This window comes from Vulpes lagopus, chromosome 8 (genome assembly GCF_018345385.1).
Source record: "Vulpes lagopus strain Blue_001 chromosome 8, ASM1834538v1, whole genome shotgun sequence".
Lineage (NCBI taxonomy): Eukaryota > Metazoa > Chordata > Mammalia > Carnivora > Canidae > Vulpes > Vulpes lagopus.
Genome location: NC_054831.1, coordinates 118,932,304 through 119,220,661, shown reverse-complemented (window position 1 = coordinate 119,220,661; position 288,358 = coordinate 118,932,304). Strand labels below are relative to the sequence as shown.

Below are 288,358 nucleotides of genomic sequence, written 5' to 3'. Positions count from 1 at the left end.
ATTTCGGTGCTAATGAGTATTGATTACAGAGAGGAAACGGGTTAATTGAGTGAGTTGGTAAGTGGGTTGCTACGGTAACATCTCGCCTGGAATAAAATCATCACCACGGAGAGTGCAAACTGTATCTCTGGGTAAGGACCAGAGGGGTCGCAGAATGTTTTCTGTTTGGGGACCAAGAATATGAAACATTAAAAGATTGGAGAGTCCTGGAGAAGAGGAGCTTAGCGTCTTCCCTTTGACCGAGGTTAATGCCTTCCTACCAAGAAGGGCTGCACTTGATGCTTCGAACAGAAGCCTCCCTGCTCGCTGGATCTCGTTCACAAGATACAGGAGAGAAATTTCGGGGCCTCTCTCTCTCTCTCTCTCTCTGGTGAGTGGGCATGTCATCAACTTTCCATTGGAAATAACGGGAGGGAGGAAAAGGCACTATTTTCCTGAGATTTAAAAGAAAAGCCGAGGTTTGGGGCGCCTGGGTGGCTCAGTCGGTGAAGCGTCTGCCTTGGGCTTAGGTCATGATCTCAGGGTCCATGGGATCAAGCCCCACGTCGGGCTCCTTGCTCAGCAGGGAGTCTGCTTCTCCCTCTGCCCTCCCGACCCCCATTCTCTCTCTCTTTCTCTCTCTCTCTCAAATAAATAAAATCTTAAAAAAAAAAAAAAAAAGCGCCAAGGTTTATTTGTAGAGAAGTTGGTAACAGTTGTGCTTAGGAGAGAGGTAAGGTTGATGCCTAAGGTTTATAGTTCTTTACTTGGCGTTTAACACATTGGATGGTGTTAAACGCTAAAAATAAGCCACCGGATGGAACAAGGCAAAACTGACATCCCAGTCAAGCAAATGGTCAATACCTTGAGTCACGTGTGTTATTTATTAACTTTCTTCTAAAAAGACAAAAGTCTTATTCACATATCCTTAGTTTGTTTCCCTGCCCCCTTGAGTTCCTCAACTGGTTTTACCCTATTATATGCATATTATATAATTTGGCAAGCCCCCTCAAATCCTTTTTTGGAATGAGATGAATAAACATAAACAAAATCTGTGATTTCTTTGAGGCGTTGTAATGATAACATGGATGTTTTTAATAGAAAAACCAAAGAAACTGAATCAAGATTTATAGCCCACCTCTGAGTTTTCCCTACCTGGAGAAGGCCTTTCTGATACACCTTGTATCATGTTTACCTGTTTACAATGAACAAAACTCCAGTGTTAATATCTAAAAATATATGATAGATCTTGGGATGCCTGGGTGGCTCAGTGGTTGAGCATCTGCCTTCGGCTCAGGGCACGACCTTGGGGGTACTGGGATCGAGTCCTGCATCAGGGTCTCTACAGGGAGCCTGCTTCTCCCTCTGCTTATGTCTCTGCCTCTCTCTCTCTCTGTGTCTCCCATGAATAAATAAATTTTAAAAATAAAGATGGGAAATTTTTTAAAAAAGATATGATAGACCTCTATTTGCAATGATCAAGGGAATGAAACTGTCACAACCCGTAAAAATGTGAGAATTTTTTTTTGAATGGGTGATGTCTGGCTGTAGCCTCTGTGGGAAGGTTAACACAAATAATAATAATAACTAGGATAAATCTGTCTGAATTGACATGGGTGAGATGTGATTTAATCAAAATCTTGCTGGACTATCACACGGTAGACCGTGCACAGCTGAGGACCAAGGAAAACAGGAGGGCAGCCTCCTATGTGTAAGACTTCTTAATGCATAGGAAAGATTTTAAATAACCTGTTTCTCTTAGTGCATATCACAGGTATTGCCTTAGTGTTTTAAAAATTCCAGATATTTCTCTATGCAACGTACATTTTTTTCCTAACAAAATTGAGTTGCACTGTACTTTTTGAAACTTGCCTTTTATTTACATAATTATGTCATGATTATCTGTTACCAAGGAGTTCCTTCTACAGTGTCATTTTTTTTTTTAAGATTTTATTTATTTATTCATGAGAGACACAGAGAGAGAAGCAGAGACACAGGCAGAGGGAGAAGCAGGCTCCATGCAGGGAGCCTGATCCTGAGTCTCCAGGAGCACGCCCTGGGCCGAAGACAGGCACCAAACTGCTGAGCCACCCAGGCATCCCTACAGCGTGATTTTAAAGGCTTCATAGAAATCCATTCTATGAGTGAAATATATTTTATTTATTTGTCTATTTTTGCACATTTGAGGTAGAGGAATTTTTGGTTTGTTTTGGGGGTTTCGTTTTAGGTTGGAATTTGGGGAGGACTTGGGGATATTTTTTTTTGCTAATATAAACAATACTTCAAAATCATCCTTGCAATTAAATCACTGGCACATCCATGATTATTTCCTTTGAGTAAATTCTAAGAAGGGTAATTTCTGAGTCAATTTGTATGCAAATTGTAAAGCTTTTCGTAGGTATTTCCAAATTGCAGAAAGTTTTAAAAATCCAATTTACACCTAGAAACCATGTTTTTAAAAAGTTAATTATTTAACTATACAGAGAGAGAAGTCAGAAGATAATACGAGCAAAGTTATGAAAGGCAAAACCGTGCATGGTCTTACCACCCGGACAGTCTCTGCTACCAGTTACAGATCCACCACCTTGCTGTCTCACTCCTTCTTTCTAGCTCTTGTCTCTCTCTCTCTGACTCTGTCTCTGTCTCTCCTGGGTCCCTGTCTAGCCCTCTGTCTCTGTCTCTTTCCCTCCCAAATCTCTCCCTCCCTCTCTCCTGTCTCTCTGTCTCTCCCTCTGGGTCTCTCTCTCCTTTTCTTGCTCTCTGTCTCCTGTGTATCTCTCTCTTTGTTCTGTGTCTGTCTCATTGTCTCTCTGTCTCTGTCTCTCTGAACAGACCTGGGGGCTCACCTCGCTCAGACTTGTAACCCCAGGCGACACTATTCATTCCCAGTGCCTAGGCAGGACCGGGAGCTGGCAAAGCATTTTCACATGCTATTATCGCCTCTTCCAGGTGAGCCCCTGAGGCTCAGAGCGCCCCTCGTTCCTTGCCCAAGGCCCACAGCTCAGGAGCTGGCCGTCAAGGCTCCCCGCTGTCCCGGCCACTCTGTGAGACCACACATGTGCCACCAACACATACGCACCTGCCTGTGCTATCCCCCTCGGGGACGTGTGGCTGCAGGGTCAGGCAGCTACACTAAGACATAGCCTGCCCGGCTGTCCCCAGGATGCCCAGGGCCCCTGCCCAGGAAGAAGCTAGAAATGACACAGCTGCCTCTCCCCTCGGCCTCCCTCTGCACCAATCTGCCTCTTTCAACACTCTGCAGTCCTGCCCCTCATGGTGCACCTCTTCCCTGCCACTCTTCTCCCCTCTGCTCCCTCCTCCCCAGGCCACCAGGTCACCAAGCCTCCCCAGTGCCTCCTAATTCTTGCACCCAGCGACTGGGTGGACTATGACGTTGCTTCCTGAGATGTGGACCCAGGGCGGTGCAGTGCTCCTGGACTCTGGCACATGTGACACCCACCACCTGCTCTCCAGAGCCTGACACACCACACACGCCGTCCGCCCAGGTGTGTGGAGCGGATGCCCAGGTGTGCTCTGGGCTCTGGCAGTCCTCCACCCCATACTTATCTTTTCCTCCCTCCTCCTTCCTCACATCCTTCTGGGTTCCCCTCCTCTTGCCTCTCCTCTGTTGTCTCCTGCCCCTCTCTGTCTACACTTTCTCCTTTTTTGGTCTCATCAAGCCCCAAGGCTTTACACACCACGTCTACCCTCTCAAGGCCCACATACCTGCAGGCCAGACCTCTGCCCAGACCTTCACACCTGTGTATCTCAAGCATGACACATCCCAACACAAGCTCTGGGTTTTCTCCCCCAAAAGCCGTTTTCCAGCATCATACCCCTAGCACCGCCCTGGGTCCGCATCTCAGGAAGCAACATCATGGTCCACCCAGTCGCTGGGTGCAACAATTAGGAGGCATTCATCATTCCTACCTACCTACGGTCCATTTACATCCAAACTGTCAAACTCAGCAGCCCGTCCCAGTCCATTGCCATTGCCAGCTCCACTGTCTCTAACCTGGACACCTGAGTGGTCCTCCTGGCCTCCTTTCCTGCCCCTCTCCTACTGCCTCCCCATTAGGCAGCCACCACCGAGAGCTGCTCCTTATACAAATCAGGTCCATTCACAGGGTTCCTGCATAGAACCTTCCAGTGGTTTCCACTGCCCTTAGAATACACCACACCGCACATCCCCACCCACAAGGCTTTGCGGCATCTGCCCCCTGCCTGCCTCTCCCCCTCATCTTAGGCCTCCCTCTAGAGCCTCACCACCTCTAGCCTCCTCTGCCACCTTCCAGCCTCAAGGACGCACAGACTCATTCTGACCTCCAGGCCTTTGTTCACACCATGCCCTGCCTGGGTCTCTCTCCCCTCTCACGGCTCTACTCACTATTCAAATCTCTGTTCCTTACATGTCACTTCCTCTGAGAAATCGTCCCTGACCTCGCCGCCTCTCTAAAGAACATCCCTCGTTATGCTTTATATCAACATACTACATCTAACAATCTATCTTTATCTCCCCCTTTCTTCCACCTCCCCCAAGAGATGCTCCAGGGAGCAGAAACCAGGTCATCACATAGCAGGTGCTCAATAAAAATTAACTGACCAAATAATAAAGTGGCTAAGAGTGCAACGTCAGGGTGAGATGAATCTGGGTCCTCCTCCTGGCTCTACCATGGGAGAGTTCTTGCGGCCTGGCCTCCACCAGGGGCCTGCGCCTTCTGCTCCTCGGCGTTTCCATCGGAAATAAGAATCCCATCTCAGCATTGTAAAGGGTAAATGGGATGATGGAAGTGCAGTTCTCAGCACAGTAAATGCATTAAATCACAACAAATAAATAAATAAGTGCTCGATAGATGCAGATATTTCCCCACACATTGGTCAGATGAATGAGCCGCCCTGAAAAGCATGTAGAGACGTGGAATTCAAGGCTCAGAAAGAGTGACTTGTTCACAGTCGCATAGTTAAGGAGTGTGGAGTTTGGGTCCCCTACCAGGTCTGTCCAACGGCAGGTGCATCAATAGTGTGTTGATTTTCCAAACCAGGGTGTCCATGGGGCATGGTGTGCAGACGGGAGGTTAAATAGAGAGAACTCAGACCAGTGGGGCCAGGAGAGGAACATAAGGAAGAGAGGGCGACCCTGCGAACGGGACAGACCCGGATGCAGGGTCAGAACAGGCAAGACATCGAGCAGTGACCACGTAAAGACTTGCCCCTAAATATAAAGGAATTTGGGGTCTCCATGTCCTGCACTTAATGTGGGATCCTGGGAGCCACCCGACTGACCCTGCGTGCTGGGAATACCGCCTGTGTGACCCTGGGGACTCTCCTGCCCCTGCCAGGGTGGAAGGGTGGGGCCTCAGGCAGCAGAGTGGCAGAGGCCCCCTGGACACCTCAGGATGCTGAGGCCCGGGGAGGCGGTGCATCAGCAGGTGGGCTGGGGTCCAGGTCCATCTTGGACCGGCTGTGAGTTTCCATGGAGCCCGTCGCCATGGTAACCAAACCTCCGCGGCAGGACTCCAGCAGAGCCAGGAAAGACAAGCTCCTTTCTTGTCCATATCCCAGGAGCCTAACAGGAGGGGGTGGAGGGAAGCGGGGACAATCAGGCTTTCTGAGCCAGGATGGGATGGGGGCAGGGAGGACTGGAGCTTGTCTTCCTGCTCAGTGGGCCGGCCATAAACCACCAGAACGTGGCACCGCATTTCACGCCTCTTTGCCTTTGCTCGCACTCTTTTCTCCTGTGGGATGCCCTCCCCCATGCCCTGTCTCCCTGGAGTGCTCCCAGCCGCCGTCGGAGCCTCACTTTTTACTCGCTGACCTTTCCAGGCTGACTCAGCCCCTCCCTCCCAGGGCCACCCAAATTCCTCCCCTCTCACACAGCCCCAGGATGTCTGGCTCACTCAAGAGCCTGGGGAGGGCAGTGGTGGTGAAGAGCATAGGCTCTGGGATCAGAGAGACCCGGGTTCGATGCTAGCTCTGCCATTAGCGAGTCGGATGATGCACGGTAAGCCAAGCATCCTCTCCCAGCCTCGTCTGCCATTTCCTGCCGTGTGATCTTGGGTACGTTTCATCTGAAAAATGAAGTGGTGCCCGTGAGACGTCTGGGGCACAGTCAGCATGTAATAAAGCCAGTGGTTGTTCTCATTTGTATGAGCGCCGCCTCTCTGTCCCCTTGGGAATGAACCTCCAGCCCACCAGGCCTGGATCTTCCCTGGGCTCATACCCCAGACCCTGTACGGAGCCCTCCGTCTTCTGCCAGGACTCCTGGCCTGGCATTGTCCAAGCCTTTCAGAGCAGGGTCTTCTGAGACAGGAAGCTTTCCCTGCCCAGAGCAGGCCTGGTGCACAGCGCAGCACTGACATTTCCAGCATGAAGCCTGAGAGCAAGCATTGTGAAGGAGAATAGATGCCCCTTGAGCCTGCTGACAGCAGGGCCGGCCTCTGGACTGCACGCAACGGCCCTTCGCACACATTCACACGCATGCATGCGTGTGTGTGTGTGTGTGTGTGAGAGAGAGAGAGAGAGAGAGAGAGAGAGAGGGAGGGAGGAAGATGGGGAGAGAGAGAGAGAGGGAGGGAGGGAGGGAGTGAGGGAGGGAGGGAGAGGGACAGTGGCTGGCAGCAAATGTTCTAACACACATTCACACACAGACACACATGTACCCACGTTCTCACAAATTCTTTCACACGTACACCATACACAAACCTGGTGGAGGAAGGTGCAAGGACATCCCTCATCCCTCTAGTCAGTGTCTCAGGGACCACCCCAGGGCCCCATTCCTCCCCAGCCTGCTCCCGGTGGATCCCAACCAGAGGCTCTCTGCAGTTTACAGAGCAGGAGAGAAGTGAAGCAGTGACCCTTTCTGGTCTCATCAACCAGTGATTCAGTCTTTGGAAGTTAAAAAGCCAGGTCACCAGCCAGACAATTGTCTACCTGAACACGGGTCTCTGCCTTTAGAAACACCCCATCATCTGGGATTATGCAGCAGCATCCCTGCTGAAGCGGGCCTGGCTAGGAACTGTCCCCCTGCACCCCCCATCCTGCTGCCACTGCCCTTTGAGTTCCCTGGCCAAGGCTGAGATCTCCAGCCCCCAGCCCCTCTGTTCTGTCCAGGGCATCAGAGCTCGCAAGACAAGGCCATGTCCCCTGGCTCCCTGATGTTCCTCCATACCCATCCTGAGAAGCAGGCAGGGCAAGTGGTCACGTCCCCATGTCACAAAGCTGATAAACATCAGCTAACACTGATGGAGCACTTATTTCATGCCAGGCACTGTGCTCAGCACCGTATTATCCCTTGATCTTCACAATATCTCTATAAGGGAGTCAACCTTATAATCCCCACTTTAGAGATGGGGAGACTGAGGCACAGATAGGCTATGAAACCCAGCTGAAAGGGTACCCCAATCAGAACTTAAATTCAGGCATTGAAAGAGCCCAAACTCTTGAGCATTCACTATATTATGTCTACTCGGTCACAGAGCTGAGCATGGTTGGGATGTGAGGGGGCTCAAAAAGTGACACCACAGTTCCCCTGGCCAGTTTGGAACCTACTGTGAGATTCCTGCAGGTATGCTGGCTCCCTCCATTCATTCAACCAATATTTACTGAGCACCTACTATGTGCAAGCCCTGCACCAGGTATTGGGGATATCGCAGCATAAAGAACAAACAAATATCCTTGGTCACACAGAGTGGTTGTTGTAGTGGGAGAGACAAAATAAACAAGGTGACCGAAATAAATCGTGTGCTGGCAGTAAGTGCTAAGGAGAAAAATAATGCAGGGGAGGGAGAATATGAAGTGCTGAGGGCTGTGGGAGGCATTTCGATTTTAAAAAGCCAAGAAGGTGATACTTGAGTTAAGACCTGAAGTGAGTAAGTGAGGTCATGCCTTCATCTGGGGGAAGAACAACTCAGGTTGAGGAACAGAATGCGCAAGGGCCCTGCAATAGGAGTGTGGTTGTGTAGTCTGGAAGCAGCATGGCCAGTGTCAGAGTGAAGGGAGAGGAAGGAAAAAAGTTGGACGAGGCCACTAACAGACGAATGGATAAAGACGCAGTGAACGTACACAATGGAATATTACTCAGCCATAAAAAGGAATGAGATCCTGCCATTTGCAACACGGATGGGGGATTTATGCTAAGTGAAATAAATCAGACAGAGGGGCACCTGGGTGGCTCAGTGGTTGAGCATCTGCCTTTGGCTCAGGTCGTGATCCCAGGTGCAGGGATCGAGTCCCATATTGGGCTCCCCGCAGGGAGCCTGCTTCTCCCTCTGCCTGTGTCTCTGCCTCTCTCTGTGTCTCTCGTAAATAAATAAATAAAATCTTAAAAAAAGAAAGAGAAATCAGACAGAGAAAGACTAATACCATATGATTTCATTTATATGTGGAATCCAAAACACAAATAAGCAAACAAATAAAACAGAAATAGACTAATAAATCGGAGAACAGACTGGTGGTTGCGTGGGGAGAGGGGTGGCAGGAGTGGGAAAAACAGGTGAAGGGGATTAAGAGGTATGAACTTTCAGTTACAAAATAAATAAGTCACAGAAATGAAAAAGTACAGCATAGGGAATATAGTCAATCACACTGTAATAACGTCGCGTGGTGACATGGCGAGCACACTGACCGGGGAACACTGTGAAATGTAGAGGATTGTAGAATCACCATGTTATACCCCTGAAACTAATAAAACACTGTGTGTCAACTATACATCAATAATTTTTTTTTAGGGGCAGCCCTGGTGGCACAGCGGTTTAGTGCCGCCTTTAGCCCTGGAGACCCGGGATCGAGTCCCACATCGGGCTCCCTGCATGGAGCCTGCTTCTCCCTCTGCCTGTGTCTCTGCCTCTCTCTCTCTCTATGTCTCTCATGAATAAATAAAAATAAAAATCTTTGAAAAAAAATAATTTTTTAAAGGTTTAAGTTGGGTGAGGCCCTAGGGGCCCTGGGCCTGGATGCTATGCCACCTGTGGGTCACCCAGGTGACCCAGGGAGAGGAATCTGGCTTAGGCTCTCATGAGATAGAAAGCCAGGGGCAGATAAGGCAGCCTGGAGGAGGGGCTTTAGACCTACAGCCAGATGGGTTTGCTAGAACCCAGCCCCTGAAGTAGACAGACTTAACCTCCTGCCCCCCGTAGCGCTGGGCAACCACGGGCCACTCCGACAGGCAGAGCCAGCCCATTGAGGCCACCTAGCATCAAAGAACCAACCAGAACACAGCCCCTCTGCAGGCAGACACAGTGAGGCCCAGAGAGAGCAGAGCACGCTCAGTGCCTTCCCCCAGACTCCCCCACCAGCTCACAGGAGTCAGGGAGAGGTGGGGACAGACTGGGAGTCACACCGGTGGCTGCCCTTCTGCACCCCTCCTCCCCGCCACTCAGCTTGGTGATAAAAAGGAAAGAAATGAGTCTGGCCCAGGCATCCAGTGTTGGGGAGCCTGTCTCAGGCTGGGCATGTGCAGGCTTGAATTATTAATGTTAGCACAGCTACTGGCTCCCTTTGAAAGGAATAAATAACCCCTCAGGTCTGAAGAGAAATGTCCATTCTGTACCGTGCTTACCATTTTAAGGAGGGGAAAACTGAGGCCCAGGGGGAGGAAGGCTTTGCCGGTGGCCTCAGACATAAGTGAGGATTACTGAGAGCCGGACCCAGGGCGGCCCCACTCCACGCCCTGCCCTGCTCTTCCATGTGTCCTAGCTAGTCACCCCGCAGGGCTAGCATTTCAGCTGAGCCTGCAGCTCTGTCTTGATGTGGAAGCTGACAAGATGGAACACCTTTAAGTATTAAAAATAAGGCATGTGGGGCCCCTGGGTGGCTCCAACAGTTAAGCATCCAACTCTTGATTTCGGCTCAGGTCATGATGTCAGGGTCTTGAGACTGAGCTCCGCATCAGGCTCCACGCTCAGCGGGGAGTCTGCTAGTCCCTCTCCCTCTGCCCCGCCCTCACGCTTTCTCTCTCTCTCTCTCTCTCTCATAAATAAAATCTTTTAAAAAATTAAGGCACGTGCATTTTACCACAATAAAAAAATAGAAATAAAAAATGAGGGATCCCTGGGTGGCGCAGCGGTTTGGCGCCTGCCTTTGGCCCAGGGCGCGATCCTGGAGACCCGGGATCGAATCCCACATAGGGCTCCCGGTGCATGGAGCCTGCTTCTTCCTCCGCCTGTGTCTCTGCCTCTCTCTCTCTCTCTGTGACTATCATAAATAAATAAAAAAAAAAATTTTTTTTAAATAAAAAAATAAAAAATAAATAAAAAATGACAATGAAGAGGAAATATAAAATAGGACCCTGTCATCTCTATTTATCAGTGAGCACGTGTGAGTCCTAATGAGGGTGGCCGTGTATGTGAGTGCTATGTGCTTGGCCTGTGCCAAGTGCTCTACGGGCAACATCCCCCTCACATTCCCACCTTGGAATCTGCAAAGCTCAGATATTTCCAGGGATAATTTGAGGGCCAATGATCTCACAACTCTTAGACTACAGAGGAGCCGTTGGGCCCTCAGCTGACAAGAGCCAGGGCTCAAGGTTTTGAAAGGAACCTCAAACCCTATTCACACAAGGCGGAAGCTGGGAAGAACCTGGCTCTGGGGGCCTCTGGGCAGCCCCTTCACTAACTGTGAGCCTCACGTTCCTCATCCGGAAAATGGGGGTGAAGTAACAGGTAACAAGTTTTAAATACAAGAACCCCTATAAAGCAGCAGGGTGTCCATAACAAGGGGCGTGTGGTTACTAGTGGGTAGGGATGGGTCCCTATTCCGGCCCAACTGGGGATAGGACGCAGCTTACTACAGTGACTTTCAAAACCAACTGATTTTACTTTTCAGCCTCCAGATCAGTGGTTCTCAAACCTGAGCTGCCCCTGAATCCCCAGGAGGGCGTACTAAAACACAGACTGTTGGGTCCACCCCCAGAGTTTCTGATTCCCCAGTGGCGCTGGGGTGGGGCCTGAGAAGGTGCATTCTAACAAGTTCCCAAGGTGATGTTTGATGCTGCTGGCCTGGGGTCCAGACCCTAAGGACCCTCGTTCTCCTTCTCAACCCTGGCTGCCCATCAGCATTGATCTGAGAAGGAGCCGAGGCTGGCACCGCACCCCCAGGGGTCCCAACGTCATTGCTCAAAGGTGTAGCCCAGCCCTGGGAGTTTGAAGTCACCCCCCCACCATGTGATTCAAATATGGAACCAAAATTGAGAACCACTGCCCGAGAGCACAGGGAAGAACACTAAATGCCTGCCACTCGCCCCAACAGCTAAGAGCCATCATCAGTTCAGGGAGGGGGTCAAGAACTAGATGGTGGCTAACAATGACAGCTAACGTTCCTGGGCACACACATGTGCCAGGCACCATCCGAAATACTATAAATCTAGTGATTCACTAAGTAACCCCCAAGGTGCGTCACAGTATCACTTCCAGTTTTCGTTGGAGTGATACACAGCTCCACTCCTTGAGGGTCAAACAGAAAGGGATAGAGCCGGATTTGAACCAGGTTGCCCACCTCAACATTCTTGCCCTTGACCCCTGGGCTAAGCAGAATGTACTCATGATTAATTCTTGCCAAAAAAGACTCTGTAGTGTGTGGGGGAAGGAATCCTGTTCTGTGTCCACTTACTTTTTTGTTCCGGATGCGGGGGCCTTGGGCCAAGTGCTATAGGATGCAGACTCGTAAATATCTGCTGAGGTACCTTTTCCAGAGCACATGTGCAGGCTCTGTCTTATTTAGAAGGCCCCAAAGGCATGTGCTCTCTCGCCACCCTTCCCCCAAGCCATGCTCCAGCCAAATGAACTACTTTGCAATTTAATTCAATTAAGCCAACATTTATTAAGTGCATACCTTGGGCCAGTCGCCAGGCTACCGCCTGAGGACAAAGAGAGGCTGAGACTCTGAGGTCTCCGCAAGGAAGTAACCTACCCAAGGGCAAGTTAAAGGCAGAGCCAGGGTCCCTCTCAGTCTAATGCTCTCATCATTGAGGAACTGAGAGATGAACAAGGAGAGGAAGTGGCAGTGCTGGAACAGCAACCCTGGAAACACACAAGCCAGGGATCTGCATGGCCTCGAACAGCTCCCTGGGGGAAAAGACAGAACTGGGGGCCGGCAGGAACTGGGGGAAGGGCATGGAGGCCCAGGCTTAGGGCAAGAGGGGGCTGCTGCTCAGACTAGGCCTTGGCTCAGCCCCTCTCTGCCCACCGCCCCCCAGCCAGGCAACTTTCCCACCAAAAAGTGCAATGACTCCAGGCATCCTGTAAGACCATAAGTAGGGGTTCTAACCTCCCAACAGGACTCAGATCTAGACTTTTATACACAAATGAGATCAGACACCCAATCCTTGTACTTTGTTCATCATGGTAATTGGTAAATGTGAACCAAGCAAATAACCACCATTTCTGTTACCCCATTTTGGGCACATCTTTTTTTTTTTTTCTTTTTTAAGATTTTATTTATTTATTCATGAGAGACACAGAGAGAGGGGCAGAGACACAGGTAGAGGGAAAAGCAGGATCCATGCAGGAAGCCCGATGTGGGACTCGATCTCAGGACTGCAGGATCATGCCCTGAGCCAAAGTCAGACGCTCAACCATTGAGCCACCCAGGCATCCCTTTGGGCACATCTTAATTTTTTTTTTTTTTAACCATAGCCAGAAGCCTTGAAAAGAGAAGTGGCCCAAGCCTCTCGGCACCTCTGAGACACTCTGCTGACAGATCAGAGGACAGCAGCCCAGCAAGGAAAAGTGACTTACCCAAGGTCACACGGCAAGCCGGTGTCAGAGTCTGGATCATGACCCAGGGTCCCTGACCCCTAACCAAGTGTCCCTAGGGCTCTAAAGGATCTCCTTACCTGACAAAATTGCTCTTAAACATTCTAATCCTTAAGTGGCCTCAGTAGCTACCTTTATGCTTGTCACCCCAGCCCAGACCTTCCCCACTGATAGCCCCCCACCCTGATATCCCACCACCACCTCCGGCTCAGCAGATCCACCTCTGATTTAGCCACTCTTCCCTTGAAACCTGCCCCATCTCCCCCCATCTTCAGCTGCTCAAGCCAAAAACACAGGCTTTACCCCAGACACCTCCTTCTCCCTCCCCCCACAGCCTTAGTGAACCAGCCAGGCCCATCCCTGTCCTTCTCATCTCTTGAACTCATCCATCTTTCCCATCCCTCCCCCACCCCACATGGAAGCCAGCCTCACCATTTCACTCTCAGAAACCCCACCCCCACCCACCCAAGTTCATGCTTTCCTCCAACAAATGCCAGAGCACCTCCTGTGGGCTGCCGCTGAGCTGGGACCCAGGGCTCCGCAAGACAAACAAGAACCAGTGAGACTGCATGAGACCCCCATCTGCCCGTGCCTCCCCACTTCAGATCCCCGGTGGGCTCCCCATTACCCTGGGATGGAGGGCAAACCCCCCACCCGGGTCTTCACCTTCCTGGACCCTCTAACGACCCTACAGGTCATTCAGATCAGTCTCCTAACATCCCGCCTCACCTAGGCTGAGCCAAACAAGCTAGTGGCCATTCTCCCAAGCACATTAGCTCAAAGGTCACCTCCTCCATGAAGCAAGCTGCCCGTGAGCACAGAGAATTTTGCCCTCCTCTGGAATCCCCAAAAAGATCGGATTTGTACGTCTGCCTCCCTGCCTGGGCTGTGACGCGTAGAGGCCAAGGGACTGAGCCAATGCCAGTGCAGAGCCTGCTTGCTACTTAGAGGAACTGCTGGATGGACCTAGAGATGGAAGGGAAGAGCAGAAATCCAACTACCCTTTGCAGTCACTCACTCCAGTCCATTTGCTCTTTTCTGGAAGAGCAAATGTCTCCCGTTGTCTACCCTAAACCTGTCTGCTGTAATCACTGAAGTTGATGCCTGTTCCCTCTGTAAGTCTGTCATCCACGACGTCCTTGCCCCAAAGCACAGGACGTCCGGCCTTCCCTTAATTGGGTGACAAGTGACCAGAAACACATGTCTGGCGAGACACATCAGAGAAAGGCCTGGCCGGCCTCCCCAAGGTCTCAGGCCCCGGCCCGGGAGCCAGAGCCTTCCAGCAGGCTCGGGAAGAAGGTGCCTCGGAGGCCGGCCTTGCGCTTTGAAGCAGTGAGTCACCTTCTGGCTGCAAGTCAAGGAGCTCTCGCTGCGCCCTTGTTTGGAGAAGCACCGGCCGGCGAGGCTGGCGGGGGGTGGGGTGGGGGGGCACGGACGGGCTGCAGAGATGCCGAGAGACAGAGACCCCCCCGGGGCGGGGGCGCAGAGACGGAGGGTCGAGGAGGAGTCGCTGAGCCCCTGAGGAGGCAGACACAGACAGGAGGACCGAGACGAACGGAGACAGGACGGACGCGCAGAGACAGAGCGAGCGCCGGCGGGATGCGGGGCGCGGGGCACCGCGGCGGGGCTCAGCATCCACGCGGCCGCCAGGCCCCGCGCCCCCGCCGCCGCGCCCACCGCGGCCCGGCCGGCCAATCAGCTGCGAGAGCCGGGCATTACCTCACCAGCTGCGGCCGCCATTGGCGGGGCGGGCCGCCGGGACCCGCTGTTGCTAGGAGGGCGCGGGCAGGCTCTGGGCTCCGCGGGGAGCGCGGCGTCCCAGCTCCTTCCAGCCTGCGGCGGGGCCCAGGGACGCCCCCCCGCGCCGCTCAGCCCCACGCACCCCAACTCCTCCGAAGGCGCCCGTTCACCCCCGTGCCACAGCGCGGCCCAGAACGAACAGCCGTGCATGGTCCTGCAGACCGACGGGAGCACCATCCCGAGCTCCAGAGGAGCGCGCCTCCACCCCTGCCCGAGCCCCAGGCTGAGCGAGCACACGGCCCCGCGGAAATCACAAGCCCCGGACGAGGGCCCGGCGCAGGGCCCGTGGGGGCACAGGCGAAGGGCCCCGGTGCCGACCTGCCAGGTCCCGAAGGCTTCCGGGAGAAAGAGATGCTACAGCGGGACCTGAAGCAGTTAGCAGATGAGGAAGGGTGGGGAAGGGAATTCCGGCCCCGGGAACAGCCTGTGCAAAGAGAGGAGGCAAGAGAAAGCAAGGTGCCCTTGCGGGATTTGGGGGACTCTGGCAGGAAACTCAGTGGGGTGGGGGGTGAGAAGGAGAATGAATTGGGGGTAAAGCTGGAAAGAGAAGCGGGAACGAGATTCCCCAGGGCTTGAAAGTCATGCCAAGGGATCTTGGACCCTGTTCCCGAGTGGCTGGAGAGATTTGAGGGGAGGGGCTGGGATTAGGCTTGCAATGTTAAGCTGCTGTGTGGAGGATGGGCTGGAGGGGGCTGGGAGACCAGTTATCACAGGGACTGGGGAGAGGTGGTGGTGGGGGCGACCAAGCCCTCTAGAGTGGAGATGTGAAGAACCACATTTAGGAGGGGACATAAAGATGCTGGAATAGATGTCACCACCTCACCTGGGAAGCTGTCAGGGCCTTCCTGGCACCCAGACGGAATTATCACTCCCCCTGCCTTACAACATCAACATCTTGTGTATGCCACTTCTGTGTTCAGAGTCCTGCTGCCCTGAAAAGATGTCGATCTGTTTCCACACCTGCACACACACGCACGCACACATACACACAGTTATTCATCTCTGCATTCCCAGCAGAGGGCACAGAGTGTCTCCCAAGTCCAGGTCCACAGAGCTGCTCGCCCCCCACCCCATGACCAGCCCCTAACTCCAGCCCACATCCCTCCTTCCCACCTCCATGCACTTCTCTCCCCTCTCTCATAATCACCTGGCAGCCACGCCTGAAGGTTGGGGCTGGCCCCCTCCCCCATCACACCCCTCCCTCCTCTCGCCCCCCAGCAGAGAGGAAAAGTTGCCTGTCTTTTGGATGGGATGTCGGAAGACTGATGGGGCCTGTTTTCTGGTTAGGGGGGTCATTATAGGACTATCAAGGAGTTGTTACTGAGAATTAAATAGTTTGTGGCCTGGCACACAGTCACTATCCAATCAATCAGCTACAGTGATGGCATTGGTGTTACAGTGTTAGAGGGACAGGCAGGGCCAGCCAGGACTCCAGTAGGACCCAGCTCTGCACCCAGATAGAGGCCGTTTGCTTAGCTCATCACAAAGTGGTGTTTTGACTTCTTATTTGTCACCTGTGCTTGTTATACACTCTCTTGGGGGAAATCACAAGATGAAATAGGACAGTGAGACAAGAATCCTAGATTTTTGTCATAATGCCACATTAACACCATCCAAACCTCATCTAAATCCCTCATACGGTGGTTACAGATGTCCCCTCTCAAGGAACAAAGGTGAGACATCCTGGCAGCTCCTTAAATGTCAAGAGAATCGATCTGGGTGTTATAATGAAGGAATCTTCAGAAATTCAGAGCTGGTGGTGCCCTCCGAATCTTTTCATCCAATCGTCGGTTTCACAGACGAGGACACTGAGGGCCTGAGAAGGGAAATGATTGCCAAATCATACAGCCCAGGTGTGTGACAACCAGGAGATTTCTTCAGTGTCTCAACCTCCAAATTCACCACAATTTCCCAGCTACGGTCGGCCTCGCTGTTGAATGGTGGCTGAGAACTCCTCCAGCCCAGGCACCCTTGAGGTCGTCACATACATCACTGCTTTAGACATTCACGACACCAAGATGGGTGTTATTATTCCCATTGGAAAGGTTCAGAGGGAAGGTGACTCACCCAAGGCTGCAAAGCCTTATGGGATTGAACACAGGTTACCAGAGTCCAAAACCTGTGTTCTTGGCATGACATCAGTTTGACCCTAGGACCACTCAGTAGGGTTTGCTTGGAGCTTGGGGCCATCAGGGACAATTGCCAACATAATCACTGAAAGGAGAAGAGGTGGACCCTCTACTGGACAAAAAACAAAAGAGATCCTAGAGCTCTTGCACATTTGCGTTTTATGCACGCTTACCCTGTTTTGTGTAAAGCACCCCTCAGAATACTAATATGACTAAAAAAGTTATACCCCACCCTGGAGGTCGTTGGGGGGAGCACGTGGGAGGCTGATTTTGAGGCTTTGGCTCATTTGCAGAGTGAGACACCACCCCCCACACTCTCTGAGTAGAGGACCCACAGAATAAACACTGAAGAGTAAGTTTTACTGAGACCTTGGCATGAGTTGGTGGGTCTTGAAGTGGTCATACGTTCAGGGAATCTGGGGGGCAGGGCCAGGAGGACATCCACAGAATAGTCGCAGGGGCAGATGTGATTGTGTTAACGTCGTGCCTTGGAAGGTTGTCACAGCACAGGGCCCTACAGCCTCCTCCATGCTGGGAGGGCAGAGGCCCTCAGTCTGAAAGGGATGTCATTCTTGACTCACAAGGAATGGCTGGTTCTCCATCTTCAGGAGGTTCTATTTCTAGCTCTAGAAAACACCTTAACTGTGAATCAGAAAAAAGAAATGCTATATCTGGCTCTGGACATACCTCCCTGCCTCTGGAAAATATTTTGGGGGTATTTATAGCACCACAACATTGTTGACTCTAGGAAAAGCTCCAGGGCTCCTGAAGATTTTCGGCTCCTGGTCCTGGAATTTTCCAGCCTGTTTCTGGAGGACCCTTCCTCCCTGATTTTGTGCTGCACTGCCTTCTGGGCTCCATCAGATTGTCCAATCCCAACTCTGGGAAATGATCCGACTATGGAGCCAAAGAGCTGTTCAGCCCTGGCTCTGGAGGGGATCTGGAGACCAGTGAGACTAGCCTGGAAGAATGATGGTCTGGAGGTGTCTATGCCCCTGGACTTGGACAACTCTCCATTTCTTGTGTCTGGAATAGGAGTAGAGGGATGGGTGTGTTCGGGGGATGGGAAGGTAGTGGAGTGGCCACTGTGGTGTCCTTTCTGCTCAGCAACCCGGGCTGAGTCTGAGCTCCCATGGCCAAAGTGTAGAGGCCCAGAGCTGTTCAGATTTCACGAGCAGCTTGGTGAGGTCTGGGTACAACAAGCAGAACTGCTTTGGGGACCCAATGCAGGGGACCCAGAGTCACAGAGGAGGCTGTTCTCCCCATGGCTTTTGAGCCCAGAAAGACTCTGGGAATCTGATGGTGAGGTACCTGGGAACACTTACAAACAGCAGTCTTGGGGAACAATCCCAAGATTGGCAGAAGTAGTAATGGGTCCTTGCCAGGTCTCTATAGGGACAACAGACCCAGACAAGTAGAAGAGGGCAGAAAAGGAGGGACACAACGGAAGTCCCACAGCGTTTACATTTGGCCATTTGAAGGTCTTCCTTACTGTGCCACACAGCCGTGACCCACCCCTGCCTTTCTGTATTCTTCCTGGAATAACCAGGGCAAGGAGTTTAAAAATTACATTTCCAGACACCCTCAGAGCTGGGTTCCGGTTGCACTCTGACAATGGATGATATCCGTGTGAGATTAGGTGGCAGGAAGGAGGTGGAAGCCACTCTGCTTCTGGAAGAAGCCTCAGTGGGAGTGCAAGCCTCTGTCTCCTGACTGATGACAATAACGACAGTCCAGCAGCATTGATGGTGACTGTACCCCCCACTTACCCCACAGGCCCTTCTGACATATTTGTAACCAATTCCTGAATGAAAGTGCCCTCTGTTTGCAGTACCTAGAGTGGTTTCTGTTTTCCTGGCTGGACACTGAAAGACACACTTGCCAAGGATTTCTGAGTCCCTACTATGTGCCGGGTGTCGTTCTGACAACTAGGAATGTGACACTGAACAGGACCAACACATTCCAGAGGAGGGGACGAGATGACAGACGCATCAATGTGTAGGATTATTTCAGGAACATGTAGGTGCTTTGAAAATAAATCAATACTATGATGCAGCGGAGAGTAAGTGGGTGTGGTGAGTGTGGTGGAAGGTGTGGGGTCAGAGGCCACAGCCTGAGCAAGGATGGTGCAGGAGGCCCCTGAGGGGACACTGGAATTGGGCCCTGCCTGAGAAGGAAGAAGTGATGAGAAGGTCTGGAGAGAGTATTCCAAAAACTTCTGTAAACATGAAGACCCTAAGACATGCCCAGTCAAGGAAGAGGAGGAGGCCAGTGTGGCCACAGCTTGGTACAGGGAGGGGGGTGGTGTCAAAGAGGAGGGTGGGACCAAAGCCATATGGGGCATGTGAAACCATGGGAAAGATTTTGGGCTTCAATCTGACTTCTTCTTCTTCTTTTTTTTAAAGATTCTATTTAGAGGCTCCTGGGTGGCTCAGTGGTTGAACATCTGCCTTTGGCTCAGGTCATGATCCCGGGGTCCTGGGATCAAGTCCCGCATTGCGCTTCCTGCAGGAAGCCTGCTTCTCCCTCTGCCTGTGTCTCTGCCTCTCTCTCTCTCTCTCTCTCTCTCTCTCTGTCCATCATGAATAAATAAATAAAATCTTAAAAAAAAAAAAAGCAGATGCTCAACCACTGAGCCCCCCAGGTGCCCCTTCAATCTGACCTCAATGCCAAGAGCATCCTATGTGGTAGAAGGGAGGAATCGGATTCACGGCCTGGACAGCTTGGACGGCTGGACTCCAGCAGGCTCCAGCAGGCCCACAGAAGAACAGGGAGAGAGCTGGGCGCGTGAGAGACCCAGGCTACAGACCAAGGAGACTTGAAGCCAGTGAGGGGGTGGAGTAATTTCAACATTTGCTAGATCGTGATGATGGCGAGACACTGCATAATAACTCCCAGATAGGGAGTCACTTCTTCCTTCTCAGGCAGGGCCCAATTCCAGTGTCCCCTCAGGGGGCCTCCTGCACCATCCTTGCTCAGGCTGTGGCCTCTGACCCCACACCTTCCACCACACTCATCACACCCACTCACTCTCCGCTGCAGAAGTGTTGTGACACACAGCTCTGAACGAGGAAAGGCTGCCCCATAGGGCCACAGGGAGGCCGGAGGCACCAGGCAAAGGTAGCAGCCAGCCAGGAGGAGTAGGGTCGGGTTAGGAGGTTTCGGGCCTCCTGTGGATGGGGGATTATGAATGATTCCAGGGCCTGCAGGAGAGGTGATCTCTAGCTGTTTGGCTTGGGGGTGTTGTAACCCAAGGGCATCAGAGTCTGAGAAGGGAAGACGTTGGGATGTAATTTTAGCAAAGTGCTGGCAGAGGGGAATTGAGCGTTTTTAGCCAGGATCTCAAAACTGGGTCAAGACAGCATTCAAGAAATACCCTGTTAGAAGATGACAGCCAGGGGCTGGGGTCTGTTTTAGAAGTGGAGCTGAAAGGATCTATGGCTGGATGCCTGCGTGTTGGACTGGAGGGAAAGAGAGGAATGTTGAATGACCACGGACTTCCAGAAACAGAAGGCTAGGTTTTCAAGACCAGCTATTCCATCAAAAATAAATAAAGATGCTAGATAAAATTTTAAAAGCTTCTTCAAAGCAATAAAGAACGGACAAGGTTGTAAGAAATGACCAGGGCAGGTTGGGAGGAAATATAAGAACCCAGAGAGGAAAGTGATCCCGGAAACCACTTTTGTCCTGAGGCCATTGGCAGAGAATAACACAGAGCAGACACAAATAAACAATATCGAAAATAAAAGGAAAGAGGGGTCTCTCACTGAGGACACTACAGACATCAAAAAAGAAGCAGACGTGATGAAAAATCTCATGCCCGATAAATTTGAAATTTTAGGTGTAATGGACAAAACCCTAGAAAAATATGGCTTACCAATTCTGACTCAAGAAAAAAAATGTGGCAGCCACTTTGGAGAAAGAGTTTGACTTTTTCTGGGAAAGTTGAAAATAGATCTACCCTGTGACCAGCAATTATATTTCTAGCTATACACTTTAAACAAATTCATGCATTTGTGCATCATAAAAATTCACAAGAATACTTTTAGAAGTATTGTTCATACCAGCTAAAAATTGGAAGCAACCCGGATATCCAGGGTAGAATATGGTGTGCACATTACAGTGGAATAATACACAACCATGAAAATGCTTGAGCTACAGCTACAAGCAACAACACTCTGTTACACACATATGTTGAAAGGAAACATGAAGAAACCAAACAAAAAACAGTGTGAATCCATCAATAAAAGTTTTGAAAATAGGCAACATTTAAAAAAATACATTTTCATAAATAGATATTTAGATATCAATTATTATATGTAATAATATTTAATTTTCTAAAAATTTTCTAATATATATTATAATATGCATTTTTTTTAGAGATTTATAAGAGGGCAGACCCGGGTGGCTCAGTGGTTTAGCGCTGCCCTCAGCCCAGGGTGTGATCCTGGAGACCTAAGATCAAGTCCCATGTTCGGCTCCCTGCATGGAGCCTGCTTCTCCCTCTGCCTGTGTCTGTGCCTCTCCCTCTCTCTGTGTCTCTCATGAATAAATAAATAAAATCTTTAAAAAAAGAGAGAGAGATTTACAAGAAATTTTTGAATGTTGGCAGTGTTCTTTCCTGGTTCATATGGTAGTTACATGAAGGTTTATTTGTTAAATTGTGCATTGAGTTTTTATGAACTTTCTGTATGTATTTCTCTTTCACGATGTCAAAAAGAGTTCAAATGAATGGGGCCAGGCAACTGGACGAATAATGGTGCCCACTTCTGATTTGGAGATAGTTTCAGGACAGGAAGTAAAGTGAGAAGTTAGAGTCCAAAACTAAGAAATCCATTTCGCCGTGTAAAGTTTGACATGTCCATTGGACATTCAAGAGATCTTGAGTATGCAATCGAGGACAGGGTTTCAGTGGAGAGACCCAGATTCTAGATCTTACCTGAGTGGAAGAAGATGTATTTACAACAGACATGTCTGACAAAGACCTCACATCCAGAATATCTAAAGAACTCTTACAAATGAATAAGGAAAAGACAACCTTGTAGAACAAATGGGCAAGGGACTTGAGCATGCTAGATTTTGACAGAAGAAATTACACAACGGGGTCATTTAAGGGGAATGAAGAATTCCCCTCATTGATTTAAGAGACTGGTCATTTCCAGAAAAAAATCTAAGGGGCAAAAAGTTGAGACATATACCATTGGTTAAGTTCCTACCAGAGGCGCCTGGGTGGCTCAGTTGGTTGAGCAACCAACTCTTGGTTTCAACTCAGGTCATGATCTCAGGGTCCTGGGACTGCACCCCATATCGGGCTCTGCCCTCAGCACAGAGTCGGCTGAAGATTATCTCCTTCTCCCTCTCCCTCTGCTCCTCCACTGCTCACACTCTCTCTCCCTCTCTCAAATAAAAATGAATAAAATCTCCTAAAGAAGTTCCAGCCAAAGGGCAAGAGTTTAAAGTTAAATAATCTCCACACCCTAGACGGGGCTCTAACTCACAACCCTGAGATCAAGAGTCACATGCTCCCCAGACTGAGCCAGCCAGGCTCCCACAAAAGGCAAAACTTTAGACTGTGTTGATGACCCAGGTGACAGATTCTTACCTAAGACAGAGGCCAACCCATCAGATGTCTGGCAAGTCCCCTCATGATTGGGCTTCTGTTGGTCTTGAGCAGCTTTGGTGTCCCCATGGCTCAGTCTTCAGGACTCAATCAAAGCCACTCCACCCATGTCATGAATCTCAGTCTTCTACCAAGTAACCTGAGTTTTTAGTGCAAGATAGTAAGATAGTTCACCTTGACGGGCAGAGGGGAATGTATAGGTTGACTCACACGTGTTTCTTTTAATTAAACAAGACAATAAAGAAATCATAATTTTGTATAAGTTTTGTTTACATTTGTGGTAAGAAATTTTATAATCATTGTTTTGTTTTATGCATGTTCTCCTTGTTCTTTATGTTTGAAACAAAATCTAGGCAGCTCATTCTGTGTCTGATTTGATTTACAGTAGTTATCGAAATGCACAGGAATAATTTGTTCATCATATTTGTAAATCTCCCTTGTCAGGTGTTTGAAGTGTTAGAAGCAGATAAATTGAATTTGTAATTGTAGTCTGACATATTTAAAGGAATTTATTTAATTAAATGTGTAAATGGTGTTAAAAGTTTATGGGAATTTAATCTATCAAATGTATGAGTTAATTGAATACGAATCAATAAACAAGTAAATGTGATTTGCTTTTATATAAAAATTACTAAGTTCATAAATAAAATATCAAGACTCCTAAGTTGGAAGTAAAATATAAAATTACGGCAGCCCCGGGTGGCTCAGTGGTTTAGCGCTGCCTTCAGCCCAGGGTGTGATCCTGGAGACCCCGGGATCGGGTCCCACGTCAGGCTCCCTGCATGGAGCCTGCTTCTCCCTCTGCCTGTGTCTCTGCCTCTCTCTCTCTCATTGTCTCTCATGAATAAATAAATAAAATCCTTTTTTAAATCTAAAGTTAGGTTCTAAAATCTATAGCTTTAATAAATTAAATATTGATTGAAATTAAATAATTGTAATTTTATCCCTTATTAGCTAGATTCTCACATCTGAATGGCTTACTGAAAAAGAAAAATGGTGCCCCAAACATACTAAACAAATAAAAATGTGCGGTAATTAATACGCATGTGTTATTCACTGCCAGAAAAATTTGCACTGCACCCAGGTACAGGTGGGAGAAAGGAGCAGGTGCTGCAAGCAAGTCTTGGCTGTTCTCCCCTAAGGATCAGGATTTTTTTTTTTTTTCTTGAATCAGGATTTTTGCTTGATTATTTCCCACACACTTTCCTTGCCTTTGCCAGACACCTGGGGGCACTCCCAACCCGGATCCAATTCAGATGGACTCTAGCATCTTTAACCTACCCACCTACTGTTATTTACACTGCAGCACGTGTTCATTGTGGAGCAAAAGGAAAACCCCTCTCACATCCTCCGCGGCATGTATCAATGTATGCCAAGCTATCCACTGGTCGTTCATACAGGGTTAAATAAGTGGATGATTTTTAAATGATTTTTTTAAAGATTTTATTTATTTATTCATGATAGACACAGAGAGAGAGAGAGAGGGAGGCAGAGACACAGGCAGAGGGAGAAGCAGGCTCCATGCAGGGAGCCTGACGCGGGACTCGATCCCAGGACTCCAGGATCACACCCCGGGCTGCAGGCGGCGCTAAACCACTGCACCACCGGGGCTGCCTTAAAATGATTTAAAACATAAGTTTTTTTATTGATCTCAATTTAAAATGCTTTCTTTTAGGCAGAAATCCTTGGAAGGTTGTCCTATCCGTGTCTAGCAGGGTTTCTGAGATATCTGTTAGTTGGTTGGGAGCCTGGAGGGGCCAGGAAAGCCATAGAGTCTCCAAAGTCTTGCTTTGCAGCACATCTTCAGGAACAGATTCAGTTCCCGTGATGAGAACGGCTGTCCTTCCCTTCTGGGCAGAGAGCCCTTCTTGGGGACAGAAGGCAGATTTCCCTTCTCTCTTGTCACTGGAATATTTTAATTTTCCATTGGCTGCTCATCTTTGCACGTGTAGGTACCTGAGAAATCTCAAGGGAGGAGGACTGATTAGCCATGAGGGTCCTCAGTTCCTGGGTCCTTGGCCGAGTCATCATATCAGCACCAGCGGAAGCTCTCCTAACCCTCCAGTGAGATGTTGATGGATGTCCATACAGACGCTGAGAAATTATTCCACTCTCTCTGCTCAAAGGATGAGCTTCGGGGCAGCTTTCTGAGGTCAAGGTTCAGTTCCTAGAGTGTTAACTCGTGTCAGAGCTGGTGTGGATATTAGCTGTCATCATCTCTTTTCATCCTTGATTTTATGGTGTGGAAACGAGGGTCAGAGGAGGAAAGAGGTCTCCCAGGGCACCCCACAAAGGAGTGTCAGCCTCTGGACAGGCCAGTACTCACTTCTCCTCACTGCCTACATTATATCTTACTTATTGGAAGGCTACTACTCCCAGGTACCACGTGGGGTCCCTCACACATGGGACGGACTGTATTGTTGCCTTTCCCCCAGTGAGTAAACTGAGGCACAGCCTCTCAATAAGCAGCTTGCTACCGTGGTTCTGACCAAGCCAAGGTCCTTATTTGTTCCAATATCCCGGTGTGTTCACCACTGTATATTTAGGGCATGCAGGCAAGTTAGCAAAAAAGTGACCAACATGATGGAAGGAGAAGAGGTCACCACTCCAGTTGACAAAAGAGGCTCTAAGGTCCTTTACATCAGCAGGGTCAACCCAGAGAACTTGCTTTGAGATTTTTTTTCTCCACGGTAGTAAAACACCTCAATGAACTTTCCCTCTGACCTTGAGGCCTAGAGCTGGATCATCTGGGAAGTATGAATCATTTTCAAGTTGATTTATGTGGCTGAAATGCTGCCAAGCTGTGCTCCCCTCTGTCTGGGAGCTGCAACCAAGGACAGTGCAGTTTGATGGGGTCTCCATGTGATTGTGGAGACCCTGAAATAGCGGCAGCCCAGACACCAGCATCCTCTGCTTCTGGAGGAGATGCTGTTCGCTCCCCTGAATGAAAGGAGGGTCCTCCCTCTTTTTTTTTCTGTGCCTGCCTCTGGAAAACTCTGTGACTACGAATTGGGGGGAAAAACTGTTTCTGGCTCAAGAAAATTCTCAATCTCCAGCTTTTGAAGATTCTATATCTAGGAGTGGGAGAGCCTCTGTCCATGGCTCTGGAAACCCCTCCCTCCGAAGATTCGGATCTGGAAAATATTCCTTCTTTTTTTCTTTAAGATTTATTTATTTATTTGAGAGAGAATGAGAGAGAGAGAGAGAGAGAGCGCGCCCATGCGCAAGTAGGGAGGGAGGGGCAAAGGGAGACAGAGAATCTCAAGCTGAGCATGGAGCCCAATGCGGGGCTTGATCTCAAGCCCTCGGGGTCCTGACTTGAGCCAAAATCAATACCTACTGAGCCACACAGGCACCCTGAAACACTCCTTCTTGAGGACAGAAAACCACCTCACCGCACACTCTGGAAAACATTTGTCCTGTCCCTAGCAATCACTCTACTGCTAGCTCTGGAACACTCCATCCTAAGCCATAGGAAACACCCCCTCCGTGACTATGAGATGTATTGCCTAGGGCTCCTGAAAATACGATATCCAAAAATCTAGCAAATCTTTTCATCACAAGATCTAGAAAACTCACTGCCTTTGGCTAAATCTGGAGGGCTTTCTACTCTCAAGTCTGGAGCTCTCTGAGTGGGGTGCTGGTGAATGTTTAGCCTGAGCTTTTGATAGAGGAGGGGAGCTGCTGGTTGGTAGTGTTTGCCAGTTTCCGTGGTGGTTGGAATACTCCCACCGTGGCTGATTACAAGTTCCCAATGCAACGTCACTGAAAGCAGATTTTGAAAGCATCACTGAAGGAGATGCATACACAATCACCTCACACAATCACCAGTACGAGCTATCTCTATCATCCTGCCTCGTGAGCCTCCAAGAGTGGAGGACTGTAACCTTTGAGAGCTGTGGACTCTGAGTCCCTGAGTGTGTAAGCCCCTGAGACCGAGTGGGGCAGACTCTGGGTCTGGAGTAATCACAGCTCTCCAAGCCCATGTAGCTAACCCTCGTCCCTTGATTTATGGTATATACTCTAAACCTGTAACCTCAGGGGCCCCTGCGTGGCTCAGTCAGTTAAGCATGTGCCTTCCGCTCAGGTCATGATCCCGGGGTCCTGGGATCAAGCCCCTCCCTGCTGAGCAGGGAGCCTGCTTCTCCCTCTCCCTTTGCCTCTCCCCTTGCTTATACCCTCTCTCTGTCTCTCAAATAAATAAATAAAATCTTTAAAAATAAAAAATAAACCAATAACTTCAACTCAAATATTTGAGAGGACATAAAAGGCAAGAATGTTCTGAAAAACTGACATTGCTACTATCCTAATATGTTCTGCCATTATCCTACTGACCTTAAGAATACATACATATTCAAGGTACTTCCTCCTATCGGGAAGGCCTAGAATTTGATCACCTGGGAGTTGAGGCCCATTTGCTAGCTGACACATGAGTAAAAATAGTTGCTATGACAGGGGCACAGACCTCCACCCTTGGTCTGAGTAGAGAGGTCCCCAGGAGGCAGAACATGGGATGATGAGTGTTGGTAGGACACCAGGTACTTTTGGAGGTCCTGAGATATTGCACAGGCCAGTAACAGGCTCTGTGTGTACTGGGGGGTGAAGGGCAGGGAGGCAAGTGGGCCTGACCAAAACGGAGGCATTTGTGTCAAAGACCAAGTTACATCCACCAACCAGGGCTGGGAGACACTGCCTGGCTTCTCAGAGGAAAGACCTGCACCCTAGGGTCTAGTGGAGAGGCCCACTTTGTACTGAGCAAAGTACAATTCCATCATACCTGCCCCAGAAGACACCTTACCTGTAGACTGGGAAACCTCACCCTGGCTCTGAACACCTCTCGCCAGTTCTAAAAGATGCTGAGTCTGTGTGGTTCTAGAAAGGCCATGCCCTGTATCTGGGAAAGCACCTTCTCCTTTACCATCAACAACCTGACCCCAGGGGACTCCCTACCCCCGGCTCTGAGGAAGGTCTTGAGAAATGCCTCATTCTTACCTCCCAAAAACATTTGGTCTCTGACTTTGGAGGGCTCTTTCTGACAAATGTAGGAAAAAGCACTTTGTAAGACTAAAAAGCTGTGCCTGGCATGTGGCAGATGCTTCATAAACGTGTGTGGAATGAAGGAGTGGTCCTGGGAGATCTTTGCAAACTGCAATGCACAGCACGATCTCCAGATATTATTCTTACTGTGACTAAATAAAACAGTTATCAGAGGTATTATGGGAAACTCCATATTTCTCCCTAACGAGATCTTTTTCTTGTGAGTTCCCACCAGACAGGGAGCATAGGGCCTGGCTCTCAGTGGGCATCAATAAATGTTTGATAGATGAATGGATGCATGGATGGATAAATGGGGGGATATGTGGATGGATGAATTGCTGTGCAGATAGTGAGCGAATGGGAAGATGGATGGAGTGGCTGACACATTTGCCTACTCATCAGCCACCTCCCTCTTCCCCTTCCTTCTTCCTTGCTAAACGAATCCTCATTCCCTTCAAGTCTCTAGCAGCCTAGGAGGAGATCCAAGCCTCTGGCGACACATCTTGTTTAGTTGAAGGCCATCTCGGTGAAACCTTTCCCCTTGCCAGGGAGTTGTTTGGGAATAGCCATGTGATGCAATTCTAACCCAAGAGACATAAGGGGAAGTCTCCTGGGGATCCCTCAGCAAAGTTTTCCTCATTAACAGAACACAGAAAGGGGATGTTCTCTCTTCTGGTTTCTGAACCCAGATGTGTGAGGATGAGATGCTCAGAGATCCTGCAGCCATGAGGAACAGAGATAGGAGACAAAAGCCTGACATTCTGAGTACCACAGAGCAAAAATATAGATAGATCCTGGATTCTATTTCTCATTGAACCACTGAATTAACGTGTGTGTGTTGAGGGAGAGGGTGGCTGGAACGATGGATGGATGGATGGATGGATGGATGGATGGACAAACAGAGATGGGTGGGCAGGTGGATGGATGGATAGATGAACTGGCTGATGAATCAGTAGGTGGATGGAAAATGTTCAGGGAAATGGGATAGACAGATGGATGGATGGATGGATGGATGGATGGATGGATGGGAGGATAAGTGAATGGGTGGGTATGGATAGATGGATAGGAGGATGGGATGGATAGATGGATGCAGAGATATATGGATGGATGGGAAAATGGGTGAATGGGTGAATGGGTGAATGGGTGAATGGATGGACTGACAGGGAGATGGAGGGTTGGATGGGTGAATATAGGATATATATGCATATTAAAATATAAAATACCATCAATAGTACTGTCTTCCTCTGAAGGGCATTCACACTCCAAGGCCTTCCAGGTCAGAACTCATTGAGGAGAACTGAACTTTTCCAACACTTTCCTCTAGGCTCTCACGCCCAATTCCTATTTTGTGTACCCTGAGCCTACCGGTCAGGGCCAACGCTTGCCTTTAGTCACGTGGCTGGAAGGACTGGTGCCCCTCTGACCCTTTTGCACAGGGTCCTACCCTGCCAGAGAGATGTTGGTGTGTTAAGAGGCTCAGGTGAGTTTGGAAGGTAGCCGCATGGCGGACTCAGACAATCCTGGTCCAAACGTTAGCCCTGCTTCCTAACCCACCTGAGCACCAGCCTTCCCATCTACAAAATGGGGATAGTAGTGCCACCCCAAGGCTGCAATGAGGAGTGAGCGAGGAGATCATTATGGAAATGCTCCACACTCTGTGTAGCCCCTGGTAAGTCTTCAACAAATGCCAAGCCCTCCTGGGTTCTTGTCAGCGTGGCCATGGCAGGACATGCATGGGCTGCGGCCAGGCAGCAGCCACCACAATGATACAGACGAGGCCCAGGTCGGACGGGCAGCCTGTGGCCCGCCATCCATCCTGCTGTGCAGAGCTATCTTGAGGCACTGCTCCTGGGAGCCAGCACAGGCATCACGGACGGACCACAGGAAACCGAGCAAACTAAGATTGCTTCCTCTTTTCTCGTGCCAGGGGAGCTGGCAGGGTGTGGCGGCGGCCAGGAGCCTCAGGAGCTTGCAAGTTCAGGGCTGGCAGTGGACAGCTGGCTCAGCAGGCTGGGGTGGGGTCAGCCCAAGGTCGCAGCCTCCCCTCTTGCAGCTTCTGGCACCCACTGGACACAGACAGGTCATCCCCCCAGAGCCAGGCTTCTCGCTCCCATGCCTGTGCACAGGCTTTATCTGCCCCGACCCATTGGGATACATTCTTTAAGGTTCACCCCACATGTCAAACACTCCAAGAACTCCTTCCTGGCCCCCGCCCTGGCCAAACCACTCACAGAATCCTGAATTCCTGCATTTACTGCGTATGTCTGTCTCCCCACTAGACTGAGCGTTTCTTAAAATTAGAGACGATGTCTCATGGACATCTGCACCACTGATGTCTAAAACGGTGTCTGGCATGTAATCAGCTCATTCATTCTTTTATTTCTGAACGTTTATTCCGATGCAACCAAGTGGTCCTCTGTCCATTGTGGGCGTGTGACCATGCGGTGACACACCAACGACGTCGGTTTATCCTTGGTCCTGTGCACTCTTCAAAGCACTTGAACTCAACTCCGTCAAACACACTGACCCGTGGCTCTGAGAATTGGTAACTGTGCGTCCTTCGGCAAGTTACTGAACCCCCACGAGCCTGTTGCCTTATCCGTCATCCATTGATTCAACAAACACTTATGGAGAATCTGCTGGAGGCCTGTCCCAGATGCTGGGGGAAGTGACAGACTCAAAGTCCCCTGCAAGCCAGTGGCAGAAGGGAACCAGAGCTCACCCTGCTCATCTACGCGGATGGCTCCATCCACAGGGAGGCCCTCCCCAGGTGCCCACGTGGTTGGCCTTCCCTCCGGCAGTGGCTGGGATGCCAGGCAGAGTCTGGACCATCCCCAAATCCACACTCCTCTCCTGAGACACTTTATAATCACACTTCATTCTGAGTTTGATAAATAAAGGTAATTGTGGGACAATTAGACTCTCTTCTCTTCCAACATCTTAATTGGAGTAAGATGCATGATTCTTTCTTGCACATCATTTTGCCAGGCGTATTTGAGGCTTTTCATCTGGGCCTCCTCATACACTGTAGGAAGAGTGATGGCTGGGAATCCACTGCCGTGACATGCCTGGAAACCAGCAGGCAGCTCCCATGCGGCCCCCAACTAATCACCATGGATGTCTCCTGTCACATGCTGAGAGAGTCCCCAAGTAGATCATGGCCTTGTAATCACCATCATCAATCACATGGTTGTGGTGCTCTCTGCAGCACCCGTGCAAGTGAGAAGCACATGACTTTAGGAATCTGAAGATCCAAGTTCAAATCCCAGCTCTGTTATGAGTTTGCTTTGTGACCTTGAACAAAGTGCTTGACCTCTCTGAGCTTCATTTGCCCCCAAAATAGGATGATCATCCTTAACGCTATCAAGTAAGACAACACGTGTGACGATGAGTCCTAAAAGACTGAGCAGGTTATCACTGGCGAACCACCTGCTCCCACGACTAACCTCCATCTACGTAACCAACAAAGCAAAACCTGACCAAAGAGAGGGAAGGACAAATGGAAAGATGGACTGGCCCTTCTCGTGGGTTCGGCAGCTCAAAACTGCACACTATTGTTCAGATGCACAAAGGAGAAGTAAATACAGCTTTCTTCTTTTTTTAAAACATTTTATTTATTTATCCATAAGAGACACAGAGATGCAGAGACACAGGCAGAGGGAGAAGCAGACTCCCTCTGGGGAGCTCCATGTGGGATTCGATCCCAAGACCCCGGGATCACACCCTGAGCCAAAGGCAGATGCTCAACCACTGAGCCACCCAGGCGCCCCTAAATATAGCTTTCTTATAGGTCTCACAATGATCCCCTCTCATGCTCATACACCCACCTGCTGATGGTAGAGGTGGGGCAGGGGGTTCTCAGGTGGCAAATCCACTACCAGTTAAACATGAGTCTGTCTCCCTCTGGTTGAATATGGTCTCTCTGGGGTAAATTCAGTTGCCTTGGGGTGAATACTCAGTATTTCAAGGTTCACCCCTGTCCCACTCCACCTCCAATATGGCAGTCAGGGTAGAGGTGGGTGGAAAAATCTGACCAAGCTTCCTGGAAGCAGCGGGCTGAGGTCTCCGTCTATGTGCTGCCCGCCTGGTCCACACTGGCACCCTCTCAAAGCACTTCTTTCTGCTTCTCTTGGCACTGACCACAGTCCATACTGGTGCTGCTGGTGATGGAACTGGTCTGCAGACCTGGACCTGAGTCATCCTTCGTTAAGGTGGCCCAGGGGGCTCTCCATTGTCCCTGGCCACAAGGCGTGCCCCTCTGCTAGTGTCTGGATCCTAGAGGCGTGTTGGAATTCTGGACTTCCTGGTGATCCATGCAGGTGGCGGGGCCTAGCAATGTCCTAGGTCAGACACCCTCTCCTGCCAATGTCCTGTTCCTACATCCCATCCCACCCCCTTCTCCATGTGGGATAAGTGGCAAAGTGAACCATCAGCACTGATGTCCTAGGACCCTATGCAGGGTTTCTAGGATTTGTGATCTTCTCTGCATCAGAAGCTGGCGGGCCCCAGGGTGTCTCCTTGGGCCCCAGGCCGTGTCCTCACCCTGGTCCCTCCTCATCAGAGTCCCTGCTTGCCTCTCCTGGGGCACCAGAGCCTCCCCTCCGCCTGTCTGGAGAGAATTGCCCTCTTCCTCTCCATCCTCCCCGCACTCCTCCTGTGATCTCCCAGACAGCCAGGCTGGGCTCTTGATATGCAAAGAGGACTTTGGGGACTTACAAAGCCTTCCCCTCTCTCCACAAAGCCTGGCTTTCAAGACTATTATCTGGCTAAGGACTGCAGGATCCTATTCAGTCAAAAGCGAACATCAATTCTCCCCTTTTGTGCTCCTGATCCTCAATCCCATTCCTAAAACCCTGGACGCCTCTGGCTGAAAAGGAAGAGAGTCACATGAAAGCAGTTAAGAAACACACAGGTACATTCAAAAAATGGTATCATTCCTGCTACACCAGATTCCCTGGGTGTCAGAGTGAAAAGAGCCCTGAGAAGAGCTTCCCACACCCGTTTAGAGACCCTGAGAGGGCAAAGGCTTGCTTCGGGCCACACAGCAAGGCCACAGCAGGGCAAAGGCTCTTCCCACCAAGTCTCCATTAGGGAAGGGGTGCTGGGGACTTTCCCTGTGTCTGAGCTCTTTTCAGCCCTCTGCCATTTAGGGACCTGCCTGCCTTGCTCACCAGTGCATCCCCACCCCCAGACCAGGGACCAGAACACAGTGGCTGGGACAGCACAATGCACAGCACACTGCAACCACATTGATGTCTGGTCTTTGGACCCCGTCCAATCCTGGTGCATCTCTCTATCTGGGCCACACTCTCCCAGCCTGTGCCTGAGCCCTGGGGCTGCTGGCTGCCCGCGGGGGAACCTCCCTCCCCACCAGCCTCTTCTCCAAGCAAGGCTCAAGGCCCTGTGCGGCCTCTTTATCCCCACTCCTGCTGTCCTCAACCACCTTCCTACTGAGCCTCAGTTTCCCCACCTTTAAATAGAATCTGATGAATGGTGGCTTTTAGACATTTTTAGCCATGGAAATAAACAGCTGTTCTCTTTTAAGCAAGAAGTTGGAGTCCTCCTCCCATAGTGTCTGGAAAATTGGCACATGTATACATACACATATAGAGTTGTATATGTAAATGTGTGTATATATATATATATATATTCAAGTGATACAGGCAGCCCGGGTCTGGAGATCCAGAGGGGGTCCTACAGGACCAGCCAAGAGGGTCCTTGGCTTCACACAGGTTGGAAATCAAACGTGAGCCAGAAGGAGGTGAAAGCAGAGTTTAGTGAAGATAGAGAGACAGCAGATCTAGACGGACTATGTGTCCAGGAGACTCAGAAAGGCAGGAGGGAGTCTTGCCTTTGCTTGGGGTCTGGGGTTCTTATTGGCAATTGTGGTCTGGGGCATGTATCCCCCAGGCATCCTGGAACTGGTCAGAACAAAGACAGGGCCCAGATGTCCTTCACAAGTCACTCACTCCCTGAAGCCAGGGGCCTTGGCATCACGGCGTTTGGAGTCAGTGGTCTTGGAGAACCTTTCTGTCTCCGCGCATTATGTCTCACGTGCTAGAAACCCTCCAGAAACCATGAACTCCTTGACCTTCACAAGGGTCAGGACATACATCAAGGCATGTGTAAGGCAGGGGGTGCAAGTCCCAGGAGGAATGGAAGTGGGAAAAGAAGCAAAGGAGGAAAATGGCTTTTTCCCATGGGGTCCCCCTAGTTCCCGTGTCTTACAAAGCCTTTGCTGGTCTCCTGAAGCACAGATGTGGCACAAACTTGGAGATTCTGTGAACCGGGTATTTTTTCAGTGTCCTTCCAACATCAACTGGATTAGAATTTAAGACTCAGAGAATCTAGACATGACTCAGGATGACACTTAGCTGCAACAATTAAAAAGAAGAAAAAAAAACAGCCTGGGGCTTAAACCACAAAGGGGTGTTCGTGTCCTCGGCTACCAGGAAGGCCAGAGCCTCAGGATCACAAGAGGGCTGCACACACTCCAGCATCCTGCCTGTGCTCTGGGTGGGAAAAAAGGGACTGGCAAAGAGCTAAGAACACATACCAGCTGAGTGACCTCCCTTTTTTTTTTTTTTTAAGATTTCATTTATTTATTCATGAGAGACACAGAGAGAGAGAGGCAGAGACACAGGCAGAGGGAGAAGCAGGCTCCATGCAGGGAGCCCGATGTGGGACTCAATCCCAGGACTCCAGGATCATGTCCTGGGCTGAAGGTGGTGCTAAACCACTGAGCCACCCAGGCTGCCCGTGACCTCCCTTTAAAGACTCTTCTACAGGGCTGCCTGGCTGGCTCAGTGGGTGGAGCACGTGACTCTGGATCTCAGGGATGTGAGTTCAAGCCACATGCTGGGTGTAGAGATTACTCAAAAATAACATTTTAAAATAAATACGTAAATACACGAATAAAAATAAAGACTCTTCTGGAAACCCCACCCAGTGAATCTGCTTATATTTCAGGGGCCAGAATGGGTCGCACAGCATCCCAACGCACCAGGGAGAATGGGAAAAATAGTTTGGGTTTTGCGGCCTGGGCACGCTGCCACCACGAAGAAAGCCTGGGGCCCAGGAGGAAAAATGAAGAAGAGGGTGGTGGGCAAGTAACTGTGTCAGCCAGTCCCAGCCTGCCATCAGCAGGCGCGTGCTGGGGCATGCCCCTTCCCCATGCCAGGCCTCAGTATCCCCATTTCAAAAACAGAATTGGGCCAGATGCTGCAGGGCCTTCTCCAGCTCTGATTGTCTGGGTGAAATCCTGCTTCCATTACCTACTGGCTGTGTGTGACCTGGGGCAGGACATTTGACAACTCTGTCCCTCAGTTTGTCTGTAAAACAGGGACAATCGTGGTGTCTACCTCACGGGGTTGTGAGGCTCAGACGAGTCCTTCTGTGGAAGGTGATGGGTCTCACAGAAAGCCAGAGACCAATACTCGTTATTAACAGGGCTGCTGCTGCCGCCGCCGAGCATCCAAGGGTTCTCCTGTGCTGTGTGACCTGGGGCAGGTCCCTTCCCCTCTCTGAGCCTCAGGAGCTCATCTTATGAAATGAGAAGCCCGACGCTGTCTTGGGCTGCAGGGGCTCTGAGAGTTGCTCTCAGAAGCTGGGCTGGGCTTGGAGGGCGGGGGAGAGGCCAGCTGGTTTCCTGTGGCCCGGGCGGTGACCTGGGCAGCCCCCACTTCCTGTTTCCCAGAGGGACTCGAGAACCTCTGTGTCCCAAACTGTCGCTGGGGCAACCTTCCCTGCGTCATCTCCCCGATTGGCCCTGAGCTTGAGGGAAGCGCCACCAACAATGGCCCTTTGTATCCAGCTCCGCCTGCCCGGCCCTGGGAGTCTCGTGCCCATTCCCCAGATGAGAAACTGTGGCGCAGGGAGGTAAAGTCACTTGCTCCTCATGAGCCTGGTGAGAATCAAATCAGAAATTAAGACCTTAAAAAAAAAAAAAAGAAATTAAGACCGGAGTCTTCTGAAAACACGCAGGGCCCTCAGCTCCAGACTGTCCCTCAGGGTCCCCGCCCCCGGACACCGAGAGGCCTGGAGCTGGACCTCTCAGTGGCCCGCAGACCTAGGATGTGACTCTCAGGGGGAGGGGGCGGGCAGGGAGGTGGCCTGAGATGACGCTGTAAGACCAGGAAGTCCTGCCCCCACCCCTGGCCTGAGCCAAGCTTCCAGAACAGGACAGGTGACGATAATGGATCCAAGAGCATCTAGGGAGCAGCTCTGATGCACCAGGTGCTGCGTTAAGCATTCGCTGCGGATTGGTTTGTTTACCCTGACAAGTACCCACTGTGAGGCAGGTGCTGCCCCCCCCCCACACCAACCCCCGCCTTTATAAATTAGGAACTGAGCTTGCTGAGACTTGCTAGGGCCCTTGCTAAGTGCGGGAGCTGGCCTGGGAACCCACACCCAGCTCCAGAACAACCCCTGTGCACCCTGGAGGGGCTGAGAGACACGAGTGCTGAACGGCCGGGGACAGGATCAAGGGTCAGTGCAGCCGGGACATCCCAGGGCTGAGCTCAAGGGCCAGGCAGGCAGGAGGGCACCTCGACGGGGCCCGTGTGGGGCAGCGACAACCCAGAGGGCCTGCCCTTCCTCCCCACCTTAGCTGCACCCCCAGCTAGGGGTCCCCAGATGACTGAGATTACTCTCCTGCTATGCTAAGTAAAATGGGGTCAGTGACAAAAAAGAAAGTTACCTTTCTCATGAACTAATTTTGTGACTTCGGACCTGATACCCTATCATCAAACCCATTATACAGACAGGCAAACTGAGACTTATTCTTTTTAAGATTTTATTTATTCATGAGAGACACAGAGAGAGAGAGAGAGAGGCAGAGACACAGGCAGAGGGAGAAGCAGGCTCCAGGCAGGGAGCCCAACGTGGGACTCGATCCCAGGTCTCCAGGATCACGCTCTGGGCCAAAGGCGACACTAAACCGCTGAGCCACCTGGGCTGCCCCAAACTGAGACTTAGAATTTAAGTAGTAAGGATGTGATTCCCAGGCAAGGAGTTCACGGTTCCCTCAGATCAGAGTAAGTAAACCTGGATGGACAGCGGGACAAGCTGGGGCTGGATACTCTTGACCGTTCCTGGGTTCAAATCTTACCTCTGCTGCATGGTTGCTGGGTGACTTTGGGCAAACTGCTTCTCTGACCTCAATTCCCACGGCTGTAAGGTAGAGCTAAAAACAGCCTCTTTCATCAAGTTGATCCACATGTATTTATTGAGCATCTACTATGTCCCAGGCCCTGTGCTGAGAACCGGAGATGCAGAGGGAATGCACCTTTCAGGGGATGCCAGGAACCACCTGACCAATGATGGGCCATTCCCCTCTCCTTCCCCACCCCTGGGATCCCCCACAGCCGCTGACATATAGGGCCCTGCACCTGCACGTGCAATTGTATGAATATCTCTCATGGTGGTTCTTTTTTTTTTTAATATTTTATTTATGTATTCGACACAGAGAGAGCAAGCACAAGCAGGGGGAGCAGGAGAGGGAGAAGCAGGCTCCCTGTGGAGCAGGGAGCCCGATGTGGGGCTCGATCCCAGGACCCGGAGATCAGGACCCTGAGCCACCCAGGTGCCCCTCTCGCGCTGGTTCTAAGATGCTCTAACTGGAGGCTGCGGTGCCCGAGGTGTGCAGTGCCCGAGACAGCTGGGTGAGAATCCCTCCTCCAAGGCCCCATTACCTTTGTGTTTTCCAGAACTATTGACCTGCCACCTGCTGTCCTGCTGTCAGGGCGTGGCCACATGGCTGGAAATGGAAGGCACAGGGTGGGGCTGGCTCTCTGCCACCGCTGGGGCATAAGAAAACATTCCCATCTGGGAGGGGAAGCCCCCGGGATCCATTCCAGCCGGCCTGCCCAGGACAAGGGCTCCCAGCCTTCCTTCCGGAGGGCAGCCCCACGCACAGCCAGCCCTGGGCAGGGTTACGGGAGGCCCCCAGACAGGCCTGTGTGTGTGTGTGTGTGTGTGTGTGTGTGTGTGTAACTGTATGTCTATGTTTGTGTGTATCTGAACCTCCGTGTGGGTCTGTGTATATGTATTTGTGTGTGTACATCTCAAGGTTAACAAGACCCAGAGGGGCGTAGCGCCCCAGACCATCTCATATGCACAGTCACACTGAGGCAGACACACAAAAGCCCCAACATGGACACACTACGCACCCACAGTCTTATAGCACATAGGTGTACATGTATACACAGACACACACCCGTAACCAGACACACAAACACAAACGTATCTTCACACAGGGACATACAAAGACGCATGTAGACACCCAAGGGCTGGCAGGACCAAAGCCTAGGGGAGGGGTGCTAACCCAGAGAGGACAGAGGCCTTCAAAAGGCTCATAACTGAAGGGGACACAGATATGCAGGTCCCTCCCTGGAGCACACGGTGAGCTGTGCAGGGACAGAGAGCTCAGGGCCCAGGGGAGAGAAGCACCAGCTCTGCAGATTGGGGTGAAGTCAAGGAGGCCTTCCCAGAGGAAGTGACTGTGCTTTAGAAAGAATAACCCAGGGATGTCTGGGTGGGTCAGTTGGTGAAGCATCTGCCTTCGGGTCAGGTCATGATCCTGAGGTCCTGGGATCCATCCCTGCATCGGGCTCCTTCTCTCTCTCTCTACCCCCGTTGTGCTCTCTCCCACTCTCTCTCTCTCTCTCTCAGATAAATAAATAAATAAATAAATAAATAAATAAATAAATAAATAAATAAATAAATTTTTTAAATTTAAAAATAGAAAGAGTAGCCTAGCACCCCTCAGTCCCTCCACTCTCAAGGCTTTGGTCCTGCCAGCTCTTGGGTATCTTGGGGTTCTCAAAGGAACTGGTGTGATGTGTTCTTTCCTCACAATTAAATAAGAAGCCAGGAGTCCAGACCGGAAGAGGGGCCTGGAGGCACATTTTGGGGTGTACTTGCTGGAGGAGAGGACGGAGAGATCGCACCGCAAGCACCCGACAGCCTCTCCCTCCACTAGGCCTTCCCCCCACCCCTCCCCACCACCAGTCCCTGCCCTACCTCCTCCCAGAAGTCCCCTCTCCTCTCCCTGTCTGGGGCTGTCACTGTCCACCCGGAATCGGAGACTGGAGATCATGTCCCTGGCTCCAGGTAACAGAACAATGCTTTCTTCCCAAGGGGAGTCTCCTCTCCTTTACTCCACATGGGGGCACAACCCCAAGCCCCCAGCCCCTTGCCCCAGGCCATCGTAGCACCCCCTCCCCTGACTAGTGATTGGCCACAGATGGGCGGTGACCCCAGTGCAGCCAATCTGTCTCCTTCCCTGGGATTTACGTGTGGCCACCAGAACAGAGAGGGGCTCTCAGTGTCCTTCCTGCCTCACATCCTGAAAGGAGGTGACCCAGAGCCACCTGTGGCCATGTCTACCTGTCCCCCCCACCATGTCTACGTGTCACCACCGCCATGTGGACGAGAGCTGTCTAGCATGGAGGAGAATGAGCCCAAGAGAGACAGGCAGAGTGCAGAGAATGACAGCCCCCACCACTTTGTTCCAGTCTGATCCAGGTGCATCCTTCTGGGCTATGACAGCCAACAAATCCCCTTCCCCCCAGGGGCTGACTGGGTTTCTGCTGCCAGCAATGGGAGGAGACCAAGGAGCCACCTCCTACCCAGGCCCCTCCTCACCATAGGCACTGCCCTACTTTCTCCGCCCCCTCCCCAAATCCATCCTCCCAAGCCCCCCACCTCCCACCTCAGCCCCGCATGACCGACCCTCCCCAGAAGGAGCTGCCCTAAGGCTCCCATGGCAGCTGAAGACCAGACTTTGCAGGACTTATTTTTCAGGCCTTGGTGAGGAATCTGGACCCGTCTGTTAGCAGGGCCCATGGAGCGGACCTGCCCTAGGTCAGGCCTGGGTAGCCCTGCCCCCTTCTTCCCCTTCTCCTTTCTTCTTCTCCATTTTTTTTTAAAGATTTTATTTATTTATTCATGAGAGACACAGACAGAGAGAGAGGCAGAGACACAGGCAGAGGGAGAAGCAGGCTCCATGCAGGGAGCCCGACGTGGGACTCGATCCTGGGTCTCCAGGATCACCCCCTGGGCTGAAGGCGGCGCTAAACCGCTGAGCCACCCAGGCATCCCCTCTTCTCCATTTTTTAAAAGTAGGCTCCACACCCAACACAGATTCCAACACAGGGTTTGAACTCACAACCCTGAGATCAAGACCTGAGCTGAGATCAAGAGTTGGATGCTTACCTGACTGAGCCACCCACCACCCCATCTCTGCCCTCCTCTGAGGCCTCAACCCCCTCTCCGGTCTTCTAGCCTCCCATCTCTCTCCCCTCCAACCCACCTTGTGCTCTGCAGCCAAACCTTCCAAAAATGCAAACCTGACAATGTCACTCCCCATCCAACAGATCCACAGCTCACTGCCTGTGCCCTCGGGGATAAGAGCCTTTAGCCCCCCATAGGCCTCTAGGGCAGAGACGCCAAATTACAGTGACCTAAACGAGAGGGAAGTTTATTTGACCATCGTATAGTGATTCACCCATAAACCACCCAGGAGCTGGCGTTCCGTGGCATCAGCACGCGGGTTCCTTCTGTCCTGCCGCTCCATCGTTCCTGGGCTGTCGCCTTCACTCACACGTCCCAGGATGGGACGACGTTCACCTTCCAACCCGCGGGAGGGGGGAAAGCTAGACGAGAGGGCACACCACCACCCTTTCCGGGAACAACCTTGGCATGGCCTATCCTTTTGCTCGTATCCTATTGGCCACATTGGTCACCTGCCACCCCCGATGCAAGGGAGGCTGGGAAATGTAGCCCATCTTCCCAGCAGCCGCATGTCATTACCATGGGAGGGAGAGTGGGTATCGGGGGCCAGCCTGTCTCTGCCACAGCCTGGCACCCAGAGCCCTCCACAGCCAGCCTCGGTCCGGGGAGTCGCACCTTTGCACCTGCTGGACACCTGTGCCCACCTCACCTCTCCTGCCTCCAGCTCTGAGAAGCCCTCACTGACCACCACGGCCTGGGCCCGGATGAAGGGTCTCCGTGCCCACCGATCACGTGGTGTTGTGGGTGCTGGTCCACCTCCACCCCACCGCCCAGGGCAGGCATCACACCGGATTCATTTCTGGGTCCCCTACCCAATGCCAAGCCCGAAGCTGGCCGGGCAGCAGGGAACAGGGAATGGCAACTGAGGAAGTGAACCTTCTACATCGGAAATTCTCAGCCAGCACGTGACTGCTGACTGGAAAAGGGCGGCCCTGGGGTGTGGGGGGTGCGCATTGATGCTGCACTCAGCCGAGGAGGCGGGGAGACCTCCCTGGGCGTCCCCCCACCTCCAACGTGCCATTCCCCCTCCTGCAATGCTCTCTGCCCCCGTGACTGTCCTGTCCGGCTCTTGCTCGGCCCTGAGGTCTCATTTTAAATGTCACTGCCTGAGAGGGGCCCTCCCTGAGCTGACAACACTGTCGCCGACATCCAGGCGGCCCCGAGGGGGCCTACACCACATGCCGCAGGCCTCCGTCCTGCCCTCGGGAGCGCAGGACCCAGCTGCAGCTGCACAGCGCCCGGCACCGATGTGTCCCCGAGACCGCACACTGCGGGAGGCGGGCCTGTCTCTCTCCTGGGGTCCCTAGGTCCTGGCACAGCACTTGACACACAGTAGCCGGCCAGGGCCATCAAATGAGCAAACCTGACCTCTAGTGCTGTGTCCAAGGGGGTTGACGTTTCGGCGCCAAGGAGGGTGGGGGTCACGTCTGTGGCACAAGGGGGTAGGTGGCAGCCTCGGCTCTGTACCGAGTCTGTGCCCAGAGGCAAAAGCCCGGCTGAAGGCCGGTGGGGATGAGGGCCAGGGGGGAACCGCCCCCCGTCAGAGAGCCCCGGGTGGGCTCTGCTCCAAGAAGGAGAAAGAGCTTTGGGAGCCACACCTTCACCTTGACCGAAGGCCCGAGAGGGGCCCACTGGAGGCAGAAGACATTGTGGCATGGACGGCACGTCACTCCGAGGGCTCTGTGCCTCAATTTCCCCACTGCGGGAGGAATAAGCATAGCATCTTCCTCACGGGGCTCGAAAAAATTAAAGGGTTGTTCCACATGCAGCGCCCCCAGGGCTCGCCAAGTGCACAGAGAGCATAAGGGGGCGTCCCAGAACCCCTCACTGAGCCTCCGTTTTCTCATCTACCAAGTGGGGTACCAGAGCCAAACTCGGGGGCTCAGAGAGACGCAGTGAGACAGGGATGTCGGCCCCAGCCTGGCACCAGAGAACCCTCTCCCCTCACCCCAAGACAGGGGGAGGGGGGGCCGAGATGCCCGCCGGCCCCCTGCCGTAGGCGCGACCTGGCGAGGGGGAGGCCGCCTGGCGAGGGGGAGGCCGCCTGGTGAATAATCTCGTTAATGGTAATCATCACCCTGATGCTCGTTAATATAATAACACTGGGCTCCCAGCCGCCGCCTGGCTCAGAGCTCCTCCGCGCCTCTCATCGCCGCCTGGCAGGGGCTCCGTAAACACTCATTACGCTCCGTCCCCGGGGAGGCCGCCAGGAGAAGCAGCTATTCCGGGCACAGCGCTCGGCTCTGGGCCGCAGGCTCCACTTGTAAGAAGCATCCTCACACACGCACACCCGCACCCGCTCACACACACCGGGGGCACGCACTCCCGCACTCAGACATCACACACACGGGCGCACACACTCCCCGGGGCATCCACGCTTGCACACGCAGCGGGGCACACACTCAGGCACGCTCACAGTCACGCACAGCTGTGCAGCACCCTAATCTCCTCCCCGACCACTAATAATTGCTCCTAAGGCTGGAGCCTTACGTTAGAACAGTGCTCGTAGGTACTTATCGGGCACTGCGCACCCGCAGGCGTTGGCCTAAGTGCCCCACTCGTATTAGCCCACTCATTCGATCTAAATAAGTGACCCCGTTGCGTCCACTTCGTGCTGAGGAAACAGAGGCACCTGCAGGTTATGGGATCCGGGCAATCGTCAGCCCCTCGAGCGGCTGCCGGAGTCCTGAACGCAGGGAGCCTCCAGGTATTGCTGCCTCAGAGGACATGAGCTCACTTCGTCCTCCTGGCAATTCTGGGTCCTCAATCTCCCCGTTGCGCTGATGAGGAAATGGGCTCAGAGAAGTGATGTCACCTGCCTAGGAACACACAGCCGGGATCCATGCGCCATCTGACTTCAGAGCCGGCCTTACCGCTCCCCTGAGATGGAAGCGGGGAGGGCAATGCTGTTCCTCCGTTCAAGAGGGAGAAACTGGGATCCGAAGAGATTAAACAACTTGCCCACGATCTCCCAGGGACCGATGCAGAGAGCCAGGGCCAGCTCAAAGGCCTGGGATCCTGGGCACCCTCCTTCCTGGCTCCCACCTGCCCCCACCAATGAGCCTTTTACCTGGAGACCTTAATTCAGACCCACAGGCCGATTCAGCACCGCAGGGCCTCAGCCCACGCAGGGTTCCTCAAGGCCGCTGCAATTCTATGCCACCAGTCCGAGCTGCGTGTCCCTGGGCACGGGCGAGTCATGTCACATTACCTCTCTGAGCCTGAGCCTCCTCAAAACACAGATAGCAGCTGATATTCAGGGGGCGTTTACCATATTCTAAGTCTCTTCTATGTGCTTCCATGGAAGGTTTCGCTCTATCCTCATCACAGCCCGAAAAGGTAGATATGAAAAGAGTCCATGGTTTTTAAGATTCTGCTATTCTATAGGATTCTATGATTCCCACAGGGTCCGTTATGAAAGAGCCCACATCCTAAAAAGATTCCATTATTCTGGGATCCTGGGTTGCCAGACGATTTCGGCCATTGGTCTGCAGATAACAGAGTCAAAGGATTTCATGAATTGGTGATTCGTTTTGCCTCAAGGGCAAGAGGCAATTTGTCAGCTCTCAGCCAGCCTCGAAGGCCACCAGGGTCCACCCCCCGGCCCCGCCCCCTCCCTCAGCCACAACGTCGGAGCCAGCCGAGACAGAACAACCTGTCTCTATGACATGGCCCTGTGGAGGCCGCCGGAGCGCTGGGTGGGTGACCTGCACACAAAGAGCTCCATGGACCCGCCCCCGCTGCCCTGGCCCAGCTGCACGCACAGTGGAAGGACCTTTCCAGGCTGCAGCCAGCCTGCTCCCGCCCTCAGCCAGAGACACCCAGAAATACAGCAGGGTTTCAATCCCAGAGCAGGCCCCCTTCCTGCTCAGAGAGGTGGGGAGAGAGAACAGAAAGATGGTGCCTTGGGATGCCCCGGTGGATCAGCGGTTGAGCGTCTGCCTTCAGCTCAGGGTGTGATCCTGGGGTCCTGGGATCGAGTCCCGCATTGGGTTCCCCACATGGAGCCTGCTTCTCCCTCTGCCTGTGTCTCTGCCTCTCTCTTTCTGTGTCTCTCATGAATAAATAAATAAAATCTGAAAGAAAGAAAGAAAGAAAGAAAGAAAGAAAGAAAGAAAGAAAGAAAGGTGCCTCTGCCTCCTTTCTTAGCCATTCTGACCTCACCACGTGTGTTCCTGCCGGCCCCCTGCCACCGTCCCCCGCTCCCTAACTGCCCCCCTTCCTCTATGCATGCTTCAAGGGCCAGCTGGGGTCCCCCCTCCTCCAGCATATCTGCCTGGTTACTCTAACGCTCACTGGTCTCCTCTCTTACCCAAGTCCTGTTGCATGGCATTGAGCGCTAACATGTGACCCCGAGATTCCAGAGATGCCTCTCCTCTCCAGGCTCTCCTCCCTGCTACCACGAGAGCAATCTTTCTGAACCACAAACATGACTTTGTTGCTCTCTGTCTATAGATCTTGGCTCTCCAGCTTGGCATTCGAGCGCATTCCCAACTCTGGCCTCATCCTTTCTGTCTGTTTCCTGCCTCCAATCCGGGGACTAAGTAAGCCTTGACCAGATGAAGTGAGGATCTGCCTCTCAGACTACAGAGCGCCCCGGGGAAGCCCCTCTGAGGCTGGAGCAGTTGGACCCCTGCCCTGATGCCAAGAAACAGATGTTGAGGGTCCCCTCCCATACCTCATCCTCCATGTGCACCAACACGCGCACACACGCATGCATGCACACAGGCACATACACATGCACACACCAAGCAGCCACCAGGGAGCCCACAGGATTTTGGAGCCCTAGAGCATGTGTTAGTACCATGGACAGCACTGGAGGAGGGTGCAGGTAGGCTCTGGGTGCTACTCAAATCCACCCACGTGCACGCATGTCCTGGGACACGCACGGATCTCAGAGAGCAGACATTGGTTGAACCCCTGCCTCACGCCCCATCCCTGTGAGGCGTTATGGAAAATACCAGTGGGAAAGACATTGACTGTCACTGGCCCCCAAGGAACTTACAGTCTGGTTGGGGAATTGATTGTCTTGCCACCAATTTCCCACCTGCCTCCAGGCAAGCTGCCAAGGCCATGTTTACAAAAGCGTAAATCTGTCCCTATCACTCCCTAAAAAGTTCCATAGCAACCCTCCCTCCCGCTGCTTATGAGGTAAGCCCTCACCACCCCCACGAACCCAGTGCTCTGGCCTCGTTTGCCTTTGGCCTCTCCCCAAACATCCTGCCTGGGGTGCTTTTTGCTTGCTTTCCCCCTCATTTAAGGCTTGTTTCCCCTCTTCGTTTCCCAGGGAACTGCTACGTAGACTTCAAAACTCAAATATTTTCTTCTCCTGGAAGCCCCCAAATTCATTGTGCCCTCCTCTGTACTCCCAGAGCTTTGTACATACCTGGGTCACCAAGCATCATTGAATTCTGACTTACCGTGTGCCCCTCGTGTCACACAGAAGCCAGCTAGTTTTTCCGGGCCAGTTAGGAAAGGAGTGACGGTTGCCAGAAGGGCAGAGGCTTTCTAAGAACTACAGCTGATCAACCACGGCCCCAGCACTGCTTAGATTTGACAACTTCAGATTTACTTGGAAGACTAAAAATACTGTCAAAGCTGTGCTTTTTCCATCACTTTCACTCTAGAAAACTGCCTGCTTTGTCTTTGGGAAGAGAGAGCATTAATTATTATATAGGCCATATGCCAAATAACTGGTAGGATACGGTTAAATAAAACATAGCCTCTAATGGGTCTGACACAGACGGGAGGCTCAGCCCTGTTCCTTCCACATCAGGAGCATTCTCAGGTATCTGATTCCAGGTCTACCTTCCCCGCCTCAGCCTGTGACTCCCCTGAGGTTCAGGACTGTGTGTCTTTCAATTCCACACCCCTGGTCCCCAGCACAGTGGCTGGCACACGGTAGGCATCTACCAACATCGGGTGAATGATTAACAGATGGGAACGAATCAAGTGGGCTCCAGGTCAGATCGCCTGGGTTCAAATCTTCATTCCACCATGTATTAGCTCTGTAATTTTAGACACGTTTTAAAGAGGTCTCAGTTTTCTCATCTGTAAAATGGGCATACTAATAGTAACTGCCTCGTGGGGTTCTCGCAACATCTAAATGGAATGCTGTAGAAAAGAACAGGCATAGAGCCTGGCCCAATAGTAAATGTCCAGTAAAGGTTCGTTGGGGTTCTTTGTTTTGTGTTACTTAGAGAGAGGTGGGAGAGGGGCTGAAGGAGAGGGAGAAGGGAGGATCCTAAGCAGACTCTGAGCTGAGTGCAGAGCCCCATGCAGGGCTTGATCTCATGACTCTGAGATCATGACCCGAGCTGAAACCAAGAGTCAGAGGCTTAGCCGACTGAGCCACCCAGGTGCCCCGGGTTCCTTTTTATCTCAACTGTTGTGTTAAATTGTGTGGTTTATAGATTGAGAAAGCTGAGCTGGGCCTTGGCAGACCAGCCAGGAGACAGAGCCAGCCACCTACGGTGGGAAGAAAGACCAAGAACTCTTCTGTTCAAGCCCTTCCCAACAGCCATCCCCCGGGCTCTCTATCCCTCCCTCAGTTCTCTGGCTCCCCACCTCGCTCACCCAACAGCCTCCATGAGGAGGAGGAGGCCTCCATCAGGCTTCCTCCTCTCCATCCTCTACTCTTCCAGGTCTTCCCCCTGGCCTCCCTTCCTTCTCTTACCAAGGCCAATGACTGCTAACGCTGCCAGGGAGTTCCCAAGGAGGTGTGGTCAGAGCAGGGCTTTGGAGGACGCATAGGAGTTTGCCAGGAGAAGGGGGGAGGGGAGTCTAGGTTGACCTTAGAGTTGTATGACCTCCTCCAGCCTTCTTGAAGTCCACAGGCCTCAGTCTCCTCATCCGTAAACATGAGAGTCATAAGAGGACCTACGACCCGTCAGCGTTTTTATAAAGATTAAACGTATCAGTCAGCTTGGGCTGCCATCACTAAGTCCCACAGGCTGGGTTTACTGGCTTCAACAAGAGGCATTTGTTTCCTTCCAGTCCCTGGGCCCGGAAGTCTGAGATCAGGATGTCCGTTTGCTGTGTCCTCATGCGGCCTTCCTCTGTGCTCATGCAGAGAGAGTGCTCAGCGCTCTGCTTTCTCTTAGAAGGTAAAGACACCAATCCTATTGGTTTAGCGTCCCCGGGCCCCACTCTTATGACCTCATTTAACTTTTATGACTTCCTTAGAAGCCCCGTCTCTAAATCCAGTCACACTAGTGGGTTGAGGCTTCAAAATATGGATTCGTGGGGGAGACAATTCAGTCCACGGCATAAAATAAGTTAATATGTGAAAAAGCATTCTATTTTAATAAATATTTAGATACTACTTACCACGTGCCAGCTCCTGTTCTAAATGCCACACGTATTAAAAGGCATTTAAGACATGCCGGGCACAGGCTGATTGCAGTCCATGCGTCTTACGGTTGTGCTGTTGTGCACCTGCTGTGTGGCAGGCACTGTGGTGGGCACTTGGATCCCCACGAACCCCGTTAGTGGTCCCTGCTGTGCCCATTATACAGAGGGGACAAAGTGGCTTCCCTGGGACAGCCCGGGAGGCACTGGCTGAGGCTGGGTGATAACCCACGTCTGTTCTAACCCACATGCCAAAGCCCGTGCCCTCCCCTCGCAGCCCACTCTGGCGGTAAGAGTCTCTCAGGATTCCCAGCGAGACAAGATAAAGGTCCAGACTCGGCCAGAGCCTTGAAAATGGAAGGAAATGACTAGACCCCATCGATGTCCTTCCACGTGGGAGGAGCAATCCCCAACCAGCCCAGGTGGTGCCCCAGGTGAACAGTGAGCAAGGAGGAGAATGCTCCAGAAAGCCAGAGGCCCGTGCTGGCCCCTCTCTCCACAGGAGGCCAGGTAGTCCCCGGCCACATCAGCCCTCGTAATTCCACGTGGATTCTTTCACCAGAGCCATTCAGCGGCGTCAGTGTTTGTAGAAGGGGAGGGAATGAGGTCCATGCAGGAGCAGGTGGTCTGAGGTGGACCGCACACGGCTAGGGGGGATGTGCCATTGTGGGTCGGGAGACAGTGTGGGGAGCAGGGGAGATGGGTGGTGGGCAGGGGGTGTAGGGCAGGCAGGGGCCAGGGCCCCAAGTCAGAAGACTCAGCTTTATATTTGCTGGTGGTATGACCCCTGGCAAGTCCTTCTGCCCCTGGTAATTTTTTTTAACATTTTATTATGAAGAATTTACAATTTAAGCTTTAAGTAGATAGAATAATATAATGAGCCCCCATGTACCCATGACTCAGCTCCTCCAATGACCAAGCCAAATGTCCCCTCCCTCCCTCTGCTCTCCCACCGGGCCCTCCTCCCAGTGCTTGCTGTGAACGCATCGCAAGCATCCTATCACTTGATGCGCAGCTATTTGTCTGCGGAAGGATCAGGATGCTTTTTTAAAAAACATAAGCATGATACCAGTAACATGTCTGAGAACGTTGACATGATCCGCTTACAACAAATATTCATTCAAAGTTCAAATTTCCACCTGCCTCATAAGTAGCTTAGAGTTTCTTTTTTTTTAGAAGTTGTTTGAATCAGGATCTGAATCAAGTTCCCACCTTGATTAGTTAACAAGCCTTTTAAGCTTCCCTGTAAATTCCTCCTTCATCTTGTAAGCGTGTCTAAGACTTTATTAACTAAAGAAACTAGGGCATTTGTCCTTTAGAAGTCCCCCCCAGTGTGGGCACTGTCACAGTCCCTGTCTGTGAAAGAGTGGGGGCAGTGGTTCTCTCCAAGAAGGAAAGGAGAGAGTATCTGGGAATGGACACTGACAACCAGCAGGCACCCCACAGATGTGTCATGTGTTCATCTATCTTTTGAGGGTACTTGGGTGGCTCAGTGGTTTAGCGTCTGCCCTTGGCTCAGGGCATGATCCTAGGGTCATAGGATTGAGTCCCACATCAGGCTCCCTGCATGGAGCCTGCCCCTCCCTCTGCCTGTGTCTCTGCCTCTCTCTCTGGGTCTCTCATGAATAAGTAAAATCTTTAAAAAAAAAAAAAAAAATTCTATCTTTTGAGTTTTTCAATACCCTGTCGCCTCTGTTTCTCTGATGACATCATTGAGGTTCAGAGACACACAGTAACCTGCTGGGCTCACAGCAGCTGTGGGCAGAGGAAGGAAATGGGAGGCTGAAACTAAAAGAATTGTGACTTCGGGCAGAGACGCAGGCTCGAATCCCACTCTGTTCTTCAACAGCTTTCTGGCCGCAGGTTCCCAAACTCCCTGAGCCTCAGTTTCCACCAGCCAGGATGCCAGCCCCGCCTAAGGCTGCAGTGACGGGGGTGAGCAGAGAACCATCGGGGCGCCGGGCACAGTCGGCCCCTCACCCCAGGGCTCTGGCAGCCCGCGTCTGCCCCGGGCCCCCGCCCCCAGCCTCCCTGAGGCCAGAGGGCTCGTGGCTCTGACAGCGGCCCACGGCGCTGTGACCTCTCGGGTCATCGTCTTCCTCCTTGCCCCTCCGCCCTCTCCTTGCCCATCCCGGAGCCCCAGCCCGGCGCGCCCCCATGCCCATCTGCGCGGCCCACGCATCCGATTCCCGGGCGCCGAGCTCGGCCTTTGTGGGCCCCGGAACCGGAGACCTCGTTCACACCAGAGCTGACACCGACACTGGGATTTCTAGCCCAGCCGGCGTCCTTTCCTCATTCAGCAGGCAGCGTGCTGGGCCCTGCAAATCCTGACCCTAAGACTAGGGACAGCCCCGGGAACAATAAGGACCCACAGCCTTACAGCAGCTGCCCCCTGCCCGGCAGGCCCTGTGAGCCTAGGGGTCAGTCTGGTTCCAGGTCAGGGAGTTCCTCCCCTCCGACATTCTGTGCTGTTCCCACACCGTGCAGAGTGTTCTTCCTCACATAATCCTTACCCCCTTCCATTTAGGGGATGGAAACTGTTATCTCGTTCCACAGGTGAAAAAACGGAGGCTCAGAGAGCTCAGAAGTAGCTGCTCCAGCATCAGAGCTAGGAAATGTCACCTGAGCTTGAAACCAAGCCTACCGACCCCAAAGCCACCTGGCCTTGGTCCATCTGATTCCAATACCCTGTGGTCCCAACATTATCTCTTTGTGGCCTGAAACCAGTCCTTCCCCTGGGGGTGGACCACAGGGCCCCCAGTGCCACCACAGACCGGGCCCCGCCCAACCACAGCCCCCACCCGGCCTTCCCACTGTCAGCTCTGTGGTTTCCCCAACACTCTCAACCACCAGCAGCTTTGACCATAATGGTTCCCACGAGGGTTGCTGGTCAATTTTCCTTGCTTGGTTCTCAGATTCTCCCGAAGGGGAAAGTAGCTGAGGCCCGGCGGGGTGGGGAGGGCAGGCCAAGCCACCCCTCCCTACAAAGCCTCCATGTCTATCTCACACTCAGGCCACACAGTATCATTTCAGCTTAATTTTATTTCCTCTTATAAATGGGCACAGCACGGGAAGTGTTAAAAAAAAAAAAACACACAACCAAACAAAAAACAGAAACAAACAAACAAAAAAACCCAAACAGCTCCTTCACAAGGCTGGGACAGGTGAGTACCCATGGCGGGGCAGGCACCTGGGCCTCTTTTTCCAGTCTTTCCCCTCCACTTTTCCTTAGAGATTTGGCCATGAACTCAGGACGGGTGTGGTTAATAAACGGGTTATGGGGGAAAGGGCAGGGAAGGCCCGGGGGAGGAAAGGACAAATGCCCGCTCGGCCCAGGCCGGGTTCTTGGAGGGCTCTGTACAGGGGAAAGGACGCACAGGAGGGACACTGTCTTCAGGGGGCTCTCTGGAGCCACACTGCCTACGAAAAATATTTACATGTATTTGCCACGCTGGGGCTGGGCGCGCTGAGCTGCCAGGTGGGCACCTGGGGGATGCTGGAACCATCAGCCCTTAGACGGCAACCCCAGGACCCGGGCTTGGCATCTCTGTAAATCTGTACAGTTTGTGGGCTTCTATTTACAGGCAGGCAGCCTGAGGAAGCGAGTCCGGGGTGGTGGCTGTCAGGAGAAATGCAAGAGAGCCGAGGAAGTGGTGGCCACTCCTGCCCTGCCCAAGAGGCAGAGGTGGGCCTCCTTCCTGTGCCCAGGACCCCCGCCCGGAAGCCTGGACAGATGGCTTTGCCAACCCCAGGGCGGGGTCTGGCCCAAGCACCCCAAGCCACTGCCCGCAGACCCACCCCATCCAGCCCTGGTTACCAGCCATCCACGTCCAAGGTTCAAGGGGACAAACCTTTCAGGAGAGGAACCCCCTCTGGCCTCCTAGGGAGACAGAGTCTGGGTTCTAAAAGTCACAGCTGGAGGGTGTGCTCAAACTCCACCTCCAGAGGCCCCAGCCGCCCTCCCTGGCAGCTGAGGCCCCAGAGACATTCTCGAGCCGCATAAGCTCCCTCCCCTTTGGAATTTGCCCTGCTTCCAGGAAATGCCAGGGCCCTGCAGGACACCCTGGGACCTATCTGGGCAGGCCCTGCAAGCATCACACCTCGTGCCCAGGCTGGGTGAGAGCCCCGCACACACATTGCACCTAGGAGAGCTCCAGCTCATCCTTTAACCGACCTCTCTCCTGGACCACCCTGCCCGAACTGGGCTGGCCAGAGCGGATTTGGGCTAGTCAGACTGTGTTCAGTTTCCAGAGGATCAAGCCTGGGTCTTTGTCTCAGGTCCAGGACTCCAAAAACAAGGTCCTTGGCCTCTTCTCTCAAATGCTAAGGACAGAGAGAAGGGGCCTGTGCCAGGAAGCAAAGCCCCAAGTTAGAAGCCAGGCCTTGGGATACGGGGAGTTAGGCTCACTGGGCCCGGCTAGACCCACACAGACCACTCCGAGCCCATTCCAGCCAGACCCAGCCCAGCTCATCCATCCTTGCTGCCCCCCCCCCAATTGTGGGCTTCGGCCCCTGAAGGGGTCTCCTCCCCAGGCCCACCCTCCCTGGGTTCATGTCCTCTCTCCTCCATGCTCCCTGGCTTTTCAGCCTTGGCCTGCCCAGGCCTCGTCACCAGAGCCACTGGCCCCAAGACAGCAGCCAGCCAGGAAGCAGGGTAGAGGGAGGCCAGTGCTTTGGTCTCCCCCTCCCCGGCCCTGCTGGCCCTGCTGCTCTGGCCCTGCTGCTCCGGGGATGACTGAGGCCAGGTCACCTCACCTTCAATAGATTGCAGGCCCAGAGTGTCTCCCCTCACTCCTGCCCCCTTCAAAGGTTGGGCTCCTTGCAAGCTTCCAGGCCCTACCCAGGGGGACACGGAGTCTAAAGGATGGAGCCCCGGGCTAGAAGTAGGATGGTGGAAAAGACAGGGTGTGCAAGTTCCCTGGAAGCTCGCCCTCAACACCTCAGGCACCCCTACCCCTCACCCTGCAGAAGTCTGCTGCCAGGGAGTCTTGAAAAGGGAACAGAAATAAAAGCTGGGTTCCTGACTTTAATCTGGGTTGAAGGTGAGGGGTGGGGGAGTGAGCACCAGCCAACCACAACTCAGGCCACATCCCAGGGCTTCAGGAGCCCCCACCAAGCACACCCGCCCCAAAGGAGATTTGCAGCCCCAAGTTTAAAATATCTACAGAAGCGGCGCCCCCTGCAAAGGTGACAAAGAAGGGGAAGGCGTGCTGAGGCCTGCAGCACCCCTGCCCCCACCTGCTCTCTGCTCCCGGCCTGGGGCAGTGCGTCTGCAAGGGCTGCTTCCAGCTGCACCCGGGAGAACCAGCAGGTGGTTTGGCCAATGAGTGGGTGAGTGTCCACGGGAAAGGCCCCAGGGTGGGACCGAGGTGGGCCTCGCAGGCCCGGGGGAGAGGGTGCAGGAGGCCCGGGCGGCAGGGCCCACCCTCGCAGGCACTTTGGGGACTTGTGTCCTGGGAGGCAGAGTTGGCCCCTAGCTCAGAGCAGAAGGGGGACACAGGGAGACCAGGAGCCAGGCCACACGCCCTCCCCGCCCAGGGCTTAACGGTCCTGGGAGACCCCAGCCCCCTCCCCAGCCCGGGGCCGCATTCCAGGAAGCAGCCTGCCTTTCTCAGCAAGGCTCCCAGAGAGTCCAGGGCCCTGGACTACCGCCCTGGGGGGCTGCAGAAGGGAGGGAAGCAGGCCTCAACGATGTGCAGTGCCCCAGAGGGCGTGTAGCCCATCCCCTCCGTGCCACACCTGTATTCTGGGATTCTGGGAAAGGCAGTATGTGCCCAGCATTCTCCTCCAGTGCGAGCGCAGGGCTGTATGGGGGAAGATTGTGCATCCACGCGGGATTGTATCTGACAGGCCGGGGTCGGTGGCAATGTGGTTGGTGTTGGCGTCGTGGCGAGGGACCGAGTGTGACAGGGCAGTTCAGGGAACCCAATATGGGCTGATTGTTCCAGCCTGACTCCACCCTCCCCAGTGAGCCGGAAAGCTGGAGACAACATGCGTGGTGCCACAGTGTACGTGGAGGGAGGCCGAGAGAGGGGCAGGCCGCACCAGCAGGTGGGGATGTCTGGTGACTTGCATTGTCGTGAGCACTGGGGGGAAGGGGGCATGAGAAACACATGAGAATCAGCATCTTTGGAAGAATGTGTGTCTGTGATGGGTCTACATGGGTTCGGTGGTCAGGACTGCATATGATTTGGTCATCGCCTGCTTCTGTCTTTGTGTGTGACATTACGTGTGACCGTGTAGGACATGGGGTCTATGCAGAGCCCACTCGCAAGAGGGAAGTCCCAGCCCCTCTCGCCAGTGGTGGCCAGGGCACTGTCAGGAAGTCAGTTCCTTAGGGGCGGACGGGGATGAAGGTGAGGCCTGTGGAACATGTGCACAGGGCAGGGATGAGGGGAAGAGGACCCCACAACCCCAGAAAGACCAGGACAAAACCAGGCTGGCGGCATGAGGTCCCCGCTCTCCTGGGCAGAGAGGAGCCCTGGGACATTAGTGAGAGGCTGCAGTGTCTTCAGTGATTTCAGGGGCTGAGACTGACAAACGCTAGTCCTGGGAGCCAGCCTGAGTGCCTCTTGACCTCCGTAAGGAGACCTCAGCCGGCCCTGTGGGGACATGTCAGGGCCCAAGCCCATCTCAAGCCCCACCCCTCCTCCCAGCAGCCAATCCAGAGCTTCCTTCCTCCTGTCCAGCTGACACGAGGTCCCGAAGCTGGCTGATTGCCGGGAGAGCAGGGAGGCCGAGATGAGCTCGTAAGGGCACAGTCTAGGGCAGATGGCAGTACCCACAGGCCCTCAGGCAAGATCTGTAAGAAGCTGGCAGTCTGGGCAGACCTTGGGAGGGCGGGCAGAGATGAGCTGGGCCAGGCTCCCTTCCGGGCCCAGTCCCAGGCCAGGGCTGGTGGGGCCAGGCTGGGGGCTAGGCAGAGGGGTGATGCTGAGCTACGGGAGGCACTGTGGCTCCGCTAGGCGTAGAATTCCTCCTGCTTATCGGGCTTCTGGTACGTGACGCTCGCCTGCTTGGGCTCCTCCAGAGTGTAGCTTCCTTCATCCTTCTTCTTCATGCGGTAGATGAGTAACGTGACTAGGAAGGCAGCGAACAGGGCACCCACCACCCCACCTACAATCACAGCTGTGGAGGAAGAAGGCAGAGGTCAAGGGCTAGGACAGGGCAGGATGGGCTTGGGGCCTGAGGGGAGGGCAGAGGAACCCGGGTAGGGAAGCGGCTAAGAGTCTTGAATCTGAGACTGGGGTGAAGTCAATGCTAACTCCGCCAGCACTGGGCGGCATTCGCAGCCCCTCACCATGGCCTGGCTCCACCCTGGGTGCCTGACCCACGCTAACTCACAGAATCCCCACACACGCCCTCAGGGAGGTGCCACAGTCCGCGTCGAATCAGCCAGAAGATGCTCCGATATTTTAGCTCCTCCCAGGCCCCGAGCCTCACCTACGAGCACCTCCTTCCGCTCCAGGATGCTTTTCTGAGGCAGCTGAGCAGCTGAGCTGCCGGAGTCGATGGCATTGTCCAGGAGGCCCGGGCCAGGGCGTGCACCCTTGGGCAGTGTCCCCGGCGGAGGTGACGGCTTGGCTGCAGCCCCGCCCACGGCCACCACCTCATTGGCTGTGTCTGGCTGTGTGGTATCCTCCTCCGGCAGCTCAAAGTCCCCGCTGGGCCCCCCGCTCACTGGCACCTCAGGCTCATCCCGGATCGTGGTCAGGACGGACTCCGGAGTTGGGGTCTGTGGGGAGGGTGGCATGAGCCCGGGAGCCAGGTCCCCCACACCTCTTGCTGTGCAGCAGCCCACCCCACCCCCCTTACACCACCCCACCTCCCCAGTGGGTCTGACATTTACTAAGCACTCACTATGTGCCAGGCACTGTGCTAAAACAGGTGATGGACATTTTACCCTCATGACATCCCCACGAAGGAGGTATTATCACCCCTACTTTAGAGCAGGTCCAGAGAAGTTAAGTGACTTGCCAAGGACACACAGCTAGTACGTGGTGGAAGCAGAACTAAAATCCAGATCTCTCCAGCTCCAGTGGCTTGTGCTTGTAACCAGCACACTACACCTGGCCATGTCCTGTCCCAACCCGCCTCCGTCACCTCTCCCTCTAGCTGCCTGAGTGATGATCCTTGGGAGACTGCTGTCGAACTGCTGTTTGGGGTCTGCCAAATGCAGCCTGGTCCCCAGGCCACGTACCTGAGGCAGAGCGGCGTCCCTTAGCCTGGGGGTCAGACCAAAGGCACAACTGCAGAGCATGATGCCCCCTGGAGGTGTGTCCAGGAAACCCCCTGGGGGAAGCAGGACCAGGGCTCGGATGCCTCGGACCCAGCCTGGCATCCTGCTCTCCATGCCCTGTCACTGTTTCCCCTCCCTGCTTGGCCCACATCCTTGAGACACCAGACAGGCCCAGTGCTCAGAGGAGCTGAGGGCAAGGCCAGCATCCCGCCGGGGCTGGCACTGACCTGACGGTGCGCCACCACCCAAGGGCCCCGCTCCACGAGGCGGGCTGCAAAGGGCTTCTGGATCCCGGTCAGCGCTGGTCCCCGCACCCCCAGCAGGCACCAGGCTACTTCTCCCATTTCCTGGATCCCACGCATCCCCTGCCTTCCTGACATCTCCACCCCTTCCCTTCAACCTCAGCCCAACCCCCCCCCCCACACACACATGTGCACCCAGTTCCTGGAGGGGCTCGAACCCTGACCCTGCCTTCGCCTGAGGGCGGCCTGGGCACAGGGCCGCAGCGTGAGCTGCAGGTTCTCCTCTCCGTCACCCTCAGGCTAACAATGGCGATGGTGCTGACGACGACGACGACGACGACAGGGAGACCCCTGGTTGGTTTACCCTGCCAGGCACTGTTCCCAGCCCTGGACAACCTCCCACCACGCTATGGGTCACATCCTATTAGTTCCTCCTCTCACAGACTCAGGGCCAGCCAGAGGACACCGCTGACCTCCTGGCATCACGAGGCCACCACGGGCGGTGGGAGAACTTCACCAGGACGTGGGCCACCCCCCCACAGCCGGCTTCACCCACCTCCTTCCCCATGTGAAGCTTGTCCCACGTGGGAAGCCCAGGGCCTGGTCTCCCTCCCACGCCACTGACCTCTGTGCACATCCCGGGACTCCCTCCCAGCCTCGGCCCCCCGGCCCCATGCCTCTCTCGCCCTCTCCATCCATGTGCGGCTCACCCCCAGGCCCTGAACCACGCTCCTCTGCTCCCACTCCCCGCCTTCTCCCCAGCTGCTCACCTGAGCCACCTCCGTGGGGCCAGGGGCCGTGGTCCCCAAGGGCAAGGTGCTCTTCTCGGGGAGGTCAGGCTCCTGGGTGGTAGCCGGCCTGGGAAGGGCCCTCGGCCTGGAGGTAGCTGTGCTGACCATCCTGGGTGTTGGGGCCTCTGTGTCCAAGACAGCCACCGTGGTGGGAGGGGAGGGCGCCGCTGGGGTGGTGGCCCGGGCCGTGGCTGCCGTGGTCAATGGGAGAGGCAGGAGCCTCCGTATGCCGGTGGTCCTTATGACAGAGGTGATGGCCGTGGAAGGGGGTGCCGCAGGGATGCTGGGGACGGCAGTGGCCACCGTGGCAGGCACCGTGGCCACGGTCAGGGCCCCCGCCGTCGTGGCGGCTGTGGGAGCCGTGAGAGTGGAGATGGTGGTGGCTCTCTGACTGGGCTCTTCTGGGACCTCTGTCACCACTGGGGGGCTGGTGGCTGGTTCCGGGGTGGGGTGCTCAGAGGGGAGCTCTTCAAACGGGGTGCCCACGGGCTGGATGTCCACGGTGGGCAGCACTGCAGCTGTAGTAGACACTGCCATGGCCACATCCGGGCTGAACCGCATGGCTGTCTCAATGCCCGACTCCTGCTCGAAGTCTGGGGGGGTGGGGGAGAGGAGAGAGCTAGGGAGCTGGGGGATTGTGAGGGGTGTGAGGGCCCCAGGTAAGCAATGGCCATCAAGACTGGGGGCCGCTCCCATCCTCACTCTTGGCACATTTTTTCCAGGACGAGGCAAGAGAAAAGAGGCAGGCACAGCCTGGCCAAAAGTTGCCAGTTGGCTGGTGGCTGGTGAATGTTCCCTAAGTCCTCTCTGCCTGGCCAAAACTTCTAGGGAGAGCACCTCTTCCAAGAAGTCTTCTCTGATTATTCCAGACCACCCAGCCTGGACCGTCTGGCACGTTGAATCCAGGCAGTGGCAACTAAAGCCCTATTGGGTCTTTAGCCCTTGTAAAGGCTGGGGGGCAAGTAGGGGAGTGGCATTCTGGGAGAAGTCAGACCTGGGTACACCCTACCATGAGCACGTGGGGGTGGGCATCCTCAGGGCTCCCCCGGAGGCCCAGGCTACAGGCAGACAGCAAGGAGGGGAAGGAGCCCTTCCTACAGGGGATGCTTGAGCAACCTGGCTGCCTCTGAGCCAGGACACATACGGAGGCCCCAGAGGAAAGGAGAGGGAGGGAGGGAGAGAGAGAGAGAGAGAGAGAGAGAGAGAGAGAAGGCACAGCCAGGCCCCGGGGCACCTGACCAGGCAGAGAACAGCCAGAGAGGTTCAGCAGGAGAGGCATGACCCAGCAGAGATGGATTTTACGAAGATTAACTTGCAAGAGGCTTACACGCAGTAAGCTAAAGCAGGGAGACTGGAGGCCAGGGTCCGTGGGAGGCCGGGTCCGTGGCACGCAGACCGCAGACCTCCTCCCATCCGTCAGACTGACTTGTCCCCCCCGCCCCCCCCCCACCCCGGGCCCAATCTCCGCATGTACTCCTTTTTTTTTTTTTAAAGTGATCTCTACACCCAACGTGGGGCTCAAGCTCACAACCCCTAGATGAAGAGTCACACGCTCCTCTGACCAAGCCCGCCCAGCGCCCCGAGCACACAGGCTTATTTACTACTGGTGTTCAAGCTCCTTCTCTATTCCAGACTGTGATATCTCAAGCTGAAACCTTCCAGAGGCTCTGAGAAGAAGGCATATTTATTCTCACCATCCCCAAGGAAGAACACAGGCCCTCAGGGAGGGAAGTGGCCGAAGGTGGTACGGCCGTTAGGTGGCAAAGCTGGAATTCAAACTCAGGGCGCCTCCCTCTCTTCACACCACTCTGCTGGCCTTTCCTGGGAGCCAGGCCGAGGAACCAGGCCTGTTCCAGGCACGGTGGAGGCATCTGCCCCTTTCCATGGCTCCCCGAACCTGCCCCGGGCTGTAGCTGATCGGATGGGAGGGCACCACCTGACCCAGGTCGAGTGAGCCAAATGATCTTGCTGACGATATGCCACTGCCACCGAGGGGTGGCTACTAAGTTCGCACAAGAGGTGGTGGCAGTGCTGCCACCTGGGTTGGAGAGAGGAGTCTGTGTTCCCTGACAGGTGCGGGAAGTCTGCAGGGGGCTCCAGCAGAGCTTGTAGAGATAGAACCATGGGGAGCAGGGAGTCCTGAGCTCTGAGGTCTCGAGGCCCTGGTTCCAGCCCCAGGAGGATGGTCTGCCCTTCTGGTGCTTGTGGTCCCCGGCCTGACCTCCCCCTCCCCATGTGGAGGCCAGCTTGCATGGGCCCTGGAGGCAAACAGCATTGCCCGCCCACAGGGAAGAGGACGGGGAGGTACTTACAGCCTGAGCCCGACCCTGAGTAGAGGTCATCCAGCTCATCATCAGGGAAGGAGTCGTCATCCCCAGAGCCCTCGAGGTCCACGGGCCTCTCAAAGTTCTCGTTGCGCCAGCGCTGAGCCTGGGGAGGGCAGAGTTGGGCACAGAGCTCAGGACCTGAGGCCAGCAGCCTGGACACGCCCAGAGGGACAACAGACACGCTCACAGGCCAAGTGACAATGAGGGACAGCATTAGATGTGGCCACCCTGTAGGCAAACAGAGCCAGGGCCGGCCTGATTACCACTTCCCACCCATGCAGGGGCCAGGGCAGCAGCGCCATCTGCCCGCCTGACGGCCACCACAGGGGACTGGGCCACTCCCCCATGCCCTGATGGGAACTGCTGGGGGCAGAAGCGGGTTTAGAGCCAGAATGCTGGCATTGAGTCCAGACTCTAGCACTTATTAAACGTGTGACCTGGGGCTAACAAGTTACTTAGTCTCTTCCTGCCTCGGTTTACTCATTACCTAGAAGCAAACCGTGCCTGCCTTCTTGGGGTGCTGTGAGCATGCAGTGTGCTAACGTGTGCAGTGCTGAGCACACCTGTATGCCACAGGCACTCGGCATAGGTTAGCGTGACTCTCAGCGTGGCCCCGTCCTCAGACCCACACTCCAAGTGCCTTTCACAGACAAAAGCCCCCCAGTCCTCAAGGAAAGAGAGGCGGGGCTGATTCCATGGAGGAGGGTGCTGGGGCCCACCCAGCTGCCCTGGGTCACCAGACAGCACAGGACGCAGTGAGACTCAGACCCCGTCAGGGACCCCAAGTTTCAGACCTTGCAATCCCAAAGGCAGCGTGATTAGCTCCATTAGTCAGATAGACAAGAGGCCTGGGGAGATTGGGGCTTCCAGAAGGAAGTACCTTGGGTAAAAGTAGGTGCAGGCTCTAGCCCTGGCCCTGGGTCTTCCCCAAAACAGGAAGTTGGCCCACCTCCCCGCAAAGGATCTCAGTGCCTAAGTTAGCTCAGGGCTGGAAACCACTTCCACCTCAAGGGGGTCGAGAGTGTAAGAGGGGCTTCTCAAAGGGTCCCCGCTCACCCGGCCTAAGTCCTCCCGGGTCAGAACCTGGGGAGGCCCGGAGCTGGGGCCGTCCCTCCCCACTGCAACCCTGCAGTGAGAGCCAACACAGTGGCCGGGCAAGGCAGGAAGACCCCACCTGCTGCCACACCTTTGACCCTGGCTCTGCCGGGCCAGGCCCTGCTCCTGAGAGCTTTCCCCAGAAAGTGAGATTGCCCCCGAGGGCCCGGATCTAGAGGATTAGAAAGGCATCTCCAGCAGAGGGAAGAGAATCAGCACAGCTGCGAGGTGGGGAAGCGTAGCCTGGGCTCTCAGGGCTGGCCCCCCTGCCCTCCAACCTCACCCCGGGTCCCCCTGCACCCCTCTACTTGCTGGATTCCAGCCCCGCCGCCGGCAGCTCCCCATTCCTGGAACATGCCTGCGCTCTCCTGCCTGTCACTCATGCTGTCCCCTCCACGCAGAACACTTCCCCAGCCCCTCGTCCTCCAACTCTTGGCCAGCTAACCTCTGCTGCCCTCTCACTTCTGTCAAGAAGCCCCCCTACCCTGATCTTTCAGAGTGTCTCATGGTTCTGAATTCACGTCCATCACCACTTGCGAGCTGTGGCTGCCCAACCCCCCGAACTATTCCTTGTTGGATGGAGGCAGGACGTTGCCTGGCGTACAGGAGGCATTCAGGAAGTATCTGTTAGGGACAGTTGAGCTGGAAGATGGGAATGATTCCTGGGGCAGGGGCGGAGTAGGGGCAGGCTGGAGCTGCAGCCAGGGAAGCCCCCTCACGGGAGGCTTTCAGTGACCAGCCACAACTTCTTCCTGGAATCGGGTTACTTCTTGTCCTGACCTCGGGTCAGAATGGTGTGAGCGCTGAACTCAGTGGTTCAGCAGACCTGAGGTACAGTCCAAGCATCTGCACTGTCCAGCCCACGTGGGGAACACGAACGGTGTGTGAGCAGGAGGGGGGCTGGGTCGGTGCTGCAGGCCATGCTCAGCCTCACACACCCCCGCTCCACGGGCCCCCTTCTGGGGTTCGTACACAGCTAGGGAGAGGCCCGCCATCCAGGCTTCCTGCCTCAGCCCCGACCACCTGCTTCACGGCCCTACCCAGGCCAGCCAGGGCAAGAGGCCAGGGCGGCGAGCCAGGAGATTCCCTCCGTCCCTCCACCCCACCCCTGTTACCACACACACACACACACACACACACACACACACACACACACACGCAAAGTAATGAATTAATCAGTATTTACTTGCTACCAGTGAGTCATGGAGCGGAACAATTAGTGTGATTGCTCCCGTGACTAATTGCTGGGTCTTTCTCAGTTTTAGACATTCCAGGAGCTCAGAGAGCTCTCATCCAACTTATCCCAGCCCCCATCTCTGCCCCCACTGCCCGGAAGAACAAATCCCAGGACCCCAGATGAGGGAGACGGAAGGCTCCCTGCACTCCCAGCCTCTTCACGCTGGGCCAGCCAGGCTGGAGGCCCTGAGAGACGTTCTGCGCAATTCTTAGGCAAGCAGCCAGAAGCCAGAGATGTGCAATTCCTGCTCAGGGCCACGCAAGAGGATGGGGACTGAGCAGGGAGGACGGGGGATCAGATTCCCACTTGTGGGCGGAGCATCTTCACTGACTTTCCATCCTTCCAGAAAGGCCAGGGAGGAGCTGAGAGACCTCTAGCTGGGAGGAGGGGTTCTAAGAAGTCTGGGGTCCCTGAGGATCCCCAAACTGGGGTAAATGTGGGCACCAAACCAAGGAGTCCACAGGACTCCTCAGTGACCAGTGCCACACAACAGCCCCTAACAATCTAACAATCTGCTCCTGGAAGGGCCTGCACGAATCCAAGGACTGCCCCCAAAGCCACACAGACTCGAACGACACACCTGGAGACAGAGATCGCATCCAGACACACCCTGACACACTCACCCAAAGGCAGCCAGAGAGGCATCTCGTGTTGGTGTGCCTTTGGGTAGAAACAGGTGCGTGCGTGGGGGGGGGGGGGGTGCACGCTGTGCAGCTCTGAGGCTCCGAGACAAGCGTGGAGCCTCCTGTGAACCCATCAGCCTCCGCTCAGGTAGCTCTCACCTAGATACTATTCATCCCTAGCTCAGTAGCCATCGACATGACAACCGTTGCCATGGCGACCATCTCCTCCATGCTAAGGACCGGGAGCTCCAGCTCCCCACAGAGATGCGGTGGGGGCAGGAAAGGGAAAGATCACGGAAGAACAGAGAGGATGCCGGGCAGTGGGGAGGGGGGGACGAGGGCAGAGGGAAGCCAGGGATCAGAGGGGCACGGGGGCAGGGGGGGGCGAGGGCAGCGCAAGGGTGGACTCAGTGAGCAAGAGAAAGCAGGGAAGATGAGGGAAGAGAGTGGGAGGCAGAGGGAGAGAACTCGCACATCTTAATTTAGCCTCACACGCATCAGACAAAGCTGGGGAAGGGGCCACCTCAGTGATTTTCCAAACCTGCCTCCAAGAGAACATCTTTTCTGAATAATAAGCGACCCCCAGAGGAGACGGAAGGAGAGCTGGCCAACAGCACAGTCACCCCTGGAAGCACCTGGGGAAGCTCAATGCAGGCGACACCTGTGGGGTGGGGGTGGGGTAAAGGATGCCATCTTCCCCAGCACCCCCCCAAAGCCAGCTGAGTGCCAGCTTGACCCCTCCCTGGGCCAGCTGTGGGGGGCCTCCCAGGAGCCCCGCAGGGGTGCTGGTGGCAGCAGCTCCCAGGGGACCAGGAGCAAGAGGAGACATGGGGACAGGGAACTGAGCCTGAAGGCACCCGGGAAAGCCTAAGAAGTAGCAAAGAGGAGGATGGTGACAACAGCCTCTGACCCCCAAACGACCTCTCCGTTTGCATAATTCCGTGCATCATTAGCATAATTATCTAAGCCATTCCCTTAAAGGAAAACTGAATCCAAAGCCCCCCCCCCCCCCCGCCCTGTGGCCTGCCCCCCCCTCACTGCATCCCACCTCCGCGTAAGCTCACACCCCCGTGTTTGATAAACGCATCCACATGCCTGACACCCCCACACACTGCAGCTAGCAGGCAATCCAGGCCGCATCCTGACGCGCACACTGCACATCCCAGCACACACAGCGCTGGGCCCTACAGAAACACACAATTATGAGCAACGTTCACTGACCCCAACCCGCATACCACCTCAGCTCAGAGACAATACACCTCACACAAGCTTTGGCAAAATCTCATCACCGTAGGGTGGCACACACCGCACCCAGGGCACATGCTAACCCATCCCCAAGTCCAAGCATGTTCCCTAAATCACACATCACTGCACACCTTCCCCACGGTAGGGACACAAACCTCACAGGCTGTAAACAGCCTCTGCTCTCACTTGTGTGCCCCACACCCACCACACGGACAGCAAGCACGTCAGCTTCAGAAGCCCCTGACTCTTCTGCTTCCTGCCACCCCAATCCCAGAAGCCCAACTGGAGGCTCCCCAAGCAGCTGGGGAAGGTCTGGGCTCCCCACCCCACTGCTCATCCTACACCTGTGCCCCACAGCCCCCCTCTGCCACGTGGCCTCAGCTCAGAACCACCTACCACTGTCCAGAACCACCCACCCAGCCCTCCACACACACCAATGTCCTTGCACACGGTCCACACATCCTAGCACACATCAGACACACATTGTGCTTCCAGACACCCACTCCAGCCATGTGTCCCAAATACGACCCACTGCATCATCCTATGCCCCACTCCCAGATGCCCACCAGCAGGCCCCTATACCTGCACCCCTCCGTTTCCTACACACACACGCACACACACGCACACAAGCATGCATCACACATGCTTTCCTCGGGGGCACAAGCAAGCAGACACAACACCGGGGTGAGACACAGCCCCCTTTCCCAGGACTGCCATATCCTTGTCATCTCTCCTCACTGCCTGCTCGCTACAACCCCATCTTGGGGTGAGACACAGCCCCCTTTCCCAGGACTGCCATATCCTTGTCATCTCTCCTCACTGCCTGCTCGCTACAACCCCATCTTGACCCACAGCTTCACCCCAAAGAGGCACCGCAGGCTCCCACAGTGATCACATGGTCCCCCTCACCACCACTCACCTGCACCCGATCCCCTCCAGAGTCTTAGACCAGTAAGGCAGGGTGAGGGACCCAAGTCAGGTGGACTTGAGGGCATCTCCTCTGAGTGCAGGGAGTGCATTCCGGGAGAAAGCCAGGGAGCCTCCCTCTGCCCCTGGCCTCCTACCCAGACTGGGAGAAGTCTGGGGTCTCTCATGCCCAGCTCTTATCACCTGCCCTCCCCCACCACGAGCTTGCCCTGAGAAATAGGATAGCACGGACGTCAAGCCAGCATGGAGCAGCTTCATTACTCCCTGTGGGACATCAGACAAGCCTCAGAATCTCTCCCCTCAGCTTTCTCATCTGTACAATGGGGGTGCTGAGGACAGTGGGAAGCTCCTGCGGTTGCTATGAGCATCAGATAGTATCATATAGGTACCGGGCTGCGTACAGGACCAACTACAGAGCTGAGTAAATCAACACAGCTTCAATTATTGTAAATTATATGCTAATCTATTACCCTTTCTGAAGAGTTTATCTCATTTAATCCTTACCATCCTCATGGTGGGAAATAGAATCAGGATGATTACACTCATGCTGCAGACAAGGCTACTAATGCCCAGAGAGGTTAAGAGGCACTGCCAAGGCCACACAGCAGGGGAGAGTGCAAAGAGAAAAAGAGGTTGGATGAGTGGGGAGAAAGGGCGGGTTACAGAAACAGACACAGACACACAAATTAGGTCAGCTGGCAGGGGCCCAGGAGCCCAGCACCCCTGCACTGCTAATCATGCTGCAAAAGCTAAGAATAAAACCAAGTATAATTAATTCTGCCCAAGCTTCCTTCCCTGCGTGAGCCAGACTCAGGCACTACTCTCGGTGACTAGGGGCCATGTGCGCAGGGGTTGGGAGCCCAGATTCACTGTCTTGGGTTCAAGTTCAGCTCGGCTTACTTGCTGGGTGGCTCTGGGCAAGTTCCTTAACCTCTCTGAGCCTCTCTCTGGTTAGATGAGGACACTAGTTACACAGGTGGTGTACAGTACTCATCCGTCGGCCCTACGCCGGCACGCTTCTGGCTCAGTCCTCACCGCAAGGCTAACCTCGGCCCGAGCGATCACGGGGTTCCGCTCTTCCTTCTCACAGACGTGAACACTGAGGCTCAGAGAGGGGCAAGACCTGCGTTGTCCCAGTCCCGGGAACGAGCCTGCCCAGCAGCACCAGGGAAGTAAAGTGATTTGTCCCGAGACACACAGTAACGTAACCCCTAGCTCGTGGAAGCAGGGTGGTCTCAGCAGAGCCCTCTGGACGCCCACGGGCTCCGTCCCCACCCGTCTGTGTCCCCAGAAGGCCCTCAGGCCTGTGAGAACTCGGTGCCCCTCACGCTCACCAGCTCCAACCCGGAGACCCAGAGCGTCACCGCAGGAATGTGGGCCGGGGCCAGGCTCTGGGCAGCAGGACAGCCCAGGGGGCGACACAATGGAGAGCGGGGACTGGGAAGGGGGACGCGTCGGTCCCCACCCCCCACCGGGCCACAGCTGCCCTGGCTGGGAAGCCAGCACCCGCCGCAGCCGCTGGGGAAGGGGCCACCGGCCGGGGGGAGGAGGGGCAGAGAAGGCCCCCCTGACCCCCACAGGCCTCCCGCCACAAGATCCGCACAGCCCAGGGGCACACGCTGTCACCGACACCCTGCCACCCTGCCACCGCCCTTCTCCCAGACGCTGCCTCCAGGGCCCCACCAGGGCAGCTCAGAGGGCAGGAACCACCGCCCCCCCCCCGCCCCCGTGGGCCCAGCCCGGGGCCCGGCCGAGCGCTCTGCAAAGGGCATCCCAGGCGCAGAGGCTCCCCACCCGCGGCCGAACTCCGCTACACACCCCCTCGCTGCCCCCGAGCCCCCTCCCCGGGCAGCACCGCCCCACCACAGCCGCCACAGCCGCCGGGGCCCAGGGAGAGAGCCCGCTGCTCCCCCGAGCCAGGCAAGCCGCCTTCTCCTTTCTCCCTCATTCACAAACCAACAGTCGAGCCTGGTGCTCTAAGGGCCTTTCTGATTCCCACGCCCTGGGCAGCCAGGCATCCCTCCGGCCCTCGGTCGAGGAGATCCAGGGCGAGGTTATTTGTGAGTAAAAGCAGAGATGCCCGACATCCCCCACAGCAGAGGACTAGTTAAATAAGTTAAGGAATAACCGTAACGTGGAATATTATGCAGCCATCAACATTTGTGCTTTCACAAACCCACACTCTTTTATCCCACCCTTAAAAGGCACGAATGGGGGATCCCTGGGTGGCTCAGCGGTTTAGTGCCTGCCTTTGGCCCAGGTGTGATCCTGGAGACCCGGGATCGAGTCCCGCATTGGGCTCCCTGCACAGAGCCTGCTTCTCTCTCTGCCTCTCTCTCTCTCTCTCTGAATAAATAAATAAATAAAATTTAAAAAAAAAAGGCACGAATGGATCACAGGTGGCTTTCACCTTTTACTTGTTTCAAAGAATATTTCAGGACATGGGGAAATGCACACACTGGTTGTCAGGAGGCCATACAGCACGGCTGCTGAGAGGATCGTACAGATGGTTCTCCCAAAACCTGGGTGACCCTGGGCAGGTGCTTAACTCTCTCAGCCTGGTAAACAAAGATAATACCCACCTCGTGGGTTCACAGGACACTCTCACACATTAACCAAGTGCTCAATAAATGCTGGCTATTAATGCTATTATCCTTGTCAGGTTTAGAAAATAGGTTACGAGAAAACAGAGACCATGATCCTGCTTTAATGAGCTCCCTACAAAAGTGAATTTCTTAACACTGAATCCTACTAAAGCTTTCCAGAGGCTCTCTGGGTGGTGGGATGACAGACAGTCTTTCATTTTTTTCTCAGGACCTGTCTGCATTTCTGCATTTTCCAAGTGTTCTATGATGAACTCAAGAGTACCTTTTTTTTTTTAATTTTTTTTTTACGATGTATTTATTTGAGGGGAGGGCGCAGAGAGAGTCCCAAAATGACTACCCACTCCCCACCGAGCATGGGCCTCTCATGGGGGCTCTATCCCACGGCCCTGAGGGGAAACCAAGGGTCAGACACTCAACCGACTGAGCCACCCAGGCGCCTCCAGAGTACTTTTATTAGTAGAAGTAGCACGTTCTTTCTGAACCCCAATCCCTGTCACCCTCTGGTCTGTGAAACCCCTTGGCCCTTCATTCTGCAGAGAGCCCCGCAGAAAGCTTGTCCCAGAGGACGCTCATGGGCAGCCAGAGGACAGAAAGGAACAACACAAAAGCCCGAGGGAGCTGGCAAGGCCTGAGCAGCACGCCTCACACGAAGGGGATGGCCTGGCAGGCCCAGCCCTCTCCCCAGGCATGGAAAGGTCTGGTGGCATGCTGGCCCAGACACTCCCCCGCACCCCACCCCACCCTGTCTTCTCCTGCTAGCCCAGTTCCTGGCCCCGACACTCCTCCCACCCCCGTCCCAGTTGGGGGTACAGGCTGCCCCTGAACAGCTGCCCACCATGTGGCCTAGGCCAAGACCCTGGGAAAAACAGCCCCTTCCTCAACGCAGGGCTGGGATGCCCCTGTCACCACTCTGTCAACCCCAGCCACCTGCCTTCTAGCGTCACCCTCTTGACCATCCTGACTCACACTGCTCATTTATTCCTGTCCCCAAGCTGGTGCCTCAAAGCAGGCCCACCCACTGAGGCACCATTTCTAGACTCAGCTACCCACCCCCTCCACTCCCCACCCCCAATAACTAAACCCTTCACAGTGCCTGGAATGGGGGGGGGCACTCTCAAGCCCACCCCATGCTGTCCCTGCCTCGGAGGGGAACCCTCTTCCCCTCCTCCACCTGGTCAGCACCTACTCGATCGACAAGCAGGGTTTAGGAAGCACCTACTGTGTGCCAGGCACTGTTCTAGGCACTTAGGGTCCCACAATTAGCACAACAACCATGTCCTCATGAAGCTCAGCGAGCTCAAAGCATGCCTCCTCTGTGAGGCCTCCTCGCACCAACCACCGTACTGGTCCAAAGGAGGAAGTCTTTTCTGGGGACGACCTCCACCATTTTGGCATTTATCAGGGAGGAGGGGCCACCAACCATGCTCCCACCTGAATGCTCCCCCCTAAATGCCCCCCCCCACCTTCAAATCTCGCTGAAGCTGCTCAGCCGCCCTGGGAAGCAGAGACTACCGTCCCATCTATGGATGGGAACAGGACTGTTAAGCTACCAGTTGGGGCGTTAACAAGACTTGAACCCTGGCCTCACTGACACCAGCTCCCGTGCTCAGGGGTTCCTGAACCCTGGACTACACGCAGAGATCCCAGTTTGTGATGTGAGACTCATTTCACTGGGTGTTGTTCCAGAAGAGGCCTGGGGCCATTCCATCCCTTACCCCGAACAATAGGTAATCACCCTGGAGGGAGCACTCGCTACGTGCCAGACTCTCCATATGCACCTTGCCTCAGTTCTCTTCACAGACCTCTTCCCAGCGAGGGATTATCATTCCCATTTCACAGATGGGCATACCAAAGTGCAGAGAGGGGAAGCGACTGGCTCAAAGTCACACAGCAGTGGGACCAGTTACAAACCCAGGGATAGCTGAACCCCAAAGGCCATGCTTTTTGTACCAGAGTGCACACCTATCCCAGCCCTCACTAGCCTGCCCCATGAGGAAGTTCCAATGGCCACTCCTGTGTTCCCTGGGCCCAGAGTGTTTGTGGGACACAGCCTCCACAAATACTTGTTTGATGAAGCCTGTGAATAGGATCATCCCCAACAGACCCAGGGTACCCCCTCCCTGCCCCCAATCACTATGTGATCCTGCAGGAGGCTCTGGTCTCCCCATGTATAAAACCAGGGAGCTGGACAAAGCTTCTCTCTGGTCCCTCCAAAATCCAATTGAGAGGACTCCAACTGAGCTGAGAGAGGAGAGAAGAGAAACTGAGCCGGATTCCAGCGTATTTTTTTTTTTTATAAAATGACTATGCAAATTATATGCAAAAGACTGCAGATTAGCAGACTCCCAGTGGAGCCTACAATGCTAGCCACTTTACAACCAGGCCCTGGCTGGCGGGGAGAGATAGCATTTACTGAGCACCTGCTGAATGCCGGGCTCCCTACAAGGAGCCGGGTGAAATGATCCTCCTTATTCCACAGACAGGCCAGGCGACCTGCGAGAGGTCACAGACAACTCAGGAGGAGAGTCAGAATGAAGGAGCTGGAGGATGGTGAGGCAGGTGGAAGTGAGGCCTGGTGGTGGGGAAAGGGCTGGGCCCGCACACAGCACCCAAGGCCACGCATCTGGTTCTCAGGCTCACAGCACCTGAAGGAAGACTGGCCCAAAAGCAGAGGGATCCTTGGCTTGATCTTGGGGTCCACCTGAAGCCAGGTGACCCCCAGCCCTCCCCCAGGAAACTGAACAGACCCTGGAATGAGCCCAAGGCATGCCCAGCCCTCCCGCTGTCCTGGGCAGCCTCACAGCTCTCGCAGCCTCCCCCAAAGCTTCCCAGGCACGTGCCAGCACACACCCGAGGACACACAACACGCACACACACACACACCCCTAAAGTGTCCCCATCTGCGTGCGGGTCCAAGCCCAGCCTCCTTGAGGAATTGCGCTGTGGTCCCCCTCACCATCCCATTTGCTAGGTTATTTATAACCCAGCAGGAATCACACGCGGTGGAGATGCGGCTCCCCACCCCCAGCCCTAAGCCATCCTGCGGCTTCTGAGCTGCTCCGAAGCTGCTCCGCTTCGAGGGATGGAAGGGATGGAACGAGCCAGACTCGGGTAGTGAGTGAGCCATGGGGGCCCACTACCACTGCCCAGATGGAAAAGTGAGGCACAGAGCAAGGAATCAGACCGAAAAACTGGGGGAGGTCCTGGTAGAGCCCCTGGAGGCCTGCGTAGGGCCACACACGCCTCCAGCCCAGGACGACACTGCGGATTTGACCAAGAAAGGGAAGGGACAGACTGATGCCCGGGCTCTCACCCTCATCTCCTGACCCCTGGGAGCAAGACCGCTTGGGTCTAAATCCCAGCAGGGGCCCTTGGGAGCTGTGTGATCCCAGACGAGTAAGTCCACCTCTCTGAGCTTGTTTCTTCTCCTCCACAATGGACATAATTAATAGTACCAATCTCAAAGGGTTGGGAGGGTGAAATGAGCTTATCCAAACAGGTGCCTGGCCCAAAGCCCAGCTACTTCTCAGCTGGGTGACCCTGGGGCAAGGTACCTGGCCTGAACCTCAGTTTCCCCATCTGCAAATAGGATGGACAATGTGCCCCAGAGGGTCCTGAGGACTGAAGCGACAGCTCTGACACACTGGTGGTCACCAGACACAGATTCCTTTCTCTTTCCTTTCGCTCTCAGGGGGCCCCACGATTCCTGACCGCCCCCAGCTTCTACCCTTGGGAATCTTTATCTCCTGTCACTAAGCACACAGAGGCTTTTATAGATATTGTGCCACTGAATCCAAACAGCTCCTCAAGGGACAAATTCTCCCCCTAATTTTGCAGTGAGCACCCTGCCTTGTCAAATATAGATGCTCTATAAATACCTGTGGGATGGATGGATGCAAGAAGGAAGGTGACCAGAGAGTCAGAAAAGAACAGGTGTCGGCGAGAAGATGGAGCCGTGGGAGCCTCACGAAGTGACAGGGATGAAAAGTAATGCGGCCACTTTGGCAAAGGGTCCAGCAGCTCCTCCAAAGGTTAAATGGAGACTTGTGTATGAGCCAGGAATTCTACGTGTGGGGAGGGTGCATCCAAGGAAAACATACGTCCATGTAGGTTTAAAAAAAAATAGCCACATTATTCATAATAGGCAAAAAGTAGAAACAAGCCAGGCGTCCATCCGGACAGAGAAATAAAAGTTGGCACATCCGCACAATGGAATATTACTCAACAAAGCAAGCGGTGAGGGCCTGGCACCCACTGCCACTCAGATGAAGCTTGGACACATTACACGGAGTGAGAGAAGTCAGTCGCAGAGGGACCACACGGTGTACGACGCCACGCACACGAAACGTGTGAGGCAGGGCCACAGACACGGAAAGGACAAGACGCTGCCTAGGGCTGGGTGGCTGGGGAGAAATGGGGAGGGACTGCTAAAAGGGAGAGGCTCTCTTCCAGGGGTGATAAAAATATATAAAATTGGTGGTAATGGTACAACCCCATAAATACACTAAATATCACTAAATATTAGATGCTTTAGATAGGTGGATTATATGGTAGGTGAGTCGAATCTCAATAAAGCTGTTGTGTGCGGGGCTGGGGGGGACAGAAGAATGAATGTCAACTGATGCTCAGAGAGGGTAAGAAACTTGCCCAGGGTCACACAGCAGAGCCCCAACTCAAACATTCAGATGCAAGAGGAGGTAAGCTTTCCCTCTGTTCACTCACGTCCTTTCCCAACCACAACCCAGGGGAAGCCTCCCCAGCCCCCCGCTCCAGAAGGGCAAACGCTGACTCTGTAGACTGCAAGTGGGAGAGGCCCAGCATGGCAAAGGCCACTCGGTCTGGTGGGACCACTGGGAGGAGGCGGGCCTGGCGCAGAGTGACCCAGGAGAAGGGAGGCAGCTCCAAACTCAGGCCGGCTGCTCTGTCCACCCCTATACGCCAGCGCCCCAGCTCCGGCCCTCAGTGGTTCTGGGGCACCCTCTGTCCACGCAGCTGGCCCCTGGCTGCCCTCAGCGAGGGGCAGGAGTATGTGGTCCTGCCAGGAAAGGGGGCAGCAGTAGGGGCAGGGCCCCCTGGTAAAGCACGTCTGAATCTGAAGACAGGTCTGTCTGTCTCCTGCCCCCTGTGACTGTCTAAAGCGATCCTGGGGGGATGCCTGGGTGGCTCAGTGGTTTAGCGCCTGCCTACGGCCCAGGGTGTGATCCTGGGGACCCGGGATTGAGACGCGCATCAAGCTCCCTGCATGGAGCCTGCCTGTGTCTCTGCCTCTCTCTCTGTGTCTCTCATGAATAAATAAATTAAATCTTAAAAAAAAAAAATAAGCGATCCTGGGGACAGGCACGTCTCTGGGGCTCACCCCTCAGCCACACCGCCCTCCCCTGGCTCCCAGGCACCCACCCTGCCCATCTCAGTTGACAGCCACCAACCACCTCCCCCTCACTGGTTTCCACTGTTCTCCACATAGCAGAGGGCTGGGCCTGTGTCTGACAGGTGCTCAGTATCCCCCACACACCCCTACCAGGCTGAACTGGGGGTGCAGCTTGCATCCGCTTACTCTCCTGCCTCTAGTCCACCACTTGGCACCTCCCCTGGCCCTGGCTCTGGCCCCCCACCTGATCACTGAGGGGGAAGGGGTGACCTCATGGAGCCTCACAGTGCAGACCATGGGGCAGGGGGCGCGAGAGACTTCAAGGAGGGGAAGCCGGAACCCCCAGCTCTCAGTCCCAACCATGGAGTGGAAGGTGCCAGAGAAAACCGCAGTGCCCCAGCCATGGCCACCCCTCCCCTGACATCCACCCGCCCCTGCCTCCCGTGGGCCCAGCCCGCCCGCCCTCCCCTGGGCTCAGATGGAGTCCAAGTGCCCACTAGGGATGCAAGGACCTAAGTGTCCTGGCCCACGGGCCCTGCAGCCCAAGGAGGAGACAGGCCCTCCTCTCCTCACGTCACTTGAACATGGCTTCCCGGACCAGAGCTCCTTCGGGTCCCCCGTCCCATCACCTGGCCCCCCTGGCATCAGGGCCACAGTCACGCCAGCTCGGCCCCGCTCCCCGCCGGCCCCCAGCAGGGCCAGCCCAGCCCAGCCCCGAGCAGGCCCCGCGGAGGCTGGATGAAGGAGCCCAGAGGTCAGGCCCTGGGACCGGAGCAGAACAGCACCTGTGGAGAAGGCCGTGGACTGGACAAGCAGCGCTCGAAGCTGGGCCGTGACTGGGACCCCACCCTGTTCCCCAAACCCCGGGACAAGGACAGGGGTCTCAGCCCCTGCCCCCAGGATTACCGGTCCTGGTGACAGCTCTGGGCACCACCACGTGCCACGCTCTGGGCTAAGTTAAACCCCCGTCCCTGCAGCTGCCCTGCAGGGTGATAGTCAGCACCCAGCTTCACAGAAGGGGTACGGTGAGCACCCCAGCACCCAGCCGACAAGCAGAGGTCACAGTCGGAGCCCACGAGCTCTCCATGCTCTGCAAATCCCTGAAGGCACTCAAGTTTTGAGTTTGTGGCGTCCCTGGAGTCAGGCAGAAGGCAAAGCTCTGGGTCCCTCTGCCCCCCACCCCTGCCCTTGCCTTAATCACTGCTAAGGAGGCCAGATGACCAGCTGCCCCTCTGGCCTGGCTCCCTAGACTGTGGATTAAGGGCTGGGATTAAGGACGGACACACTCCTGGTAGCTCAGAGCCCCAGCAACGCGCGTGTGTGCGCGTGTGGACATGCAGGCAAGCAGGTGCAAGCACACTTGGGGAGTCTTTCTGGGCATGCTGCGGGCGCATTCACGTGTGTACACCTGCTGTTGTTCTAAGAGGGCTTAGATGCCCGTGGGTCTGGCTGTGTTTGCGTGAGAGGTACGTGTGCACGGGGAGGGGAGTGTGTGTGTGTCCGTCTGTGTGCGCCTCTGTGTGTTCAGGTATGGACGTGGGTCTGTGTCTCCACGTGTGTGCACAGGACAAAGGGGTGCTGGGCCTGCCTGGATCAGCATTCTCCCTCACAGGCCCATTGAGTCCGTGTTTGTGCACAGCTCTACGTGTGCATCAACCTCCCTGAGGTAGGGAGGGCATCTCCTAACTTGTCCTCCTCTTCACCAGGAGTTGGTAATGGCCACGGCCGTCCAAGGCGCGGGGGGCAAGCTCCCCACAGCTGAGAAGGGGAGAGGCAGCAGTCTGGGTTCTCCTGACTCACCAGGCCTGGCCACGCCTGAGCCACTGAAACAGGGGAGTGGGCCAAGCATCCTTCCCTGCAGGGACAGGAGGGACCCTCGCATCAGCACCGACCCACGGTGACACACTGTCACACATGCACACGTGTACGACAACTCAACCCCTTGCCCAAATCTAAACTGAACCATGGCCTTAGCCCCACAGGGAAAAAGATCACTGTGGGCTCCATCACCATCTCACAGACCGTCCCTCGAACACAGAGCCGGAAACCCTTGTTCTGGATCTGAGATCGTCCCCAACAGGTCTCGCAGCTCCCCTGCCTCTCACATGAGAACAGGACCCAACCAAGCCTGCGCCCAGCTCCCAGAGGCTCCCAAGGAGCCACTGCCCTGGGGGTCACTGTGCTACTTTCACCGTTGGGTGGCCCTGGACAGTCTGGCGCTGTCTCTGGGCCCCGTGAACTCATGTGAACAGCAAGGTGGGAGGCTGATCTCCTGTAGCCCTCGGACCCTTTAAACTGCACTTCTGGAGGGGTCGATGAAGGCATGGGGGGGGGTGCAGAATCTGGGCCCAGGAGGAGGGAAGAGGAGGGAAGAGGAAGGAAGAGTCCCTCCAGCTCTGACCCAACCACCCCTTCAGCCTTCAAGACCCATGTCCCCCAGGGGACTCCTCAGGTCCTGCCCGCCCCCAATGGCAGCGGGGAGATGAAAGGCTCCAAGCAGCAAGGGAGGGGGTGAGGCAGGGGCCTGCGAGGAAGCAGGGCAGGAGGAAGGAGATACGGAGGACGGTGGGAGGCAGAGAGAGAAAGAAGAGGAGAGTGGGCAGAGGAGGAGGTGGTGGGTGGGAGGGCTGCTGGAGGAGGGCAGGGAGAGGGGGAGATCTCTGGTAACCAAGTCCGAGCCTCCGGAAGCCCATCACATGTCCACCTTCCAGAAAGGTGGAGGCCAGAAGCACCTGGCATGCTCCCCTCTCCCCCAGACAAATGAGGCAGGAAGGCTGCATCTCTGCAGCCACTGCTCCCTGCTGCCAGGGTCCAGGCCTGGGGATCCCAGGAGCAGGGGGCTGGGGTCAAGGACAAGGCTTGAGGACAGGGGAGTGCTGGAGGTAAAAGCCGGAGGACCTGTGAAAGCCTGGAATGGAAACGAGGCAGCAATGTCAGGACTTGGGGAGCAGAAGCCAGGTAGCCCGTGTGTGGGCGGAGCGGGAGATGATGGGATAGCAGGGAAGGGGCTGCCACAGAGCATCCCCGTGAGAGCTCTGAGGAGGTGAGGCTGTGACCCCGTGGGGAGCCAGAAGCTAGGGAAAAACGCAACAGAGCTGGGGCTCAGCACAGAGTCCTAACATGGAGAAGAGGGGCACTGCCTAGAAATCTAGGAGCGAGGCGAGAAGGGCCCAAAGAAGGGGTCGCGGTGCTTGAGAGCTGGAGATTCGGTAAAGGATAAAGCATTCCCAGGGGAGGGGACATCAGTGCTGGGTTTTGGATTATGAGTAGGAGTTCGCCAGGGGAGGGAACAGTCCACAGAGAGCGAACAGCGCCCGGGTCCACACGAAGATGAGAGAGATGACGTTGTACTCTGCGTCGGGGAGCTGCTGGGAGTCGCAGGTGGTAGCCGTGCGGGGTGTGCAGGGCAAAGGGACGGAGCTGGAGGACTATAGTGATGCACTGATAGGAATCAATCTGGCATCGAGTCTTGGGCTGAGGGCAGCTGGGCTGGGGTTAGGGAGAGAAGGATGAGAGCTGGGCCTGCAAGCCGAGCAGGAGAGAGGCACGCAGAGAGCAGAAACAGGAACAAGGGACCGTGCCCTGCCTGGGAGGCAGGAGACACAGCTCTCAGTCTCAGCTCAGCGACCAACTTGCTGGGTTACTGCAACCAGCCACTGTACCTCTCTCGGCCTCCAGCTCCCCAGATGTAAAATAAGAAGGCCAGACCATCAGGTCTTGGAAGATCCTTGTTCTGACTAGAAATCACTTTGGCCTCAGTTTCCCCTTCAGGACAACGAATAAGTTGGACAAGAGCGTTTCCAAAAGCCCTTCCAGCTGAAGGGCTGCAGCTCATGGCCCAACCTAGACAGAAAACAAGCAGCAAGAAAAAAGACCCATGTGGAAGCCCAGAGTCCCCGGACCCAGATCAGGGCCTCTCCCACAGAAGCCACACAGGTTCAGGCTCCAGCAAGATGTGTCCGGCCCTAAATTCATCCTCTCGGGGCACCACGCTTTACAGTTTGCAATGCACGGACCACGGAGCAGTGCTTGCACACCAGGGAGCATTCTAGACTGCTTGGGTTCAAATCCTAGTAACTATGCCACTGTGTGACCCTGGACAAGTTACTTAACCTCTCTGTGAACTCAGACAAATTGCATAACCTCTCTGCCTCAATTTCCTCTTTTGTAAAATCAACGTAATAACGGTACCTGCTTCACAAGGTTGTTATGAGGATTCAGTGAGCTTTGATATATAAGACGTTTGGCAGAGTATCCTGCACAGGGCAGGCACTCAACAAGCATAATTCAATATTAATACTATCACATCTGTGCCCTGGATGGCACACCGTGCCAGGCCCTCGGGGCAGGGGGGCTGCACCCACTTCAGTACCAACACCCCCTACCTGCAGGATGGAACCCCAGTGCCCTGGTTTGGACTCAGAGCCCACCACTGGAGTCTTGCAAGCCAAGGCCCTGTGGGGTTCAACCGTTCAGCCCCAGATCACTCCATGGCACAGAGCCAGGGACCCAGGAGGTGCCCAGTGAATGTAGTAAAGGCCAGAAACAACACACTCTCATTAGCAACAGCAACCCCCTGCAGCAAAGGCTCCTGAGCCCCGAGGCAGGTCCATCCCCACCTCCACAGAAGGCTCTGCTCCCCAGTTGGGAACCGCTGCTTTTAGCCACACCCTCAACTGCCATGACCTTTCCTACCTCTGAGCCTTCTCCACCCTGGTTCTCTATCATTGCGCCGCCATCCTGCAAGGCCTGCTACAAAGGACACCTCCCTCATGGAGCCCTCCCTGATATTCCAGAGCCAAAACCTCTCATTCCCCTGACTCGCTACCCTCAGCTCCTCACATGCGCTGGCTCTCCCTTCCCTAACTGGGAGCTTCCTGAGGTCAGAGACCAGGCTGAGCCCCCCGCGGAACCCATCGGAGTGCTCAGCGTAGGCCAGATACAGAGGGATCAGTAAATAGTGGCTGGAGTGACTGGCAGGTCAGCAGCACAGTAGGGGCAAGGACCCGGTTACTGGACTCCCTGCCCAGTGCTCCTCCCCTGTCCAGGAAACCAGACTCACAGCCCAGCTCCCCGGGGGCCTGGATTTGACAGATCACGTCCCAGAGGCTGGGAAGAGAGGTGGTGTTCAGGGTGATAGGTGAGGAAAGGGGCCCGCCCCAGCCTGGCCCAAGAGGAACCACAGACAGGCCATGTGAAGGAACCAAGCCTCCTATCCCCCCGACCCTCCTGCCCCCGCCAAGCCCAGCTCTCCCTTCCCGAAGGGGACATTCCAGGCCAGGCCCCGGCCCCGTGTCTCTCCGATAGTTTCTCAAATGTGAAGACTAGAAGGGTCCCTGGAGCACCCAGTGCAACTTCCCAACTTCACAGATGTGGAAAGTAGAGGCTCGGGGAGGGGGGGGTGGAAGCTGCCCATGGTCACTTGACAAGCCAGCAGCAGACTCATCTCTGAAACACAACGATCTTAGAGAAAGCAGAATTAAAATAATTAAAATCAAGATAGCTACCCGGCACCAGTGTCCTTTAACTGGCTGCCAACCAGGTCACGCGCTGCACCTCCCCCAACGCCATCCGCGGCCCGGCCTAGCGAGTGACATCTCACGGGCCCACTGAACAGCGGGGAAGACCAAGGCTTGCCCAAGTCCGCTTGGCTTCTGGGATTCAAACAGGCCTCGGTGGGGGAGGCGGGGTTCCCCTGCCGGCTGCTCTTGCACACCTGCCCCTGAAGCCTCACACAGGCACCATACACACCCACCACCAACACACATCTCACCCGAGCAAGGCTCGCCGACAAGACTCCAGACACACGAGATACACCTGCACACCCACAGCCCCTAGCACAGGCCCCCGCACGCGGCAGGTGCTCAAAAATGGTTGCACAAAGAACAAATTAACCAAGCAAAAGACGGCCCCACGTATGAGCATGCACCATGCCACACGCCTGTTTGGCCAGCCCCACGCCCCTGACATCACGGCATCTCAGGACCACGGACTCCAGCCGCCTGCTAACTGCCTCACCTTGGGCTCACTGCTCAACCTCTCGGGCCTCTGGGTCCCCATCTGTAAAGTGGGGTAACAACACCCGCTTCACAGGGTCATGGTAAGGACTGACATAAAGCACGGGGCCATGCCTGGCGTGCAGCATGCACCCCATAAGTACTGGCCATGATCACTGTCCTCGTGTTGTCACCATCTGTGCCTGCCTTCCCAACACAGGGAGCATTTTTTTTTTTTAAGATTTTATTTATTTACTTGAGAGACACAGAGAACACAGAGGGAGAGAGAGAAGCAGACTCCCCGCTGAGGAGGGAACCTAACACAGACCTCAATCCCAGGACCCTGGGATCAGGACCTTGGGATCATGAGCCAAAGGCAGACGCTCAACCAACTGAGCCACCCAGGTGCCCCCCAACACAGGGCGCATCTCGAGGGCAGGACACCCCGAGCTCCACCTCCGTGGCAGCGTGACCCTAAGAAGGTGGCAGTCAGCAGCAAGTGGCAGCCCACTGAAGGGCAGCTGGGACCATGGGCGCCCTCCCCGTCGCTGTGGAGCCTGCAGAGGACAGCAGTACATGGGTCCTGCCAAGCACCCTGCCAAGCCAGACTATCCTTCCCCTGCTCCCAACACAACCCCCCAGCGCTCCAAGAACCTTGTGTGCACAGCCCCCTCGGCCCCCACACAGCTGCTCCCAAACCCTAGCCCCTAGCACAGTGAGCCCCACAGGCCCCTGATGCCCGCAATCGCATTGGCAATTGGTTTGCTACAATTCGATTTCCCAGATCCCCCATTATCCTTATTAAAGTCTGGGCTGGTGAGCAGGGCTGGGGCGGGGGGTGCAGGATGGGGGTGCTGGCTGGTAGTGCAGGGGGTACAGTGAGCCCCAGGAGAGCTTGGGCTGATGCCGATCCCAGGGTGAAGCGAGCTCACTGCCAAGCCCAGAAGCAGGATGAAGACCCTAACTAGCAAGATCCCCCACCCTGTCCCACCCCGTGACTCCCCTCCCCATCCCATCTCAGAACACCCTGGCCCTGAAGGGGGGTGTGTGTGACAAGGTCAGTGATGGGACAGATGGAACTCCAGAGTCGCGGCGGGGCAAGTGGACAGCTGGCTCCAGCAGGACCTGGCTCTGTGAGCCTTGGCAAGCGGCTCAACATCTCTGAGCCTTCTAAATGGGGGGAAGGCCACAGCCTCTGGCCCACCTAAGGCTGGATGGATAACAAGCACCGACCCTGGGCCAGGCCCCCAGGCCGTCCCTGGGCTTCGGGACTCCCACCTGTGAGACGGCAGGCTCTCCCTTTGGTGGTAGCCCCACCTCCAGGGTTCTACTTGGGGCATCCATGACCATGCAAACCTGGTTCCCACTCTCCAAGGGAAAGCCTTACTCCCAGCCCCAAAAGCAGCTCCTCAGGGAGACCAAGAGAGGGACAAGAAAAGAGCAAAACCAAAGCAGGTAAACAGAAAAAAATCAGTATGTACAGGAGCCCTCCTTATCAGGCTCTGTGTTATTTCATGGTGTTCGTTCTCACGCAACTTTTTTTTTTTTTAATATTTTACTTATTTATTCATGAGAGACACACAGAGAGAGGCAGAGACATAGGCAGAGGGAGAAGTAGGCTCCCTGCGGGGAGCCCGATATGGGACTCGATCCCAGGCCCTCGGGATCACAACCTGAGCTGGAGGCAGACACTCAACCACTGAGCCACCCAGGGGCCCCTCTAGCAACTCTTGAGACAGACAGAGGTGCTCTTAGCCTGTTTTAAGCAAGAGAATGAGGCTCAGAGAGGTTAAGTGAGCTTGCCAAGATCACACAGCCAAGGATCGGGAGAACCAGGATTTCGACCCTGGTCCGGTTGTCTCTGGGACCCCTGCTCCTCCTACTAGCTCAAGATACACCCTCAGGTTTGGAGACCCCAAAATACACGGCACCAAGGCGCAGGTGGGGCCCCAGGGTGGAAAGAAGGCCGACCTTGGCCAGCTGGGGCACAGGGTACTGCGGTACAGCCCTCTCCACCTGGTGTGACAGCCAGCACAGGCGGTCCCTGCCCTCCACCGGACCTCCACCGTCAGCAGCCAGGTAGGGAAGAGGCCAGATCGTTTGTCAGGGGACACCCCCACCCCCACCCTGCAGCTGGGCCCTCAGCCATCACTGCCCAGACTCCCCCCTATAATCACAGCTTCCTGTTTGGCCATGGAGACTAAGCCGGTCAACGGCGGCGGGAGGGAAGCAGCCACCCACTCTGGCCAGGGCCTGCTCTGGAGGGAGGCAGGCCGGAAGTAGAGGCTCCCCAGCCTCCAGGAATCTGGGCGCCTGGGAGCCAAGGCAGGGTTCCCCCCACAAGGAAGCCAGTCAACAAATATTTACCAGGCGCTGGCCTGATGTTCCCGGGCTGTGGTGGGCTGTGGTGGACCGTTAGCAGGGACAGCAGGACAAGCCAGGTGGTCCCCTGCCGGACTGGGGGCTGGGCCCTAGGGCAGCTCCTGGCACCCTGCCCCCCCAGACACAAAATCACAGGCTTCCAGGCAGCTGAGCCGGAGCCCAGAGCCACAGCACCTCTGTCCCGCCCAGATGTGGTGGCGGCGGCTTGGCACGGGGACGGCAGGCCCACCCCGTGTGGCCACCCCCAGCCCACGGGCCCCCGCCTGGACCCAGCAGACCTCTGCCAGTCTCACCGTCCACCCACCCTGCTCCAGAGGAGAGCACACAAAGCCCCAGTCTGGGCCCCAGAGCTCACGGTCCTGGCTCCCTTCACTCACTCACTCACTCACTCATTCATTCACTCATTCATTCACTTAAACTGTTCGATTCTGGGCCAGGCCCAAAGTTGGCCCAGGGACTCGGCAGAGAAGAAACATCCACAGAGCCTGCCCGCGGGGGCTCAGGTCCATCGGGAAGCATCCTGAGGCTTCTCCTGACTCGGGCTGCGCGAGCTCCACCAAGTCACTCAAGCCACAGGGAACCTTCGGGACGGACCAGGGGCCACAAATCAGGGATGGGGCAGCAGGGATGGAGATCTGGTTCCACAACATTCTGCGGGTCACAGGCCCAGTCGCCTGTGCAGAGAGCGAGCCCCACAGGGGGGGCATCCGGTGTGCGCCGGGGGAGGGGGGGGACGCGGGGTGTGGAGGCCCCTCACCTCCTGAGGTTCTAAACGCTTCCCCTCCCCTGCACCAGGACCCCCTGCGGGCCCCACCCACCAACCCACCAACCCGCAGTGCTCTCCCTCCCCCCAAACCCGTGACCCTCAGAGCAGCCCATTTCCCACAGGACAAGGCCTTGTGAGGTAAGGAGCCCCCAGCGAGAAGCAAGTGGCCCAAGGTCACAGAGCAAGGAGTGAAATCGAGAGGCAGCCCAGCTCTCCCAGCCTGGCAGGCCCTCGCTCCATCCAGCTCTGCTACTTTGCAGCTGTGTGACCGTGGGCAAGTCATTTAACCTCTCTGAGCCGAGGTTCTGGGCGTTCCCACCCGCAAAGATTACCCTGAGGATTAAGTGAGCCAATACAGAGCAAGCGCTTAGTGGGCGGGGCTTTCGGGGAGCATTAGTTTGCTGCTTGGGTCATTAAGGCCTCCCCCGATCATGCCCACAGCCCGGGGTGGGGGGGCAGAGACAGACAGAGGCTTTACCCTTCCTGTGCCAGCTGCTTCTGTCGGCTCCAGCCTCAGCAATCCTCCTGCAGCCTCTTCTAGAAGGACCCACCCCTCTCCCCAAGAAGCAGCCGGGGCCTGGGGGCAGGGGGGCCACAGCTCCAACGGGAGGATTTGGAGGGACAGATTTGGAGGGACGCCTGCAGCAAGGCCTGGCTTCTGAGGAGAGCTCTGTCTCCACCTCCCCCACCCACCCCACTGGTGCCCCAGCATTTTCCAGAGCCTAGGCCCAGAACTGCCCTACCCCAGCGCTGCCCTGGGGCCCCCAGGGACCCCATGTCCCAGTCCAGGAGTGGGGAGGAGCCACCTGTTTTCAAAAGGCCAAACTGCTTTTTTCTTTTTCTTTTTCTTTCTTTCTTTTTTTTCGATTTTATGTACTTAATTTACTTAATTGAGACAGAAAGGGCAAGCAAGTGGGAGGGAGGGGCAGAGGGAGAAGCAGACCCCCACTGAGCGGGAAGCCCAAGGACCCTGAGGTCACGACCTGAGCTGAAGGCAGATGCCTAGCCGACTGAGCCCCCCAGGTGCCCCTCAGCTCCTTTCTTCAGCAGAGCTCACCCCCAACCAACCCCCAACACGAGGGAAGAAGAAACATTGAATTTGCAGCTGGAGGCACTGTGTTGCTCCCCAAGGAGTAGAAGGCACTGGGTCCCCATCCCAACTCTGCCATGAGGGTACTGTAACCCCCAACAGCAGTCCTGAAAGTCAAGCATTTGTCCTCAGTTGACAAGTAAGAAAGCCGAGGGTCAGGGCGGGCTACAGCTTGCTCCCTGCCACGTGGGGACTATTTTGCTTGCACAGCTCAAAACCTCCTCCTCCAGGAAGCCCTCTCTGACCTCTCCAGGCTCCCTCCTGGAAAGGCTCTATCTCCTGCGAGCTCACTACATGGCAGGCTGTGCTCATTCTACCCACGGAGCCCATTTTCTCATGGCAACACCCCTGTGAGGTTGGCGCTGTTACAGTCCCTACTCTACAGACCAGGACGTTGCAACAGAGAAACCCCTTGCTCAGTCACACAGCAGGTGTCTATCCCTGGAGCCCCTCCCACCTTGGGGGTTAACAGACAGCAGGCCCCTGTGGTGTCCTTGTGTCAGGGCCTGGCCTCAAACAGCCCCGGGGTCCCCAACTTTCAAATTTCTGCAGTGAGGACGATCTTGCTCTGACAACTCCGCATCCACAGTCAACTCGGGTCGTGGAAGTGGAAGAGCAGGGCGCTCTAGGGCAGGGGACGTAGTGAGGGTGGAAGGGGGCAGGAACCACCAGGCCCGGGGGTGGGCCTTCAGCAAAATTCCTAGATTGATTTCTCCTCCCCAAGGTCCCACCCCTACCTCCCCCCACCATGCTCCAGGCCCCGGAAGAGCAACCTTATGAAAGAACAAGAAAGCGGCATTTGTTGAGTGTTTACTAAGCACCAGCCGCTGCGCTGGGAGCTTTCCACATTAACCTCTTCCGTTGTTGTTGCTTTACAGACACGAAACAAGGCACAGAGAGGTTAACTAACTTTCACAAGGTCACACAGCCACAAAGTAGTGAAATGTCATCACCGGGAATGTTCAAACGAGACTAGATGACACAGAAAATCCCTTCTGGCCCTGAGCCTCTAGATGAACATGTTTCCAAGCTAAAAGTTCCAGAATCCCCACACTCCAAGCCTCTCTGGGTGGTGACTGAGGTGGCCCTGAAGCCAGATGTCCCTGAGAGTCCCAGTCACCTGGTCTTTCAGGATAGAGGACTCCCCAAAGCAGACGCCAGGAGACAGACAGACAGACACACACACACACACACTCACCATCTGCAGCATGAATGAGACCTGTTATCCCCAGAGGCCACCCTGAAAGCGCCCCCCTCACCCCACCCCACCCCACACAAACTCCCTTTCAAGCTGGTAGGCAGCCCTAGGGGTCATCTTGCCCCTCCCCTGCCCAGAGCCAGCCACTGCCCGTTGAGCGATGTCCTTAGAGGACCCCACCATGGAGGCCACTCCTGGAGCCATCCTGGGTGGGGCTCTCCTGGCCTAACCTCAGTCCCTCCTGCCACAGGCATTACCCTCTTCCCCTAGGGTGGCACCCCTGGCCGCTGGCACCACCCTTTACCCTTCTGGCTGCTGGGCCAGATGAGGTGATGCTCCTCCTGGACAGCCTAACCCCGGGGGCTCCCCACCTCCCCTGGAGCCCCTCCCAGTCAAGCCCACCATCCTGGCCTGGGAGGCGGTGTTGCTGCCCCTGCTCCTGGGCTCTGGCTCTGAACCACACCCACTCTCCCTCACCCTCAGGTGCAGGGACAGCCTCTCACCCAGGCCCTCCTAGTGGTCTTCCATCTCGCAGGCGCCCAGTTCCTTCCACCACCCCATGGGGCATGAATTACATCAGCCTCGTTCTATGAGTGAGAAACAGTGGTTCAGCAAAGGAGACCTGCCCAGATCCTACAGCTCAGGATTCCTGCCAGGCGCCCAGGTTAAAGCATTCTGGCCTACGCCCCCTTCATCCATCCCTGCATCAAACGTTTACTTCTGTGGATGAGCACACAGCTCAGCTCAGCTCATTTCTGAAGACCATGTTACCAGCTTCATTTTACAGATGGGAAAAGAGAGGCCCGGAGAGATGAGACAATGTGCGCAAGGTTATAGCAGGAGTCAGGGGGGTAGCAGGATTTGAACCCAGGGCTGTGTTATTTCCCGGCTTTTGATTCATAAACGATCTTTCAGAAGCTTGGCTGAGAAAGCGACTCATATGCCAGGCGGGGCTGGGTCCCAGGTCCTCACAGGGACCTCTTCTCACCCCACCTGGGGGAGGACTGGGGATGAGGCCGCCAGCCCGCCGGGCACTGGACTGGACTTTGCCTTCAGTACTCCCTGTACCCTTCGTTCAGCCCCCAGACGGGGAAGGCTGACGAGCAGCATGTCTGTCCAAGAAGCGACCTCTAAATCCGTGCCTGTCCTCCCATTTTACAGACTGGCCCACCGAAGCCCACGGAGACACGCGGGGACAGGGCTGGCACCTGGGGGCTGCCTGAGAGACCTGGGTGCTTCTCGGCCTGGGGAATGAAGTCCAGGCACAGCTCCCAGAACCCGCCAAGGAGGCTGTCCAGGCTCCAGACATGTGTCCATGGGGGAACTCACTTGGGATCGGGGTCCCTCCAAGTGGGGAGGTGGCCCTTCATTTCTCTACCTCCTCTTGCTCCCCCCAACCAAGCCAGGACTAAGCCCAACCCCACAGCTGTGTGGTCCTTCAAAGAGATGCTCACGGGGTCACGGCATACATATACACTCACCTTCACCTGCACACATTCTGCAACCCCCCACCCCCCCCCCCCCGCCCTCCGGGTAGTGCCCCAGCCACAGGGTCACCGATGCATCCACAGCACATGCAGACACACACACATGCACACGCACATTCCCATGGGCCCAAGCACACACCCACCACGGAGGTGTCTCCCCCACACACGCACCCCCTCCCGGGGGGGCACACAGCCATGGCCAAGGGCTGCCCAGCCCCGCCACGGACCCTCCGCAAGCACAATAGGTCACCCCCAAGGGGTCCACACACAGGTAAGGCCCGGGGCCCCCAGCCATGCACGGTTCCATCCCTCATCCCCCGCCTGCACAGCCCACAGGTCCCAACGCCGGCGCGGAGGGGATTAGACACAGGGTCACCCTCACTCACCCCCTCGGGTCACCTTCACGCCGGTCACCGCCACCCTGCCCCTCCCCGGCCCCCGCAGCGACCCTCGGAGGCAGCGAACCGCTCCCGCCCCAGGGGAGCCCCAGGGGAGCCCACCCGATTCCCCGATTCCCCGCGAGCGAGCGAGCGGCCGCGGCCCGGCACACCCCCGAGGCCAAGGCCACGTTCGCTCCAGACCCGCGACACACCCAGCCCGGCCCCCGCCCGCCGTCGGGCCCGTGCCCCGCGCCCCTGACCCCGGGCAGGGGACCCCGCTCCGCCCGGGGCCGCCGGGGAGGGGGGTCCCCGGAGCAAGGGGAAGCGAGCCCCGAAGGTGGCCGGCCCCCAGGACGCCAGCCCGGGGAGGGGGGTGGAGGGAGGGGAGGGGCGCGGGGGGCTGGGGGTGCCCAGGGGGGAAGGGAGAGGCGCGGGGGGCTGGGGGGGTGTCCAGGGGGGAGGGGAGAGGCGCGGGGGGTTGGGGGGCCCAGGGGGGAGGGGAGGTGCGCGGGGGGCTGCGGGTGTCCAGGGGGGAAGGGAGAGGCGCGGGGGGCTGGGGGGGTGTCCAGGGGGGAGGGGAGGGGCGCGGGGGGCTGGGGGTGTCCAGGGGGGAAGGGAGAGGCGCGGGGGGCCCGGGGGTGTCCAGGGGGAGGGGGGAGGCGCGGGGGGCCCGGGGGTGTCCAGGGGGAGGGGGGAGGCGCGGGGGGCTGGGGGTGTCCAGGGGGAGGGGGGAGGCGCGGGGGGTTGGGGGTGTCCAGGGGGAGGGGGGAGGTGCGGGGGGCTGGGGGTGTCCAGGGGGAGGGGGAGGCGCGGGGGGTTGGGGTGTCCAGGGGGAGGGGGGAGGTGCGGGGGGCTGGGGGTTGTCCAGGGGAGGGGGGAGGCGCGGGGGCTGGGGGTTGTCCAGGGGGAGGGGGGAGGCGCGGGGGGCTGGGGGTGTCCAGGGGGAGGGGGGAGGTGCGGGGGCTGGGGTGTCCAGGGGGAGGGGAGGGGAGCGAGGGCCCGAGGGTCTCCAGGGGGAGGGGGGAGGCGCGGGGGCCCGAGGGTGTCCAGGGGGAGGGGAGGGGCGCGGGGGGCTGGCGGGTGCCCAGGGGGCGGGGGGAGGCGGGGAGGACTGGGGGTGCCCGGGGGGAGGGGAGGCGCGGGGGAGCCGGCGCGCGTCAGGACTCACCCCCGCGGCGCGGCCGGCCAGCAGCAGCAGCAGCAGCGGCGGCAGGAGCAGCCCGCGGGCGCCGTGCCCGGCCGCGGCCCCGATCCCCGCTGCTGCCCCGTGGGCGGCCCCGGCGCGGTGCGGCGGCCCCGGCTTCATGGCGGCGGCGGCGGGCGCCTTTGTTCCCGAGCGCGGCGCGCGGGGCGGCTGCTGGGCGGCGGCGCGGCCCGGAGGCTGGCCCGACGCGCTCCCGGCTCGGGGCTCCGGCTCGGCGGCCCGGCTCCGCCTCGCGGCTCCGCGCCCACAGCAGCCGCGCCCGCAGGAAGCGTGCGCCGCCGCCGCCGCCCGCCGCCGCCGCCGCCGCCGCCGCCGCCGCCGCCGCCGCCGGGCCGCCCCCAGCGCGGGCGGAGCGGGAGGAGGGGCGGGGCGGGCGGGCGGGCGGACCCGGGCGGACCCGCGCGCCCCCGCCCCCCGCCGCGCCCCCGCCCCCCGCCCCCCCCCGCGCGCCCCCCCCCCGAGCGCCGCCCCGCCCCCCCCCCCCCCCCGAGCGCGGGGACGGCTCCCGCAGAGCGCGTGTCGGGGCCGGGGCGGGGCCCCGCGCGGGGGGGCAGGGGGCGCGCGCCGCAGGGTCCCCGGCCCGGGCCGCGGCGTGTTCAGGACCTCCCTGGGCCCCAGAGCTCTCCCTACGCAAGGGCCGTAGACTTCTGTCCCGGTCCCCGACCGCGCAGGAAAGGCGGGGCGGGCCTGCGGGGTGCCCTGTGCCCCCCACACCTCCACCTCCTCACCTGCCGTCCGGGTCTGGGCGGTGCGAGAAGCGGCGTGGCGAGCCCTGCCCGGCCCGTCTCTACCGCTTTGTGCCCCACCCCACAGCCTGTCACCTTCACTTTCCATCCAAGTCCCCAACCACAGGAGCTCCAGGAGGGCGGGGGCCGGGCGTGCTGGTTCACCGCTGTGTCCCCACTGCTAGCACAGGGCCTGGCACACAGCGGGAGCACAGAACAAATGTGTGGGTTTCACAAATTCACCTGAGCTCACCTGGCCCCAGGTGTTGGGTGGGGGTGGGGGTGGCAGGCAAGGTGAATATGCATGAATATTCAGCTTGGCCCCCTAGAGCTTTGCGTGAGTGGTCTCACCCCGGCTCTCGGCAGCAGCCGTGAAGTCAGGATCTCCACCACCTGGGTAGGAAACAGGCCCAGAGAGGGAAGGTTATTTGCTGATGGTGGCAGCTGGAAGTCCGCCCCTGTGTCCGGCACCCACCCTGTGCCAGGCCTGCTATCAGGAAATAGGAACCGAATTGGGCAGAAACTGGGACAGTTCCCCCAAGGAAAAAAGAACTGAAACCGGGACAGGCGGAGCCAATAGGGAGAGGGCTAGGGTTGGGTCTGGAAGAAAAGACTCTGGGATGCCAGCCATAATTTGGGGTGTCAGGGGGACCGGGGCCTGTCCTTCAGGGCCCTGGCGAGGAGGTCCAGGAGACAAATGTCAGCACCGCATAAGGTTGAGCTGAATTAGATGTTCCCTTGGAGGGAGTGAGAGCCCAGTCCCTAGAGGGTATGTAAGACCAGGCTAGCTGCCCTCTGGCAGAGATCCTGGAGAGGACAGGGAGGGACACTTTCCAACTCTGAGATGCAAAAATCCCTAGGAATTCTCAGTTCCCAGCTTCTGGGAATCTGATTGCTGGAGTCTTTCGGAATTAGGGCCCACCTTGGGGAGATGAGTCCAGAGGGGCCTACGGGGCCCAGGAGAGGAGGAGGGGTGCCAGCTGAGCCAGCACAGCTTGGAGGTGAAGCATGCTGGCTCTGGGGTGGTGGGCGACCCCACCCCCGCCAGTTAATGACATGTGTGACACTGAACGCTTTACTTTTCTGAGCCTTAGCTTCCCAGCTGGAATATGGAAATAATGACCACACAGGGTTCGTGCACTCATTCATTCATTTTCCAAATATAGTGCCTCTGTGTGTCAGGCACAGGGCCAGGCGCCAGGTGGTGATTACAGGAGCTCTCCCCGGCCACCGCGCTCGGTGTTCAGTAAAGGTGGCTGGGACGACACTTACACAGTATGGGACCTGGTTATAGGGATAGTCACCTCCCAGAAGGGCTGCCACAGGCCAGGGGACGGACTGGATCTGACGAGCTTCCGAAGGGCAGAGTTAGGGCCAGCAAGGCGAGGGTGAGCGTAGGCAGAGGCAGCTGCGCGTAAGCAGGGACTCGTGAACAGTTGGAGCTGGCCACACATGGCTACTCGGAGAGGTAGTGATCCTCCGTCTTGGGAGGCATGCAAGGCTCTGAAAACTAGCTATCAGGGAGGCCATTAGGACACTCTCCGTGCACAGGGTGGGCAGTGAGCATGGCTCCTCTTCAGAGGTTCCCGCCTGTTCTGAGCCGTCCAGGAGCCCCAGCCCCTTCTAGGACAGCCCAGGAGGTGGGGAGAGGGAGATCTTTGGGCTGGGCAGGCCTGGAGCGCCACCTGCTGCTCCTCAGAGACACTGCTCGCAGTGAAGTGGTGGGGGGAGGGATTGTCGGGAACCCCAGGGTCTCCTCCTGCCCCTCACCCACCTGCTCCTGCTCTCCTCGGGGTCCACAGATGTTCACGTTCACCTGCCCGCCGGCCCACTGTGCACAATCACCTGCCCCGTGCCTGCCTGTGCATTCGAGCTCCGTCCCAGCACTTGGGGGTCACCCCCCCATCAGGATGCACACAGGCTTCTGGCCCTCCCAGCCCTCTGGGGAGCCTCGCTGGCCTCCCTGGGCAGGGCTGGACAGGGCCCGTGTCTGCGCCCCTCACCTTGTTCTACTGTCTCCCCCAGGAGTGGGAGCACCTTGGTATCCCCAGGGGATAGTAATCGCAGAGCCACAGCAGAGCGACCCGAGCCACCACGTCATCCCCACAGAGAAGCTAGGAGACCTGCCCCTGCCCCAGGTCACACAGCTGCTGAATGAGAGCTGAGCTCCCGACCCAGGCTCTTAACAATCACACCATAATGCCAAGTCCAGAGGTAGGGCTGGGAGATTTGTTGAATGAAAGAGCCAGTGAGGGGATCCCTACTGCCGCATGAACACAACCGACTTGTGGGCAGACTCGGGTGAGCCTGGAACCCGGATAACCCCCCACACCTAACAGCCAAGCTTCAGCACCCCAACTGGTCAGACCTTCCTCTGCTCTCGGCCTGGACTCTGGGCTCTAACAAGACAGCAAGGGGAAGTGGGAGGCCTCAGCCAACATCCTTGAGCTCTGAGCCACCCCATTGACAGCTGCATCTCCGAGCCTGGCATACAGTAGGTGCTCAATAATTGTTGTGTGACTCTACCTGCCCCCAGCATTTGGCTACACAGACTGGCTCTTTGTCACCCCACATAACCATATAAAAAGAAAACTATGGGGCAGCCCGATGGCCCAGTGGTTTGGTCCCGCCTTCAGCCTGGGATGTGATCCTGGGGACCCAGGATCGAGTCCGTCGGGCTCCCTGCGTGGAGGCTGCTTCTCCCTCTGCCTGTGTTTCTGCCTCTCTCTCTCTCTCTCTGTCATGAATAAATAAATAAAATCTTTAAAAAAAAAAAAAAGAGAGAGAACCGTGATCCACTGAGTGTTTACTGTTCACCAGGCACTGTTCTGAGTGCCTGCCGGCAACAGTGTCATTGAGGTGTCCCCACGTCCTGTGATGTGGGGACAATACACTTGCCTCCGGGGCGGTCACCACGAGGACCAAATGAGCTAACGCTTGGGAGCCCTTCCAACAAAGCCTGGCACCCGGTGAAGACAGTGCGGTCACTGGCTGTTCACTTTGCCCCCATTTCACACCTGGGGAGACGGGCTGAGAAGCTTGTGACAGGCCCCACATGGCGGAGGCGGGCATGCCGACGGCTCCTCGCTGTGCCATCCTGCTCCAGGTAGTCCCAGGCCGTGGGAGAGGAGTCCCTGTGCCCCCCAGACCCCCCTTCCTCCCCTGCTCCCTCCCCACCCACCTTCTCATCACATCTTCCAATGTTGGCTGGACTCAGGATGGAGGCCGGAACCCCGGCTTGCTTCTGAGGAAGTCTGAGTGATTGCAGTCCTGAGGTGAGTGACTCCAAAATTCGGGAACTGAGGCCAGATTCTGGCAAGAGCCCACAGAGAGAGCTGGGGAGACTCACAGTCTGCTGCCCCAGCAAGTAAGAGGCCTACGGGGGTGAACCTCAGCTCCTGAGGGAGACCTCGGGGCCTGGGAAGGGGCCAGAACAAGCAGGTACCTGGCTTGGCCTCCATCCATGGGGACCTTCATCTGGGTGGGGGGAGCCCCTGCCCATCCCAGGGACCTGGCTGTGTGATGGATAGGCCCGTGCCCTGAGCTCACCTGAGTCCTGTGTGTTAGGTGCTAAGCTAGTCCTTTCAAGGTGAAGGGTGGGTGACACCCCCTGGGCACACGGCTGCCGGGAAGGGGGCAGGATTTGAACCCAGGCCTCTTCTTCTAAGTCTGTGAGCTGGGGGTTCACAAACTGGAGTCCAGAGGGCTCCGGGGAGAGGGAAGCAGTGAGGCAGATTTTGTTTGAGCTGAGTGACCTGTGGGCCCCAGAGCAAGGCTGCGGCTGGTCTTGCAGGTGAAGTGAGTGGAGGCCGAGTCCCTGAGCAGAAACCTTCGTCTGGCCAGGTCTGGCCCGGGTGCCAGGCCACGGGGTGGTGGCGGGGCTCAGGAGGCGCTGCTTGAGGGCCGAAGAGGCCTCTGGGACCCCACGCTGGGTAGGGATAAAGACAGGGTGGGTCCCAGCTCTGTGGGCCTGAAGCTTGCACAGTGTGAGGAGACCACAAACACAAAATTAGGAACGAGGCTTCGGGAAGGGCCTCTGCAGGCCAGGGGCCCTGAGGCTTCAGCTCCCCCGAGTTTTCAGCTTGGCCTCTGTAAATTTGCATGAATGAGCAGGGCACTGGGCGAGGAGGGGTTAACACCACTCCGAGGGTTTGGGAGTCACGGAGGAATCCAGGAAGGCTTCACCGTGGTGGCTGCAGGGGGGTGGCAGGGCAGCAACATCTCCACTGATCCATGGCAGGCAGGTCACACAGAGGCTGAGCCCCTGCCCGGGAGGATGGCCTCTGATGCCTTAAACTCCAGCTCCCAGGGTGTGTGCATAAGGCCAAGAACATTCTAGGGGCTTGTTCACTGTAGCCTAGAAAGAACAGGGGGGTGGGGGGCCTCATGTTGCTCTCCCTACTACACCCCCCTCATCTGCCCATTTTATAAGGGAGAAACCGAGGCCCAAAAAGAGGAAGTGAGGGCAGCCCCGGTGGTTCAGTGGTTTGGCGCCACCTGCAGCCTGGGATGTGATCCTGGAGTCCCGGGATCGAGTCCCACATCGGGCTCCCTGCATGGAGCCTGCTTCTCCCTCCGCCTGTGTCTCTGCCTCTGTGTGTGTGTACCTCATGAATAAATAAATAAAATCTTTAAAATAAACAAACAAACAAATAAATAAATAAACAAACAAATAAATAAATAAATAAATTTTTAAAAAACAAGCAGGAACTAAATTCTAAAAAAAAAAAAGAGGAAGTGACTGGCCTCCGGTCACAGAGGCACAACCCCAGGCGGCTTCATTCTCAGCCCTGGGGGCTCTCTCACCCACTCCCTTCTCCTTGATCAGATGCCCCATTTGCAAACATTCCTGGGGTAACACCTACCCCACAACCAAGGCCCTTCCTTCCATAGGGGGGCGGCTCCTGCCAGGCCAAAAGTAAGGTCACAGGGCTAGGAACTGCCTGGGGGCAGGTCGGGGTGGGGGGAGCTGGCCCATGGGTGGGTGTTCAAGCACCTGCACCCAGGGCGGGGAGGGGAGGGAGAGGACGGGCTGCAGGGCTGCAGAGGAAGGGGAGGGAGGAGAGCACGGGAGGGGCGGCGTGGGAAGGGAGGAGGGCCCTGCCGTTCCAGAAGCCATCCCACTAACACACCCCCGTGCCTGGGAATAAATTGCACATTTGGAGTCATTTTCCTGGAAGAAAAAAAAAGCCTCTCTAAAAATACTGTTTCTTTCTCGCCTCATCCTGAGGCTAGAGCAGCCCAGCTGGGTGACAGCCAGAGCAGGGGGTGCAGGACAGTGACCTGGAGCTGGGCGAGAGAAGGAGGACTTGGGGGTGGGGGGCAAGGAGACCCCCTGAGCCTGTGGAAGCTGAGCAAGCAGCTCAGCTGACTGTCATTGAGATATTTGATGTGTCTTGCATTTCATTGAGGATTTTGAGATCCGTAGAGTCCTGCGTCCAAACCTCAGCCTCCGCTTCTGGAGCCCCTGCTCCGGGCTGGGCGGGCACAGAGGGGGTGCGGTGGGAGCTGGCATCCGGGGCATCCGGGGCACCAGCCTGGGACACAAACAAGTAACGGTGGGACAGGTCTGCTCTGGGTCTGCTCTGTGTGGCCACCCCGGGTCGCAGGCTCCTCACTCCTCAGTGGATCAGGTCCGGAGGCCAAACTTCCTCCCCAGTGACCTGGGTGGGGGGTGGGGGGGTGCAACGGGGCCTGTCAGGGCCTGTCAGAGGGCAGGAGTGGGCAGAGACCAGGAGGCCTGGGGTCTCTGGGGTCAAATCCCTGGGTCGGCCACCCCCTGCCCAGTGACCTCGGGCCACCACTTTGCTGCCGTGGAAGTTAGAGCAAGTGACTGTCCTGCTCCGGGGCTTGAGGGAGGTGAATAGCACCCCGCTCGGGGCCGGGTCCCCCAGTCATTCCCAGCATGGGGCACTCCAAGCCTGAGGCTGCTGGGTTGGGGGACCTTCCGCTGGGATTGGGAGATGGAAGCTGAGCCACCTCTGGAACAGGACAGCTGTGGCCTCCTGACAATCCCTGGGCCGGCCCCAGCCAAAGACATGTCTTCACCCTGGGCGCTGAGAAGCACTGGGCCGTGTCCTGGAGTTGCGGGGAAGGGGTGCAGGGTGGGGGAGCAGGGGCGGGAGCAGGCTCTTGGGGGCCACTACAGACCAAGGACAGCGTGTGCCTCCCAGGAGAAGTGAGAAGTGGGCCCCTGATTCGCCAGGCACCATCCTGGGCTCCAGCAATTTGGGGGGGGTGGTTACTAGTTACCCGCTGCTGCGTAACAAATGGCCCCCAACCACAGCAGCGTAAAACGGCTGATGGTCTCACCCGGTTTCCGTGGGTCAGGAGTTCGGGGGCAGCTGAGCTGCATGGGTCCGGCCCCCGGTCTCTCATGAGCCCCCCGTCCTGGCAGGTGCAGTGAGGGCTGGAGGCCCTGCGTGCCGGTGGCCAGTGCGCCCGCTTCCAGAGGAGACCCCAGCGCCTCACCACGGGGACCTCACCGCAGGGTCCTGGACGTGAGCAGGCAATCATCGAGCGAGCGAGCTGGCCTGGAATGGCCCACTTCTCCACCACGTCCTCGCGTGTCCACGTGGCCCTAGTCCCTGGGAGAAGGCACGAGGGGGAGAGCAGCGTGTGGCGCCCGGGCATGGCCATTCAGGCTTCAGAGTGTCCCGCGGGGGAGCTAAATGACACAGTCGCTCCAGGGAAGACTGGAGGGTCCCAACGGGGCAGGGGAGACTGGAGGCAAGAATACTTAACAGCAACTCCTATTCCTGGTGTGCCCAGCCCTGTGCCAGGCGCCCAAAGATCAAATAAGATTCACAGAGGTCGTGGGGGGTGGGGGGCCGGGGTGGGCAGTGGAGCTGGGATTTGAAGCTACGCACCTACAGGTTATAAAAAGACTTAGAGGTTTTAGTTGTTTTAAAGTTTGGAGGGATCCCGGAGTGGCTCGGTGGTTTAGCCCCTCCCTTTGGCCCAGGGCGTGATCCTGGAGTCCCAGGATCGAGTCCCTCGTCAGGCTCCCTGCATGGAGCCTGCTTCTCCCTCTGCCTGTGTCTCCGCTTCTCTCTCTCTCTCTGTGTCTATCATGAATAAATAAAATCTTAAAAGAAAAGAAAAGAAAGTTTGGAGCATGAGCCAGGCATGTGGCCCCAGAAAGAGGCGCCAAGGCCTCTGGTCATATTAGCAGGGGCATGGGGCTGCCCTCGCCGTCAGCTCCACCCACCTGACCTCATTCCATCCCCTCGAGGGCGGCCCGGCTGGGTGACCACTCCAGTGACAGCTGGCTCAGGGAGGGCATGATTTGGCAGAAGTAGCCGAGGGAGTCACAGGCGACCCCGGGGCCCATGAGCCAGATTCTCATGACCTGACCCTGCCGCCCCAAGCCAGAGTGAGGGACTAGCTCTACACCCAGGAGAAGCTGGGACGGAGGCAAGATGAGGGGAAGCTCAATCTTAGGGCAGATGCCAGACCTCTGGTCCCTGGCGGTGGGGGGTGGGAGGTACCCCACTCTGGGGCCCTCAAGCGGGGGAAACCCAGCCCTGACCTTGGAGCCCAGAGCCCTTTGACCTCTATAATTCTTTCTTTAGGCAACAGCACCCTCGTGTGGCCACAGCTGGTAACTACATGAAGTCCCCCGTTTCCTCTCCCAAAATGTTTCCTTCTCCAGCACCTCGCCCTTCTGAAAGACAACTGCGAGCCAGGGAAAGAGAGAGACAGCTATTCCTGGAGCTACAGGGAGGTGGCAGGAGCGGGATAGCACGGATGGAGCCCTGGACTTGGGGTCAGGAAACTTCAGATAAAATCCTTACTTGGTTATTGACTCATTCACTGTATGGCTGGAATCTCAAATTCTTCATCTGTAAAATGGGCTAAGTCTATACTATGCAGCCTTTACCCCCCAAGGCTTCCATGAGGATCTAGGAATCACAAATATGAATGCCCTCTGGAAACTGTAAAGCTCCGCAACCAGGTAAAAAGGCCATTCATTACATAAACTGTGTGTTGGAGGGACTCTGGCAGAGAAACCCAAGAACATAGGTCTCTAGCTGGTGGAGGCCCAGGATACCATATCCTGGAGCAGAACCGGTCAGTGGTGAACTGCGGTGGGGAACTGGGTTGAACCCCAACCCTGTCCTGCCCCACCCCCTCGTCAGGCCCCAGTTGGTCCGATCCAGACACACTTGCCTCAGATCCCAGAGCTGCTCCCCTGAGATGGAGCAACCCCATTCCTCACAGGACTGGTGTGAGCAACTAACAGAGCTGGTTCACAGCAAAGGACTTTACGTAAGCTTCTTTACGTGAGGACAGGGGTTGTCGGCTTCCCCAAAACCCAGGTGCAAAGGTCAAACATGATCCATAGCAGCCATTCATTATACCCATGTGCCGGGCACGATGCTCAACGGTGTAATTTCACTTAATTCTCACAACCAACCTCAAGAGATGACCCGGGATAAAGGCGATGACACCTCCTGTTTGTCTGAAACACCTCCCCAGGCCTCAAAGACACGGGCTTGAACAAGAGGTGGTGGGAAGGGGGCGGCTATCACACTTCCAACCTAGCACTGTGCTTGCTGCCACTTAAAAACACCCACCAAGATAAAACATGTCACTAAATGCTAAGAATGAAAAGGAGAGGGGAAAAAACGCAGAGTATGGACCTAAGTGGTCCAGGTGGAAAGAAGAAAAGCCACACGGGAGCAAATGCCTGGGACAATACGTCTAACAGTTCCCGCTCACACCGCTCCAGGTGTTCTTCCAATCTCATGAAAGAGGAAGATGGGGGCTCGAACTCGTCATGTTGCTCACCCAAGGTCACAAAGACAGACAGGGGAAAGAAATTCAGGCCTCTCGCTTCGCACACCACCCTGCGAGGGTCCAGTAAACGGGACCATGTCATAGCCCTCACCTTCCAAGGCACGGGGACTACTACACACATACGTACTAGCACCTTCCATTCCCAGGGAGGAATTTGGTGAAAGATGAGGTGACCCCCACAGGCACAGAGAGTGCAGGGACTCCTATTTGAACTTGATTCCAGAGTTGCCCAGGCAGTGACAGATGGTGATGTCCCTCTAGTGCTCAGCTCTGGAGGGCCCATGTGGACTATCAGAAGCCTCAGGAAGGTTCTGATTTCAGCTACTGCTGCACAATCAGGTCCTGGACTCAAAACCTGAGCTCAGCTTCCTTTTCCCTGGCGACAGTCCCTTACCTTTGAGAGGGAGATGATGCCAAGTTCTTTCTGCGACTGGCCCAGGGCTCCACCTGCAGACATTAGGTAGTACAGGCTCCCACCTGGCCTCCCTGGCCAAGCTGTCCCGTAGCTGCCAATACCAACCAGTCTTAATGGCGTAAAGGTGGTGAAAGGAGGATGAGCATCCTCAGGCACAGGTGGCAGGCCCACCTCTGTGAGCAAGAGCCTCCGGTAACCACAAGAGGGAAGGGGTCCCCAGTCTGAGGGGGATGAGCCAGATGAGCAAGCTAGGCTCCTGGGCCAGCCTCCGTGAGTGAACATGGATGTGCCAGAGGAGGAAAGGGAAGGGGCCTCGCGAAGGGGAGGCTAAAACAGACCAGACGGCCAGAGAGGCCTTAGCTGCCGCCCACCTCAAAAAGTTAGCGGCCCACTGGATTTGAATCTAGACCCCAGGCTCATGATGTGGAAAAGGCCAGAAAGAGTGAATGAAGAGCATTGTAACTGGGTCCCACCGCAGGGCACCAGCTTTTCCAGGATGTTCCCTGTGACTGATAGTCAGGCTCTGGGCCCAGGGAGGCGGATACCCTGATTTTCCATAGAAGTTGGAAATCTGGACGAACGATCTTGCTTTTGAAAGTACTAGGCAGGCTAAATCCAAAGTCTTTGGGTCAAAATGGACTCCAGAGTTATGGGTCTGCCACACTGGCCATATTCCAATTGCATCCCCACCCTCCTGTAAACAGAAACCCCAGCAAGCAGGAAAAAGGGTACAAAGAAGAAAAGGGCTACACTGGAGCGCTAATATTCAGGGGGAGGGGGAGTGAAAATAGAGGCACAGACTCAGATTCCAAAGTTCTGTATTTTTCAAAATAAAGATCACACATTGTTTAGAGACAATCTACACAAGAGTTACAAAAAATAGTTGCCCAGGCATAAGCATACACAGGTTTGTTAATTATACACATATGGTTACAAGTGTGCTTGCAAAAAAGTTCATTGGAAATATACACAAGGCTCTGGAAATGTACACCGTGTAGTGTTACAATTCTATATTCAAACAAGGAAAATTGACAGTATGTTACATTCACTTACAAGTAGACAAAATGCAAAATACAGTTCATCTTCTGTACAAAAAGGAAGGGCAATTCACACTTTACAAGGTGAGAGGGGCTCTGATTGTAAGGAAAGCTAGGGCGGGGCTGAACTTTGCACGTCCTTATGACTGTCACAAAATAAGCAAAACATTACTTTTTTAGGATTAAAAAAAAAAAAACACTAGTGTGAACTGAATCATCTTGAATAACATTTAGAAAGGATCTTGCTACTGTGGGACTAGGTGACAAATAAAACCAAGCTATTTTTTTCCTTTTTAAACATTTAACTAGGCTGTATAAAGAACATTTATTCCTTCAAAAGAAAAAAAATTTACTTCTGGTTGAAATTACAATTTACAATATACAACACTATATGCTACGACCATAAAAGGTGTGAATATACACTGAATGCACAGGGCTGGCTAATTCTCTTTTCTTACCAAAAAACGTGTTTATGTTGATTCAAACTTCTCCACATTTACATTACAGGTATACAAATGTACAATTGTACAATCAAAAGTATGTTCGACTACTAGGGTACATTATAGATACAGATTAGACATCAAAACAAGAAAATACTACAAATTTGTATATATGCAAAGTCTACACCAAGTATACACTATATATTTATAGAAGCAAGACCAAAAGCAGAGTTGGATTTTTTTTTTCTCATGCTAAATAATCAGATTTTGCCTTTCAATGTTAACAGAAAAAAATCCAGTAGGCAGTAAACAAATACACCCGCCCGGCCTTGAAAGACATCCTAGGAGCTCACATCTCCTCCTCACAAAACAGACTACACATCTTCTTCAGCATAATATATTGTCTCCAAAAAAGGCAATTTTTCAAAGTTTCATAAACTTAATGTCATAAACTGAAGCTTTAGCAACTCTAAAACAATTTTCATTATATATATATATATATGTATATATATATATGTTTTATAAACAGTGTTAAATGCCAGTTTGGGGTCATTTAACAAAATTCAAATTTCTCAGGTTTTTTTGTTTGTTTTTGTTTTTTACTAAAATGAGGAGGTGGGGAAGAGCTATTTGCAAAACTTGCCAGCAAGGCAAAATGGGTTAAAAACCTTTTTTTTTCTTTTTTTTTAAACTTTTTTTGTTAAACCAACCACCCTGAAAGTTTCCACACGTGTGTAATATAGATACAACATTGAACAAAATATGTGGCCTCCCATGTACATTGGTTACCTATGTACAAGTATCCTATACACCAGTAAAACAACAGGGCAATTAGTCAATTAAAAAAAATAATTAGTACATGTTATGCGTAATAAAATTAAACAAATTTACAAAGGCTTTTCCACTTGTGGATTTGATTCCTTTTTTTGGAGGAGCAGGTAATCCTGGAGCAACCATTTACCCATTTCATCTTCTATACTAGAACATTTCTGGTTGCTGGTTGGATTTGCCAGTGGGCCAGTGAGGTCAGTGGGAATGAGGGGACAGGGTGACACTACCTCAGATAATACCATTAGGGGGGCCACAGATGGGCCCTAAGTCAACGCCATTCTTCATGTAGTATTTCTCCAGCTTGGCCAAAATGTGCTTGCCATAGGTGTATTTGCGGAGAGTCGCGATGTGGGGCCGGATCTGGGGAGGAAGCACAGCTGGCGTTACTCTGGCCTGCAAACCACTTGTGGGCTCCTGCTATGCTCCCAGGCACCGAACTGTGCATGTGAGTTCATGAGGCAACATCTTCCCCTGGTTCTGTCAAAGCACCACAACTCTAGTACTACAGGGACCCATCTGAGCAGGCGAGGGAGGAGCTCCTGGGTACTGACCGGGGACACGAGGGCTCTGGAGGCAGCTGGCCACAGACTACTTCCAGGTCAGAATCCAGAACACATGCATCCTGACAACCACACCACTGCTGCAGGGCACCCTCTGAGGCCTGCTTCCAGCCCCTCTGGCCCCACTCAAGGCACCTGGCTCCCTTTAGCAGCAGGGGGTGGTGTGTGTTCTCTTCTGGGCAACATGAACCCTGAGTATACCACCTGACACAGAGGATCCCAGAAAACTACTAATGACAACTATAAACATGACTAGTGTGGGCCAGGCACTGATCATTTAAGCCTCATACGACAGGTGTTAATTGTCCCCATTTTATTGATGAAACCCAAAGGCACATTGCTTAAGTGGCACATCCCAGGCCAGATGGCTAATAAGGGACAGGTGTCTGGCCCTGCAACAGTGATTGTTCTGCCCACGGTGCCAGTCTGGCCCCTCACCGTAGCCAGCCTTCCTCTGCCGGGAGCTCATGGAGTTTTCTTTTTTTTTCTTTTTTTTTTTTTTTCATGGAGTTTTCTATGTGCCCTGGTTACAGCGTGGAGCACGCCACCTTTACAATCACTGGCTTAGCCACCGACAGTTCCACAAACAGTGAAGGACCACCCTTTACCAGCCTGCTACTCCATCCTGATGTGCACTTGCACACTCAAACACACTGGACACCTACACCAGGGTAGATGGACACTCTCCACATTGATAGCTGCATGCAGGCCACCATTTCTGTCTGGTTGGCCAGGTCGTCAAAGCAAGGAAGTGTCGAGTAGCTCCAGACACCATTTGCTGTGCCACAGGACATGGACCACAGCAGCTACTGCGTTCTCACCTTCAAGCCCATGTGGGGAACCATTAACAGCCCTGGGTCCAATTCTGAGCTGTGTGACCCAGAGCACTCGCCTCACTGCCTCTGTAAAAAGAGCATGAGATACTGCTACACTTTCATTTGGGCTGTAGTGATAACTATAGACATGGCTGTTTTGCTGACAGTAGGACAAGAGCTTCAGGACCTCCTTGCTTTTTGGTGGCTCTCCTTTTAGAAACATTAATGACATTCACATTCAATTCTTTCATCTCTCTGTCCCCGGGACTGGTTGGCTACTAAGTCCGGCCACAGAACTTTTATCCTTCTCCTTTCCAAGAAACTAACGACTCTTGTGCACATATGTGTACACTGTGGTTGACCATTTTTTACTTGATTTGGTAGGAGGTGGAAAGTAATCAACCTGCTCCACTGTCACCTCTTGTTAAAAAAGGACACTCCCTAGCGGCGAAAGCTAGAAAACTCTTTAGTTTTCTGGATCCATGGGACTCTTCTTCTTTTAACTCCCTCCATCAGCCAACTTGCCAACCCCCATTCTGTCTACTTGTCTTCAACCCCAAAGCCGTCACACCTCTTGGCTTTACCATCCAGCCTCCTCACTGCTTCCTCTCCTCTAAATTACTCACCAGCCAGGACAATTATGTGCACCACAGGCCTGCCCTACTGTACATACTTTACTTCTTCAAACACACAGTCTTGTCTCCTGCTTCCAAGCCTTTGTATACGAGGTCCCCTCTGCCTGGAGAGGTTCAGAGCTTTATTCAAATGTCACTCTCGGGATCCCTGGGTGGCGCAGCGGTTTGGCGCCTGCCTTTGGCCCAGGGCGCGATCCTGGAGACCCGGGATCGAATCCCACATCGGGCTCCCGGTGCATGGAGCCTGCTTCTCCCTCTGCCTGTGTCTCTGCCTCTCTCTATCTCTCTGTGACTATCATAAATAAATAAAAATTTAAAAAAAAATATTTCAAATGTCACTCTCTTTGGGAGCCTTCTCCGTACCCCCACATCAGAAGAGTCCCTGACACATTTTCACACGGTCCTCCCCAATATTTCCTCAATATCACTGCCACGATCTATACACAGTACTGTCATATTCACAAGTACCAGCGCCCTGCTGACAGGAGGGCTTATCTAAGTACACACACCAGTATCTGTCAAGTGAATGAATGAATGAATGAATGAATGGACATACTTAAAACTTCTGTATGTTTCCAAGATGGTTGCTGCCTGATGCGCATATCCAGAAGCCTGACAGCCGGAAGGCCTCTGGGCCTCTGGACTCCCCCAGCCTTCAGTCGCCATTGCCAACACCACTGAGGTGCTTCACTGTGTCAGGCTGTGTTTTGAACTGGAGACGGCGGGTACCTTGTCTGGCTCAGAACTTTTTGAGTCCATAACAAAGATTCTCATTACCGAACTTTGTTCTCAGTGAGGGCAAGTGGCTCATCATTGCCAGACAGTGGCCAACACCTCCACTGAGAAGGGCAGGGTGAGTCCAGAGCCCAAAGGCCGAGGGTTCAGGTTAGAGGCATGAACACAGCTGCAGCATGCCTGCCTGCGGGTGTGTTTTGCCTCCCAAGCCATGGGGGCTATATGGGGCTGGCTGGACCAACTCTGCAACTGTTCCAGAACCCAGCGGCTGCTTCAGGTGCTTTCAGCTCAGCACCCTGACCCCACCCCCCACTCCACCCCACCCCCACCGCCAACACCTAACAGTTCAGACTTCTGTCCCTTTTCTCTTTACTCCTCCTCAGCCTGGACTTTCCCTCCCTCGAAGCCTCGTGCACGTGTGCTCATGTGCTCACCACCGCTCTTCCCCATACTGTGCTCTGGGCTGGGACCAGGCTCCATCATTTCTGTGCTGATGCCTGGCACAAAGTGGGCACCGGGTGGATATATCAGTGAAAGGTGGTAGAGTAAATAAGAGGAAAGAGTGAGAAAAGGAAACAAGGGAAGCAGGCTGATCTGTTGGACTGAAAAGCTGGTCTCCTAGGAGCAGAGGAGTAGAAGCATACCCTGTGGATCACAGAGGGAAATCCCTCACAAAAATGGAGTTTAAGACTCTTTTGCACCAGTGAGCTACTGAAACATGGAGACAATGGTCACTCTAGATAAAAGGAAATAGGAGTACAGTATGAGACACTGTCCAGTGACAAACTACAAAAAGAAGATGTCTACCTTCATTTGCCTTTTAGAAATGTTAAGAACGTCAGGCCTCAAACTCTAAGTGATATCTGCCCACCCTGGCCAGCCCACCTTATGCATGACGATCTTGCGCTGGGCTGGCTCCGCCACATCGATCATCTTCTGGACCACGTAGTTGGCATACTGGTCCTTCATCATGGTGTATAAGGCACTGTGGGGACCGTCATTCATGGTGCATACCTCGTCGATAAGCACAGCACGCTCTGTGCGGGACGCATGAGTGACACACTTCTCCACAACGTTGCTGTAATGAGACAAATTCAGGGACAACTCTTAGAACAAAGACCTTGGTTGGTAGGCTGTGCTTGCCTGGCTTCTGCCCTGACCTCACAGTCAGAAGTGAAAGAGAGCTGGACACTTTTGGAAGATCGATTCACCAACTACCTGGCTCTATGAGAGTCTCCCTTTGCCACCCATGGCTGCCAATGTGAGCCATGGCTGAGACCAGGTCTTGGGAGAATGCCAGGACCAACCCTCTCACAGGTGAGGGGAACAAGCCCAGGTAAGTGAAGGGACTCACATACAAGGCTCACATGACTGCTTCAAAGCTGCATTTGTTAACAATTATAATTTCAACACAACCAAAACCCATGAATTCTCTCCTTTCTGAGTGTACTGATGTCAAGAACAAATCTTCCTTATGTCTCTATGTCTAGTGTCAACCACAGACCGTGGCAACTAAGAGAGAAGGCCCTGCAGACTTAGTCAAGGACGGCATAAGTGGGAACCATAGCACTCATCCAACAGCCTCATGCTGCCTCTTCAGAGTCTAAGAACGACCCTATCAGTTTGCCGGCATTTCTAAACATTTCACAAACACATCGTCTTGGGAAAGGAAAACAGGAATGTGCCTACACTAAATCTAGAGGGGCCAGAGAGAGTGATTAAATTACACACAGATGTGCGAATGGGTACTTACCATTGAGGCCTGACTGATCTCATTAATGTTTGTTTTTAAAAACCAACACTACTATGCATCTGTGGCTCTCTGGGTATGAGGAAGTTGTGTGATGTCAAAGAACAATAGGTATTATTCATATTTGTACTGCTGGAGCCAATACATGGCAAAGAGGACATTTGGTGGGTCAGTGTGCAACTGAAGGTTTTGCAGAGAGTTCATGGTTAGGGGAAGAGCTGCTCTGGATCACAGAATACTAACACTGAAAAGCAACTTAAAAGAGTCCAGATCTAGTTAATGCAGGAAGCTCTTCTGTGACAGTCCTGAAAGATGACCACTCTCATAAGCTGGAAGTAATAACTTTCTAGGGCAACCTACCACATGGGTGAATGGCTCTATAAAGCCCTCTTTACATACTGAAGCAAATGTGCTCTCCCCTAAAATATCACTTATTTGTCTTAATTTTGCCTTCAGAGACTGAAAAAGGAGATGTATACCTACTTCCAAAGTCCCTTAAGGCAGGGGGACTCGGTCTTACTCCTTCGAGGGGCCAGCCCTCTGGATTATCTGAATAGTCCAGTAACTATCACCAGAAAAATTCCCCATTCCACAAGTCCTTACACCATAAGGGGGTGCTGTTCCATGGAGTTTTCAGTGGTATCTCATTTTGCACACTGAGTTTATATATATGCTTTATTTAGAAAACAAAATTCCAAGGGCACCTGGGTGGCTCTTGGTTTTGGCTCAGGCTGTGATCTTGGGGTCATGGGATCAGGCCTTGTACTCAACTCAAAGTCTGCTTGGGATTCTCTCTATCCCTTTGCCCCTCCCCATCCCTATGCATGCACACTTTCTCTTTCTCTCAAATAAAATCTTTAAAAAGAAAAAGGAAACAAAATCCTCAAGCTAAAATGTCAAGAACTCCCATCCTATTCGTCTTTTCTTCAACCTTTCTTAAAATACACAATGTCTGTCAAGTCTAGTGAGCTAACCAATCAAGTCTAATTAAGACAACAGCCTCTCCCTCTGACACATCATCACAGAAAATTTTTTTTTTACCCACCTTCCTTCTACAGCACTATGCAACTACTATACAGTACTACTCTAGTGTGATCTCAAAGTATGGCACTCTGGAAGTGAATCTACTAATAGCCACTGGCTTCTCCCTTAACAAAAAAAAGGGAGTTAAGATTACTAATCCCATTCAGAGAGCTTTACAAAGCCAGTCATGATCTCCAAATATTCTGGCAAAGGACTCATCACTTTTCAGGACTACTTGGTTGGACTGTATCTTCATCCATTTCAGGCCTGCTTCCCCCCAGAAATTGGTCAGGATTAAAAGAGGAATTCCTACTAAACTGGATTGGGGACAGGACACTCATTCTTCTGGGTACAGGACTCAATCCTCAACACTGACCTGTCTTCCAAGAAAGCAAGCAGGTAAATCAGCTACACCATGGGATCCCACTTGGCCAAAGACTTCCACCTTAACACATGATCGATAGTGTTGCAGTCTTTAAAGTTTATTCTAGGCATTCTGAAACTATAGTTCCCAGCCCATTTGTGGGTGGTGAGATCAATTTAGTGATTTGTGACCAGCTTTCTCTTTTAAAAAAAAAAAAAAAAATGGAACAGTAAGTATCACAATTAATCATGGACAATGCCGTTTCATTTATACGTGTATGCATGCGTGTGCCTGTGCATGCAAAGTCAATGACAGTTTTACTTTGGGGGGTGGGGTCACCATTAAAACTGTTAGAAAGTTACTATTTTATTGTTTTATTTCTATTGATCTATTTCCAAGTGTATCAGCTCTTCTGTTATCTCTAATCGGCTGTTGCTATGGACACACAGTGAATTCTACTTCAGAGGATTTATTTTTCTATTCTAAAATTTCCATTTTGTTCATTTTATAATAAAACTAATTCTCTACTAACTTATCTTTTCATTCATTAGGATAATATCTTCCTTTACATCTCTGATTGTAATTAAAATAGGGGCTTTATAAACCTTCTCTGCTAATGCCAATATCTGGGTGGTCTGGAACTAGCTGGACTTTTTTCTTTCTTGTTCTGTTTTTTCTTGACTATAGGCCATATCACATCTTCCTGCTTTTTAGACATAATAAATGACACACACAGTAGAGCGTGAGTTTTATTACATTCCCCCAAAGATATTACTTCCCCAACTCCTTCATTTAGTGCAGATGACTTGGCTGAACTCAAACTCTAAGCTTCTCCCATATGAGAGGACTCATTTCTCTCACCCTCAGCTGGGCCGCCTCAAATTCTTCCCATGCAAACATGGTTTAAGAGCCAAGCAGGCATTTGGGAAGTTTACATGTGGGCCTCTCCTTCCCTGGTTCTCTTCCTTTCCAGGATTTCTACCATCACTCTGTCACTCCCACTGCCATGGTTGTCCCTAACTGCCTTCTGGAAACACTGGAAATATTTTTTATCCATCCGAACTTTAGAAGCCCAGCATGGAACAGAATGGGAACTGCCTACAGGCAAAAAGCCAATTAAAACTCGGAAATTTCCTGATTACAGTCAACAATACTGTATTATAAAAAGTTAAGACACTAGATCTTAGGTGTTCTAAGACAAACAAGAAATGGTAATTATAGAAGATGATAAGAGTATTTAGCTAACACTACTGTAGTAATCATATTGCAATATATAAAACCAAAATGTTACACACCTCAAACTTACACAATGGTATTTGTCAATTATATCTCGACACAATACAAAAAGAAAAATCAAAAGGGATGGAGGAGGGTGAGAAGGGAAGAGTCCCCCAGTCAGTGCAATTACCCCTTCCAAGTATCAACAAGTCTTCCCCTCTCCTCCAACCCCTTCTGGTATCTACCTATTCCTGGCCACTCTCTAGTAGCTTAATGCCTTCAGGAAGGTTTTTGGCATTTTGTCCACAATTTTTAGTTGTTATCTGTGTGAGGATTAGTCCCAAAATAGCTACTCGTTCATTACCAGATTGCAAGTCTGTTGTAATATTAATACTTACACCCGAGAGTGAGACAGTAAATACACTAGAAAAGAAAGAAAAAAGTAAACAGAGGACAGTGACCCAAGGAAGAGTTCTAAGAGATTTTGCCCCGACTTCCCTAGTCCTGCCAAATGTCAAAAAAAGGCAAGACAAGGTCACAGAGATCCTGATATAGTCAGGCTGCTGAGACACTGGACCTATGATATGAGGGTTTTTCTTTTCTCTCTTTTCCATGCTGCAACGTTACAAAATTTCAAAACTTAAGAGATGAACAATTTAAAAATATCAAGGTAGTCATGCCTGCTTTGTAATCTATCCAAAAAACCAGAGATATTCCCAATATCCCCCAAATAGTCCCCACAATGCAAATTACTATATTGTATGCTGTAGGGTACATACATCCCACTTAGAAAGGCCATATTGCTAATGCCTTGGAAAGGCCATCAATTTCTTCTCCAACCATTGCTAATCATAAGTCACCAAAAACATCTTTCACAATCTGGGATAACTGGTTCATTTTATTCTTGACCTAGCACAATATGAAGACTAGAAAAGAGACTCCAAGAAATATTACTATATACGTAGATATGGCACACTATCTCTTACTTTTGGCACTGGAGTGGAAACTGAGTAAAGAACATTTCACAATTCCGAACAAGTAAGTTGTGTCCAGTTCACCAAAGTACAAGATTTAAGTTCTTTAGCAACAACATACTTCCCAGATTACAAAGTGGAGTGAGGAGGCATTTAAGGGACCTGCCTTGTTAGATACTTTATAGTAGAACCATTTGACTTTTTAAGCTGTGTATACTTTGAGAAAAATAAACATTTAAAAAAAGAGGAGAATGAAAACTCATTCTTTCTCTCAAGACCTGAAATACTATTTTATCGTCTCTTCTGGAAAATGGGAGTCCACGTGATTGAAGGCACACACCTTGCAAATTTGTGCTGACTCAATACAAGCACATTGCCTCGGATTTCTGCTACAATTTTACTTTTGTCCTCAGGACGGCCATGCTCCAATACGTGCTGAATCACATAATTTCCATACTGATCCTGTTTGAGAAACAACAGAAATAAACTTTATGTAAAAATGAGTTCTGTGGATTATCTAAATCTTATATCTAATCAAAACCTACCTACCTTCCTAGTACACCATGACAGCTTACCTGAATACTAATGAATACCTAGGAATTTTAAAAACAGATAGGGAGTGACAATTTTTTCCCTTATCATTACAAAAGAGGAACATATTACCAGATGATGGAACATTTCTGTACATATTTATGCCCAAAGGTTCCTAGTTGGTTTCTTCATAAACTATTAGACACAATAGAGTAGGCCCTCCTCTCGCTTTAAAAACAAAAGAAAAAAAAAACAAGAAAAGAAACAGGAAATAGGTACAAATAAAGAGCTATTCTTCTCTCAAACAGAAATGTAATCTCTAAGAAAAATGTGAAACAATGTTTATGTCCAACAAAACAGACAATACATTAAATAACATCACAAGCATTCAATAGATACACTAAGTCATCTAAAGTTAAAGGTACTTTGAGAGAGGGATGTCTATGTGGCTCAGTGTTGAGCATCGGCCTTTGGCTCAGGACATGAGATCCTGGGTCCTGGGACTGAGTCCGACATCGGGGTCCCTGCAGGAAGTCTGCTTCTCTCTCTGCTTATGTCTCTGCCTCTCTTTCTCATGAATAAATAAACAAATCTTAAAAAAAAAAAAAAGGTACTTTGAGAGAATACATGTGTATAAAGAGGCAAAAATATTTATTTGTAAGATTGAAAAAATTAAGAATGTTCAAATAATACTATTAAACACAAGTGCAAAGGCCAAATGTGTTTGCTTCTGGATGACAGGATTATGGATGATTTCTTTTGTTGCTAATTTCTGCACTTCCAATATTTTTCTCCAATGAGATTTAATACATTTATAACCTCACATCTTCCACTAAAACATACAATAAATTCTAACAAAAATGCTGCTTCAGTACAATAATACTACATGTAGAAAGTGTTCTAGTGGTTACTGTGATGTTGGAAGAAATTTTTAGAGGCAGAAGCAAAAGAAAGTATTAGCTAAAAAGATGTCAACCTTACCCACTTAGTTCATCTGAAATGATGAAGTTAAGACCCAGAGATAAAATGGCCTACACCTAAGGTGACACCACTAGCCAGTCAACAAAAAGCTAGCAAGCAGTGCTCTTCACTCCAAGGCCCCAGGCTCTCTTCATCACCCGTATTAATAAAGCACAAACCAGGATGATAAACAAAAACTTGCCCCAAAGCTTCAATGGGCATTTTAAACACATTAGTATTAACTCTTCTGGAACGGATGGATACCCGTGCTGAGAAAACACACAAGCTCTGGGCCTGCATGAGCCCACAGGTGTTTGCAGTTACTCTACTAGCAACTCCACTACCTGTACAAGTTGCTCTGTGTGCTGGTGAAGCTCCTCTAAAATAGGGAGTGTCTGGTCAGGGAGACAGTGCTCCAGGATCCTCTGAATCACTCGGCAGCCATAAGGATGCGTGGACAAAGCAAATACCTAGGGCAGATGAACACAAATAACAAAGCCAAAAATGACAGTTGTCACTTTCAATGCCTTGGTGTTGTTCATATACATTGTTCCATTAAATCTTCCCAAAGACTCAGAGAGCAAGAGTGAGAGAGAGTGAGGATTATTCTCAGCATATGGAAGAGAAAACTGAAGCTCCCAGGAAGTTTCTACAGTGTCCTTCCAGTCATACAGATAGTTACTGACAAAGCCAGGATATTATGTCTTAGTCTGACTCAAAAGCCCAAATTTTAAATATGGCACATTTGAGTTCGTTCTACAAATATTAAGAAGTGTATGTATGCATGTGTGTAAACCCTTTCATGACTATCCTAGGAATGCACCGATGTACAAAAACTCAGAGGTGAAAAGGACTTTTCCATGAAGCCTAGAATGAACACAGAATTAGTCAAGGTCATAAAAAACCATTGTTAAGAGGCCACAGTGTCCAAGGACAGTGTTAAAAACAGAAAAACAAAGGGTTAGGATCAAAAGTTTTCACCTAACCACATTGCAGTCTGCTAAATTTAATTAGGGTGGTTTCCAGCAATAAGAAAAGGTTCCTCGTTTGTTGAGTCTGGAAGATAAGCACATGGGCTTCTGCTCTGGGCCACTCAATCCCAATTCTGGCCTTCCTAGGAAGTATGATATGGAGCAACCTGCACCTCAAGTCTGTTATCAAGAATAATCATAGGGGGTGCCTGGGTGGCTCATCTGGTTGCACATCTGACTCTTGGTTTTGGCTCAGGTCTGGGTCTGCTTGAAGATTCTCTCTGGCCCTCCCCTGTGTGCTCACTCAAGCGCGCTCTCTCTCAAATAAATAAATAAATCTTAACCAAAAAAAAAAGGGGGGGGGATCACAGGAATAATAGTAACAGCAGCCCACACTAGATGTTAACCAAGTGTCAGCACACTAAGTGCTTTCTTTTTTTTTTTTTTTTACACTAAGTGCTTTCTATATGGTTTTTAATATGTAGTTGTGTAACTGTGTACTTCCACAGTATAAAGTATGGTTCTGCTCAATTTTATAAAAATGCTAAAAACTCACAGTCTGTAACTAATTAACTTATTTCACTCAACATTATTATGTTTCAAGTATTTACTTCTGGGATGCCTGGATGGCTAAGCAGTTGAGTGTCTGCTTTCAGCTCAGGGCATGATCCTGGGTCCAGGGATCAAGTCCCGCATCGGGCTCCTTGCAGGGAGCCTGCTTCTCCCTCTGCCTATGTCTCTGCCTCTCTCATGAATAAATAAATAAAATCTTTAAAAATAAAACAAAACAAAAACATTTACTTCTACCATGGAGCTTCTGCTGGGCAAGTGCTTGAGCCTATTACTTTAATTTCTGTCTAACCCTCTGATGAAAGATATCTAGATTATTTAGTCTTTCTTAGGAGAATAAGACTGCTTTCAACATATCTAAATAGTCTCCTAGTATCCACATGTAGGTCGTCCATCAGGTACACACCTAGGCTAGGAATGCCAGGTCACAGGAAATATAAATGTTGAACTTTGAAAGTGGATGCAGAATGATTTTTCAAACAGTTGTGCTAATATCTCTTCCCACCACCAGTGATCAGATCCCACATTCCTGCCAGGGCACAGCAACCAGTGGGTAAACAGTGATCTATCATATGTGCCCTTATTTTCCATCTTCCTGATTACTGACAGAATTATTCTTTTGTATGTCTCCTGCCAATTGGTGCGTCTTTTGTCTGTTAGTGCTTATGATCCATTTTAGCACTAATTTATACTATACTCTTTGATTACAGGAATTATTTACCTATTTGTTATTAATTCTTTAGTAGCAGTTTTGTCTTAAAGATATTCTCTCCCTTTTTGGTGGTGTAGTCCTTTTACTTTCCTTGTTATCTATTTTGATAAATGTAAGATTTTAACTTTAAAGTAAACAGATCAACTCTTTTCTCATTAATTCAGAAAACCCAAACTACCCTCTAGGTTAACACCTGCAATCTCCTTACCACTGTTAAAAATTGAGCAAACCCCAAAACCTAAACAACTCTAAAATCCCCTTTCAATCTAGGCTTAGCAGTATATATGACCACACCTGAAAATCTACTTAGTATTTATCACTTTTTCCCTTTTAAAAACAAAAAAGAAACAATTTCAAAGACCCAAGAAGGTGTGTATTTTATTCTCTGTTCCATGTTGCTTAGGAGGGTGTGGGGACAATGTTTGGGGAAAGAGAAGTTAATGACAATAGCCAATTACGAGGCAATTCTGGAAAAATCATGGTATAAGAAAATATCAGCTCTGCTTGAAAGCTGGTGCTAAGAGCATAGGGGCTCTTATGACATACAAGTAAACAGAAGAAACTAGAAGTTATCTCTAATAGGTGTGGTCACTTGGGGGACACCCCACAAATGATACCCTATTCTCTCCTCACAGTGGAAAACACCCAAAAGCTTGTTTCCTTTGTTTCTTTCTTAATTCACTTACCTGCCCCTTAAACGCATCAATAATAAACTGCAAAGACTGGGGCTGCACACATTCGATGCACTTCTGAACCACGTGATTACCATTCTGGTCTTTCACACACTTCAGGACGTGGCCATCTAGCTCCCGAACCATCTCATTCTATTAGGAGGCAAGGAAAGAAAGCACCACCAGAATCACAGCAAGCCAAACACCTGGACAGTCAACAGTCTCCTTACCAAACACAAAGCACTAGGCAGGGAATCTATGATAATGAAGTGCAACCACCCAGCTGTGGCACTGTGACAACACAGCAGAGCCAAATGAGGAGGACTGCAGTGTTTCCATGTATCAGCAAATTTCCTGTAACAGTAATTTGTCTTTAAAAAAAAGTTCTCTAACTTACAAAAGACCTCGGAGACTTTAAAAATGGTGACATCTATAGAAAGGAACCTGTATAAAGTATACTGTACTAGAGAATTTCCGATTATAATTTATCATGTTCTTAACACAACAATTCTGTAAGGTAAGTGTTAATAAGAAGAGTCAATCTACAGCTTACGGTGTAGGCTACGTGTATCTCTAAGTGCTTAACCTATAAGGACTCAATGAATCCTCATTAACAATCCTATACACAGGATACTATTATTATAGATGAGAAAAACTAGGTAGAGACAAAGTATTTGAGTTATTAAAATCATGGACCTACACTGCCCAAGATTCAAACCCAAGTAATCTGGTCCCTGCATGGTAAAACAGTGTGGGTCAGTGAAGCACTTGTCAGTCAGCTATATATGATCCTGAACATACTCTCCACCCACATATGAGGGAGGTGACTGAGAGAGAGGGAGGTTAAGGAACCAAGGGGGTCAAGAATATAGAGAGCGACTAACCCAGAATTCTAACTCAGGTCTGTAACTCCAATGTGATCTTTCGACCAGGCCAGCAACAATAAGCACGGCAGGAACAGTACTCTCAGGAAATACAGAAGACCAGGTGTGGAATTGTGCGAGTGTGTAAGAAAAACTGGGAATACTGGAAAAGACCAGACACTGGAGTTGTGAGAGTGTGTGATTGAGCATGTGAGCAAGTATGTGTATATAAGAAATGAGTGGAGATGACAAGGGTATAGAAAAAGAGGTATTAAAAGTTTCACTGATTCCTTTCTTAACACCTAATACCTGCACTATGACTGGGCCCTGGCACCTGCTGCCCAATCTCCTTGCTGTATCCAGTCTCTATCTGATTTTCTGTGCTGAGTATGTATTTACGGCAGAAACTACAAGCCAGTCCACAAAGGTGACATTTATGAAAACAATGTCTGGGATGTGAAATATGTCAAAGCAATTAAGAGATTATCCCATTAAAGGAATTCAAGATTACAATGCCAGGGACTTTAAAAAAAAAAAAAAAAAAAAAAAAACAACGCCAGGGGCTAAACAAGCCAAAGGCAACAGAGTCAGGAAAGTTTCCTAAATCAATTAATCAAATGTCAAAAAAAAAAAAAAAAAAAAAAACTAAACAAAAAACGAAGCACATTTACTCTGGAAATATAATTATGGAAATCATAAGTTAAGAATGATAGCTATATATAAAGAGAAAGATACGAACATTTTTAATCAAAATAAAGGGGAGGTGGGCAGCCTGGGACGCTCAGTGGTTTAGCGCCGCCTTCAGCCCAGGGCGTGATCCTGGAGACCGGGGATCGAGTCTCACGTTGGGCTCCCTGCATGGAGCCTGCTTCTCCCTCTACCTGTGTCTCTCATGGATAAAATAAATAAAATATTCTTTAAAAATGAATGAATGAATGAATGAATGAATGGGAGGTGGCTTCCTTGCATATGTTCTGGAGCCCAAAAACTTGACTGGTGAGGAGTTAATTTCACTTAAAATAATAAACTTGTCTCCAGAAAACAGTCAACTATTCAAACCAGGAAGAATCATACTAGGCCCGGAACAAGGTAGGCAAAGAAGCCAGACCAGAAAAAAATACAAAGAAATATAGGATAGAAAACATAACTCAACGGGGAGAGCAAGGAAGTGAAAAACTTAACTAACAGGGGTACCTGGGTGGTTTAGTCCATTATGCGTCTGCCTTCGGCTCAGGTCATGCTCTCAGGGTCATGAGATGGAGCAGCACATCAGGCTTCCTGCTCAGCAGGGAGTCTGTTTCTGCCTCTTCCTCTACCCTCCCCCCCCCACCTCATTTTAAGTAAATAAATAAAATCTCTTTGAAAAAAAAAAAAGGAAAGAAAAGGAATAGAAAAAAAGCCTACTACAGTGTAGCCATCCAATCAGAACAGAGAAAACAGTAAAAATCTGAGAAGATGGAAACTAAGTTAACAATTTATCATGGTCAGGAGAAGACAAAGATGAGGAAATGGGGAAACACCTGGGAAATTACAATATTCCTCCTGCTTTTTCTGAGCAAGTAAGCATTTCAGTCAAAAAGAAAGTAAGAAACTCCATGTTCAAAAGAAATGAGAAAATTTAAGAGGAAAAATTCAACCTTGAAATTTCCATCAGGAAAATTAAAACTGATAATGATCGGAACATTCAAAGAAAAAGAGTACTAGCTCTGCCCCTGACTCTATTTCCTCAGAGACAACAGTGTGTCACAGCCACTGCGCCTCCAGTGCTGAGCACTAAATGAACTCCACACCTGCCTATGTGTCCCCAACATCTCCACCTTTACCAGCACCCTGATGCGCATATCTAAGAGTCTGACAGCCGGAAGGCCTCTGGGCCTCTGGACTCCCCCAGCCTTCAGTCGCCATTGCCAACACCACTGAGGTGCTTCACTGTGTCAGGCTGTGTTTTGAACTGGAGACGGCGGGTACCTTGTCTGGCTCAGAACTTTTTGAGTCCATAACAAAGATTCTCATTACCGAACTTTGTTCTCAGTGAGGGCAAGTGGCTCATCATTGCCAGACAGTGGCCAACACCTCCACTGAGAAGGGCAGGGTGAGTCCAGAGCCCAAAGGCCGAGGGTTCAGGTTAGAGGCATGAACACAGCTGTGTGTTTTGCCTCCCAAGCCATGGGGGCTATGTGGGGCTGGCTGGACCAACTCTGCGACTGTTCCAGAACCCAGCAGCTGCTTCAGGTGCTTTCAGCTCAGCACCCTGACCCCACCCCCCACTCCACCCCACCCCCACCGCCAACACCTAACAGTTCAGACTTCTGTCCCTTTTCTCTTCACTCCTCCTCAGCCTGGACTTTCCCTCCCTCGAAGCCTCGTGCACGTGTGCTCATGTGCTCACCACCGCTCTTCCCCATACTGTGCTTTGTGGGCTGGGACCAGGCTCTGTCATTTCCGTGCTGATGCCTGGCACAGAGTAGGCATAAGGTGGATATGCCAGACCAGGCACTGGGCAGGCACTCTCTTGGGAAAAGGTGGTAGAATATGAGTAAGGAAGAAGTGAGGGAAAATTGTAGGTGGGCTACGTCATCTAAGTTTGATTTATTGGAGTGGTCAGTTCTAGCATTTTACCTGCTTTAATTCCTGCCAAAACACGCACCTGTAAAATTGCACCTACTAAGGACTGGTCAATAAGAAGAGTGTTTGAAACCAATGGCTTTAACAGACACTTGATCTGTAAATTTACACAATTAACTGCACAGTTCATGCCTGCCACGCACAGAAAGGCAGCCACAAGCACCAAAAAAAACCAAACCAACAAACAAACAAACAAAAAAAACCAACTGTACAAGTAAACTAAAGACTGACAAATTTACAGGGTTTACTACATGTACCATGGAGAAACACTGAACACCAAGAGAAAAGTTAAAGGGGAAACTTACAATTACCTGCTGGTCTGAGGGAATAAATTCAAGAGCTTTCTGGATAACACGGCAGCCATACATCTGCAGTGCCAATGATAGGACGTGGCCTCGAATCCGTTCTGCCAAAGCCAGCTTCTGTTCTAGGCTGCCAAACTAGACATAACGTGTGGGTGAACACCATTATTTAGGTAGAAGGAAAGAAACTAGAGAAATCAAAGGATCCATTATTCTGTATCAACCACTGGCATAATCTCTTTTAGCAGTGTCACCCTATGATTAATTAACTAAACCTTTTTGGTCAAAACCCCCCTTTTTTTTCAAGCAAAGAGTTCTCAGCCTCTGATTGCGAGGAATCCATTTCAATATCGAAAACGTCTCATGTGGGATCCCTGGGTGGCGCAGCGGTTTGGCGCCTGCCTTTGGCCCAGGGCGCGATCCTGGAGACCCCGGATCGAATCCCACATCAGGCTCCCGGTGCATGGAGCCTGCTTCTCCCTCCGCCTGTGTCTCTGCCTCTCTCTCTCTCTCTGTGACTATCATAAATAAATTAAAAAAAAAAAAAAAAAAGAAAACGTCTCATGTATCCGACAGCAGTTTCACTACTACCTGCTAAACAAATATGTTAATTCCTCAAAGCTGTCATTAATTCACTAATACTATGAATCTATACTCCTATTTACTATAAGAGCATTTATATTTATTCTAAAAAATAGTAATACATTTGGAAGACACTGTTTATTAGAAACTTAGTGCATGGGAAAGATCCAAGGACTTCCTGGAGCAAATCTATAGCACTCAGGTGTCTGAAGCCCATGGGTTGGTTACAAAGTACCTCTTCATCTACATGAAATTTAACATATGGACACTGTTTTGAATCAGTGTTCTACAATACTTTAAGAATTGAAATTTCCTCTTTATACGAGGCAACAAGAGTCAGGGGGCAAGTTAGTAAAGTAATTAAGAGGTAAGGCTACACAAATGTTAAAACTTCCTAGAAGGGTTTCCCAAACCCAGCTTTTTATTTTCATTTGAATGACATAAGCACGAGACTGGAGGAGATTTTACATATAGTCAGCTTCCCAAACCCACTCAGTTTCCACACAAGAGAACTATGGACCAGGGGTGCTATGTGAGCCATGGAAGTTCTCTAGCTTGTCCCAAATCATGCAGCTATAGTCCACGGCTCATTCAGCCACCTCTACCTGCCCATGAACCTTTAGATCTGGAGAGCTCTACATTCTTTTATCTGTGACAAGATAGTGGTAAAAAGACATTCTAAAATAAAAAAAAAATAAGTCATTGTATGTTGATTTCTTAGTGTATCACTGAAGAGTTAAGAGAGTCAAAGAACTTCAGTCTTCTTGAGAAAGGTTGTAACACAAAGGCTTTTTTCAAAAAAAATCTTACACAAACTAAACAAAGTAAGATGTATAAAACTGATACAAATTTCTTCTGTTTCAAACAGGTAATGTGCAGTTCCAGCATTTTCCCTTGTTAACCTTGTTACCAGGTTCTTATCTCAATGTCTCATTCCTTTCTGGATTTAGGACTTGGAATTGCTGACACTGACACACCAGGGTTACAACAGCATGCAAAAAATCCCTGCCTTTCTGACATTTTAGTTTAGTAGGGGAAACGATATTAATCCAACAATATCATTAATCCTTTCCCAAAGCAGGGGCACCTGGGTGGCTCTGTTGGTTAAATATCTGTCTTGGCTCAAGTCAGAACCCCAAGGATCCTGGGATCAAGCCCTTCATAGGGCTCCCTGCTCAGTGGGCAGTCTGCTTCTCCCTCTGCTACTCCCCATTTGTGCGCTTATGCGCACACGCACGCTCTGTCAAATAAATAAATAAATAAATAAATAAATAAATAAATAAATAAATAAATAAATAAATAAATAAATAAATAAATAAATTTATTTTTAAAAAATCCTTTCCAAAAGCAATGTTAAAAGGGTGGATGTTATTCATAATAAGAGAAATGAGAAACCAAGGCTGAAAGATCACCTAAAAAGAGGGACTTAATCCTTGTGACTGTAGTTTATGATGAACAACACTATAGTTGATATTCAAAAATAACTCTCTAGGAAGCCTAAAAATTCTGTTTTTAGAACACTTTATTGTGATCCTCCTAAAATTATCTTACGAAGATTATTTCCTCTAAAAATGACATGTTTAGTGAATCTATCATAACAATCAGAAGTAATGTGCTGGATCCTAAATGGGGACAGCGGTTCTCCAAACACATTCCTAAAATAGACTGGCACATCTGCTTGGATACTTAAACGATAAACTGCTGCTAATAACTTGGATAAACATTTAAAAGCTCTTCAAAAAGACCACACACACTTCATTTTGAGGACTGGAATGAGATTGCCATTCTAAAAACAGCTAATGAAAAGCAAAACGCTCTGGAGATTCTCTAACGTTAAAGAATAGAAAGAACAAAGGCTTACTTCAAAGAACTTCTGAATGACGTAATTTCCAAATACATCCACCATTAGCTGGTAAGCGGCCTGGAGGATTTCATTGAAGACAAGCTGGCGTTCAGCTGGTGTGGCTCGTTCTAGTTTCAGCTGAATGAATCTGAAGTACAAAGTAAAAATGGCAATCATAGCATCTCATGAAGACTTGGAAATCAATAAGGATTAGTTCAATTTATATAATATATCCGTTCTGAAATTGTGCGTACCCGCCCATGTATACACACACACAGTAGTGTTATTTAAACAAATTACTTGAACTCACTTTATTGAAATCTCTGAAAATGAAAAAAAAACTATAGTGTAACCTACTCCTAACTTCACTGAGTTTTTATTTTTATTTATTTTTGTTTTTTAATTTTTTTTATTATTTATTTACGATAGTCACAGAGAGAGAGAGAGAGAGGCAGAGACACAGGCAGAGGGAGAAGCAGGCTCCGTGCACCGGGAGCCCGACGTGGGATTCGATCCCAGGTCTCCAGGATCGCGCCCTGAGCCAAAGGCAGGCGCCAAACCGCTGCGCCACCCAGGGATCCCTAGTTTTTAAAAGTATATTTAAATTTAGTACATTTAATTACATACATACGAAATTGTATGTGTGTGGGTGAGGGGGAGACAAGGAGGAGGGCAGGAAAGAGGGGGTGAATATGGGCATAACACAGGAGAATTCTACTTGACTTTTTTCTTCAGAAACCAATCCCATATCAATAAACTCAGTGGTTACAGCCCTTAGTATCTTCTTTAACTCATGCTAGTATGAAGCAATACACATTCATGATATGGAAGAGTTGTGATTTACACTTGCAGTGTCTTCTAAAGTAGTACTCAGTTTGCATTTTTCAGTTTAATTAACTATAAAAGCAAAAACATGCTGTCCCTCAATCTGGTCTATAGGATTCAAATAGGAGCCTTGCCCAGTAGCAAGATGGGAGAACTCAAAGAGGAGATGGGTTCTTTAGAAACTGTTTCAGTGGGCACAGAGAGCAAGAAAGAGAAACGCAGACAAATACGAAAGGATGGGTGACGGCACCATAATTAGGCTTTTTCCCCCCAGGACCAGGGTGGTCCCTTTTTGCAAAGCCCACTGGAACAGCCGAACAGGGAGGGATAAGTCAAAGCAAATTCTGTGCTTTACAGCAACTTCTTCTCTCTCACCTCTACATGGTGGAACAACACAGAAAAGTGGTGGAGCAGCAGAGATCCACACTTACATGTGAATGTCTCTTTAAGAGCAAGACTCTTCATAGTGATTAAAGCAGCAAAAGTGTGCTTGTATCTTTGTGTTGGTTGTTTTTTTCCCCTAAATTATAGACATTCTGTGAGGTTCCCATGAACTAGGAACACCACAATATGGTAAAAGGTTTGTCTGAAGCATATGATCTAGACTAAACGGCTCTTTTCAATCACCTGAGTATCTGATGACTCTCATATCCCTGCATCCCTCTGAAATAAATAATGGGAAGGATACTAAGAGGCAAACTGTTTTGATCACTTTATGGCAATTTATTATATAGTGTATACCTTATCTGAGGCATGGAATTTAAAGCATTAATATTTCAGTTACCTTAAGTGTCAAAGCCAAGTCCTCACCTGGACCCATGCTGGTCTTGGGAAAATTCCATTATATGCCCAGCAATCTCCCGCAGTTGTAAATTGGGGTACCGGTTATTTCGGAAATCTTCCAGAAGCCTGCTCCTGCCAGAGGGCATGACATCAGACATTCCATATCGCAACCGAGAAGAAGAAAACAGGGTGCTGCTGGGGCTGAAGAGGCTGGAGGCACTGCTCGCGCTGCGGTACTTGGCTTCAGCGCCTGGCGCGGCAGAGATGTATCTCCCACTGCCATTGGTGAGGCCTCCTGTTGGTTATAGAACAGGACAACTCAAGACTTAATCTTAAGGAATTCTGTTCAAAAGAGGGGAAAAGGCATCCCACATACGAAAGCGTGCATGGTTTCTGATTTTGTTTCAAATTTGTTGCTTTTGTGTTAAGATTCAATTCTATCAGTGCCACAGTTTTTATAAGGCCAACTCACCAAGATGGAAAGAAACTTCTACACAAAGACTGAGAGGGGAAATGCTTGGACCCACTGACAGGAGACTGCTAGCAATAATGGAACAATAGTTATTGTAGCCCTTACTAAGGAAAATGACAGGGAAAGGGCCTGCCCTGTGACCCAGCACCTGAGCATCAGGAATCCAAAAACACACAATGCACAGAGACCTCAAGTGGTTTTCTGCTCTGAGCTCTGGTGAGATTTCTGCCAGGGGTAGGATAATCCCATTCCTATTCGAATCCCTTCCTTAAAAAAAAGGAAAAAAAAAAATTCAAGAGTACTCAGATTGGTCTGTTTTATATAAAGAGCCTCCCAAAAAGTTTTAAGGGAATGGTTCTGCCACAAAACAGAAATATGAAAATCACTAAGGCACCCTAGGCCGAGGAAGAGACAAGATAAGGAGACATAAGGAGTAGAAAAGAGGACATATGCTTTGCAATGGAAGGTTTTCAAGTTCTGCATCCGGAATGGGCAGCTCTTTTAACACCTTCTTTTGGGACAGAGCCTGAAATGATTACAGTAGCAACAATTTTCATGCCACTGATACTGCAGTTTGAACTGATGACAAGGAAGTGGTAATTGTGAATCTCTGGACAGATAAAATAGAGGTAAGACCAAAAAGCTTATCAAAATGTAAAGTAGTATAAAAAATTATTATGAGAATATATTTTTAGTATTCTCACTTTTTTTACAATGGTGGTTTTTTTCTTAACTTTACACTATAAAAAAATATGTATAACAGATACCCTTTTTGTGTCTTATTTCACCCCATACCTTTTAAACAAAAAGGCGAAGTAGGTAAGAAACACCATATAAACCACAAAGAGCACAGATGAGTAACAACTCTGGGTCCATGAGAAAAGTCACCCAGCATGAACTGTCTGTTAATTTCTTCATGAGATGTAATGAATGCCTGCTCTGGAGTTTAATGGTAGCTACAAAAAGATACCCAGCTTAGTTTTCTCCACAGAATTCCAGGGCCCATCTTCAAAGGTCTGGAACTCAATGAAAGTGATGGAACCAAAAGGAAATGTATCAATGTTAAAATGTGTGAAATATATAGTGAGCACTTGTCCTATGCCAGGCACTATGCTAGAGGTATTCCATATACACTTTTTACTGAATTCTCATTGGTATTTTGGAAAAGAAGTTTTATGTAATAAATAATTAAGGCCCAAAGAGGTGAAACATTCATCCAAAGATATAAAATCCAAGATGATCATGGCTAGAATCTGTGACACAACTCCAGAGTGAGTGCCCTTGCAATCACAGGAGACTCATTTTCAGACTCAGTTACATCAACAAAGAGAGGAGGTTTATAAGAACAGAGAACAGTAACTGGATGTTCTTTATTAAACCATTTCAGAAACAATTCTTCCCTGACCTGAGATTGGGGAGAAATGGGCAAAGAGGTGAAAATCAAGTAAGTCAGCAGGTCCTGCAGTGTGGGAACAGCAAGACATGTGCTTAAGAAGGAATGGTATCAACACACAAAGTTTTGGAAATTATTTAAAGATATCTTAGGAACCTGGTCACTAATAAAGGCACTCAGGGAAAAGTAACAAATCAACAGAGAAACAAAACCAGACTCCTAAAAAAAACATCCTAATATGAATGACCAACATAAGAAAACCTGAAATGTAACTGACAAATTGCTATTAACTCAGAATGGACAGCCCTGAGAGTTAAAACTGTAGGAAGACCCAGTCACAGGAGAAACCTCACAATGCTGAGGGACTTACCTCTGAGATGGCCACCAGGTTCCACAATAAATGAGAAAATTTATCTCTGGCTTAAGTAAGTGAAGGGAAAATAAACCATTCTGAAATAGGCCAGAGCACTCTGTTCTTCACCAAACCCGCCCTCTGGGGAAACTAGTTAACCAGAGCATAACTTGCTGGGTTATCATCAAAGACTGACTGATCCTCACAAGGGAAATACACAACTCCAGCCTATTCAACCCATCCTGTCCCACCAAAAGGGAGAGGAAACAAAAGAGCACTTGTGAAGCTGGAGGTTCAGAAGCACCGGCTCACTAAAAGACGGAGCCTCAACCATGAAACTACAGAGTGCTCCTCCTCCCCACAAACCTCTCCACCATGTCACTGAAAGCTTCCTTACAGCAGTTCTTTTTTACCCAGCACATCAGAACCAGCTCTCACGAAATAATGACAAGGCATACCAACAGTCAAACACTACAATGTGAAGAGAAAGAGCAAGCATCGGAGATACACAGGGCAGGGATATTCAAGTTATCAGACTGGGAATTGGAAGCAGCTATGATGAATATGCTACAGGCTGGAACGGATAAAGGAGACAGTATCCAAGAACAGGAGGACAATGTAAGCAGAGATGGAAATCCTAAGAACTGAAAAAAAATGCTAGCGATAAAAAAACCAAAGTAAAGAATTCTTTGATGAGCTTCTTGGTGGACGTGACCCAGATAAGGGAAGAACCTCAGGGCTGGAGGATGTATCAATGGAATCCCCAAAAACAAAAAAGGAAAGAGAACAAAGACTCAGAAAAAACAAACTGAATGTCCACAGACTGTGGGACAACTATGAAAGGTACGACATACACAGAAGGAAAAGAAAAGGGAACAGAAGAAACATCTGAAACAACAATGACCACCAGACACCAAGCCACAGATCTCAGAACTCTGAGGGAAACAAGCAGGTTAAATGACCAAAAAATGACACCTCTGTATATCATCTTCAAATTACAGAAAATCAAAGATAAAGAAAAAAACAGTGAAAGAAGCCAGAGTGGGGTAAAAAAAAACACCTTATCTTTAGAGGAACAAAGATAAGAATTACATCTGACTTCTCCTCAAAAAGCATGCAGACAAGAGAGTGGAGTAAAATATTTAAGGTTTTCAGAGAAACAAAGCCCATCAACTTAGAACTCTATCCTGCGAAATTGTCCTTCACAAGAGTGAAGGGGAAAGACTTTCTCAGGCAAACAAATAATGAGGAAACTGGCTGCTAGTAGATCTACCTTGCAAATGTTTAAAAATAATACAAGTCAGAAACCGATCTACATAAAGAAAGGAAGACCATCAAAAAAGGAACAAGCGAAGGTAACAAAAACTTTCATTTCCAGTCTTAATTGATCTGACAGGTAACAGTTTTTTCAAAATAATAATAGCAACAATGCATTTAGTAAATGCTTATGCTTAAATGATATGCTCATGTATGCTTATATGTAAGTGAAATGAGTGGCAGCAATGATACAGAAGACAGAAGAAGGGAATTAGGATTATTTCATTATTATAAATTACTCACACTACACATTAAGCCTTAGTTGAAAGTGAACCTAGACTAGTTGTAAATGACAGAAAAAGTGGGAAGACAAACAGAGGAACAAAGAACTAAGGCAACAAACAGAAAACAAGAAATATGTGAAATATCAATCCAACTGTATCAATACAATCAATAATCACTTTGAATGTCAGTGGTCTAAATGCACCAGTTAAAAGATTGTCAGAGTAGATCAAAAAGCATGACCCAGGGGCTCAGTTTTTGAGTGTCTGCCTTTGGGCTCAGGTCATAATCCCGGGACCCTGGGATCTAGTCCTGCATCAGGCTCCCTGCAGGGAGCCTGCTTCTCGCTCCGCCTATGTCTCTGCCTCTCTCCCTGTGTCTCTTATGAATGAATAAAATCTTTAAAAAACAACAAAAAAGCATGACCCAACTATATGTTGTCTACCAGAAATCCTCTTTAAAGACACATATAAAAAGTAAATGGATAGAAAAATTTGACTGCTAAATCAGTATGTACTTCAGTTGTTTTATACAAGTGTACTAAAAATTTTTTGCCAGCAGCCATCTAGTATTCCATCCTCTTACTATGTGGAATGTTCTCATTCATTTGTTTTTTTTTGTACTCATAGATCTAATAGGTACCTACGAGGCAAACTCCTGCCTTCTTCACCTTTGAAGAAATAATTCCCAAGGCCACCAATATCTGACTCTGTATTTAATATAGGCAGAGGCCACCCCACTCATCAAAATGTTTACAGCAAATTCTCCCCAATCTACTCCCTAATACTAATACCAGAGCCAGGTAGCCCTAAATTAAAATAAGTCCAAAATGAATTGTCTTCAGTGCATACTATTGGGTCCAAAATATAAGTTAATATTCACATGGTTAATTTTACAGATGATAAGTCACTTTCAGAGAACCAGGTGAACAATCACAAAATACTACATTACCTCTTAGAATGGAGAAGTGTGAAAGGCAAACACATAACTAGTAAACAATCTGAAATTAGTACTGAAGTTACTGAACAATAAATTAGAAACATCTCTTGCAGTTCAGGCAGGGACAGAGAAAGTTTTTTTGTGTTTGAACTTTGCTTTTCTTAAAGGACTAAAGATATATTATAAGAACATCAAGAACTAATTTTATGATGACAGGAATTCTATCATAATATAAAAACTAAGTGCTTATTATACTTTTTTGCCCTGGGCAGATTATGAACTTTTGAGCTCATTTTTACTATATTTCAACACTGTAGGAATTAACAAGCACAGTACTCTTCTTCCAGGGCACATGAAAAGGCTAGGAGTTGTCAACTACACACATTATAATAAATTTCATCTGCTACCTTCCTGAGGCTTAGAGTTTAAAAATAGCACAATCTGACGATTATGGAGAAAGCCGTAAGCATGAAGAAGCATTTCAGGAAATGAGGAGGAGATGGGTGTGGAATGGAGACATCAACAGGGAGGCAGGACATGAAACTATCTAGGTAAGAATCAGACCTTTGAGACACTCATCACCATATCCCTTACATTTCCTGCTGAGGTAACAGGTGGAACTTATCGGAGACGAATGCTTTAGGTACAGGTAAGGGCCTAAAGGCTTCATCTCACCCACATATAAGCCACAAACAGGGATTGTAAGCCTAGTTATTAATATTATCAATAGTAATATTAATAATTATAAAAGCAATACTTTTAAATTGAAGAGTATAACATATACTGAAGACAAACTAAATATTTCAACATCTGACTTGTTCAGGGTCTTAAAAAACTTACTTGCATTACTAAACACACATATGCACATATGTACATATGTATAGGAGAGACAGGAGGGAGAGATTGAAAGAGAAAGTGGGAGAATTTAACTTAAGACATTTCCACCCTATGCCAACAAATGTGACAACTTACATGGAACAAATTCCTAGAAAGTCACAAATTACCAAAACAGACTCAAGAAGAAATGGAAAACCTGACCCCATAAGATGTTAAATAGAAATTGAGCTGGGAATGAAAAAATCTTCCCACAAACACACACCCCGGCCAGGATGGTTTCACTGTTGAATTTTATACATGTGTAAAGAAATAATACCAATACTCCACAAACTCTTCCATAAAAGGGGGGGGGGGGGGGCAACATTTCCCAGCCTATGTTATAAGGTCAATGTCACCATGATAAAACAAGTCAGACAAAAAAAGGAAAATGACAGAATCCTTCATGAACATAGATGCAAAACTCAACAAAAATATTAACCAACTCCAAGAGGATAAAGTTTATTCCTAGAATGCAAGGGTGGATAAACAACCAAAAAATAATTCATGTAACATACCACATTCGGGAATGAAAGATAAAAACCACACAATCATCAATAAACACAGAAAAAAACCCATTCATGGCAAACTCTTAAACTTAGAATAGAAGTCAATCTGATAAAGGACATCTATGAAAAATCTACAGTGTAAAAGAGTAACACTTTATCCTCAAGATCAGGAACAAGGCAAGGATGTGTGCTCTTGTCTATTGTATTTAACACTGTACTGGAAGTTCTAGACAATTAAAAACAAGAAAAAGAAATAAAAGGCATCCAGACTGAAAACTCCTTTATTCACAAGTGACATGATCCTATATATAGAACGTCCTCTAAGGAATCTACCCAAACCTACAAGTAAGTCTGGTAAATTTGCAGAATATAAGATCAATACACAAAAATCAACTGCATTTCTATGAACGAGTAATAAACATCTAAAACCAAACCTACAGTACAATTCCATAATTGAATACAGCACAAGAAAAATAAGATATGTAAGAACAAATTTAACAGAAGATGTGTAGGACCTATACACTGAAAAACTCGACACTTTGCTGGGGAAAATGGTGCCTGCTTAAAAAGATGAACTTCCACCTCGGGCAACAACACAAAATTAACTCAAAATAGACGATAGATTTAAATGTAAAACAGTAGAATTTTTAGAATAAAACTCATGAGAAAATCTCTAAGAGCCTGAGTTGGGGAAAGATTCTATACCAGAAAACATGATACACTGGACCCTATCAAAATTAAAAACTACTGGGCTTCAAAAGACAGTATTTAAAAAATGAAAAGACACGCAAAAACCAGAGGAAAATACATGCAAAGCAAGTATCTAATGAAGGACTTGTAGCCAGGAATATAAAAATAACTCCTACAACTCAATAATAAGACAACCCAAACTTTTGAATGGGCAAAAAATTATGAGCAGACATTTCGCCAAAGATATATAATTAATAATCTCTTGAAAATGATGCTAAACATCATTAGTCATGAGGGAAATGGAAACTAAAACCACAATGACATACCATTTCAAGTCCACTAGAATAGCTATATTAAATAAGAAAAGAATAATGTTGGTGAAGATGCACAAGTTGGAGACCTCACATACTTCTGATGGGAATATAAAATGGTGCACCACATGGAAAACAATGGCATTTTCTCAAAAAGTTTAACATAAAACTGAAACACAATTCAGCAATTTTACTACTAGAGAAATAAAAACGTGTGTCCAAAGAAAGACTTGCATGAAATGTTCATAGCCACCTTATTTCTAATAGTCAAAACCTATAACCAACAAAAATCCTTCAAATGCCAATGGTTAGCCAAAATGTGGTATATATCCATAAAGACAACAATTCAGCAATAAAATGAAACAAACTGCTGACACATGTAAGATCATGAATGAAATCTCAAAAAGATGAGAATGCAGTGAGGAAGGAGACCATATTATGAGAAGGGAAAGAAGCCAAACAAAAGAGATCTCATAATGTATGTATGGTTCCACTTAAATGAAATGTTCAGAAAAAAAGGTATATTTAAAAACAGGAAGTAGATGAGTGGCTGACTGGGGCTAAAAGCCTAAATGCAGATTAACTGTAACCGGTCTTGAGAAATCTCAGTGACAGAATGAAAATATTCTAAAGCCGATTTATGGTGATGGTCGCACAATTCAGAAAGTTTACTAAAAATCACTGAATTGTAAGCCTGAAGCAGGTAAATTTTATAATATGTAAAATATAACTCAATAGAATTTTTCTTAAAAAAAGAAGTTTTGGTCCTTAAACAATGAGTAATAGAAAAAGCATTTAAGAGTCTTAAGTAGGTACCGACAAGTGATTCTTGAATAATAAGAAAAAAAATAAGCTAACTAAGCAGGTCACTGATCATTTTGAGCGTATACTAACATACATGTGACTTCGGGGAAGAAGTATGGAAAAGATATAAGGGAAGAAAGCTCCACACTGGGAAAACAAGAGAGTATATATATAGGCTGTATGTGCATTTATACACTTGCTAGCTATGTGGTTATTACAAAAGGCATGAGAGCATGCGGAGTTTAAGCTTCCCTGAGAACAGAGTTCTTCCCATAGAATGGAGTTATGAGAGAATTTAACACAATGAATGCATGCACAGCATGGCTGTGAGTGATCTGAGAACTAATGGCCGGTGTCGGCAGTGCAGCAGTATTACTAGCAGAAACTATATTGGGTATGGTCCAATATACATTTGGTAGAGAAATATTCAGTTTTGTGCACCAAAAATGTCCTTAGGGCCTCTGTACTGACACGGTTAGAAACCAATTCCCCTACCTATATTTTCTCTAGGATAGTATTAAAGCACACAAGAACCCTTCTGTCAAGGAAACAGACTGAGCAGAGGTAAAGTTCCTCAGGAATGACATGTATGACTTACACAGTACACTCAGCAATGGAAGTCCAATGCAAACAAATTCAACTAAACTGCTTAAATGGGGCAGATTGTTGTTTTTTCTTTTTTTAAATTCATGAGAGACACAGAGACATAGGCAGAGGGAGAAGCAGGCTCCCTACAGGGAAGTCCCAATGTGGGACTCCATCCCAGGATGCCAGGATCATGCCCTGAGCTGAAGGCAGATGCTCAACCACTGAGCCACCCAGGCGCCGCTGAGGTAAATTGTTTTTAAAAGGGAAGATAGGTTAAAAAGAAAACCAGGGAGAGAGCAAGAGTCATTAAAATGAGAAATAATCTGCACCAACCATTATTTCCTCCTTCACAGGGGAAACATGAATTAAGAAGGAAGTCTATTTCACTGCATTGCTGATACACTGGAAAGAAGAAAGGCACCACGCATGCAAGTATTGTTTCCAGCATCTAGTTTAGGGGTTGACGAACTACAGCCCACAGACAAATCTGGCCTGCCACCTATTTTTCTAAATAAGGTTTGACCACATGATGGCTACACATTCATTTACATTTTGTCTGTGGCCGCTTCTGTACTTCACAGCAGAACTGAATACTTACTACAGAGACCATCTGACTTGCAAGCCTAAAATATTTATTACCTGGCTTTTGACCATATCCCACCCTCCCCCCCCAAAAAAAGATTCCAAGATTTAGTTGATTTACTATGAATGTCAGTATGAGCTGACACAGTTCCAAAGTTTAAATACAGGAATTAAAAGGTAAGATTTCTGAATCTGACAATGCACTGGTTTAAAAGATACCCTGGGCATATCATGTGACAGGATGTACACCGAAGGTGTGGGCTTTGGAGCCAAAGATGTTTGATGTTAAATCTTTTCAGATAATAATTAGGCCTCAGCAGGGTTTTAGGCAATTTCCTCACTTCTGTATCATGGGCAAAATACCTACACATGCCAGTTGTATGTACAGCACCCAAAACCATTATTAATAGCTGGCAATAACTACTCAGTAAGCGTTAGCTCCTTCTATCAACATACTAAACTGAGACTTTCATTTACCCCTAACAATTTACATTAACCCTGTCTTTAAAAGCCACGCATTCTGTCACTTAGAAACATTGCTGTGCAATGTACCCCATTGCCTTATCTGTCCAACATGGGTTTACCAATCTGGAGTGGCCTGACAACTTCTCTAAAGTAACATCTATCTATAAACTGAGACAATGAGTTCCACAAAGACAGCTCTGACCTTTTAAGATTTCAGAATACACACACACGCTCACGCAAATGTGTATGTACATATGTAGATACACAGTGTTGCCTTAAAGCCATCTCTCCAACTCAGAGATAGCACTCTTAGTCCTAAAATAATACCTCTACTATCTGTGCTATCCCCTTCAAGATTTCTTTGATTTTTATACATCACTTCCCAGTCTTTGTCTTTCTAAATGAAAGCACACTATTCATGTCTAGTCAGTCCTTATTTCAGAACCCAAAAAGCCACTTTTAATCTTCCTGGTTAAAAACTAAAACAGTCCACGTATACTATGAGCCTTGAAAGACAATGATGCCGTCATTGTAGGTTCATCAACTGTACCAAAGGTACCACTGCAGATTCATCAACTCTACCAAAGGTAGCACTCCAGTGGGGGTGTTGCTAGTGGAAGAGCCTGCACATGTGCAGCCAGAGGGTACAGGGTCTCTATGCTGTCTCCTCAAATTTGCTATAAACCTAAAACTGCTCTTAAAAAATATAATAATGCCTTTAATTTAAAAAACAATAATAATGGAGAATTAAAAATAAAAACCAAACAACCTTCTGGGGAAAGTGGCCATACATGATGATTTCTAGGACACTGCCAGATTCAGTCTGTCATCACAGAGGTCACTGTGAACAGCACCCCCACCCACTTGCAAATGTGTCCTTGGTTGCACCATAAATCATATGGTCGCTCTACTACAATGCCTCAATTTTCCTAATCTAAGAAATATATAAGTATTTCAAAATGCAAACTTGATAAATAACTGAGGGAAGGAAGTATGGACCACCTTCCAACTCTTGAAAGACTTAGGAATCCACCACCCAAAGGTTGTCAGTCTCCTCTCATTCTTATAGCCTGCTATTTATAATTCTCTTTTCCTTCCTCATTTTAGGATCTAGATGGTAACATTTTTAAATCCCCACACATAATAACCACCTAAACATATAGCTGAGAAATAAACATCTATACTCATTAGCACACTAGGTAGTTTATACCCAAAAAAAAAATTTTTTTTTAAGAATCTGGCAAATTTTTTAAATAAAACGTTTAATGTGGAAAAGTAAGATCTTAAGCATATATAGGGAGAGGGAGTCTGAAAAATACAGTAAAGTATTAATTGTGGTATTTCAGTGGTGACATTAGGTGAACACATTCTTTGTCTATGTCTCTGTGTTTTCCAACTTTCCTGAAAATGAATCTCTACTGGGTTTATAATGAAAGACTCCCACGTGTAGCCAAAGAACAAGATGTTCAGACTGAAGCTGAAGTGAATATACAGGGGATGCACCCAAACTTGATTAAATCCAAAACTGCTATGCTCTCTAGGTACAGCCTAAATAACATGAGGCACTTAAGGAAGGCACAGAACACCCAGGACACTCCTGGGATAAAGGGGTTGTCCTTTGCTTACGCAAAGTACTTGTAATGTCATCAGTGGCAAGAGATTTCTAGAGTTCAAGGTGGTGTTAGAGTAATGGTTCTTACCCAGGTTTAAGCTTGAAGAGGATCCATGTGAAGAGAGGGAAGGAGGTGGTGTCTGTGAATGTCCTGGTCCCTGACTAGGGAGAGGCATGCCCACGGGTCCAGGAGAGGAGGAAAAGCTAAGGCCGTTATAAAAACTGTGTCCAATGGGGGTCAAGCTGCTCGATGTCCTCTTATAAAGGTCACTGCTGCCAGTCAGGGAGTCACGGCGGGAGCCACTGCCAGTGTTGGAGTTTGCAACTAAAATGGAATTAAAACAATGCAGATAAGAAAAGGCCTGTTCTTTGAAGAACAAGCCCAGTGACCTGTTCCTAACACTTTGATCCAGACTCCTTACCACCGCAAATTTGTCAGCAGAGACAGCCTAACTGTTCATGTGGCAGTTCTAGGGCAGGTAAAGTAATAAAGAGGACATGGCTCAGGTTAACATGAAACTTTTGTTCAAACCATCACACGAATGCTAAATTTACCTTCCTTTGGTGTCACATATTATGGGGTGGGGATGGGTTAAAAAGCTCGGACGGCCACATAAGCTATGGAAAAGGTGAAAGAAAATGGGCTAGAAAGAATGCCTTTCATCAACCCAAAGGTTCCAGGAGAAAAATGGAGTACAGAAAAAAGATTTGTAAATGGGGTATTTCCCCACTGCACAAGACTTATATATGAAAGCCTGTTTTCTCAATGGGTTCAATCAAGAGTTATCACTAGCCCCCGATTCCAATTTAAGATTCTCTCTCTCAAACATGCCCTTCTGTTCTGAGATCATGTTGTTTTACAAACACTGCAATTATCCCACCATTTTCCTTCCTACTTTCGTGCTTTTTCCTCCCATCAGAATGTTAAAAATATCTTGGTCTAATGTCCTTCTTTCCACTTTTCCATAATATCCACCTTAATTCTTCTCAAAAGACTGGAGCAAAACCACTACTCATTAAGGCCTGCAGATTGTGGGGTACACTACCCTATGGTCTTCGGTTAAGTCCTCCTCCCTCAGTTTTTAACATCCACATTTCTACACTTCCCTCCACATTCTTCCCAATGCCTTCAAAATAATCTCCCCTGGTTTTCTGATCCCTGAAACAAATCAACTATGAGAGTATAAATAAGTAGCAATATGAGCATAAACCTGAAATCAGCCCCAACTGTAAAACTTGATTTTAACAGTCCGTCATCTCAAAGATATATATGTGGGACGGCCAGATTCCCACGGGGCTCGGTCCAGATCTGCCTAGGGTAACTGTCCAGGGTTCCATGCATCGTCAGTGTTCCATAAAGATTGCAAAAATAACAAAAATTCAGTCTTAACAGCACATAAGTCTGATTTCTACCTGCTGTTCCAAACCCTCCGAGGGCTGATCCCAGGGTGGCGCCGAGAGAACTGCTACTTCCAAATCCCAAGGATGTGTTGGCAGGCTGGGCAGAGCCCTGGGAGAAGAGGGAGCTGCTCTGTGAATTGCTGCTCAGAGAGTTGTTGCCATAGAAGGAGCTGGATGCCAGGCTGTTACTGGGCTGCTGCTGGGGCTGGGGCTGGGGCTGCTGGGTTCCTAAAGGGCGAAATGGTCCATTTGTTGTTCCAGCAAGACCACCGGCTGCTCCATTTGCTGAAGCTGCGGCCGCCGCAACAGCTACGAAGAAGAAAGCAAAGCATTGGGCTGGGAAAAGTGCTGGCCACATCCCCCAGCCTCCGCGCTAGCCTTCCAGAAACACTGTCACGCGCTCCTAGCTTCGAAAAGCAGACACGAGCCTTGTAAAGAACTACACGAATCTGCCTTTGAGCCCTCCATCTGAGGCTTCTATTTTCTACTTCTGCTTCCAATTTGAAGTCAAAATACCATGGAAGCCAAATTCACTACAGTGGTAGCTTTAAAGAGTCTGAAGTTTAAAATAGGTACAGATGTCAAATGTAGCCATTTTAAATAAGACTACTTCCTAAAATCTGAAGTTCCACAAATAACAACGTTGAGGACTTTTCCAGAACCACTGTCAGCAACGTACTCAAGCCCCTAGAATTCCTGAACATCTTGCTCTTTTAGATATTCCCGCTATTGTTCCTAATTTATATTCCTTTTATATATATATATATACACACACATATGCGCATATATAAAGCTTAAAAGAAAAACCTATTCCACCCTTGCATCAAAACATATTGCTCTGCCACTTCTCACTACTCCCTCCACCCCAACCCCTCTGTAAAGCAAAAAACAAAAACCAACATCAAAAAGGACAAAAAACAAAAACAACAAAAACAATATTATCTTAAAATAATGACATGGATTTCTGTGACATTAGCCTTGGACTTCTGCCAACGATGCCATTTTGTGTGAATAATCCAACTTCCTATGTTCACGGTGGAGCAGGTCCTTGCTGCTAACCAGCTGGTACATGGCTGTCAACAGAATCTATCGAGGTCACTTGCTGCTTCTGATTTTCTCTTTGAAATATTACAGGGCAGAATTGCTATATTGAGAACTGTCAAATAAAGTACATTTCAACATATTGTAAGAATATCATTTGTCGCCGCCTTTGGATCGCTGACAGGAGTTCGCAAAGATGGAAGCTTACCTGCTTGTGCAGCCGAGGAACTGATAATGACTGGGGCGGGAGCTACCAGCCGAACAGGAGCGCCAAGACCATTTCTCGCTCCTGCATTCACCACAAGGGCGCCGGTTTGGTCATAGTAAGCAGCAGGAGCCAAGACCGGGTAACCTGGGAATATTAAGCCACATACAAGTATATGTGAAACTAACAGTATCTACTAAACAGTTGCATATTATATTATAATAGTCACCGACTCAACTGTGGGGACAGACAAGACGTAGATTTCTCTCCTGGCTTCACCACCTAGATAGCTGTATGACTCTGCATCGCTGAGCATCCATTTCTTCAATGAAGATTATAATAATATCTGCCTCATAAAGTTCTTGTGATAATTAAAGGATGAATGAGACAGATCTAGGATGGTATCTGGCACAATAGGGAGCAGTATTATTTACCATCTGCTAAGTGTTAGAAAGGGAACTCAGAGAGACAGGAACACCCATGCTCTTCAAAGTGCTAACCAAGGGTATCACCAGAAATCATACACTGACAATTTTTTATAGTCAAGAAAACTTGACTACAAAAGTAACAGAGGGTACAAATGATTACAACAATCATAGTACTTTCACACCTCATAACAGCCTCAGCACAGATATCCTGCAAGTTAGCACGTAAAACCTAGACACACTTCAAATAATAGGATCTTTCATCACCATATAAGATGGAATCTCCAAATCCTATTAAGCAATAGGAGAAATTATAGGTGACTTCCCAATAAAATCTGAATGCTTAGTAACTAATACAATAAACGATGCATGGTAAAGTTACTCAGTGAATTCATTAAATAGATCAATTAATTTGGCTTTGCTCCACAATCAGTAAGAACCCATACATTTATGCTGAGATCTCATAAGGACCTGTTTCAAAGGAAGAAGTACAAATTACTTCCAACCCATGCAAAGAATAGGACCAGGTGACAGTGAGCCAAGAATAATGTATATTCAGGATAAATAACAATCACAGGCAGGCAGCCACAAAGCGCCTCTGCTGTTGGCTCAGGAGAAATCCTAGAAAAATAAGGGATGGCCCCATCAAGGAACACTAGAACTTCCTAATAATATTTTTCAAAGACAGGAGCATAAAGACTAAGGCCTCTGAGGGATGCTAAAGTAGCCTGGCCACTCTTCCTATCATTTCTAATCCTAGGAGAGAAAACAGATCATCACCAAAGGAAAAAATGACGTATTCTAAGCAATGTGTAGAGAGATACATGAAAGACGAAGACTGGCTCAGAACAATTAGGTGCTCTCATCAACGAACTATGGTCTAAGTGAGGGCAAGTGTATGTCATCCTTGCCAGTCCCCAAATATAATTACAAGCTCAAAGAACTGCCTGTTCTCCTCACAATCTCCCCCAACAAGTAGACTGTGTTTTTCCCTCCAAGTAGTAGGAACAACAGTGCAGCCTCACCTGGCATGCCTGCAGCCAGTCCTTGTCCAAAAGCAAGGGCAGAATTCACTGCTGCAGCTGCCACCAGAGGATCTGTTTGCTGTCCCTGCTGGTTCTGATTTGGGGTCAAAGGACGCTGGCTGGCTCCTCCACGGAGAACCTGGGAGACAGAAATAAATCAATTGCTTTCTTCTCACTGAAAATACCTAAGACCCACTGTGTGCTAAAGCTTGGCCAACTTTAAAAACTCATAGTTGTAAACCATTTTTCCTACAATTTTATATGGCATGGCTATTAGGATAAAATTTCAATCAGTAACATTTCATTTAGTGAAGTTTAATTCTACCATTCTTACACATTACTACCTGTTAAGCAGCCAAAAGCATAAAAAATATATTTCATTAATCAAATGCATAATGAATACCATTTGGCAGGTACTAGAGATAAAGCAATGAATAAAAGAGACAAAGCCCCTGCCCTCTTGAAGCTTTTGTTCTAGTCAATGAGGCAGAAAATAAAAGGTAACTCTATAAAATGTCAGTGCTCTGACAAAAGGTGGGTGATGGAGGATTCTGATGGAATAGGGAGGGGAGATTAGGAAAAACATGAGCAATTTACCCACAGTTAGATTAAAATATCTGTGTCTAAAGGGGGGACAAACCCACCTGAGTCTATATTTTTTTTAATGGAATATAAGAACACCTTCTCTACCCTCTAACACTATTCCCATTCAACAAGGCCCGATTGGCCCCAAATGAGCTCACAAGATTTGATTTAGGAGGCTTCTGACCTGTTTCTATTTCTCCTCTCATAAATTCCAGAATAGACAGCAATCTAAATGGAGATGAGTGTCAGGAACACTGCCTTTTCGGTACAGAATACCATTTCTGTCACTGTGCTGAAGGATCTACTTTTATTTTATTTTATTTTTATTTTTATTTTTATTTTATTTATGATAGTCAGAGAGAGAGAGAGAGAGGCAGAGACACAGGCAGAGGGAGAAGCAGGCTCCATGCACCAGGAGCCCGACGTGGGATTCGATCCCAGGTCTCCAGGATCGCGCCCTGGGCCAAAGGCAGGCGCTAAACTGCTGCGCCACCCAGGGATCCCAGGATCTACTTTTATTAAGGAAACATGGGTATCCAAATGCTGGTAATCATTCTTATTCTGAATGCTCTGAATAATCTAATCCACATGATCTATATACTCCAGCAAGTAAAAATGCCAAGAAAGTTCTCATCAGATCACTTTTACTATCACTCTGCTCTTTATAAAAGTTAGACATATGGTCAGGAACCTGGGTACAGATTATTCTTGGTACTATCTGGTAAAAAAAATGTTAAAGAGAAACACCACTAATAATCAACTATTTATTAAATGAGAATAAGGGAAACAACACTGTCCACACTGGCAAGAAGAGATGTGTAGACACTTAGTTGACTCCAAGTTTCTTATTTCCTTATCTGTAAAAGTCGTGAGGGAAACAGCTGACCTTGCAGATCTGTTGGGAGTATTGATGTCTGCAAGGCACAATACCTAGTACCCAGGAGGCAATCAATAACCCACAACTAATTACTATCAAAATATTTATTTGTTTGTGACTTAAAGAATCTAATGGACTTTACATGAAGAGAAGTGCTTCAATCCACGTAGACAGAAGAGTCTGGGGAGGCTGCCAAAGTGAGTGTTTTTATACCAAGACTTAGAAGATGTCTAACCAATGACCCAGAAGGGCTCTTATTCTAGGAAAAGTAAATAGCATGTTTAAGAACAAATAAAACATATATGCAAACATCATTTCCACAGGGCATATAACCAGGTATGTGTGTGGTTAGGAGCTGTATACAAGGTCAGGGGTCAGGGGAAGGACAAGGTGCCTGAAGAGGGAGCCAGGCCAGACTACTAGGCCCAGGTTTAATGAGAAGAGCAATGGTTTCCTTCTTGTCCATGGTCTAGAAATCTGTGTGGGACCCTGACAATTAATCAAAGTTCTTAAGTCAGCTGCCAATATTCATGTATTTTCATTTCATCAATGGCTATCAAGTCTGGATTTTGTGGAAATAAATACGTAGAATCTTACAAGTAACAGTTTAATCAAATAAAATCAACAAAAATGACTGAATATCTGTTTGTAAAACCCTATTCTCAGAGTCTGCTTACTATTTAACTTTATGAGGCAAAAGCTGTTAAATTCAAATTTATTTTCAAAGACATTGTTTTAAATACAGCATTTGAGATCTACCAATACTTAACACGCAAGTATATGGCTCAGTGGGGATATTTTAATTAATAACCATTCATCCTTCTATAGTTCATCATGCTTGATGAAAATTATCATCTACACAGTCTCCCCCAGTCTGGAAAGTTCAGAAGTCATTCTAAATGCTTCTCTATCAAAATGCCATATCTAACACCAAATCACCACCAAGTCTGCCAACAGGTACTGGGCTTCAACCCAACACCCAGGAAGTTTTTCTTTAGCAAACATTTTGAAATAGAAAAGAACAAAATTTTTGTCAGATGTCAAAGGAACCTCCAAAACGGATGAAAATGAATCACAAGATGGAGCGGCTGGTATGTCACTGACTGTGCTCAAAGTTCCAGCAATTAGGTGTTAAACAGTTACCATGCCTAACACATAACAAATGTTCTGTTTTCTGATAAAAATGTCAAAGCCAAAAGGTCAAAAGCAAACTTTAAAAAGTGCCTCTCATTTCATGACTATGACAAAGCAGCTCACCAAGAAAATCATATTTTCCTAAAACAAATGAAACCAAAAACTGATAAAAACAACACTGGAACTAAAATATGGCTGCTTATTACAAAGGAATGCCAGTAACCTTTCCTCAATAGAGTTTATAATTGTGGATGACAGAAAACTCTGAAATGTAAATGATTACAATGCCCATTTTATGGCTAAGGATAGAGCTTCTCTATATTTTCTATATTCATTCAATTTGCCCTTAGGTGCAATCAGTCAGTGGTTAGAACAAAGATCAGACCTCGGGTTTTCTCTAACTCCAAACACCACAATATGGTCAGAAAATAATACAAGTTGTCAAATTATAGATTTCTGTTCAAATCTTAACAACTTACTATCTTTGTGACGCTGGGCACAGAAATTCCATTTCCTCAATCTTATGAAGGGAAGTCACATAATTTATCAGAATTAGAAAAAATAAAAGTAATTATAGGTAGAGCACTTAGCTTTAAACAAAAAGCTTTCAATAATTACTTACTATTTTTCCTGTGCACTCTAATAGAACTAATTTTAAAAACACAGCAATTACATCTGTCTACCAAATCCACAATTATATGGCAGCCATTTAAACACAAAGAGCGCCACACAAATAAATACTGACTATCCACAAAGAGTAAGTTATTAAATGTATTAATAGGGATCACTCTATGTCAACAAATTATCTGCTAAATTCTCTCACATGTCTGGTAATAAGAATTATATCTACTGCAAAGAAAATCGTGCATTAGCTTCAAAAATTTCTCTTATTCTAAAATTGCTGACCCAGGATAAGTTGACTAAAATTTCAAAACCTGTGTTTTTTCTCTAATTTAGCAGAATCTAAAAATTAAACATATATTTTCTTAGCGGGACTAGTAAAAACCAAAGCATTCTTGTTTGTATCCTGTCACATGTACATATACGAGCATGGTGTGTTGTCTCAAAGACAGCTTTAATGTGTCAATGTGTATCAAAGCCTAAATGTTCATTGTATTTGCTGGAAAAAGACACCATTTCTCAGAATTTATTCCATGGAAATAATCATACATTTATGCAAAGGGTATCAGTCTACTTTGTAACATCAAAATATTGCTAAATTAAATATCAAATAATGGTAAACTGGTGAAAATAAAGTATGGGATGCTCTCTGACAGATTTAAAGATAGATAGTAACTATTTCTAAAAAGCAATAAATAAGGACACTTGGGTGGCTCAGCAGTTCAGTGCCCACCTTCCGCCCAGGGCGTGATCCTGGAGTCCCGGGATCCAGGCCCACATCAGGTTCCCTTCATGGAACCTGCTTTTCTCTCTCTGCCTATGTCTCTGTCTCTGTCTCTCTCTCATGAATAAATAAATAAAATCTTTTATTTTTTTTATTTTTTTTTTTTAATTTATTTATGATAGTCACAGAGAGAGAGAGAGAGAGAGAGGCAGAGACACAGGCGGAGGGAGAAGCAGGCTCCATGCACCAGGAGCCTGATGTGGGATTCGATCCCGGGTCTCCAGGATTGCGCCCTGGGCCAAAGGCAGGCGCCAAACCGCTGCGCCACCCAGGGATCCCAATAAAATCTTTTAAAAAAGCAAAAACAAAAAAAGGGATGGAGGTCATTTTATTAAAAAAAAAAAAAAAAGACACTAAATAGGGACACCTGGGTAGTTCAGTGGTTGAACATCTGCCTTGGGCTCAGGGTGTGATCCCGAGGTCCTGGAATGGAGTCCCACATTGGGATCCTTGCAAGGAGCCTGCTTCTCCCTCTGCCTATGCTTCTGCCTCTTTCTGTCTCTCTCATGAATAAATAAATAAAATCTTTTTTTTTTTTTTTTAGCACTAAATAACATGGAAAACTGTAAAAATCATAGAAACTCAAAACTATGTGGACAGCATAACCCCAATTTTATCAGAAACTGAATAATAAAGCTAGAATGACAATACCACCCATTAATATTGTTTTATCCTGACATGAGGATTTTTTTCCTTTGAGTTTTCCAATTCACCACAATTTTCAGCAATTAACAGGTGTTTTTCTACCAAGCAGGAGAAAATGGTCTATTCAAAATAAAAGGGCATACTTAATTTTCAGTTAATTATTCTTTCCCAACTCTTTAAAAAGCTCTTATTACTCTAAATTAAAATAGTCCAAATAGGTTTAAAGATTTATATCCAGTTCAGTTGATGTTCTCAATAAGCAGTATAGAAAATGAGCCTCTGCTTCCATGGCAAGCAGCCTGCAGGAGAGGTAGAGGTGACCTGAGAACAGTGCTCGGAAGGCAGCAATGGCATTCCATAGTTATGGCAGAAAAGTAGCTTTTATTAGCAGAATGAGTACTCACTTTACCACTTGTTAACCATGTACCCTTAACCAGACGGACCATCCTCTATGCACTTTTCTCCTGATCTCATGATCTTACCTAGTTACACAGACCAAGAACCTGATCATAAAAGACAGTCGGTAAGCCCCATTAAGTCTGAGCCTGGACTCAGGTAACACACACCAGAGGTTTGGACCTCGCGGATCCACAGCCATTTCTCTATCAGGAGCAACATTACCTTTTAATCATACATGATGACTAAAATTCACTTACGGTAAATTCTGTTTACATTTACCTGCTGCTGCCCTTGCTGAGCCTGTGGGGTAGTCTGCTGATTTGCAGAATTAGTTGCTGCCGCAGCAGCAGCTGCTTGCTGCTGGAAAAGACTGGCTGGGTAGACTCCCCAGGGAGTGACTCCATAATACTGGTGAGGGACCACAGCCGGGCCTAAAAATAGCAAGAGAAAGGTAAGGCAAGTTTAGACAAGTCAGAATCATCTTAGGGTTTTTGAAGACTACAACAGACTCAGCAGATCCTACAGTAAAACAGTAAGAATATACTGATTCATTCTAGCTGATCGTGAATTCTGTTTTTGAAAAATAGAAAATATTTTTATATTTTTATGTCTTCTGAAGTCAGTAATTTACTCCAGGCCTAAGTGAAGAAGCCAGTAAAGGATAAAACATTAAAGATATCACAACTTATGGAAGTTGTAAGGTGATGAGCTTGAGAACAGACGGAGGAATTGGCCTTGGTCAGGAAGAAGGCAAAGGCCTGTGCTTCCCCTAAGAAAGGATATGGGACACAAAGTTTGCTGTCTGAAGGGAAGTAAATGGAGAGTCTGTGTGCATCAAGTGAAGGAAGAGAACAAAAGATTAAGCTGTGCCCTCCTCTCAATGGTAAGGATAGTACCGGAGGTGATTGATGGGGACAGGGGCCCTGATGCTTCATTAACTCTGGAAGCAGGAAAATCCATCAGTCTTCCACAACATAACCCAGGAACTCCACTGAACCTCCACTGCTCAATTTCTAAGAGGCTTGGTCTTCTTATCTCTGTGTTAGAAGTCATTCAACACTACATTCAGACACTGATATATGAAATTTGGAGTTTAAGTCAATGCTGAAAAGAAACAGAAGCAAAATTTTATAGACCTGCTGAGTATCCTAAATAAAACCAAGCATTCTGCTTCAGTCTCAATGATCTGTTCACCTTCTTTGGCAACAAGCTCTCGCTACAGTCTCTGCCATACACAGTAGACAACACAGAGGTAACATAGCCATGCAGATGGCAGCCTGGGTGCAGCAGAATCTACACCACAGAACTCTCTGAAGATGGCAGCAACAAACATCAAGGCTTCATTCTGCCAACCAAGACAAGGGCCCAAACTCAGCCCTTCATATCTGCTGAAACACATCTCCAATGATAAGTTTCTTAAAACACAGAGGTTAAAATATCTACAATTTGACTGAATAATAATATTGCCTTTATATGGAGCTCCAAAGACCTATTTCAAATGTGTCTTTTCTGACACGGTAGCTAATCCTGCAGAAACACAGGTTTCATTAAGTCAACATAAATTGGAACATGTATTTTGTTTCCAGTTTCAAGCTTCTAAGATACAAACAAGTCCAACTACATCACTGCCCAATACTGCTCTGACATATCGGATTAGGCATTTTCTGTGCCTGTGGGCCTATTAGCCAAAATCAAGCAGCTCTGTTCGTTAAGTTTGCCCACAGTGAAATACCATGTGGATGCAAAATAAAGATGTTGCTTAGGGAAGCTAGGTTACAGTAGAAGCTAATTTTTTTTATAATAAGCAAAGGGGTAAAAATTTTTTTAACTCCTCAGACCCTGAGGAGTCTAAGAATTGTTATCTCCAAATTAGAGTGGGGAGCCTCTAAACCCACCTGATTGGTGGGTTTACAAAGTGGGGTGGTCTTGGGCATTTACAGAAGAGAATGGAAGAGAAAACAACACAATGGAGACCTAACCTATGCCCTAGTTTCTTCACCTGCAAATAAATGGGTATGATAGGGGTAAGGGTGTTGCCACATCCATGGGGAAAGCCTGGGCTGCAACCTGCAATGACAGACCCAAGGCTCTGCCACAAGTTCAGAAAACCACCTTCAACTATGCACAGACTGTTGCTACCATAAATATTTATATAATCCTCTAAATTTTCTCAACTAGTATTTCTACTACTTTCCCTGGTCACATGGCCTCTGACTACACTTAGGAAAATACCCCCAGGGTGCATTGTCAATTGAGCTTGACTCATCAGGATGCCTGCTTCAATTCTTCTGTGATGAACACCCCATAAGCATATGCAGTTTCACAGTTTGGGTGGTTAACATTACTGGTTCTATGTGAAAGCACTGAAGTCTTTTTCAGTTTGGCTCAGCACATGGATATAAAGAGCAAGACTCTTATCTTCAAACTATGATCTCAGGGAGGACAAGTGTGTCATTCCTAAAACACTTCTTTGTTTTAAATAACATAGTATGTTAGCAGAGGAAAGAAAGTAGAGAAAAGACAATTCAATATAGTATGGGCATCGTACACTGTAGTGACGTGCATGAATGGACTTGAGTTAGGCCTGGTTCAAACTCCAACTCTGTAATATTTAAGTAGTGTGAACTCAAAAAAAGACAGTTCTCGGGCAGCCCAGGTGGCTCAGCGGTTTAGCACCGCCTTCGGCCCAGGGCCTGATCCTGAAGACCCAGGATCGAGTCCCACATAGGGCTCCCTGAGTGGAGCCTGCTTCTCCCGCTGCCTGTGTCTCTGCCTCTCTCTCTCTCATGAATAAATAAATTTTTAAAAATCTAAAAAAAAAAAAAAAAAGTTCTCTGTGACCTAATTCCTAATCTATAAAACCATCATCTGGGGTACATGGATGAGTGAGTTGCTTAAGCATCTGACTCTGTTTCAGCTCGGGTCATGGGTCGGGCTCTATGCTCAGAGTAGAGTCTGCTTGAGATTTTCTCTCTCTCTCTCTCTGCCCCTACCCCCGCTCATGCATGAGTCCTTTCCTTCTAAAATTAAATAAATAAAATCTAAAAACAAAAACAAAAACAAACTACAAAAACCACAACCCATCATCCAACAACTCATATGAAAGAAAAGCACTCAGCACATTGCTTGGTAAATAGTTAATAACGGCCAAATAAATACTAATGGTAGTTAGCAAAGATCATTCTGCTAGGAAGAGCTTTCTATTTCTAGAAAAAAGAGGCATACAGGAACCATACTACATATGCTCCCACCACAATACACACCAAAATGTGAACAATTCCAAAGAAAATAGTAAGAAATTCTATATTGTGTCTGAGTTCACAATGGCAACTGTGCTCCAGAGTCACATAACAGGAAAGCCTGCTTTTGAAAGAGTTCAATCTCAAGGAAAACAAAACCACTCCTGTATATACCCATGAGCAAATAAATGCAAAATAACAGTAGTAATAGAGAAGGAATTGGGGGTCAGCAAGGGAAGGATTTCTAGGTGGTGACAATGCCAGCTAAGGAGATTCCCAGGCAAAGACTGGGAAGAGTTTACTACAGAGGACTAAGGAGACAGTGTCCAAAGACACAGAGGCCTAAGCCAGCATGGTGTCTGCAGTATGCTAAAATCAGTTTAGCACTACTAGAATGTATGGTGTGAGTCAGTGAGAGCCAATCTGGAAGGGGAGAAAGTGGCATACATGTTGTGACATTCACATACACGTCAAAGAGAGATCAATCCCTATACGTAATAGGTCCCAATCCTCACTAATTCTAAGAATGCCAAGGCAGCTCCTTGAAAATAGCGATTCCAGGGAACAACACACCATCACCCAATTAGGATGGAATAATCAGTTATGTCAGATAACTTGGAGTGCTATTTGTGGGTAGATGAGACAGAAATCAGTGACAGGCTTCTTCTCTGAGAAAACACCAAATGGCAGATGATGCCGAGTGCTGCGGGTTTATTAAAGATAATACAGTATGAGGAAAAAAAGAAAGAAAAGAAATTAGTGAGGAATTTAAAGCAGAAAGGTGAAAAGGTAAGATCTGTGTTTAAAACAGTTTTGAGAACCCTTCGGGGGGTGGAAGTGGTAGGGGGTAAGGAAATTAGGATCCTGTAAGTGAGAACAGCTGCCAAAGTCTACGCAAAGAGCCTAAGAATCTGGACCATGGCAGACCACAGGAAGTAGGAAGACCTAGAAAAGGGGAAATTCCCCCAAACTATCTACTATCTATGAGCAACTGGTGGTTCCATGGATCATAAACACCCGTACTGGAAGCAGCTCATGAATTTGCCTTTGGATATGTTCAAGCCTGAGGACAGTGAAGGAGAACTATCTAGCTGGCAGGGAGAAGACAGCAGAAATCAGGAGAAAAATCTCCAACCGGAGACTTGGATTCAGGACAGAGTACAAAGAACGCATGCCAGCCACCATGACTTTATAGCAGGGGACAAAATCCCGCATGCAGAAGAACACCTCACCTAGTGTCGCCGCTGCAGCCAGTCCAGCTGTGTAGGGGTCCGTCCCCGGGGGAGCAGCACTGATGATGTATGGATTGGGGACAAACGCAGCGGGCGCTAAACCTGCTGAAAACACACCTGTCAGTAAAAACACACCCGACTAGGACTTCAGCCCTACCAAATACCTACACAGTTTGGCTACACAATCCAGGCTGCAGGTGAGGAAAAAAAGAAAAAAGACAAGACAAAGATAGGTTGAGAGGAAAGAGGACTTCTAAAAAGATAAAATAATCCCTATACTAAAGATCAGGGTGATATTTATCTATTGTTTTGCTTCTTTTTTTTTTTTTTTCGTTTTTGTTTTGTTTACCTTTGCTAACAATTTAAACTGTTAGGCAGTTTTAAATTTAGCACAATTTCTCAAAGACTATTAAAATTATAGCAGGCTAAAATAAAGCCATTTAAAAGACTTTGTAATGGGATGGAGGGAAGAATTTATCTCCACTTAAAACAATTTTCCTGGGACGCCTGGGGTGGCTCAGTGGTTCAGCGACTGCCTTTGGTTCAGTATATGATCCTTGGGTCCCGGGATCAAGTTCCACATCCGGCTCCTTGCAGGGAGCCTGCTTCTCCCTCTGCCTATGTCTCTGCATCTCTCATGAATAAATAAATAAAATCTTTAAAATAATAATAATAATAATAATAATAATAATAATAAGCAATTTTCCAAACCATTTTTCTCAAAATGTATGGTATTTATAAAGACTAGCATCTTCAATTATAAATTAAACCAGACCCAGGCAAAGGCCGTCATGCCTTGCCTTAATACATTTAGGTTGGAAGCTAGTCTTTTCTTCTACAGCATACCATAACCTTGATTAGTGATCTCCTTTCTAGTCATCCATATCATTTTGACACATTAAAAAAAAAAAATCTACACATACTTGTTTACACACATAGCGCTTTGTTTCAAAGAGAACTTTAAAAAGGTCCAGGACAGGGAGGGGATGGTCTAGGCAATAAGACAAAATATGTATACCAAAACACTAACACATGCTATAGGAAAAAGGCAAAGCTACTTTAAAAGCCAATAATTAAAAGAGAGTATGTCTTCAGACCTTCAATACATGCTGCTTGAATTTATAGGTACTACCTGCTACTTAATGAGAAGTTGACATATTCAATCTAGGCAACCCTAACAAGAACAAAACTATTCTTATGCCATCAATTTCATCCAATCTTCCCAACAGAGTTGATGCTAGTCACTACTGTAGTTAAGTACTTTAAACCCTAAGACAGCGAAGGCAGACCAATACCTGGACACTAAGAAATCTTATGAACTGAAGTCTAGAAGGTTGCCAAACATAAAGAATGTGGCAAAAGACAACTGGACAAGAGGAAGAGGCCATCTACTCTGAGGGATCTGTCTGGACGTTATTATAATCACTCTACACTAGGAGTTTCACAGCAGCTCACGCTCTTAACAAGGGAGGCCACACCTACAGCACAGGCACCACACACTCAAAGACTTACCGATGTGAGGTTGATGAGCCGCTGCCAGTGCATACTGCTGCTGCTGAGCAGCTGTCAACTGCTGGACAGCAAGTGCATTAGGTCTTTGGAACAGCTGAAGTAAGAAAAAGATGTGATGAGGTTAGAGAAACTGTCTCATGGAATAATTTTTAAAACTCTGCAGAGAAATTTCTATAAACCCTTGTTCAGAAATGACATTTTTAAACAAAAATGTTCTCACGTTCTACTCCATTCCTTTTTCGATGGTATCATGATGCTTCATAGTTCTGTTTTCCCTCTCCTCCTTTACCTCAGTTTGATGCACCCAGTTCCCATGTGCTGCCCACTATCTCACAGGTTAGATGTCTCCTGAACCACAGTCATACAAAATGCTGTAATGGCTATAAACAGGTCTAAGGGACCTACCTAATCCAAGGCACATTCAAAATTAAATCTAAAAAATGACTTACACCCTAGTGCTGTAACTACTCTTCAGCTCTTTTGAGAACCCAAACTTTGAATTAATCCTCACCTACTCACATTTTGGCAAGGAAAATGAAAAGTGTTCATTTTGCCCTCTGGCTGCTCTTCCCAGGGAAATGACAGTGGATACCTTCCTCAAATAGTGGCTTATCATAATGCATAAATTAGACAGCTGCCAACTTTGGGGGGCCCTCTGGTTTCCTAGGATACCTATTCTTTATGTGTAGGAAACCAAACAACAGAAATACAGCTGCTCCTAACAAAACCTGGATTATGAGCTCACACCTAGCACACTTCTTAGTTCACAAGAACAGGAAAGGAATGCAAAGGTCCTGACACTAAGAATATGCCAAAATTCTATCTTAATACAAGGTCAATCATTCACTCATTCATCCAACAAATATTACAAAATCAATACCTGCTAGGCACTGTGCAAGGGACTAGGGATGCAACACTGAGTAAGGCAGCAACACATTTTAGCATAAATAGTACTGATGCAAAGGGGTTCTTGATTGCCTTGACATGCCACCTTCCAGAGAGTCATACTGAAAACGTCTTCATCTGCTGATGTCAGATAGCATATTTACTGAAGAGGCACCTCTCTACAAAGGACCTTCAACATCCCAACCTGCTCTTTCTACAGTTCTTAACAGCTCAGCCAACATCATTGCATGATCAATAATGGACACTACAGATCTTAAATAATAGGTTTCCTCATAAAGAGACCTGTTTTAGACATTAAAAGATAATGTCATCCCACCAAGTCAGCTTCATTATCATCAGAGCTGGGCTGCAATGGTATCTTAGGTGGTGGAAAGATTTTATATAAGTAGGTGGATTTTAAATATAAAGAAAACAAAAGGTGAGTATTTCAGACATACTGACCAACTTCATCTGTTACCTCTCTTTGAAGAGAAGTATTCCTCTTTCTAAAAACCAGAGTAAAATTGGCCTTTGCCTTTAAAGAATGAAAGTAAATCAAAAGTGACTGTAAAGATTTCAAAAATACTTTTGAGTTTTATTTTCAAAGGTTAAACAAAAAAGAAACTTCATTATGATGCTGGTAAAAAGACAAGCACTCCTTTACATTCAATGATTAAATATCAAGTGTTTAAAAGCAATACTGGGATTTATAGACAAACCTACCAAAACAACTATTCGCTGAAGGACAACAGCCAGTCAGTACTATCAGCTAACTGTGATCCTGTGATTTTTCTAAGTTGTTTTTCATATGGCTGTCTTATCTAAAGGACAGTATCCCACAGTATTCCTACCAACAAGAAGCAGTTCACCCAACAGGGGCAGCCACAAGGAAGAAAACATTACAGTAAAATAGTGAAAAGTTGTTTCTAAGTTTTTTCCAAGGTTGTAAAAATACCTCATAGTTTCACTTGGATATCTACTGTGTCTTCAATGGGTCTCTGGAATTTTTCTAGCCTCAAACCCTTTGAAATATTTAACATCGCAGACACTGCTCATGCTAGCTTCTTCCCTCTACACTTCTTTGCCATGCTGCAAAGAAAATAATTCATTCAACAAACATATTTTGAGCACCTGTTACTTAGCGAGGCACTGTGACATGGAGCTAGGGAAATAAAGATGGTGTGTCCAGAATAGAACTCTTGAAATGATCTTATTCACCAAAAGAGTGGTCACTGCCATGCTATCTGACTCATCCTCACTTCATAGGTTTTTAACTCATTAAATGTTATGTGTGCTATACCCATAAATATCCAGTGTGTGTAAATACTAGCCATTCTGCATAACATCAATTTGTGGTTCTCACCACCACTTACACTTTGAGAAGTGGAAACCATTACTTTTAACTAAAAACATACTGGTCCTACAAGAGCTCCCACATATTCTGTGTTTGAGTTGATTGATAGCTCAGTGATTATGGTGAATAGAGAAGGAATTGTTTTCTTGAATGCTTTTTGCAGTAAACAATTAACAAAAGTAAATTATCATCTACAGCAAGCAGATTTGATTATAGCATAGATTACAGCAATTCTGGCACATTCTCTTTATGTAAATGGCTCAATATTAACTGGAAATACAGGGTATTCAAAAACAAAATTGGATAATTGGCAAGTAATGGATTCCAAAGGATCCTGAAAAACTCATACAAATGCCATCTGCTGGGCAAAGCACTGAGCTCTGTTAACATTTTCATCATTTTCAGAAAGCAAGCCAATGATAACTGAGGAACACAATACTGTGAGATTTGGAGAGAATGCTTGTTTTAAGGTTGGTATAATGATAAATGTGCTACTACTGATTACAATGTCCTCAGAATTCTTAAGTTGTTCAAGAAACTGAATACAAGGGAAAATATTTCAACTATTTCAAGCTCATGAAGGTTCCTAATAAAAAACACTGAAGGCATAATTTGGGAACTACACAAGCAAGCTGATTTGACTCCCTTCTCTGTCACTACATGACTTTAGAAAAGATACCCTGCAGTTTTTATTGCAGAAAGGGGCAGTCAAAAACACCCAGCATAGTGCTAAGTGATAAAAGATAGCTACTACTATGATTATGTTATCAATAATACTTCTTGGCATAAAAACGGCTGTTGAGTTTTCAGAATGTGGAGGAATACCTAAATATGGAGCTGATATATGTGAAAGACTACCCTCCTTCCTCACCAAAATAAAATGTCTGGCAAGCCCTGGATTTTGACCAGTTGAAGGCTGTATACACAGGGGATAAGTGTGCAGACTCTGGGGCCTGAAAGCCTGGATTCATATCTCAGCTCTGATGCAGACTACATGACACGGAGTAAAGTGAACCTCTCTCACTCTCTTCCTCTCTTGAGAAGGGAGGATAAAGACATGGCTAACTCATAAGGTTGCTGGAAGCATTAAAATTAACACATGTAAAAGCGCTAGGAACAGTCCTTTATGTGTGTTCTTTCTGATGAATGGGGGGGGAGTACCCCCATATAGGCATGGCCCTTCTGTGAGTACCTCTGACAGATCCTCCCCCAACAAGGCAGCTCAGGATGAGGAAAGCAGAGGGCAAAATTCCTGGGAGTGAATGTTAAAGTCAAAAATCCCACTGAGTTCATGAGCACCAACTGCTGTCAACAGGGTCACAAATATAACAGGGAAGGAAGAAAAACCTTCTTTATTTTATAGTGGAAAAATACGTTTTACTATATACTCCATGCAGAGAAAGCCACAAATGCAACTGAATTTGCAGGTGAGACAACCCCATATATCAAAAGGCTTTGTGTTTCTAGTACTGGGTCCAAAGGACACAGCCCAGAGCTAGACACACTGGAACACAGATGTTCCCATCACTTGTAGTAGATGACTTTCAGTAATTCTCTTAGCTTCATGAGGTCTTAATTTTCTTACCTATAAAAATGTAGTTCCTGCCCTTCCCATAGGGATGTTGTAAGGATTCACAGAGAAAAGACCTTCGTACTATAACATCAATGGTGGGACTATAACATCAATCTTTTAAGAAAAAAAAAAAGTTTATCATGGCAGGCAGTACACAAAATATGTGAAATCTGCTACTGTCTGAGGATTCCAGATAAAAGTCCATGTTTGACCAGGTTATCTGAACTACAATGATAAACAATGATTTCTGGATAAACAGGTACATATATAAACTGTGCTGAATTTTTAAAAAAGAAAACTTCACATTTCCTTAGCAGATGAACAATCTGATTCCAAAATAATCTCTGAACAAGGTGGGAAAAACAAAATATGTCCTTCCATCAATTAAATACGTATTTTTTGAGGAAAATCATTTAAATTTTCAGCAAAGTCAAAGAACAATAAAGGTAAGTTTCAAGTGACCAAACTGCTAGTCAGCATTTTAACAGTGACAATACATGACACTGATAAAATAATCTTCCTCTCACTTGTCAACTGAGAAGAAAGCCAAGAATATTAAAGACCTATATTAAAACTGTGCACAAACCGGGCTTCAGAAGAATGACATCTATTCACTACCACACTCTTTTTTTTTTTTTTTTTTTTTTTTTTTTACTACCACACTCTTAAAAGCAATGTTTGCCACTTCCTCTCCCATCTGCCTATGACTATGAGGGAATGAGGGAATGTATCTGTACTTCAATTATGATTTTCAGAGTATTGTTTCATGCTTAAGAGGGGAGTTTTAGTACATCGGTATGTAATTTTGTACAACATGCTACATTAGGCTATTTTTAGATTAGCTGAATTCTAAATAAAAGGCATCAACAATTAATCTGATTAATCTGTAATGATGTAATCCCAGCTTTGTTTTCTGCTACATATAACTGCAATATAATGAAATCTAGCAGTACCTTTATAAAATATACTTAAGGAAATAAAAGTAATTGTACGGTTCTTCATTAAAATAAGAAGAGTGCTCATGTACCATAACACAAAATGGTACAAACATATTATTATGAACTGTTCACTGTTCAAAATGCTCACTATTCACCATCCAGGGTTAAGGAGAAGACAATACGGGAAAAATGAGGGGAAAAGGGACGATACTCCAAAGATATCAACAAGCATTTCAAAGCACACTAAATTAGGTATGGTATACTTAAACCCCAGATCTTTGTACTTGGGATAGGTAAAATTATCCTTATTTTCATGAAATTTAGCATGTCCTTCAATTATGATTATAGGCAACATACCACATTAACATTAGCTATACACCTGTGACTCAATCATCAATGGAAATCACATATGCCAGGGTGGCTCAGTCAGTTAAGTGTCCAACTCTTGATTTCGGTTCAGGTTGTGATCTCAGAGTTGTGAGATGCAGCCCTATGTCTGGCTCTGGCGCTGGGCATGGAGCCTACTTAAGATTCTCTCTCTCCGGGGATCCCTGGGTGGCTCAGCGGTTTGGCGCCTGCCTTCGGCCCAGGGCGCGATCCTGGGGTCCCGAGATCGAGTCCTGCATCGGGCTCCCGGCAAGGAGCCTGCTTCTCCTTCTGCCTGTGTCTCTGCCTCTCTCTCTCTCTTTCCCTCTCTCTCTCTCTATCATGAATAGATAAATAAATCTTTAAAAAAATAAAATAAAATCTCTCTCTCCATCTCCTTCGGCTCCTCCCAGCCCCTCTCAGAAAGAATAAAGCGGGGGGAAAGTCACATACATTTTCATGTTCCTTTAGAACTACTAGACATCCCAAAGCCATCATGATCACTAGTATGCCTACTTCTGCAGCATACATAGTATGATAATGCAGATACATCTTGAATTTGTCATTAAATATTTCTGTAACTATTTCTACATAACTGGTTCTTTTGTAAACCTACTTATACTATACATCATTCACACAATTCAGCCCACAGGTCTCATCAAACTGCTAAGGGGTTCATGGCACAAAAAAAGGAATCCTTGCTTTAAATAAATCTTAGGTGAGGTCTATCATAAACAGTGACTAGACAAGTAATTTAACTATCCAAAACCCAAAGTATGCCTAAGTACCATTAAGTCTGTAATGAACTAAATGAAAATTACCTTTCTTGCATTTATTTGTAGGTTGTCCTATACTATGTATCTCAAAAGAAGTTGATACTAACAGCTTTATGAAACCAAATCAAAATCCTGATTAAAAAGAAACAGGACTTAAGAAGTAATTATTTTTGTCAAATTCCAAACTAGAAAAAAAAATTCCAAACTAGATCCCATCATAAAAATCACATAAAATCACAAATAAAGCTACCTCATTAACTGTAGCAAGTAACAAGGACACAATCGTCAATAATTAACTGATTGATATGGGTAAGTAATGTCTACAATTGCTACTAAAATTAAAAGCACAAAAAACTAAACCATGGTAATTAAGTCATTCCTTCTTAGAATTGTCTTGTCACTGTCAATAGGGCAGCACGGCAAAGTTGCTAAGATCCATAACCCTGCCTGTGTGACCTCACAAGTCGCTGTTTCCCAATCTCGCCCATCACCGAGGATGTCTACTACATTATCTACTGAACATGCCCTGTTAAGTTCTCATAGTAAGCCTTTACGTTTTCCTTCTTCCTGCAGTGGAATTCTCACTCTTCTCCTGATATAAACAAGTCTCACAAGGAATAGTTCGAGATCTAACTCTTCCAAAAGTCCTTCCTTTCCCAGAATAGAGTATGCTCTCCCTTGTCTGAGGTTCTAGCACATGGGCATGTCCTAAACTTGTCTTTGAGTACTTCCCTGCACTATTTAAATAACCAAATGAGTCACAATAACTAAACTGAGAGCTATGGGTGGGGGGGGACCCATTTCATCATGAAAAATTTCCCTGGCTACAGATGAGCACAAAAAATGCAAACAGAAAATTATAATCCACAGCCTACAAATCTGTGATCTCCTTGAAGTTATCAACAAAATTAGATTTCAAAAGAATTACATAAGTTTTCTGATTAGATGGCAACAGAAGACTGTGACCCTATAAAGAAGGTAATTTCCTGGATACGGTACAGGTCTAGTTATGAACAAGAGGCACAAGCTTAGTGGGCTAGAACTAAAAGACTTGCATATTAGAATACAAGCTAGGTCTTAAAGAGTGGCCTCCAGAACTCTTAGAAGGCTAGTTCCAAATTTTAGTTTGGGGAAGTGTATTTAATATGGGGAATATTGAGATATTATAAAGGGGGATATGGAAAAAAGTTTCCTGAAAACTTGGTCTGCTGAAGCAAAAGCAGAAGACACAGAAGAACCAGACCCAGGGCTCACCCTAAGGAGCTTACAATCTAGCAAGGACTATTAAACAAGAAATTATAATACAAGGTGGGACAAAGGCAAGCACAAAGCACTACAGAGTTCAGAGGAGACAGACAATACAACTCCCTGATATGGGATCAAGAAAGCTAACAAGCATTGGGTCTTCAAGAATGACCAATTAAAATAGTAGAAAGGGGAAAAGGAATAAAATATAATGGAAAGCAAAAGAGTAAGGAATATTGGAGGCAAAAAATATAAGGTCAAACACCAATTTCCAGTAGAAAAAGGATCCTACCTTCATTAACAGCTACTCCGGCCTCTATGCAGGAGACACGGGGAGGTTAAAGATCTTGAAAATACTTAGAAGTCTTGGCCCAGTAGTTCCTGGGCATGTTATTAAAGTGCCCACTCTGCGACCATTTTTAAAACAATCTACTTAGAAAAGCAAGAATTATAGGCTCTTGGGATAAAACAACAAAGATCACATCACGTGATGGTGGTAAACCATGCCCCTATGTTGCCACAACCAAGACACACACGGGAAGCCAAAAACCAACAACAGTTTGTCAAAATAATAATGTTCAGTTTCAAAAATTGCTGAAATTGGATATGTGGTGAAGGCATCCCAGGCTTCATAAATCTAAGCGGGTGCTATCTTTGACATAATCATGTTAACTGCTTGTGAGTTTGTAAAAGGACGTATCTGCTCAAGTTCTAATAATTATCCAGCCTCCCAAAACATTCGTAAAATTAGTTTGAAACCAGAGATCAATACATCAAAAGAGAATCCCAACTCCAATTATGAAGTAAAGAACAATTCAATGAAAAAGCATTAGGTTTTTCTTCACAAGAGGTTGAAGACAAGTACTGCTTCAATAACAAGCAAAAGGTTAGACTGGATTAGATGGGGAATGGGAAGCTAAGCACCAAAAATAGCCAGAGTTCAGACCACAGAAGACAAAGTAAAAGAAAGAATTCAGGCAAAACTTCTTGATATAACCAGGTTAAAGAATCCTGATTAGAAGTAGCCTACACTCAGGCTGCTTGGGCAACTCAGTCAGTCAAGCGTCAGACTCTTGATCTCAGGGTCATGAGTTCAAGCCCTGCATTGGGCTCCACAATGAGTGCAGAGCCTACTTAAAAAAAAAAAAAATAGTAGCCTACAGGCACAATTTAGACAGAGAAATTACCATCCTCCTATCCTAAGCTGAGCAAGCTGAAGTCTGTGTGGTAACAGTGTCCCCTACATTTGCTGATGCAAATGGCTTCACTCAAAACTGCCGTTTTGAGGATTCACTGTGAAAGGCGGCAAAACAGTGAAGAGAAAAGGCACAAAAAATCACTCTTCGGGGGCATCTGGGTGGCTTCGTTAAGTGTCTGCCTTCAGCTCAGGTCATGATCTTGGGATCCTGGGTTGGAGTCCTGTGTCAAGGCTCAGCGGGAGCCTGTTTCTCCCTTTCCCTCTGCCCCTCCCTTCTGCTTGTGCACACAACACTCTATCTCAGATAAATAAATAAAATCTTTAAAAAAATGTTCTTTCGTAGAGGTGGCATTTCTAATGGGAACCACAGGGAGAGTAGTGGACACTTACAGTTTACTCTCTGGAAAAAGAGTTTGTTAATTAAAACTAATAGATATGATATGACCAGAGCACACATATCACATCATCCCTTAAGGGATTTCCTTTTGTTTATAATTAATGTTATAATTACTGTTACTAATATTAAGAGGTTAGCTTTATTATCAACAAAATTCATTTAAGATCAGCTATTTATGACAACAAAGGAACAGACCATAAGCCAATTTCCCCCATGGATGTAGAATTTCTGAACTTCAAAATGAGATTTTAAACTCTGAAGCCTAGAGGTTTGTATTTATGTTAAAGTCTAAAATTAATGAGTATCAGACATTCATGGCCCATCAAAGTGCTTCCAGCCACAAGAGAGAGCTTGTAGTACCAACAAGATGGGGAAGCTACCTGCGCCCTTTTATAATTCAGCAGCTGGCTTTTTACTTAAAAAAAAAATTTTTTTAAGAATGATCAGTATACCCCAGAGATAGTCGTACCATGCCTTAAAAAACCAGAAGGCACATACATGTTTTCCAAGGATTTACAGAGAAAACAGAGCCACGTAATTTCACTGTAGATTTTTACACTGACTGATTTGTGTTTTCCCCCCGAATCATATTTTAACTCTTAAAAGGCAGCAGATATGTTTGTGATCTATAGTTACTCAATTAAAAGACAGGACTAATAAGACAACCTCACACCAGACTCCTGCCAGCAGTAGGTAACAGAGTTTACTATTTTAAAAATAAAACGAACCAACAGCATCACAATCATATTAATCTTTAGAGAGATTAATTTAGCATCCAAGAGGATTGTGTTACAAGAGGTAACACTATCTCACCCACTCCCCAGGCTCTGGGGTGACAGAGGAGCCAAAGGAAGTACATGTAGAGCAGAGTAGGCTCTTGCCAATAATCTCAGCATGGGAATCAGCCTCTTGAGGAGGAAGATACAGAGGCTTTGGATGCCCACATCACTCTCAGGTCAAGAAGGGTAGGCTATCGGTAGCCTAAAATAATGCCACCCTCCTCCCGTCCCTTCCATTCTTAGTCACTTGAATAATGTGCTGGCTGGAGGTACAGAGTAAAGAGAGTGACAGAGAGACACACACAGTACCTGTTGTTGAGAATTGTAGTCAAAAAGTCCCACAGTTGCTGCTGCTGAGTCCACAGGTACCTGCGTGCCTGAATAATCAAACTGAAGAGGCTCCATGCCCACATGTTCCATGGGGTCCAAGGGGACACTCTGGGACTCCATGTTGGAGAAATCCTCCACAGGCTTGGCACCATTGGTGCTGGTCAGCTGGGCTAAGCCCTCAGAACCATTCTGGTTTGGACCCAGAAGATCCACTTCATTAGCAGAGTTCTGGCAATTACCAGGGGTACGGCTAAACAGAGAAAGTAAAGGGCATTAAACCTTATTTTGAGCGGGGAGGGACACTACAGCAACCCAAGTTTAAGGACAGTGTCCTTGAACATAATTTATCATCAACAGTACTTAAAACTATTTCTACAAACAACCAGAGACACTTTACAGAGTATACATGTTATATCCTGTAAAAAGAAAATTCTTCTATTGCTTGCCTTCCCACCACAACCCACCCTGTAAATTTACATTAGCTAGTATTAATTTACAATCCCTTTAACCAAAGGGCCCAGATTTGAAGAACAATGAATGAACTGGAAAAAAAACTTCCTGTGGCAACCACGGAAAGATTCTAAAAGGCAGGTAGTAAACTAAGCCCCCTCAAAAGTAACACCTACTCTTCAAACAGAGAGCTGATGGAAAAAGTAGTTTCTAGGCGAAAATTCCATATATGAGAATGATTCTATTAAAAAAAATTTTTCTAGGCGAAAAAAGTTTGAAGTATTATCTTGGTAGTACTGGTCAGTGCTAAGCCTGTCTTCCCTTCTAAGAAACCAGAAGCAAACCTTACAAAATTATAAAATAAACTCATTATCTAGGATATGCCCCTGATGAAGAAACAACTCTAAGAATTAAAAGTACTGTGAAGGTATAATTTATCATCCAAACCAGGATACTCCTCTAAGAGCAAAAAGGGGGCACTATTAATAAATATCCTAGGACATGGCAGAAAAGAGCACTATCTTGGGTGACCAGGACCGAATCACCCTATGTAAAAGAACTGCAGGACAATGTAATTCCAAATCAGACTAACATAGAACACTGTTACATTCTAGTAAGGGGAGTGTAGCCTGTGACTACATTCTGTGACCTTCAGCCCTCAAAGAAACCCTACACTGGCACAAATTAAAGCTACTGCCCTATTCCTTCTCACACACATGCCCTTACCACCACCACCCAGCCAGAAGTCAAATACTACCAAACCCTGCTATAGGCTGCCTAAAGTTCATGATGGAAAGGTTATCCACTTTATCTGAAAGACCTTAGGTAAGTGGTTATTACTCTGTGCCTCAAATTTACTCTAAAGACTATAATTCTTTATACTCACATGATTAAAAAACTAAATTAGGAATACTAAACAAATGAATGTTATTCTGCAAACGATGATCCAAAATGAATTTTTAATTTTGGCTTTGGTAGGTATCAGGATCAAAGACAGATGTGTGTTTTAGACACACATATATTAGCTTTAGACTAACATTGAAATTATTCAAAATTAAATTCTCTACCTGTATATCACTGACCAAGGATCTTTATATATTTAAAATTATACATGATCACTAAAAGTTACCTATATAAGTGAAGAATATTGCCAAGTGTGGAAGACAAATATACAATGTCATTTGAATAGTGTGTATATTAAATTATAGGGTAAAACCTGCAAATCAATCATGACCAGAGATGGAATGAGAAGCATCCATGGAAGGGAGACGACTAAACAAGTCATGTAAGCTGCATCTCTGGTTCTTCAAATTGAGGAAAAGGACACTGACCCACCCACTTCCCTAGGGAGCTTAGGAGTCTGGAATAAAATAATGTGTAAGTTCTCAACTGTTTCTCTCCACACTGACAGGCCAGAGAGAGAGGACATACTTCCATTAGTGACATGGTTACTGTTAAGCTAGTGATTTGGGAGAAACTTAGGGAAAGTCCCAAGGCATCCATCTCAGATGATTTTAATATTTGAAAATCACTGAAACAATATTTATAGAATCATTCTGCAAATAATAGAGCCCTATGCAAATGCAAAAGCTATTGTTTTGGCAAAGTACCAGGCACTGACAGCTCTTAAAAAGTTCCACCTTACCAGTAAATTTACAGTCTTTGTGGTATGGCCTGCACTGGACCCAATTGGTAAAAAAAGATAGATAAGGAAGGGAAAAAGAAAAAGAAAAAGGAAAAAAAAAAAAAAACTAAAATCCAAATAAAGCTAAACAAAAACAAAAACCCATAGCCCCCATTCAAAAGTCAGAAGTGTAAAACATACAAACCTAAAATCTTTGACGTCTGCATCAATCCCATTCTGCACTGGCAAACCATTCGTCTTGTCCATCACATCACCCTCCTCCTTCAAATCTCCTAGCTTATCTCCATCAAACGCACCCTTGTTCTTCTTGTCACCTTTGTCGTTTTCATCACTGTCTGCATCCCTTGGGCCCTGTTTAAAAAATAGCTTCAGCTTCACTAATCATCATCAACTAACAATAGCGGGCAACCACTGTGGACACCAGACTACACTAGATGCTAATTAGAACAGGATAGTGTCCGTGCCCTTTCAAGACATTACAATCTACTTAACAGACAACACAGAGGCAGGAACACTGCAGAGAGTCTTGCCAAATGGGGGAGACAGACATACAATTATGTTACAGAGTTTAGGACAGTCTTACCATGCCCAACGTCCCACCATCCCATTTTTTCCTCTCTACCCAAAGCCCAGCCACAACTTTACATCCCTTGGTCCCACTTCTCTACTTCCAAATCTAACTCTATATGATAGCACGACTCCTAGTAAGCCCCAGGTATGGCAGCTAACAGTATAGTTGGAAAGTGGTAGCCTAGGAAAAGAATTTCCTACTTTGCCATTGCCTGTGTAAACTCCCTTACTTCTAAGTACTGAGCTAAGTGCAGTCTTACATCATTCCAGTTCAGTTATCTTCCACTTGGCTCTGGGACACATGCCCTGCCAATTTGCACCGCCCCAGCTCCGCTCTCTATCTCAGGCTTACTGCATCAATAATTCACCCATCATCAGGCTTTTTTTTTTTTAAGCCTTCAAAACATGTTAAATCTAACTGTGAACTTCTTTCACCAAGATACTCTAAGATGTGCTTATCTTTCACTCTCTGCCAGTTCCCATACCAGATCATTTTGAGATTACGTGGAAGCCCCTTCAGCAGGATCGTTGCTGCAGCAGACTTTCTCTCTCAAATGTTTCAAACTACAAAGACTGAAAGACTAGACCTAAAAGAACGGTTCTAGTGCTAAGCACATTGATGCCTTTTCTTCTAAGGAAATGAAGTCTATCCCCTCATAACCAACATATATGGTTAAACAATATATATGGTCCTAAGTTAAGACCTGTACATATAAAGCAAATGTGCCCTGATCTCCAAAAGGAAAAGAAGATTTGGTAGAGTGACTTGACACAGTTCACAGAACTCTGCAGAATCCTACCAAATGGTAAGTAATCTTTGCTTTCATAAAAAGGGAGAGAAGCAACCTTGCTTGTCCTCACCACTGACTTCTAGGCAAAGGAAGAAACAAATAGACCTGGACTAAATTAAAGCTCCTGTCAAAAAAGAACCAATGAGAGAAAAAGATGAGAGCTATGTCCCAGCATTTCCAGTCACTATAACCAAATTTCACTGGGATAGGGGAGGACCGGTAATGGAGGCTGGGGCAGCGATGCTCGTTTTGATCAGGCAGGCCCATGAATGCAAAATAAATGGATGTTTTCAGAGTAATTCCTGGTGATCTCTGGCCCAGAACAGGTAACTCATGAATCTTGAAAGAGCTCTTAGAGCTTTCTTTCACCTGCCAGCTGAGAGTCCATTTTCCTTTCAAAATCATTCTCTGTTCAAGACACAGAAAAAAGATTTCATGGCTAATATGAACCAAAGAATACGTTACAAGAAGGAACACAGAAAGGACGTACAATTTCATTTCATGTGACATCCAAGAAGGTAAACTACGGTTCTGGCAGCCACTGAGATATGACCTTCACAGTAGAATCTTCAAAGTGTAAGACTAATATTGGTTCAAAAGGAGTGAATAACAGCCAATTAAGCACCATAGTGAGATCCCAAAGCACAGATGGGAATATAATAAGATTCTAAAGACAGAAAGACCTTTCAAAACATCCAGAAACAATAACTCCCTCCTACTGCAAAGGTAAAATTGACAGAAACCATGTATTCATTTTCATATCCCCAGCACTGAATACAGTGCTTGGCAGAAGTTCAAAAAAAAATCTGAGAAAGTAAACTGATATGACCAAAAAATCCTGTAAAACTCAACTACTAAAATAAGAAGGATCCTCCCATTGTCTTTATCATAGGACTCTAGGAGATAGTGATATATAGTCTAGATAACAAACAACTCAGCCTGAATGGGCCACTATTAATGTCAGTAACAAGAGTATTAGAAAGATCATCCCACTAACACACCGAAGTAATCTTCCATCAATCTATAAATCAAGTCACTGGCTCAGAAGGAACAGTCCAGCTCCAATTTCTCATAAGCAGTACCAAAGGTTTGCAGGCAAAAATAGGAAGGAAATGGGACAAAGAAGCAGTAGGAAATGTCACCAACAAGCAAGAAAGCTGGTGACGGGAGATTCACTCACCAAATCAACACAGTAGTATCTCTCCTTGGTGACCCTTTAGAAGGCCTCCTGAGAAGCTGCTGGGCCTGTCTCTAAGCTGACTACCATGGCCTGAAAACAGTCACTGATACTTAACTTTCTTAGTTATACTGCCAGTGGAAGATTTTCAAAGGAATCCCTAGGATGGGCTGTTTTTCACCCATATTGTACAGTTTACTCATATAAAATATAGCTCCCTGAGCTTTCTGCTCTGAGTAGGCTATAAATTCCTCAGAACCATAGGTTCCTTTGATTTGAAGGCGGAGGGCCCACGAGAAGCTTCCATTCCTTGATTTGGATGGTCACTGAGTGTATTCATTTTGTAGAAATACATGCAGATGAACATTTATGACTTAAACACTTTTCAGCAAACAGGTCACATTTCAATAAGTTTAATTAAGAGAAAAAAGTTCAGTAAGTTAACAGCAGCCCAAAATAAAAATGGTTGACACGTCTGATTTTTTAGCTATACCCAGAGTACAAGTGGGAAGACTTCTTCTCAAAAGTCTGCTATTAAAAGAGAATGCAGGGGAACCTGGGTGGCTCAAAGGTTGAGCATCTGTCTTTGGTTCAGGGCATGATCCCGGAGTCCCAGGATTGAGCGCTGCATCGGGCTCTCTGCATGGAGCCTGTTTCTCCTCCCTCTTATGTCTCTGCCTCTCTATGTGTGCCTCTCATGAATAAATAAAATCTTTACAAAAAAAAAAAAAGAGAGAGAGAGAGAGAGAGAGAATGCAGGATTCAGGATTATAAAACTGGTCTCTTAGAAATGTGAACACCTAGAAAGAAAAGAACAGGGGTACATTTTATGGGATTTTTACAGATGCTTTTAATATTTAAGATAAGGGTAGGTATTCATAGCTATGTGGTCTTTCAGAAAGAACTAATCCAGATTGCACAGAACCTAAATTCTATCTCAACTGCTAACACTAACTGGTCAGAGGACTTTGGACAGGTCAATAAACCTGAGTCTTAGTTTTCTCATCTATAGCACAGTCATAATTTTGTTTAAAGCAGAATAGTTATGAAATGATGCATATGCAAAGGATTTATGAAGTATAAATCACTTTATACAAGAGTAATATGATAATTAGCAAAAGCTAGGCACTGGGATGGTATTTCTTGTATAATATTATCCAAGATATCAAGATTAAAACTCTTAAATGCCCCCAATTAAGTGGTTTAACTCTAATACAAGTATACAGCCAATCTGGCCCTCCCAGGGACACTCATTTTCACAGTGCAGTGGCTGTATGATTAGTGTTGAACATCACTATCTTTAAAATTTACAAGTGTCTGGGCTCACACCCAGAGATTCTGATTTAATTGGTCTGTAGAAGCTCCCTCAAGTGTTATAAAAAGCTTCTCCTCCAGCAACTCTAATAAGCACTCAAAATGAGAACCACTGTAATTAAGTCCAACATAAGCATCATAAAGGCAGGGTTTTTGTTTGGCTTTTTTGTCACACATTACCTAATACATAATAGTACTGAAAAGTCTATTATCTAAATAAAGAAAAAACAAAGAAGGATTAATAGCAGCATCTTTTTATTGTGGGCTTCCTTTAAATGAATGTTAACCCAAACCTGCAGTCAAATATAAGCTCCAATGAGTACTCAAAATGCACGTAGCCCAGCCCAAGCAAAATCTCGAGAGGGGCCAAGAAGGATTCTGAGATGTCCTGTCTACACAGACATGCAAGACTATGCTCCACTGCGAGATACCAAAGAATTAGAGAGCAGATAGAGACAAGAACATTATATTGTGGAAATAAGAGTCCATCCATTTCTGGCTCAGCTTCCTCAAAAGCCTCACACAACAGGAGGAATATTTCAGAGAATATCTATTAAAATTCTGAATGAGTTAGAGAAATGAGAATTTCTCCTCTTACTGCAGTGATCTTACCACAAAGCTCCATGGAACAAGTCATATTCAATGAGATTAGTAATTTTCCTCCCTTCTTTCTAAAAAGGAGTATTTTGCATATTTGAAATGAGAACAAAGTTTGAATTGGGACCTACCATTTCCCTTCTAAGTCTCATTTTTTGCATCTATAAACTCATAGGGACAACAGTATCTACCACAAAGGGTTGTTTCAAGGATTCAATAAGGCAATTCATAAAGTGAAAATTTTTCTTAAAAAATTTTTAAAAGTACTTTATTCCATTTCACATTTTTCCCCCACTGCCTTTTTCAGACATATTCACCCTTCACTCTCCCAAAGCCTCAAAATTGCTAGATTTCTTATATCTCTCCCCCTGCAAAAAATCCTTCTGGCTCTGATCATTAGGCCACTTGTACCAGTGATTTTCCTGAGATGTGCAGAATTGAGCCACCATCAATTACTACATTTCACCAAATCAATTTATAAAACATATCATCATTTTATATACTGCTAAAATGGAAATACTGGCAATTAAACTATTATATATTACCATTTGAAAGATGAATCCCAATGAACAAAGTGGGGAGGTAGGTGTACACTTTAGAAACAGTGGAACACAGAATATACCAGGTACTGAGTATATGGATAAACTAATTCCTGGTATAGAGAAAAGAAGAATGTCTCCTCTGCTGTGATAACCACCAGACTGGGGGGAAGGTCCCAAAAAAACTATCTTGACCATGCAGAATGGCATGTTATTACAGAGATGAAAACAAAACAAGTTTTCTGAAAGTTCGTTGTTGCTTTAACTTTTTATTTAGTCAATAGTTAAAAGCTTGATACTACAAAGTAGAGCATGTAGAATTCTTGTTCAAAGGAAGCTCAAATCTGAAGGGGCTCTATCCTATAGATGGAGTTTCTGAATGTGATCCATGGCCTCCTGGCAATTTAATCTCCCAAGAAAATTATGCATTTATCAAACTTCAGTGTGCATGCAAATCACCTGAGGGTCTTGGGAATATGCAGGTTTTGATTAAATAGATCTGGGGTAGAGTCTGAAATTCTGAACTGATAATATATAATAAGCTCCCAGGTAGTGATAATGCTATTGTCCCAGAGACTTTGTGGAGCAAGATTCTGTGAGGTTTACAAAGCATTTTCATATATATTACACATCCATACAAGTTAGACTTTGTGGGTTTTTAATTATTCCATTTCACAGAGGAGAACATTAAGGTTCAGTTGAAATTCAAACCCCTGACTTCTAATTGCATTACACTGCACAAAGTTGTTTTATGTTTTTTGGGTTTTTTTTCCTGCACAAAGTTTTTAAACAAAATTAATTAAGTAGCACTGGTTACCTAAAACAAATACAGTGAAGATTAGAAAACCCAGTTATCAAATTTTGTGACCCAAACAAATTGCTAGAAGTATGCAAGCCTCCTCTAGGTCAGAAAGCAGCCAGTCTCTACACACAAGTAGAAAGGCCTGTCAAAGGTAAAAATCTTAATAAAAAAAAAAAAAAGTAAAAATCTCTCCTCTGCAAGGTTAAGGTGATCTTCACCTAAATATGAAGTTTAAGTGGTCTTCTCATTTCCCCAGGCATCATAAACCAGAAAAGTAGACATTACAATCCACTCTTCTGACTGGGTAGGCTTCCATCTATTTGAAGATTGGTTGGTATTCCAAAATATAAACAGTAGGGTTCTTCGACAGGATATTTCACTCAGTGGCCTCACAATACAGTAGTCACAGGTGGTTTTGTAACCATTCTGAACCATGCTTTGTTGAGGGGGGATTTTATTTATTCCAGGAATAAAGGATACGAAAAGAAAATTTTAAAGACTTGACTCTGTATTGGTATTCTGAGTTTTCCCATTATTCTGAAACTGCTACTCTGAAGTTTTTGATTCATATGTAGAAAAGTACCAAATTTTACAGTGGGTACTAAGAACAAAATACTCTGAGATTCTTATTGTCAGCTTGAAAGTACTCTCATCACGGAAGCCAAAAATACTCAACCAAGTCCATTTGTACAATCAAAATGACCTTAAGAAAGCTCAGGAAAGCTAGACAAATACTTTCATTCAAGCTGTAACCAAGACACAACCCTACTGAAAGTGGAAAATCACTGTAGAATGAGTACATTACTTTAGTTCTAAATTATCTTTAACTGAAAGGTTATTAGAGTTTGAATTACCTGTCATCAGTATCCAAGAATGAATGGCTGCTTAAGTGCTTGCTTTGAGGTCTACATTCATTATACCATCAGAGATGATATTTTCAGCTCTTGGAATTAAAATGGAGCCTCTCCACAGTTTACTGGGGGTAGAACTACCCAAAGTGAAAATATGTGAGTGCTCTGACCCATAAACCACCAAATGCCACTCTTAGAACAATTATCTAAAAAGCAGTAGATATTCTCTCTTCCCTGACTTCTGAACTCTTTCAGTAACAGACTAGATTTAAAAAAAAAAAAAAAAGGAGGGAGGGGCGGTTCACCTTTCCAAGAAAATGAATGCATACCATGACAACCAACAACAAGTTGACTCAGGTTTCCATGACCAGAGCTTCGGTCAAACTCATCATAACCAACAGGCAGAGCAAAGCCAGGCTGATAAAGAAGCCGATAAAAGTAGTTACCAATCCTTAGGCCTCCATCCACCAAAAGACTACATATGCAATGTGGTAGCCTGATGTCACCAGTCTTCCTGGATCACCCATTAGACACAATTCAAGTCAAAATATGCAATAGTATTTCATTACCCACAATCTGCCTTCTGAGAATTTGGAACACAGATTTGGAGAAGTTTCATTTATCTTTATGCAAACCTCAGAAGCTCAATAAATTATCTGATTGTGAGAGCTCAATTTTCTGACCTCTTAACTTTGAGATCTTAAATTCCTCTGGTGACAATACTGTACAAAAGCTAAAAATTACCAGTCTCTCAGGACAACTGGGAATGAATGCCATCTTTACAAAATTGAATACAAGACAATGAACGCAAAAGATAATGTTCTGTCATAAGATTAACTGATGAAGTAATTGCTTAAAAGAGGGAAGCAGGTAAAAATAATAATTCCATCCCAGCATTTTCTCTTTCTCCTAATTCCAATTATTTTTCTGCTTGCTTACAAACTTTACAGTAAGTAACCCGTGTGCCTCCTGGCTAATACCCAAGAATTAGAAACTGGTCACAAGCATGAGAGAGAACTCAAGGCAAGAGTCATACAAGTTTCAGCTCACCACACTGACAACTTACCTACCCACAATACCAACTTTTCTCCCATAGTAAATAACTAAAAGTTATACACAGAAATTAGCAGGCAGCAGTTCCTCTGAGAAATCTGAACTCATGAGATGGGGAAAGTGTGAGGACAGAAAAAGAGGTGAACCAGAGTTAAGGTAAAAAAAGAGAAGTAACACCATCCTTCCCTTGGGACAAGGAAATGCTAATTTTGCCGAATCCATTCCTCACCTCCAACAGGTAGATCTTATTCTTCCCAAGAAGTCTCTTGAAAAGGTTCAAATAAAGAAGGCATTTCCTACCTGATCCACAAGCCATTAAACCTAACCTATGTATCTGCAGGATCAAAAGACTCAGAAGCAATCAGGACAGCTTTGGAATGACTAGTACTCAAGACTCAATACAAAAGCCCCAGTTCAGTCCCTTGATCATCCTAAGGGTCATGATAAAAATAAAATATCCTCTTCTGGCTAAATTCCTCACGCCAAATTTCTAGGTATGAAGCTGGGAGTAATCTAAAACATGTTATTAGAGAGTTAATTTTTTCTGGTTTTCTTGTGCAATTAAAAGCTCCAGCCACATGGCAAGTGTCAATGGCAGCTGAAGCATCATCTCTGGCAAGCCTAGAAAAAAGCTAACTCCATGTGAATTCTGGTTACCTTAAATGTCACCTGTTACCCTCATGCAAACCAAAACAACATTCATTTAATGTCCACTAACATATGAAGGTATTGTACTTGACACCTGAGGAAGCTGCACCAAGAATGAACTCTTGCTACTCTAAAGAAGTTTCAGGTAGAATGAGGAAAACAAGACCATGCCTCTGATACCTAGCAACAGATACAGGATGATAAAAATACTGACAACAAAAGCTGTAAGGGAAGGTAAGATAAGATAGTTATGGAGGCAAAATGATTAATATGATTTGGGGGAAAGAAGGCCTTTTTATAACTGCCAATAAACAGTACTGGCTGAAAAAGATTTCACAGAAAGGACTGTGAAAAGGTACAGAGCAAGCCAAGTCAGGGGGAAAGGAGGGAAGACAGATTCAGGTTGCCTCTCGTGGCCTCCTGGCTATCACCTGGAATATAAAATCAGGCACAGAACACAGAATGAGGATGCCTCAAAAGGAAACGCATCACAAGACATTTAGGTCTAGAGAGTTGATGGCAAGAAAGAAGTAGTTTTGAGAAAGAAAGGCCATCGAAGATGCTTGAGGAAGACGGTTTAAGACTTAAAAGGGAAGAAGTTATGGACAGAGAAACTGCTTTGGCAACAATTGAGCATCAGAGAGGTAAAATGGAGATGAATTTAAAAAATTGCAGATCTAGAATTAAAAGAACTTTGAGTTTCCTGACAAGCCAGGTATATGCGAGACAAAGCTGTTCAAAGAGGGCCAGATCATCCCACAATAAAACAAAGCAAAGTAAGAATGATCCTACATACCCGATCCACTTTAAGGATTCTTGGGAATTGGCAAATCACCACTCTAAGATCTATTGCCTACTGACACCCCAGCTTCAGCTTTCTTATTTTAATTCCTTCTTTTTTTGTTGTTGTTGTTTTAAACTAAAAATGTCTTCTGATAGACCGATGAACTGAGAACTAGATTTCAATTCTACCTCACATTATTATCAATGTATCCCCCCAAAACACCATGTCTCTGGTTTTTAAAAGTTCAGTTTGTATCTTCTATTGTGTTTGCTGGCATCTAATTGCAATAAAAGTGTTTTAAAATACGCTGTAATTAGTGCTGTGAATATCTAAGGAAACTAAACAGGCATGTTTTGCTTTAGGGGAGGTAAAAAAAAGAGAGATATAGGAACAAGTTCCTCAAGCCAACTTACAAATCCTCCTTTTCTTAGACAGGAATCGCCCGGGGATGAGCTCAACACATACTCCACCATGCTAACGCCTAGTCCCCCACTCTCCGATCGTGGGGACAGTACAGAATTGACCTCACTGTTCACATGGAAACTCTGACCAGGTCTTCTCTGCACCATGATTGGCTGGGAAACTGAATGATCTACAAAAAAGATACACAAGCATGATACAGTGCAGCCAGAGGCTCAAACAAATTATGAGTGATGTCTCATGGATAAACCAATGACTGGGAATCAGGAAGTCTGCCATGGTCAGGTGTGCCAAAACCTCCTGTTGCGTTTTTCCCTAAGTATAAAATTCTACATAAACTAAGGAAAACGGAACACACTCCTCATATATCCAGGACAGCAGAGCAATACAGCAGTTCACATAGCTGGTTTATCTAGCTACGGTGGACACCCTTTCAAGTAGCAGAATTTCTTTTTAATATATTTTATTGGTATTATTACTAAAACAAAATGTGATTTTACTGCCCTTTTTAAAACCAACAACATAATTTGATATTTTTGGATGACTCACTGTCATCTGAGGTTCCACTTTTACATTGCGCCGTAACACAGCACATCAGCTTTTGGATTTTCTGTCTCCTTCCTCCCTAGCCTCCATTCTTTCTTTCTGCTGTCAGTGTGTGCCTTTCAGGTTCTCCCCATCCCTCTTTAGGGGTAGTCTGTCAGAAAAGCATCCGTGCCCGGTGACTTGATTTGGCCCCAACCACATTTACAAATAGATCATCCCATACACAGTACACAGGGGGGCAAGGGGAGGAAAAAGAAACATGGACTTCAAATGGCAGGCATGGATTTTCTGATTCCAAGTATGCTGACAGCAGTACAGAACAAGAAGTTATAGCTGAAATTATGGTCGTTTCAAATAAGACCACTCCCCTGTGGCTAACACTTCAATAAAATATTGAAGATTTGATTTTGTGTTAATTATGTTTTAATAAATTACATCATTATAAGCTCCTTCACGGCAATTATACTACAGGACAGGACACTGCTCGACATGCTTATGTCACTGATGTGAAATTCATGACTTGCCAATTGCTGAGGAAAGGAGCTCTAAGACAGGCATAAATCACAGTACAGATGCTAGATCTAGATTACCTGATGTTCCCCAGGCACTGTCTCGCCATTGATCACCCAGGAATATTCCTTTTGGTCCATCTTTGCTGGATTCATCTGTTTCCCAAAACTTTTTACCTGGCAAGAGCTGCTGCAAATTAAAAATAATAGACGCTTTTAAAGAATTCATAAAGGATGAAAGTACAGCAGTCAACACTTTCTTTTAGACAAGGGTACTGCAGATGCTCATGTGCCCTGAAGGTCTTTAATCACGGTGTTCTGACTACACAGACTGTGGTCAGAACACTACTGTTTATTTCGCAAAAGTCACAGAGAGGCCTAAGGCAAGGAGGGGCCACAGATCACCCCACCACAATAGAGACTCGGCTTAAATATCTAGAATTATTCTCTTAACCTATGCCAAGATTTTTAAGGGGGAGTAGGGCGGAAGGGGAGTGTTATTAGCTAAATGCTTGCTAAGAAGACTCCTTTTGAAAAGAAAGTACCTACAACTACTAAAACATTACTTCTGCCTACATGTGTACTAACTGGCCATACAAAGTTACTCAAGCTGGGGCATGAATTCAGACCCCAGCTATGGAACACTAGAGGCAAAACTCACCTCCTTTACACACAGAGATTGTGTTCACCAAAACCACTTTCATTACCAGAAAGAAAAAACAAACAAAGCTTCTCAACCACAACACTAACCTATTCCAAGATTTTGGAAAGACAGAAGAGCTATTTCCCCATTACTGGAAGGGAAATAAAATCTCCTAACCTCAGTTAATTTTACCAAAATTTAGTAATACCATTAAAGTGACTTCACAAAACATTCCATGCTTCACAGAAATGTACACACAACGAGCCCTAAACCAATGAGAACTTTAAACAAGCTATGACCAAAGAAATGCAAAGTAATCGTCAAGTAAAACCCAGTACAGCTTGCACAAGACCAAAGCATTAATGACCAGGGTTATAAAGTGAAATTCCACTAGACTTCCATCATTTTTCATTCTGATCATCAGCTTTACTCACTAAAATGTCCTGGTCTGACATTTAGCAAACACAGGTCTACTTGAAGATGAGTATGGAAGTTATAAGCAATCAATTCCTAGCAACTCAAGCCTCTCTTGGGTTCATTCTCAGTTAACAGAGCTGGTCTGTTAACTTGAGGGAATGAGAGAGCCAAGGATAGGGAAAAAGGTGGCAGAGAGGGAGAGTTAAGCAGTGGGGTCAAGAAGTGAAGGACTAGACAACTTTGACGTGTCCTAGGACGAAGTGCCGAACTGCCCTGGGTCTCATCCTCTCCATACTAATGAAAGAAATAATTTTCAGGTTCTGGTGTTTAGAAATATTGCCGATAAATACCTAGTATGATGCCCACCATATAGAAGGTTCTCAATAAATGTATTCAGTGGCATCACACCAAGGCAAAATTGCTGTAAATCAGAGAAGGGACACTGAAAATTAATGTGAATTACTCAAAGACAATTCAAGAATTCTTGTTTTTAAACTTTTTTTATTCTTTTGGTCTCAAAAATGCCGTCTCACATGATTACGAATATCTCCCTATTGGTTGTTATCTTTTCCAATTAAAATTGTAGTTTTTCTCCTGTATTTTGTAGGGAGTGTGTACAAGAAAGAATGCCAGCAGAAAGACACCTCACTTGGTTAATTTTCATATAATAGTGGATGTTCTCCATATAATAATGGAAAGAGAGCAAAGAGATCAAAATATATTCAGTATGGTGCTCATCCCTCTTCACACCGATTTGGAAATCTTCACTGAAAGTTCAAGGAAAGGCTGCTTCAGGGAACAGCCTCCAGATGCAAATACAGGCTTACCGACTGAAAGCAGCAGCCCTTTAACTAACTCAAGGCTTCAAAAATGTCTTCTGGAATCCTGTCATTTTTCACTGTAGTTTGCCAGGCTAACACACAAAGCCAGCAAAAGCAGGTAAACATGTAAACAAGGCTGGTTCCAGGCCAAATTCTCTCAAAAGGAAACAACAACAAACATGTAAAAGGTGCTAAAAAGTGAAGACTCTACTTCAAAGTAGTAACAGATGTAACAAGTCTCAAAGAAAGACACACCAAAACCCCCAAGACCCTCGTAGGATACAAAAAGGCAACTCTGTCTCCCATTATTAACCACTGCTATAAATATAAATCCCACACAGAGATTTATAGGAGCAGCCCCAAAGGTGCTAGAACTCCATATGTTGGGCGGTCAATTAGCTATTATCAATGAAAACAGCTTGGACTGAAAGGGCAAAGTGTGTACGAGATAAAGAAAAGGAGGTGGGAGGAAGGTGCTAGCATGCCAATTCTGGGAAGGGGAAAGGTGGAACCCATGGGCTGCCAAGAGTGCTCTGCGAATGGAAGAAAATTTAAATACCGACCCAAGGGATGTGGGCAAAGACAGAAGCAAACATAGCAAAGCTCTTCCAAATCTCTGGATCTTTCACAGAACCTAGTATTTCTCATTTCCCTCCAAAACATAACCATCTCCACCCCTCACCTGTGTGGTAAACAGCATCAGAAGGGACTCCTAATGACCTCTGCCTCCTGGTACTCATGCCCTTATATAATCCCCATCCCTTTATACCCCTTATGCTCTAAGAAATAACACATGGTAAGAGTGATGCCATGCTACATGAAAGTAGCATGCCACTTTCAAGATATACAAAAAAAAAGACTACCCATCTTGTTTCTTTCCCTTGCCCTCTTCCTTGCTCACTTTGACAAAGCTCACTGCTATGTTGTGACCTGCCATACAGAGAAGTTTACATAGAAATAAATAAATAAATAAATAAATAAATAAATAAATAAATAAATAAATAAAAAATAAGGAGAGATCATGGGTCATCAATTCACTAGGAACTGAGCCCCACCCCACCCCCGGGGACCCATGGGTGGCTCAGCGGTTTGGCGCCTGCCTTCGGCCCAGGGCGCGATCCTGGAGTCCCGGGATCAAGCCCCGCATCGGGCTTCCAGCATGGAGCCTGCTTCTCCTTCCTCCTTTGTCTCTGCCTCTCTCTCTCTCTCTCTCTCTCTCTCTCTCTCTCTCTATATATATATATATATATATATATATATATATATATATATATATATATAAAGGAAGGAAGGATAAATAAATAAATAAATAAATAAATAAATAAAGGCGCTGAACCCCCTTCCCCACCCCCATCCTCCATCCAACAACCTGTGAGGAACTTACTCCTGACATCAATTTCCTGAGTGAGCCAGGAAGCTGACCCTTCCCTACCTGAACTCTTGAGATGACTGCAGCCCCACCTGGAATCCTGAGTGCAGCTTATCCCTGAAACAGAGATCTTCTGAAGCCATGACTGGGTTACGACCTACAGAAACTGTGAGGCATAAACAACTCTTTTTTTAAGGCACTAAATTTTTATGTAATCTGCTAGGTAGCAATAGGAACTAATACAGTTGTGAATACATTTGAATATGGTTGTTTTGATTGTCTACACAGTTCTTTAAGAGTTTGTTTTTCTTGTTCTATTTCTTATATCTAAAATCCAAGTGCTTTTGAATTTGGGAAAAATTATATGCTTTCCATTTCATGTTCTCCCCTTTGTCTTATACCCTTTTCTGTATTAAAAAATGTGCTAACTTCTGCAAAATCAGACCAGCTTAGACATGTTAAGCTTACCAAAAAATAGTATAAGCTTACTAAAAACTAGTAGCAGTCACATATTCAAGTCAACTAAAATAAAGACATTAACTGTTCAAATCTGATCATAGTAAAAGAAGCTATAATCTACTGAATTAAAAAATAAAGCAAAGTGATGATGAGTATCCAATTGTTATTTCAAATTCAATAGCAACCTCTCTGGAAGTAAAATCTCTATACAGTACTGGCTAAAACATACTGGTTCTCCAACCCACTGGCATCAGTCAACACCTGGAGTTGCCAAATCTTTACTCAAGCCACACCTAAATCCAATCACCAAAAGTGTAAATCCAACTATTGTATGAAAAGACAATTCCTGCTTACCCCATCAAGAACTTGGAAAAAAAAAATTGTTCTTTGACAGGACCAAAAAGAACAGATCATAGCAGAAGTTTACAAAATTTACTTTAAAGAAAGATTAGACAATAAGAGGATTAAAAGACTGATGAGATTCTAAAGGAAGATAAATGAAATTAGGAATGGGTCCAACAAAAGCAAAAAGAGACCCAGGGAGTCAGATGGAGGTAGTATGACCCAGTTGGCATATTTACGTAGAGGGCATATGATGCACAAATTAGTCTATCCTTATGAAAGCAATTAATGCACAAGCTAGATAGCAGCCTGATTACACTAACCACTAAAAACATCCAAGTAACTTCCTTGGCTCAGATTCTGCTTAGCAAGCAAACTTCTTAGGAGAACTTGGCTTCCTCCTGTTACCAAGCATGCTGATCACTGAACACAATTACCCTGTCCACTTGAGTTATTATTTCCCATCATAAATTAATAAACTACATTTTGGTTTTCATACAGAAGTCTCTTGTGGTTCTGTTTAGTGTAGATCAATCCCATAATCTAACCACCTCTTAATTAGTGATCAAAATCCCTTGCAAGACCTACAAACTGAGAACCAGGACTTGGGGAATCCCAGCATCCTCCCCAGCTATACAACAGACCTTGTACTCTTCCCTGTATTATTCCATTAAATGGTATTCCTAATTGCCCCAACCCTCAATAGTGTCAGTTCTCAAATCTCTGGGAAAAAGACACAACACTATTTATCTCGGCTTGAAAAGAGGTATAGAAAGTAAAGAAATCAGTAAGCTTATTCATGAGGCTTCTGGAGAACAAGAGAGAAACCAAGCACTGGTTTACAAGCAATGTTAGCCACTGAGAAAGCCTCTAAATTTTGCTTGGAAACACCTTTTCTCTTTTATTATCTAACAAAAGAGACAATACCCAAAGCCACACTTGCACTATCAATCACAACATTAACGCCCACTAAGAGCCCTTTAAACAGATGTGGAGACAATAAAGGGATTCTTATTTTAAGAAATAAAGTAGCAGTAAAACATATGCCAGTGCTCTGAAATCATTTTTAAAACCAAACTGATTTTAAATCCCAACTCAGAATTTAACCCCTCTCGGCCTCAGTTTTCTTACTGTAAAATGAACTGTAGTGAACATTAAATGAAATCTCTGTTAAAAAACAGTAGAATGCTGAGCTCTGAGCAATCACTCAGAAAACCAGCTGCTACTATGACTTAAGAGCACTACTAATGGCTAGCCAATGAAATGCTCCTAGGTACTCAGCTAGCAGTTGTGAGCACACCATCACCCAGGCCACTTCAGCATAAATCCTGTAAAATTAAGAGCCATAACATACCTGGTATTATTTTACCCAGGTGATAAGATACAGCACCGCCCCCCACCCAAATTTCTGAATCTCTTAGTACATATTCTGATTACATTCTTACTGCATTAGAAGAATTTGACATGAACTCAAAGAAAGAAACTCAGAACTGCCTGAAATAAAATATATAGCTGGTAACCACTGACAATCACACCTTCTAGGCAGAGTTCTGATATATGACAACTGTGTAATTTTCAGAAATCCCTTCTCAAAATCCTAATGCCCTAGGGGTTCTACTTAGCCCCCTCATACCATAAAGGATTACTGTGATATCAAATACACAAAATGCTTTCATAAATACTATGAACTACACTCACAAGTCATTTAAAAAGCTTTAACAAGAAACAGCTTAAATATAAAAGCATACATCAATATACTTTATAGGACTTTTTCTTTTAGGACTTTTTTTTTTTTTTAAGGTATACACCCATTCACTTTTAGGACAATTCTTTTGGAGTTTAGAAAACACATACATCAAGAGTCACATTCATTCCCGATAATTTATCTCAACACAACAGTAAAAAGACAATTCAAAAGGAAAAAAAACTCTACATTCAAAGTCTACGGGCAAAAACATTGGGAGAAGGTAAATGTCCACTTAGGTAGCTGTGGTACTATAATGCAAGCTCACCCAAACAGCCACAATGACTATACAGAATGTTTACGAAAGATCACTAACTTTTAAAGGAAAAATACAAAATTGCATGTGTAAAAGACTGCTTCTCCTTGTGCACCCTTCCCTTTTGAATCAAAATTGTAAAGAAAACTAAAAACTGAAATAGATGCTTATTAGTGTGGTGGCATTATGAATGACTTGTTACAAAATATAATATACTTCTATGATTTAGAATTTATTTTCTAATAAATAAAACTGAGATTATAGTAGTATGGAATTCCTTACAAATAAGACACCTTCTCTTAAGCAGACACAGTTGCACTTCAACCTAATTTCACATTAACAAAATCAGTGGCAATTTTAAGGAGAGAGCTCAGACCATATGTTTCAAATATTTCTAAGCAAGCAGATAATAACATCTAATCCACTCTGAAAACTGTAGTCTACGTAAGGAATGTTGAACATGTTCAAAGATTTAATCATAAGCCAGTTACTTTCTTAATTAAAAGTAAGTATAAAGAAGGTGGTGTTTGAATTTTTATTTTCTCTTCAAAGTTTAAGGAATAGGATCTTCTCAATTCACACTTCCGTTTATATATCTACTAATTAAGGACGTGCCCTGCATTTTTTTTAAACAGCTAGGCAATACTTATAAAGATTATTTTTAAATGTTAAAACACCTTTACTCTGCTTCATTTCATTCAAATCAAAATTAAATTAAATTAAATTAAAATAAAATAAAATAAAATAAAATAAACCCAAAGAACCAATATTTGCTACAATTTTTTCACATTTTTCTACTGGCAGATTCAGAACCTGGCACCTAGTAATTATTGCTTAAGCTGTTCATCTAGGTGTCAAGATGCTCACTAATGAAAACAAATTTCCACATTAATGGTCTCGTAAGTAAATATCTCCCTCAACTGAAATCTAATGTACTCCTTTTAAAAAAGAAAAGTTTAATACTTTGCATAATTAGGGAACCCTGGGTGGCGCAGTGGTTTGGCGCCTGCCTTTGGCCGGGGCACGATCCTGGAGACACTGGATCGAATCCCACATCGGGCTCCTGGTGCCTGGAGCCTGCTTCTCCCTCCGCCTGTGTCTATGCCTCTCTCTCTCTCTGTGACTATCATAAATAAATAAAAATTTAAAAAAAAGTTTAAAAAAATACTTTGCATAATTATAATTATACAGTATATAAAATTAACAGGTTTTTTAAAAATATTTTTCAGCTATTAAACACTTTTCATAAACACTGTCAATAGTTATATCTTAAAAAAAAAAATAGTTATATCTAACGTCTTTAGCAACACTTCCACTGCTAAGGATGGAATGATACAAATCACTTAAGCCTGGCCAATGAGGGAAAATTTGACATTCTCTCCCACATCTGGAAAATCGCTACTGCTTTTCTGGCTACTGAAAAATTTCAAGAGTTTCAGCATCTGAAGTAATGATGTCAAAATGTAAAGTATTACTTGAACAGGCCCCGAAAATGTACAGTCTGTAGAGGCACTACCAGAAATTAGAAATAAAAGTAGTAAAAGACACTCTTTGCCCAAAGAAAAAACTTCTTAAAAAGAAAAACCTATCAGGAATGAAACTGATATAGCTAGAAGGCATTCATTTTAAGATAAGCACACTGATAGTGTACTTGAGGACCTACTTCGGATGAAGAAAGGAACATTACCCTGGTGATCGGACTGGTCAGGACTGCTGTACAGGAAGGAGAGAGTTCAGAGAGGAGAGTGGGAAGGACTCTCCACAAAGAGCTTAGACAGAAAGAAGGAAAGAAAAGCAAGTAGGGCAGTGCCCACCAAGAAGAAAGGAGTCTAGCCAGTGACACACGGAAGCAGTAAGGAGAGGTGGAAAAGGCAACTAGTCTAGTGACCAGTGAGGATTCCTGGAGCACCAAAACGTTGGACTCTTAATCCAATAGGCAGCAACAGGAAGTAACATTGTAAAAATTCAGTTCATAAAATTAATCTGACATTCCTCCGTAAAATGGGGTGTGGGAAAGCTAAACAGCCTTTTTGCTAAAGGCTAAGCAAAGAGGTCACTGCAGTAATTAGGCATGAAACATTAAGAGAGGGGACCTGTGGAAATGGGCAAGGAAGGTACAAATGTCTGCTTAGATGTCTCTCTCAGCTTTCAAAGCATAAAAAAAAAAACCTACATAATTTCAAAAATGAGGATTCATAGCCCATTTTAACAATCAAGAATGAAGTCATTAAGTATGCATAAGCAAGTCTATCACTGCAATTCTTTTAATCAGTAATCTATTCTGTAGAGTCAACTGAGTGCAAAGTCTAGATTTTGCACTAATTTTAACGTTGTCCTGAAGATCCACGGTGGGTTGCTGGGGAACCGTATGAACAAAAAGACCAATTAAGTAGCCATAAGAAGAATTTGGTAGATCTGAAATTTTAGGACAACTACAGGTTAGACAGATTTGCAGTCAGTTCACCGACAACTGCTAACTCCACAGTGTACCCTCTTCAAAGGAGCTCAGTGGTTCTTGACCACATAGAAAACACAATCACTGTGAACAACTTCATCTAGGACATGAGACACACAAGACAGTGGTAACAGCTACATAAAAAAATTCAGAGATACTGTTAGCAGCTCAATCTCCATGTTCTTTTGTGATCAAATACCCTGGGGTAAGCTCCACAGCAGTCCTTTCTCACCACATATTCCTTTCCCAATCCACTGAAGTCAAATTCTTTATACTTTCCCCCTTTAAGTTACTGGAATAGGGCCAAAAGAGACCTCTTTTCTCTGCCATCTTATAAAACTTGATAAACTGACAACAAACTATGTTCAGAAAATGAAGAAGTGCCAGAGTGAACTAGGCTTTTCTGCAGGATAAAGGAAGAGCATGCTAAAGGAGCAGAGGACTATGCTATCTTGGCTACCTACAGGTTACCTGCAAATAAGGTCATTTTTTGGGGGGGGGACGCCTGGGTGGCTCAGAAGTTGAGCATTTGCCTTTGGCTCAGGTCGTGATCCCAGGGTCCTGGGATCGAGTTCCACATCAGGCTCCCTGGAGGGAGCCTGCTTCTCCTTCTGCCTATGTCTCTGCCTCTCTGTGTGTCTCTCATGAATAAATAATAAACTTAAAAAAAAAAGTCATTTGTTTTTCTACATATAACTATATGGTTTGACCTATAACATAACCACATTCATGTTATACTAGGTCTAAATTATGTAAGTGATTCCTGCAAGAATATCCAAGAGCCCAATGTACAAAAAGTAAGCCTCCACAGCACTTAGGAAACCTGTAAAGTTCATGAACCATGAAAACCTCAACATTGCTTTATGACCTACCCACCTCATATCCACAAAGCAGGAAACAGCTCAACTAAGAGAGGAGAAAGAGTCTTTTGCCTCAAGATGGGAGCAAATAATTAAACCCACCCACACACCCAGTCAGCTTCAGGGCATTTTTAATTATTAAATTGACAAGACAAAGGTCTCAGTGTGCCAGATATGGACAAGTTCCCTTTTTCATGCACTCCAGGAGATGAAAATTTCATAGATATGGCTACTTTGTATACCAGGAAGACCAATACAGAAAATAGACTACTTCCTCTACATCCTTGGCTTTAATGAGTATCACAGATTGCATTAATTAATTAATTAATTAAGAGACAACAGATTAACTTTGGTTAACTCTGGTTCCTCATCAGCGAAATAACAGTAAAGAAGAGAGAATTACACAGAATACTGTTTAATACACACTTGACCAAGAAAAATCACAAAAGTAATTCCTCTTTGCTAAACACTATTCTATCTGGTTGTGTACATATAATGAGGGTATTTCCATGCCCCAGCAGATGGCCCAGAGAAAGTATCCCATTGATCTAGTTACAACTATATTAAACAAAAGATCCTTTATAATAAATCAACTTGGATTCAACTTGGATGGTAACAGCACTGCTGATTTACTATTCATCTTACGTACTACTCTTTGCAAAATAATCAAATAGTTTTGAAAATATAAAAATATGCAAAAAAGGGTGAATGAATAGAGGCTTTTCAGTTTTGTCAGGTCCTCATCCTCCCCTTCATAACCCCACATCCCTCAGGATGGAAAAGTAATCTGAATAAAGAATACAAGCAATAAATATTTACTGAATTGAACTAAGATCCCTTGCAGGGAGGGCAATATCAACTTCTGGAGTAAATGAGAAAATAAGGAGGAATCCATGCTTAGAAAAAGAAGTATTTATTTGTAAGATTCATTCAACACAATATATTAAGCACCCAATATTTACAAAGTAGTAACTGGCTGAAGCCCCTGCTCTAAACAAACTTACGTGCAAGGAAATAGAACACATTTACACAAATCACTACATAGAAAATAAACTAGAGCCATAAGACTGACACAAAAAAACTTGCTGCTTAAATTCCTCTCCATAACTTCTGGTTAGAGCAAAAAAGATTTTATAGAAGACCTGATCACTGAAGTTAAGATTTTAAATAATGGGCAGACTGTGGACATGCAGAAATAACAGAAAACCCAAGATTTGAAGTGACAGAGATATCAATTCAAATAGATGGTTCATGATCATGTTAACCTCTCTAATCCCTTTTTGCCTGGGCTATAAAAAGGCATCATAAACATTGCAGGACCACCATGAAGATTGTAATGTATATGAAGTGGTTAGCATAGTACCTGGAAAATAAATGTTCAATATATTGCAGCTATCATTCCCAAGCCTAACAAAATAGAACTTGGGAGTCAAATCCACATCTTGATACTCATGACTTAGTCACTTGACCTTAGGACTCATTTTTCTCATGTAAAAAAAAGGTAGAAATATCTCCAAAAAATCTGTTGGGAGGTTCATATAGGCAATAAAATCAATGCCAAAGTATCTTGAAAAGTGCTAATGCATTACTGTATGTAGTTCTTTAGTTGGCTTACCTTCGAATTAAGCATAGTGATGTTGATGAAAAGAGTAGGCACATTTTAGCCAGAGGAGGATAAATGGGGGAAAAATGAAGATGGACTAAGCAGTATGTGGAATAAGCTATATCCTGCTGCAAAGGAGCATGTTTTACTGCATTCAAGCACTGCAAGACAGAACAATGCTAAGTCTGTCCAGTCATTGCAGTACAGGATAGAAGGCAGATAATAGAATGAGTGGGGTTCCAAACAGGTATCAAAGTCATGAGACAACTGAAAACCAGGTTCCAAATGTCAGATGCATCTACATTCTCAAGGTTAGAAGATACTTTCTTCTTTCTTGTTCTTCAAAATGCCCAGTCCCCAAATTATTCTGGATCCCAGAAACTTCCCCCAAACAATATTCTTAAAAAGGTCACTTCATCTCAAACACATATGTCATTAATCTACTACAGGAAAGTTATGCACTAAGATCTTGTTACTCCAGGTCACTTGGTCTGGCTAGCTATGTTTTCTCTGAAGTAAAAATTTCAACAGCAAGATACCCAAAATGCCCAACAACCAAATGGTACTAATACAAGGTTAAAGGAACTAGGCAGATTTACCATTCCTATCCATACTCAAAGCTACATTTTGGGGTAGAAAGGACTCATTACACTGTTTGGTCAGGAATTCGTATATTAACACATCAAATGCTTTATTAGTTTTTCTTCTCTTCTGGAAGAATGTACGCAAGATTTGGCTGGAAGACAATATATCTCCTTTCCAAAATTCAATACATTTTGGAGTCGAATGCATTACTCTATGGGACTCTAGTTCTAAGAAACCGCCATTGTAAGGTAGCTCTTCCTGGGCTAAAATCCTAGAAGTACTTTTAGCTACCCAAAAAGCCCTCAATTCTATGAGCCATTCTGTTTACCATGATGGTAAGATGTGGAAAAGATTTTAACAGACTTGGTATCCACATCGGGTTTCCACTTGCCCTAATTTCAGAATTAACACCCGTGAACCCTTAGGGACAGACATTTCAGAAGTGCCGTAGATAGCTGTAGACTGGTGAATGAGACACTTAGAAAACTGAGTGAAAAGTTTCAGAACCTCTACATCACAAGGGCGAAGTCACTCTAAAAAGACACCTTTTAAATGCCCTCTAGCATATCCTAGAGAAAGTGGAACTATTCCCCTTTTCCATCTTTCTAAAGATATAGAAATAAGGGCTAACTCCAAAATCTTAGACTTGAAAGGGTCCTGGGAAACTAGTCCAATATCTCTGTCTTACAGATGGAAAAAAGCAAAATCCAAATAGGATGAACATCTGAGCCAAGGCTGGACTGTGGCTTCAGGGTTCTGGTCCAGAGACAGCTTTATCCGGCCAAGTTACATCCTTCTTTGGGTGAACAGATTTCCAGCTCTCCAACTCTCCAAATCACTACCAAATTCCTCCCTCTACTAGCCATTCTGCTATTTTAACTTACAGATAGAATTCCTATGTAATGTCTAACGAGAATCTACAGCTATATTTTAAACATATCTCACCTTATTCTACTTCCAGGGAATGTGATAGGATTCATTATGTCTCCACATACAAGAGCATTTGCCAGATCTCCTTCCTCAGGTTTACAAACTTGTCTATTGTAAGTTTTTCTATGCTTCAGTTTTCTAAAACAAAGATGAAGGCCACATATCTAAATACATTCCATTTATTCCTGAAATAATCACTACTATCTTAATATCCCTGAAAGTCATCAAGTTTTCTACATATAAAACATTAAGGAATCTTAAACAGAAAAAGTCCTCAGCTTTTAAGTTAAAAAAAAAAACAATTATGCAGAGTAAGGTGCCTTTTCTGTCAACAGCTCTCCCCTTGGCAAATCCATCCTTTTTTAGGACACAGAAAGTAATAACACTGCTGCCCTCCTATAGGTAACAGCAAATAAATCCAACAAGATCCTATACCAAATCAATGTAGAAACCAAGTCCAGTAACCCAAGGTTAGTGAGCCTTCCCCAGTACTACAAAGATACACCCTTGAATACTCAACTAACAGACTCATCTTTTCATATGTAAATTTTTAAAGCTGCTCCAAGATGTGCCTTTAAACTTTTCAGTCCTACAACTTTAAGCTGAATGAGTGGCCAGCCAAGATAGTAGCTGAAATATTTGAAAATAATTTCTGGCCTTACTCCTAAAACATTTTAATACCTTCCTTCTTATGTTGATTTTCTAGAACAAAAGGCAAGTAAAGCACTTGTGTTGTGAACCCTCAGCTAAGAACAATGGTACTTCAGACAACCAGCAAGGTTTGAGGTGATGTCTTAAGTAGCCATTTCTTAGCAAGATTTCAACTAAGAAATGCTCTAAATTTTGCAAAGCAACACTGAGTCTAGTATTGGCTTTGATGAAAAAATGTCTAACAAGAGCCAAGTAGCACTAACTTCACTAAAAATCAATTACTCTGAATAGAGCCAATTCTCTTTCAATTCTAAAGATTCACACATTCTTGACACAGGTATTGCTTACCATGAGGACTCACACAAGCTTGAGCACCATACATACCCACACCAATACACATGTAGTAAGTGCAGCAAAAATACTCTATGCCTGGCTGAAAAGTCAATACAATTTACTTCAAATTTTAGTGTTTATATGGGTAGACTATATTCATACACAACCCCTCTCCCAGAGAGGGAAAGAAATTTAATGAAGTTAAACTAATTAGAAGCTGTGCTTTATTATAAAATCTTATTATTTCCTCATTTCTCTTTTGACATTCTCCCTTATAATACTGCCAAAAAAAAAAAAACCAACCCCTCAGGAAACCACTGAGTGGCTCTCAAACATCTGACTCCTGGTTTCAGCTGAGGTCATCATGTCAGGGTCCTAGGATAGAGCCCTGCAACCTGTTCCAGACTCAGTGGGGAGTCCACTTAAGGATGTTCTCTCTCTCCCTCTGCCCCTTCCCCAGCTCCTGCTTTCTCTCTCAAATAAATAAATCTTTAAAAACTTCTCCCATCCTGGACCGCTGCAGACCCTAACTAAACCAGAAAATGTTCCCCAAGTCTTACATTCTTCCACTCAAGTAATCACAAACTAGTCCAGTTAATACTGATCACTCCCTTCTCTAAACATGAACCATACATAGAAAACACTTGCATTCTTTCTGTTGCCATGTGTATTTACTGCTTCCTTAACTACCTACAGAGCTCCTTGAGTACAGAAGCCTCACTCTAAGTTTTTCTCCTTTGTGCCTAAACAGTAGATTATGCTTTAAAAAAAAAAAAAAATAGGGGCACCAATGGGATGCCTGGGTGGCTCAATCATTTATTGATTGATTTCAGGTCATGATCTCAAGGTCACAGGATCCATGCTCAGCACTGAGTCCGCCTGTCCCTCCCTCTCTGCTATTGCCCTAGCTCGCACTCTCTCTCCCTCTCTCTCTCTCTCTAAAATAAATAAATGAATGAAATCTTCTAAAAAACAAAATAGGGCAGCCCAGGTGGCTCAGGGGTTTAGCGCTGCCTTCAGCCCAGAGCGTGCTCCTGGAGTCCCAGGATTGAGTCCCACGTCAGGCTTGCTGTATGGAGCCTGCTTCTCCCTCTGCCTGTGTCTCTGCCTCTCTCTCTCTCTCTCAACCTCTCTGATAAATAAATAAATAAAATCTTTTTAAAAACATAAATAAATAAGCAAGTAAGTAAGTAAGTAAGGGATGCCTGGGTGGCTCAGCAGTTGAGCCTCTGCCTTGGGCTCAGGGCATGATCCCGGTTCTGGGATCGAGTCCTGCATCGAACTCCCTGCGAGGAGCCTGCTTCTCCATCTGCATACATCTCTGCTTCTCTGTGTCTCATGAATAAAATCTTTAAAAATAAATAAAATTCAAAAATAGGAGCACCTGGCTGGCTCAGATAGTAGAGTTTGTGACTCTTGATCTTGGGAGTCATGTACTTGAGCCCCACAACGGGGGTAGAGTTTGCTTTAAAAAAATAATAACTTTACTATTGGGCAGCCTAGGTGGTTCAGCAGTTTAGCACCGCCTTCAGCCCAGGGCGTGATCCTGGAGACCCGGGATCAAGTCCCATGTCAGGCTCCCTGCATGGAGCCTGCTTCTCCCCCTGCCTGTGTCTCTGCCCTCCTCTCTCTCTGTGTCTCTCATTAGTAAATAAATGAAATATATTAAAAAACAACAACAAAAAACAACTTTAGTATCTATATTTTGGGAGGGACACATATTAAGCATCTTTTTAAAATCCTCTCCGAAACTATCAATTTTTATACAGCTTACCAAAATGGGATTTTTACTATCAATTATTTATAAGTAGTAGCTTCACTTACTCTAAGGGAACATGCTTTGGAAAGGAAGCCAGGTCAGAATCCTAAGCTCCATCATATGTGATCTTGGGCAAATTAATTCATAAATCTCAGCCTCTTTATCTGGATAACAGACCCATCCTCATAGTTATTGATGAGACAATGCATGCAAACCCCTCAGCACTGGGGAATATATGGTCAGCAAATGGTAGCAAATGGCAGTTATCATTACTCTATGAATAAATAATAAGGAATGAAGAAGCAATAACACTGTATTACTGCTGGAATATACTTTGGTTATCTACATATGTCTACATCCAGGTCTGAGGAATTATATTCGGATACCAAAAAAATAGTATTTCTAACAAAAATAAAAGTGAGGTTTGGAAACCGTGGGAGGAAAAAGCATTTTTGGAAGGAAAAAATGATTTAAAAAATACTGTCTTTGGGGATCCCTGGGTGGCGCAGCGGTTTGGCGCCTGCCTTTGGCCCAGGGCGCGATCCTGGAGACCCAGGATCGAATCCCATGTCGGGCTCCCGGTGCATGGAGCCTGCTTCTCCCTCTGCCTGTGTCTCTGCCTCTCTCTCTCTCTCTGTGACTATCATAAATAAATTAAAAAATTTTAAGAAAATATTTTTTAAAAAAATAAAAAATACTGTCTTCAATTAAATAAAATTTACTTTCTATTCAATTCTTTTCACTATTTTTCAATTAGACTTAAGCCTTTAGAGATTATAAAGTATTGTGTACAAAACAGCAAAAGGCATTATACCTTGTATAATTAATTTTTAAATCTGGGATTAGGGGGGCAGCCCGGGTGGCTCAGCGATTTAGCACCGCCTTCAGCCCAGGGCCTGATCCTGGAGACCCGGGATCGAGTCCCACGTCGGGCTCCCTGCATGGAGCCTGCTTCTCCTTCTGCCTCTGTGTGTGTGTGTGTGTGTGTGTGTGTGTGCCTCTCATGAATAAATAAATAAAATCTTTTTTTAAAAAAAATCTGGGATTAGGTTCTTAGGAGAGTGGAACAGGCTAAAACCACAAGATAAACATGGTTTCCCCTCTATACTTAATATCTGATTCAACTATTAACTTTCTGTTCCAAAGAAACTTTTGCTCCAAAAGTTAATTGAGAAAAATCTCTTCCCCGATAACCACATAAGGTTTATTGTTTTGCACTGTTTCAATGATATTAGGCAGGTACAGGAGACATAAAGCCACCTATCTTCTCTTAAAGCTCTAGGGGAAAAATAAGAACAGGCCCAAAACCCAGGAACCCAAGATGACAGGACACTGGGACCCTGACTACAAGATGATTCAGCAAAGTTGGAAACAAAATCTTCTAACACAGGAAACAAGAATCTCATAAGTAAAACACCAAAAGAGTTTAACTAATGCCTGACCACAAAGGTAGTCAATGAATATTTGCTACAAATCAGGAGAAGAATTATCTTAACTTTGAATCCTCAGAACCTAGCACAGTGCCTGGATCAAAGAATATTTGCTAAATCAAAGAACAAATGTATTTAATGATTGGTATAAAAGAGAATCCAGTATACAGCTATTCTCCCCTCCTTTTAAAAAACATTAAAATGGATGTGGGAGCTTTTAAATACTGGATGTGCATAAAATAAAACAGATGAAAACCCAGTTAATCTCCAAAACAAGAGAACCACAAGCAAATGCCCCCAGCTTGAGAACCTAGAACACCTCTGACTACTCATTCAAACTATATGCTCTACTTATCACCAATGCATTCTTATGGTCAACAACTAGAATCACCAGAAGTCAGCTGTACTTATACTCCCATTTCTTTTAGAATTATGGCAATATTCCTTATCCATGTTTGGATAGCAATAAATTTTGTTCTTGCAAACGTTAGACATTATGAACAAACCAAAATTCTTGTTCCTTAATTCTATGTAGGTAAGGGAGGATTGACTGAGCCCTCCACCTTCTGGAATTATTTCACCAGAAATCTAACTTCCTTTTCATAATGGAGCTCTAAACAACATCCTCAGAAAATGGCACTACTCTAAAAATACGTTATCAACATGTTCTTTCTGATTAGCGGCCAATCTAAGACTCCCTTCCACTGTAAAAAGAACCTAGCAATAGGATAATGAGGCAAAAGTAAGGACATCTTATGCAAATAAAATTATTTTGTAGAATTTTAAAGCTTCAAATTACAAGTGACTAGTTAATATAATCATCAACAATTAATGTTCATGTTTTGGTTGCTTTGTTTTGTCTTTAAGACATTAGGGTAAAGCTAATGAGATCATTTTGGCAAAATTCTGCAATAACCCATTCCTATCATGAGGATGGCAACAAGGAAAAGCAAGCACATACTTCTGGAGACTAGATTCAGACACATTTGATGAAAGACAGCTCCAAACTTCCCTTAAAAACAGTCCCACTTTCCTGACACACAGGTTCACTTACCTCTCCCATCGCTCTTCCCTCCAGAGCAAGTGCTTGAAAATCATGATTCAGCTCATCCATAGAACGTACCTATCATTCAAAATAGAGAAGGGAAAAGTTTCAAGTTAGCATCTTGAATTTCACATCCACAGTAAACACAACTGAAGGCTTTTCTATATTTGCTTTCAGATATTCACAAAGACAGTAACAATAATCATTAAATCGTTCACTTACCTTTAATTATCAGAGTTCAGAGCCAATGACCCCTGTTTTCTCCCCTCCCATCCCTTTTTTTCAAAATGTGAAAAATACATAATCCAGAAGAAAAGACATATTCCATCACAAGAGAATTATATTAACTTTCTCATACACTTTAATAAGTAAAAACCAAATACTAAAGGGTAATAACATATCATGAACACAGCTACAGACTCAAAAGACCACAGTACTTGCCCCCAACTGCATATAGGAAGTAAAAACCAGGAATTTATTTGATCCAACCCAGTATTTCTTTGATAAACCTCAGGGAAAGGTGCTACAAACTATATAATGGAGTGCCCCAACGTTTCTCCATGTTGGAAGGTCTATGGGGCCCCTGGATCTCAATTCCAGGAGAAAAAAAACAGCAAATATTACAAGAATCCCTTCAAACTTCACCCATCATTAAATGTACTACCCAAATCATCACAATCTTTCCAGCCTTCAATTAACTCATATATTAACTCGTCTCTAAGGTCATTTCTACAAGGTAAGGTTAGATCAAGGACGTAGTATGAAATAGTTAATTCAGGGCAGCCCCAGTGGTGCAAAGGTTTAGCGCCGCTTGCAGTCCAGGGTGTGATCCTGGAGACCCTGGATCAAGTCCCACTAAGGCTCTCTGCATGGTGCCTGTTTCTCCTTCTGCCTGTGTCTCTGCCCCTCTCTCTCTCTGTCTCTATGAAGAAATAAATAAAATCTTTAAAAAAAATAGTTAATTCAAAACAATCATAATTCAGGGCATCTGGGTGGCTCAGTAGGTATCTGGGTGGCTCAGTCGGTGTCTGGGTGGCTCAGTCAGTTAAGCGTCGGCCTTCAGCTCAGGTCATGGATTAGGCCTGCTTTTCCCTCCCCTCCTCGCTCGTGTTCTCTCTTGCTATCTCTGTTGTTATCTCTCTCTCAAATAAATAAAATCTTTTTCTAAAAAATCACAATTGGGATGCCTGGGTGGCTCAGCAGTTGAGAACCTGCCCCTGGCTCAGGGCGTGATCCGTGGTCTCAGGATGGAATCAAACGTCGGGCTTCCTGCCCGAAGCCTGCTTCTCCCTCTGCCTACATCTCTGCCTTTCTCTCTGTGTGTCTTTCATGAATAAATAAATAAAATCTTTTATAAATAAATAAATAATCATAATTCGAAAGCCTTGTGTCCAGTATTCTATTAGTCCCCTCAGTTATGAGAGGCAAGCCATCTCTGCTGCCTGAAGGCTACAGGACAGTCCCTGTTTATTCAAGAGGAAGGCACCTCTGCTTACCAGAGAAAGAAGGAGGCCAAGTGCCTGAAGCAAGAATCTCCCAAACCCCTTCATCTGACCATCATTACCCCCCACAGTTGGTGTACAACTGCAGGCTGTGAGTACATACAGAGCAGGTGAGGCTACAGCCAGGCAAGGAGAGGGAAAAGTACAGACAGCATGAGTCATAATACAGTTGGGAGAACGAATTCAATTTCATGAACAGGTTACCTGTTTATCAACCAAAAATTTTAATTTGACTGAACTGACACCACATAAAAATACAGTTGCACTGTTGTTTTAAAACACATCTGTTTCCAAACCCAGAGCTGATATATGCACAAAATGACACACTGTGTCACTAAAACAAAACAGCTTTTTTTTAAGATTTTATTTATTTATTCATGAGAGACACAGACTGAAAGAGAGAGGCAGACACAGGCAGAGGGAGAAAGAAGCAAGCTCCATGCAGGGAGCCTGATGCGAGACTTGATCCCAGGACTCAAGGATCACACCCTGGGCCAAAGGCAGGCACTAAACCACTGAGCCACCCAGGGATCCCCCTAAGACAAAACAGCTTAAAAATGCCTGCTAAAAATGTAAATTTATAAAATTCAAAATGAAGCTAAAATTCAGCCCTATAGGAACAAAGAGACATAGAGACAAAGCTTTTTTATTGTGGTAAAACTGTTTCAAAGGGTTTTAAGATTTTATTTATTTATTCATGAGAGACATAGAGAGAAAAAGAGGGAGAGACATAGTCAGAGGGAGAAGTAGGCTCCATGCAGGGAGCCTGATCTGAGACTCATCCAAGGTCTCCAGGATCATGTCCTGGGCCGAAGGCAGGCACTTATCCGCTGAGCCACCAAGGCGTCCCTCAAAGGGCTTTGAAATAGAAGCTATGAACACATTACAAGGTGTTTCCATTATTTAGGTAAACACACTGTGAGTTCCTAAACTATACGTAGTAAAGGTAAAAGGAGGAGAGGATGAGGCACAGGATGTTAGCTGGAAAACTACAAATGTCAGATGAAGTATTTTGAACCTTCAGGCCAGAGTTAACATTTACAAAGCATGTAAATCAAATGCACAAAGTTCTATATCTAGCTCTTTCTGTGGAATCTAATCATATGTTTAGCTAGAGCTAGGCATTTCTTGAAAATCCAAAAATCTACAAAGAGTTTTAACCAAATGTTGGAAATTCTATTCATATTTTCCAAGGAAAAAGTAAGAGTAGTAAGGGAAGTTACAGAACACGCAATATGCATATTTAGGTCATCATTATAAACATGTCACAGTGATTATACCCATTTAAAAGATGAGAGGGGCACCTCGGTGACAAAGTTGGTTATGCAGCCAACTCCTGATTTTGGCTCAGGTCATGATCTCAGGGTTGTGAGATCAAGCCCTGCATCAGGATCCGTGCTCAGTGGGGAATCTGCTCAAGATTTTTTCTCTCTCTCTCCCTCTCCTTCTGCCCCTCCCTTTACTCTCTTTCTCCCTCTAAAAATATATAAAATCTTAAAAAAAAAAAAAATGAGAAAACTTGAGCCTCCAAGGAATGCCCTTCCTAACTATTGTTCTTAAGAGGAAGAGCATTTACATGGCACTGCCAGGGGCACCTGGGTGGCTCAAGCAGTTAAGCATCTGCCTTTAGCTCAAGTCATAATCCCAGGATGCTGGGATCCAGCCCCGCATTGGGCTCCCTGTTGAGTGGGGAGCCTGCTTCTCCTTCTCCCTCTGCCTCCTGCTTGTGCTCTCTGGCGCTCTCTCGCTCTCTCTCTGTTAAACATATAAGTAAAATCTTAAAAAAAAAAAAAAAAGAAACGAAACGAAAAAAGAAAAGAGAAAGAGAAAGAGAAAGAGAAAGAGAAAGAGAAAGAGAAAGAGAAAGAGAAAGAGAAAAAGAAAAAGAAAAAGAAAAAGAAAAAGAAAAAGAAAAAGAAAAAGAAAAAGAAAAAGAAAAAGAAAAAGAAAAAGGCACTGCCAGAATCTAAACCCAGGTCTTCCAATTCAAAATGCAACATCCTTCCTATTTCACCAATCTGCCTCCAAGGCAGCCAAAGAAGTTTCCATCAGTAGATAAAACTGCCTTTTGTTTCTGTCTGGGCTTTGAGGAGTGTGCTCTCTTGGTCTTTTTGCCTTCACTTTCCACACTCTCCTCTCCTCAACTTCAAAGTGTGCCCATCCATCATTTCTCTGTCTCCCCCGCCCCCCCCCCACAATTTCCTAATTTCCTAGCTTGCTCAAGTCTTCTCTCTCCCTCTCTGAAACCCTCCCTTCTTTTCCTCCAGCCCTCCCTCTTTCTGGGGGTCTCCCCATTCTACCTTCCCTACAGGATGAACCACTCTTCCTCTTCCCTGTGTACTACTCTCTTAACTCCTACAGACACTGGAGAAGGAGCCTCACTTTCCAAAGTTTGTTGTGCTAGTCCAGAAACTCCATTATAAACCAATTGCCCCCAGATGACTAGACCAGATAAGCCAAATCATTCTCACAAAAACCTTTTAACTAGTCAAGAACTTACTGTTTATAACAGGAGGGGTCATCAACACCAGACCGCCTCTCCACACAAATTCTTCCTAAGAAACAAAACTAATGACCAGAAGAAGATGCTCAGGAATCCAGAGAAATCAAAGAATGAAGAAATATTTTAGGCAGGTAATAAAGAAACCCTTTCTATCATAAAAGAGAAAAGGTGGCTATAAATTATCATCACAGTAAATACTCCCATCACAACAGAATAATCTTTCCAGTTCTCATGCTCTACATGCCCATTCTCTACAATTTAATTTGAGTGCCAGGTTAATGTTAATTTCTAGCACTACTGGGACACCTGGGTAGCTCAGCAGTTTGGCGCCTGCCTTCGGCCCAGGGCGTGATCCTGGGGACCCCGGATCCGGTCCCACGTCGGACTCCCTGCATGGAGCCTCCTTCTCTCTCTCTCTGCTTGTGTCTCTGCCTCTCTCTCCGTATCTCTCATGAATAAATAAAATCTTTTTTAAAAAATAAAAATAAAATAAATTTTTAAAAATTTCTAGCACTACTTAATTCCTTTTCCACTTTTGCTAAATGTCTGTAAGATGCCCTTCATTCCACTAACTGATCTTCCCTATCTCCTCTGGTTTCACCAATCTATTTCCTACTTTTCTTCTTTGGGCTATTTGCCAGTAACATGGAACTTTCTCATAACCTTCCAAGACTTTCTCTACTGCTGCCCCTCCCCACAAAGGCATCTTCTGCTCCCTTTATTAAATAAAGAGGCAAAGCAAGATAAGCACTTTAGTGCCTGATCTACCTCTATATTCCTGCTTTCATCCCACCACAGACTATCATCCATACACATTCCCCAGATCCCAGAACTTTCTTCTGTAAAGCCTCAACACCTGCCTCCTCCTCACAAGGACCCTGTCCCTAACTAGAGCTATAATTTAGCAAATTAAGTTGCATGTTTTAGCACACAAGAAGTTATAGGATCAAAAGAGATAAATCCAGAACTATACATCACACTTGGAAAATTAAAAATTAAGCACCTTATGAATCTGTATTTTAAAGAATTTTTTTTAAGATTTTATTTATTTATTCATAGAGAGAGAGGCAGAGGGAGAAGCAGGCTCCATACAGGAAGCCCGATGCAGGACTCAATCCTGGGTCTCCAGGATCACACCCTGGGCTGCAGGCGGCGCCAAACCACTGTGCCACCAGAGCTGCCCCAAATCTTTATTTTAAAATAATCTCATTGTAAAATGCCTGCCCTTCCATCACCCCGAGAAGCCCTACTTACCATACCCAAAATCCTCTACACTTATCAGAATCATCAGTGAATGATACACACATCACTGTTTCCTCATCTGTAAAACTGAGATAACATCAACTATTTTACCAGTTTGTTTTCCTGGTTAAATGAGACAAAAGTGTCCAATACTTAGTAGGCATTTAATCAACCTTATCCACCTCACACTTATTCTGTTTTAAGTTACTGAAACATCTCCACACATTCATCCTTTCTTTCCCACCTCCAGAGGGTAAATTTTAGTCATTCCTTATTGGGGAGTGGGAGAGCGAGTTGTCTCTCCAGTACAGCATTTCCATAATCAATGTATTAGAAGTACCTAGATCTGGGACAACAGGGTGGCGCAGTGGGTTGAGCATTCAACTCTTGGTTTTAGCTCAGATTGAGATCTCAGGGTGGTGAGTCTGAGGGCCACCCATCCAAAATCAGGCTCTGGGCTCAGCAGAGAGTCTACTTGAAGATTCTCTCCCTCATCCCTCTCCTCACTACCCCTTAAAAAAAAAAAGTACTTAGATCATGCAAACATCTAAATTACTTTCTAAACTTAGCAATTTAGCATTTCAAAGTGCATCCATTACTCTCTCTTCTCAATTCCCAGCTAAAGCACCAATTCAAGGAACTTCCACTCTCCATTCTCATCCATTCAGAAACTTAAAAAAAAAAAAAAAAAAAAAAAAAAAACCCCACTGGCTCAAGTCCACATTCTTTTCGCTCTCATTTAAAAAAAAAAAAAAAAATCAGTAAAGTCCCTTCTACAATTCCTTCATTCCTGAACTCCCCATGCCACTACAGTCTCCTGATTCGCCTCCTGCCTCACCATTTAGATGCTTATCTCTTTTTTTGACAGCCAACATTGCACTCAAAGGGGGAAAAAGAAGAAAGAAACTTAGGCACAAAGAAATCCAAATATTAGGAGTTCATGATCCAAATACTTCATAAATTACAATTTATCGGTTTTTCAAGCAGATATTATTGAACATTAAAAAAAAATCAAAGAACAGAATGAAGCAAATACCATAGTAGACCATGCAATCCAGAATAAAAGACCTAAAAAAGAAGCAATTTTGATAGCATTGTGGTTAGGTTCTTGACCTTACTTAGCTAGCTAGCATTCTTGTCCCTTAACTGTTCAGTGTCTTTACAATGAATGCCCTTTACTTGAACCAGCTTGACCAGTTCTCTGTTGCCTGCAGAGAAGAACCAAACTCAGACACAACAGTAACAGTAAATATCAACTGAGTTGATATTTATATAATCACACTGGAAGTTTATATTTTAATAAATAAAGAGTAACTGAGAACCATATAGAGCACTTAGAAAGTAAAATTCAATAAATCAATACTTCCTGTGATGTATTCTCTGAATATTCTCTGTAATGGACATGTTTCAAGACACCTGCCTACAAAGGACAAGTTCATGATTCCCATCCCACCACCTCCGGCCACCAACAGTTACCCTAAAAGCATTCCCCTAAATGGCCAAATCCCAAGTACCTAGTGAGAAATGATAAACTGACCTACTCAGGTTCCTCTCTCAGCATTTGGGCCAGATAACTATGGAGAAATAAAATGAAATTCCCTAAAGATCTGGCAGTTGGGGCTGTCATTTTGATTCAAGTATAACTTGGTGAATAAGCAGAAGACAAAGAGAAAACAAAGAATGTTGAAAAATGCAGAGACAAGAGACTATGGAACCCCTATAGAAACAGAAAGCCACCCAGTGCTAAGGAGGCCCACATTTATATTCCCTATTCAAGGCGTCAGAGAGAATCCTTGGTGTTCTTTCATTTAATGCCCTGAATTTTTGCTAGCTTGAGACTAAAACTGCCTTTACTCAAATATTTGTTTCCTCAACTAGTGACTCTAAGCTGTCAGGGCCTTTTCTCCTCCACAATTACCTTTGTTTTCCTGGAGGATTTTTTACACAGGTAAGTAAGTCTAGATCGTGATGGCTCTGTTTCACTAACACAAATCCAGAATCATATATGCAGGAGAGCTGGTGCCAAGAACTATTACTGGAAGAAGATACCAGTGAGAAAAAAAAACAAGCAAAAGCAGGAGAAACCTGAGGAGCACCTGGCTGGCTCAGTCAGTAGAGCATGCAACTCTCGATCTTCGGGTTTTATGTTTGAGCCCCATGTTAGGTGTAGAGATTACTTTTAAAAAATGAATAAATATTGGGATCCCTGGGTGGCGCAGCGGTTTGGCGCCTGCCTTTGGCCCAGGGCGCGATCCCGGAGACCCCGGATCGAATCCCACGTCGGGCTCCCGGTGCATGGAGCCTGCTTCTCCCTCTGCCTGTGTCTCTGCCTCTCTCTCTCTCTCTCTGTGACTATAATAAATAATAAATTAAAAAAAAATTTAAAAAAAAAAATGAATAAATAAAATCTTAAAAAGGCAGAAAAAATTTGAGTGATAGACTATGTTAATGGAATGTAAGAATTAACCTAATTTAAATTTAACCATTAAGAGAAAGGGGCGCCTGTGTGGTTTCTGTCAATTAAGCATCTGACTCTAGGTTTTGGCTCAAGACATGTTCTCAAAGTCCTGGGACCAAGCATAGTGTCAGGCTCCAAGCTGGGTGTATAGCCTGCTTAAGATTCTCTCTCCTCTCTCCCTCTCCTCCCCCACCCTTCTCAAAGAAGGAAGGAAGGGAGGAAATGCAGATACTCTAACAAAGGTACCGCGCCTTTGTAAAAAATAAATTTTTAAAAAGCAAAAAGCAATTAGATTTCTCAAATAAAATATAAATAAATCCTCATTCTTCGGGGATCCCTGGGTGGCGCAGCGGTTTGGCCCAGGGCGCAATCCTGGAGACCCGGGATCGAGTCCCACGTCGGGCTCCCAGTGCATGGAGCCTGCTTCTCCCTCTGCCTGTGTCTCTGCCTCTCTCTCTATCTCTCTGTGACTATCATAAATAAATAAAAATTTAAAAAAAATCCTCATTCTTCTTGATTAGTGGGGGAGGGGGAACCTACTCTTTCAGCCTAAGTAGATGCAAACCCTACTACATGACCTTATTTATAAATGTTTCCATTCTTATTTTTCCACTGTCAATAACAACACTAAATACTAGCATTTGCTGATTTTTAAGGCACTGTACTGCAAAACAGACACTATTCTTTCATTTTCTATATGAGAAAACCAAGGTTTGGTGAAGTAACTCGTGCAAAGTCCTACAGCAGATAAAGATCAGAAGTGGAATTCAAATTCCAGGGACACTTGGGTGGCTCAGTGGTTGAATGTCTACCTCCAGATCAGGGCGTGATCCTGGAGTCTTGGGATTGAGTCCCGCATCGGGCTCCTTGCATGGTGCCTGCTTCTCCCTCTGCCTCTGCCTCTCTCTATGTCTCTCATGAATGGATAAGTGGAATCTTAAAAAAAAAAAAAAAAAAACAGAAAACAAATTCTGGTCTCTCTACCCTTTACAACTTCTCTGTTTCTCTGTTCTCATCAGAGGCAAACACAAAAGCACATGTGGGTTGAACAGCTATTATTCCAGCAACCAATTACTACACTATTCTAATACTGCCTTCCATGATACACAAGGGGAAAATGAAGTCGCCACAGCAACCAGGGTTAGACTGAACATCTATTTCTTCACTATCATTAAAGATTGCTTCTACTTTAGCAATTAAAGTAAATATATCACAGTTACAGATTACCTAATGTGCCATTGGCTTTCTGCTAAGATGATTAACAGACCCACATAATAAACTACTATAATTAAGTTACCAAAACTGTTTTGCTACCAGACTACCAGAATATATACACCTCATGTAAATGTCAGCACCTCACAGACATAAAAGAAAATAATTTAGAAAGTGAAAGGATGAACATATATTTTCAAAATCATTTCAGGATACTAGTGACTTTTAAACACAAAAACCTCACAAGTGCTGGTTGTCAGTCTTAATTTCACCAATCATGTTCAGGCTGCAATCAATATGAGGACTAGGCCACTTTACAGAAAGAAACTGTTAAATTGTTATGAAGAAAAAAAATTGTTATGGAAGAACCTAATAAAGTGTAAAACTTGAGATAATGATCAGGGGCGCCTAACTAGCCCAGTCAGAGCATGCAACTCTTGACTTCAGGGCAGAGATTACTTAAAAATAGAAAATCCTGAGGCACCTGGTGGCTCGGTCAGTTAAGCATCTGCCTTCCCTCAGGTCATAGTCTCAGGATCCTATGATGGAGACCCACAGCAGGGTCCCTACTGGGGGGTGGGGGGGTCTGCTTCTTCCTCTCCCTCAACCCCCCACCATGCCCACATTCCCTCACTTGCTCTCAAATAGATAAAAATCTTTTCTAAAAAAAAAAAAAAAAAAAACAGAAAATCTTAAAAACTTAAGATGATGAAAAATCTTATCTCTACTTATCTATAAACTACTATCTACAGCCACATATTTGAATTGCATACTCCTGACCATCAAAAGAACAAATTTCAAAAACATAAAAGAGACTCATACCACTATACAGATTACATTACATCAAAAAATGCTCATATGTGGGGTGCGTGGATGGCTCAGTCAGTTAAGTGCCTGACTTCAGTTCAGGTCATGATCCTGGGGGTTCAACTGCTGCATAGGGTTCCCTGCTCAGCAAGGAGCCTCCTTCTCCTGCTCCCCTTGCCTGTGCTCGCTTGCTCGCTCTGTCAAATAAATGAATAGAATCTTAAAAAAAAAAAAAAAATTTTATTTGCAATGGAAAACACACCAAAAAGTGTTCATTAGCAGTAAAAGGCTTCCTTCTAAAATACCAATCTCGAGAGGACGTATGGAAAAAATAAAGAGATAAATGAAGAATACCTGTCCAAAAGTTCTTAAATTGGGTTGTGGCAAATGTGAAAGAATCAGGAGCTTTCCAAAAAATGAAAATTTGGGACTCCTGGGTAGCTCAGTTGGTTAAGTGTCTGCCTTCAGCTCAGGTCATGATCCCAGGGCCCAGGAATCAAGCCCCACATCAGAGCTCTCTGCTCAGCCGGAAACCTGCTTCTCCCTCTCCCTCTGCCAGCTGTTCCACCTGCTTGTGCTGTCAAATAAATAAGTAAACTCTTATTTAAAAAAATCTTTTGAAAGTTTAACGTATTTGCCATCACTGGAATCAGGAACAAGTTTACTGACATAGTACTGGAATCTGTGTAAAGTAATGTGTAATGTGAAAGCACCAAATATTTGTCCACAATAAAAGGCACACGCTGGCTTTTCCAAAATTTTGCTAACATCAAATTTTCTGAGATTCACTTTGTCATTCCTGGTGCTTACTAATGGACATGTAACAGTAGGATTAAAGGTTTAGAAGAATTTCTACCATAAGAAGAGTTTGTCAAAGAAAAACAATTTTTAATAAAAATTCTCTACAAATTATAAAATGGTGACTACTTTTTAACACATGTACAACTTAGACCATCAGTGAAAACTACCAATTTTGGAAAATAAATTCAGAGGAGAAGCTATCTGCTACCGGATACACCTACAGTGTCAGTCTCAAAGTTGGAGGAATACTTACACAAAGCTTACCTCTCTAGTTAATCTGCTCTCCCTTGTCGACAGACTAGAAATTGGATGTAGACAAAAGTTCAAAGACCATGGACACGTGTCTTACTGCTCTTGTAACTGCAGAAGTAACAACCACTAAGTAGCAAAACTGCACTCTATCAATAGTGCCATGGTAGTCCATCTAATCTCCCTAAAAGTAACTCTCATGGTATTAAAAGCATGACAGGTCGGGGGCACCTGGGTGGCTCAGTGGTTGAGTGTCTGCCTTCCACTTGGCATGATCCTGCAGTCCTAGGATCGAATCCCACATCAGGCTCCCCACAGGGAGCCTGCTTCTCCCCTATGTCTCTGCCTGTGTCTTTCATGAATAAATAAATAAAATCTTTTAAAAAATGAAAGGAAAAACATGACACACAATTATTTGTAATATGACAAATTATGCTTGGTCTTAGGAGTGATAAAAATAGCAGAAAGGGGGATGCCTGGGTGGCTCAGCGGTTGAGCGTCTGCCTTTGGCTCAGGGTGTGATCCCAGAGTCCCGGGATGAAGTCCCATGCTGGGATTCCTTCATGGAATCTTCTGCCTATGTTTCTGCCTCTTTCTCTCTGTGTCTCTCATGAATAAATATTTTTTTAAAAAAATAGCAGAAAGAGGACTTCTAGTGCCAGCTTCTTTAAAGTGGTTCTTATCCTCCTTAAAATAATACTTTGTTATGCTTTTCAGAGCTTCTCAAGAAAGAAATTTGACAATATGCACCAAGTTTTATAAATGTTCATGCCCTCTGATTCAGTAATTCCACTTCTAGGAATTTAGCCAAAGCAAATAATCAGAAATATGATTAAAAAATTGTTAACAAAGATCTTTACCCTGGCACTGTGACGGCAAAAGTGGTAAAAAGTTTATGGGGCGCCTGGGTGGCTTAGTAGGTAGAGTGACCAACTCTTGTTTTTGGCTCAGATATAATTTCAGAGTCGTGAGACAGAGTCCCACATTGGGCTTGCACTCAGCAGGAGTCTGCTTAAGATTCTCACTCTCTCTCTCTCTGCTCCTCTCCCACACACATACATGCACACTCTCTCCCTCTCAAATAAATAAATCTTTTTCTAAAAATGGTAAAAAGTTTAAATATACCAGGAATCATTAAGTATAGCATATATTCACTTACAGAATTTTTGTACAGCTATTTAAAACATTTTTTAAATTGCTGAACAGAAGAAAATCTGTATATGTGTAAGGATTCTACAAATCTGCATATATAAAAGGATACATATGTATTTCCATATAGAGATATAAACAAGACTAGAAGATATAAACCCAAATGTTAACTTAGAATTTCTTTGGTAGTTTCTGTATGTTGTATAACACCTCTGGAAAAAAACTAGAAAGAACCTTCTAAAAATAAATCTGACAATATTTACAATGTCTTTAAAATATGAACACCTTTCAAACCAATAATCCTCTTCTAAAACCATCTTAAATAACCAAAATAAGGGGATAAGCTTGATAAGCCAAGGTACTCATTGTGCAGTTACTTTTCTAAATAAATAAAATAAAATAATAAAATAAAATAATAAAAAACAATAAATACTTTCAACAAAAAGTTAGGGGTAGGAATAGCCAAAAGTAAATAAAAAGGTTAGTAATGGTATATCCAGAAGCAATTTCTACAGGAACAGCACTGTGAAAAACAAAAGAAACAAGAGGGCCTTTTAGAACTGTTATAATAGCTAGCACTTGCTGGCTATATTCTAGGTAGCAATACATACTGTTTAATTCTCCAACAATGAAATAATTCCTAATTATCCTCCATTCCCCATTTTTTTAATGGAGTGGAAAACTGAGGAAGAAAAAGGTGAAAAATTTGCCCAAAGTTACCCAGGCAGGCTGACTCCAGAGTGTGTCTCATAACCAGTGTCCTACATTGGGGGATCAAAATGTGTCTAGGATACTCCAACTGTTTCAGCAACAAAGACAAAAGGACCCATCCAGATCCAACAAAACTGCACTAGATGAAACTCTGCTAGAAACTCAAAAGTGGAAAAGGAGCTGTGCACATTACTCTGCCACCCAACTGTGTATCTGAAGATATTACAGCCACCCACACAGCCCATCTGTGGCCAGAATTCTAGGATTCTTCTCCATTAATTCAAGGATGATCAAAAGGAAGTAAGTCATCATGAGACTATAGGAAGTAAACTATTTAACGAGGAAAAAGAAATCACATCCTGAAGATATTGGATTATCTATTGGAAGAGAGAATGAACATATATATAGGCATAAATTCACAGCAAAGTTAAAATCCACAAGGCAGTGAGTAGTAAGCCAAATAAATACCAATGCAAACAAATCTGAAAATAACTCAATCTGGAGTTAAAGAACAAAGATTAAAAGATAAATGGAGGGATCCCTAGGTGGCGCAGCGGTTTGGCGCCTGCCTTTGGCCCAGGGCGCGATCCTGGAGACCCGGGATCGAATCCCACATCAGGCTCTCGGTGCATGGAGCCTGCTTCTCCCTCTGCCTGTGTCTCTGCCTCTCTCTTTCTCTCTGTATGACTATCATAAATAAATAAAAAAAAATTAAAAAAAAAAAAAGATAAATGGAAACCCAAATGTCCACCAACTGATGAATGTATTAAAATGTATGTCATATAAAGGAATACTATTTGGCCATAAAAAGGAACGAAGAACATAAACATACACCAATCCCTAAAAACATTAGGTAAGTGAAAGAGGCCAGACATGAAAAGTTACATATTATATGATCCCATTTATATGAAATATTCATAATAAACAATCTACAAAAATAAGAGTAGACTGGTATCTGCCAGGGACTTGGGAAAGAGAAAATAGGCAATGACTACCAATGAGTACAAAGTTTCTTCTTGGAGTGCTAAATTAAAAATGTCCTACAGTTATATAGCTGATAGTTGCATTAACACTGAAAACCAAAGAATTATAAATATAAAGATGAATTTTAAGGTATGTGAAAAATATCTCAATAAAGCTGTTATCTAGGGCAGCCCCAGTGGCACAGCGGTTTAGTGCCCCTGCAGCCTGGGGTGTGATCCTGGAGACCCGGGATCGAGTCCCGCATCGGGCTTCCTGCATGGGGTCTGCTTCTCCCTCTGCCTGTGTCTCTGCCTCTCTCTTGCTCTCTCTGAATGAATAAATAAATAAATCTTAAAAAAAAAAAAAGCCGTTATCTAAAAAAAATTGGAGTTGGCAAACTTTTCTGTAACAGGCCAAATAATATAGACTTCGTGGGCTACACAGAGTCTTTATCATGTATTTTTTGTTTTTTGTTTTTGTTTTTTTAACTTTCAACTATTTAAAAATGTAAGAACCAAGGCACCTGGGTAGCTCAGTGGTTAAGCATCTGTCTTTGACTCAGGTAGTGATCCCAGAGTCCTGGGATCAAGTCCCATACCGGGCTCCCTGCAGGGAGCCTATTTCTCCTGGGATAAGCCTGCATCAGGCAGGCTCTCTGCTCAGCAGAGAGTCTGCTTCTCCCTCTGCCTCTGCCTGCCATTCCCCCTTTGCATGTGCCTGTTCTCTCTGTCAAATAAATAAATAAAATCATTTTTAAAAACTGAAAAATTTTCCAAGTGAATGCATACTAAATTAATATTGATCCATAAATTAAGTAATGATCTCTCATCAAACTTATAAATGGAGTTCTGCAAATGTTAGTAGGAAAAAGCAAACAAGGAAAAATTTATTAAACAGAATTTAATATTTTTATTAATCATTAAGATCATATAAAAGTAAAACAAGAATAAACTCACATTAAATAATAAAGATAGGGACACCTGGGTGGCTCAGTGGTTCAGCATCTGCCTTCAGCCCAGTACGTGATCCCAGATCCGGCTCTCTGCGAGGAGCCTGCTTCTCCCTCTGCCTATATCTCTGCCTCTCTCTGTGTCTCTCGTGAATAAATAAAATCTTTTAAAAAATAAAAATTGGGGATCCCAATTAATAAACTGCTCAGCGGTTTAGTGCCTGCCTTTGGCCCAGGGCGTGATCCTGGAGTCCCAGGATCAAGTCCCACGTCGGGATCCTTGCATGGAGCCTGCTTCTCCCTCTGCCTGTGTCTCTGCCTCTCTCTCTCTCTGTGTGTCTCTTGTGAATAAATAAATAAAACATATTTTTAAAAAATAAGAATAAATAAAAATAAAAATAAAAATAAAAATGAAAAAATAAAAAAATAAAGACAACTGCTCACATAAAAAGATGCTAAACAGGGATCCCTGGGTGGCGCAGCGGTTTGGCGCCTGCCTCTGGCCCAGGGCGCGATCCTGGAGACCCGGGATCGGGTCCCGCGTCGGGCTCCCGGTGCATGGAGCCTGCTTCTCCCTCTGCCTGTGTCTCTGCTTCTCTCTCTCTCACTGTGTGCCTATCATGGATGAATAAAATTAAAAAAAAAAAAAAAAAGATGCTAAACAGAGATCCCTGGGTGGCGCAGCGGTTTAGCGCCTGCCTTTGGCCCAGGGCGCGATCCTGGAGACCCGGAATCGAATCCCACGTCAGGCTCCCAGTGCATGGAGCCTGCTTCTCCCTCTGCCTATGTCTCTGCCTCTCTCTCTCTCTCTCTTTCTCTGTGACTATCATAAATAAATAAAAGTTAAAAAAAAATTTTTTTAATTATTAAAAAAAAAAAAAGATGCTAAACATCATGAGCCATCAGGGAAATAGATTCAAATCACAGTGAGGTATCATTACATATGTACCAGAATGACTAAGAAAAACAGTTAACAGCACCAAATGCAAGTAAGGGTACAGAAAAACTGCACTGTTCATACATGCTGGTAAGAATGCAAAATGGTACAGCCACTCTGAGAACAATTTAGCAGTTTTTTTTTTTTAATTTAGCACTTTAATAAACTGCACAAGCAACTATCACATGACCCAGCAACTGCACTCCTGGACCTTTATCCCAGCAAAATGAAAACTTAGAATCACAGAAACACCTGAACATGGATGTTCATAGCAGCTTTATCTGTAGCAACTAAAAACTAGAATTTGCCGAGATGTCCTTCGACTGTTTAAGCAAACGGTGATACATCCATACCAGGACACAGTAGGCAGCAATCAGAAGGAATGAACTACTACGTCCAAAAACTTGGTAAGTCTCCAGGACCTTCTGCAGAGCTAAAAAGGCCAATCCCCAAAACCAATGTACTAGATTATTCCATTCATATAACAGTTTTGCAATGATAAAATTAGTGATTGTGGGGAACTCCCCTACACCCCCCCCCCACCTCACAAAGAAAGGGAAGGTGTTGTAGCTATAAAAAGGGCTATTCAAAGGTCTCTGTGGTTTTGGAAATATTTGGTATTTTGACTATGGTGGTAAATATTCGAACCTACACAGGTGATAACATTATACGGAACTTAATACACACACAAATGAGTCCAAAACTGGAAAAATCTAAGACTGGGTCAATATCTTACCTGTGATGTCACACTACACAATTGTATCTGCAAAATATTACTGGCAAATGTTATACTGTAAAATGTTACTAGATCAGGGCGGGGGGGAAGCAGGGGGAAGGCAACTGGGCAAAGTGTATAATGGATTTCTCTGAATTATTTCTTACAATAGTATGTGAATCAACAATTAACTAAATCAAAAATTTAAATAAAAAAAGAAAGGACGCCTGGGTGGCTCAGTGGTTAAACATCTGCCTTCGGCTCAGGGCATGATCCCAGAAGTCCCGGGATCGAGTCTTGCATCAGGCTCCCTGCATAGAGCCTGCTTCTCCCTCTGCCTGAGTATCTGCCTCTTTCTCTGTGTCTCTTGTGAACAGATAAATAAATCTCTAAAAAAAAATAAAAATAAGGGACACCTGGGTGGCTCAGCAGCGGAGCATCTGCCTTTGGTTCAGGGCATGATCCTGAGGTCCTGGGATTGAGTTCCACATTGGCTTCCTGCATGGAGCCTACTTCTCCCTCTGCCTGTGTCTCTGCCTCTGTGTGTGTGTGTCTTTCATGAATAAATAAAATCTTTATAAATGAATGAATGAATGAATGAATGAATGAATGAATAAGAAAGAAAGAAAGAAAGAAAGAAAGAGAAAGAAAGAAAGAAAGAAAGAAAGAAAGAAGAAAGAAAGAAAGAAAGAAAGAAAGAAAGAAAGAAAGAAAGAAAGAAAGAAAGAAAGAAAGAAATTTTTAAAAAGCAATTGCTATAAATAAAGAAGGGCAGCCCCCGGTGGCGCAGCAGTTTAGCGCAGCCTGCAGCCCAGGGCGTGATCCTAGAGACCCTGGATCCAGTCCCACGTCAAGCTCTCTGCATGGAGCCTGCTTCTCCCTCTGCCTGTGTCTCTGCCTCTCTCTCTCTCTGCACCGCTATGAATAAATAAATAAAATATTTTAAAAAAGAGAGAGAGAGAGAAGAAAGAAAAGAAAGAAAAGAAAGAAAAGAAGAAAGAAAGAAAGAAAGAAAGAAAGAAAGAAAGGAAGGAAGGAAGGAAGGAAGGAAGGAAGGAAGGAAGGAGAGAGAGAGACACAATTTGGTAGTTCCAAAAAAGAAAAAGAAGAAGATAGTTCCTGGTTCCTGAGCAAAAAAAACTAAAATAACCAAATATAACCAAATATATAACCAAAGGATACTTCTCCAGCTACAGAACTATGCAGATCAAAAGTTCTCACTCATATAACACATAAAAATTGCATCCTTAACAAACTGTCCTAAAGCTGGAGTATTCCTTAAGTATCCCGGCAGGGGGAAAAAATAGTTTACCCTTGGTTCTCTAAAATACTACATGCCAAAGACAGTAAAATGAAATATGCTATATATAGCCCAAAGATTTTGTCCTGACACAACTGCCTTTCATGTATAAAGGCTATAGAAATATAATATAGAAAAGTAATAAAATGCCACCCACATGCCATCTTTCAAGTAATTCATATATGAAGCATTCCAGCTGAGAGAATTAAAATTAAGCTCACAAAGTCACACAGCCACTTAATGAGAAAATAGTGAGCAATAACGATGACCAACGTATTTTTATATATAATACATATTCTCAAATGCATTATTCTAAGTGGAAAAAAAAAATTCAAAAGTTTAAATACAGGGCAGCCCAGGTGGCTCAGCAGTTCCGTGCCGCCTTCAGCCTGGGGCCTGATCGTGGAGGCCCAGGATCAAGTCCCATGTCAGGCTCCCTGCATGGAGCCTGCTTCTCTGCCTCTCTCCCTCTCTGTTTCTCATGAATAAATAAACAAAATATTTTTTAAAAAAATAAAAAACAAAAAGTTAAATACATTTACAGTATAGGACATTTGGAAAAGGCAAAACTAGAGGGGAAAAAAAATAGATTCATGGTTACCAGAGGCTGAAAATGGGAGTTAAAAGCTAACTACGAAGGGGGCTCCAGGGAATTTGGAGAACTGTTGAAACTGTTTTATATCTTGATTGTGGTGGTTACAAGAATATGTGCGTTTGTCAGAACCTACAAAAGCGTATACTAAAATATTTACTATATGTATATCTTTAAAAATGGGAAAATAATTACACAAGAGATAGAATAGCATTATAAAGGATTAAAAGTATTTTTCCCATTCTAAGACTTAAATGAAGAAAATAATTCAAACAGTAAGGATAAAATATTGATTATAGTACCACCTACAATGGTAAAAATTTAGAAGCCTAAATGATTAGTATTACAAAATATTATAAAAAAGAATGAGACCCTTAGGAATATTACATAACCTTAAACTTATCTATGGAAATATTCTGTCATAAAATATTTTGATGTTAGGCCAAAAAAAGATAGAAAACTAAAATCACAGAAATGTTTTTATCTCAACTTGTTCCAAAAAAGGATTCAGAGTGACTTACAAAATCAAATAAACTCAACTGATGAGAAAATTAAAGCAAAGGAAAAATGAGAAGAACCTAGTTTATAAAATATATGTAATTGGGTCTTATGTACTTGCTAAAAATGAGCCATAAACTTAGCTCTAATCTCCCCAATGGTTAACCAAAACAGAATAATCAGTAAAAATTCACACTGCTCACCAGATTTTAAAAAAAGGAAAAGTTCAAGAAGCAATCATTCTTGTTATTAGCACCAAAGAAGTGTTCCTATCTAAAGTTTTGAATAAAAAACCAGATGGACCTATCACAAAAGGTAAACTAACAGTAAGATCCTTAGAGAAAATTGGATTACAATTAGTTAGTGGTTGGTTGGCCGGGTTTGGGGTTTGTTTCTTGGGTGTTTTTATAAATTTGAATTGTGTATACTTTCCAAAATATTTACAATAAGCATTTATGGACTTTAGAAATCAAAAGTAACTACATGTTATTATTTTAAATGGGAAGGGAATATATTTTATTTGATTTTTAAATCACTGTTCATAAAGATACAGAGCATGAAATTGGGCCATGGAAAAAGTCCTTAGTTCATCTAGAATATTGAGAAACAATTACATTCATTGCCAATAACAATGATCTGTGTTTTGACATATCTGTACGGGCACCTGGGTGGCTCAGTGCTTGAGCATCTCCCTTTGGCTCAGGTCGTGATCCTGGGGTCCTGGAATTGAATTCCACATTAGGTTCCCCAAAGGGAGCCTGCTTCTCCCTCTGCCTAGGGTCTCTGCCCCTCTGTGTCTCTCACGAATAAATAAATAAAATTTTTTTAAAAAATCTGTGTGTATATATATGTATGTGTGTGTATACACACACATTTATTGTATTTGTTTATTTATTTATTTTTAAATAATCTCTACATCCAACGCGGAGCTTTAACTCACAACTCAAGATCAAGAGTCACAAGCTCCAATGACAGCCAGCCAGGTGCCCCTCTGAATTTATTTCTAGATGTAAAGGGAATAATAAACTCTGGTGAGGTAACAGAAGGTTTCTGGAGTTGAACACTTCATTATTATTATTACAGTACAAACAACTGGCACAAGAAAGAGGAGCTTTCTATATCTATCAAGTCTTCAGCCGAAAGACCTACAAAATGTCTTCCTCCATTCAGCAGCCTTGACACAAACCCTCACTACACCTTCTCATTGAGTAAATCTATCCAGATAAATCACCACAACATAATTAAGAAGGCAGCTACCAACCACATCAAATAGCTCATTCTGGACTTTATGATCCTAAAAGAGTACATAATGCATAAATCCAAAATTATATCTATGAGAGAATATATTTTAATAGACTTCCTGTCACCTCTGATTAAAAAAGAGAGAGATGGACTAATCAAAACAATCTTCTAAGCACTGGCATGTATCAATTTATATGGTTTCACTCTTTATGGAATTCTACCTGGGGGTAGGGGGGGAGAGAACTCCACCTGGTGTGATGCAAATAATAAACTTTCATTTGCTCCTATTTTTGAGCAGTTACTATCTTTGGTTCCTTACTCAACAGTTTGTATTACTGTGAGGTCATTGATGCATGAAGTTTTCCCTCCTGGGGTTCAGAGAAACTTAAGGTATAGCTAATGTATTAGGTTTTAGAATTAAAGACTATGCGTGCCATGGGTGCCAAGAAATTATGTTTGAAATCGGATTTAAAAATAGAAACACATAGACTTTTTTTCCTCTCTTTAAAATCAATGTCTTTTAGGTAATTTTGAATTCTAAAAATAATAAACCCTCACTGAAAACATTCTGGAAAGTACAGAAAACTATAAAATGGTTTAAAGGCTACTGAGAAAATTAAAGCAGAGGTACAATTCAATAATGTTCATAAAGGCCTCAATGAGAAGGTAACATTTAAGCGAAGGACTTGAAGGAGGTGAGAGAGCAACTTTTAAGATATCTGTGGAGGAGCATTCATCCCTTCAGGGATAGGGTATATCTGTGATTCTAGAAATAACAAGAATTGGGGTTTTTTTTTTGTTGTTTTTTTGCTTTAAGATTTTATTTTATTTATTCATGAGAGACAGAGAGAGGCAGAGACACAGGCAGAGGGAGAAGCAGGTCCCATACAAGGAGCCCGATGTGGGACTCGTTCCCCTGTCTCCAGGATCACACCCCGGGCAAAAGCAGCGCCAAACCGCTGAGCCACCGGGGCTGCCCCAAGAGTTGTTTTAATGTCATTCCAAACGCCATTAAAATACAGTAATTAAAGTCTAGGCCTAGGCAGAAAGCAAATCAGCGGTTGCTCCTGGGGGAATTAAAAGAGGCCCACAAAACATTTGCCGAAGATGGGAATTATCATTATGATTACAGTGATCATTTCACAGTTGAATACTGATATGTCAGAAAAATTCACATTATACATTTTATGTGTATAAATGTACCTCATTTATACACTCAATTGTACCTCAATAAAGATAATTGGTTTTAAAAAACAAAATTCTAGGGGCACCTGGGTGGCTCAGTCATTTAGGCATCTGCCTCCAGCTCAGGTCATGGTCCCAGGGTCCCGGAATCGAACCTGCTTCCCCTTTTCTCTTTCCCTGTCACCCCCCTGCTTGTGCATGCATGCACACATGCTCTCTCTCTTTCTCTGTCATATAAATAAACAGGATCTTTAAAAATAATAAAAAGAAAAAAGAAAATTCTAGCCCTAGAGTAAGAATAAATGTATCAATAAAACAAATGAGTCAAAACAGATCCACATATAGAAAAAGGCCTAACTTATTACAAAGGTCTTTCAAATCAATAAATGGTGTCAGGATCACTAGTTAGCAGCGTGAGAAAAATAAAATTACATCACTACTTCCTCCCGATACAATATACAGAAATAAACTCCAAATGAATTACAAAGTAAAAATAAAAAGAGAACAATAAAAATATTATAAGAAACAAAGGAGACTGGGTGAGGGATGACCTAAGCATAAAGAGTGAAAGAAGTCAAAAGCAAAAGACCAACACTTTTGATTACATACATTTTCATTTTCATTACATCATTGCAAAAGATACAAAAAAGTTAAAAAACTTACAAAAGCAGTCTTATAAATCTAGGAAAATAATATATATACCAACAGAAAAAATAAACAATACTTATACAGACTGGGTGGAACTTTAAATTGGTAGAACAATGTAGAAATCTGGAGACAATGTGTAAATATGTATCAAATTTTTAATATGTATCAAATTTTTAAATGCACTTTTGTTTGATCTATCAATTTTACCTCTGTAAATATATTCTAAAGAAATGATTGCAAAATACAAAAATAAAACTACCATATGTTTACTACAGCCTTGTTTAGAAAGTCAAAAGCCAAAAACAACCCAAAAGTTCACTGATCTGGGATAAGGCAGTCAAATTAAACTATTGTAGTTCCATGCATGATGGCCCTTAAAGAAGACACAAAGCTATTTACTGATCTGACAGGATAGCCACAGTGTATTAAGGGCAAAAAGACTATCATACAGTGTGTTTGCACATATGTAAGTATGTAACATATTTACAATGTTCCCTCTTGGCTTAAAACTAAAACAAATTCATGAATCTGTGTTTACATATGCACAGAAAATATCTAGTGGAAATTAACTGTGCTCTTAAGTATTTAACCCTGAAAAGGTTACTGAAAATTTTTAGATCATAAAAAAAATTTCCATATTAGAAAGTGGTTGCTTAGGGCTAAGGAGTTGGAGGAAGTAGACAGTGACTAGTATTGAGTACATAGTTTCTTTTCAGCATAATGAAAATGTTCTAAAATTTGACTGTGGTGACAGTTGCACAACTCTGAATACACAAGTAGGCAGTGACTAGTATTGAGTACATAGTTTCTTTTCGGCATAATGAAAATGTTCTAAAATTTGACCGTGGTGACAGTTGCACAACTCTGAATATACTTAAAACTGAATAGTACCTTTTAAATAGGTGAATTGTATGTTATGTGATTTATATCTCAAATTTTTTTTAAATTCCACTTTAAAACAAAATCCATAATAGAGAACCATAATACAGAATAAAAATTGTGCACTTTAAAATTCAAAGTCTGGAGGCACCTGACTGGCTCAGTCAGTAGAGCATGCACTCCTGATCTCGGGGGTCATGAGTTTGAACCCCACAATGAGTGTAGAGAGCACTTTAAAAATAAATAAATAAATATTTAAACAATAGGAGTGCCTGGGTGGCTCAGTCAGTTAAGTATGCGCCTTTGGCTTGGGTCATGATCCCAGGGTTCTGGGATCGAACTCCACACTGGGCTCCCTGCTCAGTGGGGAGTCTGCTGCTCCCTCTGCCTGCTGTTCCCCGTGCTTGTGTGTGCATGCTGTCTCTGTCAAATAAATAAAATCTTAAAAAAAAAAAAAAAAGATTTAAAGAGTAAATAAAATAAAAATTTAATTCACAGTTTGTACCTTACACCATGCTGCAACAGAAAACTCAAACCCAAACAGCACTTCTTTAAAAAGCTTCAAATAGGAAAAATGAGTCACTAGTCTTAAAAGCAGTTAACCAGGGATCCCTGGGTGGCGCAGTGGTTTGGCGTCTGCCTTTGGCCCAGGGCGCGATCCTGGAGACCCGGGATCGAATCCCACATCGGGCTCCCGGTGCATGGAGCCTACTTCTCCCTCTGCCTGTGTCTCTGCCTCTCTCTCTCTCTCTCTCTCTCTCTCTCTCTCTCTGTGTGTGTGTGTGACTATCATAAATAAATAAAAATTAAAAAAAAAAAAAGCAGTTAACCACTGACAACATAGGGTTAAATTACAACCTTGATCCTATATTCATAAGGATACTATCTTCTTACACTATGCTGGCACATACTATTCACTCCAGAGAACAGGAATGAGCCTTGTAAATGTATTAAACTGAAAAAGTACTGGCACTGTTTTCCAAGATGTGTTATAATTGTGAACAGAAACAAAGTTTCAATGATTAACAAATTTAGGAAACAAAGTTTCAATGTTTTACAAACCTTGCTCCTCCAGACCCTTATGGTTTCAAGAAATCTCAAGGAAAAAAGCAAAAACAAAACAAAAAAACAAAAAACAAAAACCACAAAAGCAGAGATAAGAATTAATTTAAAGGTTCTTGTGGCAGGAATCCCTGGATGGCTCAGCAGTTTAGCACCTGCCTTCAGCCCAGGGCAAGGTCCTGGAGTCCCAGGATGGAGTCCCACATCAGGCTCCCTGCTTCTCTTTCTACCTATGTCTCTGCCTCTCTCTCTTTCTGTGTCTCTCATGAATAAATAAATAAAATCTTTAAAAAATAATAAAAAATAAAAGTTCTTGTAGCGCCTGGGTGGCTCAGTTGGTTAAGTGTCAGACTCTTAACCTGGGCTCGGGTTGTGGGATCAAGCCCCTAGTTGGGCTCCATGCTCAGTGCAGAGACAGCTTGTCCCTCTCCCTCTGCTCTTCTCCTGCTCATTCCCTCTCTCCCCTGCTCATTCTCTCTCCCCCTCTCTCTCAAATAAAGAAATAAAATCTTTTTTTAAAAAGAATTAATTTACAAGTTCTTTAAGGCAACCCTTCAATAAATGCTAACTGGCTCCTCATCTTCAGGTCCAAAAGCCTCTCAGTATTCAAGATTCCACATTCTGTTACACCTTACACCTTATCAATGAGAAATGACGTCTTAATACCTTTCAAAATAAAACACTCCACTCAATAAAGCTCTTCAATATGTCCTGATAGCATAATGTATTCAGTCATCATTTATGAGGTATACACTATGTGCCAGGTGCTAGAGATACAAGGCCTGAAAGATTCTTCATGAGGAACCATCACAGTAGCTCTGAACCAAAGTGCACATGAGACCACCAGGGAGTGCTTTTTACAAAAGGTATGAACTGCATCTCATCACTGGAGATTTTGATTCAGGAGGTCTGGACTTAAGCCCAAGAATGTGTTTACTGAAACAGCTTCCTAGCCACTCAATGGTGGAAGAAAAGTAAATATTCAACTCCACTACAGGGAGCTGAATATCAAGTATGACAGCAGCACCAAAAGAACACCCAACCTTCAAGAAAAGAGGGGAGCCCCTGGGTGGCGCAGTTGGTTAAGCATCTGACTCTTGGTTTCGGCTCAAGTCATGATCTCAGTATCATGAGATACAGCTCTGTGCTCAGTAGGGAATCTGCTCAAGTTTCTCTCTCCCCCTTCCTATGCTCACTTGCTGTCTCTAAAATAAATAAATCTTTAAAAAAAAAAAAAAAAAGAGGAAAGTTTACTAGAGATGAAGATACTTTAGTTGAAACTTGAAAGATGAGAAAGTGGCTAGGTGGAAGAGAAGGGAAGTGTGTTCCAAACAGAGAAAAATAAGTAAATAAAAACTGCCCGACCACGATGAGGAATTACATGCTATAAAATTAGCCTGTTATGTTCCAAAAATTACAAATACTTAGTATAGCTGAGGTGAGGCACCCATAAAAACTGGTAAGCTGGTTCAAAACATGAAGGGCCAATATTATGCTACACTGAGGAGCTTGGAAGTTATTCTAAAAGCAACTGAAAAGGGCAGCCCTGGTGGCTCAGCGGTTTAGCGCCTGCCTTCAGCCCAGGGTGTAATCCTGGAGATCCCGGATCAAGTCCCACATCAGGCTCCCTGCATGGAGCCTGCTTCTCCCTCTGCCTGTGTCTCTGCCTCTCTCTCTCTCTCTATCTCTGTCTCTCATGAATAGATAAATAAAATCTTAAAAAAAAATAAAAGCAACTGAAAAGGAAAAAAAAAAATTTAGCCAAGTATAAGACATAAGAAAATTCCTCTCTTCAGATATATTGATTTGACAGCAACACAAAAAATAGCCGGGGCTGGGGGGGCGGAAGGGGGGGTGTCACCACAGAAAACCAATTAGAAGACTACTGTAAATGTCCTAGCAAGAAATATGAGCCTACTGAATAAAGAAATATGAATATAACCTGTGACCTGTTGGAGGCTGGAAGCAGGAATCTAAGATTTCACGGTTGCCCCTAATGGGGATGGCACCCACGGAAACATGATGGAGTGAATGATGGGCACTAATGAGTTCAGTTTTGAACAGAATTATAGCACTCCCTGAGCACCTATTATGTATCCATACAGGGCTACTATAATTAGACACACAAACTAAACTCTTATTGCTGTCCCTAAACTTTAATATATGCGCAGCAGGTAGGGCTTAAAATGTGTAATGTATAAAGAGGCGCCTGTTGGGACGCCTGGGTGGCTCAAAGGTTTAGAGCTGGCCTTTGACCCAGGGTGTGATCCTGGAGTCCCAGGATGGAGTCCTGCATCGGGCTCCCTGCATGGAGCCTGCTTCTCCCTCTGCCTGTGTCTCTGCTTCTCTCTCTCTCTCTGTCTCTCATGAATGAATGAATGAATGAATGAATGAATGAATGAATGAATGAATAGATAGACAGACAGACAGACAGACAGATAGGGAAAAAAAGGAGACCTGTTGTGTATGTTTTAGGGAAAAGTCAAATATGCCATAATGAAGAATGGTAGGTCTCCAGACTGGTCCAGTGACAAGGCCATGAGGTAATCACCTTCAACATGTATCATCAGATACCATAAAATATGGCATCTCATTTTTCTGGCCCTGTATTTCCTCACTAATAAAATGGAAATGATAAAAACCAACAGTTACTGGGGATCCAAATCATACGTAAGACAGACAAGAATGTCTCCAGCACATAGCTTATAAAGTATGTGCCGTTATTACTTCTGGATACAGAAAGGCAGTACTCGATACTAAAAATCACCTCTAGATCTCACTGGATACACTCAACCTATCCTAGCAACCTCTGCTCAAAACACTAACCTACTTTTTATTAAAACCGAGAAAATTGATGTAAAGGAGATCACTACATTGGAAAAAAAGTTAAATAATTTCCAAGATCTTTTCCAATGCCAAAATTCCACTACAAATGTATAACCTCTTTCATTCAATACAGTAAATCAAGCTCTTTATTTTTTTATATACATTTTTTAACGATTTTATTTATTTTTATTTTTTTATTTTTTTTTATTTATTTATTTTTAAGTAAGCGCTACACCCAATGTGGTGTAGGGTGTACCCTCAAGACCCAGGGAGGGATCAAGAGTCACATGCTAAAAAAAAAAGAAAAAAAAAGAGTCACATGCTCTGGGACACCTAGGTGGCTGGCTCAGCAGTTGAGCATAGGCCTTTGGCTCAGGTCGTGATCCCAGAGTCCTGGGATCAAGTCCCATATCGGGCTCCCTGAGCCCGCTTCTTCCTCTGCCTGTGTCTCTGCCTCTCTCTATGTCTCTCATGAATAAATAAATAAAATCTTAAAAAAAAAAAAAGCTACATGTATGTTCCACTGAATGAGCAAGGCAGGTACCCCAATAAGTTCTTAATAGTGCTCAGTTCAGCAGCACATACACCAATAAGTTCTTAATAGAAAGATATAAGGTTGGAATGCCTGGGTGGCTCAGTCAGTTAAGCATCTGCCTTCAGTTCAGGTTACGATCAGGAGTCTGCTTCTCCCTCTCCCTCTGCCCCTCTCAGCTTGTGCACACATACTCGTGCTCTCTCTTTCTCTCTTGCTCTCTCTCAAATAAATTAAATCTTTAACCAAAAAAAGGTACAAGGTTTATCTTTTTTTTCCTTTTTAAAATTATAAAAATTTCAGGGTTTGAAATTTGGGAAATAAAAACACAGACAAAACCAAATTACCCATAATCTCCCCACCCACCCAAATAAAAGCAGTATTTTGTCGTATTTCCTAATAATCCTTTCCCCATGTACATGACTCTTAATGAATACATAGAGCTTAAAGCCCATTTTCTAGATAATAAATTAACAAAGGAACTGTATTTAATATAAAATAAGTATCATCTGATTTGTGTCACTCAAAAACACCACAGCTTCATCTTACACTCACTGAAATTCTTGTCTGGAAAAAAATGTTCTTTATAATTCTCTCCTCACTTCATGAAATTAAGTTTCTTCGTAGAAAAAAATACATTAATTCCATTGGTTTGCATTTTACCAGGCTTCTGATCACTATTTGTAGTATCTCCTTAATTTGGCCAATTGGGGAAAAAAAAAGAACAATTTAAACCAATAAACTGTTAGCAAATTAAAGAACATTTTTTTAATTAACAGCAGGTATGGTGCTTTTAAATACATACAATAACTAGAATTAGGTTAATGAACTGTTCCCTTGCTAAAATCCTTTGGGAACTTCCTTTAGCAGAAAAAAATTATTTGTCATTACTGGATCAACTGACTATATATATATGATATCTAAAGAGAAAAGTTCCTTGAAAACACCTGTTCTCTAGAATTTAAGCATTCCTGTTCCCAGAGTTGTAAACAAGTTTATTTATGCTTAATGTGAAAACACTTACTTCATAGATAAGAGAAAAAAGTTACCAGTAGTTCTAGTAAAACTTGTTGCTTGGAAAAACTCCAAATCTATGGTGTGAAGTTATAAATAAACTTACCCTCCCAAGTTTATTTCTAAAAAGCCCTGGCACATGTATGACAAAAACTCTCAACAAAATGGTATAGAAGAAATATACCTCAACATGATAAAGGCCATATATGACAAACCCACAGCAAACATTATATTCAAGAGTGAAAAGTTGAAAGTTTTTCCTCTATGATCAAAAATAAGACAAGGACTCCCATTCTCACTTTTATTCAATGCAGAACTAGAAGTTCTAGCCACAGCAAAGAAGAAATAAAAGGCATCGAGGGATCCCTGGGTGGCGCAGCGGTTTGGCGTCTGCCCTTGGCCCAGGGCGCGACCCTGGAGACCCGGGATCAAATCCCACGTCGGGCTCCCGGTGCATGGAGCCTGCTTTTCCCTCTGCCTATGTCTCTGCCTCTCTCTCTCTCTCTCTCTCTCTGTGTGTGTGCGTGACGATCATAAATAAATAAATAAATAAATAAATAAATAATAAATAAATAAATAAATAAATAAATAAATAAAAAGGCATCCAAATTGGTAAGGAAGAAGTAAATCACCACTACTTGCAGATGGCATACTTACAAAAATGACCGTAAACACTCCACCAAAAAAAAAAAAAAAAAAACTATTAGAATAAATGAATTCAAGGACGCCTGGGTGGCTCAGTAGTCAAGTGTCTGCCTTTGGCTCAGGTCATGACCCTGGGGTTCTGAGATCAAGTCCCACATCAGGCTCCCCACAGGGAACCTGCTTCTCCCTCTGCCTATGTCTCTGTCTCTGCCTCTCTCCCTCTCATCTCTTATGAATAGATAAAATCTTTTTAAAAAATGAATTTAGTAAAATTGCAGAATATAAAATTAATATACAGCAATTTGGTATATTTCTATTCACTGATAAAGAACTATGAGAGGGACACCTGCGTGGCTCAGCGGTTGATATCTGCCTTTGGCTCAGGGAGTGATCCTGGGGTCCTGGGATTGAGTCCCACATCAGGCTCCCTGCGGAATCTGCTTCTCCCTCTGCCTACGTCTCTGCCTCTTATGAATAAATAAAATCTTAAAAAAAAGAAAAAACTATGAAAAATGTAAAAATAACAATGTTTTATAATTGCACCAAAAAAGAATAAAACATCCATAAATAAATTAAACCAAGGAGGTAAAAGACCTATACTCTGAAAACTTGTAAGATGATAAAAGAAATTGACGATGACACAAATAAAAGGTATACACCATACTCACAAAATGGAAGAATTAATACTGTTAAAAATGTCCATACCACCCAAAGCATCTATAGAGTCAATGCATTCCCAAAAATATCAAAAAGTATTTTTTAGAGCTAGAATAATCCTAAGTTTGTATAGAACCAAATAAACAAAGACAAAAAACAAATTGCCCAAGCAATCTTGAGAAAGAAAACGAAGTTGGAGATATACGCCCAGATTTCAAACTATACTACAAAGCTATAATAATCAAAACAGCATGGCACTGGCACATAAAAGACACACAGATCAATGGAGAATACAAAGCCCAGAAACTGGTCAATTAATCTACAACAAAGGAGGCAAGAATATACAATAGAGAAAAGAATATACAATGGGGAAAATACTCTCTTTAATAAATTGTGTTGAAAAAACTGGACAACTACATGCAAAACCATGAAACTTCAAATGCTTTCTTACACCATACAGAAAAATAAACTCAAATGGATTAAAAACCTAAGTGTAAAACCTGACACCATAAAACTCCCAAAGGAAAACAGAAGCAGTAAACTCTTGGACATGAGTCGCAGCAATATATTTTTGGATCTGTCTCCTCAGGCAAGGACCATATAAATAAATACGACTACATCAAACTAAAAAACTTTTTCACAGTGAAGGAAACCATAACAAAATGGAAAGGCAACCAACCGAATGGAAGGAGATATTTGCAAATTAAATATCTAATAAGGGGTTAATACCCAAAATATATGCAGATAATGTACAACTCAACACCAAAACACCAAATAATCTATTTAAAAATGCACAGAGGGGATCCCTGGGTGGCGCAGCGGTTTGGCGCCTGCCTTTGGCCCAGGGCGCGATCCTGAAGACCCGGGATCGAATCCCACGTCGGGCTCCCGGTGCATGGGGCCTGCTTCTCCCTCTGCCTATGCCTCTGCCTCTCTCTCTCTCTCTGTGTGACTATCATAAATAAAAATTTAAAAAATAAAAAAATAAAAAAAAAATAAAAAAAAAAATAAAAATGCACAGAGGACCTGGATAGAGATTTTCCAAAGAAGACAGATGACCACAAGACTCATGAAAAGATATTCAACATAACATAATCATCACACAAATGCAAATCAAAACAACAACGACATACTCCCTCACACCTGTCAGAATGACCAGTATCAGAAAGACAAGAAAGAGAAGTTCTTAGGTGGCTGAGTCAGTTAAGCATCTGCTTTCAGCTCAGGCCATGATCCCATTTGTTATCATACAAATTTATTACACTATAAATAAGGGATCAAGCCCCACGTCAGGCTCCCTGCTCAGTGGATTACCCGCTTCTCCCTCTGCCCCTGCCCCTCCTTATGCTCTCTTTCTCTTTTCACTCTCTCTAATAAATAAAATATTTAAAAATCATAAAATAAAGAAATAAAATCCATTTTAAAAAAAGACATGGAATAACAAGTGTTGTCAAGGATGTGGAGAAAAGGGAATCCTTATGCACACTTGGAAATGTAAATTGATACAGCCACTATGGAAAACAGTATGGAAGTTCCTCAAAAAATCAAAACTACAGCAATGCCTGGCTGGCTCAGTTGGAAGAAGAGCATGGAATTCTTGATCTCAGGGTCATGAGTTCAAGCCGTGTGTTGGGCATAGAGATTACTTAAGTAATCTTAAATAAATGAACTTAAAAAAAAAAAAAAACTGGAAATACTATACAATCCAGCAATTCCACTTGTGGTATTTATCCAAATAAAATGAAAACACTAATTCAGAAAAATAATGCACCCCATTGTTCACTATGGCATTATGTACAATAGCCAAGATATGGAAACAGTCTAAGTGTCCACTAATAGATGAACAAATAAAGATGTGGTACACACACACACACACACTCTGGAATATTTCTCAGCCACAAAAAAATATGAAAGCTTTCCATGTGTGACAACATGATCCTATAGGATAGTATGCTAAATGAAATCATACAGAAAAAAATATATAGTATGTCTTCACTTGCATATGGAATCTAAAAAAACAAAACAAAAAAAAAAAACAAAAAAAATAAATAAAAATAAAAAAAATAAAAAACAAAACAAACTGAACAAACAAAACAAAGCAGATTCAAATAGAACAAAATGGTAGTTGGGGGGGGCCTCGGGGGAATGAGCAAAAAGACAAAAGGAATAAAGTACAAATGTCCAATTATAATATAATTAAGTCATGGAGATATAAAAAACTACAATATAAAAAATACAGCCACGGGGGATCCCTGGGTGGCTCAGTGGTTTAGTGCCTGCCTTTGGCCCAGGATGTGATCCTGGAGTCCCGGGATCGAGTCCCAACATCGGGCTCCCTGCACGGAGCCTGCTTCTGCCTCTGCCTGTGTCTCTGCCTCTCTCTGCCCACCCCCCCACCCCCGTCTCTCATGCATAAATAAATAAAATCTTAAAAAAAAAAATACAGCCAGTAATAGTGTAATAAATTTGTATGATAACAAATGGTAACTAGACTTATCGTGGTGATCATTTCATAACCTATGTGTCAACTCATTCTGTTGTACACCTGAAACTAATATATGTCAACTGTACTTCAATTAAAAAAACTAAAATTTAAAAACTAAAAAATGGGGGATCCCTAGGTGGCTCAGCGGTTTGGCGCCTACCTACCTTTGGCCCAGGGCGCGATCCTGGAGTCCCAAGATCGAGTCCCACGTCGGGCTCCCTGTATGGAGCCTGCTTCTCCCTCTGCCTGTGTCTCTGCCTCTGTGTGTGTCTATCATGAATAAATAAAATCTTAAAAAATAATTAAAAAATAAAAATAAGGGATCCCTGGGTGGCGCAGCGGTTTAGCGCTTGCCTTTGGCCCAGGGCGCGATCCTGGAGACCCAGGATCGAATCCCACATCAGGCTCCCGGAGCATGGAGCCTGCTTCTCCCTCTGCCTGTGTCTCTGCCTCTCTCTCTCTCTCTCTCTCTCTCTCTCTCTCTCTCTGTGACTATCATAAATAATAAATTTTTTAAAAAATTAAAAAAATAAAAAATAAAAATAAAAAAATAAAAATTACCCAGAGTCTGGCTGGCTCAGTCGGTAGAGCATGCAAGTCTTTGACTCCTGATCTCAAGGTTGTCAATTCAAGCCCCACGTTAGGCTTAGAGATCACATAAAGAATAAAAAATTAAGCCTGCAGAAAAGTGCCACCAGACATCTGGAATTTGTGCTTCAGATCCTGGGTTTCAATCAATCATTAAAAAGGTAAAACCACCTTAAACACAAGTAAAAAATAGGGATGCCTGGATGGCTCAGTAGTTGAGCATTTGCCTTGGCTTAGGTCATGATCCTGGGGTCCTGGGATGGAGACCTGTATCAGACTCCCTACAGGGAGCCTGCTTCTCCCTCTGCCTATGTCTCTGCCTCTCTCTCTGTCTCATGAATAAATAAATAAAATCTTATTTTAAAAAAGTAAAGATAAAATAAAAAATACAAAGCACTGCCACTAGTGAAGTTATTTTCTTTATGTTTATATCTCTACATTAGAGACTTCTGAACCTTTAAAAATCTTTAGGTCTCTAAAAGAGATGAAAGCATATCTCCAGACAAAAACTTGTACACGTTAGGCGCCTGGGTGGCTCAGATGGTTAGGTCATAATCTCTGAGCCCTGTGTCAGATTCCCTGCTCAGCAAGGAGTCTGCTTCTACCTTACCTTCTGCCTCTCCCCTATATTCGTGCTCTCACACTGAATGAATAAATAAAATCTTTAAAAAAACAAAAACTTGTACATGAATGTACATAGCAGTATTGTTCATAAGAACCAAAAGTATAAACAACCCAAAGGTCCATCAATTGATAAACGGATAAACAAAATGTGGTATATACCTATATAATGGGCTATTAATAACAATAAAAAATGAGGTACTGATACATGCTATAACATGGAAGGACCTTTAAAACATGATGCTTGGGATGCCTGTGGTTGAGCGGTTGAGCATCTGCCTTTGGCTCAGGCCTGATCCCGGATTCCCAGGATCAAGTCCCACATCAGGTTCCTTGCATGAAGCCTGCTTCTCCTCCCTCTGCCTGTGTCTCTGCCTCTCTTTCTGTGTCTCTCATGAATAAATAAATAAAATATTTTTTTAAAAAACATGATGCTAAGTGAAAGAAGTTAATCACAAATACTACATATTGTAGGACTCTATTTCTATGAAATGTCCAGAATAGACAAATCCACAGAGTTGACAGGTGGTTGCCAAGGATTAGAAAGCGAATGCTATTGGGGAGCCTGGGTGCATCAGTCTGTTAAGCATCCAACTCTTGATTTTGGCTCAGGTCAAGATCTCAGGATTGTGAGATCAATCCCCATGCCAGAGCACACTGAGTGTGGAGTCAGCTTGGGATTCTCTCCCTCTCCCTCTGCTCCTCTCCTCATTCTCACATACACTCTCTCAAAAATAAATAAAAAACCTTTTTAAAAAATGTGAATGCTACCGGGTATATTTGGACGGGGTGATGAAAATATTCTAAAACTGTGGTGATGGCTGGACAACTCTGTGGACACTAGAAACCACTGAATTGTACACTTTAAATAGATCAATTATATATCAATAAAGCAGTTAAAAAAATCTTCAGGGCCCTCGATTTGTACAAACCCAAGAATTTTCCTGAGGAGGTTCATAAAAACACTAAGGGTACTTTAACCATAAAAGAGCACTTACTAAAGGCAATAGACCTATCCATATCTGCTAAATCTTCTGAAACCATTAATAAGGCACTTTAAATCAACAGTTCTCCAACAATATTACATGAAAAAAAAACACACAAGAGCATTCCTCTGAAAAAGGTCCAATTACTCTTCAACTGCAGGTTCTATCACCAATGCTATCTATGTATACCCGTCAGGCCCAAGTTCTTTAGTCAAGTTTCCAAATATTAAACTCCACAACCCATCACTCCTCACTATAGTCACAGGCAAGGCACAAACTACCAGAGCAGTCCACTGAGTAGAAGCCACTCTCATTACATCTCCTTACTATATCCAGAAAATGAAGAAACTGAATATAAAAAAAGAGAGGAAGAGGGCCACAAATCCTTCAACCAACAACAACAAAAACACAAAAACTATTACACCCTATCTTCAGCACTAACTACTCTTCTTGGCAGTGTGTGGTCAGTCCTATGTTTCTCTATGAAAGTTACGTCATTATCCAAGAGTGGATAGATTCTAAGCCAGTGCTAGAAATTTTTTTTTAATTATCTTTTCCACAATACACAGAAGCATAATTCTGTAATCAGGCTCAGCCTGTACAAAGTGTTCAGCTAATGCTGTTGCCTGAGAGAAAACAGACACATACACAATAGAGGTCTCTTCTGCAAGTACAGAGAAGTGTGCTAAGAAACAGTATCATATTACTTTACTCAAAAAGCACTTCAAACACATCCATAACTGAAATCTAAAACATAGCTCTTCCTAAACAACTGCTATTTTCCTTACTGAGAATCTCATAATAATTTTTAAAAAAAGATTCTATGTCATAATTCATCACATTTCCCTCTCTTCTTTGGCCACAGGGACCACCCCAGAGCAAATTCTATAACCCACTCCTCTGGCAAATATTTATAAATTCTAAATTAACTTCCTTCATTTCCCTGACATACCCTTATTTTCCTCCCATTGTTACATCTCATTACCACTTATCCTATTTTTTTTTCCTAATTTCACAACAAACACCTTCTGAAACAAAGATATATCATAAACCTCTGCAAGTTGCCATCTAAGGAACACAATCAAGTACCACACACAATATCAGATAAAAGCAACTGATTGCTATTTTTTTCCACCAGAACTAATTCTTAAAAATGGAAAATAGTTCTAAAAGTTACAGTTAAAGAAAACCTACTGACGATCCTTTTGATCAAGTACAAAACGTTAAGTCCTTGTGGACTCCAAAAACAATGAAAAAGGCTCAAGGAGTACAGATGTAAAACAAAATATGAAAGCATGGACTACTCAGTTTTAAAGTATGATGTTAACCAAATGGCAAGACCCAAATGCTGAAACATCTAAGCAATCTACCCAGAAAAGTAAGAAACCCATAGTCTAAAATGATCATTCAGCAGGAACAACAGAAAAGGATCTCCAGGGGCACCTGGGTTGTCAAGTGGTTGACCCTCTGATCCTTTGGCTCAGGTCTGCCTTTGGCTCAGGTCATGATCCCACGGTCCTGGGAATGAGTCCTCCTGGGAATGAGTCCCGCATCAGGCTCCCCACAGGAAGCCTGCTTCTCCCACTACCTATGCCCTTGCCTGTCTGTCTCTCTCATGAATAAATAAATAAAAGGGGAGGGGAGGGGAGGGGGGAGGGGGAGATGGAGGGGGAGGGGGAGGGGGAGATGGAGAGGGAGGGGGAGGGGGAGATGGAGAGGAGAGGAGAGGAGAGGAGAGGAGAGGAGAGGAGAGGAGAGGAGAGGAGAGGAGAGGAGAGGAGAAGGATCTCCAGGGAATGACACGATTTTCAGTATGGGAAATACCTGAGCTCCCTCCTAGTTTAACGGAGTATTTATTAATTAAAAATATAAGGATTAACTCCCAGCCATTGAAGAGTTAAGGACACCCATACCAAGGGTAGAAATCAAGATACCACTAGAAGGTGACACAACCAAGTGAAAGAAAATGGAGGTACAAACAAAGTCAAAAAGAAGGTTAATCCACTGACTTCTGCCTGGCTATCTAGAATTATCTTCCACCAGCTGTCAATCCTATGGAGGATACTGATCTATCCTAGTGCCAACAGACTACTAGCAAAAGTAAAGCTCTGTTTAGTTGTCCTCTAAAATTTCCTTTCACTCAAGTAGAGCTACCTACCTCTGCCCCTTAAAATCCAGTACAGAGGCCACACAGTTCAACTGGTCGACCCTAAAAATCTTCCCCTATTTCATCACCCACTTTATCTCACAGCAGTTTACAGAGAAAACAGATTTCACAATAAGAGAATAAAACAATCACAAGTCAAAGACTTGACCTTGGCTTTGCATGATGAAACTTTCAATACTACTGAAAATAAAAGTTCTCAGGTTATAAAAATTACTGTTGAAATAAATACACAAATTTTTTGTAGGCAAGATTTTTAAATAATATTATTTACTTAGGAAGATGTGTTTTCTAGTATTTTATAACATCCTGACCCACATCCGTTGTCTTGTTTACTGTAAGTTTTACAAGCCAAAAAAACAAAGTCCATGAGACTTCTTTCCCTCATTCCCCTCCAAAGACTTCAATTTGGCTCAAAAATGGGGCTCTGAAGTTTCTAACTATGCCAAATACAAAAATTTTAAGTCTTAAAAGAAGTGACAATATATTTATATTCTTAAGGTAGAAAAAAAGACCAATACAGAAACAGCCCAATCAAAAAGAGTTTGCACATGGTTCAGTCAGTTAAGCGCCTGGGGGGAGAGGGGTCCCGCATGGAGCCCTGCTTAGAGCTCCCTACTCAGCAGGGGCTCTACTTCTCCCTCTGCCCCTCCTCCTGCTCATGTTTTTTCAAGGACTTGCCCTCTTTCTCTCTAATAAATAAAATCTTGGGATCCCTGGGTAGAGCAGCGGTTTGGCGCCTGCCTTTGGCCCAGGGCACGATCCTGGAGACCCAGGATCAAATCCCACATCGGGCTCCCGGTGCATGGAGCCTGCTTCTCCCTCTGTCTATGTCTCTGCCTCTGTCTCTCTCTCTCTCTCTCTCTGTGACTATCATAAATAAATAAAAAGATTTTTTTTAAATCTTAATAAAACACAAATTTGAACACCTTCCTCACCTCAAAATTATTTTATCGTCTTTAAGTTTCATCTAGTTTTAAACATTTATTCAAATATTTAAACAGTTTAATTTTTAAACTTAAATTTTTTGTTTTCAATAAATTTTAAATTATTTAAAATAGTTTGCAAGATTTTTTAAGTAGTGCATATTACAAGACATGTTCTCAAGCTGTTGTTTAAACCTTTAGAGAGCCTCACGCTGATTATGTTAAAGTTTACATTTCAAATATAGAAAATATTTTTAAAAAGTCACATACATATATTTAGGCACAGCTTAAAGAGCTCACTATTAAAAGAGGAGAAAACCCAGATACTAAGAGAATTTCTACATCACGCAGGAAAATCCTAACTGGGATGCCTGGGTGGCTCAGAGGTTTAGCGCCTGCCTTTGGCCCAGAACGTGATCCTGGAGACCCGGGATGAGTCCCACATTGGGCTCCCTGCATGGAGCCTGCTTCTCCCTCTGCCTTTGTCTCTGCCCCTCTCTATGTCTCTCATGAATAAATAAAATCTTTAAAAAAAAAAAAAAAAGAAAAGGAAAATCCTAACTTCAAAGGTTTAAAAACAAAAGGTTTTTTAAGTGTAAAAAACTGTTCACAAACGAACAATAATGAGAGAAATGCCTATAAAGTACCTGGCACAATAAATAGTTTCCTTCCCTCCAATAGTAGTGGCTGGCATCACAGCCTGTGATACTCTGCTTCACCAGCTCACTGCTAAAAGCCATTCTGCCAATTTGATTTAAATCTTGTTCCATTATGCCAAAAGGCCTTAAAAAAAAAAAAGAAAAAAAGAAAAAACTAACGAAATAGGTCCACCAAACAGGAATAATAGCCCAGGGGTTATGGCAGATTGTGCTGGCAAATAGATCACTATATACTGAGTCATTCTGTCTTGATATAGGTAAGTTTCCCACAATTACTACTTAGAATACACATGTAATAAGAACAAATCAGAAAAAAAAAATGGACTTTTAGCATTACTGTTTCTGTGGAAAAAAGGCATTCGTAATTCTAGAAGAAAAGTCAACATTATTTGTATTCCTCTCATTATCAAGTTTATCATCTCTAAAATTCAAGCAAAAATTATGGCAACTAATTCTCTGACCTCAGAATGTGCTACTTTGTTGCAATCATTTTGTTTGCTTTGGTTTAGTTTTTAAAGCAGGAACCATTGGGGGGAGAGGCAGAAACTTAAGAGAGCATGGGAACTGGAATCACAAAGACGTGATTTCAAAACCAGATTCTATCTGGTAATGGTAACTAAGCTTCAGTTTCTCATCTCTCAAAAAGGATACTACCTCCCCCGTGGCACTTTTCTGAGACTTAAAGACCGGAAATACAATCCGGTGCCTGAAATATAAATGTTTCTATCCCCATCAGTGGTTCCCACCTGACAAATTTTTTTTTTTACTCCTCCAATCAGTAACAGTGACTGAGGAGGGCAGTGATTCTCCACCTAAAGATAAACCCCTCCACTCTTCAATTCTACTACACTCACCACTGCCTCACCTGTTTGCCCTTGTGTTTCTCTGCAGGACAGCTAAGCTCTAAGATCTACTGCTTTATCCGAGTACCAATATGAAGAACTTATGATCCTCCCTCAAACAATCAACACAAAAATTACAGCCATCACCTGACAACCAGTCTTTAAAAACACAAGTTTCTGCCCTGGAACAGATAAACACCAAAACCAGTAAATTATAATACATTATAATGACTGTAGTAGAGGTAATCTGTTTTTGGCTCGCATCTGCAAACAGCAACTACCCTAAGTTTCTCTAACACTGTTCATTATATCATGTGTCTGGTCCAACAGAACTGTGTTGTGATGAGTGCCAATTCCAAGTTGGTTCACTGGTTTAGGCCCCCTGGGTATGGAACAGGTTTTGCCATTTAACAGTAACTTCAGTTTGCTAACTGACCCAGATAAAACTGCTCAACAAGTCAGATGTGGTTCCTTATGATAAGGTTCAGCATAAGACACAGCCCAGACTAATAAGCCTTCTATAAACACTTGTTGACTTACACAGCACAACCAGATTTTAGATCTTAGAGCGCTGCCAAAAACTGACCCAGAATTTGATCTTCCCACCTCACATAGGACAGGCAAGCACCCTGATTCTCCTTTAAGCTTTACCTAACAGCCTATCATTAGGAAAGCCAACACAAGATCTATGATAGAGATTTTTCAAACCAATGTTTATGACTTCTAAACAATGTTTACCCAAATAAGGCAAAGATTCCACTTTTGCCCCTACACAGATATCATCCAAACCAAACACCTCCTACTTTGCCCTCTCTCTACCTGCACAGCTGCCTACATCTCAAACTCAACATATATACTACCAAATTTAATTATCTTGCCCCCAAACCAGATACCCCTCTCTATTCCTTTTCCTCTATTCATTATCCCAGGGACCTAAGATTTCTAATTCAACCATTAAACTCTGTATTTCTTAATCCCATAACTTCTTTTCCATTGCTCACACCAACCCTTACCACCCACTCCAATCTCTCACTGCCAACTCAATCTTCCCAAACACCAATGGATAAAAGCCATTCCATACATATAGATTCAAAGATCCTGCGGCTTACTGAATAAATTTTAGCCTTGGCATTCAAGGCCCTTCTTTTTTTGACAATGTCCTTTTTCTCCAATTTTATTTTTTTTTTTAATTTTTATTTATTTATGATAGTCACACACAGAGAGAGAGAAGCAGGCTCCATGCACCGGGAGCCCGATGTGGGATTCGATCCCGGGTCTCCAGGATCGCGCCCTGGGCCAAAGGCAGGCGCCAAACCGCTGCGCCACCCAGGGATCCCTCCAATTTTATTTTAAAGCCAAATGATTAGGCAGCCATGCATTCAACAGATTTCCTCTGAAGTTCTATTATATGCCAAATTGTAGGGAATGGGATATTGAGGTGAATAAAATCTGATTCCTATCCCCAAGACTCCAGGCAAATAGCAAAGAAATATAATGCTTTAAAGATAAAAAGCGCCCTGGAGCACCCAGGTGGTGGCTCTGTCAGTTAATCAGATTCCAGATTTCAGCTCAGGTCATGATCTTCAGGGTTCAGATGAAGGCCTATGTCCAGCTCTGTGCTCAGCAGGGAGTCTGCTTGAGATTCTTTATTTCCCTCTCCCTCTGCCCCTCCCCCTGCTTGTGCTATAATAAACAAACATCTTTAAACAAACAACAACAACAACAAAGATTAAAAGTGCCCTAACTGCAGGTACTCCCTTAGGAGTACCTGTTTGGTGCAGTTGGTTGAGTGTCCAACTCTTGGTTTGGCTCAGGTCATGATCTTGGGATCCTGAGATCAAGCCACCCACATCAGCCTCTACTCCCCACCCCAGCTCACTCTCTTGCTCTCTAAAATAAATTAATTAAAAAATAATAAAAGCAAAATAATAATAATAATAATAATAATAATAATAATAAAAAAGCCCCCTGTATGTCTTAACTTCTTAGTGCCCAATCACATACCTAACACATAGTAAATGCTTATGAAGCAGCACTGATACTGAGGATTATTCCAATAAACCAAAGACATATAACCAATGTGCTCAATAAATCTCATGAATATAAAAGATAAATTCCATCTCTTTATCTCTACTATAATAAAGAACCACGGCGCACACACACTGCCTTTTTTGGAAGGGTCAGAAAAAGCACAACTGAGAATTCAGGTTTGCAAAGTGTGCTCGTACCTGATTTATTTCTGAAGCAGAACAGAAGCACCAGAGACTTAGTGAAAGATGTCCGTTCTTTTTGCTAGTCAGTACTCATTGACAATATAAAATGAGCCCTCTGCAAATTCAACCTATACCCTATTTCAAAGAATAGCCTGATTAAAATATTCCAGTCCTTTTATCACTATCAGGAAGCTAGGAAACACAGTTCAGACAACACTCTCTTCTCAGTAAAATGTATTTGTGATTCCAGCTATGGTGTGGTATTAGTAAAGTAAGCATGTTAAAACTAACCAAATGAAACAAGTGCTTAGAACAAGAGGACAAAAATGGTTGAAACCTAAAAGCCACAACCGCTCCTCTGACACAAAACATCAAATATACCAGTTCCATTTCAAATAAACTTCACATGAGCAGCTAATTTGTTATCAACTTCCTACTACTTTTAACTATAACATCTTAAAAACAAAAGTCGCCCACGCCCAACAGGAAAGGCTCTGAAAATATGGATGCAAACTATAAACAGCTCAAACAGTTCTTAAAAGAATATATGTAAAAGGGAAAAATGTAAAAAAATAAAAAAAATAAAAAAAATAAAAAAAAAAAAGGGAAAAATGTATTCTTGGTTTAAAAAGTATATGCGGGGACGCCTGGGTGGCTCCACGGTTGTGATCTGGGCTGCGCCCAGGGCGTGATCCCAGGATCCAGGATGGAGTCCCACATCAGGCTGCTTGCAGGGAGCCTGCTTCTTCCTCAGCCTATGTCTCTGCCTCTCTCTCTCTCTCTCTCTCTGTCTCTCATGAATAAAGTCTTTAAAAACAAAAAAAAAAGTATGTGCGAAAACATAACACATGCACATCAAAACAATCTTGTCTTAAATGAATTGTTTACTATTTAGCACCAGAATGATAAATGACCCAGTAACAATATTACAACATTCATCCTTTAAAACAAATGACTCTTAAATTTGGACCAAATGAAATTAGCAATTTAAGCTTTTAAAGACATTCACTGCAAGCAGATATCCTAAGTGAACAGAGATTATAAAAGAGTTTCAAAGCTGAAATAGTGAACTTTTTTTTTTACCTGATGTTCTGCATGAATGTTATCCCCAGTAGGCCATCGATGTTTGCTATTATTATAGCCGCCTCCACCACTGCCTCCTCCCCCAAGCTGCTCACCATGCTGCCTCTGAAAGAAGTAGTCCACCATAGCGTCGTCTTGGGATCGTCCTGCAACTCCTATGGATCCTGGGACAGGGCTGGAGTGTGTCCCAGCTGCAAGAGCCTGATTTGCAGCTGGTTGTGGCTGCGCTTGCGACCCTGTTCCAGATGTCAAAACAACAGGCATGTTGGGATTAGCTGGTTCTTGAGGGTGATGTTTCAGGTGGGGGCTGAAAGAGTCCTGCCAAAGCACTGCTTTTCTCTTCAAGACACATGCAACGCTCATTCCACCAACACCTAAGGACAAAGAAGTTACAAATGTTTAAAATTTTCACTTTTTAAAACATAACTTGCTATATACCAAGACAAAAATATGAATCCCATGTCCTTTGCAATACCACATCTACAACCATTTTCTACGAAGCAGCTAAATGTTTTATAATATATACGTGACTTTCCAAACTGAAACCTCTATTTTAAAGTTGCTGAATACGTGCAAGTGTGGAAATAAGTATAGCTGGTTCGTGGCAGACAATATGAAAGACACTGAGATCAGAATTCAATACAGTAGCTTCAGGAAAGCTTATTGCTACCAAACCTAACAATAGGTACAAGAATTGGACTTTAATCAGTGGCTCCTCTACTGGCCTTTTTTATACTTTAAGCCAATTTTGGCAGATACTTTTTTTTTTTTTTTGGTAGATACTTCTTAAATGAACAAAAGTTCTATAAAATATCACTTTACAAGTGGAACAGACATTAAGCCAATAAACCAAACAAAAATCCAAACCCCATATATAATTAGCAATGACTCAGACTATCTAAAACTTGAAAAGATCCTTTAAAATGTCCAACATATTCATAGGATGCTCCTTGAAGAAACAGTAAAGGCGGCCCCACCCCACCCCGACCAAGAACAGCAATGGAATGTTCTTAGCCTGAACCCTTCTGGATGCTGTTGATGGGGGAGTGGAGTTGGGTCAAAAGTTTTACCAATAGTTTACAATTGTAATCAAATCATTATTCCACTATAAACAGGATGAAATCAAATCAAACATTTTACTAATGTAGAAATCTCACTATTAAAAAAGATACCTCAATAATAACAATTGTGTGGCAAATATACTGCAGGACAATTTTATCAGACTTACTTTACAAATGAAAACACTAAGGTTGGGATCCCTGGGTGGCTCAGCGGTTTAGCACCTCCCCTCCACCCAGGGCGTGATCCTGGAGTCCTGAGATCAAGTCCCACATCAGGCTCCTTGCATGGAGCCTGGTTCTCCCTCTGCCTGTGTCTCTGCCTCTCCCTCTCTCTCTCTGCTTGTGTGTGTGTGTTTCTCATGAATAATTTTTTTAAAAAAATCTTAAAAAAAAAAAAAAAAAAACACTAAGGTTATATGATGTGCCCACAGCCATCCAGCTAGTGAGTTGCAAAACCTAAATCTGTTTCAGGAGTGCCTGACTTGTAACTCTTGATCTTGGGATCTTGGGATTGAGGGCTGGAGCCCCACAATGGGTGTGAGTATTACTTAGAAATAAAAACTTTAAAAAATAACCAATCTTTTGCACCCAAGCTTAGTTCTATCAACCCCTTGCTACTACCCAGTAAATCAACACAGATATTTCTCTTATTCTTTGGAACAAAGAATCTCCAAAATGTTACTATGAAACATGACTATTTAAATTTCTTAAAATCAAAAACTACATTTGTACATAAGATAGAACCATTGTCAGACTGTGGGTGCTTTAATTAATCAGTTATCTGTTAGACAATACCTGTCAATAGTCACTGGAGTCTAATTTCAAGGCTATCAGTTTAATAGTCCACTACTACAAATGCCTTCTCTACCAAGGCCTACTGAAACATTTCAAAAACAGATTCACAAGATTTATGAGAAATCTATTATTTCTTTATAGAATTAAACCTCCTGGTAAAGAAGCATTTGCTTCTCACAATCCATGTTTTGAAGCCAGAAAAAGACACCATGGAATCTGTAATTTATTCAAGGCCTAATTTGGAAATGCCTAGTTTCAGTTAACAATTCCAATCCATCGGAATCTTACTAGAGTAGTGGGTAGTCTAGCTTTCTAGACTACAGTTTCTGCTTTTATGAATACAATCATGTTCAAGCTTAAGTACCAAAACCAGAAAGTCATAGCAGTATTTACCACAGGTCTTTGCAAAGCGCCAACCAGCCTAACACCCTCTCATTTGATTTTCAAAAGAATTGCCCTTTTTTAATGCAAGTATAACTAACATAACATTGTATTAGTTTTCCTGTGCACAACATAATAAATGGATATTTGTATACATTTTAAATGATCACAATAAATCTAGTTACCATCCATCACCATACAAAGTCATTGCCCTTTTATCAACAGTAGCCAGTCCCATTTTCTTCCACAAGGGAGTATCAATGTAACAGTCTGTTACAAAGTCAGGAGTCCCAAAACCTAAGTTTTACCTCTAACCTAGCAACCTCTCTGAGCCTGTTTCCCCATCCAGAAAACAGAAGAAATCCTTTCTCTAGGACTCACAAGTTCTTTTAATCAAAATCAAATGATATGAAAACTTTTTGGTAACTTTAAAGTCACCATGCTGAGACCCCAGGAATTCAGTTACACCAGTTAAGGCAATGAAGCTCCAACCCCTTAAGAGGACTCCTAAAATAGCAAATGCAATTTTTACTGAAATAAAAGACTTGCCACAATACTTATCTAACAAAGATCTTCCATACGAAAAAAAGTTTACCTCTGAAACGTGCAGAAAACTACTACTTTCTAACAAGAGGCTGGGGAGGGGGGAGGAGTCCCATAAAAAACTTCAAACAAAACAATTGGCTTTTGTAAAGCTATCTGTATGCCCTAAGACTTCCTGCTTTACCTAATGAGGCAAGGCAGTTTCTCAAACAAGAGAAAACCTGGCAGAAAGGACAGTTTGAAAGTGAGCAAATACCTAAGCAATTAACATGTGTCTTGGGTAGTTGTGTAATATCTTGGCAACTACAGCACAAAAATTAAGAAATCAGTCACTTTAATATCAGAAAACATTTAAATTGTTGATGCATTTTATAGAACTCTCAAAGCACACTAAAAAGTTATGTGCAGCATCTGAAATGTGATTCTTTTTTTTACAAATAGCACATAACAAAAAATACTTTAAGCAACTAGAACTCAAGGGCTGATTCTAGTTACTCTTACAAAGTTTTCAAACTGTTCACATCCAAGTTTTTTTTTTTTTTCTTGTAATATCACTAATAGATTTTATTCCAAGGAAAGGAACACATTTAATTTCCCCACCACTCTTTTTTTTCTTTTCAACTAAAACGTTTAGTTTAAAAGGTGTTTATTTTTTTGCCACTCGGGGGGGAAAAAAAAAAGTTCTGTGGTCATAAATGGACTTTAAAGCAGTTCATCTCAAACCCAAACTAAACTTCAAACCCAACTTCAAAAAGCTGCGGCCTTGGACGGAATGAATTCAATTACGGCTAAGGCGAAATACTAATTCAAAGTTCAAAATCCACTGGGTATTTCCCAAAGACCCGGATAAACAATCAACAGCTCCAAAAGAGCGTTTCTACAAAGTTAAAATTAGCAAGGAGTCAAAACGTTTGTTTAGCCAAAAAAAAAAAAAAAAAAAAAAAAAAAAAAAAGTGCTTTGGGGAGCCACATTATCTTGGCTTGTTTGGGTGAGTTTGCGTGGTGTTTTTTCAAAAAACAAACAAACAACAAAAAAAACGCCAAAGCCACGAGCCCATTGTTTCAGAAGTCACGGAGTTTTAAAACAGAACCTCCTCCCCCCCACCCCAAAACAAAACAAAACAAAAACAAAAACAAAAACAAAAACAAAAACACTTCCATAAACTCTCATTCTCGGTCCCAAGGAAGAGGAGGACGCGAATGGACTGGGTTATCGGCAACTAAGAAGAGTGTTTTCCCAAAGAGACAATGAAGAGTAACAATTCTTCAAGTTGGGGGGTGGGGGTGGGGGGGCAGGATGAAACCTTCCCCGATGCCGGGGTGTGTGGGGGGTGGGGGGCCCCCAGGGAGGGGGTGCAAAAAGTTACGGGAGCCTCTTCCTCACTTGACGTGGGAGTGGTACTGACAAGCATCACGCCCGACGCCTGTTTACCGCGACCGCCGAGCCGAGGGCTCCAACTCTCCGTACCCGCGTCCCTCTTCTCCACGACCCCGAGGGCGAGCCCGCGCCGGGAGCCTCCGGGAGGGAGAGCCCCCCGAAAACAAAAGGCCCCGAGCGCCCGGGAGGCTGCCAAGCGGTCTGAAACTTCCCGAGGGCCACTTCTCCACGTCCGAGGCTCGCAAAGTTCCCCCCCACGGCGGGGCTCGCCGTGGCCCGAGGGCCGGGGCTGCTCCGCCAAGCGAGGCATTGTTCCTCCCGCTCCGGCGCCGCCACGGAAGCCCGCGGGGTCCAGGGGGCCGGGGTGGCCCGGAATTACACTTGATGGCCACACGGGAGACTCGCGGCTTCGCAGACCCATCCAAAAAAAAAAAAAAAGAAAGAAAAAAAAAAGCAACCCGAACGGCAACATCAGTCTTCGTGGGCTCCAAACGGGGCTGAGCAGGAAGGCACAGGCGCGTCTGTGCCCCGGGCCCGGGCCTAAAGCCCCGGCCTTCTCCTCGCCTCGACCCTGCTCCCCGCCCCCTCCCTCCTTTGATAACAATAGGGGCCTTGCTGCTGACTCCAAAACATGTACGAGGAACGGCGAGTGAGGAGCCTCCGCCAGGGCCCCGGGCGGCTCTTCCGGAGCCCTTCTCACCGCCACAATCGCCCTCAAACACCAATACAAAGGGACAATCTGCTCGCTGGGGGTCCGGAGCAGCGTTTGGGGCCGGCGAGGTGCGGATACTCACGGGCGGAGCGGTAGGATGAAGATGGATTTCAGCCCCCCGATCTTCTCTCTCCGGCGCTCTCGCTCCCCCTTACCTTTCACTCCGACAACATGGCGGCCCACTGGGGACGGGGCTGGCGCGGTGCATCCTGGGATAGGCGCTGGCCCCGGCTCCGGCGGTGGCAGCGGCATGTGCGGAGCAGGCAGGCGGCTCTGGAACAGGTTGCCTGGTTGCCATGCCAACCCAGGGCCTGTGTGAACTTGGGAAACTCGCCGGCAACACAACCGCTGCGCGCGCGAGTGCCCGCCCGCCAGGCGAGCGCGCGCGCCGTCGCGGGCAGGAGGCGGGCTCCGCGCCGGCCCAGGCGCGCCCGCGGGGCTCTCTGGGCGCCGGGCCACGCGCCGCTGGGAGCCGGGCTCGGGGGGGCCGGGGGGGGGGGGGGGGCCTGGGGGGAGGGGTCGGCCCGGGGCGCCCCGCCCGCCCCCGCGCGCTCCCCGCCTCCCCGCCGCGCTGCACCAGGCCCGGCTGCGGGGAGACGCGCTCGCCTGCTCGCCGCCCCGGCGACACAGGTGCTGGCTCCTGGCCCCTCTGCTGCAACTTTCTGGCTCCGGGGCCTATTGAATCTCCCTGCCCTCGTCGCCCCGTTTGGAGAACGAAGAGGAAAATGGGAAGGGCTGCTCAGCGGAACTGCCGTGGGGATTAAGCGGAATGATGTGGCTTATTTATTCCGTTTAAAGATGCCCGGTGCTAAAAATAATAATAATAATAATAATAATAATAATAATAATAATAATTTTTTTAAATGAAGATGCCCAGGGCTAAATACAGTGTCTGGGACCTGCAAACGGGACCAATGCATCATTTGCAGGGGCCCGAGCAACATGAAAGTGCGGGGCCCCTTGTTCAAAGTTGCTAAGGAGGGGATCCCCGGGTGGCTCAGCAGTTTAGCGCTGCCGTCAGCCCAGGGCGTGATCCTGGAGGCCCGGGATCGAGTCCCGCATCGGGCTCCCGGCATGGAGCCTGCTTCTCCCTCTGCCTGTGTCTCTGCCTCTCTCTCTCTATGTCTACCATAAATAAATAAAATATTTTTAAAAAGAGGAATAGAAATTTGGGGGATCCCTGGGTGGCGCAGCGGTTTGGCGCCTGCCTTTGGCCCAGGGCACGATCCTGGAGACCCGGGATCGAATCCCACGCCGGGCTCCCGGTGCATGGAGCCTGCTTCTCCCTCTGCCTGTGTCTCTGCCTCTCTCTATCTATCTCTCTGTGTGACTATCATAAATAAATAAAAATTTAAAAAAAAAATTTGGCCATTTGGGGGATGCCTCGGTGGCTCAGCGTTTGAGCATCCACCTTTGGCCCAGGGCGTGATCCTGGAGACCCGGATCGAGTCCCATGTCGGGCCCCCTGCATGGAGCCTGCTTCTCCCTCTGCCTGTGTCTCTGCCTCTCTCTCTGTGTCTCTCATGAATAAATGAATAAATAAATAAATTATATAAAAAAATAGTATTACATTTCTAAGAAAAAAAAAAGAAAGAAAGAAAGAAATTTGGCCATTTGATGCAAGTGACTTTTCAAATCAGTAGTATTTGACAAGATACTGTTATTCCATCTCAAACTAAGCCCAAGATTGGTTGAAAACTTAGGCAAACCACAATACTACAAAAGACCAGAAGGGGATATGGGGGAAGCTTTATAATAATTGGAGGAGGGAAAAACGTTTATAATGAATGAAAATCAATTAGTTATTTTTTTTATCAATTAGTTATTTTTAAAATTGAAAGATATTTAAACATCTGTCAGGAAGAGCTGCCACCAACAAATACAACAGAGAAAGTAAGTTTTAAAATGTTGCAAAAATAAAATAAAATGTTGCAATATGCATGGTAGACAGAGGGTTGATCTTCATGATCAATTTTTTTAAAAAAGTAATTCAGAGATCCCTGGGTGGCGCAGCGGTTTAGCGCCTGCCTTAGGCCCAGGGCCTGATCCTGGAGACCTGGGATGGAATCCCACATTGGGCTACCTGCATGGAGCCTGCTTGCTCTCTGCCTCTGTCTCTGCCTCTGTGTGTGTGTGTCTCTCATGAATAAATAAATAAAATCTTTAAAAAAAAAAAAGTAATCCAAAATAAACACATAAAATCACTAGCCTATAAACACATAAAGATAACTAGCCAGGGGCTGAGGGGTATAGGTGTAAGGGAATGGGGAGAGATAGCTAATAGGTACCGGTTTCTTTCCTGGGTGTTAAAGTTCTAAAGTTAGATTATAATGATGGTTGCGCAATTCTGAGAATACTGTGTACTAAAAACCATTGAACTATGTACTTTCAATGGGCGAAGTTTATGGTATGTGAAACATAACTCAGTGAAGCTGTAAAAAATGGGAAAATAATACACACAACTTGTAGTATTTGCATCTATTAATACATTGGCAAAAATTAAAATGATTATTAACACCCTGATGTGGCAAGTTTTGTGAGAAAATCAGCACTCATATTATTTAAGTTGAGTATATATTACTTTTATTTTTTTAAAGAACGTAATTTAAAATAAAATAAAATAAAATAAAGAACATAATTTTTTAATTTTTTTTTAATTTTTATTTATTTATGATAGTCACAGAGAGAGAGAGGCAGAGACACAGGCGGAGGGAGAAGCAGGCTCCATGCACCGGGAGCCTGATGTGGGATTTGATCCCGGGTCTCCAGGATCACGCCCTGGGCCAAAGGCAGGCGCCAAACCGCTGCGCCACCCAGGGATCCCAAGAACGTAATTTTTATTTTAAAAGTAAAAAAAGTGAGATTTTCGTTTCTGAAAAAGAAGGCAAGACTTTAGAGGTCCTGAGCTATGACACTTCCTGGCTGTGTGTGTGGTCTTGGGCAAGTCCCTGAGTCTCAGCCCTCTCATCAACAAAATAAGATTGTCAATACTCTTCTCACAGGGTGGTTACAACAGTTTAATGAACTAACATATACAAAGTGCCTGACACAGAATCAACACTCTGTTTTATTGTAGCTGTTTTATTGTAGCTGTTTTATTGCAGTTGTAGCCTTGTATTCATTTCTGAATCCCCAGGGACCAACATAGTGCAGGGCATATGGTCATTGCTCACAAAATATTTGTTAAATGAATGAATTCAACAGCCATTTGTAGTGTCAACTCTCAAATTCAACAACCCTAAAAGGAACATGTTGTGTTCAGAGATCCAGCTCTTAAGCCAGACAAGAAATTACTTAACCTCTCTCAGTCTCCATTTTCTCCCATGAAACATGAGGTTAATATATCAGCACTAAATGAAATAAAGCAGATAAAGCATTTAGTCCTATGAGGCCAAGACACCTGTGTGCCGAGTAGCTACAATAGAAAAGTATGTTAAAGGAGGAAACATAGTAGACATGACAAAACTACAAAGTTTTCAGAATCTTACCAGGCTCTGCGCTCCATGATTTCATTCTAAGATCCAGGATTAATTCCTTAGTTTTAAGCTTTAGCTTTTATTACTCAGGTGTAAAGATTCTAGTATCAGTGTAGCCACTGCCATGTGGTACCATGCCACACCCAGCCCCTGTTCAGTCAAATGTTGCAATCTCAACAGAACACTAGCTACCCATCCCTGGTTTCCCTTAATCGCCCTCAGAGGACCTGAGGCCCCTGTCCAGCCCCAAAACAGCCCTAGCAGAGCATCACCTCCCAACAAACTCATGAGATAATGCTTACCTGTGTGCCATGTACTGTGCTAAGACTTTTTATTCATTATTTCATTTAAACCTCCCCAAATACCTATGACATGGACAACATAATTATTCCCATTTTAGGGATGCCTGGGTGGCTCAGTGGTTGGGCTTCTGCCTTTGGCTTGGGTCGTGGTCCAGGATCTTGGGATGGAGTCCTGCATCAGGCTTACCACAGGGAGCCTGCTTCTCCCTCTGCCTATGTCTCCGCCTCTCTCTGTGTCTCTCATGAATAAATAAAACCTTAAAAAATTTATTCCCATTTTAAAAATGAGAAAATTGAGACTCCAGGAAGTTAAGAAACCAGATTAGCATTTATCCAAACAAGTTACCTAGGGCTATTTGCTGAGTGTTGTCTGGTCAGCAGAATGCTGCAATCATCCCCAAAACTCGGTACTCTCCAAAACTCATCAGATTAAAACCATATATAATAGGTAATTTAACCAATCTCTGAAAGTTTTCAAACACCAAGTCTAATCAAGCTGGCCTAGGATAAAGATTAGGGTGGATTTGAGAAGGGTACTTTGGTCTAATCAGAAGAAACCTAATCCATTCCATTGTAACCTAATCATAGAAAGACAGAGATCTCAAGCCAGAAACATTTAGTGAAGGCCATTCAAGAAAGCCTTGGTTCTTGGCAAATTGAATTTAAATTAAAAAAAAAAAAATTAGTCAAGTACAGACACACACACACACACACACACACACAAAGAAAGCCTTGGTTCAAGGATTTCAAACAGTTGCCTCTTCCTTCATATATGTGGTAGTGGTTCTCAAAGTACGGGCTGAGGCTCACTGGTGAGTCAGTCAACCTGGCCTTGCTGACAGCTGAGAACAAATTCCAGAATGCACAAATGTTTTTCAGTTCCACAGACCTTTATTCTGTCTTAGGGCCAAGTGCTATTGGCTAGTAAAGGCTGCTATAATATAATATTTGTAAACTGAACAGAAAGCATTCTCCAGTAGAGTTGGGATACTCACTAATTTCTGATAACAAAATTTGTTAGCAGTGATGGCTTGAGTTGCTTTTTTAAACGGTGTTACACTTGTGTTTTTGTATATTTGTGGAATCTCCCTTAGGTGGCACTTCCTCTCATTGTTCTGGGGCTTGGGTGATTGTTACAATGTTAACATTTCCATTGTCGTTTTGTTTCTTAGCAAATCTTGGTTATTGCAGCACTTTTTCCATAAGAAGGTAAGAGGAAGGGTTGGTTTGAGCTTCCAGCATCAGTGACTAGGTAATTCTGACCAACTCTCCTATGGAGGAAAACTAGCAAAATTGGGAAACTTGAAAAATCTCTTCTTGAAATCATTGGAAAGTTAAAACAAGTTACTGAAGAATTACTGAGCCAGGAACTAGGAAGGGAGAAATTAAGGAATGTAGCCCCATATTTAGGACTACTTTTCCATGTGGGGCATTTCCTGAGCAGTAGCTAAGAGACTGAGTGATGCTTTCAGCAGCCTTGGGGAGTTAGAGGGGCAGAGACTGGGGTCCAGAACCCACCGAGACAGAGGACACACACACACACACACACACACAGAGTCTACTGAATAATTCTTTTTTTTTTTATTTTTTTATTTATGATAGTCACAGAGAGAGAGAGAGAGAGGCAGAGACACAGGCAGAGGGAGAAGCAGGCTCCATGCACCAGGAGCCCGATGTGGGATTCGATCCCGGGCCTCCAGGATCGCACCCTGGGCTAAAGGCAGGCGCCAAACCGCTGCACCACCCAGGGATCCCTCTACTGAATAATTCTATTTGGATTGGGATCCCAACAGACTCTAAAGATTTATTTATTTATTTATTTATTTATTTAAAAGAAAGGACGTGCATGTTGGGAGGAGAGGGAGAGAGAGAATCTCAAGCAGATTCCCCACTGAGCACAGAGCCCCCTTGTGGGGGGCTCCATCTCACAGCCCTAAGATCATGAGCTGGGCCAAAAATCAAGAGCCCACCACTCAACCAACTGAGCCACCCAGGCACCCTGTTGTTTTTTTAAGATTTATTTACTGGGGGGACACCTGGGTGGTTCAGTGGTTAAGCATATGCCTTCTGCTCAGGGCGTGATCCTGTGGTCCTGGGATCATCCCACATCAGTCTCCCCATGGGAGCTTGCTGCTCCCTCTGCCTGTTTCTTTTTTTTTTTTTTTTTTAAGATTTTATTTATTTGTTTATTCATGAGAGACACAGAGAGAGGGAGAGACAGAGGGAGCAGCAAGCTCCATGTAGGAAGTCCGATGTGGGACTCAATTCTGGGACCCCAGGATCACACCCTGAGCCAAAGGCAGACACCCAACCACTGAGCCACCCAGCCGTCCCTCTGCCTATGTTTCTGCCTCTCTGTGTCTCTCATGAATAAATAAATAAAATATATTTTTTTAAATATTTATTTATTGGGGCACCTGGGTGGTTCAGTCAGTTAAGCATCTGCCCTCAGCTCAGGTCATGATCTTGGGATTGAGCCCCACATCAGGCTCCCTGCTCAGCAGAGAACCTGTTTCTCCATCTCCTTCTGCTGCTCCTCCTGCTTGTTTCTTTGTTAAATAAATAAATAAAAATTAAAAAAAAAAAAAGATTTACTTATTTACCAATGGACTCTGCTTTTTTTTATTTTTTTAATTTATTTATTTAGTTATAAGAGACAGAGACAGACAGACAGATAGACAGAGGGAGAAGCAGGCTCCCCAGGAAGCAGGGAGCCTAACTGAGGACTCAATCCCAGGATCCTGGGATCACAACCAGAGCCAAAGGCAGACCTTTAACCAACTGAGCCACCTAAATGCTCCTTTTTTTTTTTTTTTTTTTTAAGATTTTATTTGTGGGGCACATGCGTGGCTCATTCGGTTAAGTGTCTGCCTTTGACTCAGGTCATGATCTTGGGGTCCTGAGATCATGGTCCCTACTCTTTCTCCTTTCACTCTGCCCCTCTCCCCGCTCCTTCTCTTGCTCACTCGCTCACTCTTCCACTCAAATAAAATCTTTAAAAAAAAATAAAAATTAATATTTTGTTTATTTGAAAGAGAGAGTGTATATGTACAAGCCAGGGGGAAGGGTAGAGCAAAAGAGAAAAGTCAGACTCCCTGATGAACAGGGAGCCCAACACGGGGCTCAATCCCAGAACCCTAAGGTCATGACCCGGACTGAAGGCAGACACTTAACCAACTATGCCACCCAGGCACCCCTTACTTTTCTTTTAAAGTGGAATCCGGGGCAGCCCAGGTGGCTCAGCGGTTTAGCGCCACCTTCAGCCCAGGGCCTAATCCTGGAGACCTGGGATCGAGTCCCATGTTGGGCTCCCTCCATGGAGCCTGCTTCTCCCTCTGCCTGTGTCTCTGCCTCTCTGTGTTTCTCTTGAATAAATAAATAAAATCTTTAAAAAAAAATAAAAAATAAAGTGGAATCCACTTTAGGGGTTCCTGAATGGCTCAGTCAGTTAAGCTTTGCTTCTTGGTTTTAAATCAGGTCATGATCTCACAGTCATGAGACTGAGCCCCAAGTCAGGCTCCGCACTCAACATGGAGCTGCTTGGAACTCTCTCTTCCTTCTCCTTGCAACCTCTAAAATAAATAAATAAATCTTTAGAAAAAAATCAAAGCAAAAGCAGATAGAACAGACAAGCTCTCACAGAGATCAAAACTCAGCCTCAGGTGCTTTCTATAAAAAATTACACATGTATTCTATTCAATCCACAAACAAAAATTGTCACACATACTGGAAGACAAGATAACATGAACAAAAACACCAGTAACAATGGACCCAAAAGAACTCCAGATATTGTGGTCATCAAATTATTTAGTATGTTCCAGAAACAAATAGATTGGTCAGGGATCCCTGGGTGGCGCCCCGGTTTGGAGCCTGCCTTTGGCCCAGGGCGCGATCCTGAAGACCCGGGATCGAATCCCACGTCGGGCTCCCGGTGCATGAAGCAATGGAGCCTGCTTCTCCCTCTGCCTGTGTCTCTGCCTCTCTCTCTCTGTGTGTGACTATCATAAATAAATAAATAATTTTTAAAAAAAAATAGATTGGTCATTTTAGCAGAAAAGCAGAAAATAGGGCAGCCCGGGTGGCTCAGCAGTTTAGCTGATCCTGGAGTCCTGGGATCCAGTCCTGCATCGGGCTCCCCGCATGGAGCCTGCTTCTCCCTCTGCCTGTGTCTCTGCCTCTCTCTCCCTCTCTCTTTCTCTTTCTCTCTCTCATGAATAAATAAATAAAATATTTTTTAAAAAAGCAGAAAATATATGAACATCCAAGTAGAAATTTTGTAACTAAGAAATATAATAGAGAAATTAATAACCCAACAGCAAATTACACATTGATAAAGAAAGAAGCAGTCAGTTTAGAGGTGGGAAGCAATATACTGATGAGACATAAAGAGGCAAAAAAAGCAGAAAAGAGAAAAAGTAGAAGAGTTACAGAGGTAAGAGACACTTGGGTAGTTCAGTTGTTTAAGGATCCAACTCCTGATTTCCACTCAGGTCATGATTTCAGGGCCATGAGATCAAGCCCTGTGTCAGGCTCCCACTGCTTGAGAGTCCCTCACCCTCTGCCCCTCCCCCTGTTTGTGCTGCTCTCTAAAATAAATAAATAAAATCTTTAGAAAAAAAAATTACAGAGTTAATAGTGAGACACTCTCATGTACAGATAATTGGAAAAGCAGAACAGGAAGCAAAGAGGGGCAGAAGAAATACTTGACATGAAAAGAAAATTTACCAAAATTTATGAAAAACTAAAGGTGCAGATTCAAGAAACACTATGAATTGTAAACAAGAAACATGAGGAAAATTAAGGCTGATGTGGAGGTGATAGTTGAGGGGGTGGTGACTGTCCTTTCACCCACCTTCAGGAGACATGAGGTCGAATCAGGGCAGTGCCAAAACCTCAGTGAAAACAAAACTGAAGCAAAATCAACATGCAAGAAATGGAGGAAGTATAGTCTTGGCAAAAGAAAGAAGGGAAGGAAGAAAGAGGAAAGAAAAAAGATAGCAACAAAGGAAAATATTATTACAAAGCTGGGTTTTTTTTAAGATGTTTTAAAAATTGGGGATCCCAGGGTGGCTCAGTGGTTTAGTGCCGCCTTCAGCCCAGGGGGTGATCCTGGAGTCCTGAGATTGAGTCCCTCATCGGACTCCTTGCATGGAGCCTGCTTCTCCCTCTGCCTGTGTCTCTGCCTCTCTCTCTCTCTCTCATTCTGTGTCTCTCATGAATAAATAAGTAAAATCTTTTTTTAAAGAAAAAAAAGATTTTTAAAAAATCTTTTAAGTAATCTCTACACCCAATGAGGGGCTCAAACTCACAACCCTGAGATCAAGAGTTGCACACTGTACTGACTAAGCTAGCCAGTGCCCCAGAATTATAAAGCTTATTAATTCCAGAACTAAAATTTTAGACAATATGACCACAAATAATCTCACAGAGGAATCCAATGGCACATGAAAAGGATACAAGTACATACAAACTTGGGGCACCTGGGTGGCTCAGTTGGTTAAGCACCTGCTTTCAGCTCAGGTCATGAGCCCAGGGTCCCCTCTCCCTCTGTCTACTTATTCCTTTCCCTCTTGCTGCTGCTCCCCCTGCTTGTGCTCACTCTCTTGCTTTCTCTCTCTCTGTCAAATAAATAAATATAATCTTAAAAAAAAAGTGTGGACTTGTTAGGGGAAGATACAGGTATGGATAGATTTTAAGAATTGATAGGAACTAAGTAAACATGAGTATGGGTTTTAGGATAAAGGCAATTACCAAAAAATAAAAATAACATTTACAACACTAAAACCAACAGAAGAAAACTTCACCTTGAAAAGTGAGGGGAAAAGAAAAAGAAAAAGAAAAGAAGAGAAAAGAAAAGGGGCACCTGACTGACACAGTTCATTGAGCACACAACTCTTGATCTCAGGTTAGTGAGTTGGAGCCCCACACTGGGTGCAGGGATTACTTTAAAAAAAAAAAAAAAAAGTAATTCCAACAAATTTAAAAAGGTTGAACTTGCCAATAAAAGACAAGAACTCTATGATATGGGTGAAATTATAAGAGACACACTTAAATATAAATGCCAGCTAAATATGAACCAAAATGGTAAAGAAGTATGTTACATATTGGTAAAAACATCAATAGATCATGAATTATAAATATCACAGACCTTTGTAAATCAACACCATAGCCTCCAAATACAGTGGTATAACTGATAGAACAACAGGAAGAATAGATAAATCAATCATTAAAATGAGAGATTTGGGGCAGCCCGGGTGGCTTGGCGGTTTAGTGCCACCTTTGGCCCAGGGCCTGATCCTGGAGACCCAGGACAGAGTGCCATGTCAGGCTTCCTGCATGGAGCCTGCTTTTCCCTCAGACTGTGTCTCTGCCGCTCTCTCTCCCTCTCCATGTCTCTCATTAATAAATAAATGAAATCTTAAAAAATAAATAAACAAACAAATAAATAAAATGAGAGATTTTAACATAACATCTTTCAAAACACAAACAAAAAGTAAGTAAAAATATAAAAAACCTGAATAACACAATTAATAAGCTCAACTTACTGTTTATGTGTAAAATTCTATTCCCAGCCAACAGAAAATCATAGACATTTTAAGCATTCATAGTACATGTTCAAAAATAGAACATGCATAATACTATAAAGGAAGTTGCAACAAATTCCAAAAAAATCAATATCATACAGACCATGTTCTCTAGCTATAAGTTGTAAATTCGGAAACCTTTTTTTTATTATTGAAAACTACACATCCTATATACTTGGAAACTAAACTACATGGTTAAGTAACCATTGCACTCCCAATGCATAAAGGAAATCACTTAGAAATGAATCATAAGGAAAACACTACACGTCAAAATTTGTGAAACTGAGCAAAAAAACAGTATTTGGAGGAAGTATATACTTTTTTTTAATAATTTAAAAAAATTTTTTTATTTATGATAGTCACAGAGAGAGAGAGAGAGAGAGGCAGAGACACAGGCAGAGGGAGAAGCAGGCTCCATGCACCGGGAGCCCAATGTGGGATTCGATCCCGGGTCTCCAGGATCGCGTCCTGGGCCAAAAGCAGGCACCAAACCGCTGCACCACCCAGGGTTCCCCAGAAGTATATACTTTTTTTTTTTTCAGAAGTATACACTTTTAAATAAACTTTATTTACAAGATATTTTTTGGAGATAGAATTGCTCTAAACAAACAGGCCAACCACTCCAATTTAAGAAGTTAGAAAAAGTTATAGGACAAACCCACAGGAAAAAGAAGGGAGAGCTATGTGGATCCTACGAGAGAAAACTAAGGATATACTAACACAAAAATCCAACTGCAAAAGAATCGTTGGCTCTTATACTCTGTGGAGATGCCCATGGTCAATTGTATGATTTTTCAGGACTTTTAAAAACTTAATGGAAGATAACTAGACAAAACTTTCTATTCATGGGCAAATATGTAGATAAATACAATTAGCCAAGGGACACAAGCAGTGACTCTGCTTGTGACATTGAAGGTATAGTGTCTAAAATGCATTACAATATTGTGAGGAAATAATAAAAACTGAAAAATTACCCAAGTACTTGACTTTTATTTTTTTAAGATTTATTTATTGGAGAGAGAGAGAGGGAGCATATAAGCAGGAGGAGCAGAGGGAGAGGAGAGGAGAGAATCCTGAGCAGACTCTGTGCGCAGCGTGGAACCTGCCGCCAGGCTAGATCCCACAACCTCAAGATCGCAACCTGAGACGAAACCAAGAGTTGGATGCTCAACCAACTGGGCCACCCAGGCACCCCATTACTTGACTTTTTAAATGAATTGTAATAATGTATGGGAATACCAATGTTTAGAAATGCTTTGATCATGGAGTACCCGGCTGACTGAGTAGGTAAAGTATGTGCGGCTCTTGACCTTGGAGTCATGAGTTGGAAACCTACGTTGGGTGTAAAGATTACTTAAAAAAATAAATAAAATTTGGGGATCCCTGGGTGGCACAACAGTTTGGCGCCTGCCTTTGGCCCAGGGCGTGATCCTGGAGACGCGGGATCAAATACCACATCGGGCTCCCGGTGCATGGAGCCTGCTTCTCCCTCTGCCTATGTCTCTGCCTCTCTCTCTCTCTCTCTCTCTCTCTCTCTCTCTCTCTGTGTGTGACTATCATAAATAAATAAAAATAAAAATAAAAATAAAAATAAAAATAAAATAAAATAAAATTTAAAAAGAAATAAGTGCTGGGATCCCTGGGTGGCTCAGTGGTTTAGCACCTGCCTTTGGCCCGGGGCTGATCCTGGAGTCCCGGGATCAAGTCCCACATCGGGCTCCTACATGGAGCCTGCCTTTCCCTCTGCCTGTGTCTCTGCCTCTCTCTCCCTTTGTGTCTCTCATGAATAAATAAATAAAATCTTAAAAAGAAAAAGAAAGAAAGAAGTGCTTTGGGCATCTATTTGCTAATACGTAGGCTTTTATTTTTTATTATTTTTAAAATCAGTATCCTTTTTTAAAGATTTTATTTATTTTTATTTATGAGAGAGAGAGAGAGAGAGAGGCAGAGACACTAGGCAGAGGGAGAAGCAGGCTCCATGCAGGGAGGCCGTTGGGACTTGATCCTGGGTCTCCAGGATCTGGCCCTGGGCTGAAGGCGGCGTTACACCACTGAGCCACCCAGGCTGCCCTATGTAGGCTTTTAAGATCTGTTCAGATGATAAAAAAAAAAAAAAAAAAAAAAAAAAGTGGATTACTTCTCCATGTGATCACACCTCTTCTTCTTCTCTCTCTCTCTCTCTCTCTTTTTTTTAAGTACTCTCCACTCCCCATGTGGAGCTAGAACTTGAGCCCTCAAATTAAAAGTCATATGCTCTAGGGACTGAGCCAGCCAGGCGCCCCTGATCACACATGTGATGACACATTTCTGAAACATTTAACTTTGTCAACACTCTCACACTGCTTTCTTGTGGTCATCAGTTTGGAAGGATATAACTGGTATCACCACCAACATGTGGCTACCATTCTCCCAGTATCTGATTAGTATTCATTGCGGTCATGGCAGGAATAAAGTTGCTACCATGGAAGTAAATGGAACTTTCAAATCTTTAATTTGACCTAGCACGCAGCATCATTTTACCTGGCACATTCCTGACTATATCCTATAGATAGCTCTTGGGAAAACCTCACTTTGCATACCAAACTATATCTGGAATGTGAGTATATGTATCACTTTTTTATTTTTTTATTTATTTTTTTAAAGTTTATTTATTTATGATAGTCACAGAGAGAGAGGCAGAGACACAGGCAGAGGGAGAAGCAGGCTCCATGCAGCAGGAGCCCAATGTGGGATTTGATCCCGGGTCTCCAAGATCGCGCCCTGGGCCAAAGGCAGGCGCCAAACCGCTGCGCCACCCAGGGATCCCTGTATCACTTTTTTAAGGAATAAAATAATCTACATGTACTGTAATAAAATTGAACATGTCTGGAAGTTAAAAATTCATCATGGGGCAGCCTGTGTGGCTCAGCAGTTTAGCGCCGCCTTCGGCCCAGGGCCTGATCCTGGGGACGCAGGATCGAGTCTCATGTCGGGCTCCCTGCATGGAGCTGTTTCTCCCTCTGCCTGTGTCTCTGCCTCTCTCTCACTCTCTCTGTGTCTCTCATGAATAAATAAATAAACAAATAAATCTTTAAAAAAATAAAATAAATAAAAATTTGTCATGGGCCAAAACTTTCCATAATTATGATATACGATTAGCCAAATTTGAGGCTAAAATTCAATCCGTCATGGCTGAGATAAATCAATTCCACAGTCCATTTGTCTGATGTATTTCAATTAACACTTTACTTCTGGATTGTTTGAAAAGAAAAGGTAAATAACTATTTTTTTGCATTTATTTGTAAATTTTAGTTGTATTATTTAACTGGCAAGATTAAAGAGATGTTTGAAAATATATTTAAATAAAACACAATCTAACTTTCACTTTTATTTTATTGGAATGTTTAAATAACTTAAGCGGAGAGTGAAAAGATTCCTCTTGCAGCTATGTTGTCAAAACATTTAAAGAGATTTACCTATTTAGGATGAAATGATGTAATGTCTGGGATCTGTTTCAAAATAATCTGGAGTGGGGGAAATAAAAGAGTATAAATAAAACAAGATGATACCGGAACTAATAATTGTTGAAACTGAACAATGAGTATATGAGAGTTTCATTATAATATAAGAAGAATAAAAGATCAAGGACAGATGAGATTTTTTTAAATCTATAATATAATCTTTAAATCTATAATAAGGGCGGCCTGGGTGGCTCAGGGGCTTAGCACCTGCCTTCGGTCCAGGGCGTGATCCTGGGTTCGCGGGATCGAGTCCCACATCAGGCTTCCTGCATGGAGCTGGCTTCTCCCTCTGCCTGGGTCTCTGCCTCTCTCTCTCTCTCTGTGTCTCTCATGAATAAATAAATAAAAATCTTACACCAAAAAAAAAATCTATAATAAGTTGTTTTTATATAATAAGTTTAAAAATAAAATCTAGGGGTACCCAGGTGGCTCAGTTGGTTAAGCGTCTGCCTTCAGCTCAGGCCATGATCTCAGGGTCCTGGGATCCAGCCCTGTATCGTGCTCCCTGTTCAGTGGGGAGCCTATTTCTCTCTCTCTCTCTCTCTCTCTCTCTCTCCTCTCTCTCTTCCTTCTCTTCCTGCTGCTCCCCCTGCTTATGCTCTCTCTCTCTCTCTTTCAAATAAATAAATAAAATATTTTAAAAATAAAATAAAAATAAAAATAAAATTTAGTCTTGGCCATTCTTGGTCTACTCTTACATATACATTTCAGAATCAGCTTATCAATCCAATACTGATTTTGAATAAAAATCTATTGAATCGGGTGTGTGGGTGGCTCAGTCGGTTGAACATCTGCCTTCGGCTCAGGTCATAATCCCAGGGTCCTGGCATGGAGTCCTATATTGCGCCCCGGCCTCAGTGGGGAGCCTGCTTCTCCCTTTCCTCTTGCTCCTCCTCACTGCTCATACTCTCTCTTTCAGTCAATAAATAAATAAAATCTTTTTTTTTAAATCTATTAAATCTGTACATCAACCTGCAGAGAATGGTCTTTTCCTGCCATAAAGTCTTCCTACTGTTTTTTTGTTTTGTTTTGTTTTGTTTTGTTTTGTTTTTTAAGATTTTATTTATTCATTAATGAGAAACACAGAGGGATCCCTGGGTGGCGCAGCGGTTTGGCGCCTGCCTTTGGCCCAGGGCGTGATCCTGGAAACCCAGGATCGAATCCCACATCGGGCTCCCGGTGCATGAAGCCTGCTTCTCCCTCTGCCTGTGTCTCTGCCTCTCTCTCTCTCTCTCTGTGACTATCATAAATAAATAATTTTTTTAAAAAATGAGAAACACAGAGAGAGAGGCAGAGAGAGAAGCAAGCCCCATGCAGGAAGCCCGATGTGGGACCCGATCCCGGGACCCAGGGATCATGGCCTGGGCCAAAGAGCCCAACCGCTGAGCCACTCAGGGATTCCTTCTTCCTACTGTTAATAGGGAATCGTTCTCACTTACTTAGGTTTTCATTTTATTTTTTTAAGACTTTTTTTTTTAAAGATTGTATTTATTTATTTGACAGAGAGAGCACAAGCTGGCAGAGCAGCAGGCAGAGAGAGGGAGAAGCAGACTCCCTCTTGAGCAGGGAGCCCATGAAGGCTGGTCCCTAGGACCCTGGGATCATGACCTGAGCCAAAGGCAAACATTTAACTGACTGAGCCACTCAGGAGCCCCTGTTTTCATTTTCTTTTAATACAGTTTTATAACTTTCTTTTTTTTTTAGATTTTATTTATTTACTCATGAGAGACACAGAGAGAGAAGCAGAGACACAGGCAGAGGCAGAGGGAGAAGCAGGCTCCATGTAGGGAGCCTGATGTGGGACGTGATCCCGGGTCTTCAGGATCGTGCCCTGGGCTGAAGGCAGACACTTAACCTATGAGCTACCCAGGCATCCCTCAGCATAATGTTTTTGATGTTCATCTGTGTTATAACATGTGGCAATAGTTTGTTCCTTTTTTTTTTTTTTAATTTTTTTTTATTTATGATAGTCACAGAGAGAGAGAGAGAGAGAGGCAGAGACACAGGCAGAGGGAGAAGCAGGCTCCATGCACCGGGAGCCCGATGTGGGATTCGATCCCGGGTCTCCAGGATCACGCCCTGGGCCAAAGGCAGGCGCCAAACCGCTGCGCCACCCAGGGATCCCAGTTTGTTCCTTTTTATGGCTGAGTAGTATTCCATTATATGCACAGATCACATTTTGTATATTCATTTGCCAGTTGATGGACATCTGGATTGTTTCCAGTTTGGGGCCTTAACAAATAATGCTGCAATGAACATTCATATACAAGTCCTTCTGTGAATATATATTTCTCTTAGGTGGATACCTAGGTGAGGAATTACTGGATCACATAGTATATGTATATTTAATTTGTTAACTGTTTTCCAAAGTGGCTGTACAGATTTTATTTATTTATTTGACAGAGAGAGAGCAAAAGCAGAGGGGGCAGCAGGCAGAGGGAGAAACAGACTCCAGACTCCCTGCTAATCAGGGAGCCTGACGCAAGGCTCAATTCCCAGGACCTCGGGATCATGACCTGAGCTGGAGGCAGATACTTAACTGACTGAGCCACCCAGGCGGCCCAAAGGGAATGCTTTTAAAGTTTCCAAACTCTAACAATTATTGTAAGTTTTTTTTGTAGGTCTCTTTGGGTTACCATTCTATCTTGAGTGCTCACACATGTATGTGCATGCACTATCTCTCTCTCTCAAAAAAAAAAAAAAAAGAAAGAAAGAAAGAAAAGAAAAAAGAAAATCTTTATTTTTTAAAAGATTTTATTTATTTATTTATTTATTTGAAAGAGAGAGAGTGAGAGCAGACACAGGTGGGGAGCAGAGGCAGAGAGAGAGGGAGAAACAGACTCCCCAGGACCCTGGGATCATGACCTGGGCCGAAGGCAAATGCTTAACCAGCTCCTGAGCCACTTAGGAGCCCCTAAAATAAAATCTTTAGATTATATTTTCCGGGCAGCCCCAGTGGCTCAGCAGTTTAGCACCACCTTTGGTCCAGGGCATGATCCTGGAGACCCGGGATTGAGTCCCACGTCAGGCGCCCTGCATGGAGCCTGCTTCTCCCTCTGCCTGTGTCTCTGCCTCTCTCTTTCTCTCTGTGTGTGTGTCTCTCATGAATAAATAAATAAAGTCTTTTTAAAAATAAATAAATAAATAAATTATATTTTCCAATAGGCTGTATCGAGTAGAGAGAAACTTTCTCCTTGTCTTTCAAAGCATTCTTTGGTCAAATTTCTTTCTCAAATGCTTGATTTTAAGCTTGACGAAATTCCTTCCCTCTTTTTTTTTTTTTTTTAATTTATGATAGTCACACAGAGAGAGAGAGAGAGAGAGAGGCAGAGACACAGGCAGAGGGAGAAACAGGCTCCATGCACCAGGAGCCCGAAGTGGGACTCGATCCAGGGTCTCCAGGATCGCGCCCTGGGCCAAAGGCAGGTGCTAAACCACTGCGCCACCCAGGGATCCCTCCTTCCCTCTTTCTTAAGGGTTTCTGGCATGGCAAGAATCTTCTTTTTCTCCTATTCTTTACCCTCTGTGGTTCTAGCTGGAAAAAAGGAAAAAAACTTTTTAAAAAAAGATTTTATTTATTTGAGAGAGAGAGAGAGAGAGAGAGCATGAGTGGGAGGGGGCAGAAGCAGAGGAACAGGAAGAAGCAGATTCCCACTGAGCAGGGAGTCTGACACGGGGCTCGATCCCAGGACCTCACCTGGAGCTGAAGGAAGACATTTAACCAACTGAGTCACCCAGGTGCCCCACAATTTTTTTTTAAGATAACAGAATAGACATATATCTGGTAAGATTTAATGAGAACAAAAAAAAGGAAACACAATATTACAAATTAAAAAGGGGACATAACAGAAATAAAATTTAAAGATTTTATTTATTTATTTGAGAGAGTAGGGATGCCTGGGTGGCTCAGTGATTGAGCGTCTGCCTTTGGCTTGGGTCATGATCTCAGGGTCCTGGGAAGAGTTCCATATCGGGCTCCCTACAGGGAGCCCGCTTCTCCCTTTGCCTATGTCTCTGCCTTTCTCTGTGTGTCTCTCATGAATAAATATATAAAATCTTAAAAAAAAAAGAAAACTTTAAGAGACGTGGGACTCGATTATAGTAATGAACATTGATAATACAAATAAATGAAGAGACATATATTAGATGAAATAACTCATAATTAGATAGATGTCAATCTCCCTAATAATCTTTAAATTGATAGCAATCTCATTAATTCCAGATTTAAGATTTACCTTGAAAATATTGAGTAAATGGGGATCCCCAGGTGGCTCAGTGGTTTAGCACCTGCCTTCAGCCCAGGGTGTGATCCTGGAGTCCCGGGATCGAGTCCCACGTCGAGCTCCCTGCATGGAGCCTGCTTCTCTCTCTGTGTGTGTGTGTCTCTCTCTGTGTCTCTCATGAATAAATAAATGAAATCTTTAAAAAAAGATGCTGAGTAAAGAAGGGGGAGCAGCTTTACCAGATATTAAGACACACTACAAAACCATCATAATAAAATATATTGCAGCATTGCTCAAGGACACATTTTTGTTGACGAACAAAAAAGACCAATGGAATAAAATAGAAAGCTTGGAGACAAACCCATGTAGATATGAGTACTTAATATACAAGAAAGGTAGCACCACAATCAATGGAAGGGCTAGTTCATTTAGTAAGTGCAATTGGGAAAATCGGCTCACAATAAACATAATGACTACTTACCTTATATACAAAGATAGACTCCAGATAAAATAAAGACCTAACCATGAAAAGCAAAAGTCTCAAGTTAATAGGAGAGCATATTCGTGACCCAGGACTGGTAAGTATTCTTCAAGTAAACTTAATCTGGGGGGCTCCTATCTGGCTAGTCAATAGAACATGTGACTCTTGCCCTGAGGGTTGTGAGTTCAAGCCCCATATTGGGTATAGAGCTTACTTAAAGAAAAATTAAAAAAAAAACTAAGGGGCTCCTGGCTGGCTCAGTCGATGGAGCATATGACTCTTGATCTCAGGGCTATAAGTTCAAGACCCATGTTGAATATAGAGATTACTTAAAAATAAAATCTTTAAAAAAATAAGAAAAAAAAAACCCTTAAATCTGAAGCACAAACCATTTTGACCACATTACAACTAAGAATTTTTGGGGAGCCTGAGTGGCTCAGTCAATTGAGCATCCCACTCTTGATTTCGGCATGATCTCATCATCCTAAGATTGATCCCTGCATCAGGCTCCCCACACAGTGTAGAGTCTGCCTGGGTGAGATTCTTTATCTCCCTCTGCCCCTCCCCCCTTTCTTAAGTAAATAAACACTTTTTTTTTAAAGATTTCATTCATCTATTCATGAGGGACACAGAGAGTGGGAGAGACACAGGCAGAAGGAGAAGCAAGCTCACCACAGAGAGCCTGATGTGGGCAGGCCCTGAGCTGAAGGCAGACATTCAACCACTGAACCACCCAGGCTCCCCAGGTAAACAAATCTTTAACATTAAGGATTTCTATTCAAAGCATGATACAATGGACAAAGTTACAGAAAGAAGACAGAGTGGAAGAAGATATCTGCAATCATTAAAGCCAACAATGAGGGTGCCTGGGTGGCTCAGCTTGTTAAATGTCTGCCTTCAGCTCAAGTCATAATCCCAGGGTCCTGGGATCGAGTCCCACATCAGGCTACTTGCTCAGTGGGGAGTCTGCTTCTCCCTCTCTCTCTGCCTTTTCCCCCTGCTCTTACATGTATTCTCTCTTACATACTCTCTCTCTCTCTCAAATAAATAAAATCTTTTTTAAAAATTAAAAAAATAAAACCAACAATGATAAAAAACAAGGAATTCTTGCAAATCAATATTGGCAAAGGATATATGAGCAGATAATTTGCAGAAAAGGAAAAGCAAAAGACTAAAGCATATGAAGAGATGCCCAGGCTTATTAGTCATCAGAAAAATGCAAATTACAACCATGGTGAGATACTACTTTATACTATTAGAGTAGCAAAAAGTAAAAAGCTAGATAATCTGAATTTTGTCAAAGAAACAGACATGTAAGATCCCTTGGGCCTGGCAGCCATTTAGGGATTAATATATCTGAACTTGATCAGATTAAGGATGAACACCTCCTGTGACATAGCAATTCACCTCTTAACTTCCATTCAAAAGAAATGTTTGTAAGGGTCCTACCAGCAACTTGTATAAGGATGTCCATTCAGACCTTGTTTGTGCCATGAGGCACCTACTAGTCGTCATTGGGGCCTTAGAAGAATGAATAAGGTAGATGCGCTCAGTGCAGTGTTATGCTTAGGTACATATAGCACCATGAATGGATCTTTTTTATCTTCAAGACTTTATGTATTTATTTGAAGAGAAAGAGGGAGCACATGCATGAGCAAAGGCAGAAGGAGAGAGAGAAGCAGACTCCCAGGACCCCGAGATTATGACCTGAGCCAAAGGCAGATGCTTAACCAACTAAGCCATCTAGTCACCCCCATGAACAGATCTTTAAAGCATATTGTTACAGGGGCACCTGGCTGGCTCAGTCAGTAGAGCATGTGACTCTTGATCTCCAAGTCATGACTTTGAGCCCCATGTTGAGGGTACAGTTTACTTGAAAAATAACTGTATTCTGTAACAATACAGTTACAGAAAAGGAAATTTTTAAAGAAACACGGTCTCATTCTCATAAATTAAATTGAAGCCCAGAAAAATACTTGTATTAAAATATAATTTACAATATTACTTCATTATAAATTTAAGTGTATACATTAAATGATTGTCCTTGAGGGGAGAGGAGCGTTAAGAGAATGGAAATAGGGAAAGAGAGATGTATCCTGGCAGCATTGAAGAGACTATATCACAAAGGATTCAGAATGAAAACAAAGAGGTGAGAAGGTGATAGAAAATTCTAGATGAGGAAAGCTCTGGTGTCAACTATGTATCTGGATCCCTTCAAGGTGGGGAAGATGAAGGAATTCCATTTTATCCTTTTTATTATTTAATTAATTTTTTTAAAAGATTTATTTATTTTAAAGAGAAAGAACGTGTGAGCAGGGGGGAAGAGGGAAAGATCTCAGGCAGACTCACCCCTGAGTGTGGAGCCCGAGGCGGGGCTCAAACTCACGACCCTGAGATCAAGACCTGAGCCAAGGGGATCCCTGGGTGGCTCAGCGGTTTAGCGCCTGCCTTTGGCCCAGGGCACAATCCTGGAGTCCCGGGATCAAGTCCCACGTCGGGCTCCCGGCGTGGAGCCTGCTTCTCCCTGCCTCTCTCTCTCTCTGTGTCTATCATAAATAAATAAACCTTAAAAAAAAAAAAAAAAAAGACCTGAGCCAAAACCAAGAGTCGGATGCTTAACCAACTGAGCCACCTAGGCACCCCATCTTATTTTTATTTATTATTTTTATTTTTTAAAGTAATCTCTACGCCTAATGTGGGGTTCAAACTTACAACCCCAAGATCAGAGTCACATGGTCTACAGACTGAGCCAGACAGATGCCCTGGGCTCCATTTTAGAAAGACCCCATCGCTGCTGTTTTTCTGTTGGGCCCCATTTACTCATGGTCCATATTTGCCTCTGAATAAGCCAAGGAAACTATGTTCCCATTCCAAGTGGGAGACAAGAAAGTTAATCATTCTCTGAGTTTTGTCCTGGGCCCCAAACACCTGATAGTATCTAAGAGGAGCCAGATCCCAAACATGTTCCAGGGCATTAGCTTCAAACAAACCTCGGCTGACGCTGGCATCAATACCCCCTACCTTCGATGATTTATAAAATAACACCTAGTTTTCAATTAACATTCTCCTTTGATTGGACCCTCCCTGGATTCCTGAAGGAACACGTACCCTAGACCCCTTTCCAACATAAAGCCCTAACGCGAAGTGACATAGAGACTCATTTTACTTTCCTTTCTGAGCCTCCCAGACAGTCAGTCTGCCGTTCTCTACCTGTCAACACGATTCAATAAATTCTGCTTTCACTTTCTCCAGCTCTCATTTTATTTCTATCCTACAGGAAGGTAAGGACCCTCCTCTGGGTCCTCCACCAGCCTGCCTACAGCAACTTCAAAGTTTTCAGAGAAGTAGGTGAAAAAGTTGACTGTCTCTGTGCCTTTGGGGAGGATGACCCTATATGCCAGTTTGCTGGGGGAAAAGTCTCTACACCCAAGAAATCACAGAAAAGGTCCCTTCTTTCACTCCAGGTTAAAATGACAAATGGCATAGTTATCATACCTTTGGAAACATCAGTGAATAAACAAAGATCTTTGGCCTCAGGGAGTTTATATTCTAGTCTGGAAAGAAAGATAAGAAACAGTAAATTATGTAGTGCATTAGACAGGGAAAGTGCTGAAGCAAAAACAAACCAGAGATTAAGGTAAGGGGACTTGCACCACCTCCCCACCTCACCCCCCCCCCCCCACAGACACACACAGAAATGTAGCTTTAACTAGTCCATCAAAAATTTTCCACTGAGCACCAGTGAGTCTGTTACAGCCATCTTCATTCCCCCAAAGATGAGGTCATCTGCATGATAAGACCCCCTGCCCTTCCCTCTGAAGGAAATAGGAAAAATGATCTTGCCTGGAATAATCTTTTCTTTTTTTTTCCTTCTAATTTTTTTTTTAAGATTTTATTTATTTATTTGACAGGAAGAGAGAGAGAGCACAAGGGAGCAGCAGGCAGAGGGAGAGGGAGAAGTAGGCTCCCTGGTTGGCAGGGATTCTGGACTCTATCCCAGGACCTTGGGATCAAGACCCGAGTGGAAGGCAGATGCTTAACTGACTGAGCCACCCAGGTGCCCCTAATCTAACTTTTCTTAAAGTCAGCTGTAAGCCCAACATGGGGCTAGAACCCATGTCTTGAGATCAAGAGCCAGGGGCTCCAGGCACCCCAATCCTTTCTTTTTTCTTTTTTTTTTTTTCATATACCCTTCTTGTCCCACCTTTTTTTCTTTTTCTTTCCCCCCCCCCTTTTTTTTTTTAAGATTTTTATGTATTTATCCATGAGAGACACACAGAGAGAGGCAGAGACACAGGCAGAGGGAGAAGCAGGCTCCCTGCCAGGAGCCCCACGAGGGATTCAATCCCAGGACCCCGGGATCATGACCACAATCAAAGATAGATGCTCAACCACTGAGCCACCCAGGCGTCCCTCTACCCTTTTATTTTTAACCTTTACGTGCCACCCAAGTAACCCCCCAGCTTCCTTTCTATAAACACCTTATATTTTAAGGGCTCCCGGCTGGCTCAGTCAGTAGATCATGTGGCTCTTGATCTCAGGGTCTTGAGTTCCAGCCCCAGTTGGGTGTGGAGCCTACTTACAAAACAAAACACCTTCTCTTTTGTGCACCTCCTCTTTGAAGCATCCCTCTACTTGCTAGATAGAATGCTGCCTAATTCATGAATCATTTTCAAATAAAAAAAAAGAAGAGAATTCACACATGTTCTGGGTGGCAGAGGCAGCATGGACGGCAGGTTTGCAAGAGGGTGGTCAGTGTAGGTGGGCCTTATGGAGAAGGTGACATCTGAACAAACATTTGAGGGAAGTAAGGGAGTTGGTCAAGCTGACATCTGGAAGAAGAGCAGTCCAGGCAACCAGGATAGCTTGTGCAAAGGCACTGGGGTGGGAGCAGCAAGAGCAAGGGAGGGAGACACAAGAGTAGAAAAGGACATGAGACCTAAGGGGCCAGGCTGACTGTGGGGACTCAAAGGCCATTGCAAAGACTGAGATGAGGAGCCGCTGCAGGATACTGAGCACAGCCTCCACACAACATGACTCATGCTTCTAAAAAAAATCACTCTGGCTGTTTTGTCAGGAATGACTGAGAGGGGCAAGGGTGGAGGCACAGACCTTGGTGGAGGCTACTTATGATAGATGTGAACAAGGGATGATGGTGGCTTAGACTAAGTGGCCTCAGTAGAGGTGAAAGAAGAAGCTGGATGCTGGATTATTTTTGAAGGTACAGTTGATAAAATTTCCTAAATGGAAGAATGAAGAAGGTGAAAGAAAAGGCAGGAATCAAGACAGTAGCCCACCAAGGGAGGGGTGGGATGCATGCTGATAAGATAGTTCTAGAACGTCTGGGTTTAGTCAAGAAGGATTAAGGGGGTATTTGTCCATAGAGAAGTTTAAAATAATGATAAAATGGGACCACATGTTGTTCTGTTGTTCATTATCATTATGCATCAATGATTTTATTTTATTTTTAAATTCTTTTTAAGATTTTATTTTTAAGTTATCTCTATGTCCCACGTGGGGCTCAAACTCAGAACCCCGAGATCAAGAGTGCCTCGCCCCACTGACTGACCCAGCCCCCATGCATCACCAATATTAAGCATTGTCTAAAAAGTTATTAAAAAAATAAATAATAAAAAAATAAAAATAAAAAGTTATAAAATACTCCCTTCCCACTGGCAGGCCACTGCCACTGCCTGTCTCACCACTGACTCGAACCTTGCCATGTCGCTTAGATGACTTAAGGATTGGAGACCAGAGTCCTAGACAGGTCTCCTCAATTTTGTTGGGGAAGGCTGTGGAATGAGGAAGTGGGTGGAGGAGAGATTAGGAGTTCAGTTTTGAACATTTTACATTTGTGATAGCTATTCAACATTCAAGCAGATTCAATCAGTATTGTTTGTTGTCTAGACAGATAAGGAAGTCTGGAGTTCAGGAAAGGGGTCTGGGCTAGAAAAACACATTTGGAAGTTGCTGGCACACAAGTAGTATTCAAACCAAGAGGATGGATGAGGCCGGGGAGGGGGGCGGGGGGCGGTAGTGACAGTAGGTGGAAAAGAAAAAGGTCAAGCCCGGGACCCTGGGGCACTCCTATACTGAGATCTGGGAGAAGGGCAGGAATCGACTGAGAGACAAGGGATGGAGGTCAATGACGTAGGGTCGTAGAACCAAGAAAAGAAAAGTATATAAAGGAGTGAGCAGACAAAGAAAGAAGAATTAACCACTCAACTTCATGAAGTGGGAGGTGACTGGTGACCTTGGCCAGAGCAGTGTCAGTGGAATGCTGGAGGCAAAAACCAGATCGGAGAAAGGAGGTCAGAGACAGTGGGTAGGCCAACTCTTTGGAGGAGGCTGGTTTCAAAGAAGCTTGGACTGGTTGGGAGGTAGAGTGAAGAGGAGTTTCTTCCAAGATGGGAGAAACAGGTAGAATGTTTATAAGCTGGTGGCAATGAGCCAGCAGAGAAGTTAAATTGATGATGTGGGGGAGAGAGGAAGATGGCTATCATTGTCGGTGGTTCTGAGGAGAGATCCACGTCACACAGGAACAAAGAAAGCTCATCTACTGAGGCCCGTGGGAAGGTATGTATATGCATGTGTATGGGTGCAGATTCAGAAATTTCTATTGTTTGCTAGACTTTTCTTTTTTTTTTGTAAGATTTTAATTTATTTATTCATGAGAGACAGAGAGAGAGAGAGAGAGAGAGAGAGAGGCAGAGAGAGGCAGAGACACAGGCAGAGGGAGAAGTAGGCTCCATGCAGGGAGCCCGATGTGGGACTTGATCCTAGGACTCCATGATCACGCTCTAGGCCAAAGGCAGGCGTTAAACTGCTGAGCCACCCAGGGATCCCACTAGACCTTTCTTTTTGAAAGATTTTAAGTAATCTCTACACCCAACTTAGGGCTGAAACCTGCAACCCTGAGGTCCAGAGTCAGGTGCTCTACCAACTAAGCCAGATCAGCACCCTGACTCTGAATTCTTGTTCCTTTATCAGTCTTTCCTTGAGTGATTCTATCCATGCAGATACAACTTATATACTAAATGTGCTCAAACTGAAGAGTTTAGTACAGACTTTTCTCATAGACACCAACTGTTTATTAGACTCTCCTGCATGGACAGCCCACAGATATTGAAAAACTAGTTTGTCTGGACTGTTACACATCATCTCACTCCTCCTTTTCAAACCTACTATTTATCTCCATGTCTGTAAGTGACATCACTATTCACTCAATTGCTCCCCAAAATTATACTAGACTTCTGTTTTATCCAATCAGCACAGAGGCCTCAGGTCACTGCATCTGTTTTTCCCTACATTCTTTCCTCCAATCCACCACTGAGAGTGTGGCAAGGATTAAAGACAACATACATAAAGTATTGAGAGCAGGGTCTGAAACATAGAAAGTCTACCTGTTTGTGTCTTCCTTTAGGTCCAGAGGCCAAGGACTATGGCTGGTCCATTTTCAAACCTCCAGGGTCTCATATGAGGCCTGATATGCTTATTGAATGAATGAATGAATGAATGAGCGAATGCATGAATGAATGATTGACAAGATGGTATAGGGATAAAGACTACAGAAACAGTGAAAGGGAATATCACTTGATCTTTTTTTTTTTTTTAAGATTTTATTTATTTATTCATGAGAGACACACACAGGGAGAGAGAGAGAGAGGGAGAGACACAGGCAGAGGGAGAAGCAGGCTTCATGCAGGAAGCCTGATGTGGGACTCAGTCCTGCGACTCTCTGGGATCACACCCTGAGCCAAAGGCAGACGCTCAACCGCTGAGCCACCAAAGCATCCCAATAGCACTTGATCTTGATTCAAAAGCTTTGAGAGGAAATACATGAACCAAGATGGCACTGCATCACAGAAAGCCAAGTGTGAGTGCAGGCTTGAGTAAGGACTAGGTTGCTAATAGGGCCCAGTTCTTCATGTCAGAGACAGAAGAGGAGAGAGGCCACTCTGTAGGATAATTGGGGGTAAACTTCACAGAGAATGAGTCATTTCAAGTTCTATCTATAGCCTTCCCCTTATCTCCTCCCTTCCACCCTCTCCTGGTGGTTGTGGTCATGAGGTTAGGATAAAATAGTGCCCCTCATCTGAGATTAGTGTCCCTTCCCTACCCATTAATCACCATTCTCATCTTATCACTCCCATAGCAGAGCCTCTGGGTATTGTTAAGATTGTACACTGCGCAACACCACCATCTCTAAGAGCGTGTCATTCAAGTGGTAGATAGCTTTGCTATTTAGAATTTAAAAAAATATTCATTATAAGGGTGCCTGGCTGGCTCAGTCAGTAGAGCATGTGACTCTTGATCTCAGGGTTGTAAGTTTGAGCCCCATGATAAGTGTAAAGATTACTTAAAATCTTAAAAAAAAAAAAAAAAACCCTCACCATAATTTAATGCAACAATATTCAAGCATATACTAAAATGTATTTTTGTAACAAAGTCGCCATATATCATTCCATTTTGACAGTAATAAAAAAAAACCTTGTTGCTCAAAAAGAACAAATCACAAAAACTTTGTTGCTCTAATATCATTTTTTTAAAGACTTTATTTATTTATTCATGAGAGACACAGAGACATAGGCAGAGGGAGAAACAGGCTCCATGCAGAGAGCCCAATGCGGGACTCGATCCCAAGACTCCAGGATCACGCCCTGGGCCAAAGGCAGATGCTCAACCCCTGAGCCACCCAGGAGTCCCATCTAATATCATCTAATATAAACAAGAGGTCCTCGACTCCTCTGCACAATTGAAAAATCCATGTGTAACTTGACTCCCCCAAAACATAACCACTAATGCCCTAATATTGACCAAAAGACTTACTGAAAACATAAAGAGCATTATATGTTGTATATATCACATACTGTTTGTTTGTTTGTTTGTTTGTTTTTAAGATTTATTTATTTGAGAGAGCAAGCACAAGCAGGGGGAACGGCAGAGGGAGTGGGAGAAGCAGGCTCTCTGCTCAGCGGGAAGACTGGGGCTCAATCTTAGGACTCTGGGATCATGACCCCAGCCCAAGGCAGCTGCTTAACCAACAGAGCCACCCAGGTGCCCCTCATAGACTGTTTTCTTAGAGTAAGCTAAAGGAAAGAAAAAAATGAAAATGTTATTTTTTTAAAGATTTTAAGTCATTTCTACACCAACATGGGGCTCGAACTCATGACCCCAAGATCAAGAGTCACATGCCCCACTAACTAAGCCAGCTAAGCACCCTATTTATTTTTTAAAATCCACATAGTAGTGGACCCATACAGTTCAAACCCATGTTATTCAAGGGCCAACTGTGTTTTATCTTATAGCCCACACTATCTGCTATTGGGTATTTATTCCGGGAGGTTATTATTGAGTTTCCAATTAAATTTCTTAGAACTTCTATTGTGACAAACTTATGTAATAACTAGTATGAGTCTACCATTAAAAATCTACAAAGCAGGGGCACCCCAGTGGTTCAGTTGGTTAAAGCCTCTGACTCTTGATTTTGGCTCAGGTCAAGATCTCGGTTATAGGCCCATGGAGTGGACCTGCCCTATGTCAGGCCTGGGTATCCCTTCCCCCTTCTTCCCCTTCTCCTCTCTTTTTCTCCATTTTTTTAAAAAAGATTTTATTTATTTATTCATGAGAGATACACAGAGAGAGGCAGAGACACAGGCAGAGGGAGAAGCAGGCTCCTCTTAAGGAGCCTGATGGGGGACTCGATCCCAGGACCTAGGGATTATGACCTGAGCTGAAGGCAAACACTAAAGGAGTCCCTAAAATGTGATTTTTAAAAAACTTTCGTTTGTAATACTTGTGGTTGGGAGATGTGAAAAATTAATTATGGACAAAAAGAAACCGTATCTTTTTTTTGTAGTGGTGCCTGACACTCTTTGGTGATTTAGTGCCAAAAACATTTCCCAGCAGCCTTTATTGATTGTACTAACTAGAAGGCTGCTGGGAGGTGGAGTCCATTTGGTTGATGAGCTCTGCCTACCGCTTTGGACCTAATCTCACTCCTTGGTTCAGTAGGCTGGCTCCGGTCTTTCTCCTCTCCTTCTTGAACTATCAGTCCAAATGAAGCTGTTTGGGACGTCTGGGTGGCTCAGTGGTTTAGCGCTGCCTTCGGTCCAGGGTGTAATCCTGGAGTCCCAGGATCAAGTCCCACGTCAGGCTCCCTGCATGGAGCCTGCTTCTCCCTCTGCCTCTCTCTGCCTCTCTCTCTCTCTCTCTCTCATAAATAAATAGAATCTTTTTTATTTTTAAGCAAAGGTTTTTTTTTTTTAATATTTTATTTATTTATTCATGAGAGATAGGCTTAGACACAGGCAGAGGGAGAAGCAGGCTCCACGCAGGGAGCCCGACGTGGGACTCAATCCCGGGTCCCCAGGATCAGGCCCTGGGCTGAAGGCGGCACTAAACTGTTGAGCCACCTGGGCTGCCCAAATAGAATCTTTTTAAAAAATAAAATAAAGCTGTTTTTCCTGGAAAAAATAAAATAAATAAAGTATATTTTGTGTCAACTGTACTTAAAACAAAATTTTTTAGAAGTAATCTCTACACCCAATGTGGGGCTGGAATTTACAATCCTGAGATCAACAGTCTCGAGCCTGAGTCTGATAGATCAGACTCGACTCTGATAGATCAGCTGAGCCAGCCAAGTGCACCATAAATTTTTTTTAATTAAAAAAGATATATAGATTTAGGTATAGGTATATAGATATTTCCTTACAATGACCTAGGTACTCTCATGCATTTAGGTTCCAGTGGCCAAACTTAATGACTCCTCTAGATGACTAGATTTCTGGAAAAATTAGAAAGATTGCTAGAAGAGAAGGAAACACTTCAGAGGGTACCAGTTTTAGCAAAACAGCACTAACACAACTCACAGGTTGTGAGTTTACCTTGGACTTCAACACTCTGTAACAGACGGAATTTGAGAAACGCTGTTAGGACAAAAACAAACAAAACAAAACCCCCAAAGAATCCATTAAACTAAATATACTTTCTGCCGGTCAGGTACCTGACCACATAACTTCGCATATTAACCAGGCAACTCTGGTTGAAATGATCCTTCTCAGGTAATGCTAAGTTTCTAGACAATATCACAGGTAGAAAGTTTTGGAAACTTTTTTTTTTAAGATTTTATTTATTCTTGAGAGACACACAGAGAGAGGCAGAGACACAGGCAGAGGGAGAAGCAGGCTCCTCACAGGGAGCCCAATGTGGGACTCAATCCCGGACCAGGGATTACGCCCTGAGCCAAAGGCAGATGCTCACCCCCTGAGCCACCCAGGCGTCCCAGTTTGGGAAACTTGATGCATAGTTCTGGGGCACCTGGCTGGCTCATTCGGTGCAACATGGGACTCTTGATCTTGGGTTTGTAAGTTCAAGCCCCACTTTGGGTGTAGAGATTACTTAAAAATAAAATTTTGGAAAAAAATACTTGCAGTTCTTCTAGAAAAAAAAAATCACTAAATCCTGGTACTTTATTCTACACCAAAGGATTCTATATTTTGTCTACATTTTAAAATCCTCGGGGATGGAAAAAATCAAATCAACATGAGAAGGGGAATGAAAGCAAAGATTGGCAGCGTTGACTGCATATTCCTAATAAACATGAAGAGTGAAATGCACACTAACCAAATTGAAATCAGAGTCCAAAAATATATGATATCCATGTGAAAAATGAGAAAAAAATGGGTGCTGTTTTTTGAGCATATGATACTTATGATTCACTCTTTGGTGAGGGAATATGTAAGCTCAGCCAAGAAAGTTAATGAGTGTGATAATGAGAAATGTTCTTTATTTGGCAGGAATCACAGCAAAATTTGATACAATTATGTCAGAACATTTATACAAAATGTAAACATTGACACAAAATAATATTACACATTGTTTAGGGAATAAAAGACAAAACTAAATAATTAAAATGAGAGATGCAATGAATAAGATCATGTTGAATAAAGAAATGTTAGACATTACTCAATTATTTTAAGTACAACTCCAGGAATAAGCCATGTAGAATACATAACAATTATTTTAGATTTGTTGATTTCCAAAATGCAAATATATCTATGTGTGAACATCTTGGGGGATTTTGTTTAGCAGATGACTCGACTAGGGAAAGGTTTTATATTCTCAGTAGACGACTTTGAAAAACTGAATCGAGAGGAAGACAAAAATAACCCAAAGCACCAGGAATATGACAATGCAACAAAAACACATGGAAAACTATGATGGATTGTAACAGAAGAGACTTGAAAAATAATTCGAGGGAAATCTATTTTGTGGCGTCTTGGGTATTCTTTAAATTTGATAGTAAATGATGTGTTGAAAAATTCCTTTGACATCACTGAATTTTTAAAGAGTGTCTAGGAACTCCACGGCAAAATTTCAGTTCTGATGAAATGTTGGAGTGTTTTGAACAAGCATTTTCTTTTCTTTTTTTTTTTTTTAAGATTTCATTTATTTATTTATTTGAGAGAGAGTACACACACACAATAGAGAGTGAGAGGGAGGGACAGAGAGGGAAGGGTAGAGGGGGGAGAGCTAGGGAGGGAGAAAAAAAATCAGATCCCCCACTGAGCTCAGAACTGGGTGCGATGCAGGGCTTGATCTTAGGACCCTGAGATCACGGCCTGAGCCAAAATCAAGAGTGGATGCTTAACTGACTGAGCCACCAGGTGCCCCTTGAACAAGTATTTTCAAATAGACATTTTCAAATGTTGAATGTCAATGTTGAATCCACAATGAGAAAGCCAAGTGGATGCCACTGTGTCACTAAAAACTTAAAAGGTAAACTACCTTTTAGGAATGGTTAATTTTTATTAATAAAGAGGTAGAGGGGAATCCCTGGGTGGCTCAGTGGTTTAGTGCCTGCCTTTGGCCCAGGGTGTGATCCTGGAGTCCCGGGATCGAGTCCCACATCAGGCTCCCTGCATGGAGCCTGCTTCTCCCTCTGCCTGTGTCTCTGCCTCTCCCTCTCTCTGTGTCTCTTATGAATAAATAAATAAAATCTTTTAAAAAAACAATAATAATAAAGAGGTAGATTCTAGAATGCAAAGTGCACTCTAGCAAATTTCAACTTTTAAATGTATTAGCTAATATGAAATGGCAGTAGAGTGAAATCTTATAAGTCAATCAATCATACAGGAGCCAAAATTTAACACACACACTGCCCTTGAAAGCATTAAAAGAACTAAAATGCTCTTTAGGAGCTTCTCTCTGCTTGCTAGATGAGATGCTGCCCAATTCATGAATCACTTCATAAAGCCAATTAGATCTTCAAAAGGAAATAAAAAGATGTTCTTTGTTTTAAAAAGGAAGCCAAAAAAAAAAAAAAAACCCACAAGGAAGCAAGACAGGTTACTGATGCCAAATTACAGAATTTCAATCATGGTGCCCTTACTCATGCAGAAAATGCTAAGAAAAGGGACGAAGACTCATTTTATTGCAATTTCCAAGATCCAAAATTAAATTTCAAAATTCTTTCATTTTATTTGGCTATAGGGGATCCACTAGTAACATCCGTAAAAGAGAAATCAGTGATTCTGAGAGAACATCATGGCCTTTTAAACATATTCTAATCCAGACAACATATGCAATTGAAAGGATTATGATAAATATGGACCATTGCCAGTCTATAAAAGTTTACAGTTGAAATAAACCGTATGCATAGAAGGAAGTGATTTTTTTTTTAAAGATTTTATTCATTTATTTGACAGAGAGAGAGAGAGCACAAGCAGGGGAAGCAGAAGAGGGAGAAGCAGGCTCCACACTGAGCAGTGAGCCCAATGTGAGACTCGATCCCAGGACCCTGAGATCATGACTGGAGCCGAAGGCAGATGCTTAACCGACTGAGCCATCCAGGCACCCTGTGATTTTTTTTAATATTTCATTTTTTTAAAGTAACCTCTGCACCCAATGTGGGGCTCAAACTCAAACCCCGAGATCAAGAGTCGCATGCTCTACCAACTGAGCCAGCCAGGTGCCCCAGGAAGGAAGTGATTTTGATGGGACATTAACGTATAAGAACGAAAAATCTTGTTCTCTAAAATCTAGTATAATTACTGTTGAAAGACTGCAGTATATTTGCAACAATGATACTTTCCTATTATTTTACAGCAATATTTGATTTGCATAATTTATACAGAATTATTTAATATTTGTCATAATTGTTATTATTGAGAAATAATTAACTAAATCATACAATGTCTTATTGGAGGATGGGGCTACTTTTCTAATTCTCCACACAGGGTTCAGGAAAGTACAGCTTGAGAGTCAAATTCTCCCGTTCCCTGTTTTTATACAATACTCCTAAGTTAAGAATGGTTTTAATATTTTTAAATGGTTGGGGAAAAAATCCAAAGAAGAATACTATTTCTTGACATGTAAAGATGACACAAAATTCACATTTCAGTGTCCCTAAATAGAATTTTGTTGGAATACAGTCACGTCCATTTGTTTAAATATTGTCTGTGGCTGCTTTCATGCTCCAACAGGAGAGCTGAGTAGTTTCGAGAGAGACCATATGACCTACAAAGCCTAAAATATGTACCATCTGGCCCTCTGTGTGTGTGTGTGTCTCTCATGAATAAATAAAATCTTTTTTAAAAAAAAAAAAATAAAAGCCACCCTATGGGGATGCCTGGGTGGCTCAGCAGTTGAGTGTCTCCCCTCAGCTCAGGGCGTGATCCCGGGGTCTTGGGATCGAGTCTCACATCGGGTTCCCGGCATGGAGCCTGCTTCTCCCTCTGCCTGTGTCTCTGCTTCTCTCTGTGTGTCTCTCATGAATAAATTTTTTAAAAAATTTAAAAAATCCACCCTATGGGCTTAGCGCAACCCCACAGAAACTTGAATCCAAGCAAAGGTCCCTCTGGATCTCTCAAACATGTAGCCACGACCTGAGCATCTCACTTAGGTGGCCCCATACTTGCTCCTTCTGTCATCCTCATTAACCCAGTTGCTCAACCAGAGATTTGGAATTATTCTTAATTCTCCACTTGATCTTCCTTGCTCCTCTATTCTATTAATCATCTCTTGCATCTTCTAAATTCATCTCTTCTCCATGTACCTCCTGCCACCATCATGGCTGAAGTTATCAGCATTTTCTGAAGGATGGCTGGATTGGTGTCCTTGGTGGGGCTCCTGGCCCCCACTCTTGAACCCTCAAACCCATTCTCCACCAGGTACCCAGAGTGGTCCTATTGTAAATCTGACCTCATCAGCCCATCCATGGTGGAAAGCTAGGCCACGTGTCCATTCATGATTTCCTCCTGTGATGGCGCCATCTTTCCTTGGACCTCTTTCCATGTGGGCATGATGAGATTGACAATCCTGGCCTCTGGCCCCAAGGGCCACCCCCTGACTGGGTGTGTGTCCCACCCTGGGCCAGTCATGTTCTCTTTTCCTAGGAATTTTCATCTTGAGTGAAGACGCCTAGATATGCTGAATTAATCAACATGAGAGGCAGCTTTATAGGGTAGGGGTTTGGGTATGGACTCGGATCCATACTGCTTAGATTTGAATTGCAGCTCCACTGCTCACTAAACTGTGACTTTGGGCAAGTCATGTTACTGTCTTCACCTGTGCCATGGGGATCACAACAGGCCACACTTACTGGTGCCTTACCACTTGAGGATTAATGAGGTTCATACAGGAAAAGGACTGAAGGGATGCTTAGCATACAGTGGGAACCTGGTAAAAGGAGCTATCCTTACTACCTAGAGAGTGCGCAGATTCCTGCGGCTGGGACAATCCTTTTCTCTTCCCTCCATGTCACTATTAGCTCTTCAGCTCTCTTTAAGAGATCCTTTTGTTGGATCAGGGTATCTGAGTGGCTCAGCTGGTTAAGCATCTCTTTTTTTTTTTTTTTTTAAGATTTATTTATTTATTTATTTATTCATGAGAGACACAGAGAGAGAGAAAGAGGCAGAGACACAGGCAGAGGGAGAAGCAGGCTCCATGCAGGGAGACTGATGCAAGACTCCATCAAGGGACTCCAGGATCATGCCCTGGGCTCAAGGCAGGTGCTAACCCGCTGAGCCACCCAGGCGTCCCACATCTGACTCTTGATCTCAGCTCGGGCCCTGATCTCAGGGTCTTGAGTTCAAGCCCTGCAGCATGGAGCCTACTCAAAAATAATAATTAAAAAAAAAAAAAAAAAAAGAGGTTCCTCTGTCTTTCTTAACATAGTTCCAGTGAAATTTTGTTCCTTTTAACCAAAGAACTCTAGTCAACACCCCTTGTAGCTTCCTATTGCCCTGGGGACACAGGGCACAAACTCTGTCCTAAGTGTCACCTCCTGCTACTGCCCCTCTGAGCACCTCCCCCCTCCAGCTCCTGGTGTGTCCCAGAATTTGCCAAACTCTCCCTTTGACCTCCAGGGCTCAGATCCCTGCTTCCCAGTCAGGACTGTCCTCCCCCATCCTTCTGAAATCTACCTTTTTAAGTCCTCCTCATTCTGGTAAATAAAAACACGTCACACCTACCCATAGGCCTCTGGAAGAGGGCAAGGCCCTGTACCTCCTCCACTCCCACTAGGTTTGGGAATCACTGTCTAAGACTTGTGATAACCCCAAGACCAGATTTCTTGACCAGATTTCCTCCTGCTTTACTTTCCTTAGTCTGCATTAAGAAAAAAAAGTTTTGTTTTGCATTTTCCAAATAAAAATGCAGTTATAATGTATAATAATATTCTTTTTAAAATGGTCCACACACATCTCAGGTTCTGCTACAGGCCCTTCCTTCTCCTCTTTCCACTCTCCCCCTCCCTCCCCCTACATTCCTGGGGTGCCCTTTGTCACCTTTATTGTCTCTTACTCCCCCACCCCACCCTGTCCCCAGCAAGCCGAGAGCTCTTGGAAGGCCAGGAAGGTCACCTCTCACCTCAGAGGCCTCACAGCCTGGCAGGGTGGGGGTCAGTTAATGTTTAATGAGTCAGTGAATGCATAACTTTTCAAGGAAGATGGAGGGGGCGCCTGGGTGGCTCAGTCAGTTGAGCAGCTGCCTTCAGCTTAGGTCCTGATCCCAGGGTCCTGGGGTCAAATTCCGTTGGGCTCCTCAGAGGGGAGCCTGCTTCTCCCTCTTCCTCTGCAGCCCTGTCTGTTTGTGCTTGCTCTCTCTCTATCAAATAAATTTTAAAATCTTTAAAAATATATAAAGGAAGATGGAGGAGAGAAGAGAAGAGTCTATGCTCTACCCTCTGGAAGCCCTTCTGCTGAGTTAAGAGGCCCAGATGGAAGCTCTGGTCAGCTTACTGTTTCCCAAACCCATTTCCACAACAGCAAAGGCACAAATGGACTCAGGTTCCTGCCCAGTCCTCAGCTCCAGCCACCCACTTCCCAGAGCTGTGCCATTGACTCTGCTCTCTCCATGCAGGGAATGGGGGAGCAGTGACAGGTGGCTGTGTCGTCCCCAGCCCGGGGGTAAATAAACATCACAGGTGTCCTGTAACCCAAAGAGAAGAAACAACTGTTAACAAAAAGGTTGGCTTGCTCTTGGTGTTGGGAGTAGCTGTGTTTTCATTCTGTGTTTTCCATTTTGCGCTGTCTGAGAACATGTATTACCTTTCAAAGCAAGAGCAAAACCAGGATAAATATTGCTTTCTAGGTTGCCATTTTGTGTATGTGTTTTGATTTTGTGGTTTATTATTCTTTCTTTTCAGTTGAATAGAAGCCAGACTCCTTTCCACAAGGCACACACAGACTTAGCACACATACAAACCCCAGGAATTAAATTATTATACAAAATTATAAGTAGGAAGAAGGGGCTGGGGGAGGAGTCCAGGTCCTGGAGGGGTCAGAGTGTGGAAAGGCTCCTGGGTAAGAAGAGACCCACTCAGCAGGTGCCAGGCTGCTACTCCACTGCAGGGTCTACCCTCCTCATGCACACACCTAGCAGGGGGAGATGGAGAGGGGCGCAGGGGTGGCGGGGGGCAGCCTGCGTGGAGGCAGCCCAGGGGAAGCCTTGGATTTTGCCACCTTCCCCCTGTGACCTCACTTTTCTTAAAAAGAAACTATTTCACATCTGTTCTTTCGCTCTAAACATCTAAAAATTTTCGATGCAAAACAAAATAGCTTCGAAAGATAGTTTTCAAAGCAACCTTTTGCATGGAGCTCTCTCTCGCTTATGTCACTGTGCGGCCATCGCCCAAGGTCACTGGGGTTGGGGCAGGGAGCAAGGCCATCCCGCCAGGCCTGCCTCCACAGGCTGTGATGCTGGCAGGACGGAGCAGCAGCGAGCAATTCCCACAGGCCAACAAGGAACCCATCCCCTCCAAGAAACGCACGACCCCAGATCCTCCCAGGGCCTTGCACAAATTCACTTGACAACCAGCATGAAAATCCTGAGGATTTTGGAGTGCGGGGGACTTCTGCTTCTGGTTTTCCTAAGGCCGCCTCCTGCTTAATTAAGGAAATCACTGCTGTGCTCCGCAGCTGAAGAAACACAGGAAGGAGCAGGAAGGGAACTTCTCCCAACTCCACCTCCCCGTTCTGCCTCAGAGTCCAAGTGAAAGGTTGGCTCCCAAAATAGGGCTGACTGGAAGGGCCCAGCAGGCGCTGAGCGCTCAGGCTCTGGAGCCGGGCCAAGGGATGTGGGCACGAATCCCCGCTGGCTTACCTCAACGTCCTGATCTGTCAAATAGTGCCAGGCACCGCTCTAGAAGTCTCAGACGTATCAACTCACTTCATCCTGACCACAGCGCTAATGAGGGAAGTGCTATTAGTGTCTTCGTTTTACTGAGAAGCCCAAGGTTAAGGAAGTAACTGAGGCCTCACAGCTAGTGGGTGGCACAGGGGAGCCTAGAAGGCCAAGGGACACCCCTGAGCTCTCCTGTCCATATGCAGGAGGCACCCCCACTAGTACCTGCCTCAGAGACTCTGTGTTAGAGGTAAAGAGGACAGGCAGTGTGGAGCGCTCCTGACGGGGCCTGCTCTTATGAGCCCCCCCCCCCCCCAGTAACCACCAGCCCACCACCAGCCATCACGTGGGGTGGCATCCTGAAGCAGCCCAACCTTGGCCCTGGCTGCACAAATATGAGAGAGCCTTTCTGTGCTTAAAACAAACAAACACAACACCCAAAAAACCAAGGTACTGAATCTAAGAGGAGAAGGAAGGGGTGTCTAGTTGGCTCAGGAGGAAGAACAAGTGAGTGACTCTTGATCTCAGGACCTTGAGTTCAAGCCCCACAATGAGTGTAGAGATTACTTAAAAATAAACATCTTTGGGGCACCTGGGTGGCTCAGTCAGCTAGGCGGCTGCTTTCAGCTCAGGTCATGAGCCCCAGGACCCTGACCCCGAGTTGGGCTCCCTGCTCACTGGGGAATCTGCTTCTCCCTCTGCCCGTCTCCCAGTTTGTTCTCTCTCTCTCTCTCTCTCTCTCTCTCAAATACATAAATAAAATCTTTTAAAAAATCTTTTTAGAAAATAATAAAAGTGGGGGGGATCCCTGGGTGGCTCAGCGGTTTGGCGCCTGCCTTTGGCCTAGGGCGTGATCCTGGGGTCCGGGGATCGAGTCCCACATCAGGCTCTATGCATGGAGCCTGCTTCCCCCTCTGCCTGTGTCTCTGCCTCTCTCTCTCTCTCTCTATCATGAATGAATAAATAAATCTTTAAAAATAATAATAATAATAATAATAATAATAATAAAAGTGGGACGCCTGGATGGATCAGCAGTGGAGCATCTGCCTTTGGCCCAGGGCGTGATCTTGGGGAATTGGGATGGAGTCCCACATCAGGCTCCCTGCAGGGAGCCTGCTTCTGCCTCTGCCTGTGTGTGTGTGTCTCTCTCTCTCTCTGTCTCTCTCATGAATAATTAAATAAAATCCTTAAACAGCAACAACAACAACAATAATAATAAAGATAATAAAAGAGGAGTAAGAGGAGAAGGAGGAGAAGAACCAGTAAAGGAGGAGGGAAAGGAGAAGAGGAAAAAACCAAAAGCCAAAATCCAGACTCTGGTGATTTCAGCAGACTGCTGAATTTTTCTCCTTAGCGCTTTTGTTCTAAAATAATATTTGTGTTCCATTAACTTTTATTCTTAAGTTATCATTCTAATATGTGCTCACGATAAACATTTCAAACAAAACCAAAAAGTCCCACAGCCATTATGGAAAACAGTATGGAGATTCCTCGAAAAATTAAAAATAGACCTGCTGTTATGATCCAGCAATCCCACTTCTGGGTATACATCCAAGGGAAATTAAATCAGGATTTCGAAGAGATATCCACACTCATTGCATAGTATCCTGTGCTGAAAAATTGTTTTCATGTAGCCTCCTTATTGAGGAGCATTTATTTTGTCATCTTTTCACCATTTCATGTAATACTTCGATGAAATATTTTTAGAAGATTCTATTTTTAAGTAATCTTTATTTTAATTTTAAGGGCTTAATTTTAAGCTCCCAACATGGGGCTCAAACTCACAAACCCAAGATCAAGAGTCACAGGCTCTACTGACTGAGCTCCTTCAACAAATATTTTTATAGGAATATCTTCATCCCCTCATGAAAGTATTTCTCTTTTTTTCCCTTATTTAAAAAATTTTAGTTAGTTAACATATAGTGCAATATTGGGACTTCTGGAGTAAAAGTATTTTTCAACAATAGATTCTCTGGAATAGAATTTCCACACCTAGAGAAACATGAGTGTAAATTTCATGCCTCCATTGAGTAAGTCAAATATTTACCAAAGGTCTGTTGCGCCATGCCTCTATTTTTCCAGGTGCTGGAAATACAACAGTGGGGATGGTAGGTAAAGTACTTGGGCCACTCATGGATCTTCTGTTCTTGGGGGGGGGGGGGGGCGAGGGGAGAGGGAGAGAGCAAATCATTTAAGTGTTAATACATACAAACTGCTCTCCGAAGTAGTTGCCCAATTTCAAATCCATTAATAAAACGGGTACACAGGGGCACCTGGCTGGCTCGGTGGAGCATGTGACTCTTGATCTTACGGTTATGAGTTCAAGCCCCATATTAAGGGTAGAGTTTACATTATTTTTTAATAAAAATTAAAATTTTAATTTAATTAAAAATTAATTTATTTTAATAAATAAATAAATAGAGGCAGAGACATAGGCAGAGGGAGAAGTAGGCTTTCCTCAGGAAGCCCAATGTGGGACTCGATCCCAGGACCCCGGGATCACTACCTGAGCTGAAGGCAGATGCTCAACCACTGAGCCACCCAGGTGCCCCCAGAGTTTACATTAAAAAAAAAAAAAAAGATACACAAATACACACAGACACGCCACTTCCAACACAGGCTATCATTAACCTTCATGAAGTTTGTCAATCTGATAGATAAAAAACTATTCCATTGTTGGATTTTTCATTAATAGTAGGAATTCTAAACATCTTATGTTCCTTGCGCAGCCCCAGTGGCTCAGCGGTTTAGCGCCGCCTTCAGCCCAGGGTGTGATCCTGGGGAGCCGGGATTGAATCCCACGTCAGACTCGCAGCATGGGGCCTGCTTCTCCCTCTGCCTGTGTCTGTGCCTCTCATGAGTAACCCGGGATCGAATCCCACATCGGGCTCCCGGTGCATGGAGCCTGCTTCTCCCTCCGCCTGTGTCTCTGCCTCTCTCTCTCTCTCTGTGACTATCATAAATAAATAAAAAATTAAAAAAATAAAATAAAATAAAATAAAATCTTAAAAAAAAAAAAATCTTATGTTCCTCAACCATTTCTTTTGTGAATTGTCTGTTCATACTGTCTTTCTGTTACTCTGTGCTTATGCTATGCATATGTTATATCTGTTATACTTACCCCTGATCTGTAATTTGTCTTTTAATTTAGTTTTGGATCTCTGCAGTACTTACATTTATGTATTTTTTCCCCATCATTTACATCATGGCTTCTGGTTCTGTGTTTAGGAGGAACACCTTTCCCAACCCTACACTGTAAACTCATTCACATGTTTTCTTACTGTACTTTTTTTTTTTTTAAGATTTTTACATTTATTCATAAGAGACAGAGAGAGAGAGAGAGAGAGAGAGAGAGAGAGAGGCAGAGACACAGGCAGAGGGAGAAGCAGGCTCCATGCAGGGAGCCCGACGTGGGACTCGATCCGGGGTCTCCAGGATCACGCCCTTGGCTGAAGGCGGCCTTAAACCACTGAGCTACCCAGGCATCCCCTCTTACTGTACTTTGATGGTTGTCGGTTTAACATTTAAATCTGCAAGGGAGCTGGACTCCATCTAAATGACAGTCCAGCCTCTCTCACAGAACTCTCCCTCCCCAACCATGAGCGACCTGGTAGGTCCTTAAATCTTAGGGCCCTGTCTTCCCTGCTGCAGAAGTTGACACATACTGAGCCATCCTCAAACAAAGAACTCTTTTCCTTATAATCCCACAAAAAAAAAAAAAAAAAATCATTGCTGCTGTGGGAAAGTACCTTCCCAGTCTGCCCTCCGGCAAGCTCTACTAATCTATAAAACCTACTCTTTGTTCTGTGTGCCTGCCTCCCCCAGTGTCTCCATCACCCCTAACTGGCAATTAGAGGCTCACACTCCCCGCTTGGCCTTGTCACCTACACGCAGCACTCTGTTCCCACCACAGCAGATGCCTCCCACCCTCACCCAGTGTGAATCATACTGGGAACTGCTTCAGGTCTCAAATCCCACATACAAGTTCCTATAGCCAGAACCTGGTAGATAGTAGACGCTCTCTAAATGTTTGCTGAATAAATACACACACAAACAAGTGAATTGAGTGCTTACTATACACACTTAGCTTGTATATATATATATATACTCAGTGGTTGACGTCACTTAGCTGACGTATTCGTCTACACATATTTTTCCACTTACAAAATAACACATTATTATAAAATATTTATAATTATAGAAGCCTACAAAATGTCTCCCATAATCCTGCCCCTTAGTGATAACTACTGAGAACAATTTGACATACCAGTATTATTATTTTTTAATTATTTATTTTATTTATTATTTTAAAAAGATTTTATTTATGTATTCATGAGAGACACAGAGAGGGAGGTAGAGGGAAAAGCAGGCTTCCTGCAGGGAGCCCAGTGCAGTACTCAATCCCAGGACTCTGGGATCATGACCTGAGCCAAAGGTAGATGCTTAACCACTGAGCCACCCAGGTGCCCCAATATATTAATATTAATTTGGCGGCGCCCAGCTGGCTCAGTTGGTGGAGCGTGTGACCTTTGATCTCAGAGTTCTGAGTTCAAAATCCATGTTGGGTGTAGAGACTATTTAAAAATAAATCTTTAAAAGAACCCAAAATATTAATTTGAATTCTTACAATAGCTGTGCAAGATAGGTTTTATTATCCCAATTTTCCAATCAAGGAAACTGAGGCCCAGAGAGGTAAAGCAGCCTAACTGGTGTTGCAGACCTGGTAAATGGTTGAACAGGATCCGCAGGGGCCCCAGGTCCTTCGGTCCCTTCACGGAGACCTACTGTTGCAGCCACAGATTGCCAAATGAAAGATCCTGGGGACTCCTGTGGGACTGAATGGAATAATGGGTGTGAAGCAGCTGGTGATGCCTGATACACAGGCAACTACTAAAAGTAGGAGAGTCCCAGGGAGTCTTTCATGGACTTGCCACTTCTTCTCTTCCAGGGGTTCTAACATTCTGGGATTTGGTGCATAACCCAGGATCACACATGTGCTCTCTGGAAGAACCAGATCCTGGATAATGCATTCACCAACAGAGGAGGTTGCAGACGTGGACAGGGTCTGAGAGACAATGTGATGGTAGGGATGCACCTAGACAAGCTCCAGGAGCCTGGAGCCCTAATCCTGTCTCTGCCACATACTTGCTGTGTGAACTTGGGCAAGTCACTTGACCTCTCTGAGTTTCTCCTTTGTGTTTGTAAAATAGAAATAATTTTTAAAAATATTTTACTTATTTATTCATGGGAGACAAACAGAGAGAGAGAGAGAGAGACAGAGAGACAGACAGACAGAGACATAGACATAGACATAGAAAGAGGGAGAAGCAGGCTCCCTGCGAGAAGCCTGATGTGAGACTCAATCCCAGGACCCAAGGATCCCTGGATCACAACCTGAGCCAAAGGCAGATGCTCAAACACTGAGCCATCCAGGTGGCCCTAAAATAGAGATAATTAAATCTGCCCTCACTGAGTCACAGGGTTATCAGGGGTGATGGGCATGAAATTGGAAGTCTTGTGGGGGGGGTCTTTTGCTCCTAAAGCCCGTTGCACTTCCTTCTTTCTTTCTACTTATCATTTTGTATTGGAGATATCTTTTTCCCAATCTGGTACCCTTAAGAGGAAAAAGGGAAGCAATCATATACAAATAAATGTATATAAGGGGCAAGTCCTATGTGTGCCCTGGGTTTGTTGTACAACAAGGTGGTCAAACTTACAAACTCCAGAAGTGAACTGCCTTAGTTCAAATTCCAGCTCTACCACTTAAGAGTTATGTGAATCTGGGGCAGGTCTGGTTGGCTAGAGTGTGTGACTCTTGATTGCGGGTTTGTGAGTTCGAGTCCCACACCAGGTGTAGAGATTACCTAAAAAAAATAGAATCTTAAAAAAAAAATTATGTGGTTTTGGGCAAGTTATTTAAATTTTCTGGGATTCTTGGGAACCCTGGGTGGCGCAGCGGTTTAGCGCCTGCCTTTGGCCCCGGGCGCGATCCTGGAGACCTGGGATCGAATCCCACGTCGGGCTCCCGGTGCATGGAGCCTGCTTCTCCCTCTGCCTATGTCTCTGCCTCTCTCTCTCTCTCTCTGTGTGTGACTATCATAAATAAATAAATAAATAAATAAATAAATAAATAAATAAATAAATAAATTTTCTGGGATTCTCTTAGTTTCTTTGTCTGTATAACAAGGATAAGGACAGCATATCCCTCATCTTCTTAAGCCATTACACCTAACGCAAAGAATAGAGGTTAGCAAACCATGGCCTGTGGGCCAAATCTGGCCTGCTGCCTATTTTTATACAACTTGCAAGCTGAAAGTGGGTTTTACATTTTTAAATCACCAAAAAATTAGTGGAAATTTCTTTTTCTGTCATCACATACATACATGATAGCCTCAATTTTAGCTCTGAGCCTACAAATCTTCAAATACTTACTATCTGACCCTTTACAGAAAAAGTTTGCCAACCCCTGGTTTAGTACAATTCCTCACCCTTATGAATGTTAACATCAATGGACATTAACTATGTATTACTATGGTAAGAGATCAGTAGTTTTATCTCTATTTTTACAGATGGTGAAAGTCAGAAATGAGAAGTGAGGGGTGCCTGGCTGGCTCAGTCAGTGGAACATGTGACTCTTGATCTCCAGTGAGTTCAAGCCCCATCTTGGGTGTGGAGATAACTTAAAAAGAAAATCTAAAAGAAAGAAAGAGAGAGACAGAAAAGCAAAGCAAAGAAGTGGCACTGGCCATTCTTGCGATTCTTTAGTATTGTTCTGGGATGTCTGAGACTTTGTAGTGGCGCCCTGTGTGGGAGACCACCCATACAGGTGTCTCTTCACTTCACCCACACCACATGCTCCTTGGGTACCATGTTGGGAAAAACCTAGGGGCTTTCTGGCCTCAGCTCAGGAGGTTAGATACAAATTCCCTTCACTGTGGATTTCTCTTCAACCAGTCTAGCAACTCCAGCACCATCTGCCCATCATACATTCATAACATAAATATTTATAGAGAAGCTCTGGGCTTCACTGTTTCCCTGCTGGGGCTGAGGGTGGGAAAGCCAGATAGCTGGTGAGCTCCTGCCCATGGCCTCACTGCTGCGGCTCAGGACGGGACAGAAAGCTCTGCTGGAGGATGTGAGGGTGCAGGCTGAGCAGAGCTGCAGAGACAAGAGACATGGCTAGCATGCTGAGCCTGGAACAGAGGTCTGTGTGTGCATGAAATTGAAGGCTCCCTCCCTATGAACTGGGCATTGTAAATCTGTACTGGTTTGAAAGTTCAGGGTTTGGAGTCAGGCCAACCTGGATTTTAATCCCAATTACAGCCACTATCTCTGTGGCCTTGGGCCAGCCACTTCCTGTCCCTGGCTATGGAGAAGCTTAACAACTATCCAGGCTGAAGCTTTCGTTTTGCAGTTGAGAAACTGTTGCAGGCTAAGGTGTATCTCCCTAAAATTCATATGGGGAAACCCAACTCCCAGCACCTCAAAATGTGTCTTTATTTGGAAATGGCATCTTTACAAAAATAATCAAGTTAAAACTATATCATTAGTGTGGGCTCTAATCTGATATGACTAGTTGGGGAAATCTGGAGACAGACAGACACACAGGGAGAAGAACATATGAAGATGAAGAAGAGTTTGGGGTGATGATTCTACAAGCTAAGTACCACCAAAGATTGCCTGCAAACCACCAGAAGCTAGAGGAGAGGCATGGAATAGATTTTACATACATGATAACCTCAATTTTAGCTCTGAGCCTACAAATCTTAAAATACTTACTATCTGGCCCTTTACAGAAAAAGTTTGCCAACTCCTGGTTTAGTACAATTCCTCACCCTTATGAATGTTAACATCAATGAATGTTAACTATTTATTACATTGGCAACAGATCAGTAGTTTTATCTCATAGCATGAAAAATAAGTAAAGAAGGAAATGGAATAATAATTACTACTATTAATAATAATATTAATCTTTTAAATTTTATTTATTTATTTATTTATTTATTTATTTATTTGAGAGAGAGAGAGAATATGAGCAATGAGGAGAGGCAGAGGGAGCAGGGAGCCCAGCTCAGGGCTTGATTCAGGACCCTGAGATTATGACCTGAAGGCAGCTGCTTAACTAACTGAGCCACCCAGGCACCCCAATATTAATCTTAAAAAATTTTTTAAAGATTTTATTTATTTATTCATGAGAGACACAGAGAGAGAGAGGCAGAGACAGAGGCAGAGGGAGAAGCGGGCTCCATGCAGGGAGCCCAATGTGGGACTTGATCCCAGGACCCCAGGATCACGCCCTGAGCCAAAGGCAGGCGCTTAACTGCTGAGCCACCCAGGTGTCCCCCGCAAAAAAATTTTTAAGTAATCTCTACCCACAATGTGGGGCTCAAACTCATGACCTCAAGGTCAAGATCGCATGCTCGAGGAACCAGCATGGCTCAGTCAGTAGAGCATGTGATTCTTGATCTCGGAGTTGTAAGTTCCAAGCCTCACACTGGGTGTAGAGACTACCTAAAAATAAAATCTTAAAAAAAAAAAATTGCACACTCTACCAACCGAGCCAGGCAAGCCAGGTGTCCCACTAATATTAATTTTAATAATAATTAATCGTTTGAAATAATTACTGAGGAATAAAGAATCAAAGGAGTTGCCCTTTCTCTTCCTCTCTATGTTATCATTTTCAGAGTGAGTGGTTGGCTAATATAGGGAAGAAACATGAATAAGAAAGGATACGATAGAGTCCCCTGGTCATTTGACTTTCTTTGAATGTCATTGCCTTCCTTCTTCATCCCAACCACATTCTGGGCTGAATAGGAACCATGGCCTCTTGGGACTAAAAGGGCTCTTGCTTACTCAAAAGTTGGTCTGACTCATTTATTTTGCACTTGCTGTGACTCTCACTGAACTCCCACCCATCATGAGTCCACTGGAATCCTGCGCTTGTGGGTCTGAACACACAAATGGGGGTGGCAAGGAATGGCAGACACACATATTGTGTTTATCTGCTCTGCTCTTGTGATGCTCCACTCTCCCCTCAAATTTCTCATACAAAACGCAAGTTGAAAGATGAAGTTTCGGGCAGCCCCGGTGGCCCAAGGTTTAGCGCCACTTTCAGCCCAGGGCATGATCCTGGGGACCGAGGATTGAGTCCCACATCAGGCTCCATGCAGGGAGCCTGCTTCTCCCTCTATGTCTCTGCCTTTCTCTCTCTGTGTGTGTCTCTCATGAATAAATAAATAAAATATTTTAAAAAATAAAAAGATGAAGTTCCTAAGAATTTTAAGATGGTGACAGCAGAGCACTAAACCAAGTCTGGGGCCCCATGACATTGCAGAGTTCACACAGCTGGAGTTGGCCCATTCTGGAGGTTCTCTAATTACTGTGGTTCTTTTTAGAATTTGAGGCACTTACCACCTCTTTGTCCCACTTTAAGGACAAATCGCCATATCTGGTACAACAGAAAAAATTCTGCACAATTTCTTAGTACGTTTGCTTGGCAAAGCCTACCAGTTGCCTTTCTCTTCTTATTATAGAATTCCCAATATTCAACTGGGCACAAAGCCACCTGGAATAAAGACTTCATTTTCCAGATTTCCTTGCATCTAGTGTGGCCTTATGGCAATGCTCTGGCCAATGAAATGGAGGTAAAAGTATTCTATCCTTCAGAGAATCTTCTTAAAAGTCTTAAGTCTCTTAAATACAAACTCTTCTTAAGAGGCTGTGCATGGGGTTGCCTGGCTGGCTCAGTCAGCAGAGCTTGAGACTCTTGATCTCGGGGTTTTAAGTTTGAGCCCTGTACTGGGTGTAGGAATTACTAAAAAAACAAAAAAAAAAACTTTTTTAAAAAAGATTTTATTCATTTATTCATGAGAGACACAGAGAGAAAGAGGCAGAGACATAGACAGAGGGAGAAGCAGGTTCCATGCAGGGAGCCTGATGTGGGACTCAATCCTGGGACTCTGGAATCATTCCCTGAGCCAAAGACAGACACTGAACCTCTGAGACACCAAGGCATCCCTAAAAGAAAACTTTTTAAAAAGAGAGAGAGACTGTGTGTGATCACTAATGCCCCTTTTACTTCTTCATTCCTTTCTGGAGCGTAGATCTGGTTTTGTTTTTTTTTTTATTTATGATAGTCCCAGAGAGAGAGAGAGAGAGAGAGAGGCAGAGACACAGGCAGAGGGAGAAGCAGGCTCCATGCACCGGTAGCCCGATGTGGGATTAGATCCCGGGTCTCCAGGATCGCGCCCTGGGCCAAAGGCAGGCGCCAAACCGCTGTGCCACCCAGGGATCCCTAGATCTGGTTTTTTGCAACATGAAGTTAAGACTGAGCATAGTCGAGCCACAAAAATAAAGAAAACCTATTTCCTGATAATAGAATGACATCAAAACCCTGGGCCACCATCCAGACACAGTTGGTTGGGGCTTAAATGCATTTGCAGCTAACCCAATCCTAATAATATAGCTTGTTTTATAGTCTATCTCCCCCAGTGGACTTTAAGCTCCATGAAGGCAAGTACCCATCAGCTCTGACTGCCCTGTTCATCTTTGTATTATGAACATTTAGCACAGTGCCCAGCACAGAGTGAGTGTTCAATAGTCAGATGAATGAATAAATGAGGAAATTGAGGGACAAAGCAGTTATACATTGGTAGGAGGCAATTTGAGTCCAGGTTTATCTGCCTCAAGAATCTGTGCCCCTAAAATTCTACTCCATTGACCAGGCTAACTCTCAAGGGCAGCCTTACTTTCCATTTCTCTATTTTTTTTTTAAGATTTTATTTTTCGGCTGGCTGGGTGGCTCAGTTGGTTAAGCAGCTGACTTTTGATTTCAGCTCAAGTCAAGATCTCAGGGTCCCAGGATTGAGCACCCATGTCTGCCTCCACATTCAGTGAGGAGTCTGCTCTCTCCCTCTCTTTCTGTCAGATAAAATCTTTTTTAAAAAGATTTATTTATTTTTAAGTAATCTCTACACCCAGTGTGGGGCTGGAACTTACAACCCTGAGACCAAGAGTCCCATACTGCACTAACTGAGCCAGCCAGGCTCCCCAATCTAAGGGATCTTGAGTCTAATTTTTATTCTAAGGGTAACAGGAAGCCTTGAACAGATTTAAGAATTTCAGAGCTATATTTCAAAAGAATCACTCTTGCTGCACAGACACCCTCATCTATAAAATAGAAAAGTAGTATCAATGAAATATAATTATGTTCATAAATTACTTAGCACAATGCCTAATAGTAAATATACAGTAAAACTGTCACCAGCAGAAGCATTGAAAGTGTCCCATAAATCAGATGTGATTAAACACGTAAGGGATTAAATCAGAAGTAACAAATGTGGCCTTAAAGTAGGTTTTCTTTGGCTAAAACAATGTTTTAAATTTTTAAAAATTGGTTGCCTGGGCATTTAGGTGGGCACTTGGCCATCTCCCAAGACATAAAGTCGATGAAGGCCTGGAACGTCACTACCCCCAGGTGGTTGGGATCCACGATGCTCATGATGCGGGCAAATTCTGCCTCTCCCCTGTTGTAACCCATGGACATAAGGCAGGCGTGGAAATCATCCGTGCCCATCATGCCTGTCTTCTTCTGGTCAAAGTGGTTGAAGGAGGCCCAAAATTCATTCATCTGCTCCTGGCTGATGCCCCTGGCATCTCGGGTCCATTAAACATCTGATTCTTGATTTTGGCTCAGGTTATGATCTCAGGGTCCTAGGATCAAGCCCCATGTCATCTCCTTGAGATTCTCTCTCTCCCTCTCTGTCTGCTCCCGCCTCACATGCTCTATCTTTCATTCATTCATAAATAAATAAATAAATAAATAAATCCTTTAAAAAATTAGTTACCAACATTTAAAAATCTGGAATTTTTACATAAATTTTAGAGTCCCAGTTTCTCTAAAAAAAAATCAGAAGACCTGGCAACTTTGGTCACATGTCCATATGTCAGAGGTCTTGAGTTGTCTGGTGGCAGCTGTCCCTCTAGGGTGCACAAACCCTTGGTTTGCCCCAGTCCCTACCCTAGTCCACTTCAATCATTGGTGACATCTCTCTGGCTCCTCCAGGTATTTTGGTTGGAGAATAAGAGTGTAAATTAAATGTGATGGAGGATTTAGGGAGCAACCAAAACTCTGAACCAAGGAGACCTGGGAGGGATCTCATGCAACAAGCCAAGTCCCTAGCCAATTACATTGTAGGATATTTGCAGAAAGGCTCAGGGAATGAGTGGGGGATCCTAAGCCTAGAGCAGAGAGATAAAAAATGACCATGCCCTTCTATCTTCAGAATGTTTGAAGTAACAGATGCAAATTTCAGCTAGTTCAGTAAAAGAGATTTTATTACAAGGTCACTAGGGAGTCTGTGGTTCAAGATGGCAACCTGACCCTTCCATCATGCTCTGTCTGGAGATCTAACTGAAATGGTAGCACAGTATTTTTAAATTGTGTATATCTGTACCTTAAAAAGGGGATGGATCCACCAGCAAACTAGAGGTTTCAACCAGTTTCAGGATGATGGAAAATGGCAAAGCATATCAGTGAAAACAGGAAATTAGAGAATGCAGAGAGGCGGCTGCCAGAAAAGAGGGCATCTATTTTTCCACAGAGTTCTAGAGAGATTCCTAACTGGGAAATGAGAATTAGGATAAAGTGGTGGAGTCAGAAAAGGGCTATAGCTGTAGGTACTGATTGCACGTCTCATCCAGATGCCCTTCCATCACACAGAATGGCAGGGAGTGTTGGGAGGGCTCTTCTCTGCACAACTAAACTCTCTGGGGATGAGGAAGACAGCTGGAGTGGGAGCTCCTGTCTGAATAAATCTCAACTTGAGGTCCTCCAGCACTGTATGGGTCCCTCCCATGCCTCCAAAAATGAAGCCATCAGTTAGAAAGCTGCTAGCAAGTTCACGCAAGGCCTCCAAGAGCCTTCACATTACCTCTTTCTTAGAAATGCACACCAAACAAGACTTGCCAGGCATTTGAAGAAAGCCTCTATGGGAATGAGTGAAAGAGGAAAACCAAGATAAACAAGGAGGAAAAAAGCTCTCGGAGATAGCAAAGGTATGTTAGGGGACCCTAGTTAGTATCCTTAGAGAAATTTCAAGTTATTATAATCCCTTAAACAACAGCACGCTTTAAAAAAATGAACAGAGGATAAAAAAGACTCCTTAGAATTAATTATATGATTGCTTAAGCTTTTTTTAATGCAGTTAAAAGATTTTAAACAAAAGGTGGTGAAATTCTGCAGAATATAGAGCTGAGAAGATGGGCAGAAAATTTAAGAGCTAACCCAAGAATAAATAGAAAAGTTGGAACACTGATCATCAAGAAGAGATCAGAAAAGTGATGAAAGCTCTATTATTTTTCTAAAAGGTATGAGGCCAGATGTTTGATGAGGAACAGGATATTTAAGTGGACTCAAAGTTATGTCTCATAAATATTTATTAATTACAAGGAGAAAAATGATGACTCTGCTGTGAAGACAGTTGAAGATACACCAACCTAACCAAATAGTCAAAATTAGCATCTCCATGACTGGGACAAGCTGACAGTTGATCAGGGTCCTATGTACTGAGAGGGGCACACTCACTTCTGTAATATTTCTGCTAAATGTATGACTTGGATCTAATCATGAGGAAACATCAGACAAACCCATCTGACGGGCGTTCTACGAGATAATTGACCTGGACACTTTCAAAATGTCAAGTCAGAAGAACTATTCCCTAGATTAAAAGCAATTGAAGACAGGACAATTAAATGCAATTTGTGATCTTGGATTAGATCTGGGACCTGACAAAGATAGCTCTAAGGGGCATTATTGCAACAATTGATAAAGTTTGAATATGGATTGCATATTAAGTGATAATCATGCACTAATTTTAAATGTTCTGATTTTTTATAACTGTACTGTGGTTATATAAGAGAATGTTGTTTTGTATACACAGAAGGAAAGGGAGAAAGGGAGAGAGGAAGAGAAGGATGAGAGAATTATGTAGGGCAAAATATAAATATTTATTGAATCTGAAATCCTTGTACGGTTCTTATGATTTTTCTGGAAGCCTAAGATTATATTAAAAGAAGTAAAAAATTATTTAAAGAATGCCAGATCAGATGCTTTTCATTGTTGAATTTTCTCTAATCATTAAAAATCAAGTATATCTAATGTTATTTTATTTGTCTTTAAGAAATTATTTGAGAAAGAGAGAGTGTGCACATGAATGGGAGGGAAAGGGCAGAAGGGCATTTAGAGAGAAGCAGCCAGGAGAGAGAAGCAGACTCTCTACTGAGTACATGGAGCCCCACTCAGGGCTCAATCCCAGGACCCTGAGATTATGATCTGAGTCAAAATCAAGAGTCAGACGCTTAACCGACGGAGCTACCCAGGTGCCCCCTCATTAATTCCTTTAAATATGGATTTTAAAACTCCTTAAATATCATGTAACTTCCTTGGTAACTTCCTTACCAAAGTTCAACAGCAAGTATCATTCTAAGTGGTTGAACTCTAAAATTCTTTCCATCAAAATTGACAAAAGATATGGATTTCCGCTAGCATGTTATTATTCAATATTGTTTTCAGAGGTTTTATCATTCAGTTGGACAAGAAAATGAAGTAACCAGTATAAATCTTGGAAAAGAAAGGATAAAATTATTATCTCCAGATCCCACAAGGTTTTCACCCCACTTCTCTGGTCCACTTGCAGCAAAATATCTCAAAATAATTATTCAGCCTTATCGTCTCCACATTTTCTTCTTTAACTTTTTCTTTTTTAAAATGTATTTATTCATTCATTCATTCATTCATTTAATTTAAAAGATTGTATTTATTTATTCATGAGAGACACAGAGAGGCAGAGGCATAGACAGAAGGTGAAACAGGCTCCCTGCAGGAAGCCTGATGCAGGACTTGATCCCAGGACCCCAGATCACGACCTGAGCCAGAGGCAGATACTCAACCACTGAGCCACCCAAGTACCCTTTTCATTTTCTCTTAAATCTGTTCTAGTCATGGGGCATCCCCATGGCTCAGCGGTTTAGCGCACCCTTCGGCCCAGGGCATGATCCTGGAGTCCCAGGATCGAGTCCCATGTTGGGCTCCCTGCATGGGGCCTGCTTCTCCGTCTGTCTGTGTCTCTGCCTCTATCTCTCTATGTCTCTCATGAATAAATAAATAAAATCTTAAAAAAAAAAAAATCTGTTCTAGTCAGGCTTTTGTTCCCACCCTTCCACTGAAACAAGATCATTTGAGGACCTTCCTGCTGCCAAGTCCCATGACCAATCTTAGCTCCCTTTTACTTGTCTGAATAGCAGCCCCTGACCCAGATGACCACCTCCTCCTCCCAGAAACCTTTTCTTCAATTGAATTCTATAACATCAGTCTCTTGGTCCTCCTACCTCTCTGGTTTCTCCTCCTCTGTATTCTTTGCAGAATCCTTCTCACTTTTCCACCTCCAAATGTTAGAGTCCCCCAGGACAGAGTCCTTGGACCTCTCTCATTTATGTTCTCCTCCTCAGTGAGTTCATCCAATTCCATGGCTTTAAATTGTTTCTACCCTGACCACCCCAGATTTGGATCACCAGCTCTGACTTCTCCCCTGATCCCAGACAAGGAAATCCACTGCCTGCTAACATCTTTCACTTGGTGGTTCAAATAGGCATCTCAAATGCAACCTAATCAAAATCTTGATTTTCCCTGGAAAGCTTCCATTCACCTAGTTGTTCAGGCCAAAAATATTATTCTGGATTCTTCTCCTCTCGTGTGTCACCTCTCCAATCCATCAGCAATGATGTCAGCTCTGTCTTCAAAATATATCTCTAATTTGGACACTTCTTATATCCCACAGTCACCAAACTGATCCACACCACCATCATCTCTCTCCTGGATTGTTCAGTTTGGCTCCTAACTGCTTCTGCCCTTGCCCCCTGTAGTCTACTCACCACTCAGCAGCCAGAGTGATACTTTTAAAACTTGTCACTTCTCTACTTAGTTATTATCCCCAAAACACACCAAGCACATGTTCACCTCAGGACCTTTACCTCTGCCAAGAATATTCTTCCAGTGATTTGCCTGATTCCAGTCACTGCTCAAAGGTCACCTAATCAGAGTGGTCTTCCGTAATCAATGTATCTAAAATAGCCCTTCTAGGGGCACCTGGTTGGCTCAGTTGATGGAGCCTGCAATTCTTGATCTCGCGGTTAGTCTTGAAGTTGTAAGTTTAAGCTCCATGTTGGATGTACAGATTACTTAAAAAATACAATATTTGGGGCTCCTGGGTGGCTCAATCAGTTAACTATCTACCTTCGGCTCAGGTCATGATCCTGGAGTCCTGGGATCAAGTCCACATCAGGCTCCCTGCTCAGCGAGAAGTCTGCTTCTCCCTCTGCCCCTCACCCTGTTCATGCGTGCTCTCTGAAATAAACAGATAAAATCTTTTAAAAATAGTTAAAATAAAATATTTAAAGTCAATAAATAAAATCTTTAAGAATAAAAGAAAATAAATAGCCCTTCTAGTCACTCTCTATCTCGAAGCCTGCTTGACATTTCTTGTAAGAGTTATCATCCTCTGATACATTTTATATTTATTTGTGTGTGATTATCTACCTCTCTCCACTAGAATGTTAGCTCTGTAAGACAAGGACTTTTTTTAATTTATTTTTATTTGTTTATGATAGACACAGAGAGAGAGAGAGAGAGAGAGAGGCAGAGGAGAGGGAGAAGCAGGCTCCAGGCCGGGAGCCCGACGTGGGAACTTGATCCCAGGACTCCAGGATCGCACGCTGGGCCAAAGGCAGGCGCGAAACCACTGAGCCACCCAGGGATCCCCGACAAGGACTTTTTTTTGAGTAAGCTCTACTACACCCAACATAGGGCTTGAACTCACGACCCCAAGATCAAGAGTCATATGCTCCACCAACAGAGCAGCCAGGTACCGCAGGACAGGGGCTTTTATATGTTTTCTAATGGTGTCCCAGTGCCTAAAATCCTTGGCCCACTGTAGCTGTTCAATAAATATTTGTTGAATTAATGAATGCTGAATAATATATTTATTCACTTAGGGAAAACCCAGTAAACTCCAGGTACAAACACACACACACACACAGACACACACACACTAAAAAAAAAAAGGAAAAAAAAAAAAAAGAAACACCAAACTACCTGCAGTATATTGAATGGTGGCTCCTTAAGAAGTTAGGTCTACCTCCTGGGACCCATGAATGTGACCTTATTTGGAAAGAGTCTTTGCAGATGTTGATGGGGCACCTGAGTGGCTCAGCCTATAAAGCATGTGACTCTTGATCTTGAGGTCAAGCCCCACGTTGGGTGTACAGATTACTTAAAAAAAAAAAAAAAAAAAAAAAGATGTAGAGACCAGACCAGATCATTCTAGATTATCTACGTAGGCTCTAAATCCAATGCCAATGTCCTGATAAAAGAAACACACAACAGAGATACAGAGATGGACAGAAAAGGCCATATGAATACAGAGGCAGAGACTAGACTTAGCCACAAACCAAGGAACACTGGAACCATCAGAAGCTGGAAGAGACAAGGTGGGACACTTCCCTACAGAGCATGACCATTCCACCTTGATTTTGGACTTCTGGCCTCTGGAACTGTGAGTGAGAAAATTGCTGTTGCTCTAAGTCCTCAAGTTTACCATAATTTGTTGTCAGCCTTAGGAAACTAATTTGGCAAGGAGGATGACTACAAGATAAATATGAGTAACTCATGAGTTTTCCTTTGTGCTCTCAAAAAGCAATTAGGGAGCAGCCCGGGTGGCTCAGCATCTTAGCGTCGCCTTCAGCCCAGGGCCTGATCCTGGAGTCCCAGGATCGGGTCCCACATCAGTCTCCCTGCATGGAGCCTGCTTCTCCCTCTGCCTCTGTCTCTGCCTCTCTCCATGTCTCTCATGAATAAATAAATAAAATCTTTTAAAAAAATAATTAGAGAAAATATTTTAGGAGAGCCACACAATTAAAAAAACATTTACTGCACCTAATTATAGAAAAGTATAAAATCTTATAGAATGATATAAAACAAGGGGGATACAAAACTGATACAAAACACAGGGGGAAATATGCAATTATTTCAGACTTCATGTGAGGAATAATGTTTGAGATCAGCCAAGAAAATTGTAAAGGAGAAAAATAAAGATAGGTTCTTGCCATACCAGCTAATAGGAGTTAAAGAAGTGAGCAAATATTATAATAACAATAAATATATTAAATATGATAAAATTAAAAGAAATAAATGGAATTCAAGGGTGCCTGGCTGGCTCAGTCAGTAGAGCATGTAATTCTTGATCTCAGGATTGTAAATTCAAGCCCCAGCCTGGGTATAGAGATTACTCAAAAATAAAATCTTTAAAAACAAATCTCAGGGATGCCTGGGTGGCTGAGCAGTTGAGTGTCTGCCTTTGACTCAGGGCATGATCCCGGGGTCTGAAATCGAGTCCTGTATCAGGCTCCTTTCAGGGAGTCTGCTTCTCTCTCTGCCTCTCTCTGTTTCTCTCGTGAATAAAAAATAAAATCTTGGGATCCCTGGGTGGCGCAGCAGTTTAGCGCCTGCCTTTGGCCCAGGACAGGATCCTGGAGACCCGGGATCGAATCCCACATCAGGCTCCCGGTGCATGGAGCCTGCTTCTCCCTCTGCCTGTGTCTCTGCCTCTCTCTCTCTGTGACTATCATAAATAAATAAAAATTAAAAAAAATAAATAAAATCTTTAAAAAATAAAATTGAAAAATTAAAAAATTTTTCTCTCCCTTTCTCTCTCCCTCTGCCCCTCTCTCACCCTGCTCACTCACTCTCTGTGTCTCTATTAAAAAATATTTTTTAAAAAGTGAATTCTAGATGGGTTAGAGATTTAAATATGAAAATAAAACAAAATTTTTAGAAGAACATGTGAATGACTCCAAGTTCAGGGAGGTTCTTTCATGCAAGATAGGAAATAGAGAGGCTTTTAAATAAAAGAGAGATAAATTTGTCCCATAAAAATTTTAAAAGAAAGTGAAAGCAAAGCCAGAGGACAAATGTCTGACCAATAAAATTACCTGCAACACAGATGACAGATAAAAGAGCTCCCATAGTTTGATTACATAAAGAGCTCTCATAAATTGATAAGAAAAAGGCAAACTCTCTAAAACAAGTTGGCAGAGAATGTGAATAAGCAATTTACAAGAGGAGGACTCTAAATGGCCAATAAGTACATAAAAAGATGTTCATCTTCCTTAGTAATCAAAT

At 45.5% G+C, this 288,358-nt stretch overlaps 2 protein-coding genes and 3 non-coding genes across 14 annotated transcripts; all 5 read right to left on the bottom strand.

The window, feature by feature from the left end:
- Positions 1–51,970: 51,970 nt before the first annotated feature.
- SDC3 (syndecan 3) lies at positions 51,971–86,438 on the bottom strand. Its single transcript, XM_041766503.1, has 5 exons — positions 86,126–86,438; positions 58,543–58,660; positions 56,210–56,823; positions 54,402–54,693; positions 51,971–54,086 (listed from the first exon to the last, which is right to left on the bottom strand). The coding sequence occupies exons 1-5, from the start codon at positions 86,261–86,263 to the stop codon at positions 53,920–53,922; spliced, it is 1,329 nt and encodes a 442-aa protein (XP_041622437.1). The 5' UTR covers positions 86,264–86,438; the 3' UTR covers positions 51,971–53,919.
- Positions 86,439–96,904: 10,466 nt separating this feature from the next.
- Positions 96,905–232,246, bottom strand: PUM1 (pumilio RNA binding family member 1). 10 transcript variants are annotated; one of them, XM_041764859.1, is made up of 22 exons: positions 232,014–232,246; positions 227,062–227,435; positions 185,226–185,294; positions 167,596–167,701; positions 166,453–166,631; positions 157,098–157,264; positions 154,798–155,068; positions 144,978–145,071; positions 143,466–143,582; positions 139,274–139,425; positions 133,950–134,088; positions 132,503–132,646; positions 131,266–131,562; positions 129,941–130,177; positions 118,751–119,018; positions 117,134–117,263; positions 114,694–114,828; positions 110,916–111,053; positions 108,321–108,446; positions 106,826–106,947; positions 102,042–102,234; positions 96,905–98,771 (listed from the first exon to the last, which is right to left on the bottom strand). In XM_041764859.1, the coding sequence occupies exons 2-22, from the start codon at positions 227,422–227,424 to the stop codon at positions 98,640–98,642; spliced, it is 3,579 nt and encodes a 1,192-aa protein (XP_041620793.1). In that variant the 5' UTR covers positions 227,425–227,435; positions 232,014–232,246; the 3' UTR covers positions 96,905–98,639. The 10 variants fall into 10 exon arrangements, with proteins under 10 accessions (XP_041620793.1, XP_041620794.1, XP_041620792.1 ...); XM_041764860.1 differs by having other exon boundaries at positions 114,700–114,828; positions 167,596–167,704; positions 232,014–232,245; XM_041764858.1 differs by having other exon boundaries at positions 167,596–167,704; positions 232,014–232,244.
- On the bottom strand, positions 101,155–101,242 carry LOC121498359. Its single transcript, XR_005989739.1, has one exon. It is a non-coding gene; the product is annotated as a small nucleolar RNA SNORD103/SNORD85 (small nucleolar RNA).
- Positions 113,736–113,823, bottom strand: LOC121498358. The gene has a single exon (XR_005989738.1). It is a non-coding gene; the product is annotated as a small nucleolar RNA SNORD103/SNORD85 (small nucleolar RNA).
- LOC121498361 lies at positions 133,762–133,839 on the bottom strand. Its single transcript, XR_005989741.1, has one exon. It is a non-coding gene; the product is annotated as a small nucleolar RNA SNORD103/SNORD85 (small nucleolar RNA).
- Positions 232,247–288,358: the final 56,112 nt, after the last annotated feature.

What these genes read in the sequence shown, in the direction of transcription:
- SDC3 (XM_041766503.1), bottom strand. Translation starts at nt 86,263, where the DNA reads ATGAAGCCGGGGCCGCCGCACCGCGCCGGGGCCGCCCACGGGGCAGCA. An exon ending in TGGCCGGCCGCGCCGCGGGG is followed by an intron (nt 58,661 to 86,125) that starts GTGAGTCCTGAC and finishes TGCCCTCCCCAG; the next exon opens with GCTCAGCGCTGGCGCAACGA. An exon ending in CTCAGGGTCGGGCTCAGGCT is followed by an intron (nt 56,824 to 58,542) that starts GTAAGTACCTCC and finishes CCACCCCCCCAG; the next exon opens with ACTTCGAGCAGGAGTCGGGC.
- PUM1 (XM_041764858.1), bottom strand. Translation starts at nt 227,424, where the DNA reads ATGAGCGTTGCATGTGTCTTGAAGAGAAAAGCAGTGCTTTGGCAGGAC. An exon ending in GGCTCATCAACCTCACATCG is followed by an intron (nt 143,583 to 144,977) that starts GTAAGTCTTTGA and finishes TTTTACTGACAG; the next exon opens with GTGTGTTTTCAGCAGGTTTA. An exon ending in CGGAGGGTTTGGAACAGCAG is followed by an intron (nt 130,178 to 131,265) that starts GTAGAAATCAGA and finishes ATTCCATTTTAG; the next exon opens with TTGCAAACTCCAACACTGGC.